General features: G+C 43.9%; 1 protein-coding gene across 10 annotated transcripts; it reads left to right on the top strand.

Moving 5' to 3' along the window:
• The first annotated feature begins 2933 nt into the window (after nt 1–2933).
• On the top strand, nt 2934–180852 carry Cdk5rap2 (CDK5 regulatory subunit associated protein 2). Of its 10 annotated transcripts, none has more exons than XM_090330520.1 (38): nt 2934–3156; nt 15373–15440; nt 18199–18266; nt 30117–30227; nt 34631–34707; nt 40659–40782; nt 43623–43777; nt 49432–49594; nt 50745–50798; nt 51548–51667; nt 53145–53237; nt 59352–59570; nt 81674–81844; nt 85467–85610; nt 93067–93164; nt 98365–98495; nt 99805–99914; nt 101093–101221; nt 108236–108328; nt 110283–110464; nt 119628–120060; nt 125689–125920; nt 129192–129323; nt 134273–134846; nt 136731–136963; nt 143896–143959; nt 146306–146478; nt 151493–151612; nt 156184–156300; nt 158472–158640; nt 159852–159979; nt 161282–161530; nt 162516–162584; nt 163437–163702; nt 165720–165863; nt 176694–176820; nt 180281–180327; nt 180765–180852. In XM_090330520.1, the coding sequence occupies exons 1-38, from the start codon at nt 3101–3103 to the stop codon at nt 180834–180836; spliced, it is 5715 nt and encodes a 1904-aa protein (XP_090186646.1). In that variant the 5' UTR covers nt 2934–3100; the 3' UTR covers nt 180837–180852. The 10 variants fall into 10 exon arrangements, with proteins under 10 accessions (XP_090186646.1, XP_090186652.1, XP_090186645.1 ...); XM_090330526.1 differs by having other exon boundaries at nt 180760–180852; XM_090330519.1 differs by having other exon boundaries at nt 119622–120060.
• Nucleotides 180853–225624: the final 44772 nt, after the last annotated feature.

The following is a 225624-nucleotide window of genomic DNA, read 5'->3' as shown; positions in this document are numbered from 1 at the left end:
AGAAAACTGATTAAATTCAAATAAGGTCTGCCGTAATGATAAGGTCTGCCGTAATGATAGTGTACCAATGAAATTTATTTTAAACAACTATGCTATGGTTATAAAAGATACCATTATATCAGGAAGCAAATCCTATACACTTGTGAGACAGAAAATCAGGGCGATGGTGGTAGATGGTCAGTTTGGGCAGAAAATTAGTGAGACTCCCATCTCAACAAAATAAGCATGCCTGGTGATTCCTTCCTGTAATCTCAGTTATTAGAAGGAGCTAGTAGGCAAAAGCAACTAATGCAAAAAGGGTTGATGGTGTATCTTCAATGGTACAGTGCTTGCTTACCAAACCCAAGGCTCTGAGTTCAAACCCCAATACTTTCAACAGCAACAACAAAAACAAAAACTAGGATGATGCATGCAGCTTTCATGAGGAATTCTTTGTACTTTTTGGTTTGTTTGCTTGTTTTAAGTCAAAATGTCTTATTATATAGCTTAGGCTGGCCTTGAACTCAGTATGTAGTCCAATTTGGCCTCAAATGCACAATCTTCCTGCATTAGTTTTCTCTCTGCTGAGATTGTAGATGTGAGCTTCACACTCAGTCTTTTTGTGATATTTTTGCAACTGTTTTCATGGTCTGAGATTGTTTCTGGAAGAAAGGAAGAAAGAGAAAGCAAGAAAGCAAGTAAGCAGGCATTGGAAATCCCTTTCCCTCTCTGAAACCTAGTTTTCCTATGCTATCTTCCTGACACTGTGAAAAAATACCTAACGTAAGAGGAAAGATATAGCTCACAATTTCAGACCATGGTTATTTGCTTCAACTGCCCTTGGATCTATGTGGTTTAGGACATCATGATTGGAGCAAGTGATGTTGGAGCAAGTGAAGGTGAAGCTGCTAACCTCATAGCAACCAAGAAGGAAGTGAGGGATGAAAGAATATTCTGTTCAAGGGCAGGCCTTCAGTGGCCCAACTTCCTTTAAGTAGACCCTATCTCTTAAGGCTCTGCCATTTCTCAACAGTGCCACAGGTTGGGGGCCAAAACACTGATTTACGATGTTCTCAGGACATTTCAGATCCAAACTATAGACTTCTTCATCTGTACAGCAGGGGAACATCCCAGCCTACTTCATAGTGCCATGAAGAGAAAATGGAATTTTACAAAATGGCATCATGAATCTATTAGCTATAAAAAAATTATTCTGACTGCTAATACTGGCAACTCAACTATCTTGAGCTGCTAAAAAGTCCTCAGAAGAGTTCCATAAAAATGGAAAAAACAAAACAAAACATCTGGATGCAAGCAACTTCCAGATATTCAGTGTGACCTTGTCCAAAGAAATAATGTCAGCTTTGTGGCTGGTTGGTTGTTGTCAAGGAGATAGCTTTAGACAGCCCAAACAACTGATGGGAGTGACATCACCTCCAGGCTTGGCAGGAAGAAAAACCAGAGACAGACAGGGCAAAGGTCTCTGTTCCTGACTAGGAGACTACTATGAGAGCAGGAAAAACAAGTTCTTACATAGCCTGTCCTTTGTGTAATTGATTCAAATTTCAGTTTCTTAATTTAGCAAAAGTTCAGTACATAATCCAGGAATATGGTCTTTATAGGGCAACGGATTAATACTAATGAGAGCTTCTTACAGATTCTTTCTTCCTGATAGTTTCCAAATTATCTAATTAGGTCATGCTAGGATGTAAGATTCATAGTTTCAGCTCCATTTCTTTCTTTCTTTTCTTTTTTTTTTTTGCCAGTCCTGCAGCTTAAACTCAGGGCCTGGGCACTGTCCTTGAGTTTTCTCACGTCTAGTGCTCTACCACTTGAGCCACACGCTTCTGGCTTTTTTTCTTTTTGAACAGTTGTGGGATGTGAACTCTGGGCCTGGGTGTTGTCCTTGAGCTCTTCAGCTCAAGGCTACCACTCTACCACCCCACCCCTTGATCCACAGTGCCACTTCCCTTTTCCTCCTGTGTATGTAGTAACCAAAGAATAAAACCTAGGGCTTTGTGCATGGTATGACAAACACTCTACCACGAGGCCACACTCCCTGCCCCTCAGCTCCATATTATACATGGAAAAAGGAAGACATAGCAAGGGGAAGAAAAAAAAAAAACCAAATACTAGGTCACAGTATTTGTTGCCACAGTATTTACGTGCACTGAAATCCAGAGAGAACTGAATTGTGGCGCGCCTACAGGTATCCACAAAATCCTCGGTCGTAGCCCATTTCCCGGGCTAGTATTTGTAAACATCTCCTGGCTGGTGGGCACTGTGTGGAGTCGGAGCGGATCTCCTGGCCGTGAACACAAGTCCTGCGAGCAGAACACACGGGGAAAACACAAGGAAAAGGATGGATTAGCTTAGAGCAGCGGGAAAGTACCGGGCCCGCGGATCAAGGGCTTGAGGAACTGGGCTCGACGGCTGGCTCGTAACGCAGGGCGGCCACGGTGCCGTGGTCTACCCGTCTCTGCGCCTCCCGCTCATCCAGGACTCGCTCCCAGTGAAGAGCCAGAAGGGACCCTGAGACCCGGGGACACGTGTCTTCAGGTTTGTCTCCCTGGGCCTCAGTTTACCAACGGAAGTTGTCGTGGAGCCCTGACAGTCACACAGGACCCACGGAGGCTCGGGGCGGGAGAGTAGCGGCGCTCTGGTTTCCCGCTTCCTTGAACTCGGCGGGTTCGGCGTTCACCCTTCACAAAGATGGCGCCCGTCCTGGCGTCGGCCGCGGCGCCCTCACCAAAGATGGCCGCCAGCCCGTCATCCTGTGGTCTCACAGGCCCAAGAGCACAGGCAGTGCCCGTAGTTAAGATGGCGGCCGCCCATACTTCCTCCCTCCTCCCCCCCGCCCCCCCCGCCCCCCCCCCCCCCCGCCCAGCCTCGGTCGCGCGGCTTCACTACTCGCGCGCGCGCGTGCGCGCACCTCACTAACCCCGCCCCATTTCCGTAGGAAGAAGCCCTGGCCAATATGGCGGCCGCTGTGGTTTGAATTCCAGCGGCGCCGCGGGACACGGAACAAGAGCTGGGACGGAGGGGGCGGGGACCTGGGAGGTCGGGCGGGTGGCTGTCCACCCGGGGAGACGCCCGTGCGCTCGTCGCCTTTGCGTCCGCGATGGACTCGGTTTTGGAAGAGGACGTCACCCTCCCCGGGTCGCTCAGCGGCGGCAGGTGCGGCCCGGGACGGGGGGGGGGGGGATCCCGCCGGCGGGGTGCGGGGGGGGGGGGGGCGTCGTCTCCGGCGCGCGCGGCCTGCGAGTCCGCCTCGGAGTGTGGCGGCCGGGGGCGGCCGCCGGCGGATGCCGACTCGGGGTCTGAGGGCCTGAGGTGCCCGGTGCCGGACTCGTCCGCAGGCGGAGGGCCCTGCGAGAGCGTGCCCGTCGAGGGGACCGTGGTCCTGTGAAGTACCCCAGGCTCTGCTCCTGGGGGCCGGGGAGCGCCCCCCGGTGACCCACAGCGAGAGAAAAGGGGACAGGGTGAACTGTGCTGGCTGACGTCTTGGCTAGAGATGGTCAGAACTGGATTCACACCCAGCCCTTGGAAGCCGACTCCCCTGAATGACCCCGGGTAAAGGGACTCGACCCATTTTCCCATCTGTAAAATGGGCCGGTAGGTATCCACCCAACAGAATTGGGTAGCAGTGGCTGTCTTGCGGTCCCCTTAGAACTTACCAAGTGCCTGGCCCACCATCAGGGTTGAAAAACATGACATTTTATTGTTATTACAGATTGGGTAGCTGTCATCCAAAATGTGCTTTGGATTAGAAATCAGATTTTGGATTAATTTGAAGTTTTAGAATATTTGCACACACACACACACACACACACACACACCCTAAGAAATGAGATTTTGGATTAATTTGAAGTTTCAGAGTATTTACACACACAAACACACACACACTACACACACACACCCCCTGAGAAATGAGATTTTTGGATTAATTTGAAGTTTTAGAATATTCACACACACACACACACACACACACACACACACACACGCCCTGAGATGTCTTGAAAACAGAACTCAAGTTTATATACCAGTCAGTAAACCAAGCTGTGGGCCTTCGTTTTGACTGTGATACCATCGTGTGAGGTTAGGAGGTGTGGAATTTTCCTCTGGTAGCCAGCATGTTCCAATTTAAAAAGTGTTGTTATCGGAGCATTTTGGGTTTGGGATGTTCAGATTAGGTGTGTTCAGCCTGTGTTGTCAATAGTGGTAGGAATCAGGGAATGATACCCATTCAGAGGGGGGACCTTCCAGGATGCTGTTCCAGGCTGGGTCCTCTGATTGGTCCTGGGCTTCTGGTAGGAGGAACTGCGGGAAGAGAAACCTGATGTAGAACCTGCAGTGCTTATTTAGCTCTGTAGGTCATGCTGCTGTGTTTTTAGTCTGTAGAGCCTAACAGATGGGTGACCATGTTCATTGTGCAAACTAGAATGCTTTTTGTTTTTTTTTTGGGCCAGTCTTGGGCTTGAGCTCAGGGCCTGAGCACTGTCCTTGGACTTTCTCAAGGCTAGAGCTCTACCACTTGAGCCTCAGCACCACTTCCAGCTTTTTTCTATGTACGTGGTGCCGAGGAATCGAACCCGGGTATTCGTGCATGCTAGGCAAGCACTGTACCACTAGGCCAAACTCCCGGCCCCTAGGATGCTTTTTCTTTTTGGCTAGTTCTTGGACTTGAACTTGGAGCTTTGTTTGCTTAGCTTGACTTGCTTTTATGCCTTGATGGTAAGCTAGGAATTGGCATTATCTTTAGCAGACCTGGTAAATGGTTACTGTGTGCTTCATAGCCTAGGTGGATCCCATAAAAGTTCACCCTGTCCCCTTTCTCTCCAGTGTCCTACCATGGGGTGTCATCTTGAATGCCCTGGCTTCCTTCACACCTCAGTACCACAGCTAAAGGTGAAATCTCTCTTCACAGTTTGTTGACACTTTTAATTCTTTATCTTTTTGTTTTGGATTCTGCCTGTCCTCCTTTTTTGTGCCAGTACTAAGGCTTTTAACTCAGGGTCTAGGTGCAGTCTCTGAGCTTTCTTACTCAAGGCGAGAGCACCTAAGACACAGCTCACTTCTGGCTTGTTTTGTTTAATTGGAGATAAAAGTCTTACAAACTTTCCTGCTGGGATTGGCTTCCAACCATGATCCTCAGATCTTAGTCTCCTCAGTTGCTAGGAGGATGTGAGCCATTAGTGTCCAACCTCTGTTTTTATTTTGTTTCTGGTGCCTATCCTGGGGCTTGAACTCAGGGCCTGGTCACTATCCCTTAGCTTTTGTGCTCAAGGCTAGTGCTCTACCACTTGGCTTGCTTCTGGCTTTTTGAATTACAGTCCTCAGATCTTAGCCTCCTAAGAAACTATAGGCATGAGCCACCGTGCTCTGGTTTTAATGCTTCCTGTTGCCATTCAGTAAAGTTCACCATTACTTTGAGACCTAGTCTTTTCATTTCAGTATTTTCTGGTTCCACACTTTGTCTTTCAGACCTAGACTCACCTGACTTCAAGCCTCAGTTCTGCTATTTAACAACCTTGTGACCTTAGACAAGTCACTCATCTTGGGAGCTTCAGTTAATTTTTTTTTTATTATTACAAAGGTGATGTACAGAAGTTGATGCACAGTCACTTAATTCAGGTAATGAATACATTTCTTCTTGGATAATGCCACCTCTTCCCTGTCTCTCTACTTTTTCTCTCTCATCTCTACCCATATAGACCTTTGTGTTTCTCCCCTGATCTTTGTGTTCAGTTTTTGTCACCTGTAAAGTGGGTTGATGTAAAGTCCAGAGCTGGCATAAGAAATAAAATAAGAAGGCATAGCTGGTGTCTCACTCACCTTTTTTTTGCAGACACTCTCCTTTGCTACCTCTCCCTGCCTTTGCAGGAGGTGATGACAAAGAAGGCACCCCTAGAGTGAAAGTTACCCATTTTATTCTCCTGTGCTGCTTTCTGAGACCTGCCTTCTGAGACCTTCCACATCCCCACTTTTTTTGGGGGGGGGGGGAGGGTCATGGGGCTTGAACTTGGCCTGGGTGCTGTCCCTGAATTCTTCAGCTCAAGGCTACTGCCCTACCCTAAATCCAAGCTCTACTTCCTGTTTTCTAGAGGTTAATTGGAGATAAGAGTCTCAGGTCCTTTTGTGCCCAGGCTTTCTTTGAACCTTGATTCTTAGATCTTAGCCTCCTGGGTAGCTAGGATTACAGGCGTGAGCTACCAGGCCCCCCACCCCCCCCCCCTTTTAAAGACGGAATTGGAGTTCAGATTGTCCTTTAGACTGTATTGGATTAGGTCACTGTGTGCTGTTCTCTTTGATCCTTATCCTGGCTGGTGTCCCTAACTGCTTTGGCTCCATGTTATTTAGGCCCAGATTTTGGACCCGGAGACCTCACCAAGATAAAATGGTTAAATCCTGCTAGGGGGTGTGGGAAGAGGCTGGCTTTGGTGTTTGGGTGATGGGGTCTACTTTCTAGTTCAGCCAGTTACAGGTATGTGGCTGGAGTGAGTCATCAACTCTTGGGACTTCATGGTCTCTTTGAAGATACTGTGTATTTCACTGATGGCCACATGATGTGAGAGCTTGGGTAAAAAGTACCTGGCACTAATGGAGAAGAGTGAAATGTTAGCTTGTTTTGTCATCTCATGGCACACAATTTCCTGGACAGGACTCTGTGCTGCAGCTCTGGGTCCTGTCCTTCATTTGTAGGCTCAAGAGTTCACTTTTGCCTGGTCACAAGCTTTCTAAACCTGAAACTAGGCGTTGTCTTAGGCGTTGTCATCCATGCATTCCTCCAGCACATGGCCATTGAGGACTTGCTGCCTGGTTAGGAGCAGACTGGACAGGGGCGTTTTTCTGTGAGCACAGTTAGCATATCCCTGGCAGAGGGCCTTCCTGAGTGCTAATTTCAGGAAAGGGGATAGTAGAGAAGGGTGATCTTTGGTATTGAGATCCTGGAGATGAAGGGGAGACCTTTGGTTTGTTTCCACTTCTGGTTTTTGGTGGTTAATTGGAGATAAAATTCTCATGGACTTTCTTGTCCAGCCTAGCTTTGAGATAACTATCCTCAGATCTTCACCTCCTGAGTAGCTAGGATTACAGGTGTGAGCCACAGGTGCCAACTATGAACTGTTAATATTAAACATGCATGTTCTAAAAATAGCTCTGTATGCCTGCCTGCAGGCAGAGATTTTCTCTCTTTTTCTGTTTTTGTTTTCTTCCTTTTGTGCTGATCCTGGGTCTTGATCTCAGGGCTTGGGCACTGCCCCTGAGCTTTTTGTTCAAAGCCACTGCTCTAACATTGGAGTCACAGTTCTGTCTCTGGCTTTTTGGTGGTTAATTGAAGATAAGAGTCTAATGGTCTTTTCCTAGACTGGCTTTGAACCCCAATCCTTAGCTCTTAGCTTCCTAAGTAGGAGTGTATCATTCATGCCAGTTACCGCAGAAATATTAACATGAGGATCTTGATTCAGGGCAGCTGAGGCAAAAGCAAGACCCTACTTAAGAAATAACCAGAGCAGAAATAGGGCTGGAGGTGGGCATAACTGTAGTGTGCTTGCATAGCAAGTGTGAAGCTCTGGGCCCAGAAACCCAGTAATGCCCAAACTAAAGTCTAGTTGTCTAACATTTTAAACAAATATAAAAAAGGACTGGGTAGGGGCTGGGAGTTTGGCCTAGTGGAAGAGTGCTTGCCTAGCATGCACGAAGACCTGGGTTTGATTCCTTGGTACCACATACATAAAAAAAAGCCAGAAGTGGTGCTGAGGCTCAAGTGGTAGAGTGCTAGCTTTGAGAAAGTCCAAGGACAGTGCTCAGGCCCTTAGCCCAAGCCCAGGACTGGCAAAAAAAAATAAATAAAAAAGGACTGGATGGGTATATCAGTGGAAGGGTCACCAAAAAGAGTGATTGTCTAAACACATTCATTTCCAGTGTGGTTCTTAGAGAGGACATACACAGGTGGCACTGTTAAGGTGTCTACTTCATTAATTATGACCCCACGTATAGTTGAGATAAGAATCTTCTATCAGGTTACATCAAAGCAAGCGACCAGAGAATGGATTTGGTGTGAAGTCTGAGCCGGAGTCACAGCAGTGGTTTGGGTTTTACTTTATGTTTTAGGTGATGGTGGTTTCTGGGTTTTTACTTTTCACAGCAGGTGGTCCTTGTGTCTCCTTTCTTTTTTCTTTTTTTTGTCTCCTTTCTTCTATGTGAACACGGGAAGCTTCGCAATCTTGGTGTGGAGTACCCTAGGGTTGTGACCCTGGTGCCCACCTTGCCAGCCCTCAGTGAAACATGCTTTCAAAGGCAAGGGTCTCACCAAGCCCTGAGAGCTCACCAGACTTCACGGGCCTTTCTTGGAATCACAATTGTTTAGGCCAGGGGCCTGAGTACTGTCCTTGGGTTTTCTCAAGGCTAGAGCTCTACCACTTGAGCCTCAGCACCACTTCTGGCTTTTTTCTATGTATATGGTACCAAGGCATTGAGCCCGGGTCATCATGCATGCTAGACAAGCACTCTTCCACTAGGCCAAACTCCTGGCCCCTTGGAAAAATTTTTACAAACTAAGAAGTAGAAGGGACAAGTTATTTAATTTCTCATTGTAACTGTTGATTGGTTGAATGGATAATAAAGAATGCTTTGCTTTTTTTTTTTTAAAAGGAAGAGTTGAAGTTAGGCCAGGCCCTGGTAGCTCACTCCTGTAATCTTAGCTACTTAGGAGACTGCAATCTGAGGATTGTGGTTCAAAACTGACCTGGGTAGACCAATCTGAGAGACTCTTAGCCAGCAAAAATCCTGAAATAGAGGTGTGGCTCAAGAGACCAAGTGCCAGTCTTGAGTGAAAAAGCCAAGCGAGAACTTGGGGCTCTGAGTTCAAGCCCTAGTACCCGCTTTGTCTGTCTGTCTGTCTGTCTGTCTGTCTGTCTGTCTGTCTGTCTTTCTCTCTCTCTCTCTCTCTCCCTCTCCCTCTCCCCCTCCCCCTCCCTCTCTCTCTCATACACACACACACACACACACACACACACACACTCACACACTCACACACACAGTTGAGTTTAGATCTTTACATAAAGAGCGTAAAATGAAGAAGGTAACATTTTATGTCCCTTTTTGTCTACATAAGTTAAAATGGAACATATTTTCTTATATATGAAAGTATTTTCTCTATATGAAATCTCCTTAGCTATAAATTCATTCATCTCATGTAAAATATCAAATTTTGCCAGTCCTTTCCAGGAAAGTTCTGCTGACTTTATATCAGATTCTCCATTTTATTTGCATGAAAGATTTGAAAATAGCACTGTATAAATACTGGAATATCAAATCTGTCTACTCTGGATATTTCTTGTGAATGTGTCTTACAATATGTGCTGTTTTGTGACATTCATCCATGTATAGTACATATACGTTCTTCATTCCTTTTTATGATTAAATAATATTCCGTCACACTCATTTGCCACATTTTGTTAATTCATACTGACAGACATTTGGGTTGTTTCTATCTTTTGTCCATTAGGAATAGTGCTGCTGTGAACATCTATTTGCTTGTAGTTTTTGAGTAGACATAATCTTTTCACTTCTAGATTTTAGCCAGGAGTGCAATTGCTCGGTCTCATGGTAACTGTTTAACATTGGGAATAAGCTGTCCAGTTTGTTCCAAAGTTGCATTGCCACTTGCTTCTACTGGAAGGGTTGAAAGTTTTAGTTTCTTTCACCTCTCACCAGTACTTGTTACTGCCTGTTTGACTAGCTATCTTTGGAGTGACATGGTGTCTCAATCTAGAATTAATGTACACATCTGTAAAGACTAATGACATGAAATACTTTTTCATGTGCTTACTAGCCATTTGAATGTCTTGGTGAAATGTCTTAAAAGAACCTTTGCCTCATTTAAAAGATGTGGATACATGTTGATCAAGCAGTTACACTTGCTGTCTGACCTAGAGGCCCCTACATGTGCATGGTGGGACCTGTATAAAGGTTCTTATTCAACATGGTTTGTAAAAGCAAACCTTGGGAGCAAGCTGGATCTTTGTCAGAGGGAATTGGGTAGATACGCATCCTTTCTCAAGAATCTTCCTGACCCCTTGTGACCCATTGATAGCTCATAAATTCAGTATAGTGGGTTGCCAGAAGACTTTTTTTTTTTTTTTTTTGCTGGTCCTGGGCTTGAGCTCAGGGCCTGAGCACTGTCCTTGGACTTTCTCAAGGCTCGAGCTCTACCACTTGAGCCTCAGCACCACTTCTGGCTTTTTTCTATGTATGTGGTACCGAGGAATCGAACCCAGGTCTTCATGCATGCTAGGCAAGCACTTTAACCACTAGGCCAAACTCCCGGCCCTGCCAGAAGACTTTTTAAGAAAGTAGAAGAGAACAGAAATAGCTCAGGAATTAAGGAATTTGTTTATGGGTTGTGATCAGCACAATCTGCAAAACCCTGCTGTAGAGTTAAAGATAAAAAGTTAAAAAAAAAAAAAAAGGAGTGAAAGCCAGGCTGGGTGGCTCATTCCTGTAATCCTAGCTGCTCAGGAGGCTGAAATCTTAGGATGTAGGTTCAAAGCCAGCCCGGGCACAAAAGACTGAGAGCTTTTTTTTATTTATTAAAGAACTTATTAACATTGATTTTTACATCATATTTCAAATGACAAGTTTAACAAACAAGTGTTCAAGTAGGGAATCTCTATATACAATCACTGGCGCTTAGTTTTTAGAACTTGATCAAAATTAGGCTAAGGGTTTGTATGTCTTATATATATATTAGTTTATGAAATAAAACATTAAGTCTATAGAGTCATAGGTGTTTATGTCTATATAGTTATATTTATATTTCCATTACCATTTTTTAAAAATGTGGGTCATGGGGCTTGATCTCGGCCTGGGTGCCGTCCCTGAGCTCTTCAGCTCAAGGCTACCACCCTACCCTTGAGCCAAGCCCCACTTCCCATTTTCTAGAGGTTAACTGGAGCTAAGAGTGTCAGGTTCTTTTGTGCTGTGGCTGGCTTTGAACCTTGATCCTCAGATCTCAGCCTCCAGTAGCTAGGATGACAGGTGTGAGCCATCGGAGCCTGATAAGACCTCAAGACTCATCTCCAATTAATCAGGAGCAAACTGGAAGTAGCGCTGTGGCTCAAGGGGTAGGGCTATAGCCTTGAGCTGAAGGGCTCAGGGACAGTGCCCAGGCCCAGGGGTAGGGTAGTAACTTGAGCAGAAGACAGGGACAGCACCCTGGCAGAGAGTCCAAGTTCCACCACGGACCAAAAAAGTAAAAGTTAAAGTAAAAAAAAAAAATAAAACCAATTAAACAAAAACTGGCTTCTTTGTAGGAGTTATTGATTGAAGCAAGTCTGTGTATTGCCATTCAAACATCTTTAAGACCTTTTTTTCTTTTTCTTTTTTCTTTTTTTGCCTCCAGCATTGGGGTTTGAACTTAGGGCCCCACTCCTAGGATGTGTACTTAATAGAGGGAAAAGTTGTGGAATAGAATGTGTTATTTGATTACATTTATTTGTAAGCCTGGAAAGAAAACCTTTGTCTTTGTGAATGTGAAGGCAGGACACAATGTGTTAGCCTCAGGGGCTCACCTTTCAGGAGGGGGAGGGGGAGGAGTTACCTGGAGAGCTGTGTACCTGGGTGGTTTTTTTTTTTCTTGTAAGTAAGAATGAATAGCATATTGGCAGAGCACTAAGGCCTTGAGGCTCTGAGTTCAATCCCCAGTACCAGAAAAAAAAAAAAAAAGAATGAATAACAACACAGGGTAAAAGGAGTTGTGTGAGACAAACACCAGTGCACTTGTTTTGTGTGATTGTTTTCCAGTTGTGGTGTCCAGTTCCTGGCTAGTTCTGAGGACACAGTCAGGTCTGGGGTATAAAAGAGTGATTGTTAGTGGATGCAGTCACTGGAGGGGATTGCTCTGCAGGCAGCAGTGCAGCAGGCAGGAGGATGAGGCACTCTAGCACAGGGCACATAGTGGGAACTACCCCCTGGTTCTGTTCATTGTGTCCTCACTACACTGCCCCCTAGAGGACTGGGAGGATGGTGCAGGGACTCAGAGCATGGGATTTGAAATCAGTGGATTCTCTAGCTTTAGATTTTCCTCATTAAAAAAAAGCAACACTTAAAAATGCCACCTATTAAGCTGAGCCATGGTGAGGTGCAGGTGGGAGACTGCTGTTCTTTTTTTCTTCTTTAGAATTTTATTTTGTTGTAGAGGAGTTACAGTTATGTTTGTCAGGTAGTGGGTACATTACTTCTTGAACATTGATACCCCTCCCATGCTTTTCTCCTACTTTATCTCCCTTCATCTTGTTTTTTTCTTTCCCTTCCCTATTTCAAGTAAACAAGTAAACATATATACAATATACCAGGTACCAGTCACATATAGCAGTAACAACAGGCGATAAACCATAAGGGGAAAAAAAGAAAACAAATAACTTCACATAGTACATTAAAAACAACCACTACAAAGATAAACCTCTTGCTTCCATATCCTGGAGTTCATTTCGCTTAGCCTCATTCTATATGGCCATATGCACATAGCATTTGAGCTATTATGGTCTTCTGCTAGGAAAATCCTAGACTCGTACTAATTATTACAAATAAGGGAAATCATGAAGCCTTGTTTCTTTGAGTCTGGCTTACTTCACCTAATATGCTTTTTTCCAAGTCTTTTTTTTGATTTTGTTTCTTAATGTGAAGGAAGTACCATTAATCTTTTTTTTTAATTGTATTTTAATTTTAATTGTATTGTACAGTCACCATTTGTCATGTAGTGGGTGAGACTGCTGTTCTGTCCTGAGCCTGGCCTGGCAGGTAGGTTTCTTATGACTAGGCTTTGTTTGCCCTGCCAGGAGGCCCCTGGCTTCACCTTGGGCTGTATTTATGTGGGAACTGCAGGTGGTCCAGGCCCAGCTATGACCACTGGGAGCCTGGGCTTTGGTCCTCGATTTGCCACTGATCCTTAGTGATTTTGAGCAAGTTAAGTTCTTACCTATTCTTGGCCATCAGTCTTCCCCATCTGTATAATGATCAAATCATACCTAAGCCTTCTTTTGATTACATTGTTCTTACTGCCTATGGGTATCCATGAGGCCTCATCCTTAAATTCTAAAGCCAGGAGCGAGCAATCTAGTGGGAAGACGAGTTGCTCTGGGCTGGAGCTACTTGGACCTAGTTGGACAGTTCAGGTGATGTACGTATAGCATACTTTGAAAGTAGGTAGGTAAAGCCCTGTAGGAATTTGTCCACCTCAGTGTTAGTCTCTGGGAAGTTGTTTAAAACCAACATCACTGGCTTTGTCTGCCAGGAAGTTTTCAGTGGACATGACCTTGGCTTGAGGTGTTGATGGCCCATTTCAGCCCCTGAGAGTTAACAAAATGGATGAGGCAGGGAGAATCTGGGTGAAGAATGGAGGACCAGGCTCTTGGCTATGCTTGGATGGTGACCTGGTTTGTGACCTTGGTTACCATCTGCAAAAGGAGGAGGTAGGACTTGATTTTATTTTTAGAATGCAGTTTAGAAAATAGAATTTGTTCTTATATCGATGCTTATTAGAAGAAATAAACCATTATTGAACATTAAGGGTATGGAAAATGTGTCTTTCCTCCAAATAGCATTTCTGATATTTCAGTACATTTCCTCTGTGTTGTTATATATTTATAGCCCACCTATTTCCAGAAAAGGATCTTTTTATGTATCTTGTCATGATTGAGGATATGTTCTATTTAAGTTTTTTTTTCAGTCTAGGCATATTTTGAGTAGTCATTTTCTTCTTTCTTTCTTTCTTTCTTTCTTTCTTTCTTTCTTTCTTTCTTTCTTTCTTTCTTTCTTTTGTGGGTCATGGGACTTGAACGTGGCCTGGGCACTGTCCCTGAGCTCTTTAGCTCAAGGCTACCACCCTACCCCTTGGCCTGGGAGTTGTCCGTGAGCTCTTCAGCACAAGGCTACCACCCTATCCTTGTGCCAAGCCCCACTTCCCATTTTCTAGAGGTTAATTGGAGATAAGAGTCTCAGTTCTTTTGTGCCCAGGCTGGCTTTGACCCTTGATCCTCAGATCTCAGCCTCCTGAGAAGCTAGGATTACAGGTGTGAGCCGCTGTGCCCAGCTTCAAGGAGTCATTTTTTAGTGTTGGATTTTTTTTTTTTTTTTGCCAGTCCTGGGCTTGAGCTCAGGGCCTAAGCCCTGTCCTTGGACTTTCTCAAGGCTGGAGCTCTACCACTTCAGCCTCAGCACCACTTCTAGCTTTTTTCTATGCATGTGGTACTGAGGAATCGAACCCAGGTCTTTGTGCATTCTAGGCAAGCACTCTACCACTAGGCTAACCTCCTGGCCCCTAGTGTTGGATTTTTATAGTATTTCTAATTCTTCACTCAGCCCTGATCTTAAAGGTCTATTCTAACTGCAAAGTTGGGTGATCAGGAGAAATTGTTTGAAGAGTAGAATCCATCTGGATTAGGAGGTGGGAAGGAGAAACTGCCCAGAAGTTAGGCTTCCATCAATGTCTAGTTTGCAGGCTGAGGCCAGGAAGGATTTTGGAGGATTAGGTATAAAAAGTCAAGATTAGATATAAAAACTCTCCATGTTCCTGCCATGTGGCTCTGGGAATTGGCAGCTCTAATGAGTAAATATTTTGTACATTTCAAGGCACTCTGTGCTTGAAGGTGACAGTGACATTTTGTTCATGTTTACAGTGTGTCCATAGTATGCAGGTACTTTGCCAGTCCCTTTGTATATCTTGTTTAATTGCCGGTTGTTCTGTGAAGGAGCTGCTGAGTTTTCCTTAAAGAACTGAAGTAAGTAGAGCTTCAGGAGGCACATACAGAACTTCAAACAGAACCCTGTGTAGTGTCTGTAATGGTTTAGTTCTCTGTCAAATTCCCTGAATCCTCACTGAATGTCATTTATATACTGGTTTATATAATTCTGCCAGTACAGCTTCTTGAATCAATGAATTCTGCATTTTTGCTTGACATTCTGAAAATATTTGCCTTGGTGTCTGGGTCCCAGGAGTTTAATTTTTGGGTGGGAAGGCTAATTATTAACCCCAGTGGTGATCTACAGGTACACCTTCAGTGTCCAGGTATTTCTATACAGTGACTGATCTCATCTTTACTGGTAGAGGGTATCCCTGTCTAATGGATAAAGAACATAGTTTTGTATTGAGCCACACCTGTGCCATAAAGAGCATGGAGGAATCAATGAATGACCTTGACACCACCTAACGTCATATAGCTACTAAGTGTTATATCTGTATGTAGGTTCAGCCCCAAGGCCCAGTTGCAGCACTTTCTTCTTAGGCAGCTCAGCTACGTGAATCTCTGGCCCTGGCTTGCTGACTGTTGTGTGCTGTGTAGACGTCTGTTGTTCAAGCACTGGCTCATCTTTCCTCCCTGTGTTCTCTTCTAGTGGCCTGGTCTCCACTCTGCCAGATAACCTGCCTGGCATCAGCATCAGTGCTGGCTTGGGAAATGGCGGTAAGTATACAGCAGGGCTTGGGTAAGAGGAGGAATAAACTCAGACTATTTGCATGTGATCTTGGGCCTCCATCATCCTGGGACTAGAGCCTACCTGGCTTAGCACCAGTGGATGCTCAGCTTCTTATGTGCAGATGTATTCACTTACTTTCCACCTCCTTTCTTAAACATAAAACCAGAGGAATTCATGTCCTTCACACTGTCCTTCAGGAGTTTTTCTTCCTGCTACCTAGTTGGTAAGGCCTCAGTGTTTGCTGAGTTGAGCAGCTACAGGGAGGCTTGCGTTAAAGTGCAGACTAGACCCAGGACCAGGTTCTCTGGGTCTCCTTTGCCCTGTACTTGGAGGCAGCAGAGCTGCTCTCTTGACTTCAGTGTGCCAAGGCCTCCCTGGCAGCCTGTGGATTCTCTGCTGTGGCCCTGCATTCCTACATGGGCCTGTCTTTTGTGAAACATCTAGTTTGATCACCAGGGACATGGCTGAGTAAATAAGCACTGTGTGTGTCTGGGGGTGGGGTGGATGGGTTATGAGGCTGCTTTGCAGTCTGGGTCTTACTGAGTGTTCTTTATAATTTTCCTTTCTGAAAGAAGTTAAGCTGTATTATATGTGGATGGGCAATGTTGATAATTTGCTTTATTAAATTCTGAGGTATTTTGATTTAGTTTTTTTTTTTTTTCTATACCCAAAGTGATAAGATATATGCAAAAGAAAGCTTTTAGGGCAGGCAGAACTAAGAGTCACAGTGTTTGTTTCTGGACCATTCTTTACCTATAGACGACCTTCAAGTTTTCCTTTGGAATTGTTAACTTTTACCTTAAAATAAAAAAGAATTGATGATGATGAGCCCAGATTCCTCTCTTTCTGCATACAGCCAGTTGGAAGCAGACGTTAGGCATGCTGATAAAGTACATCTGCTTCTTGTCAGACTCGTGGATTCAACCTTGAACATCATTACCTTAGCTGAGAACACAGATAAAAGATATTAGGACAAATCATAAGAGCAAGCCAGGTGTGAAGTGTAAGATACTCACAGGACGGGGAGGGAGTCAGGTGAGAGTTCCTCAAGAAAGTGGTAATGGAGAACAGAAAGAGTAGGGCTTTGGCTGGGAAATGGGAGGGGAATGAGCATCTCTGCACAGGTGACGGAGGATGGCCTGTTGGGAAAACAAACCTGTGTGCCCTTAGTCAGGGGCACAGGGCTCTGTACCCTCCAGCCCACCCTTGTCTCTGTCCCACTCAGCCGAGTGGTTCCCATCCCCATGCCCACCCCCTCCTCTGGGCCTGCACCCTTTTATACCTCTCTGCCTGCTGCTTGCCTTTTGCCTTGTTAGGATCTCAGCTCACAGCTCCCTGCCTTCTTAGCTTCTCCCCTGTGCCACTTATGTCATGGTTTCTTCACTGGACATTGTATGTTAGGGTTCATTTTATTTGCATTTATTCCTGCTGATAACTTTTAAAGTATCCAGGTTCCAATCCATTCATACTCATATATGCTCATAGCATCCTGGTCAGACACCAAGATCTCTGGCCTGAGTTACCCTGGGCTTCTGACTGTTTTCCTTGTTTCCCTCCTGAGCCCTTTACTGCCTATTCTCAGCAAGGCAGCCAGAGGGAGTCTAGTCTGTTCACAAATTCTCCAGCTCCTTTCTGAGCTTATGTCTAGATGTGACCGGTTCTCCCCATCCTTTCTTATCACCCTCTTCTATCCCTTTTGTTTATTGACACCTTCCCCTCCCCCACACTCCACCGTCACTGACCCTTGGCTCTTCCTAAGACACTCGCAAGTTCCTGACTCAGTCTGTTTTCTGCACTTAGAATGCTTGTCCCTAGGATCCTGGCCGACAACCATCCTCAATCCCCTGCCTTAAAATTGCAGGCTGTCTTGCTTCTGATATTTTGTTTTATTTTTCTGTGGTCTCCATATATCAAATTTTTACATATGATGTTATGCAGTTGCTAAGTTATGGTTGCCTGCCTTTTCTCTCTGGAAGTTCGGCTTCATCTGTTCCCTGATGAAGGCAGATCTAGAAAGCTGCCTGGCAGAAGAAAGGCTCTCTGTGCAGCTTTGCTGGGATAGTATAGTAGGTCCTTTCATTCCCTCAACACACATTTACTCAGCAGGCACAATGTGGTGTTAGCCTGGAAATGTGGGTGCAGCATCAGTGTCTCCTTCCCCTTCATTTCCCCAGCACACAGGGCGGTGCTCAGGGCAGGGGTCAGTTCCTTCCTGCTCCCTGGCTGCTCTGGTGATCAGCTTTTGTTGAAACACAGCCACTCTATTTGTGAGTTGGCTGAGGCGAGTTTTGTGCTATAGCAGTTGTCGATTATCTGTGACAGATGTAGAATTTGTACATAGCCTGTGAAGCTGAAAATAGCCATTGTCTCATGCTTAGGAAAAAGGTTGCCAACCCCTGCTGTGAAATTGGTTAGCTATTCCATGTTTAGATTGCTGCATATGCAGGTAAGGAGGCACACCTCAGGATGTTGTGCCGTGCCATGTGTCCCATGCATTTTCTAGGGACATTTTCTGGTTATACCAGGGCTGCTTAAAGCAGTTTGTCAATATTAGAAATAAAATGGCTTCAGGCTTTCCCTGGACTCAAATCAGTAAGTCACTACAGGCAGAAAGTGCCAGCAGAGGGTTCATATGCTACGGAAGCTGCTCATGATTTCCTCCTCTGTGTTCTGGTCTCTAATAGCACTGTCATCCAGTCTGCATGCCAGGATGCTTTCCTGATGTCTGTGTTGCTTTTCTCGTAGGACTTCCAAAAGTGTCAGAAGAAAAGGTTTCTCCCACCCGAGCACGGAACATGAAGGATTTTGAAAACGTAAGTTTGTCCCCAACAAATCATGCTCACTGTCCCTGTCCGGCTAGGTGTGGGAGAAAGCTGTGGTACTTGACAACTGTCTAGGCTAATGACAAAGGCTGGGGAAATGCCTGGCTTAGGGCCTTCTCTGTTGGAACTGTTCAATGTACATGCAGTCAGCCTTCTGTATACCTTCTACACAGAGGCCATCCCACCCACAGATCATGACAGTCAGTAATTTACAGCTGGTTATTGGTATGTTTATACTGTCTGGAAGATGAGGGCATTACCATATTGCACAGTGCAGGGGAGCTAACACTCACCAAGCGTGCTGTAGACAGGTATGGTATAGTTTTTATGACTGTAGTTGGTCCTTGCTCCAACCCTTGAAGAGTTTTGTATGACCCCCATTTTACAGATAAAGAAATCCTCACACCAGAAGAGGCTCATTTATGGCCATATAATGTAGAGCGGGGATTTGAATCCACACCTTTACTGATTCCAAAGCCATTATTCTTTCCACCATGTCATGCCTCCCCTTGCATTTTGTAGACTGTTGCTGCTGAATGGAGTGTATAGCTTGTACACAGCGTGGCACAGCAGTTGTCTGAGAATGGATCGTTTGGTGATGGATTTGGCCTCCATGCTAATGTCTTCCAGCCTCGCATCTTGCATTTGTTAGTGGAGGGGGTTTGCTGTCAGGAACAGGGAAATAAGGTTATTCTCCCAATTCCAATTCTCTTTAACAAGTTACCTGTTCCACGCTCCCATTTATCATGGGAAGAATTAGACCCTTCTTCATTTGTAACCAAATGAAATCCATACTATGCAAGACACAGCAGATATTTATCAGAGGGAAGACGGAGGACACAGAGAAGGACGCTCCACAATTATGTTTCTTTTTCCCCAGTTGTCTTTACAGAACAGAGCAGTGCTGTCTCTGGATTTAATTTAGCATACTCATTACTGCTAATAGTTATCTGCAAACCACCAGTGACCAATTGAAGAAATGACTTGTCAGATCTCTAATGGAAACAAGTAATTTCTGAGCTTTGAATTGTTATAATTTCAGCCGTACAATGCGATCTATGCTATGGGGTCTGGGGCCTCAAATGAGAAAGAGATTTGATTATTCCACATGGTGTATAATTAAAATATGCTGTACTGTTAAATGGTTGTTCCTGTTTTATCCTACGAGTAATAATGGCTGTTTATTGAGCTCTTGCTCTGAACTGGGCACTTTAAGTGTTAAGCTCTTTCTATGCATTACTTTAATATTAAAGCAGTTTTGCAAAGTGATTATTATTTAGTTTTTTTATTATTTAGTTTTGAAGAATATAGCTTCAAATGATATTTCTAGATGGGAAAATTGAGCAGCGTTTAGAATTTTGGTTTTTCATGTGCCAGTCACTTGAACTTTCTCTGCTCTTCTCACCTTTGACATGGGCTTGAACAGCCTTTCATATGGATGTTAGGAAGATTAATGGGTAAATCATGTTTTCCCAGCACCTTCCCTGTGTTAGATATCTTTCCTTCTTCAGTTATTATATTTGGTATTGTCATTTTTTTTCCCTACTTTGCCATGTGATTCAAGTTCCTTTTCCTGAGAGTTCTCGATGGCCTAAATCTTGTTTTTCTTGAAGCTGAGGGAGAGCTTTCCGTGCCAATATACTTTAGGATTTATATTTTTCCTTTATGATTGTGGTCCTTTGGCTGCTGTTAGGTTTTTATGATATTAATATTTTTTATTGTAGCATTTTCAAGAGCAAATTCTGCCGCTGAAATTGAAATGACCACTATGCTCTCTTCGTCTCCCTTCCAGGTCTTTATAAGTCACTGGCATTTTTCATTTGGCCTGAATATGGCCATAGCTGTCTGTGTGGAGGTTGTCTGACCTTTGGAACTACTCTTGTCATCTAAGTCCAGTTTTAGAGACAGCATGCATATTGAGGAGTGGGCCAGAATACTCTTTGAATTAAAGGGAAACTCGTGATTCTTCTTCCTCCTGTCTGATGACTGCTTGAATATAAGCAGTTCATTGAGTAGTGCCTGATGAGACAGGGATCTGAGTTCACCTGCTTGGTACACATTGTCATCTGAATGCCTATTATTCAGAAGATGAGGAATCTGGGATGGATTAGCCCAGGTGATTTTGCCTATAAAAAGGCTCTGGTATAATTGGGTGGTTGAGACTACAGGGTGGTATAGTAAGCTGTGGACAGGGTGCTGTGGGTCTCAGAGGATGGGTTCTGAACTGATGTGGGCTTCAGGCAGGCCTGAGTTGGGACATCAGGGGACAGATAGGGCACAAGGAAGAGCAACCAGCACAAGGACTCAGGTGCAGGGAAAGGGTATGGCAGGTTGTACTGAGTTCAGGGACCTGTGGGGTGTCTTTTTGTTAGAACAGTGGTATGTCAGGGAAATGAGGCCATTGAGCAGACATGGGTCAGAGCCTGCAGGTATTGACAGTCACACTGCCTGCTTTGATTTTGCCCTGAAGATTAAAGGGAACCAGTGACCGACTTCAATCTGTCATGACTAAATAGTGCTTTCAAAAGCTTACTCAGCTGGGTGCTAGTGGATCATATCTGTAATACTACCTACACAGGAGGTTGTGATCCAAAGGATCACAGTTCAAGGCCAGGCAGAAAAGTATGTGAAATTCCATCTCCACAAATAACCAGCAAAAAGCTGGATTAGAGGCATGGCTCAAATGATAAAACACCAGCTGAGCAAGCAGGCCAAGTGAGTTCAAGCCCCAGTATCATTAAACAACAACAAAACAACCCTAAAACCAAAACAAAAAAACTCAGAACCAATCAGCGGTGACCATGAGGACTGGTTTGGAGGGAGCCAGGCTGGCAGCAAGGTGGTGAGGAAGATGGTTGGTATGGCACTGTGGCCTGAAGGGTGGAAGGCCAGACTCAAAGGCCTGGGGTCAAGAGATGTAGGGAGTGAAGTCCAAGCACCACAGCCAAGGAGCTCCAGCTTTCATGTAACACCTCGGGGCTGGGAGCCCAAAGGGGTGGCACCCAGGCTTCAAACCCAGACCCCCTGGCATAAGAAGTCCCTTCTACCATGTTCTCTGTGCTGGCTGTTACTGACATGTGAAAGGGCTTTGCCCTGGTATGGTAGTGTCCATGTCTACAGTAGCTGAAGCTGTCTTCACCTGTGTGGGGCAGGTGAGTAGGTTCAGTCTTTCATGGGGGCCTGCCTGCCTGCCTGCCTACCTGCCTGTCTTATTGGTCCTTCCTAGTTGAGAATGTAGTGGAGGTGGGGGCTCTACAGGCTGGAGCAAGGCTAGCAGAGGCTACATTTTGTGAAGGCCTGGACTTACGTGCTGTGATATGTTTTGGACACCAAAACCCTGCTCTCTTCCCTGGAGAGTAAGGAAGACTTAATCTCTGTGTAGTATATTGAGTCTAGGCAGTTGTGTTTATCTGTATGTAGAGGAGTTCAACTCCTGCTCTCCCCAGAGAGTGACACTGATATTCCTTCTATCACTGTTGATCCTGATGGAAGGCGTTATTTATTGGCTATGTAACACTTCATAAAGACTTGTAGAGGGTCAGTGGCTCATACCTATAATCTTAGCTCCTCAGTAGGCTGAGATCTGAGGATTGTGGTTTGAAGTCAGCCTAGGCTGAAACTACATGGGATTATTAGCTCCAATGAACTACTAGTAGAAACCTTGGGCTCTCATAGCAGAGATTTGCAATAGAGCAAAACCTAGATACATAAGGCCATATAATATGACGCTAAATGAAAGGACCTCTAGGATATAGAAACAAAAGCCATATAATGAGTGATTGTTGTCCTTAATGTACTATGTTATCTCTCATCTCTTTTGCTGTCCCTTGGTTATCATATTGTTACAGTATCTCACTTTGTTATCTGATATATTGGATATATTTGTATTTGGTTATTTGAAATTGGATAGGGAAGGGGGGAAAACAAGATGAGGGGTGGGGGTGGGGGGGAGGGAAATGGGGACCAAGACATGAAAAAGGGTATCAATGTATGTGAATTAATGCACCTTCTATCTGGCGAATATAATGTAACCCTTCTATTAATTACAATAAAAATATATGAAAAAAAGAGCTCAAGTGGTAGAGCATTGGCCATATGCAAAAAAAATTCAGGACTCAATTGCCTCCTCCCCACTTGTATTAAAATAGGTGTTTTGCATCATAGTTTATGTAACTGCCTACTATGTAGGACATTCAAGTTGTTCCTTGCTTCCTGCTATTGCAAAGTTTTGTCAGGTATCCTGTGCATCTAGCTTTCTACAGTTACGCAGTTCTTTTCTTTGGTTTGAGTATGTTTTGAAATGGAATTTTCAGATAGCAAGCATTTTCAGTATGAATTAGACACAACAAACAGTAGATATTACAGAGTAGAATTGATTTTTGTTGGCCTCTTGTCTAAGAAACTGGGGAAACGTTTAGTCAGGTGGGACTGAAATACCTATCTACATCTTGTCTGCATCCTTTCTTCATCTGGTCCTCTCTCTGTCCTTGTCCTTTGCTTGACTTGTTATATACTCAGCTGCCTAGACATGTGGGTGCTTTTGTGCTGAGACTCTTTCCTGCTTATTGAAAATCCTTGCTCTCAGCAGCTGAAGTAGCCTATCAAATTTGAATGTTTTCTCTGGTCTGGCAAGAAGCCTAATTGCATTTGCTCTGCAGTATCTGGGTTGCAAGTGCCTTAGGAGTAGCTCCTCATTCTTGACCTCACCTCATATTTTTTTTTTTTCGCCAGTCTTGGGGCTTGAACTCAGGGCCTGAGTACTGTCCTTGAGCTTTCTCAAGGCTAGAGCTCTGCCACTTGAGCCACAGCACTGCTTCCAGCTTTTACTATGCATGTGGTACCAAGGAATCAATCCCAGGTCTTTGTGCTTCCCAGGGAAGCACTCTACCATTAGGCCAAACTCCGAACCTTGAGCTGATCCCATTTGCACAGAACTGACACTCTCAGAATCACAGGATGTGTGGATACAGCGTGGACTTGAGGATGATGAGAACTGGGGTTTAGGTTTGCCTTAGACACTTACTGATCCAGGCTCTTGAATTGGTGGCTTCTAGAACCTTGTGTAAAGAGAAGCCAGTAGAGTATTTCTGAGTTATGTGAAGATCTATAGCTTGAGACTTCAAGGTGAGGGGTATTTGGGAAATGCCGGCTTCCACTGAAGTTCTCTCTACTACAGCCACTGTCCCTGCCTTTTGCCCATTGTTTATTTCTTACCAATCCTTTTTTTGTTTGTTGATTGTGAGGCTTGAATTCAGGGCCTAGATGCTGTCTCTGTTCTCCAAAGAGCTCAATGCTAGTGCATTATTGAGGCATATATAGTGCCACTGGAGCGTAATTGGAGATATGTCTCACAGACTTCCCTGGCTTTGAACTGCAGTCCTCAGATCTCAGCCTTTTGAGTAGCTAGGATTACAGACAGAGCCACCAGTGCCCCACTTTGTTCCCCCCCTCCTTGGAATAAAATACTTCACCACTTGCCATGGCATAAGATCCTGACCAGTCTTTTGAGCTTGGCATGTACACCTCTAGAGCAGACTGCCCGCTGCCTGGGGTCCCCTCATTCCTGTTCCTTGAAGGTTTGGCTCCTAGACTTTATGTCTCAATTTTAATGTGATGTGGTTAGAGAGGCTGTCTTAACGTCCTTTGCTTGTTTGTTACTCACTTCTAGTGAACACTCATACTCTCTTTTCTATCATGAATCTTATGACTGTCGTGTCTTTATTTGCTTACTTAACATGTGTTACTTGTCCATTATGTAGGTGCTCAACACTGAACCTAATGGAACTGTAGATGTTTAGCAAGTGTGTTGATTGAGTTTGACCTTAACGTTTTGATTGCTTCCTTGTATCTGTAAAATGGGGAAAAATGTTTAGTTCCTAGGCTCGTGGTGAGGATTAAGTAACCTGCTTAGTGTTATTTAGTGTTAATAAAGTGGCTGAGGATCACATAGCCAGAGGGTGGAGCTTGTGGAACCAGAGTTAGAGGACCAGAAGCAGAAATAGGAGTAAGGTGAGGCTAAGAGTGGGAGAAGTGGGATGGGAGTCAGGAAGAGAACAAGAATTGTGTGGGATGCAGATCAGGAGTAGTGGCTATAGGGTGTGTCTGGCAGTGAGGGTGGCAGCCACTCCCTGTGGAGCTCTGTGCCCCGCATGGTCCTTTGCATAGCCCAGCACTGGAACCATTTTGGCTTGTGGCTGGTGGGCGTGTCTGGGAAATCTGACATGTGGGGAGGAACTTTGTGGAAGGATAGCCTTCACTGGCTGGGCTGAGCTCTTGAGTCCCCTTACCTCTGCTTGTCCTGACCATGCCTTCCAAAAACCTAGCCAGATGGCGGGCTGGACAGTGTAAATTTTTAAAATCTTTTTGAAGGCCATTTGGAAAGAAATTTTGATATTCATAAAAATAAAATTACTCTCGAGCCCAGTAATCTATTTTTTGGGAAATTTATTCTAAACAATTTTCACAGTGGAAGGAAAAAAATCCCCCTCTGTTCATGAAGGTGTTTGTTGCCATTGTGTATAATCGTGAATAGTTGGAAACTATATGAAATTATAGTTCATATTTGTCATCTCTTTGACTTCTTGTTACAAGCTTATGTTGAAGGTATTTCACAAATGAGAAAGCTGAGGTTGAGAAGATTAAATGACTAGTCTACAAGTTTGGTTTGATTGAGAAACTAAAGTAAGTTAGTGTCCCCCCTTATCTATGTGATTGTAAGGAGCACAACCAAATCCATAAATGCTCAATAGAGCAATACTTGATAATTCAATGGAATTCAATTTAGTTTTAGGTAAGAATTCTGTGCAATTCCACAACAACATGAAAATACTTGATACAATATTAAGTGAAAGCAATGTCGTATACTAATTCACTTGTGTTATAATTCTGTAAAAGATATATATTCATGAGCAAAGCATATGCAGAGTTGAATTTATAAGTTACATTCCAAGTGTTGTTGGGGTTCAGTTTTAAAATCATGTCACTGCTGCCGAATTGTTTGTTAATAAATAGGTATTTGCCTAGTAACAGTGTGCTTGAGGGTTTGAAGACTCCAGAGAGAGGATTGGCAACAGAAACAAATTCCAAAGCGTCTTCCTCCTCCTCTCACTGATTCAGATTTGTCTTTCATTCTGTATTGTTCACTGAGAGATGAACTCTGGGCAAAAGTGGACTTTTTTTTTTTGTCATGTCCTGGTGAGATCTAACAAGTTTTGTTCTTGTGAAGAGGGTTGGAGATCGATGGTAACCCACAGCTCTGCTTACTTAGGGCTTGAGTGAGAAATGATTCCCTTTTAAAAGCTCTGCCCTGTTTACTACTTGCTAAGTGCCAGGCTCTACCACGTGTTTAGCTCATTTAGTTGTCACAACACTCCTGTGCGGTAATTGAGTTTCCTTCATTTTATTGATGAGCCAACAACGACTCAAAGATGTTAAATAATCTTTCCAAGGCCACATGACACATAAGTAACAGCATTGGGAGTTGAGTTGTTTCTCTGCTGGGACCAGAATCCAGGTCTAGAGACAAGGATGATCTGGGAGGGTGATCTTCACCCAGCTACTATAAGCCAGGGAAAGTGATAGCCAGAAGTTGGCTCCTTGCTTATCTTTCAGTTGAGTAGGGCTAGTTTTTGTTTTTCTTTCTCATTTTCATTCTTCTTCTTTTCTTCCACCTTATCCCTTTCTTCATCTCTTTCTGTCTTCCTCTCTTTCTTCATGATGCCAGCACTGGGGCTTGAACTAAGGGCCTTACACTCTAGCTTCACTTTTTGGTTTTAGGCTGGCATTCTGTCACTTGAGCCACACACTTCCACTTCTGGCTTTTTGCTGGATAATTGGAGATGAGAGTCCTTCAGACTTTCTTGCCTAGGCTGATTTTGAATCATAACCCTCAGATCTCAGCTTCCTGAGTAGCTAGGATTAGAGATGTGAGCCACCATACCCACACACGGCTTCTTCTGATTCTGTATGCTGCTGGGTTTTGTTTTCTTCCCTTTTGGATGGCTTTTGACTGAGTGGGAGCAGAGAAGCCAGAGGATTGACTAGCAGCTTCTGTAAAATCTTCCTGGCTCTAGCCTTCTAGTCATGGTGGGAGGCTCCCACATAGATGGCTTCAGTCCCAGACACTCGTGGTACAGGAGTGGAATGGGGCAAGTGTAGCCCTTGGGTTTGCTTACTGTTGAACATTGGGTTTCTAAGTCACATTTTGTGGATTATATTTTAGGTTGTTTATCTACTGTGTGGTGAGATGGTTTCAGTTCTTCCATTTCAGAGCGCGCGCGCGCGCGCGCGCGCGTGTGTGTGTGTGTGTGTGTGTGTGTGTGTGTGTGTGTGTGTGTGTGTGTGTGTTAAACTTGCCCGTGCCTAGGGAGTCAACTCATTTTTATAGACTTGTTTTTTTTTTTTTCCAGTCTTGGGCTTGAGCTCAGGGCCTGAACACTATCCTTGGACTTTCTCAGGGCTAGAGCTTTACCACTTGAGCCTCAGCACCATTTCCGGCTTTTTTCTATGTATGTGGTACCGAGGAATTGAACCCGGGTCTTCGTGCATGCTAGGCAAGCACTCTGCCACTAGGCCAAACTCCTGGCCCCTGAACAGATCTTTTTGATATGGAAGTCTGTGGGGGCGGGGGGGGGGGCTCATTATTTTTTACCAAGCATCTTACATAGTGAGGTAGTGTTTATCTATTCGGTCAGCCAGCCAGCCAGCCATTGGCTATTTACAACTTTCTTTTGTGTTTCAGATTCAGTGCCAGAGGATGTGGTTCTTCATTTCTTAGAGATGGGGTGGGTAGAAAGGCAAGCGACCAGTGATTATGCTCATTAGGAAAGTGGATGGAAGCTGGTAGAAGGGCCCCCCCCCCCAAGCCTAACCAGAAAAAATGTATGTGTGGGTGTGTGTGTGCCGTTATTAGGGCTTGAAATCAGTGCCTGGGTGCTCAAGGCTGGCATTCTTCAAGTCAACTCCATTTCTGGGGTTTTGCTGGTTAATTGGAGATACTTTCCTGATCAGGCTGGCTTCAAACCATGATCCTCAGCTCTCAGTTTCATGAATAGCTAGGATTACAGGCAGAAGCCATCAGCGCTTGGTTCAGAGAAAACTTTGTGTGAAGTGCTGTTAAGCAGAGAGCTGACTGGCCATCATGGATGCGTTTGCATTTCATTTTGCTCATTGGGTCGATTTTTGCATTTGCCTGACCTTTGAAAGGCATGTTTACTTTTTTTCCTTACAGTTTTTCCTATAAATAGGACAAATAATCTTTTAGGAATTAAGAGTTTTCTCATTTTATACAATGTGGCTATTCCAAGTGATCACCATAAATATTTTATTGATGGCTAAATAATAGACTAAGTTTTCTCTTTATAGGAAGCATCTGGTGGGATAGACTTTTGTTTGAATGAATGTTTTATGTACTCTTGACTTAAAACATTTAAAAGGAGGTTTTAATGACCCTACCAGTAGTTTATTCTGCTGTTCTTGTTAGTCAGGAAATTGAAACCTTAAGTGTTAGCAAGCCGGCAGACAGCTTGGAAACACTGTAAATGTAGAATATATTTATCATTTCTGCTTATCCAGTCACAAAACTGTTTATTAAAAAAAGTATATGCTACTGATTGTTTTTAAAATACTGACTCCCCCTACCATAATTATGTATAGCATCCAGGTATAGCTATTTACATTTTGCTGCATTTCATAATGGTTATTTTTTTTTTTTTTTTTTGCCAGTCCTGGGCTTGAGCTCAGGGCCTGAGCACTGTCCTTGGACTTTCTCAAGGCTAGAGCTCTACCACTTGAGCCTCAGCACCACTTGTGGCTTTTTTCTATACATGTGGCACCGAGGAATCGAACCTGGGTCTTCATGCATGCTAGGCAAGCACTTTAACCACTAGGCCAAACTCCCGGCCCCATAATGGTTATCTTTTAAATTAATTTCATTGAGATTTAATTTACATAAAAATTCACCAATTTTATGTGTTGGGTACTTTCTAATGATTGCTGTTATAATCAAGCTTTGTGTGATTATAGGTGTTTTTGGTAGATATTTAGAGCACCTTTGTAGGTTCACGTAACTATCACTACTATGAGAATATGCAGTAGCTCCATAATACCAAAAATTTCCCTATGTGATCTCTTTGTGGTCAAATTCTCTCAGACCCAAGCCTCTGACAACTAGTGTTCTGTTTTCTCCATCCTTGTAATATGACTTTTCCCAGAGAGTCATAAATGGAATCATATGGTATATGGTATTCTGAGGATTGGGTTCTTTCTGTTGGCATAATGTCTGAAATTTATTCATGTTCATGTGTCAGAGTTGCTGAGTACTATTCCATATTATTGATGAGCATTGCTTATCCAGTTACCCTTTGAAGGGCACTTGGGTTCTTTCTATCTTTTGGCAATTGATAATAAAGCTGTTCAGTAGTGAATGTTTGTATGGGTTTTGCTATGAGCATTGCCTGCCTGCCTGCCCGCCTGCCCCTCCCTCTCTTTCCCTCTCCTTTCCTTCTTTCTTTCTTTCTTTCTTTCTCGTTCTTTTGTGCTGGTCCTAGGGTTGGAACTCAGGGCCTGGGTGCTTTCCCTGAGATATTTTGCTTAAGGCTGATACTCTACCACTTGAGCCACAGCTCCACTCTTAGCTTTTTGCTGGTTAATTGAATTAATTGGGTTAATTGCAGATGAATTTCACTGACTTTCCTGCCTAGGCTGGCTTTGAACCTAATAGTCAGATCTCAGTCTCCTGAATAGCTATAATTATGGGTGTGAGCCACCAATGCCTGTAAAGCTATATAATTTTGTAGTATAAATGGTGTAATCTAACTTTTGATTAAAATGTGAGGTTTAGGTTGAAGTTAATTTTGGTAATATGATGTCCAGTTTTTCAACATTACTGAACATGAAGACAATTCTTTCTCCACTGACTTGTCTTTGTCGTTGGTCATGTTTGTATGGGTCTATGCCACTGTTTTATATTCTATTGCATTGCAGTCTCTCAAAGTTGTTTTGATTCATCTGATTCTTTACTGCTCCAAGTGAGTTTTATAATTAACTTGTCTGTATTAAAAAAAAAAAAACCAAACAAAAACCAAACACTTTTGGAATTGATTGAAACATTGTTAAATCTATATAAAAATTTCAAGAGAACTAACATCATTATTATATTGAGTCACCCAATCTCTGAATTTAAGTCTTTTCACTTATGTCCATCATGACTTTTATAAACATTTTGTGGTTTTAGGAGTATAGTTTTGTTTAATTAGGCTTATATTTAAGGGTTTTAGGTTTTGAAGCTGTTGTAATATGAATGAGAGGCTCTATTGGTTGATATACAGGAAGCTGACCTTATTCATGGATTTATTTTGTGTGACTTAAATTCCTGTGCCTGCATTAGGCAGCTCAATTGGCTATACCTCTAGCCCAGCATTTTAAAGTGGGAATCTCTTACTTTCCTGGTCAGGTTGGCTTTGACCCTTGATTCTTTAGACTTCATTCCCAGGAACTCCTGAATAGGCCTACAAAACTATTCAGTTCCTGAACAGTTAGTATTACAGGCTTGAGCCACTAGTGTCTAGCTTCTACAACTTTTTTACCTCTTTTTTTTTTGCCCCCTTCCTTACACTAACAGTCCCAGACATCACTATACAGCAGCTCCCTGAAGTACTCAGGACGCTGTCCTATAAAATCATAATGCTGTTTTCTTATATAAAGTTGTGCTTTCCCCAATGAATGAATTCATTAGGGGAATTCATTTCATAGCCTTGAAGTTATGGGGTGAATGTAGGTACTGCCCATCAGATAGTCTCCTTTTTCCTTGCTTTAGGTAACTCTTGCATGTTTATTTTTCAGCAAATCACTGAACTGAAGAAAGAAAACTTTAACCTGAAGCTTCGCATCTATTTCCTTGAGGAAAGAATGCAGCAGGAGTTTGATGGCCCCACAGAACAGGTGTACAAGACTGTGAGTGTCTTTTCTGCTAGTTCCAAGTAGATATCTGATATTTGTTCTCAAAATTAACATGATTAGATAGAGCTGTTGGATTTGGGGGGGGGGGGACAGAAAGGTACTAGAATGGCCCTCCTTTTAAGCAAAGATGTGCATGCTTAAAGTCCTTTATACTTTGATATTGGAATTTGGGCTCACTTGGTTGCCTTTTTTTTTTTTTTTTTGTGAGCTCTTCAGCTACTATTCTTCCCCTGGGCTTGGGCGTTGTCCCAGAGCTCTTCAGCTCAAGGCTACCACCTACCCTTGAGCCAAGCCCCACTTCCCATTTTCTAGAGGTTAATTGGAGGTAAGAGTCTCAGGTCCCTTTTGTGCCCAGGCTGGCTTTGAAACTTGATCCTCAGATCTTAGCCTCTTGAGCAGATAGGATTAAAGGCCTGAGCCACTGCTCCTGGCTTTGGTTGCCCTTTTATAAGTATTTATTGTTGAGAAACAGGCAGTGGACAAGTACAGTGGCTCTGAAATTGAATCCTATTGTTACCAACTATTTGGGTAACTTTGAGCAAGTGGTTTTTGCTCTCAGGCATGCTCAACATGAGTTGAGCGGTGGGCCTGATGTCATCAGGTTATTTGTGTGACTAACATGGGGTGAGAGATGAAAAGCTCCATACCCAGTCAGTGCTTGACAATTGCCACCATGCATTGTCTCATTGAGCCTGCCTTTGGCTGCCCAAAGTAACTATTGTCAGGTTTCCTGTGCTCAAACTCCTCTGTATTCTTGGGTGCTTGCTTAGAACTGTCAGGAAAAAAAAAAAAAAAAGGCTATTCCCATTTGAAGTCTTGACCTGGAGGTCTTTGTATGAAAACAAACCTTGGTTCTCAAAGTTGAGAAAAGAACCTGGCTTTCTTGAAAAGATATGAGTACAAACAGTATCTCTGTGCCCATTTCTCTGCTTTTTCTGATAGATTAGCCCCTGGCCTGGGAATTATTCTATTTTTTTCTCCTCTGAAGTTTGAACAGTAGAAACTTTTGAAGGAGGAACGTAAAGGGGCCTTTCTTGGAGAGAGATTGCACTCCTTCCAGCTCTTTTAAAGAGCTGAAAAACTTGGGTGTCCCTGAAGGCACAGTGTTCTTCTTCCTTCAGTTTGAGGGTAGGGAGACAGTGTCACCCCGTTTCTTGAAGCGAGTGCGGTACACTTGGAATTTTAAAGAAAAAAAGAAAGCAGTGTGTAAGCATCATTGTCTTGCACCTTAGAACTTTTCTGGTGATAGGCTATGTTGGGGTCTGCCTTGGATAGATAGATTGTCTTCATGTTATGGGGAAGTAACTGAGGCTGAGGAAGATAAGTGACTCCATGAGTAGATTTTGAGGCCTGGCCCAGGCTAGGACATCGTTGTACTGTGGTCCTTTAGGTACTGTTTTACACTATTGTACTAGGTAGCTCATACTTTTATTTTTCAGTTATGTTTTGGGATAGGTACACTTGGGTAGAATTTAAACACCATAACATGAATGAATGGAAAAGATGTTCTTTTACTTTGTTCTCCTGGATGCATAAATTTAACCAATATTATGGCTTGTATATGCGGAAGAACTTTATATAAATACAAGCAAATGGAAATGTGTGTGTGTGTGTGTATGAGTTCAAAGCTGCTTATATTTTTTTACTTAATGATGTCTTCGATACTTTAACAACAATTTAAGAACTGCTTTATTCTTTTTCTTTTCTGAACAGAGACTATATAACAAATACATTACATATACATGGGAGAATATATGTATCTATATTCTGTTTGTACAGAAATTTATAACATAATCTGTGACTTCAGTCATTGTGATAGGGGTTAAGCATACTCCCTAACCTGTATTTTTGGCATGCCACTTCTTTCCTCTTCCACCTCCTTTTCCTTCTCCTCCCCCTCCTCCCCTCCTGCTCCTCGACCACCTCCTCTTCCTCTTCCTCCTCTTTCTCCTCCTCCTCCTCTTCCTTTTCCTTCTTCTTCTAAAATATCTCAGAAGTAGTCTATTTTATGCTTTGAAGGCATCCTGACTTTTTTTTTTTTTTTGCCCGTCCTGGGCTTAAGCTCAGGGCCTGAGCACTGTCCTTGGATTTTTCTCAAGGCTAGAGCTCTACCACTTGAGCCTCAGCACCACTTCTGGCTTTTTCTAAGTATGTGGTACCGAGGAATCGAACCCGGGTCTTCGTGCATGCTAGGCAAGCACTCTACCACTAGGCCAAACTCCCGGCCTTGGCATCCTGACTTTTGGGTGGACTTATTATCATCATATACCTAAGTTTGTACCCTGAGACATTGGGCCTTCGAAAAGTCTGTCTAATGGACATACCAGCTAGTGTGGTTTAAAATTTATTGGGCTTGCTGCCAGTTGGTTCACCTGAAGAGTGCAGTGTATCAGCCTGCTGCCCTCGGGAGAGCTAGGAGATGGTCTGAGTCAAGAGGGTCTGTGCAGCCTTTACAGAACCATGTTGGAGACATTGATTGGACTCTTGCTTGGAGTCTGGCCTTTGTAGGCCAGTGTCTTCTAGAAAAAGTTCTGCCATCTAGTTCAGCTCCTGTTGTTTGGCAGTTGAGAAGACAGTGTAGGCTTTTCTCATTTGTTGTTTAGTTAGTCCTTCAGTTCTCCTTGCTCTGCAGACGTCTGGTTTTCATTTGAGGGATCTGGAAGGAACATTGCTTTCTCACCTTCTGGATTTGGCCGTCCAAGATCAGGCACCAGGTCAGATGTCTAGTACTCTTTCTTAGCATGAAGGCATGGCCTGTGCCTTGTCCATCTGGTATCCTTAGTGTTAGGCCTGGCCCTGTGAAGGAGTGGACCATGCAGAGACAGCATTTGAACCCATATCCTTCTAGTCCCGTGGCCATGACCTTTTCATTTTGTCTGAACATAGTGTGTGTGTGTGTGTGTGTGTGTGTGTGTGTGAGAGAGAGAGAGAGAGAGAGAGAGAGAGAGAGAGAGAGAGAGAGAGAGAGAGAGAGAGAGAGAGAGATAGAAAAAAGTGAGAAGAGAGAGTCTTGGGGCTTGAACTCAGGATATGGATGCTCTCCCTGAGATTTTTTTGCTCAAGGCAAGCACTCTACCTCTCCACTTCCTGTTGTGTGTGCGTGTGTGTTTAATTGAATTTTTTTGCCAGGTCTGACTTTGAACTTATCAGATTTCAGCCTCCTGAGTAGCAAGGTTTACAGGTGTGAGCCACCAGCACTCAGCTTGATTGAGCTTATGATTAATGTGGGGCACTTCCTCCCCAGGGAAGGAAGTAAGGAGGCATATTTCTTGAGATTTTTAAATTGGAAGAGTTATTTTATTTCAAATAATAATATGCATGTTGCAGAATAAGAGTGTAAAATTAATATGAATCCCTAAAATAAACCAGGAGAGAGAATTCAGAGAAATTTTGGATAAATAGCAGTCTTCTGCCAAGTAGTTACTTTCAGCCTGTCTATCTCTCCTGCATAAAAAACTCCACCTCATTCCATTTGTGGATAGGTTTGAGAAGCTCACCATTGCTCCCTGGTCTCACATCGTGTTCCATCTGTCTTTGAATTCTTTTTTTTTTTTGGTGCTGGTTCTGGGGCTTGAACTCAGAGTTTGGGTGCTGACCTTCTTTTTCCTTAAAGCTAGCGCTCTACCACTTGAGCCACAACTCTACTTCTAAGTAGTTTATTGGAGATAAGAGTCTTTTCTGCCCAGACTGGCTTTGAACTGCGATTCTCAAATCCCCGCCTCCTGAATAGGTAGAATAACAGGTAAGCCACTGGTTCCCAGCATGTGTATGGATTCTTAGGTGAGTTGTAAGTCCAAGGCCCTGTATGACTCCCTTTGTTCTAGTCTGTTAGGTGAAGAACACTAAACTCCCTTTGAGACAGCTTGCCCCTTGCTATTGTGGCTGTTTCTTAACCTTCATTCTTACACTGAAACAAGACAGACCATGTTGAGATTCCTCCTTATCTCTTCACAGGTGTTAATTTTTTTTTCAAAGCCATAACATGTTCCCACAGCTGCAGCTACCACATGCATGACTGTAAACAACCAGAAGTAATTGCCTTGGAATGGTAAAAGCAAACTAAATTTGCTTGGCGGAGGGCAAACAATTTTTAAATCAGCTTTACTTGTATGGCATTTATGCCTAGGTATTCGAATGTTCTGGCTGTTAGAAGCTTGGAACATTTACATAATTGTTCCAAGTCCTAAGAAATCCAGGGGCTTTTTTTTTTTTTCCTTGAGACCACAGTGGTTAATAATTCCCTTTTTTCCCATGCCTTGAGGCTAATGAGTGAATCTAAGCTCTGCTGTTAGGAGCATTGCATAGTCAGTCCATACTAAAAGTAATTTGCCCACCCTTTGTGTTTGGAGATTCTGTGTCTTACACTGATTCTTTTCTTTCCTTATGTTATCTGGAAGAACATTGAGCTCAAGGTGGAAGTAGAAAGTTTGAAGCGGGAGCTCCACGAGAGAGAGAAGCTGCTCATCAAAGCCTCGTGAGTACTGCTGTACTTCAAAAGCTTGCAGTTTGCTGGAGTTCTGTGTAGTGGCTGCTAGGTGGTCAGTGAGATACAACCAGCTGCTTTCTTGAGCCAGCTGTTCTCAGATTGGTCTCTGAGGACCCCAAGGAAGTCTTTGTTTTTGTTTAATTACCTATTTTCAAGTGTAACATAGCTGCAGAAAAATGAACAGGACTCAAGAGTACAGACAGCATGATATATTTTCCCAGACTCAACACATTCATGGTCACCATCCCGATTAAGAAGCGGAACATTACCAGCCTCATGAGGCTTCCTTCACGCTCTTAGGACTCAGACTCCACCCCCAAGGTGACACCACTAATGACTGTTACCACAATTACTAGTTCTGCCTGTTTCTGAACTTGGTGTAAATGGAATTGTGCAATATGTCCTTTTTGTGTGTCTCTATCTTCTTTCCTCTACCATGTATTTGGGAGATTTGCCTGTGGTGAATTCTGTCAGTTGTTCATTCATCATCATTGCTGTATAGCCTGGGGGATGAGAACAGGTCCTGATATGTGAGGCTGGGAGGAGAGGGCTTGATTTCAGCCCTGGAACCTGGTTTATAAACCTGTCACGTGAATTCCAGTGTCTCTTGTAGTATTTTGTTTGAAGGAGATTCTAGTACCATACATTAGCTGAAAGCTAGTATTTCCATTAACTAGTTTATTTATTCAGATGGTTTTTGAACAACACACATAGCAAGGCGAATATAGCTGGCTGATTCTTCACTCATTCATCATTACTTATATAATAGATGAGCTGAAGAAGATGCCTTCTTATTCCTAGAGTCCCTCAGAAATGAATGGCTGAGAGGAGAGTCACCTGTCATAGAGTGGAGATGCAGTGACAGAGGGCAGTTATGAGGAAGTAGGGACACCATGTGTGCTTGATTTTGTCCAGACGAATGGAATAAGACAGCTGAGGCTGACCATTGAGGGATATGGCAGCGAATTCTTGCTGGGTGTGGAAGGCCAAGAGCCCGTGTCTGGCATGGGCATACTGTACTACTCTGGGCCAGAGCAGTTACTAAGCATCTGTGGTGTGCTGTGCTGGACAAGTTCCTCTTGTGGCCAGGTATACAGCAGCTAGAAGTTGTCCTGTGCTGGCTTTGAGCAGATTAGATTTGGGCCACCTCTGAATCTTTCTGAACTTGCACACTTTATATGTTCTGATGAGTTAAAGGATATGACCAGATTAACAACTTATTTATTTATTTACTATTTGCCACATCATTCTCTGTGCAGTGAGGCAGATCTTCTTTAGCATACCTGAAGATCAAGAATAGCACGTTTAGTTTCATATTCCTTGCTCTGCTTGTTGTAGGTCTTGGCTTGAACCTCAGCTCCCAAGGGCTTGTATATGTTCCTCAGTACCAGCACACAGACTGGATGTTTGAGGGTTTGTACACAAGTTTCTATGTATGTATTTCCTAGATTGCCCTGGAGCATGAGGCCATTATGATCTGACTCAGAACTTCCTCAGAAAATCATTACAAAGCAGCTAGATGTGCTATGCTGGAAAAGTTCTTGGGGTTATAGGGATGATTTGTGAGGATGATATAGTAAGGATGATGGGTGTGAACACTGGCTGTAATGAATGCATGCCTACAAACGGGAGGAAGGCCTAGAAAGAGAGAAAAAAACTGCACCAGTAGATACATAGATGTAGGTAGGTACATCTAGATGTTCAGATGAGATGTGAGGTGTGAGTGAGGATTAAACAGTGAGTGGATAGAGAAATGTTGGAGAAGGTATTGTGTTAGTCTAAAATCAAGTAAGCAAGGGACACAATCAAGAGTTGCTTTTCAAAAGGTTGCTGTGATGCTGGGTGGGAAATAGTTGGTGGAAAGAGCTGGAAAGGAAGAAGGAAGACAGGACACTCTCTTGGTACATGAGCAAGAGCTGAGTAGTGGACCATGTGAATGAGAGGAGGATGTGAAAGATCTTTTGGAGGCAAAATCAGCAGGCATAGGTGAATGGTGAGAAGGTAGACATCAAGAGTGACTCCTGACTGAAAGGAAGGTCATGAGCTCCTTTCAGGAATATTAACAGCAACACAAACACTGGAGTTTCCTCTCTACCAACTCTGTGTCCTCAAGCTCAGTGATGTGCTTGTTCCTGTGTGATGGCCTCTGTCCCCCCTCAACCCCAGCCCAGTGCCTTTCCTGTCACCTTGCCCTCCATAAAGGTTAAAAAGGACCACATGCAACTTCTGCCCACATTGGTGTCCCACAGCCTCTGTCATAACGATGAGAGACCCATCTGTATGTAGCACTTTTGCATCCTGATGTCTTTGTTTTATTGAGGAAGGATGACCTAATGGACAGTCTGTGACTCATGGTCAGGTTAGCACTAGAGTTGGAACTCAGTTCCAGTGTCTAGTCAGATTACATTTCCTGCTCTGTATTTGATTTTCTTGTGTAGACAGTCTGTGTATAGGGTCTCTATTTGACTGTTCAGTGTCTACATGTAACTGCTAATGTGCCTTTCCCTTTGTCCCTGGTCACCCAACACCAGCTGTCTGTCTGTGGCCAATACTTGTTGATGAAACGTATATTACTGTTATGCCTTAAACTCCCCTTTTTAGTTAGGAATTTTGGTGGAGGATAGGTTGGGACATGGCACCCAGCACAGGAGAAATCTCTGTGAACTGTAACTAGAGTGGCAAGGATGTGGAAGAAATGTCAGTGATGAAAAGGGTCATGGGTAATGATTGTGGGAGATGCTTTCTGATGTGTGGAAAGCTGGGGTAGACAGTTTTCCATTAGGCCTTGCTGTCTACCTGTTCTCATATCCCAGATTCTACAAGGAAGGGGAAAGAATGGGAACCTAAATGGTCAGATCCTGCTTTTCCCCAAACCTGTGCCTAGCATTGAATGTGCTTTTCTGTGTTTATATCAGTTATGTGAGACAGCCAGTGTTCCCATTTTAGTGAAATGAAAACTGAGGCCTGGAGTGTAGGGGGAACTTGTCCAAACTGGTAATGGAACAGAGTCTGGTTTGGCTCTGCAGCCCTGCAGACAGACATTTGCTTGTTGGTTTTCCATTGTTCTATTCATCAGTTATGATAAGGGTGCATTAAAAGGAAAAGCAGTCATATTGTTGAAAGTACATTTTATCTCTGTAGCTTTAAAGCACAAACAAAAAATAATAATTCCATTAGCAGAGGAAAATTGCACCATACTGCTGAGTATAAATTTTATTGCTACAGTAACTGTAAAACACAAAGATGATAAATGAAGACTTGGAGCATTTATTATTGAGAATATATTTTATTGGTATAACTAAAACATAAACAAACTGAATAATACCAGTAGTTGTTAAAAATTGTAGTCAGCCTTTTGACAGTGTATGCGATTCGGGCTGTAAAAAGCCAAGGTTAGAGCAGGGCTGACAGATTGATGGGAGGGAGACTGGTGGATGGGGGTGCAGGGTGAGGGTAGGGGCAATAGAAGGGCTATTTTATCATAGGGCTCCATAAAGCCCAAGGGCTAAGACATTGTGAGCATGTAGCTAAAATATAGGCCTGGGAAGATCTTGTTCTAGGGGTCAGGAATCAGGAGTGGCAGGCCTGGTGTTCTTTTGGTCATCTGTAATAGGATAGGTAGGAATGAGAGTGAGTCCTTGTGAGTCTGAGACAGTGCTAACCCAGAAATGAGCTGAGAGAGTGGAACTACTATCATGATGTGGGCATGGTGGCCTTGGTTCTGGCTGGAGCTAATATGTTCTCAGCTCAGACCCTGGCATGAGGTCTTTCAGCTGCTCAGGAGGGGCCAGTGTGGCCCTGGCTCAGATCAGGGGCTCATGAGCACAGTTCTCCAGTCAGGAAGAAGAGGCACCCCTTTTGTGAGCATATTAATTCTACAAAGCAATCATCTCATCTCTTATGAGGAAACTGAAATATAATAGACCATTTGCTCAGGCTAGTCATGCTGGGTATGGAATGGAGCAAGAGCTTGGGAGCAGGTCTGCCCAGCGTCAGAACCATGCTGTTTCCTTCTAGTTGTTCACATTGAGTTCTATTAACACAGCGTCACCATGGTGGGACTCTGAAGCCTTACTGGTTAAAGGAACAGCTAATGTGAACACAGACTTTACTTGCAGGTGACGCCTATTGGAGACTTGGACAGCAGGCATGGCCCTCTTGCCTCTGCATTGTTCTCTGCCTGTTCACATGGTCTGGACATGTGCCTGTCTGGTCACATGGCTCCAGGTTGAGGAAATTTTATATATGCCTCTGAAGTAGGGCATAGAAGGCAACTGGTGAAAGGGATCTTTTTTTTTTTTTTTCTGTTGCAGTTTTTCTGAGAAACCAGCTTTAGGTGGAGCCATTTCCTCTGATATCTGCCTTTTGGAAACCTGCAGTCATTTAGAAATTTCACAGCTGTAGAGATTTGGTTTTCTTTCTGTGTCAGTGGCGAGGCCCTCGGGTCTACCTTTGGAGCAGCACTGTCCCCAGCACTAGTCATTGTGCGGAGGGACTATTCCAACAGTGTTAGGCTTCATGATCTCCTTGCCTCATGCCCAGAGTGGTAGCTTGCACTCACACAGATTGATCCAGTCCTTTTGAAGCTGCGCTTTCTGCGCTTTCCTCCAGCTGGCAGGTGATAAAATAATGCTTCTTTGCATGGTGGTCTCTTCGTGCATTTCTCCTAAGCCACCAGTGGATGTGCCCTTTGTTGAGGCTCCCTTGAAGGAAGTTTGGCAAATAGCTATTATGAGCTTCAAAAGAGTGCATGCCCCTTGACCCATCAGTTCCCTTTCTGGGAATGTTTTCTTGGGAAACCACTAGATAGTAAATACTCATGAGCTTTGGCCACAGCATGGCTATTAAGTGCAACAGTGGCACTAGTGAGCATTGCACGTCCATGGTCCTCAGGTCTTTATATAGTCAGACAAATGTGTTAAATCAGAAACAATTTAAATGTGTAAAGCATAGGAAATTGACTTAATAAATTACAGCATATTTCATAGAGTGAATTCATATGTAGCCATTTAACTGACAATTCAGATTATATTTACTGATGGGAAAGAATGTTTTTAGTGTAGTGAGTAATCAAATCAGTTCAGTGAATGTACTAAATGCTTCTGTTTTTCTAGGGTATGCTTGAAAGGCTGTATATTAAAATGTTGACTTAGTTATCCTGAGTGAAAAGATTATAGGCGATCCTTACCTCTCTTTCTTCCCTCCCTCCCTCCCTCCCTCCCTCCCTCCCTCCCTCCCTCCCTCCCTCCCTTTCCCCTCCCTTTCCCCTCCCCCCCCCCTCTCTCTCTCTCTCTCTCTCTCTCTCTCTCTCTCTCTCTCTCTCTCTCTCTTTCTTTCGTGAGTGGTGGGGCTTGAACTCTGGGCCTGGGTGTTGTCCCTGAGCAATTCAGCTAAAGGCTAGTGCTCTACCACTTGGATCTACAGTGCTACTTTCGGTTATTTTCTGGTGGTTAATTAGAAATAAGAGTCTCACAGACTTTCTTGCCTGGGCTGGCTTTGAACCGTGGTTCTCAAATCTCAGTTTCCTGAGTATCTAGGATTACAGGTGTGACCACTGGCATATTTTTTTGGGGGGGGGGACAGACCTGGGGCTTGAACTGAGGGCTTAAGCACTGTCTGTAAGCTTTTTCAAGGTTAGCACTGTACCACTTGAGCCACAGTACTGCTTCCAGGTTTTTCTGTGTATGTGGTACTGAGGACTGAGAAATCCAACCCAGGGCTTCGTGCATGCTAGGTAAGCACTCTGCCACTCAGCCACACTCCTGGCTCATCTTTTTCTTATGTAAGCTTTGGAATTACAAATATTAGTTTCTTTTTCTTTTTTTAAAGCCAGCTCAGGTAAGTGGGAAGAATGCAGAGCAAATGTTCCCTGTATCTTTGGGGCTGGTTAAAGGCCCCGGAATTAACATTCACAGGCCATCTTCTTTGCCTGTCTGCAGCAAAGCAGTGGAGAGTTTAGCGGAAGGAGGTGGCTCTGAGATCCAGCGGGTGAAAGAAGATGCCCAGAAGAAGGTGCAGCAGGTGGAAGACCTCCTAACAAGAAGGATCCGCCTTCTGGAAGGGGTAGGTCTGGGAACCTTAGGAGCCATGCTTTGTACAGTGGTCTGACAGGGGAGGCCCTCTGTTGCTCCTTGTTTCATGGCCTCTCATAGCACTATTCAGCCATCCTCATCTTCACCAAGTAGATCTTAGGTTCCATCTTCATCTGGCCACAGTTATCTTCATTCCGATTTGAGGATACTGAGGAACAGAGAGTATGAACAGTGTGGGTAAAATCCTGAATTTAAACTGTGTGAAGCCTGGGTTTTCCACAGCATCACTGTTTGTCATCCAGTTTGGTCCTGTTTTAAAACGGAGGAAGCTGAAGACTTACCTGTACCTAGATTCCTAGATTGTCTGTTCAGCTGTTGTTCCCCAGATCTAGCCTTTACCCTACCATCTTGCCAGTGCGCATCAAATATCTTCTCACTTTCCTTTGACTATGGTTTGAATACTAGCTAAAATATATCCCCGCCCCTCTTTTGTGGGTCATGGGACTTGAACTCTGGGCCCTGAACTCTTCAGCTCAAGGCTATCACCTACCCCTGGGCCTGGGCATTGTTTCTGAGCTCTTTAGCTCAAGGCTACCACCCTACCCCTTGAGCCACAGCCCCACTTCCCATGTTTTAGTGGTTAATTGGAGATAAGAGTCTCATGTTCTTTAGTACTGGGGCTTGCTTTGAACTGTGATCCTCAGATCTCAGCCTCCTGAGTAGCTAGGATTATAGGCATGCTCCATCATGCCTGGCTTCCTGTCTCCATTTAAGTTAATACGGAATCAGTCAGGTTGACTGTCCCTTTCTCAAATGCTTGGGTTGGAGTTAAAAAAAAAAATCTGGAATGTTTACATATATACATCGAGATTATCTTAAAATGGAGCCCAAGTGTAGATATGAAATTCACTTAGTTTCATGTGTTCCTCATATACGTAGTACAAAGGCAAGTATTTAGTATGCAGGTGTTTTGTGAGATTAGGTGTAGAATTTTCCTAAATTAAGGATGCCTAGTCTGTACTATTTAATTGAAACTTTTTTTTTATAGGCCTGCATTGGCTTAACCAACATTGCCTTCCTACTTCCTCTTCCCTCCTGCTGTGAACCACGGTACTCGCTTAGTCTTGATTCAGTCACCTTGCAGTTTTGAAGGACTCCAGTGTAGAAGAGTGGCAGATCTCTGCTTTGTCCCTTGCTATCTTGATCACTCTGGCATTTGCCTTCCCCGGGCCTGTGCTTCTTTATCTGTGAGGGAGGGACAGCAGCACCTGTTCTGCAGTGGAGACTGCAATAGTGAGTGGGCCTAATAGACCATTGGGGTCCTCAAGGGGAGGAACCCTTCTAAACCTATCTCTGCATGAACTTTAGCTGATCTTTTCGGGAACCAATCAGGTAAGTATTCCATCACCCTTTCTCCTTCTCTTTCTTCCTTTTATATCAGAAACAGGCACAAAGTGATCAAGTCACTTGCTCAAGATCACCGGGGCAGTAAATATCAGGCTGTCATCCTGCATTGTAGACTCTGATACTCTGTTGTCTTAGTACATAACACAATATAGGTAGATAGGACAAAATCTAATATGATTCAGTCTTTGTGCTCAGAGTCTGGCATTTAGTAGGAACCCAGCAAATGACAGGTTTTGAATTTTACCAGCTCTCATGGACATGGACAGGCAAGACTTCTGGGAAGATAGGTGCTGGGGAGATAGGCACTGAGGAGAGAAAGGAAGAAGTAGCAAGCCAGCCCTTTCGTAAGAAGTTTTTTTTTTTCTTCTTCAGAATCTCCCAGTAGCTCTTTGGTGAGATAGTGCTTATTTTGTTTTGAGAACTTGGAGCCCAAAGAGGTTAAGTGTCTCTCCAAAGTCCATACCACAAATACAGTGGGAGAGTTGAGTGTCTTATTTGTGGAGACAGGGTCTTGTTATGTATCCCAAGCTGAGGGCTGGAACTTTGGCTTAGTGATAGAGTGCTTGCTTAGATGCACAAAGACCCGGGTTCAATTCCTCCATTCCACATACATAAAAAAAAATTTAGAAGTGGTGCTGTGGCTCAAGTTGTAGAGCTCTAGCCTTGAGAAAGCCCAAGGACAGTGCTCAAGCCCTGAGTTCAAGCCCCAGGACTGACAAAAACAAACAACCCCAAAACATTATGCTGCCCAAGCTAGCATGGGTAGTTCATTCTGGTCTCAAATTCAGAATCTTCTTGCCTTAGCCTCCTGAGTACTAGGATTTCATTTGTGCGCCACCACACTCAGCATTACTTAGCTGGGTTTGGAAGCCAGTCCTTGTGACTCCAGTCTACTCCCAAGTCCCCTGTGTGAGCACTGAGGCCTTTCTCCTGACATAGACACTGCCTGTGTGTTTTACGTAATTTCTGTGGTGGCTTCTCCCAGCTCTCAGGCAGAGCATAGAGATTTTCACTGCCTAAATCACCTTGGAGATATGGAAAATGTACCTTAGAATTGTATAATCATTATCTTAAAAAGACACAGTGAGGGGGCAGTGGGGTGTGGGATGAATTTGAATGGAGATTATGATGACATGGAAATTGATATGTGTTTAGTATTGAGAAGCACATTTCTCCTTCTCACTGAAGCTGTAAATATTGATCTGATTTTTCAACACCAAAAGTACTGTTCTTGTAGAGTTGAGTCTTTTCCATTGGAAATGCCTATTACTCTTCAGGATACAGGAGGGAAAAAATGGCTGGCAAATGTATTTATTACCGATTCCTTCCATGTATAGTACCATTCAGGGAGGGGAAATGTGCCAGAGAAAAAGTCATAAATATTTATATTTTAATCCAATTTCCTTTCAAAATGTTCCCAATTGTATTGAAAAATTGCATCAAATGCATTTAATTTGACTCTAGGATGTGAAAGCCGCCCAAGCAGAACTGGAGAAAGCCTTTGTGGGGACAGAAACAGAGAAGGCTCTTCGGCTGAGCTTGGAAAGCCAGCTTGCAGCGATGAAGAAGATGCAGGAGGGGGACTTGGAGGTGGCCCTGGCCCTAGACGAAAAGGATAGGTATGCTCTGATCCCGGTGAAGTCCTAGTACCCCTGCATCTGCAGCAGGGGAAAGAATTGCTTTCCTTTTCCTTTGCTCTGCCATCTTTTGGCATTCCGTACAGGGCCTGAGTGCCTTACAGAACCCACCCAACACAGGAAGACAGAAAACTAGGGCTAGAATCACCATGGGAAGGAAAGGAGATAGGATAGGAATAGGAGGAAAGCATTAGTAGACAGAAATTCATGTTGAAACGTTTTACTTTGACACTAACTCTAGTGTTCAGTGTTGGCTAAGAGCCATCTGTTACCCAAAGGGAAAAAAAAAGCAAGGAACAATCTTGTGAACTTGACATTCACATTATTTGCTAGCTAAAACAAGCCAGGACTCCCAAGAAATCCACTTTTACTTGGCACTGTTTGAGGGAAATTTTGAGGTCTTTGATAATCCAGAATAAAATATGTGCCATTTGGTTCAGAGACAGAGGGCCTTTCAGGGCCTGGGAGTGTGGCCTAATGGTAGAGTGCTTGCCTAGTATGCGTGAAGCCCAGGGTTCATTTTCTCAGCACCCATACACAGAAAAAGCCAGAAGTGGTACCATGACTCAAGTGGTAGAAAGCTATCTTTGAGCAAAAGAAGCTCAGGGACAGTGCCTAGGCCCTGAATTTATGAATTTAGGCTCTTAAGATTTAAAAAAAAAAAAAGGCCTTTCAGTTAGTTACCATACATTGTAATCAAGCTTTTGATAAAAACTTACCAGGAGAAAGCTGAATTTTGTTCTTATGTTTTGGATCTCTTCCGTTATTTGACTTTATTTTTGCTAGTCCTGGGGCTTGAATTTAGGGCCTGAGCACTGTCCTTGGGATTTATGAAGGCTGGAGCTCAACCACTTAAGCCACAGCCCCATTTCTGGCTTTTTTTCTATGTATGTGGTACCAAGGAGTCTAACCTCAGTCTTCATTCATGCTAGGTAAGCACTTTACCACTAGGCCAAACTCCTGCTCCCCTCTTGTGTTATTTAGTAGTCACAAAGTGGAAGGTTAACTTAACACTGATGAGGCTGGTGGTAACCTTGGAGTCATGCTGTTTTGACATTTGTGACATTTTTCCAAAATTAATGATGTGTTCTACAGGATTTTTATTTTTATTGCCAGTCCTGGGGCTTGAACTCAGTGCCTGGGCACTGTCCTTGGGCTTTCTCAGGACTAGAGCTCTATGACTTGAGCCACAGCACCACTTCTGGCTTTTTCTATATATGAGACATTGAGGAATAGAACCTGGGTCTTTTTGCATGCTAGACATGCACCCTACCACTGGGCCAAACTCCCAGCCCCTCTACAGTTTTTGACATGGCTCATTTTCTTGATCAATCAGTGCCCCCTGTGAATGGGTCCCACATTGTTTAGGCCTTTTGTCTGTTATTTGCCTTTACTCCTATTGTGGTCCCATTTTGAGATTTGAGTAAAGGCGTCTTTATTCATGGTTTAGGAAAGCAGGTGATTGTTCATCTAGGATTATTAGTGAAAGGAACAATGGATGCTGAGGGAGAGCCAGTGGTTTCCATATTTTATTGCGCTTTTATTGCTCTAGCTTTAGTGTTTTGGAGAAACTAGTATCTGTTGGATGCAATGTAGATTTTTCTCACGTTTGTTTAGGAAAATGGAAGTGTTGCAATTAGGAATTGAATTCTCTGAACCTTGGTGGAGGAAGTAAGTGTGGTAATTTGTCTGTTTGAGACCTTGAGTCTTTCTTGGCCACATTTCAGGAGGGGGAGCTTCCCTGAAGGTGGGCACTTTGCCAAGCTCTACTTGGATTACTGATCTTTCCAGGCATCATCCATGAAGTCAAGAGCCACTAGATTGAGAAATTCCCATCAAAACTTGCCGTATTCTCTTCTCAGCTCTTAGACACTTATGGGCTTGTTTTCCTAGAATGTCTGCAGGTTCTAGCAGTTGAACTGGGATAAAGACTCAGGGAATGGAGTAGAATATAGCCATCATGGAAGAAAGAACAGAATTCCTTTTGCCTATGAAGGAGAAGAACGGAAGAGGCTGGAAAGAGTTTGCAAAATAGTCCTGAAATAGAGCTGATTTGAGAGATCCTGTGTGTGTGTGTGTGTGTGTGTGTGTGTGTGTGTGTGTGTGTGTAGGGAGATAGAGAGAAAGAGAGAGAGAAAGAGGAGGGGGCCTTGGCAGGTAATTCCATTGGTTCTGTTGTATCATCATGTCCTTTGTTTGACAAAGGACATCTTCTATTCCACACAAAAGGATTAGAATAAAGGACTGAATGATACTGATTGGGTCCTTCTCCTTCATTGTCTGCATTTAAGCCTGTCATGTAGTGAGGTGGGAGGGGTAGAAGAGGCACAAACAGCATGATGGTTACCAAATTCATTTTGGAGAGACAACAAGTTTTCTGGAGGAAGTACAGTAGTCCCCCTTTAAGGGATGTGTGAATGACTGAAACCTGGGTGTATGTTTTGTCCTACTCATAATTAATCAGTTTATACATTAGAAACAGTAAAGGTATCAACAGCAGTACTAAAGCAGAACAATTATTATTCTATAATGCATATGACTGTGTTCTCGCTCTCGAAGTACCTTATTGTACTGTGTCTTACTGTGATACCCTACAGGTCTGTGCACAGGCATTGTGGTATTCTGTTAGGATTACTTGGACACAAGCACTATGATATAGTCCATGTGATAGCCGGGAAGATTTCTGAGCAGTTAATGGGTGGGTAGCATATACAGTGTCGATACACTGAACGGAGGATGATTCATGTGCCAGGTGGGAAGGAAAGGATAGTGTGAGGTTTCATTATGCTGTAGCGTGGCATGCTATGTAAGATTTATGAATTATTTATTTCTATCATTTTCACTGAATATATTTGGACTATGGTTGACTACTGTGAATCTACTTTAGGTAAGTGGATAAAGATGGACTACTTACTATCTGAGGATAAGGAGGAATTACTTGGACAAAGAAATGGGTGTTCCAGGGACGGGAATGGTTTGTAAACAGTCCAGAGGAACAGTCAGGAAAAGCCATCCCACATGGCTAAGTATTCCGTTCCGGAAGGGCAGTGGGAAGAGGTGAGGAGAGGAAACGGGGGGCTTTATGGAAGTATGTGAGAAGCCTCTGGAAAGTGAGGGATGCGGTTTGGGGTAGGACTGCATTTGGATATAGAGAGATACCTTCGCTGGGATGGATTGATTTGTGAGAGGTTGGTCTCCATCTGATGCAGACATTCACAGGGGAGGCACAGGTGACCAGGCTGGACCAGGAATGGAAGTGACCAGGTGGAGATGGGAGAAGGTGGAGTGCATGTGGGCATTCAGGGCTTGGTGGCTGAGGCAAGAGCTACAGTGTTACTCTTTCCCAGCATGAGCAAACAAGCCAGCTAGTATGGTTTACTGAATTTGGGGGAAGAAAGAGGAACTGCTTTTGAGTGGAACAAGTGGACAGGTGATACCTTCAGGTACAGGTTGAGGAGTCTGTGTGTCTGTGAGTGGAGGGAATGCATGGAGCAAGGCTGGACTTAAAGGGAGTACAGATTCCTTCTTTAACTGCTGACTGAGGCCTGGGGCAGTTATGTCTGGAATGCAGAGACACACAGGGTCTTGTTTATGTGGCATTGTACACCGTGAGGGATGCAGTCTAAGAGGTAGGTTCTGGGCTCCGTGCTTGGGTGTGTGTCAGGGAAAGTCCTTCAGGAGGAACCCTGGGAGTTGCCTGCTAAGGCCCAGAGGCTGGCACATTTCACAAGAGTCCTGGAGGAAAGCCATCCCTGTCAGGGTGTGCTGCCTGTTTGACTTGTTCATTTGGGAAGGGACTACAAAGTGTGATCGATGACATGGAAGTAGGGGGTCAGGTCAGGGCTTCATGGAGGCTGTAATCTCCTGCGGCTCCCACAGATCTTGCGATAGGCACAGAAGCTCTCTGGGGATTAGTATCAGTGTGTTCCCTATCTGAATCTCAGCCAACGTCCTGTTTTGCATGGCTGGGAAGCTGGCTTGGCCTGGTGAGAAAAGTCCAGGTCTGCCACACAGGGTGACCCAGGGGAAGGTGAGAGGCTGCTGCATCTTGTGGTCTGCATTTCCCTTCTTGGGCACTGCAGCATCTTTCTCCCAAGGTCCTTTTCAGAGGTACTTATTGTCAGGGCTTTATTTCCTTCAGTCTGGCTCACTGCTCTTCTGCATCTTGGAGACAGTGACTGGGGAGCCCTGTGGGCTGAATGTGGCTAGCAGATACCTTTTCTTTGAACTATGCAGAGTTGTTCAGAATTTGAAGAGTTGCCAGTATTTAAAACACTGAATTTCACATACAAGTATGAGTTTCTAGCTTCTCTTGAAAGCTTGAAGATGTCGCAGTCCCAGCCTCCATATGGGGTGACGAACCTGCTATTTTGTCTTTATTTGGCTTTAGTCCCACCTCCTGATCCCAGTTCTCTACACTGTTTCATCATATCTAGAATGCACTTTATGCTAATTAAAAATGAACAAATAAACAAGTTTATTGAGTTAGACTTCTATACAACGTTGGGTGACTTTTATACGCTTCCCATTGATTTTGGGATAATTTTAAGGCTGAGCCAGCCCCTAGAGGGCAGACTTGCTCCTCCTTCCAGGCTTGGGGACTCACACAGGTGCTGCCTGGTGCCCCCTGGTGTCCCAATGCTAGATGTGTCAGCTGCCTTTATCACCCTCTGACCTTGCCTGGGGACAGGGATTGCTTCCTGAGGGTCGCTCTCCGAGCCTCTACTCTTTGTGTCACATTTAGCTGCTGGCCAGGCTTGGCCACTGAAGAGCCCTTCTGAGCATCAGAATACGAATTGTTGAATGTTCTAAAAAGGTAATATTTATTACAGCTGTTATTTGTTGAGTTTGGCTGTATGCCAGGAGTTGTGGATCCTCAGTCCACATGAGCAAGTTGCCCCATTTTATAACCAAAGACTTGCAGGTGCAGAGGTCACATGACTTGTGGCCAGGGACCAGTTGCTGCAAGGTGGCTTGATGGTCCAGAGAAGGATGTGTTTAGCTATTCCCTTAGGAGGCGCTAAGAGGATGGCGGGGGCAAAGGTTCTTTGAGGAGAGGACATAGGGAGCTTATAGGGTGGAGATGAGAGTAGGGTGGGGAAGGACATTCCAGGTAAAGGGTATCGAGGGCACGTGCAAAGGCATGTGGGGGGGTGGGTACAAAACAGCCTGGCTTTGAAGAGAGCTGGAAGCAAGGCCGCTGAGTGGTGGTGGGGAGGGTTGCTGTCATAGACTGCAGACTAGGCCTCCAGCCCTGTCCCAGGAATTTGGCTGTTAGCTTGAGAGTCGGTGTATTTTTAAGCTTTGCTCTGAGAGGCTTTGGAGAGTCACGATCAGCACAGCTCTCGAGTGGCTTCCTGAGTTTTAGCTTTGGTGACAGGCTTCTTCTGAAGAGGGGATTTCTTGTGAAATTCTTAGTAACTACTGCGGTGAATGGGGGCTGTTGGAGGGATTTGGACAGGGTGTGACTTAACCTGCCCAGGGGATCCAGATGTCACACAGATTCTGGCCCTTTGATCTCTGACCTGCAAAATTTAGATTCTATGTGTGCTTAGCTGCAGAGACCTGGCCCCATTTCTTAGCCCCTCCTGTACCACAGAGCTAAGAATTAATATTTAAATTTTGTTCTCTTTTAGGCTGATTGAGGACTTGAAGCTGTCTTTGAAGAGCAAAGATGCTTTAATTCAGTGCCTTAAAGAGGAGAAATCTCAGATGGCATCTCCTGATGAGAATGTGGCCTCTGGAGAGCTCCGAGGACTTTCTACTGCTCTGAAGGAAGCTAAGGAGAGAGATGCTGAGGTGAAGCGACAGGACTGGAGAGTGTGTGTGTGTGTGTGTGTGTGTGTGTGTGTGTGTGTGTGTGTGTGCGCGCGCGCGCGCGCGCGTGCATGCACGCGCACATATGTGCGCACATGTATACTGTGGTTCTTCTGACTCCTTTGTGGGAAATGGAATGCCTTAAGTTTGTGAAGTTCACACCCTGTCAGCTGAACGATCAGCAGAAGCATCTCTGTCAGGGCCCTGGCATCTCTTTCCTCAGCCTCCTGTTAATGAACAAAAACCCCAGTTTTGTCTCTCTCTGTCACCATGTGCTAGTTTGTTATTGTCCAGAGACTGTTTCCTCCTCTGAGAGCTCATAGGATGAAATTGTAGTGCGCTGTACATGTCTGCTCTTCCTTTGTAGTTAGAGGCAGTGTTTGTTATGACTCTTGAAAGCAATGGGGGAGGCCATCCTGGGCCTGGCAGCTCTGGGAGGTTCAGGTACCACCCTTTTGGGCCTCTTGGCTGGCTGGTCCTTATGTTGAGTTTAGAACCAGGCTCAAAGGGGCATTAGGTTTTTCTAAAAGCTCTAAGATCTGGATTACTGATAGCTGACCCACCCCGCTTTGGCCTCCTCTCCCCTCTAGATGGCCTGCACTGCAGGCTACTGCAAGATGGAGGGCAGGTAGGTCTTAGTGCCCACCAGCCATTCTTGTTGGACCAAGGATGGTTGCTGCATGGGTCATTCACAGTGGGGCAGGTTCTGGAAGCCTAGAATGGCGCTCAGTTTCTTCATGGAGCTGGGTCTTTACGTTGGCCACTGCAGTGAATGTTCTAGTTTCTACCTGGAATCTTCCCATCTCTTGCTTTTCTAAGCCTGTTTCACATCTCTGGCCCTGTCCTCTCCTAGCCTCTTCCATTTTGTTCATAGGTGCCCTGGAGTCCTCTGGAGACAGGGTGCAGTGGCTGTGATCAAGCAGGCTGCTGATCTTCATGATTTTTTTTTTTTTTTTTACTCAATTCAAGAGGCAGCTTGGGTGGGGCAGAGAGAGGGAGGGCACACTAGTTTGGAGGAGCTCCATGTTGGTGAGTAAATGAGGTGCTCACTGTGATTGTTCTGGGGAGCCCTCGGGTCATGGACACCATTCTCTCTGGTTGACTGGCACCAATCAATAATGCCTTTTCCTAGGCCACACAAATGGAGCGCCAGAAGGAGAAAAATCACTTTGAAGAGAGGATCCAGGTCTGTTGATCTAATTTGAAATTTTATTGAAGATTTGCCCTGTCTTGCTCTTACTTTATTCCGAGTGCAGCAGATAATTCTCTCTATCAATGTCTGCCACTTATTGAGTGGCCATGTGCTAGGTGTTGGTTGTGTACATTAGAGGGAGGGTATCCAATCACAGCAATAAGTGGATGGGTCCATTCTGCAGGTGTGGCACCTGATCCTCTGACTAGGGCAGCTGCCTGCCCAGGGCTGCCAGGTAGATTCCAAAGCCACCCCCATGGCCAATTTGTACAGCATCCCTCAGCTTAGAATGGCTTTCCCATCTGCTGTCTTACTTGATCCTCCCCAGCCCAGGAGAGGCAGAAGTGAGTTCAGTCTCCCATAACCCCTATTCTCTGGTAGGTTTTGTAGCATTAAGCAGTGAAATTAATGATCTGTTATTTTCCCCCAAATAACTATGGCCAGTTTCAAAGACTCTGACGTGACTGTATTCAGATACTAGAAGGCCCTGCTGTCCTCATGGGAATAGCTACCATCCTCTTAGCTGGTCTGATCCCTCCTCTCGCCTAGTCCCGTTGCCGGGAGCGCTGGCAGAGAAATGTGGAGCTAATGCCACAGCGTTCAGCTCTACTTGGAAACATTAATCACAGGTTGACAGGAACGAGATAGAATAACTGCGTTTGAGTGTTCTCTTAAAGATATATTTACAGTGCATTTTGGTGAGAATGTATCAACTTAGCGATTTTTTTTCTAATCTAATTTAGGCACTTCAGGAGGACCTGAGAGAGAAAGAAAGAGAAATTGCTACTGAGAAGAAAAATAGTCTAAAGAGGGATAAAGCTATCCAGGGCTTAACCACAGCACTAAAATCAAAGGAAAGAGAGGTATGACTGAAGCACTTGAAGTGGAGTTTTATTAGTTTCCATTGCTGGCCTGTCCTACGATGAAGTTTTAGCTTTAGATAAAAGTTTTAAGGAGCTGAGATAATGGAAAAGAGGCAAAGTTTCCTTTTGTCCAGTGCAAATTCTCTTGGAATATCTAGTCTAGTGTTTTCCCCCACAGAAGGAGTTAAACATACAATTTTGAATTTCCATAGGCATATTAAAATAAATACAGAAAAACAAGCAAAACACAATTTAATATGTGCAGACAAATCATTCCAACATGTGATCAAATCAGTCACATGTACTGTTGAAGTAGTTACGATTTTATCAGCAGTAAGCACTTGCAGCTCAGATACACTTTCCAAGCATTTCAGTTTAGACTCTACTCACTAAGTGTGGCCCATGAGCTCCTCCTGTAGCCAGCGGTGCCTCTGCTGCCCAGTGTAGATGGAAACTCAGGATGGAGGACACTGAGACTTAAGAAGTTTGGAGGCAAAGCTGCAGCTGACCCAGTTAGAAGTCACTGGTCTGTGCTGATTGCCGCACTCTTCTCAGTCAGTAAAGCAAGAGAAGAGACCCAGCTCTGCTAGCAAGTGTAGTGATGGAGGCAGGGCTGGGAGGGAAGGTGGGAGTGGGGAGCAGGGAACTGAGTGGTGGAGGCCTGGATGGAAGGTGGACCAGGAAGGGGGAAAGCCATTGTGGACAGGGAGAACACTGAGCATTGATTAAGGCCTTATGTTAGGAGAGGGCCTGAAATTCGAAAAGAAGCTGGGCCCAGGGGTAGGTGGTTGAGGGGTTCTGGGAGTTGTGAGAACCAAGGAAAGTTGGTCAGAGTATGGTCTCAGTGAGGGAACTAGAGAGGGCGGTAGGTAGATGTATATTCCAGATACAGTAAGGCCAGAGTGGGGAGGTCCCATGCTTGGGTGTAGGACTCCAGAGAGGGCCTCAGTCCAGAGCACAGGAAGTGGAGGATGGTCTTCTTGGGGCTGTGGGGGTGGGGCTACTCAGAAGGCACCCATAGGCCCTCCAGGACAGCTGTGCTGCAGGTGGAGGCACACTGCAGGTCTGCAGTTTTTAGGGGCTCCAGCCCGAAGGGCTGATGTGATGTGGGAGCTGTATTCCCATGGAGAGGGGAATGGGAAGGTAGGAAGCTGGGATTGGGACTGCGGGGGCTGTCAGAACTTCAGCGCGGGTCAGGGGTGTACATGGGGCAGCAGGACTGGTTTCAGGAGTAGGAAATGGCTTCTAGGAGCCCCTGTCTGTCAATAGATGGACTCTCGCCAGATCACACGGACGCCTGGATGCCTTACTTACTCAGAGCAACACTGGCTAGGAACAGCCTTTCTAGAGATCCTACTCAGGTCTTTCCAGGGTTTTGAGCACTGCACAGTGGAGCAGGACAGGCATGAGGCTGAGCTGGGGAGGAGAGCCTGGGTGCATACATGCCTGTCATACCTTATTCCCACCCCTCCCTCAGGTCGAAGAACTTAACACTGAAATCAAAGAGCTCAGCATTGCCTTTGCGAAAGCCAAAGAAGCCCCGCAGAAAACCCAGGCCCCGAAATTCCAGGTAAGAGTTCATGTACCTGGCTTAAACAACTATCTTTAATTCAGACTGATGATGTTGGTACTTTGAAGACTAATGGAACTAATGGAATTGGGATTTTTTTTTTTTTTTTTTTTTGCCAGTCCTGGGCTTGAGCTCAGGGCTTGAGCACTGTCCTTGGACTTTCTCAAGGCTAGAGCTCTACCACTTGAGCCTCAGCATCACTTCTGGCTTTTTTCTATGTATGTGGTACCGAGGAATCGAACCTGGGTCTTTGTGCATGCTAGGCCAGCATTCTACCACAAGGCCAAACCCCCGGCCTGGGATGGTTTTAATGAGGAGGGTTTTTCACAGGACATTTCCCATGGCTCGTGAGCTTCTCTATCCCCCTCAGTGTGATAATGATGGTGACAGTTCCTCCCACAGTGGAATGTTGCCTTTAGATAGTGCAGGATACATGGAGTATCTCATTTAATTCTCATAGCCCTGTGGGGAAGACAGTCCTCCACCCCTTTGTGATTGTGAGACTTTTGAGGTACATTGCAAGGATGTGCAATGTATCTACTGTCACAAAGCTACCAGGTGGCAGAACCAGGATTCAAATGTAGCAGTTGCAAATAACTGTGGTATTTATTGAACACCTATTTAACGCCAACTTTCACTAAGTGATGCATGTAGATCTCATCAATCTGTGCAACACTATAAGGAAGCACCACCAGTAAGCTGATTTTATTGGTAAGACATTCATGGGACTTGCTTAGGGTTACAAAATTGGCAGATGGTGGAGCTGGCATTGGCCCAGAGCCAGGTTCCCTGGCCAGTCTGGCCCTTCACCTGTCATCGTGTACCTCCCCCTGGGCTCCCTGCTCCCTTCTGGGGTTTGGTCTTGTGGCCTGCCTTATGTTTTTCTATCCTTGCTTCCTAGCATGCACAATGCTACTGGTCATCCTCTTGATATTCCCTCCCCTTTCCTAATTGTAGTTTTGTGCTTGTAATTATTTCAGCATTTCCCTCCTGTGCCTCTAGTTCCTTTATGTAATTTATACCTATGACAGTAACGTTGAGTCACTTGAGACCCAGGATCATAGTAGATTCCTATGACTAAAGCTCTCCTCCCACTCCCTGAACCCATGTTGCTTTTGGTGGCAAAGTGGAAGTTGGTTCTTACATTGAATTTAAGGTTGTATGATTGTCCTTCACATCCCTGCCACATCCTTCGCAGAGCTTTGGCTCAGAGGAGGAGTGGTGGAAGTGATTGGGTTTGAGTGCTGGTATGTGTGGAACAATGCATCTATGGGTCTCAGACTTCTCCTTCCTCTGTTCTAACCTGGAGGATGAAATGCTGCTCAGGGGACTTTTACACTGTGCTTTTAAAAACCCTTGCTTTTGTTATAACAAACTTTAACCATTAGTGTTTTCCATTGCTTGAGGAAAAAAAAAAAAACAACCAAAAACCAAAACAAGGCATACTGGTAATGAATAGCCAGAAAGCAGACATCCTGGTGTTGTCATGGTATAATGACTATATTGGGTTCTGAAGGAAAGAGCATTGTGGGAACTGATACCACTAAGTTACTGAGGTTTGAATTGAGTGCTTGCTCTTCTGGCACTTTGTCACTTGAGCCACTCTTCTAGTCCTGCTTTGAGGTGATTATTTTGGAGATGGAGTCTTGTGGACTTCTTTGTGGGTTGGCCTTGAGCCACGATCCTCTGGTCGCAGCCTGCTAAGCAGATAGGATTACAGGTGTGAGCCAGCAGTGCCGGCTGTTACCCAGATTTATGACATGTAGTTACGAACAGCCTTCGTTGAAAGATGATAGCTGAGGTCTTGTAGGGCACAGTGTTGACTTGGTTTCTTGTCTTGCAGTACACCAACATCAGGAACCGCATGTCACACTTGACTGCCGAGAGAACCTTCATTATTGGACGGGGAGTTTGACCTAGTGATAGTGCTTGCCTAGCATGCACAAAGACCCAGGTTCAATTCCTTGGTGCCACATACATAGAAAAAAGCCGGGGGTGGTGCTGAGGCTCAAGTGGTAGAGCTCTAGCCTTGAGAAAATCCAAGGACAGTGCTCAGGCCCTGAGCTCAAGTCCAGGCCCAGAGATCCCCTAAACACACACATACACACACACTGTAGGAAACACGAAATTCTTAAAGTAGAAAAAAGAGGTTGACCAAAATCACCAATAGTCTCACTCTCAAATGTTTATTATTAACACTTTGATATATATATATAGATATATAGATGAATATATATGTGCACAAAAAATCTTTAAAAGTTAAATGGAGTAAACACTTATTTTACTTACTTTATTTTCATTATTTTTAAGCATGAGGTGCTGCTATGTTGCTCAGGTTGGCCCCAGACTCCTGGCTTAAGTGACCCTTTTGTCTCAGGATTCCTGAATAGCTGGGACTACAGACATGAGCCATTGCACCTAAGATTCTGTTTCTAGTTGTGTAACAATTTCTTTCCTCCTCCTCCTTCTCTTCCTCCTCCTCCTCCTCTTCCTCTTCCTCCTTTTCCTTCTCTTCTTTTTGTTTTTTTGCCAGTCCTGGGGCTTGAACTTAGGGCCTGGGCACTGTCCTTGGGCTTGCACAGGACAAAGCCTTGTGGTTTTGAACCACAGATCTCAGCCTCCTGAGTAGCTAGGGTTACAGGCATGCTACCAGTGCTGGCCTTTATCTAACTATTTTGCCATGGCAGTATATTAGAAGTCCTTTTGTTCTCCTTTTATTTTTAATAGTTTTTGGCAGTACTGGATTTTGAACTCAATGTTTCAGTCCTTCCTCTTTTGCTTTACTTATTTTTCAGGTAAGGTTCCTAGGTTTCTAGCCATTCCCCCCTTCCCCCCCCTTCCCCCCCGAGCCAGCTGGACCACTATCTTCCTACGTATCCCTTTTGTGTAGCTGGGATTATGGATTCGCACCATTACACCTTACTTGTTGAAATTAGGGTCTTACTATTTTCTGGAGCTGTCCTTAAACCATGATCCTTTCAGTCTCTACCTCCTGAACAGCTGGGATTATAGGCATGTGCTACCTTGTCTGAGTCCAGCCCTTTTTATTTTATTTTGAGATATTTGTTTTTCAGAGGTAACTATCTCCCAGGTCCTGGAACTAACATTGGTCTTAAACGCAGAGCCATCTTACCTTTTATTAAGATCATCATATTTTTACAGTAGATAAGAATGACTTAATGTTATATTTGACCTTTCGTTTCCAACATGTATAATTGGGCCAAATATTTGCTACTTGGGCATCATTCAGAAAAAGGTAAAAAGCCCTCTTGGGAAGTTTTACAAAGGGGTATTTAAGGAAGATGAAACAGGGAATGCGTTTTTAAGCAATGAATAATAGAACCTGTGCATTGGACTACTTCAAGCTTAGGTTGTATCATTGTTACATGTGATGGCGGTAGACCTTTTACCACTGGATAATAACTATAAGAAACCATGTTTGTTAAGCCCCTAATGTACGCTCCTGTCTCAGTCTTTATTTCCATTTGCTGGGTGGTTACTGTAGTGTGCCCCTCTGAGGGCAAAGCAGTGAGAGCTGTGGTTGAAACACAGGCTCCCAGCCACTTGGGGTCCAGATTGAAGCACACAGTCTAATGACACACTAGTCATTCAGCTGTTCTAAGCCTAAGTTACTTAAATGTGCATAATAATATTGTATACTTTAATAATTAGTGTGAGAAATATACTGTGTGTAAGAATGTTTCTTTTAGCTTCTTTTATTATTTTTGTTACTTCTTTGGCAATACTAGGCTTTGAAGTCAAGGTCTTGTACTTGCTAGCTAGTTGTTCTATCACCTGAGGCATGCCCCCAGACTATTTTGCTTTTTTTTTCCTTGATGAGAGCTTGCTTTTTGCTTTTTGCCTAGGCTGGCCTGGACAGTGATCTTCCTATTTATGCTTCTTAGATAACTTGGTTGATAAGTGTACCTCTCCGTGCCCAGCTTTTTATTGGTTGAAATGGGGTCTCGCATGCTTTTTGCCCTGACTGCAATTGAACTTTATCTTTCTGGTCTTTGTATCCTGAACTGCTAGGATAATAGGTGGGGGTCCCCCATGCCTCTAATGTAGTCAGTGTTCAATAACTGGTAGGTGCAAGTAGATACTGCTCAAGGTGATCATTTTCTAGTCATTGTTGACCTTTTTTTGCCTGTTGAATTTATTTAAGCACTGCCACAGAAACAAGAAAAAAAAATGACCGCATGATCTAGGTTATCTACTCCCTCGTATTTCAGTTTGTGTTAGAATTTGAGTGGTGCTCATTTTCATCTTACGTTGCTATAACTTCGTGTCCTACATTGTTGGAGAATATAGGACCCTGAATGTGGGCTTGAGAAAGTAGAGGTCCTCTGCCCCCATATATCTGTAGTTTTGCTTATTTCCTGAGCAACTGACGACACTGGAGATGGATTTCATAGAAATGCCAGTAAACTGAAGCCTTCTTTATTCCAGTCGGTGTTGTGACTTTGAGAACTCAATTATCATTAAAAACTAATAGTAGAATTCCGACACAAGGCCTTGAGATTGCTGGACATGCTTGGTTGGTCCTCTACCATTTGGCCATGACTCCAGCCAAGCCTCACAGATTTTCCTCTTTGGGCTGTCTTTGAACTGTGATCCTCTGGATCTCAGCCACTTGAATTGTTGGGATTATAGACATAAGCTACAGCCACTAGTACCCAGCTTGCCATTTGTTTTTGAATTTGCTGATTAAAAGTACGAAGGTTTTCTCCTAACTAGATATGCTTTATATGTTTCAGAACTATTTCTAGAAAATTAGAATGAGGGAAGAAGAGATATCTAGAAATCACCTAAGTGGTGTTAACCAGTATAGTAGGCTTTCTTCCCTGTATCATTTTTTTTCATTTATTTACAGTTATGATGTTTTATTTTCATATAGCACTGTTATTGAGTCTTTCCATTGTGTGTCACAGTTTATTTTTGTGCTATTGCATATTTAGGAGACTTCTGTGATAGATGACTTTGTATATAAGGCTTCCTCTGTATTTGGATTCTTCCAGGACTGAGTGAAGTAACTGGGATGAGTGTGAGCCTGCTTCTGCTGAGCATATGTGCTTGACAAGTGTTGTCTGTCTCGAGAGGGTTATGTTCCTTCACGTTCTTCCCAGCGCACTTTCTGCCTTCTAGGGGCATGGCCACTTCTCCAGGAGTCAATAGGAAAAGTGTCATATCATAAGCTCAACTAGTATCAATAGCTCTGAGAACCAACTATTTTACTGAGCTGGAGGCTTGGTTTAAGTGGTAGAGCTATCTGCCTAAAAGGTGTGAAACCCTGGATTCAAACCTCAGTACCATAAAAAAAAAGTTCTTAGTTGACAACTGAGAACTTGTTTCATGTTGATCTTTTTGGTTATTGGTAGTTTAGAACAGGTGACCTAATGAGATTAAGATACTCTTGGGCCCTTTAGCTCTTGGTCTTTGCTGAAATCCAGGTTTCCTGACGCTCTCAAGGGGCATCCGTGCTCACCACTTGTTCCCAGTTCTCAGGATGACTGTGAGTCAGAGCTGGGCTAACACAGGCAGACATTATTGGGGTTTGGATTCAGAGCTACGTTGCAAAGGAAGCTCTTCATATCCTCTTTGTGTTTTATGGAACTAAGGGATCAAACCCAGAGCCTTGTGCATGCTAGCCATATGCTCTGTGTCCAAGCTTCCCAGCCCCCAGGGCTGACCATCTATCCAGTCTATTCAAGGTGCCCCTGAATGCCGGTGAGCCTTCCACCACTGAGCTGTGTTTAAAGTGACTCAATTAAGTTGTCTTTAAATCATTTATTATAGTAACATGCTCTCTCAGAATATTTGGAAATAACAGAGAAATGTAAAATACAGTTCCACTCTGTGAGACCAGTGGTGGTTGACATTTTATTTTGTGCTTTTCCTTCTTGTGTTGTTGTGGGAATCATTGACTTTCCTCCCCCCTCATCAACATCAAAGCAGGAACCCTTTCTGTGGTGCTCAGGGCATGCTCATTACTCGTGGCTTGTGACTGGATGCTGTGGACGCTCATCTTTTCCCTTTCCTTCTCCATGGCTTCTGGGTTTGTGTCCTGAAGTGGGGAAGACCAGTGCCTCCATTCTCCTATCCCTTATCTTCTAGGGGTCTGAAGACGATCAGGCTGCTTTGGCAGAGAAGGAAGCCCTGTTGGCTGAGCTGCACTCGGAAAATCTCACCAAGTTTACCGAGAACCACAGGCTGCGGAGGAACATGAAGAAGATGAGCCAGGAGCTAAGCGAGCTGCAGCAGGAGAAGGCGAGGCTGGAGCATGAGCTGGAGGAAGCCCACCGGGAGGGTAGCCGAGGGGCCAGAACTGTCAATGTGAGTGTGCCTGCTGTGTGGGTTCACACCCAGTGCTGGAAACATACAAAATCCGGAAACTCATCATCCTCTCACCTAGGAAGGTCCAGGGTTAGCAGTTAGGTGTTCAGTCCATTATTCTCATCATTACTAGGAAAGGTGAAATATTTTTGTGCCTTTTCATTCACTGTTCACTCTTGGGCATTTTGCCATGTTGCCAATATTCAGAAATTTTCTTTCTTTTTCTTTTTTTTTACTCCATCATTTAGATGCTCCATAATTTAACTTTACCTTTATTATAACACATTAGGTTGTTTGACTTTTTTGGGGAAGAGGACAGTACTGGGATTTGAACTCAGGATTTAATGCTTGCTAGGCAGGTGATCTACCTCCTAAGTCATGCCTCCAACTTCTTTTTTTTTTTTTAAACTCTGTTTATTTTTGTAAAGATAAGGTCTTATTTTTTGCCTAGGATGGCTTGGATCATCATCCTTCTATTTATACAGGTGTATATCACCATGCCAAATTTTCTGTTGAGATGGAGTACCATGAACTTGTTTTCCCCAGCTGGACTGGAATTCCTTAGATCTCAAATTCTGCATAGCTAGGGTAACAGGCATGAGCCCAGAGCACAGGGCTTCACAGATATATCCCCTCCCTCACCCACCCCCCCTTTTTGTATCAATAATAGGACTTAGACCTTAGACTCTGGATCTTGTGTTTGTCCCATATTTTTTTCACTCAAGACTAACGTTCTACTATTTGGGTCACACCTTCACATTTGGCTATTTGCTAGTTAATTGGAGATAAGAGTCTCATGAACATTTCTGTCATTGAATTCCAGCCTCAGATCTGAGCCTCCCTAGTAGCTAAGATTACAGTTGTGAACCACCAGTGATTGGTATATTTCGGACATAGGTGTAGTACTGAGTCAGAAAGTTGAATATTCTAAAAACTGTTTTAAGCATAATTAGATTGTAATAGTTCTTTGTTCCTGTAGGAGATGAAATGTTACACATGACCACAGGTTAGGCAGTTGAACTTGTGCAGCTGATGTGCATAAGTGATGAGATCCTGTGGGACCAGGCAGTGAGGAGAACCTTCCGGGAGGATGGGGTGCTGGAGTTGAGTGAGCAGTGTGAGGCTGCATAGTGTGCTGTGCATGAGGTAGAGGAAGACTGCAGTTTATGGCTTTCATGGGCCATTCACATGTCCCTTGCAGTCAGATAACAATGCTTTTAGTTTAAAATAGCTCACCCCCACTGCCTTCATCAGAATGTTCACTCAGCAAAATTTAGATGGTGGAGGATAGGGAGATACTTACACATATACACTTACATATTCACACACAGCACGTAACTTTTTATCTTGTATTTTTCTTTCTTATTTCTGCCAGTTCGGGAACTTAAAATCAGTGCCTCACACTCTTACTTAGCTTTTTTTTTTTTTGCTCCAGGCTAGCATTCTACCAGATGAGCCACACCTCCATTTCTGACTTTTTTTTGTCCACTAATTAGAGAAGAGACTCCTTGGATTTGTCTGCCCAGGCTAGCTTTGAACTGTCTGCCAGAAGTTGAGCTGCAAAGGGAGGGAGAGGGAAACTATCTCTCTGTAGTTGAGATGCCTACTTATGATTGGTATCCATTCAAAGCACCACTGTAGAGAACTCTCCAAAATTCAGCTTTGGGTCTCTCTCGTGCATGCTTGAACTTTGCTGCATCCACAGGTGGAATTAAGAAACCATTAGTGAGAAAGATCTTGAAAGCAGAGGTCTTATTCTCTCCCTGCATTCTGTCTAGTCTTCAACATCCTTTTTCATAATGGAAACTGCTATTTAAAGTGGTGGAAACTTGCAGACATTAACCCATAGATGTAGATCATACTTTACAGCTTAGAAGGGGTCTGGCGAGTTTTCCTGTTGGCTACAGCACCATATTTGGGGACAAAGAACGTTATTCTCATTTGACAGATCAACCTGAGCCTCATGATTCAAGTGGCTTGACCATGGTCAACTAGAGAGTAATATATAGCACCTGAATCTGGGCCTGTGGACTCTTTAATTTTGGTACAGTGTGTAAGCTGCCATGATGTGGCTTTAGTCATAAGATTTTTGCATGTTCAACTTTGCATTATATGAGAATCATAGGTTTGTAAGAAAACCAGATTGAAGTATTCTGGTTATTTGAGGTTTTAGGAAGTATAGTTGTTTTACCTTCCTTCCTTCCTTCCTTCCTTCCTTCCTTCCTTCCTTCCTTCCTTCCTTCCTCTCTCCCTCCCTCCCTCCCTCCCTCCCTCCCTCCCTCCCTCCCTCCCTCCCTCCCTTCCTTTTTTTTTCTTTTTGCCAGTTCTGGAGCTTGAACTCAGGGCCTAGATACTGTCCTTGGACACTTTTTGCTTAAGGCTAGTGCTCTACCACTTGACCCACAGCACTACTTCCAGCTCTTTCTGTGTATGCAGTTCCGAGGAATCAAACCCAGTTCTTCGTGCATGCTAGGTGAGCACTCTACCACTAGGCCACATTCCCAGTCCCTACTTATTTCCCTTTCTGTGTTTCACGAATATTTGTATGCACTTTTAGAAAGTTGTAAGAGGAAATAAAAGTAAAAACTAAAGATAGTGGAATTAGGAGAAGGGAAAACAAAGGTGAATAGAAAAATGGAGCCAACAGTAAGTGTATAAAAATTCATTTTGCTGCTGCCCTTTACTGGATCTAAGAAGGAGACTTGGAGAATGCCTCTGGTAGTTCCTGGCAGTGAGCGTAAATGGAATTTCTGTCCCAAGGTCTCCAGTGCCTGTGAGATGAACACATGAACGTGAAAGGGCAGCTTTTGCTACCCAGAGGCCTGAGGAGGGATTGCCTCTGGTGGGTTTGATAAAGAGCACCAAGTGGTGTACACAGTATTAACAATGCCCCATTCAGTGGAAGCACTTCTGCGCCGAGCCAGATCAATGCCCGTCAAGTTGGTAAGCTTGTAAGCATTGAGGTTTTCAGTTCCGGGGACTGTGTCTGGCTGTTTCCCATTATTCCCTTTACTTGGACAAGAGCTTCAAAATCAGTTGTAAACAGCACAGCCTGGTTTATAGATGAGCCTTGACTTCAAGGCTGTGGAGGAGACCTAGCAAGCAGTTTTCATTTTGTGATAGTCCCTGAATTCTAGTAGCAAGCCAGCTGGTCTTCTGGATATGTCAGATGGGCATCTCCTGCCAGTCACATTGTGGGAGGGAGATGGCATTGGTGCTGGATATGTAGCTTGGATTGGAGCTTTTGGACTGATGGTGTCTGATCGTGAGTGCACATGAGACCATGGGCCATGGTCATTTTTTAATTGCCTGTGAGCACAGTGACTAGCCTTCTTGTGTGTTTATTCCTCATACATGTAATTAAGCACTTGGAATGCATCAGTGCCATTGTTAGGCTCTAGTGAGTGTAAGCTCTACTTTTACTTTGGAAGTTTATAGTGAGAAAGGTGAGGCTTACAAATTAAGCCCACCTGTATTGCGTTATATACCTCCTTGCCACCAGAGGGACCCTCCATCACTGGAGTTCAGGAGGTCTTTGCAGGTAGTCTCAAATTTAGAGTCCTGACCTCTGTGGCAGGGATGGTGATTGGCTCTTCCCTTGTCACCCTCACATCTCTGACCTGGCCCTTGAGACTGAAGACCTTCCATTTTCCTTTTAGACTATCATTGAGCTGTGTGTGTGTGTGTGTGTGTGTGTGTGTGTGTGTGTGTGTGTGTGTGTGTGTGTGTGTGTGTGTGTGGTGTATGACAGAGGGAGGGAAAAGGGAGGGAGAGAGACAGAAAGGGGGGGGGGGGAGGGAGAGACTCTAGCTGTTGGTACCTGGGCACTTAGCTCTGTGGGAGCTCCTAATTCTTAAATTTGCAACTGTCACCAGCTGACCATTCTTCATGCTTTGCTAGGAGCATGAATCCCATATACTTAGGGCCACTGACCAGTAGCTCCAGATGTGATTGGAACAGATTTTAATGCATCACTCAGTGGACCACAGTTGAAATGGGGCTTCTGAATGTAATGTCTCTGGTTGGTTAGAACCAAGACCGTGGCCTGAGATGGCATGGCTTTATGAAGCTAACAGGGTCCCCTTGCTTTTTTAAAAGCAAGTGGTGGAGATTTTGAATTGGTGCCCCCATAAACCCCATGTTCAGCTCACATGGACTGTGTGTCCCTTGAGTACAGAGACGTTGGGCCTCTCTTGGGGAGCCTTGGCTCCAGCACTTACCAGCTGTTTAGGCTTTGAAGCAGCAGCTTAGCCTCCCTCCCTCAACCATGGTGTCAGATTCTTATCAGAGAACCAGATCTGTTGTAAGGATCAGATGGTACAGCATTTAGTAATACCTGGTGCATAGTAAATGATTGCTAGCTGGAGAAATGGAGTGATTTTAGGGCCTTTGGACTAGAAGAAAAAATATTGCACTTTGAGGGAGTTGAGCTAGAGATGCTTAGCCAACTACTTAACCTCTCTCAATGAATGTTTACTTCCCCAAAATGGGGTTACTTATATTTTTTGGCACTGAACAAATGAGTAAAAGAAAAATATGTAAGGAGAAAAAATGCCTACTGTGTTTCCTGGCCCTGAGCAGTAGATGCTTAGTATGATCAAAATTCTTCTCTTCTTTCCTCTTCTTGCCTTACTTGTGTGGTAGGTGCTGGCTCAAGACTTGGAATCCATTAGACACCCTTGGCTAGTAGGTGCAGTTCATCCCCTTTCCCAGGTTAGTCCTCAGATTTGTACATTTCTTCCTCCAAAGCATGTACTTGTCTCTTCCTTCCCCATTGATGGACCCCTCAGGAAGAGGGTCATAGTGTCCCTGGATGGAGAGACTGAAGAGCAGTTCGGGGCTCATGGGTAAGGGTCTCGTTACAGCTGCTTTGAAAGGCCATTCTCTCCCCTCCCTGACCTCCACTTGAGTTTTCCTGTGGAATCGCTATTATCTCCGTGGACATTACAGGGAGCACTCCTTAGTTTATCATTTCTGTGCAAGGTTCTGTCCTGGGCCTTGGGAGAACTGGACTGAGCCAAATCAGACGGTCTCTGAAGGCATCTAGTGAAGTGTGATAGAAATGCAGACAAAGAGCTAATTAAAATGTGGCGTGATAAGCACTGACAGCAAGATGGACCAAATGCTTGGAGAGCACAGAGAATGAAGCTGTATGGAGAGAGCTGAGGGGAGGCAGGGAAGGAAGCTTCCCAAGGAGATAGATTCAGATCAAGACTCCAGTGATACTCAGTTGTTTTCCCAGGGCAGGAGGTGGAAATGCAGTCATGGTGGAAAAAACACCTGTGCCAGTGCTTGGAGGAGGGCCATGACAGAGTCTGCCAGGAGGCATTTCTGAGAGAGTGGTATCTTGCCTGATGCTGGACCCAGCTATACTTGATGCCTGCTTAGACTGACCTCCAGCTCTGTTGTTCATTCCTCCCCAGAGTTTGATAGAGACTTCATGGAGCCTCAGAAGTTTGGCCATCTTCATGGCCAGCACCAGGCAGATGAACAGAAGAAGCCTGGTTGTTAGCCCTTTATGCTGAACTTTCTCATTCCTGTGGCTTTTTTTTTTCTTTTTTTTAAATGATGATTTCTTTTTTTCTTTTGTGTGTGTGTGTGTGTGTGTGTGTGTGTGTGTGTGTGTGTGTGTGTGTGTGTGCGCGCCGGTCCTGGCTTGAACTCAGTAGGCATGGTCTTTGGACACTTTTTTGTTCAAGGCTAGCGCCCTGCCACTTGAGCTACAGCACCACTTCCAGCTTTTTCTGAGTATGTGGTACTGAGGAATCCAACCCAGTCTTCGTGCATACTAGGCGAGCATTCTACCACTAGACCATGCTCCCAGCCCAATGATGAATTCTTAATAGAGCTGTATAGGTGAGACCCAGTGCACCCCTCCCTCTACCATGGCTGCTTTTGCTGTAGCCCCAGGGCAGCCAGGCTCCACAGAACCTGGCTTGAGCCCTACATCCCATCCAGGGTGTGTGGAAATTCTCCTCACATCACTGAGCCCCTGTACCTCATTAAGATTTTGGAGAAATTGTCTTCATATATTTAAAGGTAACAACTGAATGCTTTGACAAGCGTTCTCACCGTGAAGCTTGATAAGGTGGAAATGTGATGGATGAGAACCTTCTCATTCTCCATCTGGTCAGATAAAAACAAACTTGCTGGCTGGAGAAGGAAGCGTGAGGGCTTGGCTTTTCAATTCTGATGTGATTCTAAGTTTTTAGGGATATTTTATTTTTCAATGAATTCATTTTTAAAAGCCACCCTTTCTTTCCTAAGAGAGCCCTGACATGCCAACGCAGCTTTCAGCTCAGCGATGGCCCACAATGCTGTTATGAATCTTAAAGGAAAATTGCCTGGTAGTCTAGACATTCAGCTCAAAGTTGATGTCATTGTGCAAACCTTGTTGTGCAACTGTAAAAAGTGAGAGTCAGATGTAGGACAGGGGTTCTATGAGTAGAGAAAGCAGGCTGACAAGGGGTGCCCTCAGATCCCTTATAATGGTGACATTAATTAATTAGTTACTCAGTTGTGTGGTACTGGAGTGTGAATTCAGGGTCTTGTTCTTGCCAGGTAGGCACTTTACCACTTACCATGCTTTCAACCTAAGATTGTTACTTCTTTTCCCTTTTCAGTCTTCTCTCCTCTCTCCCCTTTTCTTCTCTTTGTGTGTGCATGCATGTGCATTATTGGGCTTGAACTCAGGACCTTGCTTTCTCTTACTTGTCCTTTTTGTTCATGGCTGTCTCTTTATCACTTTATCTCTTTATTGCTTGACCTCCACTTCCACAATGATGGCTTCGTTTTTTTTCCCTTGCCAGTCCTGGGCTTGGGCTCAGGGCTTGAGCACTGTCCTTGGACTTTCTCAAGGCTAGCACTCTACCACTTGAGACTCAGCACCACTTCCGGCTTTTTTTGCTATGTATGTGGGGTACCGAGGAATCGAACCCGGGTCTTCGTGCATGCCAGGCAAGCTCTCTACCACTAGGCTAAACTCATGGCCCACAATGATGGCTTTTAACATTAAAACTGCAGGGTCACCTGAGTTCTTTCCCACATCTGCTGAGACAGTTTCTGGAGGAAGGCCCATGAACATGGAGTTAGATGATACCAATGATATCCAGATTTGAGTATTCCTAATCTTAGATAGAGAGGTATAAATATAGATATAGAGATACGGATATCTGGATCTATACACTTATTTATCTAGCTATAATATAGATATCTATAGATCTATGTATTGATACCTGTGAATTGTCCTAATTAATGGATTCACGGTTACACACGTATAAACATATATACATGCATACACTATGTGTCAGTCATGTCCATGCATCCTGAACCCTATTGCTTCTTCTCCCCTAAGGACTTTGCCTACTCCCTAGAATCCCTCTCTACTTGCATTGTTTTTTTTTGTTTTAGCTTCTATATGTATCAAAGAATATATGGTGGATGTATCTTTGTGGCTTAGTTTGCATGACATGATGTCTTTCTAGTTCCATCCATTTTTCATCAAATGCCAGGATTCCATTTTTTTAGGACTAAATAATGCTTTTGTATAGTTATACTATATTTTCTTTATCTGTTCGTCTATTGATGGGCACATAGGCAGATTCTAATTTTTTGCAATTGTGAAAGGTGCCTCAGTAAGCATGGGCTGGCTAATAATTGTTTTTGTATGCTGACTTCATTTCTTTTGTATATTTCCCCAGGAGTAGGGTAGTAGTATCACCTGGTAGTTTTATTTTAGTCTTTTTTGGGGGGTGGGGTCGTCATTTGGCTTTTCAGCTCAAGTCTACTGACCTACCCTTGAGCCACAGCCCCACTTCCCATTTTCTAATGATTAATTGGAGATAAGAGTCTCCCAGCTTACTAGTGCCCAGAATGGCTTTGAATCAAGATCCTCAGATCTCAGCCTCCTGAGTAGCTAGGATTACAGGTGTACTGTTTTCCATAATGGTATATTAATTTATATTACCACCAGCAGGTACAGGAATGCTTCCTTTTCCTTGCTAGCATGTATTATCTTTGTTATTTTGACAATGTCTATTCTTACTGGGCTGAGATGGTAGCTCACTGTAGTTTTGATTTGCATTTCCCTGATGCTAATGGTGATACACATTTTCTCATATTTATTGACTATTTGTATTCTTTTGAGATGTGTCTAATTCAGATCATTTGCCCATTTTAAGTTGGATTGCTTGTGTTTTGTGTAGTTGTTAAGTTTTTGAGTTCTTTATGTATTCTGGATATTAACTCTGTCAAATGAATAGCTGGCAAGTATTTTTTCCCAGTCTGTAGGTTGTCTCCTCACTGTTGATTACTTCCTTTGCCGCAACAACCTTTTATTTGATGTAAATCCCATTTGTCATTTCTGCTTTTGTTTCCTCTGCTTCTGAAGTTCTTTTGAGAAAATCATTATACCAATATCTTGAAGTTTTTCCCCAGAAAAACTTAGCTCCAGAGTTTGAGGTTTTAAATTATGGTCTTTGATCCATTCTGCTTTGCTTTTTGTATGGGGTGAGAGATAGGGGTAAACTTTTAGTCTTCTGCATGCAGATGTCCAGCTTTTCCAGTACCATTTACTAGGGGTTGTCCTTTCTCCACTGTATGTTTTTGGTACCATTGTCAAGAAGCAATTGGCTGTAGATGTATGGTATTTTTTCTGAATTTCATATTCTGTCCATTAGTATGTGCCATTTTTATTTCAGTACTATACTGTTTTTTTTTTTCTGTTGTTGTTGTTGGTTGTGGGGCTTGAACTCAGGGCATGTGCTATCCCTGAGTTTTTTCCACCCAAGCCTAGCACTTTGGAGCCATGGTGCCACTTCTGGTGTTTTGGTGGTTAAATTGTAAATAAGATCTCCTGGACTTTTATCATAGATATCTTTATTGTGCTGAGGTATAAATTAGGGCTGGCTTTCTTTCTTTGTTTCTTTCTTTCTTTCCTTCTTTCTTTCTTTCTTTTTTTTTGGTGGTTCATGGGGTTTGAATTTGGCTTGGGTGCTGTCCTTGAGCACTTCAGCTCAAGGCTACTGCCCTACCTTCGGTCTGGGCATTGTTCCAAGCTCTTCAGCTCAAGGCTACCACCCTACCCTTGAGCCAAGCATTACTTCTCATTTTCTAGAGGTTAATTGGGGATAAGAGCCACAGGTCCTTTTGTGTCCAGGTTGGCTTTGAACCTTGATCCTTAGATCTCAGCCTCCTGAGTAGCTAGGATTACAGGTGTGAGCCATTGGGCTCAGCTTATATCGGGGCTTTCTATGTCAAGACTTTGTTCAGGACTTTCATCATGAAGGAATGTTGAGTTTTGTTAAAATTTTCTTTATCTGTTCAGCTGGTCATGTAACTTTTAGTCTTCATCCTGTTTATGTGACTGTTCTACTTGTTGATTTGCATGTATTGGGTCATCTGTGAATCACTGGAATGGAATGAAACTAAATTGACCAGGGCACAGGATCTTTATTTATTTGTTTATTTATTTATTTATTTATTTATTTGTTGGTTGGTTGGTTGGTTGGTTGTGGGACTTGAACTCTGGGCCTGGGCATTGTCCCTGAGCTCTTCTTCTCAAGGCTACTGCCATACTATTTGAGCTACAGAGCCACTTCCAGTTTTCTGGTGGTTAATTGGAGATAAGAATTTCACAGACTTTAGTGTCTGAGCTGGTTTTGTACTGAGATCCTCAGATCTCAGTCTTATGAGTAGTTAGGATTATAGGTATGAGCCACCATGCCTGGTGGCACATGATTTTTTTGAATATACTGTTGAAATTCTATTGGTTATTGTTTTGTTGACGAGTTTTGCATCAGGAACATTGGTTAGCTGTGTGTGTGTGTGTGTGTGGGTGTGGGTGTGAGTGTGGGTGTGTCCTTGTGAAGTTTTGGTAGTATCGTTCTCATAGAATGAGTGTAAAGGGGTTTCTTGTCTTTCAATTCTGTGAAATGGTCTGAGAAATGTTGCCATTAGGTCTTTTTTAAAGTTTGATAAGATTCTACAGTGAAGTCATTTAGTCTAGTCTTTTTGTTTATTGGGAGACTAATGACTAATTCAGTCTCATTAATTGTTATTGGTCTATTTATAATTTTTGTTTCATCTTGGTTCAGTTTTGTATTATCTGTGTTCAGAAATTTGTCTCTTCATCTAGATTTTTCAATGTTTTCAATATGGATTTTCAAAGGAATTCCTAGTAGTCCTTTGAATTTTTGTGATATCAGTTATAATCTCTCATTCCTAATTTTACTTATTTGGGTCTTTTCTCTCTGTGTCCCTCTGTGTCTGTGTCTGTCTCTCTGTATTTCTGTGTGTGTCTGTGTGTCTATCTGTCTGTCTGTCTCCCTGTGTCTCTGTCTCTGTCTGTCTCTCTCTCCCCCCCCCATATAGTTGAGCCAAAGGTTTGTCAGTTTAACTTTTATCTTTTCAAAGAATCATTTATCCTTTGTATTATTCTTTTAGGCTTATTTCTGATATAATCTTATTATTTCTTTACTTTTTCTAGCTCCAAATATGGTTTGTTATTGCTCTATTTTTTTTTCCTGAGGTAGACATTCTTTGTTCCAAACTGTTCTCTTATTACTGTTTCTGTGGTATCCTACAGGCATTTTCATTTTTTTCAAGTTGTTAAATTTCTCTTTTTACTTCCTGAATTATCTTCTGTTCTTTCATAGGTATGATATCTAATCTTCATGTATTTGTATAATTTCTAAAGTTTCTCTTGATGCTAAGTCCTATTGTGATCATAAAAGCTATAGGATGAGATTTTAAGTTTAGTCTTTCTGTTTGTTATGACCTTATTTTGTGCCTTAATATGTGTTCTGTTGAAGAGAACATTCCAAGTACTCTTGGAAAACATGTATAGTTTGTTGCTTTGGACTGTTTTGTAAATATATATTAGGTGATCTATAACGTAGCTTAACACTGAAGTTTCTTTGTTAATTTTTGTCTGGATGATCTTTCATTATTGGAACCTATTTCATCCCTTTAGGTATAGTAGTGGTTATTCTGTAAAATAGTGGATCCTGGCTATGTGCCACTGGCTCCACACTTGTAATCCTGGATATTCAGGAGGCTGTAATCAGACAGTTCAAGGCCAGCCTGCGAAGAAAGCCCAAGATAACCTATTTTCAATTAATGTGTTCACATTAGTGGTAGTCTCAGCTGAATAAGCAAGCTGAGTGAAAATGTGAAGCCCTGAGTTCAAGCCACATACTGTCACATACAAAATTGGATGCTTCTAAAAGACCTCCAGGATATAGAAACAAAAGCCATATGATGAATGATTGTTGTCCTTAATGTACTACGTTATCTCTCATCTCTTTTGCTGTCCCTTGGTTATCTCATATTGTTACAGTATCTCACTTTGTTATCTGATATATTGGATTTATTTGTATTTGGTTATTTGAAATTGGATAGGGAAGGGGGGGAAACCAAGACAGGGGGGTGGAGGGGAGGGTAATGGGGACCAAGACATGTGAAAGGGTATCAATATATGTGAATTAATGTACCTTCTATCTGGCAAATATCATGTAACCCTTTTATTAATTACAATAAAAAATAGATAAAAAATACCCCCCCCCAAATTGGATGTTTCTATATTATTAGGTGCAAATAGATTTATTTTCACTATATCTTCTTGAGTGTGTGTGTGTGTGTGTGTGTGTATGTGTGTGTGTGTGTACTAGCAGTGGAACTTGGACTTAGGCCCTCAAACTTCGACTCAGCTCTTCTGGCATTTTTGATGGCCAGTTGGAGAGAAGAGTCTCATGGACTTTCCTGACCAGGCTGGCTTTGAACTATATTCGTTAGATCTCAGCCTCCTGAGTAGCTAGGATTATAAGTGTGAGGTGGAATTTTTTTTTTCTTGAAGATTTTAAAAATTCTTTCATGGTCTTATACTTTTGAAAGTTTGACTGTAATAGATAGTGGGGAGATTTTCTGGTCAAATATTAATTGGATTCTATGGGCTTCCTTTATCCCATTCCATGTTTTCCTCAAGATTAGGGGAGTTTTCTGCTGTTGTCTTACTGAATAGATTTTCTGTGCTCTCTTAAAGTTTGTTTCTTCCCTTCTGAATATGCCAATTTGCTCTCTGCATTTTAATCCTCCACCTCCCACAAAATCCTCAAAGCCAAAAAAACAACAAAAACAACAAAAACCAGCAACTAACAACACCAAAAAACCAAATCCTTAAATTTTATCAGACAATTCTGCTTTGGACATGTGAGTCCTGATTCCCATTTTACTTTGAGAAGAAGTTGGAGTGGCAGGAGTTGATGACAGGGCAGAAAGTACTCTTGGCCTTGCAAAGCTTATATTCAGATTCCTTATTTCTCATATTTTCTATACTGAGGATATTATGGAGATACATGGGTCTTTTGGATGACAAGATATATGAGAGGGAGAGGAAGAAATAATAGCTAAACCCTGAGGAGAATGTTGATTTGATAGTCACAAGAGGAAACCTGGGAGTAGAGTCATCCTGGAAAAATGCATATACATTGTTTGAGAGGACATGCCTAGAGATAGAACACATGCATGGAGAGAGAACTCATGAATGGGAGGAGGGAGCATATTACCCAGGGATGAGAGCATATTACCCAGGGAGCTGTGCCTCAGCTTCAGTGCTGGGCACCTAATCTTCATTGTCTCATTTAACCCCAAAGGCTCTATGAGTTTACAGTATCATCACACCTTACTAGAAAAGATCCCTTCATGATTTTAATTCTCTGACAGTGGTCATACTACAAATTAGCAACAGAGCCAGATTTTAAGGTTAGGTCTGTCTGTATTCATAGCCTGGGAATACTGAAGGAGGTTTGGGGAAACCACTCAAGATTATCAATTTTCAGTTTTGATTGTTTTGCTTAGGCACGATATGCTTCTCCATACCTCCCCCACACATTTATTGTAACTCTTATTGATTGCAAGAACTTGAGTCCAACACTTGCTGTCTTTGTGTTGCTATGGCAGCTGCTCCTCCTCAAGGCCACCTCAGCACACACCTCCTACGCTGGCAGTGCAATGGGAGTCTCTTCCTTTTTAAGCCTTCTCTGCTGGTCATACAAGGTGTATGGTCCTTGGTCCTATATCTCCTTTGGGAGGAGGGCCTCAGGATCAGGATGGATATTCCACTACTCTAAGACCTTGAGACATTATAAAATAACTCAGGATGCTAGAATTATTGGCCAGTGAAAGCCCATGGAGCAGAGTGGTTTTCTATGGGTTTGTTGTTGTTTTAACAATAATGTAATTGGATGGAAAGCACAGAATTTGTGGTCACACTGACTTACTATTGAATTTCAACACTAGAACCTATATGTAAAGAACTCCTCAAATCTTTTGGCCTTTATAAACCTTAGTTTCCTCTCTGGGGAAACAGGACTGATGATGAGCATTACTGATATTTCATGTAGAAATGCCATGGCTCATGCTTGACTCATAGCCAGTACTCAGCAAATGATGGTCCTGTTACTGGTGATCTTAAGATGGACAGTGCCTTGACTCCCTGATACCCTGATGATACTGTGGGCCCCCTACCCCCTAAATATGTACATATCCCCAGTTATGGGACCCCAGGGTCCAGACAGTAGACTCCAGATTCAGAGCCCCTAATCTTGGGGAGTGGTAAAGCCACATGTTCTTTGTAAAATTCTGAAACAGTTCGTTTTCCTGGTGCTAACTCTCTTAGGTTTGGGGGACATGTGAGAGAAATGTGTCACAACCTTACTACCCTTTATCATGTAGAACACCTGAGAAGGTCTCCACCTGGATAGTTACATTCAGTATTTTATAGCAAATGGAAAGGGCAATGGAAAAATGGTTACTGAACACACACACACATGAGAACTTGAACCAGGTATGTGAATATGGGTCTGACCATGGGTCTGAGCAGTGTTTGTATGAAGGAAGGAGCTGAATCAGAGAAGCGATATAAATGAGCCCCATAGTCCCTGCATATATGAACAGTGTATGCTCTTATACAGTGGGATATAATTGAAAAGAAAAGCTACCACCAAATTTCAAACTTCACAATATACTACAGAGGTTTTATTATTGAAATACGGGTCTGGCATAAAAATGGCTAATCTAATACATGGTGCTGAGACAACTGGCTGTCCACACGGAGAGGAATGAAAGCGATATTTCCTTCTCTCATACTGTGTGAAAACTCAGCTGAGAACAAAGGCTGAAATATAAGAGCTGATGCCATAGAACTGGAAGAAAACATATGAGGAGAACTCCATAATACTAATCTGGGCAGTGGCTTTTCTTCCTCCTCCTCCTCCTCCTCCTCCTCCTCCTCCTCCTCCTCCTCCTCCTCCTCCTCCTCTTCCTCCTCCTCCTCCTCCTCCTCCACAGGTAAGAAAAGTAAAAACCGACAAATGGGATTGTGTCAGACAGAGAGGCTTCTTTATACACAAGGAAACAGCTTAACAGAGTGAAGAGATAACATAGAATGGGAGAAAATATTTATAAGCCATACGTCTCATTAGCTGTCATTCAAAATCTAAAATATGTAAGAAGTTCAGAACAGCTCAATAGCAAAGTAAAGCAACCTGGTTAAAGAAATGGGCAAAGGACTCGAGTAGACTTTTTTCAAATGATGGCATATAAATAGCCAAATGGCCTGTGATGTTTAGCACCACTAGTCCTCAAGGAAATGCAAGTTCAGGTCACCAGGAGATAACACTCCAGAGCTGTTGGAATAGCCATTACCAACAAGATGAAAGACAGTCAATATTGAGGAGGCCATGAGTTAGTACCACCATTATGGAGGAGAGTATGGAGCTTCAGAAACTGAAAATAGAACCATATGATCTAGTAATCTCACTTCTTTTTTTGTTTTTGGTTGGTTGTGGGGCTTGAACTCTGGGCCTGGGCATTGTCCTTGAGCTCTTAAGCCCAAGGCTAGTGCTCTACCACTTGAGCCACAGTGCCACTTCTGGTTTTCTAGTGGTTTAAATGGAGATACAAGTCTCACAGACTTTCGTGCCCACGCTGCCTTTGAACTGCAATCCTCAGATCTCAGCCTCCTGAGTAGCTAGGATTACAGGCGTGAGCCATCAACACCCAGCCAGTAATCTCACTTCTGAGTGAAATTATGACCAAAGGGATTGAAATGAGGATGACATCAGTACTCCTTGTTCTTTGGGGCTTTGTTTACAATAGATAAGGACTAAGAACCACCGTAAGTGCCTATCAGCTGCTGAGTCCACTGGAGAATGTGTTGGTATATATCAGCAGTGGAATACTCTGCAGTTGCAAAAGGAATGAGATCTTGTCATTTATGACACTGTGGACAAACCTGGACTCTAAAGGAGTTGAGCCTATGGAAATAGAAAAATAGTGGTTATAGGGGCTGGAGATTGGGAAAGGAGGAAGGGAGATGTTGGCCAAAGAAGGTCAAGTTTCAATTAAATAGGAGGAATAAGCTTTTCAGATCTATGTACAGCATGTTAAACATAATTAAGAATGTATTATCTTTTAAGGTGGCTGAAAAAACGAATTACTAAAGATATTTGAAATAATATACTAATTACTTTGATTTAATAATTTTACAGTGTATGTATATGGGAACATGCAAATATGAATTTAAAATTATTCATAATTATAATGAAAGAGAAGGCAGTTCTTTTTTTATTGTCCTCTTTTTTATTGTAATTAATAGAAGGGTTACAGTTATATTCGCCAGATAGAAGGTGCATTACTTCACACACATTGATACTCCTCATGTTTTTGTCCCCATTTCCCTCCCCGAGCCCCTCCTTTCCTATTTTTCCCCCTTTCCTTTCCTATTTCAAATAAACAAATAAACATATATACAATATATCAGATAACAAGGTAAGATACTGTAACAATATGAGATTAACCAAGGGATAACAAAAGAGATGAAAAATAACATAGTACATTAAGAACAACAGTCATATATTACATAGCTCTTGTTCCCATATCCTGGAGGTCCAAATTTCATTTAGCCTCATTCGATATGGCCTTATGTAACTAGTTTTTGAGCTATTGTAATACTCGGCTAGCAGAGTCCAAGTTTTGTATTAATTATGACAAATGAGGGAAACCATTGAGCCTATGTTTCTTTGGGTCTGGCTTACTTCACTTAGTATGATTTTTTCCAAGTCTTTCCATTTCCTTACAAATGGGGCGATGTCATTCTTTCTGACAGCAGCATAGAATTCCATTGTGAATAAATACTACATCTTGTTGATCTAATCCTCTACTGAAGGTCATCTGCATTGTTTCCATATCTTTGCTATGGTAAATAGTGCTACATTGAACATCATTGTGCTAGTGGATTTAGGATGTCCTTGTTTCTGGACAATTGGGTAAGTGCCAAGTAATGGAATTTCTGGGTCATAGGGGAGTTCTATGTTTAGTCTTTTGAGGAACTGCCACACTGTTTTCCATAGTGGTTGAACGAGTTTGCACTCCCACCAGCAGTGTAGTAGTGATCCCTCTTGGCCACATCCCCGCCAGCATCTGTTGTTATTAGATTTCTTGATAATGGCCATTCTAACTGGAGTGTGGTTGAATATCAGAGTTTTGATTTGCATTTCTTTTATGGCCAGAGATGTTGAGCATTTCGAGGAGGCAGTTCTTTCTGGGGTGGCATGAAGATTTATTGTAACTTTAGGGGCGTTCCTAAATGACCATCTTAAGATCTGTAGATTGTCATAGCATTTACTCTACGGGAGGTTTCTGAGAGTGTAGAATGAAGATTGGGGTTATTGCGTTCATGAGTGATGCAAAAGAGGTTAAACTTGTGCCATGTTGTGGGAGACGACTTGGGCTCTGGAATCAGACCTGGGAATTAGGCAAGAGCTGTTCATTAGTGAATGTGAGTGACTTACTTTAGCCCTCAGCCTCTTTCATCATTCATATGAAGGGAGTAGGGCTGGGGCTGCCTCAGTGGAGCAGTCCCCTACCATGTGTGAGGCCTGGGCTTCTATCCCTGGCCTTGAACTTTTGAGAGAGAGCCATAATATGGAGGCCATGAGTTGGGCACATCCTAGTATGTAGGAGCCACATGGTTGCCATATCAGAACAGTGGGGCTGGGCAAGCTGGGCACATCCTAGTATGTAGGAGCCACATGGTTGCCATATCAGAACAGTGGGGCTGGGCAAGTGGAGAGGGCAGTGAGGGGTCAGGGCCAGGTTGGAGAGGGCCCAGCAGGGCACTGTAGCCCATGAATGGGTAGCCAGGTGACTGTCACACAGTCTAGAAGATGCTTGCACACAGCTTCTACTTTCAGGAGACCAGGTCTCCCTTATTCTCCTACCCCCTCCTCATCTCCTGCTTCCCCTCTGTCCCTGCTATGTTTATTTATTCTGATCAGTAACATGGCAGTAAAACACAGCTGGGAAGGTAAAAGTGCAATGAAGCACATTTCTAGAAAGGCAAGTCCTCACCTCTCTTCTCTAACAGACTTTGTTCTTGAAGTGTTTGGATGTGGAGGGGGTTGGGGGGCTGGGTAAGTTTGTACATGTTTTTAAGTGCAGACTTGAAGTGATTCTTGAGAAAGATAATGTGTGTGGGAGCGTCTGCACGTGCACATGTGCGTGCATGAATGCAGGTACTGGGGCTTGAATTACTAGACCACAGCTTCTCTCCCAGCTTTTTGGTAGTTAGTTGGAGATGAATCTCCTGGACTTTCCTGCTTGGATTGTTTTTGTTTTTATTTGTTTGTTTTGTTTTTGTCTAGGTCTGGGCTTGGGCTCAGGGCCTGAGCATTGTCCTTGGGTTTTCTCAAGGCTAGAGCTCTACCATTTGAGCCACAGCACACTTCTGCCTTTTTCCCCCCTTTTCCTATGTATGTGGTACCGAGGACTTGAACCTTGGTCTTTGTGCATACTAGGCAAGCACTCTACCACTAGGCAAAACTCCCATACCCTTGGACTGGTTTTAAACCACAGTTTCAGGTCTCAGTCTCCTGAGTATCTCAATTACAGGCGTGAATCTCTGAGGCCACATTGGCGGGGTGGGGGGGGGGTCTTAGTCATGTTTTCACTGGGCTGTCTTACTTAAACCATCTTCCAGATCTCAGCCTCTAATGAAACTCGGGTTCAATTCCTTAGTACCACATACACAGAAAAAGCAGGAAACAGTGCTATGGCTCAAGTGCTAGCCTTGAGAAAAAGACACTCAGGGACAGTGCTCAACCCCTGGTTCAAGCCCCACCCGGTGGGTCATGGGGCCTGAACTCAGCCCGGGCCCTGTCCCTGAGCTCTTCAGCTCAAGCCTAGTGCCCTACCCTTGAGCCAAGCCCCACTTTCCATTTTCTAGAGGTTAATTGAAGATAAGAGTCTCAGGTCCTTTTGTGCCCAGGCTGGCTTTGAACCTTGACCCTCAGATCTCAGCCGCCTGAGTAGCTGAGATTACAGACGTGCGCCACCATGCCGGCCCCATGACATTTTGTTGTTGTTGTTTGAAAGTATTATCATTCATGGTCATCAAGGAAAATTTGCCCTAAAGGAATTTCAGGTACTTGGATAGCATGTACATAATATTAAGTATCAGAGAAATTTAAAGTGTAAGAAGGATGTGTGCAGATTATAACAAAGTCTGTGCCATAAAATGGCACAGCACTTGTGGTGCCCACAAGGGTGGGGTGGGGGCCCTGGGATGAAGCCCCATAGATACCCAGGGGCACTTGTTTTCCTTCTTTTCTCCACCAAATTCCTATGTACAATTCATGATAGATTCTTGGTCTAGTTGTTTTAGATTAATAGTCTAGGGCAAGATGACTGGGAGAGAGTAGAGGGAGGGATAGGGTGACAAAACACGAGAAATAGTGTACCCACCACCTGACAAATGTGTACCCACCACCTGACAAATGTTACTGTAACCCCTCTATACATTATCCTGACAATAAAATACATTAAAAGAAGTCTAGGGCAATTTCATTATCTTTTTACTCAAAAGTTAACATTTAATTTTTAATATGTTTAATTTTTCCAAGATTTGTATGGTTTCTGGTTTTATGATATTTCTGGTCATTGATGATAATTTTCAAAGTGGTGACAATCTCATTTCGTTATACTCTTATAGCTGAATACTTCTGTAAAGATACACAAATATCTCATCATGGAGTTACCCTGAGGTGCAGTTTGTACAGAAAAGAAAAAAAATTCTCTAGCATTTTCTAAAAGCTATTAACTTCCAATTGCTGCTACTACAGGTTACTATAGACTTGGCAGCTTAACAACACAAATTTAGAATACTACAGTTCTGGGAGACAGAGGCCTGAAATGGGTCTCCTTAAGTCACTATGGTGACAGGGCAGCGCTCTGGCAGAAGGCTCCAGAGAAAATATCTGTCCCTTCCTCTCTCTCCCTCCTTCCCTCCCTCTCTCTTTCTCTCTCTCCCCTTTCCTCCCTCCCTCCCCCTGGTTCAAGCCCCAAGAATGGCCAAAAAAAGAAAAAAAAATTATTACCTGTTTTTACTTCCCAAATTATTGCTATAACAGAACAAACTAAGCTAATAGTGTTATTCATTCTTTTCTGTCCTTGACAGAGAGAAAAGCCTGTTCTGGTTGAATGCTGCGTTCCTTAGGCATGAACTCTGTAGCCTTTGGGAGTTTCCTTCCTTTCCACAAGACATGGGCATGTTGTGTACACTCCCTTCCCATGTCTGCAGCCATTCCTGTCTGTCAGTGGATTTTCAGTGTGTGTCAGAACTCTCGGGAAGACCTCTTAGCACACAGAATGATGGCCTATATATCTGAGAGGCTTCGATGTTGTAGGCTTGATATGGGATCCCATATTTGGATTTTTAGTTGGGAGATAATGCTATTTACACTGTTTGAGAACACTTTGAGAACCACTGTAAGAACACTTGTTCTTGTGGTAGAAAATGGTAAAGATTGCAGTGTGGGTACTACGGAGAACCCTGACTCAGGCTTTCTTTAGGAGAAAGGAGGGAAGGAAGGAAATAGGAAAACATAACTGTGTACTGATTTTCCAGATTCAGAATTACAGTTTAACTTTGGTGTGTATATAGATCTGGTGCTTGAACCCACGGCCGGAGCACTGGGAGTTTTTCTTTCTTTCTTTCTTTCTTTTTTTTTTTTTTTTTTTTTTTTGCTGAAGTTAGTGCTCTACCCTTTGAACCACAGCTCCAGTTTCAACATTTTGGAAGTGCAGGGTAGATAGTAGATAGTCTCATGGATTTGATTTCCTTGCCCATCTGGCTTTGAACCTCGATCTTAGTCTACTGAGTAGCTAGGATTATAGGTGTAAGCCACTGGTGCCCTGCTGATGACTTCTTTCTATTATCCAGCAAGTTTGTTTTTTCCTGCAGTCTCTGTTTAGCTGAGAAGCTAATGCATATACTCTCAGTGCCCCCATCTTCTCAACATTCCACTTCTTGTACCCATTTCTCTACCAGTCAGGTAAGACTGGGTTATTCTTCAGTAAACAACCAATAATAATCCCTGTACCTTGCTGTGGTATAACAGAGTAATTACTGTTGATGGTTTCTGTCTCTGTGACTGTGATTGTCCTTTTTTTTTTCCTTGCTGGTCCTGGTGCTTGCACTCAAAGCCTGGTGCTGTCCCTGAGCTTCTTTGTTCAAAAGACTAGTGCTGTACCAGTTGAGCCTCAGTGCCACTTCCTGCCTTTTCTGAGCAATTGATTGGACATAGAGTCTGTACATGGAGTTTCCTGTCCCGCTGGCTTCAAACTGTGATCTTCAGATTTCAGCCTTCAGAGGAGTTAGGATTATAAGACTGAGCTACAGTGCTTTGCTATTTTTCTCTTTCTGTTCTTGTTCCTGTTCCTCTGTTTGCTCAGTCAGGTTAATACAAAGTTACAGTCATTTGTTTTACTGTTCTCAGTTTTATGGGGATTTTAAGTTTACTTTTAAGATACTGTTGGAACACTTAAATGATTCCAGAGTCACATATGAAAGGTATGTTTTTACCCACTCTTTCTGTCTCCTCCTCCTTGTCTTCTCCTGCATCTTATAGGCAACTATTTAATTTGTTTTATGATTAAATAAATGACACCAGGTTATCTGTACTTATTTGTTCTGGGTTTTCCCTTCTCCTCACCTCCACTAAATACATTCTTAAGATTCCTTTAGGGTAGACTGTTTGTAGACACTGAGTCCTCATTCTTTTTCCTTTATAGCCTAAGAGTGCTCCCTGATAAGGGTGTACCAGAGTTTACTCCTCTGTTAGTGGGCTTTTGGGTTGTTCCAATCTTACAAATAGTGTATCTTAAGGAAGTCACAGGCTTACTGTATACCACACTCCCTCCCCCCCCATTTTTATTGTAAGCATTTTCAGTGATATTGGAAAAGAAGCTTTTATAAATGGTATGAAGGCAGTTTTTCCCCCCAGGTTATTAAAGTACTACAAGATAACTTGAATTTTAGAGTCTGAGGAAAAAAATAAGACATTTTCAAATATCAGAAAAAAGAAAATAAACTGGAAAACACCCACAATCCTTCTACTTTGATATGCTGTTATTATTTTAATGGGTTTCTTCAATGCCTTATCACATTTGTATAAATATTTAGGAAACAATCAGTGTCATATTATGTACAGTTTGGCATTCTGGTTGTTATAAGTAATTGTGCTTTTTAAAATACTATACTCCTTATAATATTTTCTCTATTAGTTTTCCTTGATTGCTTAGCTTCTTTCTATTTTTTCAGCATTGTAAATAATATGATGATAAATATGTGTGCATAAAGCTTTGCCCAAATTTTAGATTTTCTGAAAGTTTTTATAAGATTGTAAATTAGAAGGAAATACACATTTGTTAAATACACTATTAGTTTAGCTTGTTCTGTTACAGTAATAATTTGGGAAGTCAAAAACAAGTAATAAATTCACTTTTTTTTTCTGTTTTTGGCCACTCTTGGGGCTTGAACCAGGAGTTGAGCACTGTCCCTGAGTGTCTTTTTCTCAAGGCTAGCACTTGAGCCATAGCACTGTTTCCTGTTTTTTCTGTGTATGTGGTACTAGGGAATTGAACCCGGGTTTCATAATTCTAGGCAAGCACTCTACCACTAAGCCATATTCCCAGCCGAAATTGACTTTTTTGTGTGTGTATGTGTGTGTGTGTGTGAAGCAAATTCTCTTATTTTCTTCTGATAGGACCTCAGGAATGAAGTTGAAAAATTACGCAGTGAAGTGAATGAAAGGGAGAAAGCAGTGGAGAATCATTACCAGAGTCTTTTGAGTGAAAGCAACAAAAAGTTGCATAGTCAAGAGCAAGTCATCAAGCGTCTAAGAGAAAGTGCCAATCAAAAGGAGTTGATGCTTCAGGTACCATAACTCTTTCTCTTTTGTATTTAGGGTATTTTTAAAAACGCTTTCTCAGTAATGTTTATGATTATAGTCTTTAATGATGTGTGTCAGGCAGAGCACCTGAGCACTTTCTATATATCATTTGTGTCTCAGTTAGGAGAAACAGAAAACTCAGAGAAAGGGAAGAGCTTATCTTGGGTCAGAGATAAGTAACAGAAGCTTCTCTGTTCTGTAGTTACTGAGCATTGAGCAAGATTTGCTGTGCTGTATTGGGGTTCTTACTCTTCTCTAATTGCCCCTTTCAGTGTTAGAAACCCTTTCTAATGAATTTTTGAGATTCAGTTCAACCTAGAGGTAACTATGATGTATTGAACATAGGTGTTTTAACTGCTTCCTGCTGAAACCTTGTTAAAATAACAGTAATGGAATAAGAAGGTATAAACCCATAGAGACTAACTAAGAGAATGGGAGCAGCTGTGAGTTGGCAACAAAACTTCGTGGATAGATACATGCTACTTGCCCAGGATCTAGCAACTGCCAGTGTGCTACACAATGACAAAAAGCCAAGAAGAAGCTGATTTAGGCTACAGCATCGAGAAGGCTCAGTGGCATTGGATGTACTGGGTACCTTTGATAACAGGAGACTTCTCTGGAATTCTAAGCAATCATAGGTGAACCCTCTTTTAATTTACAGGGTATCTTTGGAGACTTAAAAACAGAGCAGCTCTGGCCTCAGGGTTACCGAGGCAACTGCCACCAGATCATTAGAATGAAGAAGGGGAGGGAACAGGAATGTGAACCAAGCAGTGAGATTTCTGTGGGGAGGAAAAGTGCTAACAATTGAAGGTTCTTCCTCCAGACAGGGAGTATCTCACTTAAGGCACCAGCCGACAAGTCTTTGCCACAATTTGAGTTCTTTTATTCCTTAAAAGTAGTTATGTGGCATGAGTTTATCAAATGGAAGAAAAGTTTCCAAGCAGAAATAAAAAGGCCAAAACAGAAAGATAGATACTCAGAAGAAATAGAAACACAGCAAAATTAGACAGCTTAAAAAAAAAATCTAACACCATAACATGATAAGAAAGATACTTTAAAACTTTTTTTATCAGTATCTGATAAAAAAGATATAGATAAGAAGATTACTTATTGGAAGGACAACTGGCTAGTTTTTCCAGCACAAGAGATTGAAAGAAGACCCACATGCCAAGTCAAATCACTGAAATTTCAGAGCGTGGGGATCTGAAAGGCTTCCACAGAGAGGACCACATAGGCCTCACACCAAGTCCCCAGCTTGAGAGAGATACCAGAATTCTCAGCAGCAATGTTGGACACCACATGACAGAGGAGCAGTGCTTTTCTGACTTCCAGGAAGTGATTTCCAGCTTAGCATTCTGTCCTTTGCCAAATCATCAGCAAGTGTGAGGACAAAATAAAGTGTTTTCACATGCTTGCAATCTTAACTGGTCTTAGGAAGTTCATGGAGAATGACTTTAGGTACATAAGGAAGTAACTGAAAGAGGGAGAGACTTGGGGATCCAGTAAATAGGGAACTCCCCCGGAATGTGGTGATGGTTGTTCAGTCTTACTTTTCCCTATTATAGTTTAAAGTGTTACTTTGGCTTCTTTCTTCCCTATTTTTTACCTACTTTCTTCTAAATGCTTAACATGGCAAGTTAATTCTGTTAGAGGTCTAGGGGTAAGATGTGGTTCCTGCCTGTGATTTCCCACGGACTGGAGAGATCCTTAATTCAGGAGTCAGTAGGTTTTAAATGGTTTGGGATAGGCCCTGTGCTTGAACTTGGCCAAAGATTAGAGAATTGATCTCCGGTTGTTGGATGTGTTATTGGATTCAGATCTTCCAGAGAGGGTCAGCAGGGGACATACTGTGTATCATCACCAAAGTGCTTTTCATGGGTGGCCAGACACCCATACAGCATTTGCAGTCTTGAATTTTTCTCCCAGGAAGTCAAATCTCCTCTTGGATGTGTATGCTTTAAGTTTTTTTTAAAAATAATTTTTATTGTGATTAATAGAAGGGTTACATTATATTCACCAGATAGAAGGCACATAACTTCACCAACATTGATACCCTTTCTCATGACATGGTCCCCATTTCCTTCCTACCCTCCTCCCGCTTATCTTGATTTCCCCCCTTCCCTATCCTATTTCAAATAACCAATTAAGCACATATAAAATATATCAGATAACAAGGTGAAAAATTGTAAGAATATGAGATAACCAAGGGATGGCAAAAGGGATGAGCGATAACATAGTACATGAAGGACCACAGTCACTCATTATATGGCTTTTGTTTCCTTATCCTGGAGGTCCTTACATTTAGTGTTCTGTGATTTGGCCTAATGTGTCTAGATTTTGTTCTATTGTAAATCTCTGCTAGGAGAGCCCAAGGTTTCTACTGATTATGACAAATGAGGGAGACTATTGGGCCTATGTTCCTTTGAGTCTGGATTTACTTCACTTAATATGATTTTTTTCTGTCTTTCCATTTTCTTACAAATGGAGCAATATTGTTCTTTCTGACAGCAGCATAGAATTCCATTGTGTACAAATACCACATCTTGTTGATCCACTCATCAACTGAGGGATATCTGGGTTGGTTCTGTGTCTCTGCTATGGTAAATAGTGCTGCAATGAACATCATTGTGCTAGTGGGTAGTATTTCCTTGTTTCTGGATGATTGGGTAAATGCCAAGTAGTGGAATTGCTGGGTCAGGGGAGCTCTATGCTTAGTCTTTTTTTTTTTTTAATATTTTTTATTGTAATTAGTAAAAGGGTTACATGATATTTGCCAGATATAAGGTGCATTAATTCACATACATTGATACCCTTTCACATGTCTTGGACCCCCTTACCCTCCCCCCCTACCCCGACCCCTCATCTTCTTTTCCCCCCTTCCCTATCCAATTTCAAATAACCAAATATAAATATGTCCAATATATCAGATAACAAAGTGAGATACTGTAACAATATGATATAACCAAGGGACAGCAAAAGAGATGAGAGATAACATAGCACATTAAGGACAACAATCATTCATTATATGGCTTTTGAATTTATAATCATTAAGGAGACTCAAGATGGTTGGGTGTCAGTATACAAGTCCACTAATTTTTCCAGAGACTAACTGGATAGGAAACAACCTGGTTGTAACCCTATGATCAAGGTGGACCATGGCTTGGAATTAGTTCCCTTAGGTCAGACTTAGGTGTTGCCTCTGCACTCACAGAAGAGCTGCACAGTAGTAGTGAAAGTAAGGAAGGTCCATGGTGACTGCTGCCACCCTGTACCGTGCCTGGCTGCGTGCAGCTCTTCTCCAAGTCGTGATAACATGGAAATGGAGTTGTATTACAGCGTCATTACAATCACCTCTTATTTTGGGATGATGGAAATTATTTAGGAAGCATGTGGGTATTGTGACAAAATAAAAATTCTCCACTTGGAGAACTTAGGAGAATCTGTTTTATTTTTTCTTGATAAAACTTAAAAAAATTTTTTTTATTATCGAGGTACTGTATAGTGTGAGTTATAGTTACATTCACCAGATAGTGTACTTCTGACACATTGATACCTCTTCTTATGTTTCTTGATAAAACTTTCTTGATTTGTTTCATTTCCTTAGAAATTCAGTGGGAAAGATTTGGAAGCAGTACAGCAGAGCCATCATTTAACGACCGTGGAGGATCTGGAGTTTGGGAGCGAAGGCTTAATAACAGAAAAGTGCTCTTCCCAGCAGTCACCAGGCAGCAAACTCATCTTCTCCCAGGCAAGCTCCACCGAAATTGGATGTTCTCATGCGAATATATTCATATTCTCTTCTGAAACATATTGGATAACTCCTCTGATTTGGGATCCTCAAATGCCATCTTGCTGATAACTGGGCTTACCATAGGTGGGACAAGGAATTCTTTGTCTAGCTACCATGGAGACTAGGAGCTTTTTCCTGACCATCAGAATTTGCAATGCACACATAACAGAAATCACAGCCTTTCAGAGGAATCTTTTATTTGCTGTCAGAGGTCACATTGTGAAAGCTGTGATTCCAAATGGTGAGACTTTTTCCTTCTTAGATATACACAACATGTGGCATAGCAGGCTCATCCTTGTATAGATCCATGGTACCCTTCCAGTCGCCTCTTCTTCATCTTCAGCAACAACCATCTTTGTGCAAATTCCTGAATCCACTGTAGCCTGCCCCTCTCTGCTAACTCCTGCACATTCCTATAGGAGGCGTTTTTTCCTGGCCCCGTTTATGAGACTCCTTCTTTTTCTGGTCTCCAAGCTTCCTTGTGTTGGTGTTCTAGACATACCCTTCTGCATCCCTCTGCTTGAGCCCTGTGCAGTACTGAGGGCAGTTCCTGCAGGGAGAGAAGCAGGCATTCTCCTTCTGACAGGCATTCTCCAGTGCTCTGCCTAGTGTCTGGCTCTGTAAATGTTAGTTGAGTGAAGGAATGGAAGTCAGATTTTTTTTTTTTTTAAAGACCTGTCTTTGATTAAGTTCATCTGTGCAGAAGACAGAGGACGCTTACATAAATTAGTTCTCTGATGAATGGCTGTGATTGTGACTTGTGGTTTTGTGAAAGGTGATTCTCAAAATAATGAATATCTGGTGTGGCATAAGGATTAACCATTGGAATAGACTTGGGGGCCATAGTCCTTGGGTTGGGTACTACTCCTGTGGTTTCTGGATCAACAGAAACCCACAGGGCCAGGGCCTCTGGGGTGATTGGAGTAGATGAGCCAGGGTATCTTTTTCCAATGAGTATTTAAGTATTGTAATGTTTTAGCAGCTCGCTCTGGACATTGTACTGAAGGTTAGGATGGCCTGGGGTTTCATTGGGGAATGCTAGAGCTCCTTTATAGCTCTGACTTTTTGTATGTTTGCATTTCACTGGTTCTCTGGAGAATGTCAGCCTGGATTATTCGGGCCTTGGACTGGTGAAGTAGCCACAGGGAGGAGGCAGATCTAGATTTCCCTCTTGCCTCTATCATTCACTTAGGCAGCCTTGGGAAAGGCTGATAACGAAGTGTCAGACAGCTAGTATTTTGTGGCAGTAACTTGGATTGAGCTGTTTGATTTGACCACAGGTAGTTAGGCTGTAAAGATGCTCATTAACCTGTAATAAGATAGTCTACTTGGAAACAAGATAGCAGCCTGTCAGGATTTTCAGACAGATACCTTTGCTAATTTGAATACATTTAGTTAGTTAAACTGTTGTTTTGAATCATGTTTCATTATTGTAAGAAATGTGTTTTGAACAACAGATTTATAAACTTATTGTATTTTAAATTTTAATTTCACTGTTTGTAGGATTTTTTTTGGGGGGGGGGGATGCTGTGTGATATCTGTGCATGTATCCACAGGTATAAAGCCATTGCCTGGCATTTGCCAGCATCCATATCCCAGCATTGTTTGCATTTTTGTGCAAGGGACCCAAGTGTTTTACAAGGGCTTTAATTCCGTTCTGCAAGGCAAATTGCAAATTGTGGATAAGGAGTTATAAATGATCATTTCAGAATTATAAATTCCTAGGTGTCAATGTAAGAAATCCCAACTTTTGCAGCCTTAACTGTTTTTTATACTTTTTTCCCCCAAGAAAGATTTCACTTCTCAGATTGTCGTTCTCTGCGAAAAATGTGGATTTCTTCTGCTATGCCTTTGGCCATTTTGTGTTGATTTAGGATTTATGCTCTGCCCATTTCCGCAAAGGGCTTGAGGCTGGGATGTTGTCTCTTTAGACTCTGGGCAGTCTGCTTTCCTTCTAATCATTGTGTGATCCAGAGAATTAATGCTAGATGATCAGGGAATTGAAGAAGAGAGAGTAAAACACATTGACTGGATGTGACTGGCTGCAGCTAGAGATTTATAGCTCAGTTATTGACATGGTTGGGACACTGCCGCTGAATTTTCTGAGTATTAAAATAAATGTCTTTGTTGCAGGGTTGTGACATAGCTACTGAAATAAATACCATTTATCTACCAGGCCACTAAATTGCCCTGATTAGCAAGAAGTGATCCATTAAGCTATCTCTTTGCAAGCCTGCTGCCTTGTAAGACTCTGGCCTGAACATTCCATGTGTCTCCTTCGAGTCATTAAGGAAGCCGTGGTACGAAGTGCCCTGCTTTGGGGGCAGAGTGCCCATCTTTACTGCCTACTAACTCTGTGATCTTATGCAGGCCACTAAATCTCTCTTGAATGCACTTTCCTGCTCTGGGCAGTGGGCTATTATGTGCTATCCTTCTGGAAGGACTAGATATAAAAGAAGTATAGTAGAGAAAGGTCTTTGGGTTGTAAGCTATAGGGTCCAACCTGGAGTAGTTTGAGTGAAACAACCCTGAAAGCACCTTGACTGGGAACACTGGAGGCTATCCAGTGGAGCAGCCACTCCTTGAGAGGGAAAAACTGTGGCAGCCCTGCCCATGGACCTCGAGGGCAGAAGCTGTGGGCTCTGGACTTTGTCTTTGACATGATCTAGATGCCATGCCTTCCACATATCTGGTGTTGTCTAAATTGTGGAGTCCCTGGGAGAGAAATGTACTAGTTTAGTACATTTAGCTCAAGGCCTAGCTCACAGGAGGAGTTGTCTTCCTGGTACTTGCCCCCTGTTTTGGGGGGCAAGGGAATGTTGACTCTAGAGGCTGTGTGGAGAACACAAGTAGTCACACATAAGGTCAGACACACAGTAGACATGTAGAGGACATGTTTTTGCAGTGGGAGGCCTCCTGTCTCAGCTGCTTCCAGTTGGGGGTGGTGGTAGAAGGTGGCTCCTGCCAGGCTCTCCCTCCCCTGCAGCCTGACCCTCTGCCTCTAGCTGAGATCCACTGGGCTGTCAGCTCTTGCTGAGGGAGCCAAATGACTTCATTCTAATGGGGCATGATTCAACGCAGGGGAATAGGTGATTGATGAAATAGGACCCAAATGGCTCCAAAGAGTTCATTTATTTAACATGGGTGAGCAATTTGCTTCTAGGAAGATGTTGACTCACTCTGACTTCCATTATGCAAAATATCCATAGGAATCTCTGTTTTTAAGATTCCTATCAGTCCTTGGGTTCCCCTCTTATCTGTGTAATCATTAGTTCATCCAGTATTTGTGGCAGCACTTGATGTGTGCCATACATGATGCCTGGTGTAAGATGCCTCCTCTCCAAATTGCTTGGGTTTCCAGAGGTGGTTGACATAGGAGCTCTAGGCAGAGGTGAGCCTGATGCTTTGAAGGCTGGAGGAGAACATCTTTCTTGGTCAGGAAAGGTTTCCTGGTGAGCTGAGGATATGTAGAATTATCTGTTCCATATATATATGTGAGACCCGCTAGGCACAGATAGTCTGAGAAAACTGTTTTGGCCTACACACGAGTCACCATTGCTGCCTTCATGTTAGATGCTCATACATTTTCTTGTTTTGTCACTGGCTCTTCTTCTGTTCTTTGGCTTTCTTCTGTATGTGATAGATAGTAATGATGCCAACCTTGTTAAGCCCTCCGTGCTTGATGTTGTTTGTGGGGAGTGGTGGGTGAGCCAAGGATAGGGTCTGGAACATAATCCAGACCTTGGGTGTGATTGCTCTCCATTCCTTATATGTAGAAGAGGGAGAGGAGTAGGCTATCACTTTGGGTTGTTAAGGGGATTCAGTAAGAGAATGGACTTGGCATGGTAGCTAACATGCCATTGACTTGGTGCCCTCCTTTGTCTTGGCATCCTCTTTAATTCTTGGCATTTCAGGGATACTATGGCTGTACAGGTGTGTACGGGGATGAGATGAAGGGAGCCTGCATGATTCTGTTGTGTACAGAGGCATTTGGAAGCGCCTTGTGCCAATGGCATGTGGAGTGGCTTCCAGCAGGACTGGCTTCCTCTTGCAGTGTGGGTGACTGGCTTGTCAGCAGCAGGTTAAGGGGTCCACAGGAAGCCCTCAGTGCACAGGTGGAGCCTTGTGTAGTTGGAATTACAGCAGTGTGCTGTTGAGTCAGGCTCTTAGCTTGCCTCAGCATCTCGTTGGCAGCCTACATACAGCTAAGGAACCCTGCCATCGAAAAATGTTTACATGCACACAGTACACATATATGGCTATAAAGGGAAGGAAATATGAAATTCAATTCTCAAAATATAAAAACACACTATAGGAATGGAACTTTATATTAATATGGTAAAATAACATGATCTAGTGGTAAGTACAGGCCTTACTTAGAGGTCGTGATAAGAATAACCGTCATAAAGAATCTGGAACATGCACAAAATAACAATTTTTTACAATAACATCACAGGAGCAATGCTAGTATTAGTATTTGAAGGGAATGGTAAATTTCAACTAGAAGTTAGTGGAGATAGAAGTGTAATTTATTGTTCCATTTACATTCATGCAGCCCTTAAATTTTAGTCATTTCGAGACCCCCTGTCCAAGCTGGTATGGTGTGGTAAGCTCAGGAGGAATTGCGAATGGATGTTAGTTACAAAGGCGCTGTCGGTGGCCCCGGATTCTCTGTGCACTGAATGAACTTTTCTATACACATAACTTTACTTATTTTAATATTTGTTTTTTTTTCTCATGCTGGAATAATTCCAAAGTTGTAGAAAAGTCACAAGAATAATGATTTTTTTTTTCTGAGTCATCTGAGAGAAAGTTGCTCATGTGAAGGCCTGTGACCTTTGAATACCTTAGTATATTTATTTCCTGTAAACCAAGATACTGAGCCATCACCACAAGCAGGAAATTAGCCCAGACTCTTTGCTGTCTTCTAATCCTCAGCCTCATTTGTATAAATCAGCTGTCAGAAATGCCCTTTGTAGCCAAAGGTTCTGATCTTGGATCATACCTTATGATTCTAGTCTACCATCTTTCCCTGACTGTCGTTTGGGAGTGTCCTGGCAGTTATGTCTGTGGGACATCCTGCACTTCAGGGTTGATACCAACTTGGCATTTGGATTCGGTTTGTGCATCTTTGGTCAGAATATTAGGCTTGCAATGCTGTGTTCTCCCTGTGTGCCATCCCATGGCTAGTGCTCGACAACTTGAGTCAGAACTCCACCTCTGGCTTTTTGGTGTTTCAGTGGAGATAAGTGTCTCAGACTTTCTTTCCTGGGCTGGCTTTAAACTGTGTTCCTTAGATCTCAGCCTCTTGAGTAGCTGGGATTATAGCTGGAAGCTACCAGTATCTGGTTTGACAAAACTTTTTTAAGGTGTACAATTTAATTTTTGGTGTTACTGGGCTTTGAACTCAGAGCTTCATACTTTGCACTACATAGCTGTACTACAGCTTAAACTACCCCCCCCCCCCACCTTCTGTTGCTGCGGTTGCTTTTCAGAGAAGGTCATGTGTTTTCTGCCCTGGCTGCCCTGGGCTGCAGCCCTTGTACATATACCTCCTGCATAGCTGGGGTTAACAACTATGAGCCATCAGGCTTGACCACAATTTGATGTTTTGATAAATGTATAGATTGTGAAATCATCACTGAAATCAATGTAATTAATATGCTCATTACCTCACTTTGTTACTATTGTTTATGATGGTCAGCATCTTTAAGGTCTACTGGGTTAGCAATTTGCTGTACAGATATATACTACATCTCTAACTTTCTCATTTTGGGTAACTGGAACCTTGCCCTCGGACTAGCAGATCATTGTTTCTTCCTTCCTCCATTGTGCTCCTGGCAGCTACCCTTCAACTTCAGCTCTTTAAGCACCTTGTTGCTCTCTCATATTGCTCTACCACAGAATGCTAGAGACATGTCTTCTATTGTTCTTGATGCTCAATACTGGAATTAGGTTATTCTCCAGATGTTCTTGATTTCATGTAGTGCATAGTTTATCTCAGATCTACTTCTTAACTCCAGAGTGACTGGGTCAAAATTTGAACTTGGTTTTTTTCCTTTTTTTTTTTTTGTGCTGGTACTGGGGCTTGAACTGTGGTTTGCAGTGTTGTCACTGAGCTCTTCAGCTCAAGGCTTCTGCCCTACCCCTTGAGCCACAGCACCGCTTCTGGTTTTCTGGTGGTTAATTGGAAATGAGTCTCACGGACTTTAGGGACTTTAGTGCATGGGCTGGGTTTGAACCTCGATCCTCTGATCTCAGCCTCCTGAGTAACTAGGATTACAGTGTGAGCCACCACGCCTGGCTCTCCATTGGCTTTTTTGTTCAAGGTTAGCACTCTACCGCTTGAGCCACAGTTCCGTTCCAGGTTTTTTTGTGGTTGATTGGAGGTAAGAGTTGCATGGACTTTTTTTGCCCAGGCTGGTTTTGACCCCATGATTATCAGATTATCAGATCTCTACATGGATAACTAGATATGAGTGATTAGCGGCTGGTAGAATTGGAACTTTTTAAACAAAAGTCATATTTGTGAACACTAGTTCATACGATCACATCTCTACTTAAGGAAATGGAGGAGTGGACCTGATTGAAGTTGTTATCACAGGGCTATACTTTCAGTAAGTGGCTCTGTTCCTGACACCTCCCAAGTACCACTCATGTGACCCTTCCAGTCTCTTGTTCGTCACTTGCCCTCAGCACTTGTCATGATCCGGTGTGAATTTCCCTTAGGAGCATGATGAGGCACTCTTCGATGTACTGTAGAGACAGTGAGCAGCAGCTTTGAGGGGTGGCAAGTAGGCCGGAGGAACGGGGTGGCTGATGAGCTGTTCGAGTGTAACATTTGGGTTTGGAGACAGTTCTCAGCTCTGGGCTGGGTAATTGTGTTTGTCATCTTCATGTTACCATAATGAAATAGATGCTTTTGGCTCACAGTTTTGGAGATTCCAGACCCAGGTTGGGCAGACCCATTGCACTGGTTGTCCAGTGGGGGTGCTGGAGGACCATGAAAGGGAGTGTGAGGTGGGGCACACTGCTCAACTCACGTCCAGGGGGAAAGGGGAGGAAGAGGCTTGAATGTATCCTCCCAGTGACTAGAGTGCCTTCAGTGGGCTCCATTTCTCAAACCTTCTTGCACATCCCATAGCCTCGCCTGGGCATCAAGCTTGTAAGTCTTTGGGCACATTCCAGATGCACAGTATAGCAGGCAGAGCTAGGCAGGCAGACATTCCCCACTCTTCCTGCAGGTGGTGCTGGGTGACTGTGGCCTGAGCCAGATCCTGGCCCAGGGCTTTACCTTCTGTGTTTTTAAATAAAAAGCAACAAAAAACCAGAACTAGCCACATATGTTTGCATAATAGAAGGCTGCACACTTAAGATTCTTCCCCTGATGTCAGCTGCCCATTGTTATTTCTAGGAAAAGCTGTATTCAGACTACGAAGAGTTGGTCGAGGTCTTAAAGAAGGAACAGGACATCTATGCCCATTTGGTAAAATCTCTGCAGGACCCAAGCAGGTAAGGGTTTTGGTCTGGAGAATACATACACATTATCAACCACATTCATACGTACATGCTTCATGATCAGTGCTGATGGTCTTTGAGCTCTTAGGATCTTAAATCCTTACAAAGGACTTGGGTGGTGACTGCTCTTTACTGATCACATGTACCTCTTACTTATTAAGAATTGCCTATTTGGCAAAAAAATTAGGATAAAAGTACAATATTTACTCAGTTTTTTAAAATACTTTGTTATATATTTGGAAAATGCTTCTCCATGTAAGTCTTTTGAAAACTCTCCACAGCTGTTCTGTGAGGTAAGTATTATCCCTATTTTACAGATGCCTGTGTAAATTAACAGAGGTTATGTGATATGTCCACAATCACATGGTGTTGCTAGAACTCTGAGACCTTTTGACTTGTGTCTTCAGAACTGCTAAAATGTGTTGGGATCAGTTTGAATAGCCAGTTATAAGCTGATAGTCACATTCAAGACCCGCTAGCTTAGGCAAGAGGCTGACTCTGAGCCTCTGATTGTTCATCTGTAATTGCAGGATTGGCTTCAGGGACTTTTCACATTAAAAACATATATATATATATATATGTATGTAGAACTATATATCTATGTAGATATATGCACATGTATAGATATGGAGATAACTCTAGGTGAAAGGATATGGTGTCTGATTCTTTTAAAAGCAGTATAGGAGAAGAGCAGTGGGTGGGGATAGCTGTGGACCCAAATGGCAATGGCCCTGGCTTCCTGGTTTGTGAGCCTGGGTGTGGAGAGATGGCACAGAGACACATTACTCAGTTTGTCTTTCCACAGCAAAGTTTAAGACATCACTCTCCCCTTCCTCACACATGTTCTTCCCTCTTCCCTCTTCCCTCTTCCCTGGTTATGCTGGGTAAACCCACCTCTGTCCTTACCTGTGTTTCCTACCCTGCCCACCCAGCCTTCCCCTGCCTTGTCTCCCCCAGCTCCCTCAGGATTGGCCTGAATCGACCTGATCAGAAGGTCTGGCTGACCCTCAGTTTAGATATCTCTCCATTTCTTCCCTTGTGCCTCTCAGTGCTCCCCCAGGGAGGGGGTCCCTTCCAGCTCTGTCCCCAGGCCTGGTAGAACAGGTCTTGTGGAAGTGTTCTGTGCAAGAAGAACCTCCTCGCGCCCCCACACTGATCTTCTAAGTTAGGAGGTAATTTCTAGATTTTAGGATCTGAAATGCATTTAGAGAAAAAGAAAACATGCTGATAAAACTCAGGGTGTGGGCATCTCTCTGAATTGTGAGCTTTCTCAAAAAGCCTCAGTTGCTGGCTGTATCACTGAGGGGTGAGCTGAGTCATGTGGAGAATCTCAAAAGGGGTGGAACATAGTTTGTTTGAACAGGCTGGAGGCAGGGTAGATTTGGGTCCCTCATGGTGCCGTGGGTGGGTATGGTTGCTCTCAACATCTTTAATGATTGTGGGTTTCCTAGGCTCTTTGCTTATGTATGAAAATGTAGATGGGATTGAAGTGGGTCAGAGCTGTGACTAACAAGGATGCTTAGAACATTTCTTATTTATCTTTAGATTTGTAATGCATTTGGGAGGGGGGATGGACCTGTGTCCTCATCGCAGCTGTGCCATTTAGCAGTTCTGAGCTCTTAGGTAACCTATTCTCAGTGAGCCTCAGTGGGTTTCTAAAATAGAGTGACAGCCTGCCTGCCTATTACCTACCCCCTACCTACCTTTCAGGTTGTTTTTATACAACCTGTATCAATTCTAATACCACCTGGGTCTTACTAAACAATAACACTTTAAAAATAACAGCACGGAGAAATGGAGATGTGTGTGTAGTGGCTCACCCAATCCCAGGTTTTGGGAAATGGAGACCAAAATGATTATACAAGGCCAGCCTGGTGTGCACCTATAGTCCAAGCTACTTGGGAATCTGTAGGTAGGAACACTGCACTTTGAGTCCCACTCTGAACAAATATCTGAGTTTTTATCTGAAAACTAAAAAAAGGGCTGAATATAGGGCTCAGGTGGTAGAATGTCTGCCTATCAAGTACAAGGCCCTGAGTTCAAACTTCAAGATAGTGAAACACAACAAAACGAGTAAAACATGAGAGGCTTCTGCAGGCCCACATGCCTTACTCCCATAAGCTCAGCCTGCATATTTTGAGGGTGGATTTGCGGGTGAGGGAAGGTGGCACTCCTGTTTGTAACTCCAGCCCTGGGTGGGGGCTCTCAGGAAATTGGTAGTGAAGGTTGGTTCCCGGACAGCCAGTATGAACTTTGGATCAGGAAGGGACAGGGAGGAAGGAGGCTGAACCCTTGAACCTTCACCATTAATTCTTTATAGCAGCTCTCAGAATTGATGCTTGGCCTCATGTTGCTGGAGGGGAATGTGCTATCTAGACGGGCCTGCAGTGAAGGGTGGTGAGCACTCATACCTCCTTGGCTTCTGAGCCTAGGCTTGCTTCCCCTCCTCTAGCCCTCATCTTGAGAGTAAGAGGATATCTTGTGATTTGCTTCAAAACAGTGTAGGGGCCAAGGAGAGGGTAGGGATAGCTTATAGCCAGATGGCCCTGGTTTCCGGTTTCTTGAACCTGGGTGTAGAGAGATGGAGCAGGGCAAATTGCTTGCTATTTGGTCTAAAGATTTCTACAGCACACACCCAGGGATGCTATACTCAGCAGCATTAAGATTTGAGACTAGATCATCATACCATCATCATCATCATCATCATCATCATCATCATCATCATCATCACCATCACAGGAGAAGGGCTCTCCTGTGCATTGTAGGACATTTAGTCGTATCCCTGGCTTTACCCACAGGCCAGTAGCACTCCCACTCCAGTGAGACAATCAGGAATGTTTTCACACATTTCAAATGTTCTTTGGGGGAAAATCATCTTCACATGAAACTAGAATCACTGCTGTAGCTCCCGAAATTCAGGAATTTGGAGTCCTAAATCCTGTTTTTTGTCCCTGTGTTTTGTCTGTGAAGATTGCTGTGGTATACAGGAGGGAAATGTCTCTTGAGCATTTCATGTGTGTGAGGAGCTCTTTCCCCTGTGGTATCTCATTTAACCCTCAAGAGCCTCCAAGGGAAGGTATTAGTGTCCCCACTTCACAGGGGAGGCAGTTGAATGGACTTACCCAGGGGCACCCAGCCAGTGGTGGTGGCATGTTTGTCTTTTGAGCTCAGTCTCTTCGACTCCTCTTTTCTGCCTTGGCTGCTCCTTGGCCTAACCCATTCCTGGAACAAGAATGCGCTGGGTTCTGGTTTCTTTGAGAAAAACACCGTTGTTCTTCCAACTCTCCACACTTGGAAAAGAGTGTGGAGTTGGGAAAACAGAAATGACGGGTGGGCATGGAGCAGCAGCTGTGTTCTTTTCACCCTGTCAGGAAGGAAGAGGGACGGTGGCAGTTAGCTCTCCCCAGCCCTAATCATGGGAGCTTAGCTGACACCACTACCTTTCCTCTTGGGTGAAATGTCTCAGTAGAGGGTCTCTGAGCCAGCACTGTGCACTGCCACTTCTGGAAGGTTCTCTGTCAGCTGTATAAATTGATGATTATGACTGAAATGGAATCAGGTATAAGCTGCGAGTAGGGCCCCTTCCCTCACACAGAGATGGCTTCACAGTGAACCATCCTTAAAGCAGCGCTCAGATTAGGCATAATGGCTTATTTTTCTTCCAGTGCATGTTGATTTATGTGTACAATTCTGTGGATGGAGCTGAAAAAAATCTCTGAAGAAGGGAGCTTGAATCTGTGGCAAATATTCAGAAAAGCAATATCTCCTTCACATGTGGGGGCAAAAGTGCAAAAAAAATCTTTTGGAAAAATATGGTGAAAAGCTTATGGTCCCTCTTCCTAGAAAAATCCATATATTAATAATTTTTTAACAAATAATTTCAGTGTTGATGTGTTTGTTCGGGGAACTATAGGTCAGACACTGGATAGAGAGTGAAATATTTCTGTGTTTAATAAGGAAGGTGTGACTTGCTAAGATGTTTTAAGGGTTTTGAAATTGTTTATGTTCTGCTAATTCCACTGCTGGGAATTCTTAGAAAACAAGGTGAGTGTGTTAGAGTATTCCTTAGGGCAGGGATGTGCAGCCATTGTATGCCTGCAGGGGTCATCAGAGAGGCCTCCTGCTGTTCTGGGAGCTGGATTTGAGCCCTTGAGATCAGTGTACCTTGCATAGGCAGACATCAAAGTCTTTCTGGGAGACATCCCCCAGCCTCTTGACACTTACTTTACATTTAATAACATGAAACCTTTACTTCCTTGGACTATGAAGCATTACTTCAAAGATTTCAGTAGGCAGTGCAGAGACAACATTTCTAACCACAGTTGTTAGAAACTGCACAACTTCTGTTGGGCAGGACCCATCAGGCTTTATAATTAATGAAGTTTTTGGAGGCCTCCTTGCGTTGTGGCTTCTGGTTCCATGCAGACTGTCTGTATGGCTAAGAATCATATCACATTGATGTCTCTCCTTCTAGGATAAAAATCCTTTCACAGTGGGTGTGCACTGCAATAGCCCCTAGATCAGTCCTTTTGCGCATTAACTGTAGAATCATCATCTTCCTTCCTCATATCTGCTTTTTCCCCCATATGGCCTGTTTAATGGAAACACAGAGATTCCATTTGTTCCTTTCTGAATCTCGAGTGCCAGGTGATGCTCTAGCTCTGGGAAAGCACACCTTCCATGCCCAATCTCTCAAGACAGTATAGCAAATAATGGGAGTATTCTGGAGAATTAGGCAATTCCTACCTAGTTGTTTATATGTATCTGTATCAAAATTGTGGGACTGACCCAAGCATCCACTAATAGAGGATGAATTGAAGCAAATAGTAGAACATTCATCTTATCTCATTGTGTAATCATTGAAATGATACTGCAAATAATTTCTGAAAATGTGGGAAATTTTAAACAAGAAAGGCCGAGTTCTATATTGCATACTTAATGTTATTTGAGCCCTATGGAAGATTATAGAGAAGATGATGGAAGGGGGAATGCCGCATCCAGGATGTTAGCTGACTGTCAAATTGTGCTAATTCTTGTTCTCTTTATTCTGTTATATTTTAAAGTTTCTATATTAAGCACATATTTACTTTTGTTACCAGACAAGTGACATAAACATCACAAAAGGCTCACTGGACTTTGCTTCTTCAAGTACAAACAGGTCTGTGTTACATTTCTGCTGTCTTGTTTTACCAAGTGTCAACAACCTGCAGGCTGAGTTGAGTCACATTTTTGCCCTGCGGAAGCAACTGGAGCAGGATGTCCTCGCACATCGGAATTTACAAAAGACCCTGGAGGAACAGATAAGCGAAATTCGGAGGCGAGAAGGTACACGTACCCTTCCATGCATTTTCCTTTGGCTTTTCCACATGGAGGGAAAAGGTCTGAAGTGATTTTGAGGACTGTTTTGATGATGGCTTATCCAATCCTATTTAGCCTTGCTTCAGCCTTTCTAGTCGAGGGACCTGGCACATTATTGGTTTCGCAGCAGGTCTGTGGCAGGATTGTTTCCTGTGTAGAAAACCCCAGGAACTCGCAGTCCCTTTATGTGGTGAATAACCCTTTTTGAATGGGCTCAGCCTGCTGCACAAACCTGTGGCCAGTTTGCTATTGCATGTTGAAAAGTCATCCTTAGCATTACAGATACATCCAGTGAGCTGCAGGCTCCGGGTCTGTGGAATGGCCACCATGCCCTTCACAGTGGCTCCCTCCCTTGCTAGATGTTGATCCTCTTGCAGTCTGGGTTGGTGTCTTATCTTTGTGTAGTTCATGCCCAGTGACTGGCACATTGCTAAAAACTGGGGAGAGCAGTAGTGGGTAGATTTGGCATTTCCTTGGTACCTACTCTATCTAAGGTGCAATCTGGGCTCTTGCTCAATACTTATCCTTATGGTCATCCTGCTAGGTTCTTTACAGGTGAAGAAGCTTAGCTGGGGGTGAAATAGGGTGGGGTGGGTTGATTTGCTCAGATCTGAGCCAGGGTTGTATGTCTTTGAGATCCAGTGCTCTCACCTACTCCACCCTTTACTGGAGGCACAGCAACACTTACCCATGTGTGTTAAGTAAGATGCCATTTATGGATATGAGTATCCCCCTCCACTTCTTCTGCTATGGCTAGAATGTGGTGTGTGGTGGTTGGGACCTTCTGTCCTGGCTTCAGCAGGCAGGTTTTAGCTTTGTACTTGCTTCCTACAAAGGATTTTGGATCAGGAAAACACCTTGGGTCCTCTGTTTGCCTTGAGTCCCACCCCAGGGGTCATATCTGATTTTTCTGTATTCTCACCTAAACAGAATCACTTGGTCATTTAAACCGAAATCACTATTTACTTGTGCCATTCAGAATAGTTTCCTGCTCAGCATTTGATGTGCAGATCATAAATCAGAATTGGCCACAGTGAAAACTTGCAGCCCAAGATGAAATCATACATTCACATATCAGCCTGTAGAATAGAGGAAATGTTTTTTGTTTTTTTGTTTTTTTTTTCTCTGAAGGTGGTGCTTTAAACTCCCTGTGTGGGTTCCTGTCCCTTCCCCCATTATTTTAAGGGTATTGCACTGGGATCGGGCTTGTATGGCTGTTGCTTATACTCCTTTTCTCTTCCCCTTCTCTCTACCTTTTAATCTTATTTTGGAACAGAGGAACCACTTTCATTTTATAGTGATCAAACATCTTATCTGAGTATTTGCATTGAAGAACCCGATCGGTTTCAAGTGGAACATTTTTCTCAAGAAGAACTTAAGAGAAAGGTATTGACCTATTACCTTTTGTACTTGGTGTTGCTGTTGTTGTTTGTTGCCTCTTGGGTTCCTGATCTCTGAGGTGTAGCTACTGAAAAGCCTTTCCTCACCTCTGCCCTTCTGCCTTGTTCTCTGGTGTGTGCTGTCTGGCCAGGCGCCCCCACCCAGGGCTATTCCTTCTGCCCAGGTCAGAGCCCTCAGCCCAGGCCTGCTCTTCTTCTGAGAGTTCTCTGAGAATAGTTAACCACCTTTCCTTGAGCCACTCAACTGTCCTCTGTTTCTGATTCAGATTGATATCCTTCTGTGATCTGTCATTAAATGGTCATTTAGGCCATGTTTATTCCTGATGCTCCCATACCTGGGATACAGAGAAGAGCCAACAGGTGGTTTTATTTATTTTTTAAAATTTTTTATTGTAATATATTTAGGGGTTACAATATATTTAGGGGTTACAGTTATATTTGCCAGGTAGTAGGTGCATTACTTCTCACACATTGATACCCCTTCTCATGTTTTTTCCCCCATTTCCCTCCCCCCTCGCCCCTCCCAGTCATCTTGTTTTCCCCCCTTTCCTTTCCTATTTCAAATAATCAAATGTATATACAATATACCAGGTAACACAGTCAGGTATAATAACAATATTAGATTAACCAAAGGGCAACAAAAGAGAAGTGAAATAACATAGTACACTAAGAACAACAATCACACAAGCTGTGGTTCTTGAGCCACAGCTCCACTTCCGGCTTTTTCTGTGTATGTGCTACTGAGGAATCTAACCTGAGGCTTTATGCATGCTAGGCAAGTATTCTGCCACTAGCTATTCTCCCAGCCCTGGTATATCTGATTTTAAACTAAGCTTCTCAGCTTGCTGATCAGTGGTTTGGTTTCATGGTTCTAAGAACAACCATTGTTAAGAATAGGAAGTGCGTAATTTATTATAAAATTATCTTGTGTTTGGGACTGAGATTCTGTCATGGAATAATTCACGTTGTGACACAGAAGACACACATGAAAACAAATAATTGCAACATGGAGTACTAGGCTTGCTGTACTGGAGAGTGGGCTGGCAGTAACTGGGCACCCCCTTGTGCTGTGCTCATGATCTGTAGGAACCTGGTATACAGCTGGGGGTTTTGGAGACTGCAGGCCCATTGGCGGCGGTACAGAGGTGGTTCTTTTTCTTCCAGGTCAGTGACCTCATACAGCTCGTGAAGGAACTGTACACCGACAACCAGCATCTGAAGAAAACTATTTTTGACATCTCCTGCTTGGGTGTCCAGGGTAGTGGCACACTTGAGTCCACACAACAGGTAGAGGTAAGAAGAGACCTGTGGTCATGTCTAATTGCAAAGACAAAGCGGCCCATTGCTCTCTCAGGGCTGCATCTGTCCTGGAGTTGGTCTTGAACTGAAATTCCCTTTATTGTGCAATGGGATGCCAGGGGCTTGCTTTGGCTAGTAGGTCTGTCTGCAGGCTTTCTCTGGTGCCATACATGCTTCCAATAACACATCTGATATTTTGTGAAGCTTTTGGGGGACAGTACTGGACTTTGAACTCTGGGACTTAATGCTTGTAGCATTCTACCACATGATCTGTCTCTAACTCCTTTTTGCTTGGTTATTTTTCATATAAGAGTCTTGTTTTGCCCAGGCCCAGCAAACCTATCATCTTTTTACCTGTGTCTTCTGCATAGCTCAAATTATATGGCAGAAGCCACCACACTTACTTTTACTTTGTTGGTGATATGGGGTCTCACCGAGTTTTTTCCCTCGGCTGCCTTTCTACCACCATCCATCCATCGGATCTCTGTTTCCTGAGTGATTGGGATTACAGATGTGAGCCACTGTGCCTGCCTTTGTGGTCCTTTGGACTACTGTCACCCAGCCCTTGGATTGGTGCTGAGACAGCACATGGAGAAGAGTGATAAGGTCTCACAAGGACCTGGAGAGTGGCCATGTCGGCTGGATAATTTGGTCAATGTAGATGCAGTCCTAACCAGTGCATTAGCATTGAAGCACGGCTGTATAGACACCCTCCTTGGTGACCGATCCTGATCATTTCTGGGTCTCTGTGGTGATTGTAGTGATGGTCATCAGTGAGATGTGTGGATCTGGTACTGCCCAGGTTGAGCTCTGAAGTTGTGCTGGTAAAGAAGACCATGCTGTTTTACCCTTTAGCTTTCCAAGTCCCCCAGAAGAACCTTGTCCTATTTGCAGGCACACTGTCTCTCAAGCCTGTGGCTTTTCTCACCTTAGGTGCAGAAGAAAATCTAGGCTGGGTTGTCTTAAACTCAGCCAGGAGCACTGTCTGGGTGCGGGTTCATGTCTGGCGTCATCTCATTTCTTGGGAAAGGTTTGTCAGCCTCCAGCTGTCTCCTCCCACCTCCAGAGTGGGAGCTGCTCAGAGGTATTTACGCTGTGCTCTGGCCATCTGCTCTCCTCGAGTCAGGGACTATTATTGATCTTGGCCTCCAGGGCTCCAGATAATTTTGAAAACCAAGAGTAACTGCTAGCCACTTAGGGAGAAACAAGTCTCCTGGTTTGCTTCCTCTGAGGCAGCAGTTTGAATAAGCAGTTTGTTCCTCCCCAACTCTGTTCGAGTTATAAATGGCGAGTTTTGTTTGTTCATTTGTCCTTTGTTAAATGTCCCGTTCTGTCCTTTGGAGCACACTGGCTTTTTCCTCTGCCCACTCTGAGATCTTAATACCAGACGATTGTGATTTGAGTCATTTGTCAGATTGTACTTCAATGTGACGTTCCCTGCGAATAGCCTTGTGCTTTCCAGCACAGTGCTTGAGAAGATCTGCATGGGAAGATGGCGTGCTCACTGCAGTTCAGAGCGGAGGAGGAGAGGGAGGCGGTGCAGGGCTACAGTGGAGGGAGATGGCAGAAGAGGCCTGTTGTTCAAGAGAGGCATGTGAGTCTCTTGCTGCCAGAAACAAACAGGCAGAAACAGACCAGAGCTTTTTTGTGGTCCACAGCCTCTGCTGGCAGCAGGGCTTGCTGAGCAGGGGCTGGGCACAGTGCTACATCTCTTCAGTCTCATAAATCAGGAGAGGATGGTGAGTGAGGAAAACCAAATATATTTTGTGTTTTCAATTCAAAAAATAAATAAAGGACCCTCCAGTTCCATTATTGTAAAAAAGACATAGTTCACAATTTGGACTTGTTCTTTGTGCATACATTATAGTACAGTTTTGTGTTTCATTTTCTTCAGTTGTCCTGATGTTATGGCATTGTCTGCCATCTTAGCCTCACTGGTTGGAAAGTTCCTGTTTCAGGTGATTTGCTTTTTAACAAATTGCATATTGAGGGTCCTTGTGCGCAATCTTTTTCTGAGTCTAGGCTAGTTTCCCTTACAGTATATTCTCATATGTATAATTACTAGGTCAAAGGACAGTTATAGATTTGCAATAAACATAACACTTATTTTCAGATACTTTCCCACAACAGCTTCTAATTTTAAAAGGGACAGAAATAGTTTGGGGTTCCTAGCAGAGTTTTTCCTGTTTCTTTGCATTGCTTCCTCTGCAGCAATGGAAAGAGAGATGCAAGCCCCTACCTTCTTATCCTTACTTGCTGGTTGTTACTTGTTGGTAAGGAGAATTTAATGGGGAATTGCCATATGAAGGGACGTTCAGGGTATGTCAGGGTGGTGAGCGTGGGCAGCATGACGTGAGCAGTCTGGGGACCTCCCATTACTAGGTGATGCAGTATGTTGAGAGGCATGGTGCTAGGATGCTATGTGGCAGCAGGAACTGGCTACAGCTGCTATTCCTGGCCTGATGGTTTGTTGTCATTCTTAGATAGCTAGAAGATTGAGACTACACTTTGTTTTGGAGAGAAAACATGGATATAGGAGCACAATTTAATAGAGCTCAGATATGTATAGAGTCATCATGTTGAACAAGAAATAGATCATGTGTGACTGCAGTGGACAGTAGTGGTGCACACACAGAGGGCGCTGTTTGACTATGCTTTATCCTACAGGATAAAGTATATCTTTATCCTACAGGATAAAGTATATCTTGTCACACTAGATCTAATCTCATTAAGAGGAGCTTTGTATCAGTTCAACTTCATAAGTTGTCATGAGTTTTCCATGACTTATAAATCCCTTGGTACTGTGCCTGTCCTGTAGTAGGTATTCATTAAAACACAGCTGTTCTTTTTTGTTTAGTAAGTAGCAGACAACTGGCTCCACATAGTTGCCTTAACACCCGGGCAGTAGGTACTTGTAAAGTGCAAGTGATGTACAGATTTTCTGGGATCTTGGAAGGCTGCAGGTTTTGTTTCTGTAGCTGGCCTGGATGGCCTTCAGGTCTGACAAGCTCAAGGTCAGACTGCTTTACTGCCCTGAGGGTCTTGCTTTGAGTAGCAAGAGCAGAGGGAGCCCTGAGAACTTTTTGGCTCCAGTTCATATCCTGAGTACGTCTTTATTCATTTCTTATTCTTTAAGCAGTATTTTCAGGGGCAGCAGGTGCTGATGGGGAAACTGAGGATAGGCATGGTGCTGCTGTGTCTACTGTGTCACAGAGACTGGTGCCCAGCCTATCCTGGGATATTAGTTACTCCACAGGGAGGAACCTGAGGTACAGCAGAGCCAGAGAGAGCCAGAGGGGCAGCAGGGACCCCCGAGCCAGTAGGCAGAGTGCACTTCTGTGGAGGGAGAGTGTGCCACATCGTCAGAGCACAGGAAAGAAAGACAAACAGCAGCATTTCCCATGAGTCACATGCCTGGCAGGTTCAGGAGAGTGAGAGGACAGGGCGAGCAGTGAGGGAAATGAAGGAGGGACAGCGGGCACAGGGATGAATGGTCAAGTTTGCCTGGGCACTATGGCTCACAGCTCTCTGTGGGAGCTTGTGCTTTTACCTTTGAAAATGGTTAAGTCATACTTAGCACGAGGGGCGTTTCTATGCCTAAATCATGTGATCTGCCCCCGGCTGGAAACTGAGAGCTCATTTTGATTTTGAGCAGCATCAGCAGAGGTAAGAAGAAGAGGTCAGTGTTTGTTTCAGTGTCCAGTAGTGAGGTGCCTGTGGCCCTGGAAAGGCAGAATGATTTAGATGCTTTGCTGGCTTCCACTTGGAACTGTGTGTGGGAGGAGCTGCTTTTCCAGTCCACAGTCCTAGGCGGGGCTTCTGCACGCTTCCTGTCTCACCTCAAGTGGATTTTATCTCCTGGACCGGGAAGTCTTCAAGACCTCCATGGGTAATTCGTGGACACAAAGGACTTGTTGCAGTGACACTTTCTAGCAGCTTGGAGAGGGACAGAGCTCAATGACCAGGTTGCTGGGGACTTAAGACCTTAAAGAAAAAATGCTCAGAGAGGTTTGGGTAGTACAGCACTTTCCTGCTTTGCACAAGGTCCTGGGTTTGATTCCTAGCACTGCAAGAAAATAAAATAAAACCAAAAAGATGAGAGAAACTTTCCCCTAACATTATATTATGAAAAGTGTAGATTTAACAGAATTTTAGGTCAAACATCCACCTTTTAGCACCCCCCCCCCAGTTGTGGGGTGTCAGCTCAGGGTATGTGCACTGTCTCTGAGCTCTTTTGCTCAGGACTAGTGCTTTGCTTCTTTGAGCCACAGCTCCACTTCCAGTTCTTGTGTGGTTAATTAATGGTAAGAGTCTCATAGGAACTTTTCTGCCCAGGCTGGCTTTGAACCATAGTCTACAGATTGCAGCTTCCTGAGTAGTAAGATTACAGATGTGAGCCCCCAGCCATATACTTAGTTTTTAAAATTAAATTATTTTTAATGGATACATTAAAATTGATGACAGCAGTGGCAGCTTCTGTACCATTCTTAAGCTAGATCGAGATGGTGCCCAGAGCTTCATCTGCAATGGATTCGTCCTTGATCAGAACCTTGCCATCCAGGACCATCTGTGGGGTGGTACCTGGGCCTCTAACAAAAGATTAGTTACCAGAGCCATGTACCCCCAGCCCTGCCTCTCCTTGTCTCCCCTCCTTCCCTGAGGAGAGAGCGCCACTACCAGCCTAAGCCAGGAAGAACCAGAGAATACAGAGGAATGAATATCATTTCTGGGGAAAAGAGCCCCCCCTCCAAAAGGTTGGCATCATAGTCACCACCTGTGGGAAGGGACCTTGAACCTCACCATCTGTGGCCCTCAAGAGTCATCACTTCCTTCCATCACCACAGTTACGTAGCACTCCCAGGAAGAAGATGGTCCAGCTGCCAAGAGGGCTCAGGTGGACAATGGTCCTTGGAGGAAAATGATGAGGGGCAGACACACATCTTGTCTTGGGACACCAGAGAAGAAACAGGTGGACCAGAGCCTTTTGGTGCCATGTGACTCATCTTGGAGGTAGCAGACAAAGAAAAGGCCCCCTAAAACATTCTACCTTCACCTCCCAAGTAGCTAGGATTACAGTTGTGCACGATCACACACGGGTACTTTCCTATTTCTGAGGTGGACTCTCACTAACTTTTTGTCTGGGCTGGCCTCACATCACAGTCTTTCTGTCTGTACTAAGTAGCTGGGATAACAGATGTATACCATCACACCTAGTTTGTGTTAGACTTTCATATAAATGTAATTATGCAGTATTCTCTTTTATATAACCTTTTTACACTCAGCATGTACCATTCATCCATGGTACATAAATCCATAGTTCCTCTTCGAATATCTTATTGCTGCGTGCATGCGTGTGTGTGTGTGTGTGTGTGTCTGTGTGTCTGTGTGTCTGTGTGTCTGTGTGTGTCTGTGTCTATCTGTGCATATACAGTTTATTCATTCTGCTGTCAGTATACACTTGGGTAAAGATAAGTGAACATTCACACAGTAGGCTTTGTGTGGACATGCATTATTTTCCTTGGTTAAATGTCTTGGAGTAGAATTCTTGAGTCACATTTAATAAGAAATGGCCCCTGCTTTGTTTCTGCCTGCTATTATTATACGCAGGTTGAGAAAGGAGGAAAATGATCATTTTTCTCAAGTGGTTTATTATGTTTATACTTTTAACAATGATTTTGATAAGTCCTAGTTGGTCTGTTTCACTTGAGAATGTTTTAATAACAAGGGAAGGAGCCAGTAAAGAGGATTACCATGTGTGGAAGCATTGTGCATGTCTGCTGTGCTCAGTCCCTTACAGGGCTGGGAGGATGGGCATTGGTTCTCTTTGATCCTGACTCACACTGGCATGTGATAGGTTGCATATGTTCTGACCCTTAGACCTTTCTATAAAATGACATTCTAAAGTTGTTTTACTTTTCTTCTAACAAAAACAAGATTTTTTTTTTCCCCAAGAAGATCAGAAGAATTTGAACTGGGCTGGGAGAGTTGTGGGTGTAATTGACTGAACCTTGGAACTCATAGAATCAGACTGTTGATATCAAACCATAGCTATCTCCTATGTACAGCTGACCCACATCCTGTGGCTTTAACCTGCCCAGTGCAGAACTAACTACTTCTGTGGCACGGTGAGGTTTGGAAACAGCTTTGTCCCCATTCCTTGGCATGGCAACCCTTACAGCTAGTTTTTATTTGGTTAATCAAGATGTCTCATGACTAGAATTTTTGCTGTTATGGAAAGCTGAGATCCTGCTAGCTTGAGAACTTTATATTGTCTGTTCTGAAGAAGGTAGAAAGCCGTAAGAAGTGTTGCGATTTATGCTTCTTTAAAGCATTTGAGATTTATGCAGTCACTGTAAATAACTGTCCTTCATTTCTAAAAGCATCAAGTTATCATCAGGCAAAGCCTGATACTCTTCTCATTAGCCATGAGGACTTTTTGTCAGCAAAATGGCAGCGTTGCTAGGACTGTCCATCTCTGATGTGTGACAGTCTAACAAGAGGTTTATGCCCTGGGCTAAATAAGGGGAAGTGATGAATAAATTGGGCACACCATAAATTTCATTTATTGCCTTTTTTTTGCTGTTTGATATTTTCAATTCCATCAAAAGCTATTTTCCAAAATCTTGTTACTTTTATATAATCCGAAAGTGGATTTAGCAAAGGCAGAAATGGCAGCAGCAGAACAGACTGCGTATTCAATTTACAGCTGTGCAGAAAGACCACACCAGGGCCAGGGAAGTGCTGTTAGTTATTTCTTGGGAAATCTTGTCCTTAAATTATGCTTGATCCCAGGCAGCTGTGTGTGATTTGCTAGAACCAGCGACTCTAACTTTGTTTAATTTTTATTTCCTGGCTTTGGCATTTTGTTTCTTTCTGCCTCTTTTGTTGTTGTTGTTTGTGTTTTTATTCTACATTTTGGAAAAAAGACATCATTGATGTTCTCATGCATATTCACGCTGCACACTTTTTTTGGAGTTGCATTTTCACACCATTCCATGCTCTACATAGCTTCTGGCTAGTAAAGACGAGGACACGATCAAAATGGAAGAGAATGGCGAGATCCATTTCCAGAGTGACCAACGATTGCAGCAGAGCAATGAGGTAGGAACATGGCAGCTCACTTATATTCCGTGTGTTCCTCTCAATGCCCAGCCCATCTCCTGTCTGTAATGGGTCCAGTGGGTGTTTGCTTATTCCATCTGTATTGAGTACTTGTTATGCCAGTGGGAGTCAGAAGTCATGAAACATGAGAAGGAATATAGTTGCAAATAAAAATATGGTGGTTGTAAACTAATAGGGATTGGATATTGGATTAGGACAGATGTTTTGCTATGTAACCAGCCTGTGCATTTTATTCACTGAAAACAGGCCTGTGATTATCCCGGGCACCAAGTAAGTCAGTGACAGAGATGGCACAAGAACCCTTGTGTGTATACAGGGGACACCAATGGAGTCGGACAGGTCTCTGAAGCCACCTGATCTTGAAGCAATGTGGATATCATCTGGACATCCAGCCCCATAGAATGCTATTCAAGTTGCATTGCTATTAAACATTTGTAGTTAACAGAGTTCAGAAACATGAAGAACTTAATGATGGAGGCAGCAGAAGCTGGGGGTACCAGTTTGGCATTTTGGGTCTTCAGTATGCTCGAGTTCATTGAGTCCTGAATTGGAGATGCTAAAATATCAACAATTTTGGAGAGTAAAGCAAGGGGAAATGAAGGCTTTAATGAGATACACCTGATTTTGAGCCTTGGCTGTGACACCAGTGTCTCTGACACCAGTGTCTCTGACCTTGTTTACCCCTCTGTTAACTTGTAAGTGTGAGTTTCCTATCAGTAGTGATAGTAACATTTCCATTTAGGATTATTTTGCTATTTAAATAGAAAGGCAGGTAATAAGTGCTCAATAAATGATTAATAACTATTTTTAGGATTATATTCTAGATTTTTCTTTCTTGTGCTTATTGGTGGACTTAATAACTAGATTGGGGGCAAACAAGGCCCTATAAATAACCACTCATTTATGTGGGTCTTGTCTTCCATTTAACAAATCTTAATCATCTTCCCAGTGTGGAAAGATCGTGGTGATGGCTGGTGTGTATATCACTAACAGTAATGAAATCAAGATGAGTTATTTATAGCTCTGTAGATGAAATTTATAGCTTAGGATAAAAGAGAGAAAATGCTAATTGTAACACTTGAGAACATGCCCAGAACAAGCCTGAACGGATGCCTCCTGGTGTCCCCCCTTTGGGATCCCAGTGACCAAAGAAGGTGGGTTCACAATAACACCTCTGAAGGGACTGAGCACTCCACCATTCTTAGCAAAGCCACTAATTAGTACAGAGCTCCTGAGTAACATAGCTTTCTATATGTAATAAAGAAGATAAATTAGAAATATGTAATAAATGTTCACAGCATTGTTGATTACATGAATGTCACACCTGTCTTCTCTCTGCCACCCTGGTCATGTGGCTTGAACTCTGGGTATGGGCACTTTCCCTGAACATTTCAGCTCAAGGCTAGTGCTCTACCACTTTGAGCCACAGCGCCACTTCTGTTTTTTTAGTAGTTAAATGAAGATGAGGGTCTCATGGACTTTCATACCCAGGCTGGCTTTGAACTGTGACCCTCAGATCTCAGCCTCCTGAGTAGCTAGGATTACAGATGTGAGCTACTAGTACCCAGCAATTTCCTACTTTTCTTAGGAATCATTTTTAAGGAGAGGGCTGTAGGGTAGGAGACTACATGTCCACAGTGCATCTGTAGCTAGTCAGATTCTTACTCTGACTCTGTTATCTTTCACTCAGAATCAAATAAGGAAGTAGCATACTATCCCATTACATAGGTGAGGAAACTGAGGGTGACAAGTGATACAAATGCCTCTTCTGCCTTACAGTGAACTTGTGTGCCTGTACTCCCACAGTCCCCTGCTCTTTTCCCTTTGTTTCATTTACTTTTACTTATTTACCCTCTTCTCTTACCTCCCTTTCCTCTCCCCCTATATCCTTTTCCTCTTTTGTATTTGTTTGACCAAATACTGTTATTTGCAGGTAGCAGAGGACCATGCTAAAGGAGGCTGCAAAAATGGATATTTAAGGCACATGGACACCAATATTTTAGACTACGATGGAGTCCTCAAGCCTGGCCACCTTGGGGACCAGCACCTAGAAGAACTCCTAGGACTGCTTATGCCTTTCTTCCACGAGAAAACCTCATTGCTGCTGGAATCCAGGTAGATGTGGGTCTAGGTGTCACTCTGCCTCTCTGGCTTACGGGAAGAACACGTTCATTTTGCTAAATGCTTTTAGGTGTACTGTGCATTGTACCTGAGAGAGCCCTTGAAATGGCTTGGAAAGAATCTTGTCAGTCGTGCAATTAAGTAATTAGGCTATGTGCTGGGAAGGGACTTCAGCAATGCCTCACACCAGGCCCATTATGGAGGGGTGGGGGGAAAAGGGGAGCGGGAAGAGGGAGAGAGAGAGAGAACGTGCTTTCCTGGAGAATTAGTCCTGAGAGTCCTGGGAAGACCTGGAGTCAGGAAGGAGAGGAGACAGCCCTCCTGGAATCTTCCATTTCTGCAGTGGCTTAGAAATAATATTGTAGAGGTGCTTCTGCTATTTTATGTTAAATTTGAACTAGAATTCTCATATCTACTGGGATTCATTCCCACGTGAGTAAATACTACAAGTTGTTTTCCTTGAAACAAAAACCAAGAAACATTCAGTACATTTGTATTTTGTAAATGAATCCTTTATGAGCCATTTCTCTCCTTTCAGATTCTTTTTCGTCCACTCATGACAACTGCTTGAGCTTGGCAGCTATGCAAGTTTTGTGCCTTTATTCCCGAGTGCCTACTTTGTCTGACCACTTCTCAGGGTTGCTATGAGGGCCAAGAAAAACATGTCTAGTTTGTAGTGGTTCTCTTGTAGTTTTGTTTGCTTGTTTGTTTGTTTCTCTACTGGTACAGATAGAGAACTATAGTCAGGAACTACTGCCATAACCCTTGGCAAGAGCCCAGCACTCTGGTACTTTGACATCAGGGGCTGAGCCTTGTAACTGTTTACTAGGTGGAAGGACTATGGAGACTTGCTGTGCCTGTGAACTCACCATGTCCAATCCTCCTCAGTCTGTTGCATGAGTACTCTTGGGGGGCCATGCTCGTGCTTATTCTGGTTTATTGTCGTGGGAAGTTAGGGGACCAGAGATGGTTCTCCAGAAGTGAAGGATTTCGTACACATTGGGATCCCTACCTTGTATCTGATGCAGAAGCCAGCACTGGAGAAATGTTGTCTTGGTGAAGTGAGGTAGAACTGGGGGAACAGTGTTACACTCATCCAGTGAAGAGTCCAGTGGGCAGGGTCTCAACTTGTGGAGCTCCAACCTACTTTCTTACAGGTGCTGAGAGACTCAGTCTTCCATATTTGTATTTTTAGATCTCTTAATTTTTAAAAAATTTAAACCTAGTTTTAAAAGAAAGTACTTTATAAACCAGTACTATAAGCATTCCCGTGACTCCTGTATCCAGTTACCTGGATACAGTTACCTTGCAGCTCTCTTTACTGTATGCTTTCTGCCTATTGCTGGCCAGTGCTGGTGTTAGAATAAATTTCCTCTGCCAGCCCTAACCCTTGGTTAGGTTTCAGCCTAACCCTTGGTTTCTGAGCACTGTGTTTCTACACTACTGACCCTGTCATGATGGGGTCATGGATCCCAGGGTGATATTGACGGCCCAACCTGTGCATGTGCTCTGGGCCAGGCACCAGCTAAAGGCTTCACATCCTGGTCCCATTGACTCTCATGACAGTGTTACATGCTTTGCCAATAATCTTACAAAGATGGGAGCTGGCATTTGGAAACTCAACATTCCCTTGCTATTTTTGATAGTGCTTGTTGGAGAATTTTCTGGGTGATGACATTCTTGTTGGTCAAGGAAATACTAGTCATCTGCCTAGAAAATTCCTTTAGTGTGGACATATTGTCATTGCACTGGAAAAAGCAGGTTTTAAATGGCTCTGGGTAAAAAGGGGACAAAAACATGAGAAGGGGTATCAAGGTTCAAGAAGTAATGCACCCATTACGTGACAAATGTAACTTGTAACAACTCTATACATTATCTTGACAATAAAATATAGAAAATTAAAAAAAGTAGCTCTGGGCTTCTGTCTGCTCTGTTTAGATCCTGTACCATCTCTCTGCCTCTTTGTTTTTTTATCTGTGAAGGATTGGTGTGTGTGTGGTGTGTGTGGTGTGTGTGTGATGATATTTATTTATCCCGTGAAGATCTTATAAGGAGATCTTATAAGAAGATCTTAAATGAGAGTATAGTTCACATCAGAGCCAAGTTAGGTCTTTGGACACTACTACTTAAATTGTGTCATCAATTATTCCCACCCTTTCCCATTTGCCCAGGTAAGACTCATGCCATGTGCAGTGAGTACAGTGGCTACAATGATTTGTGGCACTGTTAGTACTGTGCCTGTTTTGGGACTGCCTAGTGAATATCTCTCATGAACTTAGGCTCATGCCTTCCCCTTAGCTTTTTTTTTTTTTTTTTTTTTGCCAGTCCTGGGCTTGAGCTCAGGGCCTGAGCACTGTCCTTGGACTTTCTCAAGGCTAGAGCTCTACCACTTGAGCCTCGGCACCACTTCCGGCTTTTTTCTATATATGTGGTACCGAGGAATCGAACCCGGGTCTTCATGCATGCTAGGCAAGCACTTTAACCACTAGGCCAAACTCCCGGCCTCCCCTTAGCTTTTGATCTCTTCTACCTTCTAGCTATCTAGCCTAAGGCCTAGGGAGTTAGCAGTGTAGGCAGGTTTGGAGTAACTAGTTATACCTTTTCATCACTAGGATGGACTAGGACATGGATTATCTACTAGTTACATTTGCCTAGCTAATTGTCTTGTACTTTTCTGCCATAGCAACTCATTTGTTGAAGGTGGAGTGATGTCAGCTGACTGATGGTGAGGCATCAGCCGGCTAGTTTCTCCTCTGCTGCAGCATTTACCATATGTGGGATCTCCGGCCTTGTCTTTATATGCCTCCAGTCACTAGAGGACATGGCTCAGGATTCCACCATCTAAAGGTTTAAAGGTTTTAGTCCCCCTTTTTTTTTTTTTTTTTTTTTTTTAAGGATTTAGTCTTTATAGCCTAAAATTGAGTGTGATATTTGGTAGCTGAAAAATTATAAACATTTGAAAGGGAACCACCTGGGAGATGGCATGCTTATTTGAGATTTTTTTGAAAGGCTAATATAATTTTGAGCTCCAACTAATATAAGTAGAGAGGCCACATCCTAGGAGACCTGACTCTGCTCCTTGGGCATGGTTGATGGATAGGTAAGGTACCACTGGCATGTGACGCTGGCAGGGACTTCAGAGAGGTCAGCAGAGAAACCTCCAAGGGGACTGGCTCATTTAGGATGCAGTGGAGATGACTTGGCAAGTTCTTGAAAATAGATTGTGTATCTAAGACCTCACCATCTTTAGGACCTTGAATGGGAAGAGTCAGGTGATCTTGCTACACATTCAGGAGACAAGTCATTTTCAACTCATTTTGAAATGATTGCTCAGCGTGACACAGCTTCCTACTGCCACCTCTCTTCTTGGTCTATATACCTCATTGAGGAAAACAGAAGCAACTGAACTCCAGCTACTGCTTGCCTCTAAACCCTGCCTTTCCTACTGCTGGAATAGAAGAAATAGTCCTGAGTCTATCTAATACTAGCTCTTTCCTGTGGCTTAGTTTCTGTTCTCTTAGCTCCTTCTCTCTTTTGCAGTACTAGATTTTCTTTTCTTCTTATAGAAACATTTATTTATTTATTTATTTTATGTTTGTTGTTGGGGTAATATATAGAAGGGTTACAGTTTGCCAGGTAGTAGGTGTATTACTTCTCAAATATTGATACCCCTTCTCATGTTTTTGTTCCCATTTTCCTCTCCCAACCCCCTTCCAATCATCTTGTTTTCCCCCCTTCCCTTTCCTATTTCAAATAAATAAACAAATATACCAGGTAACAAAGTCAGATACCACAGTAATAATATGAGATTAACCAAAGGGCAAAAAAAGAGAAGAGAAATAACATAGTACATTAAGAACAACAATCACACAAGATAAAAACATTTATATAAGCAAAAAACATGACTTTATTCCCATCTGAAGGAAGATTTCTTGAAATAATAGTCTATATTTACTACATCCACTTTCTTCCTTATTCTCTCTCTATCCCATTCTAAGTGCTTTCATACTCTTCATTGTACTTCGCAAGTCAGCAAGTTTCCATATTCTGGAGTTCATTGGCCAGTATTTGGTCTTCGGCAACAGCTGGCTATTCTCTCTGGACTGTTTCTCTTTTGCCTTATTGGCCTGTCCTCATTCTTCTTTGCTGGACAGTGATGGTGTATCCCAGAGCCATGTTCTCAGCCCCTTTCTCTTCTCTGCCTTGCTACACTCTACCTTATTGCATTCTCTTTACAGTATACTGTATGACTCCAAGTAACACAACTAGCTCTGCTCTGGACATTTCCACATTAATCTGTCCAGAACTTAGCTCCTTGTTCTAACCAATTTCTCCCCAGATTGCTCTTATCTGTTAGTACCATTTCCATCTACCTGTTGTTGTAGGTTCCTCAGTTCTCATCACCAGTGAGTCCTCTGATTATACCTCCAACTTGCATTGCATATTCCACCCCTTCACATCTCTACTCCTGCCTTTTGATCCCCTCCCCCCCCTTGCCAGTCCTGGGCTTGCCTTCTTTCTTATCTTCCTACTTCCATTTCTGTCCCTGTACACTCTTCTCTATAGAGTAGCCAGTGCTCTTTTTAACACTCAGAGCAGGCCATATCTGTTCCATCCTTTATAAAACCCTCTAGTGGATTTCTCTTGTTCTTGGAGTAATATTAGAGGTTTGTGCTATATCTCTGTCTTCATCACCCATGACTCATTCACTGAGCCTCATCTACATGGATCTTCTTTCTTTACCACATGCATCCGATGTTCTCACCAATGGGCTTTGCTGGGCTGTTCCCTTTACCTGGAATGCATGTCCTTCAACAGTTAACTAGCCATGTCCCAGGGAGACAGCAGTTCTATAAAGATGTCTCTCCTCACTATTCCACTGAAAGGGAATCTACATTCCTTTGCTTTCTTTCTAGATTTCATCCATACTCTTTTTCCCTCCCATTCATAGTTCTTACCATTACCCGTTATCTTATTTATCATTAATATGCACATGGTCACCATCTAGCTGGCTTCCTGTCTGCCTCTCTGTCTCTCTCTCTGTCTCTCTCTCTTTCTGCCTCCCTCCCCCCCTTCTGTCTCCTCCCCCATCTCTCTTTCTTTCTCCACCCCCCCCCGCCCCCAGGACTCTCTGCCAGTCCTGGGCTTGTGCTCAGAGCCTGAGCACTGTCCTTGGATTTTCTCAAAGCTAGACCCCTACCACTTGAGCCACAGTACCACTTCTGGCTTTTTCTATGTATGTGGTACAGAGGAATCGAACCCCGGTCTTTGTGCATGCTAGGCAAGCACTCTACCACTAGGCTAAACTCCTGGCTCGAGTTAGTGCTTCTTTAGAATCAGAATGTTCTGGATTTTAATCTTTACTCTGCCACTTTGCTAGGGGAGTAGGGGTAGTGGGAGAGTTGGGCATGGTGGGAATCCTCAATCTCTGGGAGCCCTTTTCTTCCTCCATAAAATAAGGTTAATAATAGTTCCCATATCAGTCTGAGTGAGGAGACAGTGTATTTAAAGGACCTGGCTCGCTGGGAGTTTGGCCTAGTGGGGGTTAAAGTGCTTGCCTAGCATGCACGAAGACCCAGGTTCGATTCCTTGGTAACACATATATAGAAAAAAGCCGAAAGTGGTGCTGAGGCTCAAATGGTAGAGCTCTAGCCTTGAGAAAGTTGGAGGACAGTGCTCAGGTCCTGAGCTCAAGCCCAGGACTGGCAAAAAAAGAAAAAAGGGGACCTGGCACATGGTACGTCTTAGTACATGTCAGTGCCTTTTCTTATAACTTCTGCCTAGTATAGGTGCCCAGGAAAGGCAGAGAAACACCATTTGAGCCTCTGACAAGACCCATGGACCAAATCATCCCAAAGATCCTGATTACAGTGACAGCTTAATGAGTCCACTATTGAGATTTCCAGCAGAGTCACACTTAGCTGTTTTATTTAATAGCACTACCACTTTAGTGTATGGCACTGGCCTTCTTTACCACAATTTATTACCCATTTGTAAAGTCTTTCTCCTGAGCTTTATTGTGTGTTGTTTGGTGGTGAGTAACAGTCCTCCTTTGGATAGCCAAATAGCAATTGTCATTATTTCTTACCTATATTAAAGAGGGAAAGGGGAGGACATTTAGTTTAACATTTCCTGATATTTGGAATGCCAGAGATATTTTTAAAGTGTGGTTGTGCTGTTTAGATGATGTTACATTAAAAGTAAGCAATGTGCCATACATTTTCATTTTAGCTTAAAATTTTTTGTGAAATCCCATTTTGGTCTTCTGTAGTTGTTTAATTTGAATTTAGTTTACTCTGCTCTTGATCTGGACCGATCTAGATATGAGAAGAGTAGCAGAGGGACACAGCAGAGGAAATAAACATGGATACTGTCATTTCCTGTGGTCATGAAGATCCGAGGGAGGGGAGGCCAGGATTTGTGAAATTGGACTTAGTAGCATCTTGCCTGTCTCACAAGGTTTCTTGAAACAAGATGGGAAGAAGGAACTAAAGGAAGAAGGCAACAATAAGTAATGTAATAAAGACTGATCCTGTTCCTTCTATTTACTGGCTGGGTGGCCTTACCCTGGCCTACATTCTTCTATAAGGAAATGACTGCTTTCCAGCTGCCTTCTGCTGGGAGCCTGCCCCTTCCAAGCCTGTCCCTGTAATTTCTTTGTCTTAACTTCACCACTTCCTTGTTTTTCCTTATGAATCTGTTTTCTTCCTTTACCTTTGGATGATTTTGAAATCTTTTTGATTTCTGTTTTCTTAAGTGTGAATTCTCTCATTTCTTGGATTTTCCCTTTTTTGTAAATTGTTTTTTTAGATAACTATAGATGGGGTCTTGATGTAACATGCTGGTTTCTGTGTACAGTGCATATAGTCCTTCCATCGTTCTCCCCCACATACCCCATCCCCCCCTGTCTCCACACATTTCCCAGTTCAGTTTTCGCTTACGTACATTGAGTACTACGACTGTATTCATCCCTTGTTTCTCTTTCCATTCACCTGCCTCCCATCTTTAGTCTATGCCCTTCAGTCAAGGCATGCTTCAGCTTTCTGGTCTTGAATTTTTTTTTTTGGTCCGTTTTTGTCGGTCATAGGGTTTGGACTCTGGACCTGGGTGTTGTCCATGATCTCTTCAGCTCAAGGCTACTGCACTATCCCTTTGAGCCTCAGTGCCACTTCAGCATCTTTAGTGCCTAGTCTGGCTTTGAACTGCCATCCTCAGATCTCAGCCTCCTGGGTAGCTAGGATTACAGACATGAGCCATGTACAAGTACATGAGACATGTTCAAGTTTGCTTTGCTTATGTTCACAATCACTAACCTTACTTTCCTGACTCTGTTGTTATTTTAAATTTGTAAATTTGAATTAAATTTGCAATTTTAAAATTGCCTTACCTTGGCCATCTAAGGTCTTAGGAAGAGACATTTAGCTGGTTGTTCTTATATCCTGGGGATTGAATTTCTGTGTCTATTCTCTCTTCATTTGCCTTCACTCTAGGTTTGTCTCCTCTCTTTCTCATGTTTGGATACTTACATGTACCTTGACTTGCCGCCTTGTAGCAGACCTTGAGGCATTCTTTAGTGGCATTGTCTTGCTGTCCTTGCTGGGATTAGACCTCGCCATGCTGTGTAATACTTCATCTTCCCCAGCCAGGCTTCCCAGCTTCCTCCTTTCTCCATACATCGATGGCTCTGGTCATTGTGCTGTCCATGCACAGCTGTCCCATCCTCTCCCCCAGTTAGCCGCCCTCTACTTCAGAAGCTCCCTCTGACATTCTCCCTGCAACCCCAGTTTGGACACTGCATTGTTACCCTGGAACCCTCCCAAACCTCTTGACATTCCTGGCTTTAAGGCCAGTCTAAGTCATGCTGGTGGTTTTGGGCCCAGAGACCAAACTTACAAAGGAGATTTCAGAAAGATCCCATAAGGCACCATCCAGGTTTTCATGTATTGGCTTAGTTTTGAGTCCTTGGAAGGTAGAGTCTGAGATATGTACATGGTCAATTTGTTTGGGATGTGGCATTAGGCAATGTGAAGGAAGGCTCAGGAAGCATAGGATAGGGAGGAAGCCAATACAGTTAGGATGTACAGTTAGGATTGGTCTCGTGGCTACTCACGGCATCTGGGACCCCACCCTGGGTAATGGAGCCTGGGACATTGACTCCACAGTGCTCTCTTCACTGAGATATTCTTCCTGCTTCTGTTAGAGGTCTCAGCTTTCCCATACTTCCACAGTGCTTTGTTGGCTTGCTCCTCCCTCCCTCCTTCCCTCCCTCCCTCCCTCCCTCCCTTCCTTCTTCCCACCCTCCCTTCCTTCTTCCCACCCTCCCTTCCTTACTCCCACCCTCCCTTCCTTACTCCCTCCCTCTATCTTTCTACATCTCTGTTCTGGTATTCAGGTGGAAGCAGGACACCATAATTTTTTTTAGTAGGTTCTCAACCCCTTGAGTCATACCTCAGTTACTTTGCTTTTAGTTTGTTTATGAGACAGAATCTTATGCTAGCATTCCCCCAGGCCAACCTTGAACTACAATCCTCCTATTTCTGACTTCCAGGGAGCTGGGATTACAGGGATATCCTGCCAGACTCAAGCTTTTACTTATTACTTATTTAATTTTTAACATTTATTTGCAGTCTTGGGTATCAAACCTGGGGCCTTCCTTGTGCTAAGTGAATGTCCCACCCTCAGCTATTTGTATCTACCTTCTAAGCCAATGTGCTTTGTGCTATACCTGCACATGAGTTAATGAGGCATCCTTCCATATTTACTTAGTAGCTATTATGTACTGCAGTGGCCCTGGTCACCTATGGATGAGCCAGCGTGCATAGTTCTTCCAAATCTACACTTCCCCAAATGTAAATGGGTAGGGCTGTAATGCATGGGGTAGGGCAGTACACCTTGTGATCCTACTACCTTCTGCCTTGGCCAACCTGCACTCCATATCCATGTGGCCCACTCACTGGGTGTGTACCTTGTGTCATGTTCTACCCTTCTTCATGACATAGCCCCGTTTGAGGACTGAGGTACTTGGGAGCATTTGTTGTGTTGTTTGGGGTCTTACTCTTTTCAGGTGGTAGAATCCAGACAGGAGTCTATGGGGAAATCCTGGGAAGGAGGTGGTAGCAGGAAGCTTATCATCTCATTTCTTCCTTTGGAGAAACAGGCCAGACCTTCTGAAAGCTCTACGAGAACTGCTTCTCGGGCGGGTATGCTTGGCAGAGCAGGAAGCTTCTGGAGAACACGTTGCTGGTAAAACAGAGAAGATGCTCAAGAAAATAGCTGTTCAGCTGAGAGGAGAACTTGGGCATTCTGCCCCATCCAGCCCCTTTGCCAAGCCACACAACGGACTGGAGTCCCCTGGCAGGGCCCAGCTAATAAAGACAGGCGGAGTGGAGAGGACGAAGCTGAAAGATGCCTCAGTGCAGACCTTGACTGTGGAGGAAGACCCCTACAGGGCCATACATATGGGGCAGAAACAGGCTTGGGAAGAGATGGTGACAGATGCCATGTTCAGCACTGAGCCCCAGCCAGAGAACTTGTGTGGGATGCCAAGGCTGCAGACCACTCTCCTCTCCTTCCCCTGTGTGACCAACAAAGTAAGTCGAGATATATTTAATAAAGTCTTTATTTTACAGAAACAGAAGACTTAAAAAATCACCTCCAATGCCACTACTTTCTCATGCAGAAAGAGACTCTTGTGTCTCCTTTGTCTGTACTACTCCTGGCCTCTTATCTGGAGATGTATGTCCTTTCTTTTTTTTTTGCCAGTCCTGGGCTTGAGCTCAGGGCTTGAGCACTGTCCTTGGACTTTCTCAAGGCTAGCACTCTACCACTTGAGCTTCAGCACCACTTCCAGCTTTTTGCTATGTATGTGGGGTACTGAGGAATCGAACCTGGGTCTTTGTGCATGCTAGGCAAGCACTCTACTACTAGGCCAAACTCGCGGCCCGATGCATGTCCTTTCTAACCATGACCCTCCGTCTCTCTCCCCTGCCCCATCCCTGCCCCTGCCCTCTGGTTCTGTTTTTGTTGTTGCTGTCAGTACTGGGGATTGAAGGAAGGCAAACATTTCTTCCACTGAGGTAAATCTCCAATATTGGGGCTCCTGTATTTAATCATGCCACTTTTCTTTCTTCAGAAGAAAAACCCTCATGGGGTCCTGTTCCTATGTCATGTATAGCTCGGTCTTTCACATTTTGTATGAGAGACATGTTTCCCCATGGTAACTGCCTTAGCATTCCTTTGTGAGAGAATGTGCCCAAATCCACACAGGGTTCACCTACTGAAGACACTTCCTTCTACAAGATGCAATAAAATAGTAATAACCCCACTTTAGAGTAGGAGTTTAGTGAGAACCTAGATTTTATTTAGGAGGACTTTTATGGTAGAGAGATATTCCGAGGGCTTTGTCTGTTTGAAGTAAAGTCCTGAGTGCTCATGGCTGGCCAGAAGTGAATGGGGTGCCCACTGCATAGCTGTACCGATTCCCTGGTCATTTCCCTCCAGCCTGGGGGACCTGAAATGGTGTGTGTCTGTGTGTGGAGGGGGGTTCCTGTGATTATGTGCATGTTGATTTCCCTTCAGTTCAGGTTTTCCCCCTAAGCTTTTCTACAAAGATAATCAAATATGCCAGGTGGTTCAAAAGCAGACAACTCTTGATTTTACTAATGTAGTAGTTCTTTTGGGAGGAGGGGCTGGGTTGAGAACCAGTGTCAGGGAGATACATTCTGTGGGAAGGAAATGGGTTCTGTTTCTAATAGAGTTCCATGGAAGGCTGGGAGATTCTTGTTTCCAATGGCTGTTTTGTAGTACACATTGCTTCATAGCAGCAGAATGGAAAATTAAGTTTATTTTCTGACCACTAAATTACTGCTTTTGTGCATACCAAAGAGAGTTAGATATATCATTAGCAAAATTGCTTTTGATTGTTTTAAATTATGTGACCAAACTGTAATTTCCAGAAAAGGGTTTTCTAAAGATATCAGTAGAGACCCCGAAAAAAATACACTGCCATTATATTAATGGTACTCAAAATGCAAATTTGTGCAATTTGGTTGGAATAGAAGTGCTCTCATTTGCCCCAACTACTTTAATTCATACCTGTGTATTAGGAAAACTAGGTGTTTTCTCCCCACCCCCACTTTGTTTTTTGTTTATTTTTTCTCTTGTTGTGCAGGAGATTCCATTTGGCTTCAGGAAAATTAGATAATTGAATGGACTTAATTTTCCCAAATATATATATATATCAAATATATATATATAAAATTTTGAGATTGTCCTTTCTGTGTTTTCTGAAAGAAGGAAGTATTTATTTTTAATCGTCTGCCATATGTACCAGATGATGCTAAATTCTCTTTGTTATTTTATTTAATCTTCTTCAGAAGTGTCTGGGTTTGGTAAGCATCCTGATCATTTACATGAGAAGCCATGTAGGCACTAAGAAGCCCAGCATACTGTCCAGAGTGACTCAGCTGGGCATTGTCAGGGAGAGGATTTGAACTCACCTGGCTTCAGAGGTAGCAGGAAATGACAGGAGTCTGCCTTCCCTGGGGGCGTGGGAGCCTCTACTCTGGCACTGCAAAGTAGAGAGAAGGTAATCATTTTCTGAATGGTTTGATAGTGTCAGAATGATTAATCCTGTAGTTTAAGCTAGAGCTCTGGTGTCCTGTGAGACAGACCAGACTGCTTCCATGGCTCAGATATAGAGGCTAGAGGTTGGTCTTGCAGAGACCTGCCTGGGGTCACTTGAGTTGGCCACTGGCCCACATTGAGTACTCAAATAGTAAGGCACCTGTGCCCTCCTCCTTGGCTTGGATGGGTCAGTGTGACATGGATCTCGAGGTCAAATGTGGTAAGGGTCTGCAGAGGTACCTTGTATGTGACATGGTAGAGCTCAGAGTGTGAGTTCCTATCACACCTCCGGTCTTCAGTAACAAGTTCCAATCTTCCATCATTAATAAGGTGGTAAGTGGGACTGTTGGGAGGCCATAAGGCAACATTTTTTGTGGTGTTATTTTAGGACCAGCATTAGGTTGGCTGACGGCAGTCTTCCAGCTTGAAATTGGCGTTGGCATTTGTGCACTTGCAGATCTCTTCTGCTGCCATATGACACATAGATTTGGATCCAAGAATAAAGACTGGTGGGCCAGCTAAAGACCCAGGGCCAGCAAATGCTGTTATTTCCCAGCCCTCTTACTAAAACATCTGTCTTCTCTTAGGTGGACTCTGTCACCCCTAGATGGTTCTAGATCCTGAACTTGCCCTCTCATCTTGTCTTGAATTCCAGGGCTGATGGTATCTTAATTTTCCTAATCAAGCCTTGGAATCTAAAAACTGGTTTGAGCCTGACCCTTGAACTTTCGTGCTGCATTACATTGGAGTACATGTTTGACATCTCTGTTCTTTGTATGGAGAACAGAGGTGGTGCCATCCCTCATCCTGTGAGCTCTGAAAAAGCAGTTTTGTTTTTTTTTTTAAATTTATTGTCGGGGTAATGTATAGAGGGGTTACAGTTAGTTACACTCGCCGGGTAGCAGGTGCATTACTTCTCACACATTGCGAAAAAGCAGTTTATCTGAGCAGTGTGGGAAATTGTTTGGAAGCACTGTGCATGCTCGGCAGCAAGCGTACTCATTCTGCTTCTGGAAAGACTAAGATCGTTTCTCAGGTCTCAAGTAGTTCCTCTTTTAATCTCAGCTTTCTTCTCCATTATCTAAAAAAAAATAGCGATGATATCCTGCAGTTCATCTGTTTTAATCAAGTGTATAATTCAGAGACTTTTAAGTATATCCACAGGATTATACAACCATAGCCAGTCAGTGTTAGAACGTTTTCACCATCTCCCAAAGAAACACTGTACTCATTTACATTCGGTGCTGGTTTCCCACTTGCTTGCCCCGAGCTCTAAGTAGCCACTAATGTGCTTTCTGATTGTTTAGATTTGTCTGTTCTGGACCTTTCAGATGAGCAGGATCATCCAGCACGTGGCGATGGTGACTGGTCCCTCACTTAGCATAATGTCTTCAGGGTTTGCTCATATTGCCACACGGATCAGTACTTTATTTATTTCTCTTGCCAGATAGTATTCTAATATCTAACAGTACTGCATTTCATTGGTTCATGCATCAGTGGATGCACAGTTGAGATATTTCTACTTTTTGGATACTAGGAATAATGTTGCTATTCATGCACAAGTTTACATGTGGACACAACCATTTTTTTTCTTTGGGGCTTATACCTAGGAGTGGAATTGTTGGATCATATGGTTATTCTAAGTCTAACCACTTTGAGGAGCTGCCAGACTGCTGTCCAAGCTGCCAAATGCCTTTCACATTCCCACAAGCCATGCATGAGCATTCTAGTTCCTCTCTATCTTCACCAGCACTTTTTTGTCCTTTTGGTTGTAGCCATCCTACTGGGTGTGAAGAAGTGGTATTTTGTTATGATTGCATGTACATTGTCCCAATGACTACTGATAATGAGCTTGTAACATGCTTGTTAACTGTATTATATCTCCTGTTTGACTGATGTTTTGCCCATCTTTAATTATGTTTAGAACTGAATGTAATAATTCTTTATACATTCTAGAGTTAAATCTCTCTCCTCAGCTGTGAAATACATTAAAATTCCCATATTAGAAAGACATTCTTGTTTGACTTAAAAATTTATTTTATTGTTGGGGTGATATACAGAGGGGTTGCAGTTATATTCATCAGATAGTGGGTACATTATTTCTTGAACATTGTTTCCTCTTCCCATGTTTTTCTCTCACTTTCCCTTCCCCCACCCCCTTCCAACTCATCTTGTTTTTCCCTTCCCTTTTTACTTCTTAATTTACTGTTTCTGTGGTCATTCCACAAATAGTTTTGGAACACCAATGATGTACCAGCTCTTGTTCTGGAAACTGGATAAATAAGCAAGATACAGAGAATTCTGCAACTCTGGGCCTTATAGGAAGGTGCAAAAGACAGTGAATACATAACTGCAGAGAGATTTGATTATGCTACTACTACTATTTCTTGGGGTGAGTGGTAGGGGATATGAGAGAGGAGTTGACTTGGTCTTGTAAGTCAAAGCCCATGCTCTTGAGGAAGGCACTGGGTTGAGTCCTGAGGAATGACTTAGTTAGGGGGCGAGGATGAATGTTCCAGGCAGAGGTGACAGTATACATGAAGGCCTGGAGGTGCAGAGAGCATGGCATTTCGAAGAACCAAAAGAATCTCTGTAGGGTACAGATGAAGAGTAAAGGGCAATAACTCATGCTATATCATGCTATAGATATATATATAGTGGGACTTTGTGATAGGTGTTGGTATGAACTTTGACCTCTGCCAGAGGGAATTAGGAAGATGTTGAGGTAGTTTTAAGCAGAGAGAGAGAGAGAGAGAAAGAGAGAGAGAGAGAGAGAGAGCGCGCATGAGCGCGAACACGCCAGTTTCCCCCTTTGCTGCAGTATAGACAGGATTAGAGAATGCAAAAGCCAACAACTGGAGACATTTCAGGAGGCCCTAGTGTCCTGGTAGTATTAGAGGATGAGAAGAGATGAAAGAATTGAGAGACAACTTAGGAGCTGGAATTACTGGAACTTGATGAGCAATAAAAGTCAGTAAGGCAAAGAGAGGTAGTATAAATGACTCCCAGGTTTCTGGATTGTGTAGTAAGGTGGTGCAATTCACCAGGACTGAAAACTGGAGTGGTGTAGGTTTGTGGGTCAGGACATGGCGTGATGGAGTAGTAGAGTTGAATTTTCGGTTGACTTTGGAGTGTCTGTGAGCCATTGCTGATGAAGATATCTGGGAAGGTGAGGACTGGGGCTGGGAACCTGGGAAATCACACTGGGTTAGTAGACTTGTCAGGAATCACCGAAGTAAGGGGAGTTGTGGTAGACCAGCAGGTGTGGGAGTCAGACCACTGTATACTTGGAATAGCAGGGAATGAGAATATAGATGCAGAAAGTTTCCAGAAGTCTGTGTCAGAAATGAAAGCCCTATCTATGGAACATTTGCTTTGTCCATATGGGCAGTGGACTGGGCCCAGAGAATGTCAAAGAAAAGCTGTGCCCTTGACAATCAGAGGGGTCCTGTGAAGAAACATGGTCTCTTCATGGGAATTGACACGATGCCATTATGGGAACCAGAAGTCGGGGTGATATTTGAAAGCTATTTCAAAAGATCAGCCCAAGAAGATGCGAAGTGCATTCATTGTTGTGCTCTGTGTGCTTTCAGGAGGCCAAGAAGTCCCGCCTGCCAATCCTGATGAAACCAGCCCGGTCATTAGGACCTGCATATCGTTTCCCTGCCACTCAGCAGTTGGTGGCTCAACTTCAGGGCCAGATTGTGGAGCTTCAGGGTGAACTGAAGGAGTGTAAGATTCATAATAAGCAGCTTCATCACAAGTTAATTCTGGTGGAGGCCCTGATGGAGGGGAAGCCAGCACCTGACCAAATGCTGCTGAACGGTAAGCACAAAAAAAAAACCACCGTCTCCACCATGAGATGAGCAGCCTCACAGAACTGCCTGAAATGTCAGCCTTGTTGTTTAGAACTGCAGTATGTTTGAATATAAATTCTATGAATTGCAGTGATTAATCTTCACTCTTGACAAATGCACAGTGGAGGAACACAATAGGGAAAATGAATCTGCAGTTTTCTTTCCATTCTGGAGTCTGGATAAACGGGATCTATAGTGCCCTTGGCTATCAGGGAGCCTCGTGCCTGCCCCAGAAGCTGGGACTGGTATCCAACCGGGTGGGCTTTAGTCCAGGCTTTGAAGCCTGGCTTTGTGTGTGGAAGCTTCAGCACGTGATAGTTGGGGTATGCAAGAAAGAGCCTCTTTGTGGAATTCGCTAGAATATCAGGCTATTTTGGGACTAAGCCCCAAACCTTCTGTCTTCCTCTAGAAAGAAACCATGTCTGTACTCCCTATGGATAGGCTACCTCCACTCTCCACGGGACTGTGTAGATGGGGATCCTTGGGTTGAAACCTGGTGGTAGAGTGCATGTCCAGAGACTTGGGGGAGGCAGTGATGGTTCCTGCCTATGGCCCACAAAATAGCTCCTCACCAGGAACATCCCACATCGCTGCGCCCATGAAAATACCTGTGCTGGTATCTTCAACAGGATGTTGAGAGCAGCAGCAATCATGTGTAGTAAATTGTCCTTTGTGGCAAGCACTGATCTATGCCCTGCAAAGACAGGAGCCCAGAGCAGAGAGAAATCTGCATCCCAATTATATTTTTTTGTATTTGGGAAGACAGTAGCATATACTATGTGAGAAAATAGGTGTGGGGAGATGTAAAGCAGTATGGCATGGGGAGTGAGGGATGGTGGGAAGATTTGCTAATGCACACAATGTTAGAGGGCTTTGAACCTCTGTGACAGGTGGAATCTGGATGGAAATAGGGAGAAGCAAGCTCACTAGGCATCTTGGGAAGAAGGAACAGGGCAAAGACTTTGATGTTGCACTCAACGTGAGAGGTTGGATAGATTATAAGGAGACCAGTCACATGACTGGTGTTGAGGGAGAAAAAGGGAGAAATCAGGATGATGAAGGCAGGGACAGAGGAAGCAGGCAGGCCTTCATAGACTGCCCTGTATAAAATTGGACACGGTTAGAGCAGTCTGAGCAACAGGGCAGCATCATCTGACATAAGCCTTATAGCAAGAGTTGACAGAATACTACCTGTGGTTCAAATTCAGCTTTTGGCCTGTTTTTGCTGTTCAAAAGGAAATGTACACATTACTTGCCTCATATAACTGTAACTCCTCTGTACATCACCTTTACAATAAAATTTTTTACTGGTACATAACCATATTCAATTGCATACCATCTAACTACTTTTGTGTTGTAGGTTACAGTTGAACCACCATGATAGAGATCATGATAAAAGTAGCCGAACTTCCACTTTAAAGGATCATTTCATATGTAAACCACTGGAAAGATGGAATCGTGTGCAGCTGAATGGGGAAGATTGCAGGCCAGGACAGTGTGGGTGTCGGGAGTGGGGAGGTGAGAGAATGTTAGGTGTCTGGTTTGGGACAGTTGAGGTGCTTGTTGGCCAGCAGAGGTATCAGGTGGGCAGTTGGAGATTGGTGAGTCTGGAGTCAAGGTGAATGATATGGGCTGAGAGATGGAAATAGAGGAAATAGCCACATACAACTGATACTGAAGCTATGTAAAGCTCAGAACTTCAGGTAAATACGCTCAGCTCTTGAGCCATTAGAGATTGGACCGTGATGGGGCAGCCATCTCAGAGAGGATGTCATCTCAGAAGCCAAATAAGGAACACTGGTTGTGTCATATTGTTAATAATTCATATAAGACAATGATTCAGGATCAGCAAAGCCTTTAAGGGTACTGTTTCAGGGTCCAGACCAAGAATGGAGAAGTTGGAGATCACAGAGGCAGACACCTCTAGGGAATTTCAGGCAGGGCAGTCAGGAGCTAAATGGGCTCTGGGGACTGGATGGCTATAGTAAGGTTAGGTTGTTGGCAGTGTAGTTGGTAGCCTGAGCTGCAAAGTTGGTATTTCCAGGAAGACTGTGAACAGACTGTGGAGCAGAGGACATGACAATTACTGCCCCTTCGGTGACACTCTAGGGAAGGAAGTCTCCTCAGGGGCTAGCTCTGTTCTCTTAAACTGATGGCTGAGGCCAATACTCAGAGAAGAGATGGTCAGTCTTCATAGTTACCAGTGAAAGGGAGAGTCCCAGATAGGAGGTTGTGTCAGAGTGGGAGTGCTAGGTTAGTCAGGGATTGGCAGTGACATTGCAGCCCTGCACTACTTGTCCTAAAAGGAGGACTTTATATCTGTTGGGCCCTGTCATACACATTCAAAACATGATTGAATAGAATCCTCCTATCTTCCAAAACAGTGATTGTCCTCTTCTTCAGCACTTTCTAGAGAAAGTGATCCACGTTGTCTATAGTACTAGCTTCTAGGGCACTGTGTGAACCAGTCTGCCCAATTTCAAAGCATTGGTGAAGCCTAATCCTAGCATATGGTAACTCTGTAAACTAGAGCCAGAGATACCTTCCCTTAATTGTATGTTCTCCCTTGGGTTTGCTGTAGTTGAGGTTTCAAGCTGAGTTGGCTTTTATCAGAATTGCCCCCTCCTTCCCTACCTCCTGTCAATCTGTTCTTCCATTCATCTAGGCAGCATTCCTGTATTTAGTAAATATTCCCCAAATAGCTGCCGTTTCTCTACCTTAGGCACTGGATGCAGGAGAGAGATGAATGAGACACAGTCGCTGCTTTCTGCAAGTTCCCTTGTCTGGATATGGGTGGGGGCAGTTCAGCCAACCAAATGAGTACAAGGAATTAGGGGTGAGATGGAGGGAGAAACTTCAGAGAGAGAAGACTTCATGGCAGAGATGACAGCCTAGAAGTGGCCCTAGCTCGTGTCCTGGCCTGGTCATCAGCTAGATGCTGCCCTGCGGTTGCCTAGAAGAACCTGCGGCTTCTCTTGCTTGGGAAAGTCCGTATACATCGATAGAATAGAATTCCTTTTCTCAGTTTTTTGAGTGTCTGGATTTAAACCATTTCAGACAAGCTGTAGTATATTTATGCTTTTTATGTTCTGTTATGGCAGCTCGATAGATTAATTTTATCTTATAAATTGCATTTTGCCTCCCCAGTGTTTTTATTTTCCCTATTGTATCTTTGTGTTCTTCTCAGCTGCTTGGCTAAGTTTCAAGACTATGGTTTTATTTTTCTTTCTCTTTGCCAGGTCCTGCAGCTCTGCCCCTTGTGGGAGCAGCCTACCAAGACAGCGCAGGCAAGCATGAAGGAACTAAAAGCACACCCTCTGCCCAGAGAGACAAGGAAGTGGACAATAACCAGAATACCAACCTTGGAACTGGTTAGAATTCAGCTTCTTTGCATGTCTAACAGCTTCCTGGTGCCAGGCACTGTGTAGGGTAGTTGGTGTTAAAATTCTCAGTAGGTGATGACTGGGTCATCATTCCCATTCCCACCTGTCATATGGGGAAGGTGTGGATCTAAAACATTTCTGACTGGGGTCACCCAGGTGCTAAGGAGATAGAAGAGTGAAGGCAAAGCAGGGTACCAGCTAGAGCTGATCAGTCCATTTGTTTGACCCTTCCAGTAGACATGGATTCATGGGGTTCAAAATGAAAAAACCCAGTACCTACTCTCAAGGGACCTTATATAACCACACAATGAGGACACAGCTACTGCAATAGCCAGTGTGAAGTATCCAGTGTGAAGTAGACCGTTGTCAGTTTGGGGGGGGGGAGTCCAGATTGGTGGGCTTTGCAGCTAGGTCATTGGGGAGGGTGCAAAGAGATGTGAGTGAGGTTACAGACAAGTTGTATCCTGTCTTTTTAATTATGAAGTGTTATCAGCATGCACATAAACACAAAGGATAATTGGGTGACTACCACATTCCCATTCAGACAGCATGAGCAAGGGTTTGCTTTTTTAAATCCTACATCTCTTTCCCGTCATTAAAAATAGAGTTGTGGTTCTGAATCTAATTAACTTTGTGCAAAATTTTGGTCATTGGGAATCTAAGTCTGTTGTGGAGTGGCTGTGGGAGCACCGGTCTCTGGGGAAAAAACCTGGCCAGAGCCTTGGTCCCACTCGTGGGGCTTTTCCCAGGCCTGGAAGTGTGGTGGTCACATATTTCTGGGTGTTCTGGGCTTGAGGAGAAAGGTACTGTACCAGGGATGGAAACACTTTTTAGCTGTGTTGTGAAAAGTTCTGAAACTATTTTTTTTTTTTTTGAGTATTTGTGCTTACTGGGTGGGTGCTCTAGCACTGAGTCATACTTGCAGCTTTCTTGGACTGGCTATGTTTTGAGATGGGTCTCACTTCCACCTCAGGGAATGAGCCTGGATTGCCATCCACCTATTTCAACATTCACAGGTGCGCCACTGTCTTCAGCTATTGGTCAAGAAAGGGTCTTATGATTGCTTTCTCTCTTTTTTTTTCTTTATAATCTTTAAGTAGTTGTACAAAGGAGTTTTAATTCAACATGTTAGTCTATAAGTATCATGCATCCTGAACTTTTCTTGCCTGACAGGGCTTACCTTCCTGCCTCAGCCTCCTACCTAGGGGGGTCACAGGGATATGAGTAAAGCTATTGTTGTCTGGCTTGAACTCAGGACTTGAGTTTTGTCCCTGAGTCTTTTTGTGCTTAAGGTTAGTGCTCTACCACTTGAGCCACAGTGTCACTTTGAGTAGTTAATTGGAGATAAGAGGCTCGTGGGGACTTTTTTTCCCCAGGTGGCTTTGAATGACGATCTTGCAATCTCAGCCTTCTGAGTAGCTAGGGTTATAGCCACCAGTGCACGATTAGTTTCCTATTTTTTTAAAGTACCCCTGTATTATAGAACTGAATGTGCATTCAGAACTTGGCATGTGTGTTGCCTGTGCTGGAACTCCCTGTTCACTTGCTGCCTAGCTGATCTTGATTCTGTAGACTCCTACATAACTTTACTTTTCCTGAGGTCACTTCCGGAGTTCTCCTGCCATTAGCCCCATATCATCCCTTGATATTGAGTTAAGTTGCTCAGTAACTACCTACTCTGGGCTAGGTGCTGGGGTGACTCTGCTGCCTTCACTTCTCCAGGAGCCTCTTGGTAGCTACTAAGTGAATGAGGAACTCACACAAGCATTCCTGTTCTTCCCATTGAAGGTCTCCATTGTGGAACAGGTGTCAGGATGTAGTGTTTGGAGTGTCAGAGGTAAGCATGCTTATTTACCATGCATATTCCAATCAATCTTCCCCTGCGATCATTCTCCCTTCCACCTTTCCTCCCTTCCTACAACAATTTGAGCCGGTTTCATTGTTCTGTTTTCACACATGAACACAGTCAGCTTCGACCATATGCATCCTCATTCATCCTGAGCCTTGGACGGATTCTCCAGTTCTTAAAGCCTTGGCTTTCCCTCTTATCAAATGTAGATTCTGGCATCATCTCACTGGATATTACAGAAACTCTGGTGAGGTGCTAGATGTGTAGGTCAGGTCCTAGAATGTGATTATACATCCAGAGGTCCCCATGCACTGTGCAGCCTATGACCCCACAGCCCTGCCTTCTCCATGCCCTCCACGCATTGCAATTGAGCAGAACAGGGGAAGCGGTTTCTTCAGGCCTTTATCTAGGGCTGCTGAGCAGAGACTTGCTGGATACTGTCCTTGGTGCCTCAGAGTTAACTCCCTGTCTCTGCTAAGTCACAAATTGCTGTAGGGTATTTGAGTACAGAGCTACTGAGTCAAGTGTTGGAACAATGTGCTTGTTGCCTTGTTAGGAGCACAGCTTACAGTGGAGCCTGTCCTTCCATACACTCGGGGTTGGTGTGGGCTAAACATCGGAGTGACCACAGTGTAGAACAAAGGGGATGTTTGTCTTGCACTTGTCTTTGAAAGTTACCAGAACTAATCTTTAGTGAATATTGCTTCTTCCTTGGACAAAATTCCATTATAATGAGGTTGTCGTTAAAACTGCTTCCTTATTTTGGAGGGCAGCTTGATGGAACAAAGCCTTGTCAGGAGATCATTTCTACTTATATTTCCTCTCTCTTATACTCTTTCATCTGGAAGTGCTTACCAAGTACCTTGTTTGTCTGAGGCTCTGTACCAGACACCTGGTTTCTACTGACAAGGCCTACTTGTGAGCCTAACAGATTGTGTACAGTGAAAATGCTTTACCAGGAATGCTTCCTTTAGGTCACTGGTAGCTAAAACAAAAAGGTAGATTTTAAGATATTTTCCCTATGACCAGAGGGACAAGAGTAGACCTATCTAAATTTATAAGGAACAGATTTATGATCTAGATGGAACTATACAGTCTCATAGAGTGCCTATGCTTGTGTGATTTTTCTCTCTGAAAAACCTCCAGGTCCTCTGGTCCAGCCGCAATGCCTTTCTCTGGCCAACCAATCTTTGCTCCCTTGCCTCCCATGAGGGGCATCTCCTCCCATGTTTCTGTGGCTTGAAAGGAAGAAACAGCTTTGATGGGCAGTTCTTCTGCTACTGGTCGTAAGCAGCGTAGATTCTCCTGCTCCAGAAGCCTTGATTCTGATGATGCCTCACTGGATTGCTGTAAATTGACAACATTGGTGGGATGCTGTGGAGAGAACACAGCAGCATTGTTCTGCATAGTCCTCACAAGTGAGCAGAGAAGCACAGCTCTTCACAGCAAATGAAGGTCATTCATTGTTAGGAGGCTCCTCTGTCTAACTGAGGTTATGCAGCTACTAAGTGGCAGAGACAGTTTTGGAAGCCAGGGATGTTGCCCTGTTAATCTGGTGTTTTTCCTACTGTGTATGCTAGTCTGCCTCTTAAATATTCAATCATCTCCTTATGTAGAATTGAGCTTTCCCTTGGTAGCAGCAGTGTGCAGTGGTTAAGGACAGAAGCTGTGGAGTCATGCCTCACTGCCACCATATTAAGTGTCTCTCCTCATTTCCATCCAGGGTCAGCTGAGGCTCAGGGATAGCAACTTATTTGCTTAAGTCTGCAGCCAGCAAGTGGCAGGGCTAGGTGTGACCTGTTGCTCTCTGATCCAAAGCTCTATATCCTTGCTGTGCCGTCTGCCTCCTATACAAGCTGGCTGCATTTCTAAGGACTTAGGCTTGACTTAAGGAAAGGTGAACATAGTAGAGTCAGTGAGTCAGCTCGTAAAGAGGACACGGTATGTATAGATGTGGAAATGGGAGGCCCTCCTGTCATGGGTATTTGGAATGCTTGCTCTTTCATGCTGTGTCATGAGCCTTCTGTTTATCAGCATCACTGACTTCTGATCTGTGCCACCTGCTATTCCAGGCACTGAGAGCATGAAGATGGATGGCTACATCCCTGCTCTAAAGAAACTTGTGGTCTGGTGCTTGGGAGAGGCACCCATATAATATTGCTGCTCTGTCACTGAAGCTAACTATAGACTCTCCAGTAGCATCTGGCATGTAGTGTGTGTGGTGTGTATAATATGCCTCTAATGTGCAGTAGAACCATAGAAGGCAGGGACTTGCATAGTTTGGGAGTGGGCCCATAGAAGGAGGAAAATTAGATCTAGGTGTTGAAGGAAGAGTTCAATGGGTAGGAGTAGAATATAGAGGGTCTAGGATATTCCAGGGATAAGGTACAGTTGCTATGAAGGCATGAAGCCACGTAGTATTTGTAGGGCATCATGGTCACTTTGTGGGAACTCGCCATGGATGTGCCAGAAGGCTTCTGGACAGGTTTCTTGAAATCACATGATGGCGGGTCGCTGGTAGAAAGTGTTGATAATTGGTGACTTTTTAGGTGTATAGCTGGCTTATGATGGTTAAATTCGAGGACCCTTATTCTAAGAAAGACCATGAATTGAGAGGTGAGATGGTATATTAATCAGCCTTCTGATGCTGTGACAGAGTACCTGGGAGAATCAACTTAAAAGAAGAAAAGTTTTATTTAGATTTCAGGCATTTGAACTACTGGCCACCTGGTTCTGGCTTTGGGCCTGCCTGTAAGAAGACAGTGTCATAGTAGGGAGTATGTGGTGTGGTAAAGTTATTTACCCTATGGTGGCCAGGATTCAAAGCAGGGTGGCAAGGTCCTGAATCACCTTCAAGGGCAGGTCCCAAATGACCTCTCTTCCTCTCACTAGTCCCTGTCTCTGAAAGAGTCCTCCAGCTCCAGGAGCATGGCAGGCTGAGTACCGAGCCCCACTATCCCATGGGGAACATGTAAGATCCAAATAGGCTGTAGCCAAGGGAACACTGGAGGCATTGCAGTGGTCTGTAATGGGCCGTGGCTTTGACAAAGGGTGAGAGACACTGACAGAAATATATCTGACTTTGCAGATTCTGAAATTTATTCCCCTGATGACCTGGCTGTGTTACCAGCATGGAAAGAGAACTCTGAAGATTTTCTGGACCCAGCTTCTGCAATAACTTGCTTGGATTCTAGGAGTCAGCTTTCCGTTAAAGTCAGTGTGACTGGGTCAGAACCATCTGAGGACCTCGATGTGTCACATGACACAGAATACTTAAAACAGAAAATCTGTGACTTGGAAACTGAACTGGAGGGCTACCGCAGTTTCCTGTTTCAGCTTCAAAAGCACTCCCAATGCAGCGAGGCCATTATCACTATTCTGTGTGGGACAGAAGGAGCTCACGATGGCTTGAACAAACCCAAGGGCAGCACTGATGAAGAAGAGATGACCTTTTCAGGTTTGCACCAAGTACGATACGTGAAACACATGAAAATCCTCCACCCGCTTGCCCCCGAGATGATCGATAACAGGATGCTAGAAAGCCTTAGACAACAGCTGGTCAAACAGGAGTATGAGCTACAGAAGGAGCAGAATTTGAACTTGGAACTTTTCAGTGAAATCCATAACCTGCAGAATAAGTTCCAAGATCTTTCACCCTCCAGGTACATTCTACCTCTGCCTGCTTTGTTTGCTTGAGCCTACAGTCCCGTTAAGTTGCTGCTATTCTGGAGCCCAAGAGCTAGGAAAGCGTGCTGCTCAGTGGTGGCAGAGGATCCTAGGAAGGGATTTGACCTGGGGTTAGGCTGCCAGGCAATGCCACAAAGCCCAGCTGCACATATGAGCCTCAGCTAGGTGTTGTGTATCCTTTCCAACTGGCAGGGCAGGTTTTGTCTTCCTCAGGTTGGGGGACTAGGGGTAAAGTTTTATACCAGTCATTTGGTGAATTATAGTGTTTTAGCTGAACTACAGGACTTGTTCTCACTCTGCTATTGGTTTTTGCCTCCCTGTGGAACTAAACTGATGTCCTAGGCAGGTTGGGAGGCATATAAATGTTTTTCATATCTTTACCCTTTAAGGTCATCTTAGAAAAATAAGCTTATGTCGAAAGAGAAGAATTCTTAGGTCATGAAGATAATGTTTTATGGGCATAAATGTGTACAGTTTTGCCTCATGAGATATGGTGGAAAACACAGTCATTTGTAAAGTTGACCTTCATCTGTCACTAATTTGAGACAGCATATTGTTCTGAATTGTCAGCAGCGAGAATGAATTTCTCACAACTTCCGAAGCAGCGATAATAAAGGAAGTGGTGTTCAATGAGGGGCTGTTGTGTTAGCCCCTGGTTTAAGAACATTTCTTTTCCTTTGCTTTTTCCCTTCCCTTTCTCTTCCCTTCTGTCGTCGTCATCGTCGTCATCCTCCTCCTCCTCCTCCTCCTCCTCCTCCTCCTCCTCCTCCTCTTCTTTCCTTCCTTCCTTCCTTCCTTCTTCTTCTTGCCCTGTATAACAGGCTGTCCTCAAGCTCAAGATCCTCCTACCTCAGCCTCCCAAGTGATGGAATAACAAGTGTGCAACATCACGTCCATCAAGGACCTGTCCTTACTTGATCCTTAAAAACATCTGATAGATTAGAAAACTAATCCTTACTCAGGTTGCCGTGATCTGCCTGTGAGTGTTCAGAGAGGTGGTAAGAGATGTTGCTAGGGTTTCTGCCACAGTGCCCCCTTCTCCCCACCCCACCCCCTGTTACCCAAGTTTCTCCTCTTCTAAGGTGCAGTCCTCCTGCACCAGAACTATGTAACCTGCATGCACATTCTTGGCATGCCTGGCCCGCATGCTGTTGTTTGTGAAAGGCGGAACGTGATGAACTGGTGTTGGCCCGGCCGCTCTGAGCCTGTGTTTATCTCAGTACCTGCTACTGAGTGTGGGCCTATTTAGGGAAAAGTACTAGGTGATGAGGAAGTTAGAGCTTTGTAATCAGTGTGTGAACCCTTGATGACCAGTTTACCTTCCTACAGAAGTGGGCATTCATTCATTTGTTGAAGATTAGGAGGGTAGACAACTCATATACAATATTATATACAATATCCTGTCATTCCCAGGCCCTGAACATGAAGTAAATGTTGGCCACTGGTTCTGTTCATCCCTGGCTTGTCTCTTTTCCCTGCCTTACACTTCCTTTTCATACCTCATGATAATTTTTGAGGTCTCTTCCCCTGGGGCACTTGTTTCTACAATTCAAAATAGTGTTTTTGAAGAATGTATGGAAACTAATTGTTCTCTTGAGTCCTTGCCAATCTAGACTTTAATTGGGGGCTTTATAAGGTTAAAAATATTGCAGAAGAATATCTGTTATAGCATTTGCTGGCTGTTTGAACTCAAAGAGGGAGTGACCTTGTGCAGTTTCAATTTTTCTAAAAGTATATATACTTGTACAGCTGCAGGCTTTAAAAAAAATTGTGCTCCGTCATTTTTCCAATTAGTGTTAAGGTCACAAAAATTCAATTCGAAAATGGCACATGCATTTTCTTTCCCTTCTTTTTATCAGATACGATTCATTAGTTCAGTCCCAAGCCAGGGAGCTCTCCCTTCAGAGGCAGCAGATTAAGGACAGCTACGACATCTGTGTCATTTACCGTCAACACATGAGTACCATGATCAAGGCGTTTGAGGAGCTGCTGCAGGCCAGCGATGTGGATGACTGTGTGGCTGAGGGCTTCCGGGAGCAACTGAATCAGTGTGCTGAGCTGCTACTCCAGCTGGAGAAGCTTTTCCTCCTTGGTGAGTTGGCAGAAAAACTCTTTTGACATGTCAGTGATGGGTCGTTGGCCTTGCACATTGTGTCAATGCCTGGACCAGGTGTGTGCAGAACCTCCCTGACTGCTGGCTCCTTCTCTGGCCTTTTCCTGGGGCCCCTAGTCTGCACTGTTCCAAGCCAGAGCCCATCCAGACACACGGGGCCAGTAGAGGCACAGGGTTCAAGCCAGCCAGGAAGTCACCAGTTCTTCCATATCTGTGTTTATATATGTGTGTACATGCACACATTTGTGTATATAAATGCATGTGTTTTGAATCTTGGCAACAAAAAATTCCCAAACAAGCAAAACTTACATATCAGTGTAAAAATATATTCAGGAGTTTGAAGGGTGAAAAACAAATTAAAAAACCTTTTCTCTATAGTAGGTATTTTAATAATGTTATTGCATTAAATTTTTAAAGATTTTCAAGGCTATAACAAAGAACTTTTTCAATAGTACTTTGCTCTTTTTTAAAAAATTCTTTTTTTCTCTCTGATCATCATCATCATCACCACCACCACCACCACCACCACCACTACCCATCACCATCATTGTCATCACTATCACCTTCCTGAGCCCCTTAGAGGGTAGACTGAACATATCCTATTCCTTCTACTTTAGTTATTTCAGTTTGGGTTCGTCAAATCAAAGACGTTCTCTTATATACGCTTGGTACCAATGTCTAAGTCAGAAGCTAGTTATCTAGTTTACTGTTGTATGTATTTTATAGTCAATTTCAGTGGTATCTTTTTGTTTTTGTTAGTCTAGGGCTTGAACTCAGGACCTGAGCATTGTCCTTTGGCTTTCTCAAGGCTAGAGCTCTACTATTTGAGCCACAGCACCACCTCCAGCTTTTTCTGTATATGTGGTACCAAGGAACAGAACCCTGGTCTTCTTGCATGCTAGTCAAGCACTGTACAATAAGCCAAACTCCCAGCCCTCTTTCTTTGTCCATCCTGGCCCTTGAACTTGGGACCTGAGGACTGTTCTTGAGCTTTCTCAAGCTAGTACTCTTATCACTTGAGCCATAGCACCACTTTACTGAGGAATTGAACCCAATTCTTTGTGTATGCTAGGCAAGCACTCTACCTCTAGGTCACACTCCTGGTCCCAATTTAGTGCTATCTTTATGACAGTTTTATTCCTGGTCCACTATCCAATACCCATGCTCCTTTTAAAATTTATTTCTTTTACTGGTGCTTGGGGTATAGCCCAGGGCCCTGCAATTGGTTGGTACTGCCACTGAACCACCTGACCTACAGCTACAGATGCCAACTCCCTTCCCTCCCTCTATGTGTCCCCTCCCCCCGTCCTGTATTCCCCTTACCTTCAGATATATCTCTTTGGTTTCCTTTCATTTGGAGTCCTTCCTTACTCTTTATCTTTCATGATATTAGCATACTTAAGTCTACACTTCCTTCACGTTGGAATTACCTGTTGTTAACTCAGCATTAGATCAGATTAGGCACTGTTGGCAGTGCTACAGGATAATGTTTTGTTCTCAGGATATCATATTGAGGAGGCTTATAGTATCAGCTTGTCCCACTCTTGGTAATGCTAGCTGTGATGACTAAGGTGTTGCTGGTCAAATTTCTTTGTGTGAATTATGTTTCCCCTTGTAACAAATCAATTATGAGTGGGGAACTTTGTAACTCAGTCAGTCATGTATTCCTATCCAAACTTTTACCATCCATTGATGATTCTTGCTTGTCACATGTCACTGCTGTTTTTTTTCCCTAACACCCACTATTTCTTCTCCCTTATATTACAAAGGGAAGCTAGTAGAGGATACATCCTACTTCAGCTATTATCATTGTGGACCTACTGGTTATTTTGTTCAATGGAATATTTTCCATCCTGTCATTCAGATTCAGATTCAGTTAGTCATATCACCCTTCTCATATGTCCTATATTTTCAGGAGTGCTTTCTTACTTTGAGGCATAACAGAGGGTGTCCCTTTCTCCAAGTCACTATTTTGCTCTGCTTTCTTCTTACTCATCTTTTCTACTTTCCATCTTGTTATTAGGGAAATAACTAGGTGGCTGGGAAGGCTTTATCTTCCAGGCCTGGGGTCGTTCCCTCTATCTCTTTTCTTCATCAGGCCCTACCCTGACCCTGACTGTATGAGGCATGATGGATGGCCCCTTCCTCACCTGATTCCTTTGGCTTATTTTTTATTCACTGATTTTGACAAGTCCAAGACACCTTATTTTCCCTTTCCTGTTGGGTAAGAGAGAGGAGCAGCTCAGGTTTAGGAGACCACACCAGTGTAGAACTTTATTTTCTTCTATAAAAGGCAGAAAAGTCCCAAGGCCCTTGCTACAACTCCTTTCATAAAGAATGAACAGTAAATGGAGCTGAGTCCTTGTTGGTTGCCATGTAAAGAGGTCTGACTCTTTACTTATGGATGTTTTCATATAGTAGTTACAGATTTAAGACAGTTGAATGGCCCAAATTTTTAAAATTTAAAACACAGACTTAAATCAGTATAAGACATCCCATGTTTACTATAGAGTAACAGATAAGCAAATATAATTGCATCACTTGCACAGCAGTGCATGAACACCCTGGAGTGTGTATGCCTAGACTTTTTTTTTAATGCATGTGCATTTTTTAAGGAAAAGGAACTATGTGAAACTTCCTTTGTTCAGTAGGTGATATTAGTATGAATTTGAATGCTTAGTGGTTCAAAGCATTCTTTTGTCTTACATATTATAACTTTTTGTCCTTTCTCCACTGGATGGGCATGTAGTTGGGGCTGTTACAAAGAACACTCTATAGGAATCTTTGTGCATATCCTTTTTTCATAGAATTTAATTGGTAGAATGGATGATTCTGTGGTTTCTTAGTGCTTATAAGGGATAGGGCTGAGAGTCTTCCCTCTGTTAAACTAGGCTTCTTCCACAAGGGGTCTGGAGCTCTGTCAGACTTTGGGAGTATGTACATTTTTCTCCAAACTCTTCAAGAGGGACGCGACTCAAAGTAGATGAGGAACTGGTGTTGTATGTATTTTCCATGTCCTCATTCATGATGTCGCCCAGGCAGTTATATGATGAGTAAGGCATTATTTTACCTTTGGATGATTTTGTGTATTGTCATAGGACAAGTATGGGCAGACTGTGAGACAGACCCTTAGTGAGTTAGCTGCGTGGTGCCAGAGTTTGGCAGGTGAAGAAAAGTCAGCTGACACTCCTTTGTTAACAGAAATGAGTGGCAAACATTTTTTTCCTTCTCAAAGAAATTTACAGTGTTCCTTTTCCAGCCTACTGCACTTTGATAATGGTGAAGATGATGGTGCAAACAAAAAGGACATCTGCTAGACATTGTTTTCAGGTGATAAGTAAATACTGCATATTACCCTCATTTCATATGAGAAACAGAGGGTCATTCATTTATTCAAGGACACACAGGAAGTGTCAAAATCTGAATGGAGCCTAGGAAGTTTCCGCCCATAGACTGGCCTTCTAATCACCATGTTACCATCACATCATAACCTATCAAGTTGGTATGTTTCTGAGGCCCAAGCATGGCACACTGTTCAGTCCCTTTCCTGGTAAGATCATCTTCCCTCTTCACTTGTAGAAAACCTGCTAGCCCTACAAAATATTTTATTGGTTACCCTGAGTGGAAGCAAGAGCTAGTTCTTCTTCACCTTGGTTATTTGTAGGTCATTCATGGTCTCTGTGTCTAGCCTCGTAAGGGAAAGGCCCATAGGGTGTTAAAACGGGAAGAGCAGGCCTTTGGAGTCAGAGATTGGATTGGAGACCCCAGCATTACCTTTTAAGGTCATATTTCCTCTGTGGGTTTAGTGGTTCCTATCTTGACAGACCTGCTTTAAGAATCACAGGAGACTGTGTCCCTGTTAAAGTGTTTGTGTTCCTGTTGGCAAAATCATGGAAGTTGAAGAGGTGATCACCCATGACAGTGCAGTAGATTAGGGTAGTGGTCCGGTCTGGTCCTCTATCAGATCACATAGAGGATTTTCACTCCTAATTACCCCAGAATCTGCTTCATCAGAGCCCTTAGCTTCTTCTAACCTTTATGAAGCAGTCCTTTCTGCCTCACATATACATTTGGTGCATTGATCAGAGATTTCTGAGGCCCAAGCACACTGCTCCAAAGCAGGCATGGTGACACATACCTGTAATCCTAACACTTGGGAGACTGAGGCAGCAGGACTGTGAGTTAGAGGCCAACCTGGATTTCATAGTAGGGTTGTATCTTAAAACAAAGATATAGTTCTGTTCTGCCATCTCAAAAATTTCCCCATCTCTAGGCTGGCTTACTCTTGTCTCTGTTTCCATGTGAACGCATCAAGCAGGAGGCTCCCATTCATCCCTGTGTCCTCCTTGGCTCATCAGGCACCTTGGAGGTGCGAGGTGCCTTGCACATACTCCTAGTGGGGCTGGAAGGAAGACGCACAGGGGCCCTGCAGAGATGCCTGCCTGTGCGATTTGAGCTGAGCCTGAGGGAGACACGGGTTTTGAGCTGAAAAGTTCTACTCCAGAGGAGGTGTCTGACATGCCAGCGGTGGACACAACAGATTAGAGGGGGCTGAAGGTGAATGCCTCAGTCACATGTCCATCTGTGTAGTGAAGGGCAGGGTGGCTGTTGTTTTATTTTGAAAAAATGAAGTCACTCCACGCCACAAGCCACACAGCTTTAGGAATAGCAACACGATTTGCCAGAGAGTAGCGTTTTCCTGACCTGCATTCTAAGCTTTTAGAATAACCCAACAGATGGTACCCTGTCACCTGTGTGGAGGCATTCCACCAAGACACTCAGTACATTAGCTGTGATGATCTCCCTGTGAATCCCACAATAGCCATTTGTCACTTAGTTTTAAAAGAATCTTGTTGTGATTGGGGGACGCATAGAATCCAGTTGTTGTTGACTTATTGCAGGTTCTCCAAGAAGAGCTTGTGCTGCGAGTGACATCAGGATACTTCTGTTTTTCTGGGTGTTTTGGGTTTTGTTTTGTTTTGTTTTTTGGGATATTTTTATGGGAAGAGAGAGAGGCCTTTGATGGTTTTAGCATGGAGACTCAGGATGCTCAAAGCCTGCCCCAAACCAAGGTTACCTCCCAATGGAGACGTACTCTTGAAGCACAGTGATGCATGGGCAGCAGGCTGTCACCTTGCTGCTGGCCTGGCAGTGCCTATGTAACCCTCAAGGCTGCGCTCAGCATCTGTCACATTGCATCTTCTTGGCTACATGCCACTAGGCCGCCCAATGCAGGCAGAGGTGGACAACGTGATGGAGCTGGACTTGTAGCAGACAGTTGTCTCCATCCAGGACAGATGAACTCTAGGACCTTTCCTCAAGATGTTGAAATTAGATGCCATCAAATGTGGACTCCTTCTCGAGAAGGACTTTAGAGAACCAAAAGGTGGAAACAAGAGCACCCCCTGTGGTAGGGAGCTCCCAGCAACCGCTTGCCTTCCAAGAAAGTGTTTCCCCATACTGGGAGAACACCAGGAAGACCCAGTGTGGACTTATGATTGCACTAGCTGTAGATATCTCAGTGCTGCTTGTTTAACTAAAGAGTTCAATACAGTAAGCATGAAAGCATCAGGGCCCCTGGACTTGTACTTCTGTGCTGTGTGATAAGCCCGAAGGAGAGCATGGCAGTTAGAGAACTGCACTCAGGCTGTGCACTTTGGCTACTCAGCCCCATTTGACTCTTCCTGGTGCTGATGGTGCCCTGCTTTCAGGCCTTTGCTATATTGTGCTGGCTCTTGGTGCCCAGCTGGCAGCCTGGAGCGGGGGGTGGAGAAGTTGGCTAGAGTGCCATGCCAGCTTCTATGTGAACTGTGGGCCAAATCATGAAACATCAAGCCAGCGTGCATACCCTGGGCATGCTTTCCCCACCACATGATGTTAGAGAACTTTTTCCTTTTTGGAATCATTTGGAAAATTGGGTATGTGGGTACAATTTAATTATAGTCTCATTTTTTTTAAGTGCAGCTATAGAAGGTTCCACTCCCCCCACCCTCCCCCCCGCCATAGCCATGCATCAGTTTCTTCAAAGAGCTCACCCTAGTCTGCAATTTTCCGAGTTCTGAAGTATTTTAAAAATAAAGTTGTTAGTTTCTTTGAAATCTGAGCTCTTACTTCCTTTCAAACAGCAAATGATGACACGCGGGAATAGAGAGCATCTTTTGCCCAACAACATTCTGAGCTTTATCTTGTTGCCTTTTGTCTTTTTTTTTTTTTTTGGCTTTTCCTCTGCTGTGGACAGTGGATTTTTCAACAGTACACAGATACCCTTTTCCCTAGTAATCCCATGTCTGAGTCTTTCCTAAAGGAAAGAATTCAAATGCAGATAAGGCTATATGCACTTATTTATTAAAATGAAAATTCAGAGATGACCTATGTGCTGCACGAGGAACTTCAAAAACTGCGGTACCTGTGCGCCTGCAGTAGAATATTAGTGTGGTCATTAAAAGTGTTTTCTAAAGCAAATTTTGCCAGAGAAATTGCTCACATTTCAAGGTGAAAAAATGAAGTCACTGTGGCATCCTCTGCCCACATATGTAGGAGGCAGTCTAGCAACGTGCCTGCAGGGGGCACCAGGAGGACAAGGCATTTTGCTATTGTAACCTGCTTCCTATAACCAGCAGATACTCTGTTAGCATCAGTTTTTGAGAAGGAACATATTCAGCTGCACCCAGCGATGCTATTGTGATACTCTCCTGGGTTCACTGCCATCACTAGGGGACTCCTGCTTGGTCAGTGACCATGCAGAGGTCCAACGTCTGAACCATGCCCCTAGTAATCTTATTTCCAACATCTGGGGTTGTTATAAAGAATGTTTAAACAAATGGAGCAGTGTGAGAGAAAGAAAGTATTAGGGAACACTTTCTGTTAAAAACAAATGTTTTATTCTTTCTTGATGCTATTTCTACTTCCAGGAAAGTCAGCTGGGATGGAAAGCCAGGAAAGTCAGCCTGGTTCCCAGAATGAACTGATAGAGAGGTGAGTATGTTGTGTTTATTAAAAAAAAAAAAAAAAAAACAACAACAACAACAAAAAAACTTCCCAGGACTTGGTGGTTTGGTTTGCCTGCCAGCCTCTTTAGAGTTCAGCTCCCTTTCCTTCTGTCAATCTTCTTTTTTCAAATAAGCCATCAACACTTATAGAACTGACATTAGCCATACAAAGCCAAGAGTCCATGCTAGGTGTTCTGCACCCTTTACGTCGTTCTGGACGGCTCAGGGCATTTCTGTCAGATGGTTGGACCCAGATGACACATTGCTTCGGATTGGTTCCTCTGCAACATAAGAACACTTTAACTCAGGTGGACCTGCCTTTTCCCCTCTTCTCCCTTGGCTTCCTTCCCATTCTCATTATATATCCTACCCCATGCTGCAGTCATGCCTGAATCCTTGTTCTCACAAGGTCAGACTTCATTCCTCCCAGTCAGTTAGGATGTAAATGAACCTGGCATACCTCCACATCCCAGAATCAGTTATTCCTGCCGTAGCTCTTGGCACATAGTTGCATGGCTGCTCTTTTTCCGCGTGGCGTTACTACTTCCTACCTTCATCCCTTGATTCCCAGAATCCTACCTTTGTTCTTCCCCTTTAATTACTTACAATACTTCAGGATAAGATTTCCAGTCCTGTTTCAGGAGGAGGAATCTATGAGTCAGAGTTGTATTTGAGATACCAAGCTGGGGCTTGAATCTGTCATACTACAATACCTGTGCACTTAATGTCATTCTGTGTTATCTTTATGGGCAAAGACAATACATGAGTTGTGTGCTTTCTGAGCTTGTCTCTGAGGCCTATTGCAAATGCCAAGATTTTACCCTCCTTCACTGACTCACTAAAGGTTCTGAATGCTTGTTATACAGTGGGTGCCAGCTTTTAGGGTACATATCTTTTGGGATGTGGCCCTTTGGACTCGGGAGGATAAAAATAAAGAAATAGAGAGCAGCATGAGATGTAGCATCTTAGAGTTTATTGGCATTACAAAGGGCACCAGCATCAGGCAGGCAGCAGCAAGCAGGCAGGGAGGTACTGCAACTCCCTGGAGGACATTTTAGTAAGAGAATCTGTGAACTCAAAAGATTCTTTTTCTTCTGCCAGATTAGCAAAGATTTCTCCCAGTTCTGTGTATACTGTTTCAGTCTTTGCCCATCACACCCTGCTCCTGCTGGCTGGTAGGTGGAAGAGAAGGCAAGGCAGGCTTCCCCAAGTAGAACCTGCCCAGAAAGCATTCTTATCCAAGAAAAGGGAGTCACAGCCCCTGCGAGGAGGTTGGCGTAGGAGGGCCAAAGCTGGATAGGCAGACTGGGCCCACCAAACCGGTTCACAAATGGCATGTTAAGAGCTCTACACTATAATACAGGAAGAAGGGAACCTTTGAAGGATGTGGCTACCTCTGCCATTATGTAGGCAATTGAGTGTGTGTAGAGACTGGGTTGGAGAGCGACATGGAATCTTTTCTTTCCTTCCCTCCCTTCCTCCCTCCCTTCCTCTCTCCCTCCCCCTCAACCATTGTGCTGTCCCTTTACATTTTGGGAAGATTTGTTTCTTCTACTCCACCCTTGTCCGTTCTAACTTAGCCTTCACAGGTTGCTCCTGTGAGCTAATTAAATGGATGCCCTTGGCCCTTGCTGCACTTTTGCAAGCCAACAACAAGCCCAGGCATCCATCACACTGTTGCAGCAGTGTTTACCTGTTAATGAATGCAGCCCAGCTTCTGAGTCCTTTGCTCTTGTCTGAGCTCATGAAGAATGAGACTGTAGCCACTGACAAGAAGTAATAGGAAAAAGTGGAAGAGAAAAGAGCTTAAATTAAGGAGCTTATCTATAATGGAGATTTGTGTGGGCTTTTCACAGCCTTTGGATTGTTTTTCTTGGTGACTTAGGTGGTCCTTAGGAAATACAGGTTAATAACTAGATGATTGCTAGAAGAATGTTATTTGGGACCTGCTTGGGAACCATGCAGGCTTTGAAAGTTTTAAATCCTTGAGGCCACGCTGTAGCTATGACCGGGACTCCCACAGCCTTGAAGTCAGTAGGCCAGAAGTCAGATCTGAGCAGTGATGCTCAGAAGCTGAGGCAGTGGCTGTTTGTGTGAGCCTCTGTCTCCCCAGCTATAGAACGCCCTTCCTCTGGGGGTATCTGGGAGGACCAGGAAAGGTCCAGATTGCCTAGGATAGAGAAGCACTGGGGCCTGCTGACGTGGGCCCTCTCATAGGTTGCTCCCCTGTAAGCCACACTCTGGGAAGGGGAAGCAGCATCAGGGATTCTCCGATGGCCTGGCTTGGAGTTCAGTGTGGTGAATGACATACCTCTCCATTCTAATGGTTAAGGACTGAGGAAGACGATTCAACCTACCAACATGTTCTCCCCAAATTTCCGGAGCCTCCTGTCTCTCATACATTGTCTGATGATGAAATGTCTGAGAAGTCTTTCTTCTCACGGGACCAGAAGCAGGATAGCGACATCGAGAAGATCTCAGCAGGATCGAACTGCTTTCCTCAAGGTGAGTGACACTGTACTAAGTGTCTTCCACATGGCCAGGTTTGATGCTCAGGTGCTGTCTTGTCTTGGGGAGCAGAGGATGGTGTCTGTTCTGTGACAAAAGATCACAGGGAATCATTTATAACTTGGGAAAATGTGCTTGACTCAGGAGAAAAGTCATTGCTGTTTTTTCTTTCTTTTTTCTTTTGCAATGCTGAGGACCTTTTACTTGCTAGGCAAGCGTTCTTCACTGAACGAAATCTCTAACCCCCATAGCTATTTTCTATATGATGACTTAATATGTCACTTACCAGTCCCCTGTTCTTTTCCTGAGGGGTGGGGGGTGGGGAGAGAAGGACTGGACAGAACTGGAGTTGTATGAAGGAGAGTTTGGTTCACCTCCCTTTGTCCTTCAGCTCATCTCGAGGCAGGGTCATTGGGATCTGGCCGCTATTACTTTGAGCTGTTCAGATGCCCGGGGCATCCCAATCCATTCTGATTATTTTGTGTAGTTATAAAGTTTATCATTATATGAATCCACACTTTTCCTTTAGTATGTCCTTTGGTCCATTGGTTCAAGCTCTTTGTCTTGTTCTATTCCAGGGTACTGTGGTTTAGGGGATTACAAACAACAGAAATTAATTCCCCACAGTTCTGGAGGCTCCAAGGCTATAGGGTGCCAGGCAGTGTGTTTGGGTTCTGGTGAGGATTTTCTTTTAGGTTATATCCTCATGTGGAAAAAGAGTGAGGGACTTCTTAGAGGTCCCTGTGACAAGGAGCTAATCGCATTTGTCCTCAGGCCAAAGATCCCTGCTCCTGTGCCATCACACTCAATTTTGAGACATAGATATTCAACCCTCAACACCCCTGTCTGCCTCTTCCGTGGACTGAGCTGGTGAATCAGATCCCAGGACCCACCCTATGTCTCCTTCCCTTGAACCTCTGTTTGCCATCTCTGTATATTCCTGTTGGGGTAGGACTCTGCGACAATAATTTAATATATTTCAAAGAGGTAGACCTCTCTGGCAAAAGGCAGATCATAAGCATTTTGGTTTTGCAGGGATATAGTCTCTGTTGCAGGTGTTCAGCTCTCCTGTTAAAGTACACAGGCAGTGACACACAAGGCGTGTGAGTGGGCAGCAGTGCTGCAGAGAAGCTGCATGTACAAACAGAGGTGTTGGGCACTGGTTCATGGAGTAGGTCTAGAGCCTGGGCCTCACTGACAGTCTGGTCTCTTGTTTCTTCTAGAGGGTTTTTCCTCACACTGGCATCTCCTCACTAAAAGTTCTTTATTGATGCTTGATCATGTAGGTTATTACTTTTAAATAAACAAAAAAAAATTTCTTTAATATAATAAGACCTGGGCCGGGAGTTTGGCCTAGTGGTAGAGTGATTGCCTAGTATGCACAAAGACCTGGGTTCGATTCCTCGGTACCGTTTACATAGAAAAAAGCTAGAAGTGGTGCTGAGGCTCAAGTGGTAGAGCTCTAGCCTTGAGAAAATCCAAGGACACACCCAGGACTGACAAAAAAAAATGATAAGACCCTTTTCTTTGAGATGAAAATTTATTTATTTATGTTCTTATTTTTTTATTGGAGGGGTAATTTATAGAGAGGTTACAGTTACATTAGCCAGGTAGTAGGTGCATTACTTCTCACACATTGGTACCCCTTTGTCCCCATTTTCATCTCCCCACCCTTCCCAATCATCTTGTTTTCCCCCATCCCTTTCCTATTTATGCAATATACCAGGTAACAAAGTCAGACACAGTAACAATATGAGATTAACCAAAGGGCAACAAAAGAGAAGAGAAATAGCATAGTACATTAAGAACAACAGTCACACAAGATAAAGCTCTTTTTTCCATCCTAGAAATCCTTTCATTTAGTTGAGATGAAAATTTATAAGGAGCTCTCACTAATATGTGGGGTGACCGCTAAGGCTCCTCTAAAGACTGATACACAGCTGGACCTAAGGGTCATCTGTGTTCCCCAGCTGCTAGGCTCCTGGACCTCAGTCCTTGGGATTTCTGGTAATGTCTCTGTGTGATCATTGTGGTTTTCTGAGTACTTGATTTCTCTTGTCATTTCTGACTCTAGATTTTTGTCTTCCTCTAACTTAGGGTAGTCACAAATTGTTTTCTCTCCCAGATGCTTGCAGAAAGAAGTGCAGCGTGGCTCTGTGAGTCCTTTTCAGGACCTCAAAGACCCATGAGGATTGGTTCAGACTGATGGAAGTTGTAAGGAGCTAGAAGCAGAGAGTTGGCTCCTACATGGTCACAGTATGAGATCTTCTCCCCAGCACATCCTGGTCTTGGCAGTGCCTCCCATTTCCTCCTATAGGCCCCCCCTTTTCTCCTACACCTTGTCTGTCCACCCCCTACCCGATTTACTTATAATGTGGAATGATTCAGGCACCTCTTAGTTCTGTTCTGCTGGGGCCCATCACTTGGGCTTTCTCTGTCCCTCTCAAAGGGCAGTATTCTCTGGAGCCACCCTGACCTGTGTCTTTGTTTCTCTTCAACCTTCTGGTTGCTGCAAGTTTTTCTCTTTGTCATATTTGTCATCTATGTGAGACATAATTTAGTGTTTGTTCTTTTCTCACTCAACATTATATTGTAAGTTTCCTGACATGTTGGTAGATAACATCACTTTTAGTGGCTTTTACAATGGTCCATTGAATGGCTGAGCTGCAGTTTTCCTTATGTTCCTGTGGCTGAGCATTTAAGTCATTTGTAGAATTTCACAATTCTACAATTGTGCTGCAGGAAGTACCTTTGAACTTGAAGCTTTTTCTTTTAGTTGGGGGCATTTTTTTTTTTTTTGGTCTTTAGAATATTTTATTGTAGGTGCTGGGAGTTTGGCCTAGCGGTAGAGTGCTTACCTAGCATGCATGAAGACCAGGGTTCGATTCTTTGGTACCACATACATAGAAAAGGCTGGAAGTGGTGCTGTGGCTCAAGAGGTAGAGCTCTAGCCTTGAGTAAAGCCAAAGGACAGTGCTCAGGCCCTGAGTTCAAGCCCAGGATTGGCAAAAAAAAAAAAATGATTTCACTGCTGAATTGGTTCACCCTTTGTCCCACCATTTTTATACTTCCCTTTTCCCTCCCCAAATCAGATAAACTTATATACAAGATAAGGGTACAGAAATAAAAAACACCGGTAGAAGGGACTAAGCCAAAGAAAAGAAAAAGGAAAAAAAAAAAACAGCAAACAATTCAATAAAAAATTTCTTGCTTCCATTTTGATAAGCATCATTTTGTATGCTCACAGCTTTTGGAGGCACTTTCTTAACTTAGATTCTCTGAATGAGAACTAATAGGCAAAAGATACATACTTTAAAAAAAGTTACTTCATATAGGATTTATGATTTTTTGAAGAGTTAGCATTTGTCAGAAATGTTAGAATAAGAGAGACCCTAGTGTAGGGTTTCTTTCTCCTCAGGATGGCTACATAATTGATATGTGGTGTCCAGTTCGACTGGGAACATATCCTCAAGCCTGAGAGAGGAGTCCAGCTCCTGGCCAAAGCCTCAGTGGAAGATGGTTTGTCTTGATGGCCACAGAGCCAGCAGTCAGAGCTGACAAGTTGCTGATGGACTCTGGCCTGGCTAACCTCTGGAAGGTGTGTAGGGCAGCAAAGCAGGCACATGAGGTATAGTGCCCAGATGTGCTCAGAGAGTGTGGCAGACAGAGTTGTTCAGTGTTGTGCTGCATTGAGACCCACAGACATGCCACCAAATGACTTGCCACACTTCTGGCATTAATAGCAGATAGCTGAAGGTCTGGGAATTAAGTCATCTCATAAACATTCAAATTCATGGCAAAATTACTATTTAATTAGAAAAAGATCTGTAACATTGTGCTACTTTTAAATGAAAGCCATTTTGTAGGAATTAAAACTGGGTCATAACATTAGTGTAATGCTTTAAAACAAACATTACTAGGACATACTGAATATACTCTAATTGATGAATTAAAGGCATTAGTTTTGCCTTTGGATACTTAATGTGATTATGTTTTAAACACTGACACTAGAAAGCCACCTCTAGATCGAAAGTGCTTCCCTCTTTCTTTGTTAAAGTATGATGTGCCTGGGAATGTAATGCTTGTCCTAAGGAAAGTTTTGAAACATTTAATTTTTAATCTACTACTATGTAATATGATAAAATGTTATAGAGAGTTCTTGAAAAATCAAAAGTCTGTCTCCCTGAGGTAGCTGATTTCTTTTGTACATTTGCCTTTCATGTTTGTATATTTTATGTAGAATGGTGATTATGTTGAATAACCAATTTTGTATCAGTTTAAAACTTAACAGAATAACAATACATTTTCCCATGACATCATGTCATTTTTCTAATACAGTGGAATAAGCATGAAATTCTACATCATAATGTATGTATGCAGTTAAGTGGATCTCTGAGTGGAATTATTTGATGAAAGACATTGGAACAGAACTTTTCCAAGTCAAATAATAAATAGCTGCAGAAGGTCTTGTGCTTTAGATTCACACTAATAGGATATACTCTTGAGATTACTGTTCTTATTACCATTCTTGCTGACATTGTTTTGTTTTAAGTCTTAAATTAATAAGTGGTAAGTAGATAACAAATTCCTTTCAGAAAATTAGTCTCAGTATCTGGATTCATTATGGAGGTAGTTTAATCAAGTTTCAGGCAATTCAGACAGACTTGAAAGTGATCTGTTAGTTTCACTATAAGGAAGATTTTAAATTAATATTTGATACTGAGAAGAATAAAAAGGCTGCATTAGAGTTAGCATTAAAATTGTATGGAATATAATCTTTCGGAATGATATAAAGTAGCTTCCTTGTGGAGGACTAAAGAGAACCATCATGGCAATGGAGCCATGGGCCTTGGGAGACGGCCTGGCCTCCCCTAGTCTGGGAAGCAACTGCCAGTTGCTGACTTAATACATCGGTTAATGTTTGGAATTTCCAGATCCTTGCATAATCTATAAATTATTCAACTTGTCGGGACTTCAGACTTTAAATTAAAAATGCTCTTCCTTCCTGTAGACTTACTAATGGAACACATACAGGAAATTCGAACTTTGCGGAAACGTCTGGAAGAATCTATTAAAACAAACGAGAAGCTACGGAAACAGTTGGAACGGCAGGGGTCTGAGCTGGAACAAGGTAAGGTAGGGCCACAAGGTGATACATTTGCTTGGGGACATATTTGCAATTGGCGGATGAGATGGGTTCTTGCTACGTGTCCACTTCTGTCTCCATCACCAGAGGAGCCTGCCATCTTCTGGTGTCTGACTCAAAGCTAACTCTCCTTGGGACTTTGGAAGCTGTGGAGCTATAGATCTGGATTCTAGAGTAGACCAAAGCTGTATTTTATCTTGTCATCAATAATGGATTTTAAAAATAACAGCACTTTAGCAGTCTGGTAAGATTCACTTGTCAAAGAAAAGGTCACTAGTATGCCTGCATAACCACAGTTAGCTCCCAGTGAAATGAGAAGCTTCTGTGAAAACAGAACATCATTTTCTCATAGATAAGACATGCACATCATTCAAAACTGAACACTATCATTCTTTTCCAGTTAGGCCTGTTTTTGCTTCCTTCCTTCCCTCTTAGTTGTTGTCTGTATCTTTACAGATTAAAAGAATATACATAGAAATATATATTTTTAGTCTTCCCTTCAATTATACGAAAGGCAGCATCCTTAGGGTTTGCTATACCACCCAGTTTCTGTTGGACACTATGTCTTGGACATCTGCCCTTGCTCTGAGCAGGATGTAAGAATGTAGATTGAGAGCAGCCTGGAGTATTTTCTGGGAAAAGCTGAAATTGGTTCGGCTATTGTAGGTGTGGTTCCCAGCCTTTTGTTTCTTAGTTTTGTGACTTTAGGCAATTTATCCCACTTCTCCATCTTATTTCACAAAGCTGGGTCATTGTAAGATTACACGAGGCAATGTCGTGATAGGGCCTTGCTCACTGCGTTCAGTGAATGGTTGCTTTCATCAGGTATTTTATTATTGAATCTTGTTTAACACTGAAGCTCCGCAATATGATTTCCAGTTTGGTGAGGTGATTTATTGAGATATAAAAAGATATAATTCCATTTTACAGCTTTGGTCCCTCAGCCCACTTATTCCTCTCTAGCCCACTGTAGCCATCAATTTAGGATACCTTTCCAAAGTCCTGTATGTGTTGTGGATTTCAAGATAAACTGTATTCATTTCCCTCCCTCTCTCCATTTCTCCCTCCCTTCCTTCCTCTCTCCTTCCCTTGTACTCATTCTATCCTATCCTGCAGCTTTCCCACTCAAATCCCACCCCCAACCCCCCCCCGCCCGACAAATTGATTAATCTGAATTATTAGTTGTATCATACATAGGAAAGAAATACATGCCTGGACCCTTTACATTCACTCTTGGTAATGCCGAATTAGATTCATTCTGTTTTACATTTTCCCTGGCAAATCCAATTATAGAATTATTTGGGGGCTCAAATGGCCACCGGCTACAATGGAGCAGGCAATTGCTCTGGAGAGTAATTCTGTCTGACAGGAAGGTTTACAAAAAGGCATTCATAAAGTATTTACGCTGGTGGAAAGACATTCTGTTCTCACCATGTTGTCATGGTCTCTGAAAAGACAAAGAAATGAAAGTGGGCCCACCTCCCTCACTGTGAGCGCTCCCCCTAGGAGTAGGTTTGAGAAAGGCAGGACTCCTTATAATGCTGGGGTGGAATAGTGTGAAACATTTTATCTGTGACTTGGAGCTTCTTCCTCAGCTATCCTGGCTCATTGTGGTGACATTCAGAGGAGGCACCATCTTTGTAGCACTAGAGTGGCCCCAGCTAGCAGGGTGTGGCTGCTCAGGTTTATTCTACATCAGGATTGTCCTTTGGACTTGGGCTTAGTTCTTCCTTTGTACCTTATTCCATGTGCCCTTTAGCTTTGCTCAGTGTAGATGTCAGTAATTTTTTTCCCCTAGCTCATTCAGGCCTCTTTTTAGACCTCTTCTAGTTCCATTCTCATTCATCTATATATCCATCCATCCATCTGTCTGTCTGTCAGTCTGTGTGCCCATCCATCCATCCATCCATCCATCCATCCATCCATCCATCCATCATAATGTTAACAGAAACGGTAACAGCAAGAATAGCAGCAATATCAGCCTCCCCACTCCTCCCCACTTTTTAAAAATCCAGTACCAGGGATTAAACCAGGGCCAGCATGGGCTAGGCTCTATATAATTTGAGTACAGCCCCAGCTCATTTTTGTTTTTTGTTTTTGAGATAACCTCTTGCTAACTTTGCCCAGATTGACTTCAAAGCCATGGTTCCCCCACCTCCTGTGTATCTTGGATTATAAGTGTGTGTCACCACTCCTGGCTCAATATTAGACATTTATATTGAGCTAAGAAAATACCCAGGAAAGTGGTGTGACTTGTCTTGTTACAATTATTAAGAAATCAGAGCCATAGTTCAACCTAGTTATCTCTAAAATGATAGCACAGTTCATAGGAGAGAGTAGAGGATGATGGTGGAAAGAGACATAAAAAAATCATGATGTGTGATAAATGACTTCTTGGTGGAAAAAGAAAAGTAGAGAGAGTATGAACTTCTGAGAGAATTGGTTGTATATTACTTGTGCTCCAATCTATGCCAGGTTGTTTTCAGCCATGGCAGAGTAAAATAAGAGGAAAAGCCGGTGTAAACAATAGACATTTATATTTTCGTACACAACAAGAACCCCAGAGGCAAGTAATTCTAAGGTAGGCTTTATGGTTGAGTGATAGAAGGTTGGAATTGTTATTTTTGATGACTGTAGTAATTACTGAGCACCTCAGCCTTTTAGGACAGTATCTGAAGCAGTGGAAAGAAGAGTCCAGGGTTGCTGTTTTCTCCTTTCATAGGGGGAAAAAAGTGTCCCTGGCACCACCAGCAAGCACTTCTTGAAGACCTGTCTTCAGGTCTCATTGAGGGCAGTGGCTTCTGCTCATGTGCTCCTCTAGGGTGGCATGGAACTCTGTAGTCTCATTTCAGTAGTGATTGCAAGTGCACTCAGTCAGCTCAGAGACGGGTAGAGTCACCCTGCCCACAGAGTGCACTCCAGAAGGCAGCTGTAAGCAGGAAGCAGGGATTGTGAGATGAGTAAGTTCAGGGAGGGGAGAGATGGAGTGAGTGTCAAGGGAGGTGTCCAGAAAGAGGTGGCCACATAGGCTGATCGAGAGGAAGAAGTGGGTTTCAGCAGCTAGGCAACAGCTTTGGTGAGACACTGATGAGGACGAGACTTCCAGCCTAATCTGTCTAGCTTTCGATCCTGATCTTTGCAGTGTACACTTGGAGCCAAGATAATAGAGAGTGATTTTTCAGGGGAAGAGGGCTGTGGGGAGGTAGGTGAAAGGAGCTAATTAGTTCCTCTCTCTGCAGTCATGGGCACAGAAGACAAAAGTGGTTGTGTGGCTGTGCTCAAGGACATGAGAACTCAGAATGGAGTAGGCATGGGGTTGTGAGTAAAGGGATACTGTGAGGTGGGAAGGAAGCCATGGAAGTCTGGCCCTACACTAACAAGTGCAGAGCTTGCGTTTTGTCTTTCACAGTGCTAGGCCATCAGATAGTTTTGAAGAAATTGTGTATAGGATGATAACTCCAGCACCAGAGCAGCATGGAAAAGGTTAGAGCATGGTGCTAAGCCTGAAAAGGAGATAGGAGGTTCTGCCAGCCTCCCATGCCTGGCAGAGAAGAATTGTCAGTCATTATTGCTGGCTGGAAAGAATGACATTGCCCCATTCATAAGGACATGGAAAGACTTGGGAAAAATTATATTATGTGAAGTAAGCCACACCCAAAGGATCATAGGCTCAATGGTTTCCCTCATGTGTAATAATTAGTACACGCCTAGGACTCTCCTAGCAGAGGATTACAATAGCTCAAAACCTAGGTATATAAGTTCATGTAGGATGAGACTAAATGAAAGGACCTCCAGGATATGGAAACAAGAGCTTTATCTGTGTGATTGCTGTTCTTAATGTACATGTTATTTCTCTTCTCTTTTTTTCCCCCTTGTGGTTAATCTTATGTGGTTACTGTATCTGACTTTGTTACCTGGCATACTGTATATATGTTTATTTGTTTATTTGAAATAGGAAAGGGAAGGGGGGAAAACAAGATAATTGAGAGGGGGTGGGGGGAGGAAAATGGGGACAAAAACATGAGAAGGGGTATTAATGTGTGAGAAGTAATGCACCCACTACCTGACAAATGTATCTGGAACCCTCTATACGTTACCCTGAGAATAAAATTTTAAAAAAAAAAAAAAGATTGCTGGCTTAGGGCAGAGGAAGAGAGGGGAATGTCGCTTGGTGTCGGGGTCCTAGTGGCCCTCTCCAGAGACTAGAGGCTAATAGGAAAGGTCAGAATGGAAGGGGTCATCTTTGGCTCTGGAGGCTAGGTGGCTTCTGCAGCTGAGTGGCCTTCAGGATGAGGCCCAGGGAGGCAGCTAGCCCTGGTGACTGAGATGATCAACCCACTGCCCCACCTGTCAAATCTCTGCTTGATTTACTCTCCAGGCAGGTGAGATGGGAAGTGCCCCCTCATGCCTCCTCTTTTAAGCCACCTCTCCTTTTTCTCTGGGCTCTGGCAGTCACAGGAGTGATTTTCATTGCTTTTGTTCATTGTTTAAAACTATTTTAGGGGATGTGCCATCCATCCATAAAGACTGCCCATAAATGACTGTTTCCATTTTAGGTCCCACAAACAGTCTTGCTCATGGTTCTGAGCTGCACGGTTCTCTGACATCTGAGATCCACTTCCTGAGGAAGCAGAACCAGTCCCTCAGTTTGATGCTTGTGAAAGGATCCAAAGGTAAGAATTACGAGGCCACCTGTGGCCTAGGCCCCAAAGTCTCTGTGTTGACCAACCTAGGTTCAAATCTTGTGGCTCTGACAGCTTTGCACTATTTAATTGTCCCAACAACATTACAAAGTATCAGGCTTTTCTTTTTTTTAATATGTGTGTGGTATTGGGATTTGAACTCAGAGTCTTGTTCTGACTGGAAAGGTGTTCTCCATTTGAGCCACCTCTCCAGCCCTTTTTGCATTAGTTATCTCTTCCTCTCCATCCCCAGTCTGTCTTCAAACATGGATCCTCCCAATCTCTGCCTGGCTGATAGCTGGGATTGCAGATGTGAGCCACCACATCTAGCTAGCATTCCTGTTTCATAACTGAGAAAATTGGGGTTCAGAGAGGTTAAGGAATGCCTCATAGGGTACTTGTGATAATTAAATCATATAAGGTCCTGAGCGTATGTCTTTACCAGAGTCTCAGTAAATGTTAGTGCATTTCCTTGTTACTTATCCCCTCTACAGCCTCCTTTCATTGGGGAAGAGAGAAGGGCTAGAAATACATTATTGGCAAATCTCAAGTAGAGATTTCTCCTACCAGTATAGTTTATCCAGTGTTTCTTATACAGCTCTTTCTCTTAATTCCTATTTTAAGTTTAGCTCCCAAAGAGCATTTAGTCAAGTAATCTTATAGTATTTAAAATGAAATGAAATGAAGTATCACTAGCCCCATTTTTCAGGTAAAAAATGGGCCTAGGAAGTGTTGCTAGCCTGTGGTCACAAAGCCAGAAGGTGGGGTGGGAATTGGGCCAGATTATCCCAAGCTCCCTGGAGGATTTTGACCTGATTCAGGTTTAAGAGATGAGATTGAGGCTCTGTAGCCATTCACTCACTTGCTAAGCATTCCTTGTCTCCTATTCTACCTCTGAGGTCTGTGAGATTCTGCTACAGAAATGAACCAGTCCTAGTCCCTTCCCTCATCAGCTTATTGTCTGATGGGAGACAACTAGACACCCTTGAGCAGGCCACCAGGAAGGCACCAGAGAGCTGAAGGACCCTCACCGCTGAACTGCTGGTCCTCAAGGGCTGAGTCTAGGGAAGGATCAGTAAGGGCATTTAAAGTTCGGAGGAGCTGGGAGCTTTCAGAATGGAAGGAGGGCAGACAAAGTCTAGGGTTAGAGGTGAAGAGAGTAGAGCAATGTGCAGCTTGTTACGGCTGCATCTAACACCATCTGGAACCTAAACTTGCAGAGAAATAGCCATGTTTAGTGTATCTGTGGTGTCAGAAGCTAGCGTGTTAGTGCACAGCCATGATCATAGCACTGGGGAAGCTGAGGCTGTAGGATTGCAAATGCTACTAGGCTGGCCTGGGTCACATAATGTTGAGTTTTAGTCTAGCCTGAACTACAGAGCAAGGCTTTGTCTCAACACTAAGTATAGGAGGCATGTCAGAGACCCTGGGCCTTCCTCAGGCTCTGCGGCTTCCTGGCTGTGAAGCCTCATCATGTGGGGACAGGGAATGTCATCGTACCTACTTCAGAGCTGTGCTGTGCAGATTAAGTGAGATGGCACCAGTGGGGAAGTAGTGTAAAGTCTGTGCAGATAGTGACAGAAGGAATGTGGCAGCCACCACCCCTCCCCTTGTTCATGGCTTGCCAGTACGTGGTGCTCTGGGTTCCAAACAAGCTGACTGAGCCTGTGCTAAGCCCTATAACATGATAGCTCAGTTGTCCTCATGGCAACATGTCGTGGTGTGGGCAGGGTGGGGAAGTCGAGGTGAAGGTTCCCAGTCAGCAGCTCTGCCTCCAGCTCCATGCTCTTGGTCCCATTGTCCCCTGTGTGCTTCTGGGAGTTCTTGATCCTCAGCAGAGGTGACATCCTCCACCCCCTGGGGTCTCCGCCCACTGCTTGCTCTGAGAGGGCAAAGTAACCAGATTTGCAAGGCCCATTATATAATAGAAAATTAAACAGGCCCATTTCATCCCAGTGATGTTTAATCTACAGCCTTGATGTCGACAGATTTATCTGCCCAAAATGTGGAAAATAATTGGAATGCCAAAATCATAAATGCCAGATTAAATCTCATTCGTTTTTGTATTCTTGGAGTGCTCCAGCTGAAGTGGTGTATCTGTGTAATAAGGTTAGGAGAAACAAATGGCATCCCTTCTCAGTGGCACTTTTTGGTATTTGTAGATAAACAAAAGGAGAATGACAGATTACGAGAGTCTCTTTCCAAGAAGGCTGCGAGTCTTGAGCACCTTCAGCAGGAGTGTGCTGGAGTGAGGGAAGAAAACGAAAGGCTGTGGAAGGATGTTGCTGAGAGGGAGAGCCACAACCAGCAGCTGTCCCGGGAGCTGAGCAGGTGCAGCCCGACTCCTGATCCCTACCTTGCCCGCCACCCATGCAGGCTGTGCAACAAGGCACGCTTATCCCTGGCCTAGTGTGCAGAATGGACAAACACATGGGCTTATCATGTTCAAATGGGGACAAAATGTATGAAGTTGGTCTTGAGGAGGAGAGGGCTGGGAGTGGGGTGCTGTTTTCCATCTAGGAAATGGCATCTGAGAAGATGCTGCAGGAGCAGAGAGCAGTGGCACAGGAGCATGAGAGTTTCCAGGCCCTGAGGCAGAGTGCCTTTAGCTCAGCAGGAAGGCCAGTGCCTCTGGAGGAGAGTGAGGGCCAGGGCAGGGTAGAGAGCACCGAGAGGGCCAGGTGCTCTGTCATACCTGGCCTCCTGGCCATATGAGAACTTTGTGGGAGAGGGTTGTTGGGGGCAGCACTGAGGTTCAAGTTCAGGCCTTGCACTTGCAATCGGGTGCTCTACCACTTGAATAATGCCCTAGCCCTTTTTGCTTTAGTTACTTTTCATCTACGGTCTCAGTTTATTCCCAAACCAGCCTGGACTATGATCTTGCTATTTTGGCTTTCCACATAGCTGAGATGACAGGCATGTATTCCATGTGTGGCTTATGAGTAGATGAGCATATGAGAGTCTCGTAAATTTTGGCCTAGGGCTGACCTCAAATAACTCTACTTTGATCCCTGTCTCCTGTATAGCTGGGGTTATAGTTGTGTACCATTTCGTGGCCCAGGATTTTGGGGTTTAGTGAGCAGAAGAATTACAGCAATCTACAGGTTTTAAGATTCATATGGCTTGCTCTCCTGCAGTTTCCCTTTGAAGCTGTTTTGTTCCGGATATTTTTGGGGCATTCACGAGTGCCCTGTCCCTCGGGCTGAGCAGCCTCCTGCTGCCCGCCCAGGGTGTGTCCATCATCAGACAGCCTGGCATAGGTCTGGGCTCTTCTCACACATCTGCACACGTGGAAAGGCACTGAAATGTTTTAAGTTCTGCGTTCTCCTCATAACTTGAATGGAGGATTCTAGAATACCTGCCTTTTAGGGTATTTTTGCAGACCACCTGACAGAAGGTGTGCAAAGTGCCAGATGCTAGGGCACGTGGGAATTCTTAGTCACACTCTTGACCCAGGTGGTGTGGACATTTCCTGGGCTGGAGCGGTGGGGGGGGGCCTCTGGGTAGAATTAACCTCTTTCCCCATGCTGGAAACATTTTAGGGCACAGGAGGAGGTGATGTCAAAGCAGCAGCTGCTCGTACAGAATGACAAGCTGCTGCAGTCCCTCCGAGTGGAGTTGAAGGTGTATGAGAAGCTGGATGAGGAGCACAGGCAGCAGCGACAACAAGGTACTGGGTACTCAGAGCCAGGTGCTCCTCTTCCTCCTCCTTTTTTTTTTTTTTGAATAAGGTTTTCCCTATTTAGTCCAGGTTGGCTGTAAGCTCAGATTCTTCTACCCCAGCCTCCAAAATATTGGAAATTTTAGGTGTATACCCCCCCATCTCACTTTGGGACCATTCTTCTACAATAGTAGCAGGAAATATAGAAGGCTTAGGCTCAAGCGTGGGGCCAGCTGAAGTCTCAAAAGATTATTGGTTTAGTAACCTTTTACAGATTATTTCACCCTTCAGGCCTGTTGCTGCCCCTGTGAACTTGTCTGTTAGCATCCACTGTGTGGAGTCGTGAGAATTGAACATGGTCTTCTAACAAAGCATCCTGGCCCCAGTCCCTGGTACATAGTAGGCACTGAGGGAAAAATCCTTTCCTGCTCCTATGTATTTCTTGTTGCCCATTTGTTGAGTGAACATGTGAATGGATCCCCTGCCTGTGGGACATGGCTCCTGGCCATGGCATGCCTCTTGGCCCTGCGCATTCTGTGTTTCCTCAGAGCTGCCAGATCAGAGGGACTCTGCATGCAGGATTTATGTTTCAGAATCCATTTTGAGGTATAGTGGGATTTTTTTATTTTTATTTTTATTTTTATTTTTTTTTTTGCCAGTCCTGGGCTTAAGCTCAGGGCCTGAGGACTGTCCTTGGATTTTTCTCAAGGCTAGAGCTCTACCACTTGAGCCTCAGCACCACTTCTGGCTTTTTCTAAGTATGTGGCACCAAGGAATCGAACCCGGGTCTTCGTACATGCTAGGCAAGCACTCTACCACTAGGCCAAACTCCCGGCCCGATATAGTGGGATTTTTTAAAACTAACTTTCCAGATGGTTTCTCCCTGTTGAAAGTTTATCTAGGAAAGGGTCATCTAACAGTGTTCATTTCTCCTCAAGGTACTTCTCGTACTTCGGCTGTTGTGGCTTTTTTAATAAACTGTGGCTCTTAAAATCATCCCCTTTCATTCTGTAATTCTAGCCCAAATAGATTTTATTACTACTAGACATAATTTCAGGGTTTGGTATGCAATTTGCTAGGCTTTTATGGCCAGAAGTGAAAATTAATTTCTAGCTCTTATTTAGCCTGTGGAATAGCAGCAATTAAGTCAGCCAATATTTTTGTTTTAATGTCGAGTTGTTATTTTAAATTGTGCCTCGTTCTTAGGAAGGGGAAGGTAGTAGGAAGTGTCTTAGGAATGGGTTGGTTCCTCTGAGGACTGACTCTTTGATGGTGGAGGATGATGAGACGTCCCTGTGCACATGTCTGCAGAGGCCCAAGCTGAGGCAGCTGGAGAAGGCTGGAAGTGGCAGGATCCTTTGAGAGACCTGCAAGGCCTCCTGAGCGAGATGCAGGCTCTGCGGGCCCAGCTGGAAAAGAGCATTGAAACCAACAACATCCTGCGGAGCAGACTGGAGGAGCAGCTGGCTCAGGGGGTAAAGAAGGCCCAGGAAGGAGCCCTTGTTCCAGCCATCCAGGCCCTGTGCATCCCCGAGTGGTCCCTTCAGCTGGACAATCACGGTAGGATACCTGCCTCACCATACTCTCTGTATCTGTGTGCACCGTGGTGCTGTGTCCTGTAGAAGTGCCTCACCAGGGACAGCAGATGCTGTGTCCCTCATGCCACTGATCTGGTTAGCACTCACCTCTGACACAATAGCATTATTTCTGATGGGGTGCTCTGTTCTCTCAAAGTAGAATATGGGCTTTCAGCTGCCCTCAGTTCCTCTGGGCCTCCTCCCATTCCTCCCTCCCTCCCCTCTCCCATTTAGTCCTGTCTGTGTCACTCTGAAGCTGAAAAGCATTCCAGTCTCTCTTAACTGCCTTTAAAAGACAACCCAAGCCTCTCACTCTGGCTTTTAGTACCTCTCAGGAGAGGCAGGAAATAAGTGGATCTGTTTGGCATTCACTCATGGGCACTCTGTAGCACTACAGAGGCTATAGAGGGAGGAGAAAGGAAGACACCCCTTTCCATCTGCCCAACAGGGCCTGGAACAAACCACACACGGTCAGGCTCTCTGAGCTGGTACCTCCTTTTCTCTACTGTGGGTGAGGAATTGAGGCCCAGAGAATGAACAAGGTTTTCCCAAAGTGACATAGCAAGCAGATGGCAGAGCAGGAGGGAGATGTCCTTTCAGTTCCAAGGCCAGTGCTGTTCTGAGTTCACCTGCCCACCCTCTAGAACCTGGGACCTGCAGCAGGGGTTTGTATACAGCAGGCAGGAATGTCATCGTGCAGTGTAGACAAGGATGCTATAAAAGTTTGGCCTAGCCAGGTATGATAGCATGTGCCTTTGATCCCTGATCTCACTTGGGGCTTGGTTGCTGGGGATCTGGTGTCCTCTACAAGGCTGGCAAGACTAGTGCCCAAAGAAGATGTGAGTAAATGCACTGTGTCTGGATAAAAGAACAGGCGCAAGGATAAGAGGCACAGTACTGTATGCTCATTCAGTCCTTTCTCCAACAAAGCTAACTGTGTGTTTCTTCTCTTGTTTTGCATTTTGTAGATGGTGACAAATGTCCTGTGCCAAGTGAAAACTCACTTGATTCCACTCAGACAGTGACAGTAAAATCAGGTAGAAAACCATATGTGGGGAACTGTGGCCATGTTGAAGATGCGGGCAGGACTTTTTCAGTTGAGGGATAGGTGTTACTCTTTCCTGGTTGATAGCCAGGTGTCATCGACCTTAACAGCCTCAATAGGTTTTTGCTGTCTTAGAGCATAGCACCTTTATTGTAGGCTTTGAGCTTCTCCAACTCCAACCCCAGTGGGCCTGACCAGCCTCATCCCTCTGTGTCAGAGTAACTACACAGATGGGCCATCATCCTGAGCACAGGCTGTATGTACTTCGAGCTCTGTGTGACACTCATACCTCCTTTGTCCCCATCTGCCAGTGGAAGTCCTACTACTTCCTCGAGACTTACCTGGAATGCAGATGTGTCTGAAATGTTTTTCCTGCTGTCCCCAGTCAGGATCCCTCATGCATAGTTCCATTTGTTCAAAGGCAAAAAGCCACAAGCCCAATATAGTTCTGGCTACCTATTCAATCCGGCTCACCTGCTGCTTCTTGCAGGAAGCCTCTTCTGAATTCTCCTTCCCTGCATAGATGCCTTTTCTCTGAGCTGTGGTTGGCATCACTGCACAATTCCATTTCCTGCAGTGTCAGTATTCCTATCAGATTGCTGCTAAAATATAGACTTGTCTAGGCATCTGGGGTTTTCTACACCGTGGCACTCTGTCAGATGAGGTGACTTCAATGAACCTCTCTACGAAGTGATCTGTGGGCTCAGTGTGGGGTAAGGTGTGGACTGAGGCCCAGGGGTCAGGCCTGTTTACCCTCAAGATCTGTCTGCCCACCTTGCTGTCTTTAGTGTTGTGTACACTGAACACAAGTGCCACCCCAATAAATCCAAACCTTCTTTTCCAGCATCAGAGACTTTCCCGCTCTCTGGAAATGATGTGGAATCCCTTTCCTGTGATAGTAGCAGCTTTCCCACCAAGGCTGCACAAGTATCCTGCCTGGTCACTAGCCACCGCCTATGGGCCAGCCACAATGGCCACCACATCCTGGGCCTCATCAAGGACTATGATGCCCTCTGTAAGCAGATCAGCCAGGGCCACAGGCTCCTTGCAGAAATGGACTTTCAAATTCAAGAGGCTCTGAGCCTCACACGTGGACAACTGGGGCCAAAGGTAACCTGATCATAGGTTTGTGGGGAGAGATGCTTATGGAAGACATGAAGGGGCAGGGCTGGCTGAAGTCATGGAGAGGAAAGTGATATAGTTGTCCTCAGGCTTTTGAGGAGAGATCAAGAAGTATAACCCAGGGATGTGAGGAACTATGTGGTTGGGCAGGTAGTAGAATGGCAGTGGCTGAGAAGCTTGTGGAGGTTTTGCCCTGGGTGACTACAGCTGTTTCACAGGATCTACTCTCCTGAGTCTAGACTTCTTGTGTCTGTCTAATCACTTACTTGTCCTCTGTCTATGTGCCTGTCTGTCTGTCCAGCCATTCATCTACCTGATCTTCCTGTCCAGGCCCCCATGCTCAGGCTCTGGGGCTTTGGGGTTACTATGAAAAAGACAGAGGGGCTGATCTTCATAAAGCATACCATCCCAGACCACGCCAGACCAGAGCAGACTACACCATGCCATTCCCTCCCATACTGGTGCCCTCATCCTAATCTGTTACTATAATTTCCACAGATGCCCAGCAAAGAACTTGCTCCTTCATCATTTCTTGCAGAAGCACTTTTTATTGGGTATTTCACGATTCCTCAGAACAGAGCCTGTGTGCTGCCCTTGAGCTTATTTGCTCAAGACTTGAGCTACAACTACACTTGGTTTTTTGGGTTTTGGTTTTTTTGTTTGTTTGTTTCTGGGAGGGTGTGGGGGGAACTTTATTAGAGCTAAGAGTCTCATCAACTTTTGTGCTTAGGCTAGCTTTGAGTCTTGATCCTCAGATCTCAGCTGTCTGAATAGTTAGGATTACAAGTCTGAGCCAATGCCTTGTTTTAGTAAAAAGTTTTAAATACTTTTCTACCATTTCTAGTTTTATATAAGATGATGATCACTTATAAATTTGACATACATTCATAATGTTTATCATATGACTTATCCATAAAAATGTAAGCTTCCTGTGTTTCAGATAACACTTTTCCTATCTCAGTAAATATTTCCTGATACTTGTCATGGCTGGCCAGTGAGTCAACATATAGATATACTGTTTGTTCAACATAAAAACAGTACTGTCTTTCTCGGGTCATGTTTTTGATTAGCTTTGATGGAGAACAATCAGTTAAAGGTCATGAACTTTTTAGGGATCTTGATAATTATTAATGCTTTACTTTTCCAAAAAGATTTTGTTTGCTTTTGAACAAGCTTATATCTTAGTATTTCTTTGTTTTTGAAGAATATTTTTTATTTCTGATTTTTTTCTGTCCATTTGATATATTGAAAGAGTTGTCTTCCCTTCCCCTTACCCCCTTCGGTCAGTTGTAGGACTTGAACTCTGGGTCTGGGCCCTGTCCCTGAGCTCTTTAGCTCAAGACTAGCATCTGCCACTGGAGCCACAGCACCACTTCCAGTTTTCTGGTGGTTAAGTGGTTGGCTTCAAACCATGATCCTCAGATCTCAGCCTCCTGGGTAGTTAGTATTACAGGTGTGAGCCACCAGCATTTGACTGGGATGGTCTTTTTTTTTTTTTTAATGTTTATTTTACTACTTGTGAAGGCAAATATTCTTTGGATTTATTTTCTTCTTTTTCATATTTCCCTATCTCTTAGTCACATTCTTTGTTATGCCCTTGACCTCACCTTCTATGTGAGTTTGCTTCTAGAAGCAGAGAGAGTGAGAAAGACTTTGGAGGGTCCGAAGTGTGTGTTGCTCCCCTGGTTTGGGGGGTCATTTGCTTGGTGGGTTTTCCCTGGGCTTCAGAGTGGTATGAGTGGCCCTGACCTGGGTCTTCTTGATGTGATAACATGGTTAATGCTGGTGACCATCAGTGATTCATTGGGCTAGGTTTCCCCACTGAAATTATCTCATAATTTACAATTCACTAGCATATAAGAACAATGAATTGTTCTTAAATGGTATCAAGCTCCTGCTCAGCTTGTGAAATGTAAGTCCTTCAGTCTGGAGACTCACCTGTGTGTTCCAGCTTCTTTGCTGGTGATCTCTGTCAGTATAGCATTAACAGCTATTTGTCCTCTAGGGTCTGCACCTGGTACCTCTGAGCAAGTTTGTCTCCAGTGTGAGTGCAGCCAACCTGGTTCTGGAAGAGGCTTCAAGGCTTCTACCGCTCTTCTGGAGAGTCTCACTGCCCCTACATGGCCAGTGTTCCCTTCACTGTGAGCAGGTAGGTAGTGACATGTGCTTCGGAGGTTCAAAGATGCTTCTAAGGCTTGTGTCAGGTCCTTTCTTATTGAGCTCAGGGCTAGCTGCCACCATGGTACCCTCAGTATAGGATATGTCAGGAAGAGGAAGATACCAGGTATTTTGTGACTTCTTTGGGTTCTTACTAGATGCTTAGCACCTCAAGAGCTGGAAATGGGGCTGGGCTGATTTCAAACTATGATCCTCTAGATTTCAGTCTTGAGTAGATAGGATTGTAGGCATAAGTTAGTAGCATCTATCAATTTTGTTCATATTTTTGAACAAATGAATGAATGGGTGATGCTGAATGAATAATTTCTTTACATACTCTTGAACATTAGTATCTACTTCAGATGATTTCTTTTTTTTGGCTAGTCCTGGGGCTTGAACTCAGGGTCGAAGCACTGTCCTTGGGCTTTCTCAAGGCTAGAACTCTACCACTTGAGCCATAGCACCATGCTGGCCTTTTTTATGTATGTGGCCTTTGTGTATGCTAGGCAAGCACTCTAACCTCTAGGCAAAACTCCCAGCTTTCAGATGATTTTTTTTTTTTTTTTGAAGATTGTGGGGCTTGAACTCTGGGCCTGGACGCTGTCCCTGAGCTCTTTAGCTCAAAGCTACTGCCCTACCCCTTGAACCACAGCGCTACTTTCAATTTTCTAGTGGCTAATTAGAGATGAGTCTCACCGTCTTTAGTGCCTGGGCTGACTCTGAGCCTTGATTCTCAGATCTTAGCCTCCTAAATAGCTAGGATTATAGGTGTAAGCCACTGCACCCAGCAATACTAATTTTTTTTTTCTTTTTTGGTCAGTTGTGGGGCTTGAACTCTGGGCCTGAGCATTGTCCTTAAGCTCTTCAGTTCAAGGCTATCCTCAACCCCTTGAGCCACAGCACGACTTCCCAGATGATTTTTTAAAGGTAACATTTCTGTTGCCTTTTTAAAATACTCTCAATAAAATATTTTTGTCCTTAGCTTAGCACACAACTATGTATTATATGACATAATATATATAATAAACATATAGTGATCCTCTCCTACTTGTAAATCAGTCCAGGGACTGTTAGCACTCAGGCTGATTCACTTTCTTCCTGAGGATCTCTCAAGAGATTGGTTATGTATCTTTCAATTTATACAACTCTAGAGCCAGGATAAGGATCATGGCGATGCTCTGATATGGTTTCCGGTGTACACAGACCCCTGGGTAGTGTTAAATTGCCTCTGGCCAGTTTTCTAACACAGCCTGTGTTTCATACAGTGCCTTTTGCTTGGTGTGAAATGTGTGTGAGACACCTCTCAGTTTGCAACAGCAAGCCCAGTGGCTTTTTACTATGTGCTTTTTTCTCTGAATGTCATTAATTTATCTTTTGCATTTAATGTGCCTCTCTAGGCCATGTGTATCAGTTTATATGAGAAAATTAGGTGAAACACAACTTGCTTATAATAATATTTAAATGGAGGATAAATAAGACCAAACAGACTACTCATAGGCATGTGATAGGAAAGATTGAAGGGCAGGGATAGAGGCAATCAGCTTCTATATATCTATATGTATATATGTATACATTTAGCTATATATCTAAATAGACTATGTTTCATGAATTTGACTTTGAAACTCTAAAAATATTATAAGTCAAAGAAAATGGAGAAAAAAAGCAATTTCTAAAGACTCACAGCAAGATGAAATAAGTCAACTCTACTACATGGCACTTGAAGACACACTTCAGTGACTACACCAGTCACTTGACCATATATCCCTAGGAGAAATAGTCCAAGGACACAAAGATCTGCCAAACATTTAGCAAAAATATTAATTGTCTTCAGTGGTTACATTGTTGGTTAGGATATTGATGCTGTTATTCTGAACTGTTACATTTCTATTATAAAATAAAGCAAATTGCTTAATTCCATGAAGACTGAGGTTTTTACTGTAAGAGAAAAAAGATAAATATGACATTGAAGAAGTAAAGGCCCTTTGAGTTTAAATTTATATTGTAAACATCAAAGTGAACTCCTGGTGTATTTTCTTTTTTTAAGTTTCATAGTTTTATTCAAACAAATTTTCCTGGTGTATTTTCTATTAAAGAGTTTGCTAACTTACTCTACCTAAAAGGCTGAAGAAATAACATCCTGTTCAATACCAGCAAGCACCAGTAATGTCCCAGTTGTGGTTTTGTTCTGTTTTTTTGTTTGTTTGTGTGTTTTGTTTTTTGGTGGGTCATGGGGCTTGAATTTGTCCTGGGCACTGTCCCTGAGCTCTTCAGCTCAAGGCTACTACCACCCCTCTTCCTGTTTTCTAGAGGTTAATTGGAGATAAGAGTCTCAAGGTCTTCAATGCCCTGGCTGGCTTTGAACCTTGATTCTCAGATCTCAGCCTTCTGAGTAGCTAGGATTAAAGGCGTGAGCCACTGTGCCTGGGCTACCAGTTGTGGTTTCTAAATGCCTCTTCTCACTAAGGGAGCTAGGGCTTCCAAAGGATCTAAAAAGGAAATAGATAGCAAGAGCTAAGAACCTATTGTATCCTAATAGAAAAGGAAGGGGCAGGAGTAGGATGGGAGTGTGTAGATTTAGAGTGGCCCATAAGTATGGCTCTTGGACCTCAGTTATTAGCATCACCTGGAAATTGTTAAAAACTCACTTTCTCAGGCTTCACTCCAGACCACTGAGTCAGCCACTCTGGGAACAGCCCTAGGACTGGCTTTATAAACCTCTTAACCATAGGGTTAAAAAAAATTGAGATAATAAATGCAAACTGTGGATCTTAGATCCTAAATCAAACCACTTGTTTAAAAAAGTACATTTATGAAGCAGTCAGAGAAATGTGCTCACTGAACTACTGATAATGTAGATCAAGAGTCTGTTATGTGCAGTGCTTAGGACCCAGGAGTGTTCTTTGAGTTTGGATTTTTTCTTTTCAGATTTTGAATATAATGGGTTGATTATCTCTAATCTGAAGACCTGCAATCCAAAATGTTCAAAATGTATCAACTCAAAGTTTTGGATTCTCCATTTTCAGATTATAGAGATCCAACCTACATTAAAAAATTATTTTCCTTTTTAATCCCTGACAGAAAAATCCCTGCTACCTTAACTTACTGTATCTAGCAAAACTGTCCTATATAGTTGAAGGAGAAATAAAAATTTTTTATGTAAGCAAAAGCTAAGGGAATTTATGATCATCCTGCATTACAGAAGATACTCAAAGGAATTTTACTCACTGAAGAGGAAGATAAATACAATCATGAGAATATAGATAGATAAATCTCTCTGGATGAGTAAATAAACATGATTGGAAAAGAATCAGACATTACAAAAACAACAATATGACAAGAATTATTTTATACTTTTCAGTAATAACTGAATGTCAGTAGTCAGTATTTTCCAGTCAAGAGACACAAGATGGGCAGATTGGATTAAAAAGTAAGGTGACTATTGCCTACGGGCAAAGAAAAAACATAGACATAAAGGGGAAAGACGGGAAAAGATATTCTAAGCAAATGGAACTTCAAAGCAAGAAAGAGCAGCCATACTTTTATCAGACAAAACAGACTTTAAATCAAAAGTAGTCCAGAGAAGCAAAGGTCATTTCATCTTGATAAAGTGAATGATCATCAAGAGATATAAAAATTGTAAGTATTTATACACTGAATGTTGGTGTATCCAGTTTCAGCATGAAAGCACAAGTAGACCCCAACACAATAAGGAGTGATTTGAATACCCTACTTTCACCAAATGATGGCTTACCCAGACTCCACCTGCCCACAAAAGAAAGCAAGATGCTTCCAAGTTAAATGACATTGTAGATCAAATTTAACAGACATCTACAAAGGATTCTTCCCAATAACTGCAGAGTACTGTTTCTTAGCAGCCCATGAAATTTCCTTCTCCAAAGTAGATCATGTTTAAGTACATAAACCAAGTCTTAACAAATGAAAGAAAAGAGAAGAAACTTCCTATATTTCATCAGATCCCAGGGGACTAAAAGTAGAACTCAGCAGCAAAAGAAATTACAGAAAATATTCAAGTAGATGGAGACTAACTGGACATTATACTTTTCCATGATCAGTAAGTAATGGGGAAAAAAAAGGGAAGAACTTACAAAGTTGTTAGAACCAAACATAAATGAAAACAAATCTTTCCAGAACTTTGTAACACAGCAAAGGCAGTTTTAAGAGGAAGGTTCATGACTATGGGTGCCTACATTAAATTTTAAAAAAAACTAGATTGCCTGATAAAATAGCCTAATTAGCTCTTAGAAAAACAAGAACAAGCCAATCCTCAAATTTTTAGTAGGCAGAAAGAAAGGATAAATACCAGGGAGGAAATTAATGTAATGGAGACTAAAAGGACAACACAAAGAATCAATATCGACAAAGACTTGGCTCTTTGCAAAGATAAACAGAATTGACAATCCCTTAGCCAAACTAACCAAAAGAAAGAGGGAGAAGATCCAAGTAATTAAAATTAGAGATGAAAAAGAGTATCTCACAACAATTACCAATAAAATTGGGTGAATCATTAGGAGAACTTTTAAAACTTTACTCAAGTAAATCTGAAAATCTAGGAGAAACATAAATTGCTTGACACATTTGACTTGCCAGAATTGAATTAAGAAACCATTTAAAAAGATCTTTTATAAGCAATGAGATTAAAGTAGTAATGGATTCACTACTTAATTATACTAAACCTTTAAAAAAGACAAATACCAATACTCAAATTATTCCACAAAATAGAAAGGAAAGATTGCTACCTAACTTCTTCTGTGAGGCCAGTACTAATCTGATAACAAATTCAGGTTAGGGACACATACCTATCCACACATGCATGCACATACACAAGAGAGAAAGAGAAATAGGGAGAAGAGAAAGAAAAAGGTTTCTTGAGAAAATCAGAATAAAAGTTCTCATTAAAATATTTGCCAACTGAATTCAGTTGGCATTAAAATGATTGTACACCATGATCAAGTTGGTTTCATGCTGAGGCTGAAAGGATGGCTCTGACTCCATTATAGTCAGTGAAAGCTGGGTATGATGGCATGCACCTTAGCTATGTAGGAAGCATACACAAGAGAGTCATAGTCCAGGCTGGCCTAGGTGTAAACATGCCACTCAGAAAATAAATAAAGGCAACAGCATTGGGAGCATGGCTCAGTGGTAGTGTACCTACTTAGCAAGCACAAGGCCCTAAGAGTATACTTGTGTATAATAAAGACACAATCCTACTAAGGAAAAAAAAAAAAAAAAAAAAAGGTGTTTTCTCTGAAGTCAGAAGTGAGACAAGAATATCTACCCTATTCACTCTCTATCCACTCTTTAGCATTGTGCTTGAATTCTATCCAAAACTCTGGATAAAGTCAAAAGGGTACAAATAGAAAAGGAAGAAATTAAATGCCCCTATTTTTAGATGGAATGATCTTATACTTGTAAGATCCTAAAGATTTCAAAAATCCTCTTAGTTTTGAAAGACATTTTTGGCAAAATAAATAGCAGGATATAAAATCAACACACAGAATCTGTATATACTAATTACAGACTAAGAAATCTGGAAAACAATCCCATTCAGAATAGTCTGGAGAAAAAATAGGAATAAACTTAATTGGAGGTAAAATACCTTTACAATGAATACTACAGAACACTGAAGAAAAGAAATTGAAAGATTCTAGACGTAGCTGCTCACCCCTGTAATCCTAGCTACTCAGTAGGCAGACATCTGAGGATCGCAGTTCAAAGCCAACCTGGGCACTAAGTTGTGAGACTCTTAGCCCCAATTAACCACCAGAAAACCGGAAGTGGTGCTGTGGCTCAAGGGGTAGGGTGGTAGGTAGCCTTGAGTTGAAGAGCTCAGGGACTGTGCCAGGCCCAAAGTTCAAGCCCCACAACCAACCAAAAAAAAAAAAAAAAACAAAGAAGAAAAGAAATTGAAAGAGACGAGAACTGACAGCTAGAGAGACCTCCTTATTCACGGATCACAAAAGCAATTTTGTGAAAATGGCTATACTGTGAAAAAGTAATGTACAGATTCACTGCAACCCCCATACAAATCCATGAAATAGAAAAAAATATTGAATTCATCTGCAGAACAGAAGATTCTGAACAAAGTAGTCCAAGAAAATAAGCAATGCTATAAATATCATGATACCTAACTTCAGGTTATATTACGGAGCCATAATAACAAAAGCAGCATGGTAACTATCACAAAGGCAATATGATAAAATAAGAGACCAGAAATTAATGAGTGCAGATCTACACTCATCTGATTTTTAGCCAAGATCTCCAAAGCACATATTGTAGAAAAGACAGTCCCTTTGAGAAATGCTTTTAGCAAAATTAGTGATCCCCAGATAGAAGACTGAACCTAGATCCCTGTCTCTCACTCTGTATAAAAGTCAATTCAAAATGTATCGATTACCTTAATATAAGATCTGAAACTGTGAAACTACTGTGGGAAAACACTTGAACATGTAGGCCTAGGCAATAACTTTCTGAATAAGACCAGCAGCTCAGAAAATAAAAGCAAGAACTGACAAATGGAATTGCATCAAGATCAAAAGCTGTTCATCAAAAGAAACAATTATCAGAGTAATAGAGCCTACAGAATGAGAGAAAATCTTCACTACTCTTCATCAGACAAGGGATTGATATCCAGAATATATGAAGAGCTCAAAAAAATAAACACTAAAAGAACAAATAATCCATTTACTATGGACACTTCTCAAAACAAGAAGTACAAATGGCCAATAATTACATGAAAAACACAATGTTCAATATCCATAGTCATGAAGGAAGTTAAAATAAAAATGACTTTGAGATTCCAATCCTAGATAGAAATGCTTATCAAGACAACGGGCAGAAACAAGGGCTAGTGGCTAGGATGTATAGAAAAGGCAACCCCTACACATTGTTAGTGGGAATGTAAGTTAGTGCAGACACTATGGAAATCAGTATGGCAGTCCTCAAAATGCTGAAAATCGAGCTATCACTTGACTCTGCTAGACTACTATTAGATAAGTGCCTAAAGGAATACAAGTCAGCACACAGAGTAAAGACCCATCTATGTTGATTGTGGTACATGGTAGTCAAGTTCTGCGATCAGTCTAGGTGCTCACCCACAGATGATGGATAAACAAATTTATATATATATATATATAATAAAGAATAAAATTATGTCATTTGCAGGAACATGGGTGGAACTGGAAATCATCATGTTAAATAAAATAAGCCAGACTTAGAAAAATACATACCACATTTTCTCTCATATGTGGAACATAGTTCTAAAGAAAAACATGGACCTGAATATAAAGTGGGGGAGCATTTGAAAGAAGCAGTCAGCAGGAGATGGGAAAAGAGAAAGAAAACAGTGAAGAGAGTAAATATAGTCAAAATACTTTATAGGCATATATGGAAAGGTCATAGTAGAACCTACTTTCAGTTTTGCAAGAAAGATAAAGAAGGGATGGGAGATATGGATAAGAGTGAGTCATAAACCAGGCACTGATGACTTGCACCTATAATCTTAGCTACTGAGGAAGCTAAGATCTCTGAGATCTGAGGATTGCAGTTCAAAGCCAGTCTGGGCAGGAAAGTCTATGAGACTCTCTTCTCCAATAAACTACTTAGAAAAAGCTGGCAGGGGTACTGTGATTCAAGTGATGGAGTGCTAGTCTTGAGGGAAAAAAAGAGGCTCAGTGCCCAGGCCCTGAGTTCAAGCAAGTCACAGAGTGGTTTATATGAGCAGAGTATTTTCTATGCATGTGTCAAAATGTCACAATGAAACCCTCAACATTGTACAGCTAATGCATACTATTAAAATATACATAAAAAATAACGTATTACTAATGGAAAAATTCACAAATGGATTACATTTTGACTGTAGGGTCTTGCACTTTTAAATATATTTTTATGTTTAATTAATACACCATATACATGTTTGCTGTGTGATATTTCAGTCCTTGGGTACATGTGTACCTGGCCCATCTAGGCAGCTGGCACATCTGCCACCTCAGATATTTATCATTTCCTCAGTCTTCACTACTTGCTGGAGTTAGGCATTGTTACTCTCATCTCTTAGAAGCAGGAACCAAAACTCCAAGGTATTACATTGACTAGTTTCTGCATTATACAGAGAGGAAGTGATAGAGCTGTGCCTTTGAGCTTTTGCCATTGTTGTTGGTGGTGGTGGGGCTTGAATTCAGGGCCTGGGTGCTGTCCCTGAGCCTCTTTATGCTCAAGGCTAGCACTTTGCTACATGAGCCACAGCTCCACTTCCAATTTTTGAGTGGTTAATTGGAGATGAGACTCATAGGGACTTTTCTGCTCAGCCTAGATTTGAACCACAATCCTCAGATCACAGGTGTGAGCCACCAGCATCTGGTAAGGCCTTGCTATTTTTCTCTCTCTCTCTTTTTTTTTTTTTTCGCCAGTCCTGGGCTTGAGCTCAGGGCCTGAGCACTGTCCTTGGACTTTCTCAAGGCTAGAACTCTACCAGTTGAACCTCAGCACTACTTCTGGCTTTTTTTCTATGAATGTGGTACTGAGGAATCGAACCCAGGTCTTCGTGCATGGTAGGCAAGCACTCTACCACTAGGCCAAACTCCTGGCCCGCCCTTTCTATTTTTAATGTATTGTCTTTATGTTGTAAAAAGATTTGTGTCCAGTAAAACATACATAGTTAAAATCCTTTGAGTGCTGGCTGGGATGTGCACATTTGGTTAGACATTTCCCCATGAAAATGGACCCAGCATTTGGTGAATGGTGTCAGAGCACCTGCTGTTGTCTGGGCACAGGTGATCTGAGGCCAGAAAGGAGTTTGGAGTTGTTCAGAGGCATTGTTCTGTCTGCAATGATGTGGATGCTGGTAGGGACCTAGGCTTCTTGTAGGAAAGGGACAGTTGGGTACAGTGTCTGCAGGAGGTGACTGTAGAAAGAGGCTACAGGAGGAATAGGTTGTCGCTTAGGGTGGAAAGTGGCCGTACTTGGAGTTTACCCTACTGCATGCAGTGTGACAGACAGGTCAGGATAGTTACTCCAAGGTCAAAGATTGGAGATAAGCCTCTGACTATTTCGTGACTGCATCCTAGGAAACAGACTTGTTAAGCCACAACCAGAGTCCATCTCTTTGTGGCCCCTAGTCTGCAGGTGAGAATTGAAGCAAATCTAACTTTTATATTAGTATCTATTTGGGAAGAACCATTGAAGTCCCTATATCTGACATTATTAGTTAATCTTAAAAGTAGGTTAAGGCAGGGAATCAATGATTCTTCCCTGAAACATTTTAGTTTAACTTAAAACAGACAAATGTGTATTTGCTTGCCATTCTTTTGATGTTAGGCCAGGCCTTTCCTTTGAATATGTGTTTGCTGATTGGAGTGTCGTATCTTCTTTCTTTCATAAACCACATCCATAATGTATGTCTGTCACTTCCAGTTTTTGTTTCTTTAAGATGAAGAGAAAGCTTAGACTCTTGCAAAGCAATCTGAATATACAGAATTCTTTTAGACAGTTCTTCCACATCTTTCATAGTTGACTCCCCTATACCTAATTTGCCAGGAGTGTGTTTCTCAGTGACTTGCCTTTATCTGGTCTTCTCTGTCAAATCAGTTTGGAAACCGGGGACCGGCAGAGAGGAAGAGAGTTGTTTCTCCATGGACTGGTGATCAGTCTGCTTTGTGTATTTCACTTCAGAGGCCTGGGACCAGTTTGCTATCCATGTCTCCTACACTCAAAGTGTATCCTCATGGGTCATACTTCCTGAGTCACACTTTTGTGTTATCTTTTTAAGATTTAATCATTAAACACATTTTGAGTCAATGTTATAGCCTCTTGTAAAAGAAATTACCTCAAACAATTTGAAGTTCCATCTTAGAAATAATGCCACTGATGTTTCGTCACCACAATGCTTTCTACATCTATGGATGTGCACCAATTGTGTCATCACTTTTGTTAAATTAGTTATACTAATACTAATATAAGGGCAGGGGGGTTATCTAATTGTTGTGTGTTTAGTTTTATGAAGCAGAAATGCCTTCAATGCAGTATACAGTGTGTGTTGTTCTGAGCTCTCTGGTTACTAATTATAATCATCTTTTGATATCAATAAATAGAGCTCTACAACATTATTTTTAATAGCTGAAAAATTATTCCTTTCTCTGTAAGTACTGTAATTTATTCAGATTTATATTAAGCAAATCAGGTTTATTTCTTCCTACTATTAAGCATGCTGAAGTGAGTGTGCATCTTCTTATGCTTGAATTATTATATACTAGTATGACATATTATTGGTGGGGGGAAATGCTATAGACCTGCTGGGGCCAAGACTTGGGAGTGTTCAACACAGTAGGTGCTCAGGCATGCTGCTGGGCCAGGCCAGTTTTCAGTTCCACCAGCAGACTTTAGACTCTACTCTTCCTTGCATCTTATCCAATTTGCCAATCTTATTTTTATTCAAGTATCTGTACTCGAGAAGTTGAGAGTCTATTTTTTTCCTTTTCTTGTGAGTACTGGAACTTGAACTCAGGACCCAAGTGCTGTCTCTTAGTTTTTTCACTCAAGACTAGTGCTCTGCCACTTGAACCACACTTTCACTTTCAGCATCTTGATGCTGTACTGGCGATAAGAGTCTCATGGACTTTCCTGCTTGGGTTGGCGTCAAAGTGCCGTCCTTAGATCTCAGCCTCCTGAATAGGATGACAGGCGTGAGCCACCAGCTCCTGGCGGAAGCTGACTATCTTTTGATATGATGATGTAGTTCTTCTTAGGTAATTTAATATTTCTTTGTCTTATTTCCTTTTTCTTTTTTCTAAATTTTTTTTCTGTTTAGATTGATGAAATGAAGTCAGAGATCACCAGACTACACAGAAAGTTGTTTGAACAAGAAAAGAAGCTGCAGAACAGTATGAAGCTTTTACAGCAGAGCAAGCACCAGGAAAAAGTCATCTTTGATCAGTGTAAGTGAGTGACTGAGGTAGCCGCCGCCATGTCTGACCACTTCCTGCCTTGAGCGCTGCCAGCCCCGCCGTCCTGACGTGCTCTCTTTGCAGCCCAGGTTGTTCGTGATCATTTCTTTTCCTACTTCACCGTTTCTCATGGCACAGATTAGTCTTTTTTTGTTGTTGTTGTTTCACTCCCAGTTTACAAGTGCTTTTGTAGAGTGGAGGCAGGCATGTGACTTGTTCCTCACAGGTGCTCTGAGCTGGGAGCAGGGCGACATCTCTCTGCCCTGGGAGGTGAGCCTCCTGGAGAAAGTGACCTTGAGCCAGATCTGAAAAGAGGAGTAGGTGTTGTCAGTTGGCACAGCCAGAGGCAGTCAAGGCCACCAGCTGTGGGGATAGAGGCAAGAAATAAGGTTTTGTAGGTGATAAACTAGAAATGTTTGTGTGGATGAAGCACAACTGCTTGCTACACAGTAACAGAGAAAGCCAGGGGACAGGGATCATGCTGTGAAAGGAATAATCTGGCAACAGCCTGCAGTAAAGATTCTTTATGGAAGTCCAACCTGGCTTCAGGCAAGGACAGGCCCTGAGAATGGCAGTCCAGAGGAGGGTATGGGGTGAGGAGTCCTTATCCAGTTAGTGCAGAGCCTCAAGGTTGGAGAGATTCAGCAGCTTTCTTAAGGTCCGTTCTGGCTCTGATCTGGGCGCTTCTGAGACTAGTTGGGACATAGTGTGTCTCCTGACCCTCAGCACCCAGTGCGTTCAGAGGAATGGCTCTTCCAGGGCCTCCACAGCTCAGCCTGTCTTCCCCCCGTGCTGCATGTGTGGCCAACTAGTGATGTAGGCGCTTTCTCACTGGGGCACCAGCTAAAGCTCTTCCTAGAGCCTAGCATTTCAGGGCATGGATGATTGCAAAATAGATATTCTAGTCACTCCTGGGAATCTTCTGAATATGGACAGGGGACCAGCTGAGTGGTGGATATTGTGGGGTTCTGGACCAGGGCTTCATGTCTTTCACAGCAAAGAACATTGGGGAGACGGTACTAGCTGTGGGTGTGCATAGAGCACATGGGCCAGTCTCTTGGGGTAGCAGGGGCTGGGGAGATGGGTGATGCTGTCCACAGCATGAATGGGGAAGAGCAGAGCTCTGCCCTGGTGCTACCTCCTTGCAGCCCAGCCCCTAACTGCTCTGGGGTATATGCAGGTGACCCTGCCTTCCCCAAAGGGATTTCAGAAGCCAGCAGAATTAGGTTCAGATGGGTTCTGCTACTGTGGCAGATAAGAAAGAGCCATGCCACATTGCAGTCAGATGTGCCAAGTTCAGATGTCCCCTCCTGTGTGATCTGCACTGAGTGACTTACATGTTGTGCTTGGGGTCCCTCATCTCCCATCAGAGAAAGGCATTCCAAAGGAACTCAGGCCTGAGTTCTAGTCATGACTTCATACAAAGCTCTTCTGTCTTCCCATGGGTAGGATGGGGATGATCATGCTAGAGAGAGGCAGAGCAGATGCTCACAGATGCAGTTGGCCAAGTCTAGGGTGGAATATTCCAGATGGAGGTGATATCATGCACAGTGAGAGATTCATGGCTTCTCAGCCTTTTTCCTTCTGGCCTCATCTCCTAACGAGTGGGATCCCCAGGAATTTTACAAGTTCGCTGCTACCTCCCAGGTTCTGACACGATGGTGTAACCGTTAGTATGGCGGGCCCTCCCTTTCTCCCACACAGTAATGAGAACGAGCAAGGGAGGAAGGCAGACACCTCTGCCTGGTTCGGGCTGAATGCTCCCACGTCTACAGAGGCAAGTTGGGGACAGGTGTCCAGTTGAGACCTTCCCTGCCATTCACTAGTCATGGGATCTGCAACCCTCTGCTTTGCAGTAGTCCTGTCTCGGGGCTGAGTCACAGTTGACACCTCCCAGGTCAGGCAGCCAGCTTCCTTGCCAGCTTTGTGCTGAGGTTGGGGAGCTCCCTCCCTTGTGGGCCCTGGCATGAACCATGTCTCTGCGTTCAAGTAGCCTCAGTTGAGATGCAGACTTTACAGCTCTGTCCCTTGGTCTTCTCACCATAGTGGGCATTACTGTGTTTTTAGAGTAAAAGCCACTTCAAAACTTGGGCCAGGCATCTCTTAGCTCTTCTGGTGAGTTTTATTCACAAGGTACATCCAAGTACTCTTTCAAGATTATTTTTAACCTCCATTCCTGGCACGTGGTGAATCTTGAGAAAGTGATGGTCTCTTTCCCTAGGAAAATACACACGTAGGCATGCGCATGCATGTATACACACACACACACACACGCGCACACACACACACACACACACACACACACACACACACACACACACACACACACACACACACATAATGTACATCATTTGCAGTATAAAGAGCCATCCTTAGGATGTCTGTAGTTTCAGTAGCCTAATATGGGCCATCTCCAAAATACGTTTTGATAAGCCACAAAGCCCATGCAGTCTGTCTACTCCCTTGATGTGGTAGGTTGCATATAGTGTTCCTTATATCCAGATGGACATTTTTGTGAATGAGATATTTTCCTTGTCCACCACAGATGACCTCTTCTGAATAAGATACTTGGGAGTGGCTACATGTTGAAATGTGTCTGTTTCAGTCACGCCCTGAGGCCTGGATCTGGAGGGCTTACCTATTTTACTCAGGAGCAGTGGTGACCTGACCTTACCAGATCCTATTTAGAACAGATTTCCAATCAGACTCTGAAATCCATTCAGTAGTTGCTGTTAGTGTTTATGCTGTATAAGGAAAGACTGAGAGAGGAAGCAGCCTTCACCACTTTCCCAGAGTTCTCCACTGTAACTCTGTCCAGGATGCAGCATCCTCTGATCTTACCCATCAGCCCCTCCTGTCCAGGCAGAACTCTGTTTGCTCAGGGGAACAATCTTGGGCTATTGTGCCCACTGAAATGCAGTTGAGGGGGACAAAAATGCCTAGGATTTTTTCCTCTAGTCCTTTGGGGGGGTTGCTTGAAGAAGTGCTGTGTAAAATCCTGGCTTCACAAAAATCCCTAGACCCTTGACCCCGTGGGCCTCCATACATGGCTTTGTCTCCCCGTTGCTTCTCAGAAGGACCAGAACATGCAAGAATACCATGTGCTGGTAGGCTGAGGACTCTTCTCTTCCTGTGCTGTTGTCCTCCCCAACCCACAGGGTGAGCTCAGGACGCCTGGCAGCCTCAAGGCCATGCTTGCCTTGGTTGCAACTGGTACAAGGCATAATGGCATGTCCTCTGATCTATGCTTCCACGAGGCTGTGACCTGGTGAAGACATGAAGAGATGTTGGTGGCCTACTCTTTCCAGTGGGTTTCCGGGCCCTGTCTTCTCTGGCCTGGGTGTTGTGGGGATGTCCACAAGCCACAACTGCTCTGGCTTGGGGCCTGCTGCCCCTTAGCCCCTGCTTTCACCCTGCCTTCTAACCACTCCTGGTTTTCCTTTCTCTTCAGTGGCTGTCACCCATCAAGTCCTTCGGAAGGCCAGAGGAAACCTGGAGGTAAGGCCACTAATCTATTTGGCGGAAAGCCATAGTGAGGAGGGTGACTCAGGACAGAACCAGCTTCTTTTGAAACCTGAAATTGAAGTGGAACCACAGGGTTGTGATTTTTCTGCCAGCAGAGCATGAAAAGTTCTGTTTTTTCATGTCTGTCGTCAGAGCCTGCTCTGCTTAAGTCTGTGTGCAGTTTTTCCATCAGTGAGAAACAGAGCAAACAGCGACTGCCACATAGTAGGCATTTGTTAAGTCTTTCTGGGATGTATGAATACTGTATGATCTTTGTCGTTTTGTTCTGTAAATATTTACTGATCAAACAGTATGTCTTTGAAAGCAGTTTCAAAATACCTTTTTGCCTTTAACTCTGTCAGGGATCTTGCTTCAAAAACCCTCTGTTGACCTAAAATTCTCATTTTTTTCCCCTCCTTGTCCTAGCTCAGGCCCGGAGGTGCACATCCAGGAATGTCCAGTCCCAGCAGATCAGGCTCCTGAGGAGAACTTTCAGCCAATAAAGCTTATGCCTGAGATCATGCTGCCTCTCTTCCAACTGTGGCCCCCGGTGCACAGCAAGAGGGGGCAGTTGGCCAGAGGAAATTTGTTGTTCCCTCTATTGTGTCTAGAAATTAGCTTACGGTTATTTATTGTCTGTGCGGTCAGGTTCTTGTCAGGGAGGCACTGGAAAGGCCCTGGGCTCCGTTTGGGTGTGGGGCCGGGTCCTGAGGATGAGCATGTGTATGTTGGTGGGCCTCCTGTCCATACTTTCTGGTCTGCTTTTCCAGCCTCATCGCCCTGTGTCCATTGTTACGTGCCACCAAGCCAGCACTAGCTGGACACGTGGGCCTTATTCTGGGAGCCCTGACTCAGTCTCCCTCTCTACTCCAACCCCTGCACCATGCCTGGTCCTTGAGTGTCTATTAGGATGGCCCTTTGTCTTTACCTCCTACGTTACCTGTGCTGCCATTTTGTTCTGGGGATGCTACCTCATCCCCTCTCGGCTTTGACCTCCAAGAGGTCCTTGTCTCTCCTCCCTCTTCACCTGTGTCATAAGCCCCTCATCTCCATTTCTTTTGCATCCAGTTTCCTCACATCCACACCCCTCCCTCTGCCCCGCCACGGTGCTGAGGCCAACCAGGTGGTCTCCATCATGCCACACACTGGATATTTCCAGCCACCCTCAGGTCTAGGCAGGTTACAAGACCTCTCTTGCTCTTCTCTCCTTTCACCTCCCAGCGCTCCAGCTGGTTCTAGGCCAGTTGGGATGGCTCAGTTCCTGTGTCCTCCTCATTCCTCCTCGCATCCTCTAGGCTGCCTCTCCAAAGTGTGCCTCCCATCTTTACTTTTTCCAGCTATGTGACATCGGTTCTCCAGATGGGAGCCCAACAACCCCTGGTACTGGGTGATGTCCCTTGCCTCTGGTCATAAAATCACCTTCACACACATTTCCCCTGCTCTCCTGGAGGTCATCTTGTGTCCATACTGAGTAGCTGGTGCCTGGCCCACACCGGTGCAGTGGATGGGCCAAGCACACAGGCCAGACCTGGGGGGAGGCTGTGGCAGGGAAGCTCCTGCCTTCACATTGCCAAGAGAGCCCAGTGACTCCACTGCTCAGTCCAGTGTGATTCGCGGGCACCCCCCACTAAATCACTGGAGTCCCCCAGAGTCCAGTGGGGATTGCGGTGGTGGTCAGGACCACCTGTCTTCACGGGGAGCCAAGGGTATTAGCGTAAGAAGATGTCTTCCCTACACTGGTCCAAGGTTGCACAGGCATGGTTGTAGGGGGGATGTGAACACACAGCTGGGTAGAGGGAACTGAGACCCAGGCCAGGAATCTAGGGGCTAGCCTATTCCTAGACCCCTCTCCTTCATCCTCACCCATTAAGTGATAGGCTGGACAGGTGGTCAGCACAGACCCTGCTGTACTACACGCTGGTCCCGTGGACCCACACTGAGTTTTCACAGTTGTCCTGTCTGGTGGCGCTCCATTCTGGGAAAGTCACCTGTTTCCTTTCTGTGCAGAAGTTGGGTGCGCCTCTTGCCATGCTTCTGCCCTCGGCTTCCACTCTCATGAAGTGGGAGCTGCACTTCAGCCCAGCCCTGACAACAGAATTGTTAGGAGCTTGGGAATTTGGGAGTAGGTATGCAGTATGATTTGCCAAAACCCTGTCACCCTTTTTCAGTGTCTAAGACTGATCCTGGGCAGAGTTTTGAATTACTGTGTGCAGCTCCTGTGTCTCACGGATGTGTGGATGCAGGGGTGCTTGGAGAGAGGGGGGTCAGTGCTGATCCTGAGCTGGAGGCTGGACCTGGGTGAGACGTCCCTTTGGTGAAGGTGGTAAGTCACCTTGCCTGGCATGCAGCCCATGGGGGCTGAACTAGGTGGTTGGTGAGGGGTAGAGGGTGAGGTAGGGGTGGGGGAAGAACCTCTGGAACCTGGCCTGCCTGGCACCCCACTCAGGGGGCCTCGGGGGAAGGTCTGGAGCAGGGCCTCTGGGCGCCCACTTTTCAAGAGCATGGTGACCCAGAATAAATTCATCTTTATTCCCCAGCTTAAAATAGCCCTCTCTTGGGCTTCAGGAACTCCCTCCTCTTCTGGGAAGTGGAGGAACAGCCTGGTTTGTTTGGGCTGGATTGAAGCCAATAACAAACTCTACAAATAAGGACAATTTGGACCTTGGGAAAGAAAAAAAAAAGCTCCATTGTCTCTGGTGAGTTAATTTTTACCAGTAGCTGCATTCAGGAGGCTCTGAAGCAGTAATCAGAAAATGTGTCAATTTCCCTGTTGGTGAAATTAATCATGACGTATAGCTGAGCAGCACACCTGAGAAGAACAGCTGCAGGGGCTAAATATATACAGAGAGGAGTGGAGAGGCCCAGGGCCTGGCTCAGTCTGCCGAGTGGACCCCTGATGGTAGGTAGGGGCAAAGCCCACTCGCCTAACTTGAGGCCAACACACTCACCTGGATGGCCATGCCCCCTTACCCCTTCATCTGCACCCCTGTCTTCTTCACAGATGAGAAAAAGGAGTGCCAGAGCCTGTGCTCTGAATTATCCTGCCTTCCAGATCATTCTGTGCCCCCATCCCATTCTGACTTTTGTAAAAACCATGGCCTTTACTTGTGTTGCCAACCTTTCTCTTGTCAGATATAATTTCCCTGCATGGCCTAAGCCAGGTCCCTGATTCCCACAATCCAGGTCTTTAGCACAGCAGTCCTGAGAATTGCAAATGGCCTATAGATGGAGAAAGAGTGATCTTGTTAATAAGTTCTCAGCATTGTAGAAACTGAGAAACCCGCCTGGGGGTGCCTGGCCCAGCCAAATTGCCTCTTCAATCTTGGCCATATTTTACATCTAACTCAGAAATTCAATTACCAAAATTACTCATCCCATCCCATAAAAAGCCCAGGCTCTGCCCAGGGCCAGGTGTGCCTCCTCCCCAGGTATGGGGCCTATCGGACTGGGCTCCTGGGCACCCACTGGGTGGCTGTGGGCAGATCCAGAGGCCTGGAGTCTTACCTTGGTCCTTGGCCTTCTCCATTAGGTTCAAGTCTTAATTTCCTCAATTGAAAAAGAGACTAGTAAAACTGCCATGGCCAGCACGGAGGCCCAGATGCTTGCCAGATCCGGTGGCTCACATCGTGGATGGCTCTGCCTCCTGCCAGCTACCATGCTGGAGACTTCTTCATTCCTCGGTCTTCACTCTCCACCTCCCATCAGCTCTCAGGGCTGCCACATTCAGGTGACCGCCAGCTCTTGCGGCACTGTAACAGTTTTCTCTGCAGCCATTCTTCCCACCCTCAAGAGCCTACAGAGCAAGGCAGATGGCCCTTGGGCCCTTAATCAGTATATCGGGTTCCTCCCATCACACCTCTGTTGTGCCTCCCATCACACCTCTGTTGTGCCTCCCTAGAGCTCTGTACGCTTCAGCTCTTCTCTTCACCTCTATCCCCAAGGCTCCCTGGTTCCAGCAGGCAGAGTCCACATCAACCCTGTCCTTGATGTCTGTCTCACCAGACCCAAAGAACCACTGTGGTCCCAGAGCCTTTTGCAGCCCTCAGGCTATTACCACATCATTGAAGAGGAAACTATACAAGGGCTTAATTACATGTTTGTGATGTAAAAAGATCCTCTGTTTCAGGGCCACTTTCCTTTTCCAAACAAGAGCAACATGTGGTCCTGGCTCACTGGTGGGGATAGACAATGGGGATGGCTGGCATAGGGACACATGAGGACACAGCCGCCCTGGTCTCCAAAATGACAGTAGGAATAGGAGAAGGCTGGGTCTGTAACAGCACCTTAGGACGGAGAGCTGCTGGCTGGATCCCAAGTAGAATGTATTAGAGGCTTTAGATGCTCAGCATGCAGAAGTGCACAAGATATTCATCTTTATCAAAGGACTTTTTGCTGTATGGTGAGTGGCAAAGGCTGCCTGGGTGTGGATGAAACAGGTGAGAGGAAGCAGCTGGGGGAGGCCTATGAACTGAATCTTCCTCCTGGCTGGGGCTTAGAATCTAGGTAGTGAAGCTGAAAAGATATGGTTGCCAATGTGTGGCAGATGGCTTCATCCCAGAGCCAAGGAAGGAGGCTGGGTAGGTGTGTGTTTGGGCAAAGGGTTGGGCCAGGGGCTGCCCAGCGTCCCAGGCCAGAGTGTGTTAGAGCTGGGGCTGAGGGGAGGGGCAGCAGGACATGGAGGACATGAGCCTGTGTGCCTGTGTCCATGGGAGGACATGTGCCCTGGGAGTGGGTCTAAGCTTCTGGTGTCAGATGCAGGCCCTGGTGTGGCTTATTCGTGGGGACAGGACAGTATGGCAGTGACCAAGGCCCATTGCCAGCATGGTGTGGGTTGGGGTTGGAAGAGGTAGCCATGCAGAGGCATGGAACTCACACATGAGGGTGGCACATGGAGAGCTTGGGATTTGTGTTGTTAGGGGAGTCATTGGACAGCTAGTGGTGATCGTGTCGAGAGGTGAGGAAGAAATCCCAGGAAACGGACAGAACAAATTGTGGAATGATGGTCTTGCATCATCTCCAAGGTAGGGGAATCTAGAATCCCTAGGCTGTGAAGACCCAGAATCCAGCTCTTTCTGCTTTGGCTACAAGAAGGCAGGCAGTTCAGTTCACACACACACACACACACACACACACACACACACAGAGAGAGAGAGAGAGAGAGAGAGAGAGAGAGAGAGAGAGAGAGAGAGAGAGAGAGAGCGAGAGAGAGAGAGAGAGAGAGAGAGAGAGAGAGAGAGAGCGCAACCTGAAGGGGCTCCTTTTCTAGATCCTACCTTTGGGCCTTGCCCTAGGGTGACCCAGTGCCCAACTGCAAGTAGCTTCTCTGATAGGAGACAGATGGTGGGCCTGCAGTTTCTGCCCCTCTGCTTCCTAGCTTCTTAAGGACACCTCCCTTGGTCCTCTGATTTCACTAGGGGCTCCCTGTTCTCTTCACTTCTCCCTCTTCACTCCTCAGATTAGCAGCTTCCTTTGGCTTTCTCTCTCGGTCCCCCCAAACCTTGCCTGCAAGCCAGGCTGGTGTGACACTGGCCCAGGGGGTCTCCCTGCCTCCTGCCCCTAGCCAGTGTACAGCCTGGCCTTTATCTCCCTATCGATCTGGGCCAATCTTGGTAGTAGTCTCTGTTCCATCCTTGTCATCTTCCTCATAAGTCCAGATGTCACCTCCTGCAGCTGTGAGTTTTGCACATCTATCTCCCAGATACTTGGCCTGACTGAAAAGTTCACTCAGGTATTATCATGAGCAGGTGAAGTAATCAATAGGCAGGTAATATGATGCAACACAGTTTATTGATTTAACATAGTTTAGCAGAGTTAATGCAGTTACTACATTCTAGTCCTAACTTGCCTTGTTCCTGTCCTGCCTCCAGCACACCCGCTGGGCTCACCTCTCTGACATCTCTTAGTCCTAAAGTTGAACAGGGCCTGCCCATCAGTTGTTGGATACAACTCCCAGTCCTGCCACTGTCCTTGTCAACCCTCTTGGGCAAGGAGCAGCTCCTGCAGGCCAAAGATCCTCGAATCATAGTCTCAGTTAAGGCCAGCAGAAGTGTTATCCTTCATTCTGGGTCCTTATATTAGTTGCTGCTCTCTGGCCCAAACTCCTTCTTTCTTGGTTTGGATTGGTTAGGACCCAGAAAAGTCTCTTTCTGATTGGTGGTACCCACGGGTGTGCTGGTGTCTTGCTCTGTCTCTCTCTCTCGCTTATGGCCAGATGTCTGGACTCTTAGCCATTTATAATTACTTTATCTCCTGTGCCTGGGTGCTGGCCATTCCATCATTACTGCTATACACCCTAGTGGTTTTCTCTCCTATGGCCTCCTGCCCTTAGATACAAGTTGGCATTGACAATATATTAGCTGCATTTCATTCCATTGTTTTTCATCCTAACCATATTATATTAGTATTTTCATATCTATTCATGTAGTATTTTCATATCATATTCTTTATTCTAGTATTTTACATCATATTCGTTATTATTTTCACATCATATTCATTATGTTAGTATTTTTACATCATTACCCCCTGTTCTACCTTCACATCTTTATGCTCATAACAGGTATCAAATCTAGGTTTCTGTTCCTTAAATCTGTTACCCTTATCTAAAATGGGTATGACTCACTGTCACCTTATAGTAAGAGACAGAATTGGTTTTCATTTTATTGCAAACAGCTAAGTTCACAGGCCAAAGAAGGAATCTTAAAATGCCAGTGGTACATTGGCTGAAGTATGAGGGCCAGACAGGAGAAGTAGATGGATGATCTTTCTTTGTCCAGGATCTGACTCATGGTTCTGGGGGCCCTGTGTTGGTCTCCTGGGTCTTGCTTTGGATGGCTATGGACTGTAGTATGTTGTTGGTGCCCTTATCTCAGTTCATTGAACTCATTTTTTATTCATCAGATAATATGTACATCCCAGTTACCCTATACCATCACATTTCATCCTGTAAAGTGTCTTTAGGAACTTTTACTAGATGATATCCCTCAGAGATGTCCATATGCTAATCCCCGGACTTTGAATATGGTATTTTATTTGGCAAAAGAGAACTTACACAACTTATTAAAGTAACAGACCTTGAGAAGGAGTTTCCTGGATTAGTCAGGTAGGCCCACTCTAACCACAGCTAACTATTCCGGGAGGCTGAGATCTGAGGGTTGTGATTGGAAACTAGCTTGGGCAGGAAAGTCCATGAGATGCTTATCTCCAGTTAACCTCTCAAAATCTAGAATTGGTGCTGTTGCTCAAGAGGTAAGATCACAAAGAGGCTCAGTGATAGCACCCAGGCCTGGAGTTCAAGCCCCACAACTGACAAACAAAAACCAGGAGGTCTAAGCTGGGTGCCTGGGGCTCATGCCCAACTACTCAGGAAACAGGTCTGAGGATCATGATTTGATGCCAGCCTGGGCAAGACAATCCTTGAGACTCTTATCTCCAGTGAACCAGCAGAAAAATGGAAGTGGTGCTGTGGCTCAAAGTAGAGCCCTAGCCTTGAGCAACAAAGCTCAGGGACAGCACCTAGGTCCTGAGTTCAGGCCCCATGACCAGGAATGCAGGTGGCATTGGAAAAGCAGGAAAGGACTAGAAACATCCTTCTGAGAGCCCAGAAAAGTGCCTACTCCTTGACTTTAACACAGTAAGATCCATCCTAGACTTCCTGTGGAACTGCTAAGACAGAGAACCATATGTATTAAGTCCCTAAGTTTGTGCATGTATAGTATGCCATCAATACAAATGGATATATTGTCTTCATCTCTCTTCCCCCCTCCTCCCTCTCCCACTCCCACACTCTATCAACATAGAAGTACATATATACATACATTCATTCATTCATACATACATACATATGATCACATGACTTGGAGATAGTATGTGATATGTTTGTGGTAGTATAAATAACTTTGGTGCCTGGACAGTTGAAGAGCTAGCATTGTAGTGAATTTCTTTCCCCTGCAAACGGTGTAGCTATCACAGAGGAGATTTCTGATTAGATGGGCAGGACCCAGGAAAAAGACTTCCCCTCCCCTACCCCCACCCCAAGACCTCCGAGATGGCAGTTGGGAGCCACTGGCCTGGGAGTGGGGACCTTTGGAAACTGTCACCAACCTCCTGTCTTCCCCTTAGCACAATATTATATATGGCTACAGGACTCCATTATTGCAGAACGCTTGTATGTAATGTATTGAAGGAATTACTGAAATGTGTAATTACAGTGTGCATTGTAATATAAAACAAGTCTATTATATTCATTTGATGGAACCATGCTCCATAATGTCTGTTCTAATAGAAAAGATTCTGCCATTAGAATATTATATTGTGTGGTGATAATTGTCCGTCATCAGACGCCATCTCCCATCTTAACCAGTTGGTTCTCATGTTTTCTTATCGTGTTTCTGCTTCCTTGAGCTGGGAACACTGAACTTTCCAGATGGGAAGGCACTTTGGGGATCATTCCACCCAGCCCTTCATTAGACAGGTGGGGAAAACTGAGCCCCAAAGGATGAGAGCATCTGACCCAGAACTGTCCAGGCCCTCAGTTCCCGAGTCCCAGACATTGTCCAGCCCACTGATCTCCAAAGAGCTTTTTTTTTTTTTTTTTGTGGGTCATGGGGCTTGAACTCTGGGCCTGGGCACTGTCCCAGAGCTCTTCAGCTCAAGGCAACCGTCCTACCCTTGAGCCACAGCCCCGCTTCCCATTTTCTAGAGGTTAATTGGAGATAAGAGTCTCAGGTTTTTGTAATGCCGGAGCTGGCTTTGAACTGTGATCCTCAGATCTCAGCCTCTTGAGTAGCTAGGATTACAGGCATGAGTCACTGCGCCAGGCTCCAAACAGCTTTGAGAATTGGAACCCACTGTTCACAAAGTACCTCCAGGCAGACCGAGGGCTCAGGTGTGGGGAACCAAGATGAGCTTCCAGTGTCCTGACTGGTAGAAGCCCTCCAGGCTTCTGTTCAGAGAACACTGGGGTTCCCAGGAACATCCCTTCTTCATCCAGAAAGGGAAAGGGAGGCTTTGAGTTGGGTGGGTGCTGGCTAGGATCTGACCCCTGGGTTGTGGGAAACAGCTGGGATCTGCTCCTGTCACCTCCTGACTACACAGAGCCCAAGGGGCTGGGCTGGGACAGGCCTTGTCTCCGCCTTCCAGGCCTCTTCCACCAGCCAGGTTATGAGCTCTTGTCAGCACAGGCTTGGGGTTCCTTGGACAGTGCCTGAGTTCTTACTGTTCCTCGCATGGTAGGTTTAACCCTCTTATCATGTTGCCCCCTAAAGCAGGGAACTGGCAGTGGGGTTGGGGAAGTTAGGTTTCACAGCTGCCTGCTAATGCTTGCTGAACTGCTGAATGGAGGGGTGTGGAATGTTAGACTGGCTGAGCTAGAACCCCTGAACTGGTGATGTTTTTGTGTGCTATTCAGAGGCAGCCTTTGGTTCCTGTTTTACACTAACCATCATCAAAGGATTCTGGGGGTGGGGGGGCTGGATGGGGGATGCATCCTTCTTTGTGCATGTGAAAAAAAAATCTTTCATCTCAAAGCCATCACATCTGTATAGCCACTGTGGAGGAGTAAAGGAGGAATTAAGGCAGAAGCCAGGCAGGGGGGAGGTGAAGAAAAAGGTCATCTTTTGAAATGACAAAGAAGTACTGCTTTCTCAGTCAGGCAGGCTAGCTTCCATGGCATCAACTGGGCTGTGAATTTTAATTCCAAGCTTTGCAGCTGCTAATGTGCTTGTTGCTTGGAGAATAGACACTAATTGACAACAACTAAATAAATAACGTGTAACATGAAAGCAAACACAAGCTTTAAAGGAAGGGAGAAAAAAATGCAAAAAAAAAAAAAAAAAAGGATGAAATTTCAAACATAGGGGGTTGAACAGTGTTTTCCGCACTCCATTAAAATGACATCAAAAGGCTTTTCAAAATATTTGTTTGCTGGTGAAGATACAGTTTGGAATCATCGGAGCTTCTGTTCCCACGTCACAGAGGCTCGTGAGAAGAGCAGAGCATGTTTCTCAGTAGGGACTGGTGAACTGCGGGTGTCCCTTCCTGGGTGATAGGGTAGTCTACACAGAACACGGATACTGAGCTGGTGCACTGCTGCGCTAGTTATCATAGTCAAGTTAGGGAAGTAGCCTAGATGATGAGTGGATCAAGAAAATATGATACATATATGTGTATACACACATATATACACATACATACATACATACATGCATGCATGCATGCATATATATTCACACAGTGGAGTTTTACTCATCTAAGAATATTATGTCATTTTTTGAAAGTAGCACCATGGCTTAAAGTAGGTAGAGTGCTAGCTTTGGGTAAAAAGAGCTCAAGGACAGTGGCCAGGTCATTTATGGGGAATGAACGGGCCTAGATAAAAGTGAAGCAACTTGGCTTCAGAGAGACAAAAAAGATGCCTGTCTTCCTCTCATCTGCGGAAGTGAGATCTAAATTATAAACACATATGAAAACATAGAGTCCTGTGCAGATACACACAGACTGAACGATGGTACAGAGGGTTCTAAAGGTGTTAACTCCTCTGAACAACGAACAGACAGTTAAACAAAAGAATACTGGGGGGTTAAAACTTGTTTTTTCTGGGGAGGCAGTCAAGGGGAAAGGGGACAGATGAATAGAGAGAGGAAGGGTGAGCAAATACAGACCTTATGTTCAATATACATATGTAAAAATGGAACTACAGAGTTTGAGGGTGTAGATGGGATTGGAAGGATAGGTGAGAACTATACGAGAGTGACACTCATCAAGATGCACTATTATGACCTCACTTGTTGGGAAGTGGGATTGCTGGGTTTAACTGGTGCCATCTTGTCTTCATGGTGGAGGATGGTGATGTCCTGCCTTCCAGGTGAGGGGTGTGTCTGAATTCCTAGATGTGGGGTGAGGACTTGGATGATAGGTTGCTATACCTGCCAGTCCTATGCCTTGAACTTGGGAGAAGCTTGAGTGACCCTGCTCCCTGCCCCGACATTGTTTAGGCACAGGCCAGCTCGGATGCCCTCACACCAAGCCTCATGTCTGTGTCTCTTGTCTTGTGTCCCCTGGCTCTCCTCTGGTCATGATGGCGTCCCACCTTAGCTCTCTATTGGAGTTGCTCTGGTTTGTTAGTGCTTTTCTTCCCCGCTCCCTCAGGTTTCTAACAAAGTTAAGTATATCAGAGGGGCTGAAAATCTTTGAGGCAGGAGTCCACCTGCAGACAGCTTTCTAATAAAGACTCCCAATTCAACCTCGCAAAATGTGGCTTCTCTATTTTCTTGTGATTGGATTCATAACAGAGATTTACCTTATAACTATTGAACTGAAACTCCTTTGTACAGCTGCTTAAACAATAATCATAATAGTAAAAGATACAGTGGAAATTGAATAGCTAGATTTGGACACAGGCAACTACAGATGCAGTTAGTTAAGACAGGGTCACATTGGAGTAGGTGAGTTCCATCTGATACCCAGTAAGAAGAAGAAGAGACCATCACCACCGTGAGGGAGGCACAGAAGAGGCATAGAAAGGCCTTACCTGGAATCCCACATGAAAATTGGTCCTGGTAGGACCTTGGCTTTGGAATTCTCGCCTGAAGAATTGAGAGAACTAGTTTCTGTTCTCTGAAGTCATCCAGTTTGCAGTGTTCTGTTGAAGATCCCAGCCTCATGTTCGTGTTCCACAGTCTGCCAGCCTGGGGTGGACACGAGGCCCACATCCCAGCCGGAGACATTGCCTCGAATGTCCCTGACTTAATCTAGCCAATTACACTCAGATCACATACAGCCATGAAATGTCATTTGTGTTTGCCAGTTTTAATCATTCATGTGCTTTACACTAAAAGTCTCTTCCAAAATTCAGATCCATTTATCCAACCAACATTTCTGGAGCTTCTGAACCAAGTATGTGGACCCTCTAGTATCACATCCCCCTTTCCTACACACCCAGTTCTGTTTAGCTGTGTCTTCATTAGGTTTTCTCTTTCTGGACTACAAACTCCACAAGGCCAGAACCTTCTGCTCACTTAGAATGGTAAATAGAATCCATTAGGTCCTCCCTGCTGGTGGATAGATGCCTCATGGCTTATACTAGTCCCAGGACTGGCACTGGGGAGATGGATGTATGGCCCTTATGTAGCTCATGGTGTCACAGAGAACCAACATGAGCTGGCAACTCCGGTTCTGGCTCGACATGCATCGATACAGGCTGACAACACACCAGAGACAAGAATGCACAGGTGGCTCTTTCCGGGTGCTTGGGCAGAAGGGCCGTAAGAGGAAGTGTGACCTGCAAGGAGCGGACATGGGATAGGAAGAAGTTGGGGACAAGGAGAAGACACCAGGTGGGATCTTGTTCCCCCACTGCTGGGTACCAGTTGAGTAGGGAGGCTGAGTGGAGAGCACTGAACCCCACCCGCACTGCTCAGCCTAGCATCCCTGGGCACAGCCACCTGAACCTGCTTTCTGCCAGCCCTACAAGCCCAGGACAGTGAGTGGCAGAGCCCACCATGGCGATTTGATGACTGGAAGGAAGAGGGTGGAGCAACCTGGGGGAAAACTGGAGTCGGGGGCTCCCCACCCCCTCCTCCTCCCACCTCAGCTCTTAGAGACCAATTCCCCACTTTCACTCTCTCCTATGAGGATGGGGCAGGGTGGGGGGAGACCTACAGCTGCGGCCGCTTCCAGGCTGGCTTCCTTCTCAGCTTTGTAACTGAGGAGGAAAACGTGCTTCCTCTGCAGCTGTTGTGGGAAAACTCCAGAAAGACACAGGGACTGGAGCCTTATCACAAGCTCTCCCTGGGTGGCCTGCAAATCTGCCCCAACTGGGACTGAAAACAGCCCCCACCCCCCATAGGATAGCTGGCTAGAGGGAGCTCAGAAGAACAGGGTGGAGTGCATGGGTATAATCCAATTAGAGTCCACTGAGGCCTGTTCTTTAGCACCTGGGTCTAGTTTAAAGTCCTCAAGGTCACAATTTATTGACTAGCCAGCCCATCTAGGGAGCAGAGCGAAGGGGAAGGCAGTCAGATTCATTGTCAGAGCCTGGGTTCACATCTTCCTTTCCAGCATGTCCTGGGAGGGTCCTCCTGGAGCCTCCGTTTTCCCATCTGTAAAATGGGGCTAGCAGGCTTTGCTTCCACAGAGTCTGTGGAGGTGAGTGAGCTGGTAAGTGTGAATGGCTTTTCTTAAGGGCTGTGATTTGGGGTCCACCCCCTGCATGTCCCCCCTCCACTACCCTGGTGGATGCTAGGACAGAGGGAGCAGCAGTCCTCTGCAATGGCAGATAGATGTCTGGGTGGGCTCATTTCCACAGTACTGAGAGGGGCACAGCGTCTCTGAGACCTGCAAGCCTGTCCCCCAGCTCTGGCAGAGTGAGAACCAACATGACAAATTGGCATCAAGGTGGGCATGGGCATAAAACGAAATTGCTTATCAGAGAAATAATACTAAAAGTAAAATAAATCAGGCTTCACATTGACATGGTAATTTTTAAAAATTAATTAAGAATAAAAAGGAGATGCATCTCAAAGGAAGGGATGAGTCTAATTTCGACAGACAGTAATTAATTCCTCTGTTCAGGGATTCGTTAATGAGCCTGAAGTACAAATTGCTCCTTTGTAGACACTGCAATCCCCTGGGAATCCTTCCAGGGCATTGCTGAACTCTGAGGGCCCATGATGGGGAAGCTGCTTCTGGAGAACAGAGTTTGGGACCCCAAAGACTGGCTCTTAGATGTACCACTCTGGGGTGTGTGTGTGTGTGTGTGTGTGTGTGTGTGTGTGTGTATACTGGGATTTGAACCTAGGGTTTGGCTGCTACTCATGAGCTTTTTTTTGCTCCATGCTGGTGCTCTACCACCTGATCCACAGCTCCACATCTGGCATTTCACTCATTAATTGGAAATAAGTGTCTCATAGACTTGTCCACCTGGGTTGACTTCAAACCTGATCCTCAGATCTCAGCCTCTCATGCAGCTAGGATTACAGGTGTGACCCATAGATGCCTGGCTCCTTCTGGCTTTTAAAGTACGTGTTTGGGGATCCCTCCACCACTCGTACCTGGGCCTTTGGAATTTCACTGTCACCTAAGGTCTGCGTCTGGTGGGATGCTGAGTGCTTGGAAGGAAATGGGTAGTCTTGGCTTTTGCTGGGCTCACTGTTGGATGGAGGAGGCAGCCCCTCCTTACAGTGAGCTCCATGCTGTGTTGAGGTTGAGGAGTTAGAAAGAGTAGATGCACGGAGGATGTTAACTCTCAGAAGAGTTTCTGAAGAATACTGGCCATTGTCCAAGAAAGAATGGAAATGACTGTCAGCCTCTGGGCCCTGCTTGCAAGTGAGGTGTCTAGCTCACAACAGGCTCTGGGTAGCATTGGAACAGGGAGTTCTAGAAGTTTTGAACATCAGCTTAGATTTTATCCTAAGGCCACTGGAGTCAGCTCAGGAGTGTGGCTTGCATTTTCAGAACAGTGTCTGAAACCTGTCTATGACAATTCATCTTTGTACTTTGAGTACTTACCTTCCGGGGTGCCTTTTCTCCTGTCTTATTACTTCCATTCTTTTTGTTTTTCAATTATTTTTAAACTAAAAATAGTTTCACGTAAAACATTAAAAATTGTACATATTAATAAAGTACTCTGTAGTATTTCAGTTACATGCATACATTACATAATATTTAAATCAGGTTAAACATGTTTATCTCAAGTATCTATTGCTTCTTCAAGGGGGAATATTTTCTTTTAGCTTTTTTTTTTTTGCCAGGCGGGGGCCTGAACTCAGGGCCTGGGCACTGACTTGGAGCTTTCTCAAGGCTAATGCTCTACCATTTGATCCACAGCATCACTTCTAACTTTTTTTTTCTATGTATGTGGTAACAAGGAATTGAACCCAGGTCTTCATGCATGCTAGGCAAACACTCTACCACTAGACCACACTCCCAGCCCCTTCTAGCTTTTAAAATGTGTGGTACAAGCCAGAGATTAGTGGGTGGCTCATGCCTGCCACCCTAGCAATGTGGGAGGCTGAGAACAGGAGGATTGTGGTTGGAGGACAGCCTGGGCAGAACAAACAATAGTTGGGTGCAGTGGCGTGCATCTGTCATCCTAAGCTCTGTGACTGTAGGAGATTGGGGGAATCCTAGTTCCAGGCCAGCCCAGGAGGAAAATTCCACAGGACGCCATTTCAATGGAAAGAAGCTGAGCACGAGGGTGGATACCTGGCATCCCAGCTATGATGGGAAGGCTAGAAGAGAGGGATTGCCCCTAGGTGGGAAGTAAGACTCTATTTTAAAAGTAACCAGTGTAAGAAAAATGGCTGGAGGCATGGCTCAGTGATAGTGTACCTGTCAAGCAAGGTTCAGGCTCTGCGTTCCAACTTCATACTGCCAAAAAAAGTAGAGGGGGGAGAGGGAGAAGAAGAGGGAGAGACAGAGAGGGAGGGAGGGAGGGAGAGAGGGAGAGAGGGAGAGAGGGAAAGGAAGAAGGAAAGAAAGAAAGCAAAAAGAAAGCAAGTAAGGAAAGAATGGATGAAAGAAAGAAGGAAGAAAGAAAGGAAGGAAGGAAAGACGGCAAGATGTGCAGAACAATTGCCATCTACATGGCCTTATGTGTGACAGCACACCCAGTGGTGATTTACTCCCATTGATCCGCCTTTCCCCTCACTCCCCTCCCACCTGCAATACATGCCTTCTTAAAAAAATAAAACTCTGGAAACAGTCCTAAATTATCAGAAAAAACTGCAGGAATGGAACCTTCCACTCTTGATTCGCTGGGGAGGAGAGCTCCCTCAGCAGAGGAGTTAGTCCCTTTTGAGTGTCTTTCTCAACAGCACTGGCTAAGCTGCCAGTCCCAGAGAAGGTTCTGATTGGCTAGACTGGGTCAGGTGACCATCCACGTGGTCACCACACAAATGATTATCAGCAGAGGAGGTCTGCTGTTCCATCAGAACAGATGTTCACCAACAATGGAAGTTTTAAGCATAGCGTTTGATTCTTTGGCTTGCTGCCTTTAGATGGTCTTGTAGCCAGCTCCTTGTTAATAAAGTTGAGGAACTGAGCATTTTATTGCTTTCTCCCTCCCTCCCTCCCTCCCTCCTTCCCTCCCTCCCTCCCTCCCTCCTTCCCTCCCTCCTGTCGCTTACTGACCTTCATAGATATATTCTTCTTAGTTCTACTGACTGCCTTTATCCATTCTTTTATTGTTTTCTTCAAGTAGTTGTACAAAGGGATTTCAGTTTAACAGATCCTTTGTACATTTTAATAACATACAGTCTCTATTTCTTGATTAATTCCTTTTAGCTTAGTATTGATCTCTGCTATGAAAAAGCAAGAAAGAAGAAGTGTACTTACATTTTCTTCTGTGTCTCTTGCTATGCCCACTTCTTGTTAAATAATTATTCTTACATAGTCAAGGCTCATAACACTTAGATTCAGTCTGTTATCATAATGATCTTTCGTGATTCCTCCATAGGTTAGTTCTAAAATGTTAAACCTAATAAAAATACCATTTATATACTTTAGATTATGGAAATTATTTCTCACAGAAGCAAAGAAAAGTTTGAGATCTTCAGGGAAGAGAGTGGAGTCCTGTGTCATGAAAACCCATTGCCTAAAGGGACAGGATTCTTAACATCCCAGATGGTTTGCACTTGCCATGATTCTGACTTATTTTTAGATGCTGTTGTTTCCCGAATCTACTATCTTAATGATTTTGCTTTGTTTTGTTTGTACTGGGTTTGAACTGAGTTCAAACTTATGCTTACTAGGCAAGCACTCTACTGCTTAAGCTATGTCTCCAGACCTTTTTGCTGTGGTCATTTTTAGATAGGGTCTTACTTTTTCCTTGGCTCTGTCTGGACTGAGCTCTTTCTATTGAAGCTTTCTGCTATAGCTTGGATGATGAGCGCACACCGCTGTATCCATTTTCTTCTGTTGAGATGAAGTCTTAAGGACTTTCCTGCCTGGCCTGGCCAGGAACTGTGTTTCTCCCAATTTCAGCTTCATGTGTTGCTGGGATGTCAGGAGTGAGCCAGTGTACTCAGATGATGGTTGAGATGGGTGTATCTCATGAATGTGTTGCCTGTGCTGAGCTAGAACTATGATTCTCCTCACTTCTTACTCCTAATAGCCGTGATTAGAGGAGTAAGACACTGGCAACCGTTTAATAATTTTTGTATTTTGTGGTTCTGGGAATTCAACCCAGGGCCTCACATACGCTAGGCAAGTTTTATACCACTGAGTTTGTTTTTGAGATAGGGTCTTATTATAACCCCTCCAAAAAACTGGAGGGGTTGAACTCGTGGATTTGTTGGGTTCCTCCCTCTGCATAGCTGAGATTACAAGTGTGAACCACCATGCCCGGCTGTTTTAGTGTTATTGAAGTGCACAGTTCAGTAGCATTAAGTTCACACAAATTCTCCTCTCTCTAGTTCTAGAATTTTTGCATTTACCTTAAAGTACATCACTCTTCTAGTCCCACCCTCTGGCAACTTCTTATTGGCTTTCTGTTTCTGTGAATTTGCCTATGGTAGATATTTCACATTAAGTGGAATCGCATATGTCCATTTTGTATCTGGCTTTATTCATAAAAAATGTCAGGTTTTACCCATGTTGTGGGATATTCTTCATCCATTCTTTATAACTGAATGACATTCCATTGTCATTTTATTTATCCATTTATCAGCTGATGAGTATTTGGGCTGTTTCCATCTTTTTGGGCTACTACAAATAAAGTTGTGGACATTTGCGTATGAGTGTCTATTTTGAATCCTTCTTTCTGTTCTTTAAAATTTTGGATCACATAGAAGGTTTGATTTAGTGAGGAACTCCCACCAGGAATTCCTACCACAATGTAGGACTGCTTCAGTTTCTCCATAGCCTTTCCTCTCTGACATCTGTTATTGTCTGCTTTTGATGATAGCCGTCCTTATGGAGGTACATTTCCCTAACGACTCATGTTGCTGAGCAATGCCGTTACAGGCTTGGTGGCCATGTATCTTCTTCTGGTCATAAAACATTAGAGGCATCATGGATGTGCAGGTGGAGAGGCCCAAATCTTGACTCCAGATTTGAGCCAAAGATGGCGTCTGGGCTAAGGGTGAGGGAATGGGGAAGGAGCCAGTAGAGTGCATTCAGAGACAGGAGAGGAAGTGAGAGTGCCACTAGAGGGGGCAGAGGAGCTCCAAGCCCTAATTGTGCACCTGAATGTAAGTAACCATCTGGCAATCTATCAAGTAGTCACTTGGCCCACAATAAACACCTTCTTGTAGAGGTGACTCTGCCAGCCTTCAATAGCCCAGCCCCAAGATTCTGGCCTAAAAGTGCTCCCTGCAGTCTGACTGCTCTTGGCACATCTAGAGTCATCCTGGTAGCTGGAAGGGCCCAGCCTCCCACCAACTGATCAGTCATTCAAAACCACCAGCTGAGTTTCTCTTCTCCTCTTGTCACAAAGGGTATGTCCTCCTCCTGCAAGGGTCAGGCAGATGAGCGTTGAGTGTATGATTAGGGAAATGTATGGATTCAGTGTTGTGTGGCCAGGATTGACGCTGCCCTGAGGAGACAAACAGGAAACTGCAGCATAATGGTGGTGGGAAGTGACTTTGTTTCCTGCTGTGGGTGCCTTGCTGGAGCTGAGGCCTCTGGGCCGGTCTTGCAGAGCTGTGGGAAGGGATGAGTTGGGGCAGTATGGTTTTCCCCAAAGCCCATGGTGATACTTTTGGATGGGGATATGAGGAAGAGCTCAGAGGTACATTGTTGGATGACCCAGTCCAGCATGGCTGGTGGCCCCTGTTTTCAGGGAAAGCGAGCCACTCTGCACTGGCACAATGATGCTGTCGCTGTCTCTCTCGGCTTTCTTTGTAGAAGAGCAAGTTAGATCTCCAGCCATCTTGATTCCCTGGAGCCAAATCTTCAAAGAAAATGGAGGAAGGCACCACTCTCCAGTGTTGGTGGTGCAGGGGACTGGGTAGCCTCTCAGGCCAGCTGCAGGCCGGGCTGTGGAGATCTGGGGCATTTACTGGGGCTGACGAGCATGCAGACCTTTGCTCTTTTGAGAGGTCTGCATTCTTACCCCGGGGTCGAGTGAGGCCACAGTGCTGAGGACATACCTGGGCCCAGAGGGCCTCTTGGATGATGTGGATGTGCGCGGCCTAGGGGCAAGCGTGTGGGCCCTGGTACTCCAGGGATTTCCTTCCCTTCCCTGGGCCTCCCTTTCGTCATCTGTGAAATGGGGAGAAGAGCAGTCTATGGAATCCCCACAGAGCCCTCAGAACAGTGCCATCAGCTGTGCTGGCTAGTGGACATCTTTGCACAGAGGACTCAGATTCCGTGGCTGCAGGACCTGGGGATTGTGTGCAATTCTAGACCAAACAGGGCTGCCTTAGCCCCAGTGACTCTGGGTGCCATGGACTAGGGAAAGGGGCCAAGACACACGTCTGCTCTCTGGTTGGTCAAGTGGGAAGCAGTTTAGTATCCTGAGGCAAAAAGTAGCCCTCCGGTAGCACTTACTCTTGGCCAAGCCCCTGGAAGAGCTCAACACATTGCAGTGTTACCACAGACCCATTTTTGCAAATTGGTAATCTCCAGAAATCTGAGCAGCAGCAGGGAGAAGGGACCAAGAATACAAACACAGGTGTGAGACACAGGCTTCTTCAGCTCTGTGCCCCAGGGCTGAGCTCACAGTGAGCTTTCCCTCCTTGGGAGGAGAGTGGATCCTGCTCGGCTTAGAGTCCAGAGGCCTCCAGGGGTCATCAGCTCTTATGTGAGAAAACTTGGCACTGAGTTTCTGCTCCATCCTCTACACTGGGTGGCCCTGGGTGGGGACCCAGACTCAGGTGACAGCAGTCTCATTCCTGCTGGCCGGTTATCTCCCTGATTGAGCAGGTATCCCATTGAAGGTGAGCTCGAGGACCATTTTACTGTAGCCACACAGCCTCCATGTCTTACTGTCTTTGGAATTTTAATGACTTATGAATGATAACAGATAATTTGCAAATTTGCCATAATCAGTGCTGGCTGATTTTCATTCAATCATTTGTTAATAAATACCAGGACCCCAGGCTGGAGTTTTATATCTTCAAATTAGAAATGATAATAATAATAATTTATAAAAAGTAGGAGGCCAAACAGAGTCTAATACTTGCCTTGTTTCCAGCTGAATATTACAGGAGAATTTTATTTTGGCAGGGCCACTAATACCCAAGGTTTACTTGGTGTTCATTTGCATTGTGAATATGTAAAAAATAGTAATTATCTACCAAAGGTCAAATATTTGCTTTATCTATATAATTCAATTTCCCAAAGGCCTTTGGGATTCAAATTAACATCCTTGTAATATCTTCATTGAAAGAGAAGATTAATTATGCTTACATGGAACCTAATTTGGCTTATCAGACCTTTAATGTGGCTGTGATCATGAGTGCATTTAAATTTAGGATTATGCAAGTGATTCTGGTAGCTTATTTGGGAGACTTTTAATATTTGTCATTATTTTTATGCATATCATTTTTCCCGCCTGCTCAGGAAAATTAAAATGTCGGTTCTGAAAGAAATAAACATTATGTATTGACATTGGTAATTATGTTTTGGTATTTAAGGATGCATTAAAAAACTGCACAGTGGGCTTCAAAAATAAATTTGCACTTAATGTCCTCAGACAGAAGCCTGAGCACCATCTACCAAATTCAGTGAGCTGGGAAAAGATGCTGCTTGGTAGCACTATGTCGTGAAGTCAGGGCCTTGACTCTTTTTTTGGAAGGGGTTATGTATTCAGGAATGTTCAAGAAGTCCTAAAAGACTGCATTTGCTATCAGGAGGCCAAGGGAATCTCTATCACTGAAGTGAATCATGTGATCCTGACCTAACCCAATCTCCTGAACCCCAGTTTCTGTCTGTAAACTGAATCATCTGTTGAGTTTCTTTTCTCAGTCCCCATCGCCTCAGATAGCCACCCACAACAGCATAGTGTGTGTTCTATATGGACTTTGTGTAGAGCTTGATCCCTATCTAATATGCAGCTAATGGGCCCTTGGAGAGAGAAGAGATTATGAATCAGAGTTTGGTCTTGTATCAGTTAGTTGTTGCTGCATAATAAGTCATACCCATCACGCAAGAGCTACTTACCAGTTTTCAAGAGACTACCAGTTCCTTGTTCTGTTCTGCTGACCTAGGCTGGATTGACCAGTGACAGCTGGGTTTATTTATATAGCTTACGTCAGTTAGCAGGATAGCCTTAGATGAGATTTTTCCATGTATTTTCTAGCACACTAGCTGGTGGGTAGATACATGAACATGTCTCTTAGGTTCACAAGAGTTGGGAGGAGGAAGCAGAAGGACACCAGTAATGTTCAGACTTCTGTGTGTATCTGGTTTGCAGCTGTCTCACTAGTCATTGGATAAGCGCTGGCCACTGGCAAATGGTAGAGTCGCAACCAGGGTGGGTGCAGGAGGGGCTGGGATGCAAGGGGCCTCTGAAGCCATCAGTCAGCCACAGGCTTCACTGAGGTCCGGTCACTTGGCAGCTGTCTGCACAGAGGCTTAAACATCAATGCTTTAGTATTGACACCCATCCATCGGATGGGGATACAGTGAGGTTTTATGGAGATAAATATGTTTGAAGTAGTTGGAACCAGGCTGTGGGTGCTGCTAAGGAGTTCTACCTTGGGACATAAGGATGTTGAAGGTTTATAAACAAGAGTAGGAAACCAGAAACTACCTAACTGCCTGTCACCAGGGGCGTGATTAAATGAATCATGGTTTGTCTGCTTAATGGACTTTTTTAGCCTTTGGAGCAAGGGGTCAAGTGCTTAGCAGGGAAGTTGTGTCCATGATAGATGGTTGGACAGGAAAAACAGTTTGCGATCAACTTGTGATATGTAGTTCTCTCCTCTCTCCCTTCCTCCCCCGCCTCTCTCTTTCTCTCCCTCTCTCTGTGTTTATAGAAAAATGTCTTCAAAATTGTGTCCCAAACTATGGGACAGGAAATTCAGTACTTCAAGATGGCTTGAAATATTACAATGAAAAGGTGGTGTTTGGGGAATAGAAAAATAAAAAAAAACTGTAGAAAAAAAAACCTTAGCCAAAATGCTGGTGATTTGCTTCTAAGTTAGCTGAGTGGTTGCTCATATTTATAATAATATAACTATAAACAAAAAGAAATGATCACAGCTATTATTTTTTGAAGGCCCATTATATGTAGAGTACTCTACATCTTTAGTCCATCAAACCTGAAAGGTAGGCAAGAACCTCTGTGTTCCAGGTAAGGAAACAGAGGCTCAGAGGTTAGCTTGGAGGTTAGCTCAGGTAAGAGAAACTTGTCAGAGCTGGCCCAAACTCTGTGTGTGTGTTTGTATTGTGTGTGCCAGTACAGGGGTTCTGCAGTAGGCTGATGCACGAGCCACATTGCCATTTCTGGCTTTTATGCTGGTTAATTGGAGATAAGATTCTCACAGCTTTTTCTGATTGGCTGCTTCCCTAAATCCCTTCATCCCAACCAGGGGCCCATTTGACCCCATAAATCCAACCGATGTACGATTGTGTCCATCAGTGCCCACTTAAAGAGATAAGGACACTGAGAAGTAGAGGAAACAGGGTCTCATTTACTCAGTATCCAGGAGCTAGGAAATGGAACTTTAAACCTGTGTTATTCCAGCCCATCTAGGGGACAGTTATAGGAAAGGATTGTGGGAAAGTAGCAGAGAATCCTGGGGTACTGGGGCACTGGATTACAGCTGCCCTCTGCCCTGTACCCCCAGGCTGGCAGAGAGCAGTGGTAGAATCCCTGTGGCTATTTCTCTGCCATACACTTGGCAGCTGAGGACAATGTGGGGCCATGGATGGCGCAATTAGCCACACCTACTTCCCAGTGGAGGACTCCAGATGACCAGCCTAATAAAACAGGTGAGAATGGTGAGCGCTCATCCCCTCTGCTTCTCTCCAGCCTCTTCCTCTATTAGTGACCTTAGGGATGATGATCCAGTGACAGTAATCTGAGAGTGTGCAGCTAGAAGGTGAGGGTGTTAGTACCAGTGGCTGATCTACCTGCCCTGCAGCCTTCAGAGCTGGAGGGAGTCAGGAACTAGAGAAGGAGGCACAGGTTTCTGGATGGTAGAATGGTTCTGGTCCTGCGGACCTGGGGATAGCTCCTGTGTCCTCCAAACTTTGGCGGGGGTGGGGGGGGGCGGGGGGGGGGGGAAATTCTCTGTTCCCCTTGTTCCTGCCTCTGGATGGAAGGCCACCATTCTGCCCCATGAATCATCTCCAGGACCAGAATGAAGAGACCTGGGAAGCCCCTCAGTCTCTCACCATCTCCAGTAGTCCACCCCTGAGACCAGATCACAGTTATTTACTTCATTAAAAATGTCCATAGCAGCTTTATTAAGAAATGCTTTGTGTACCCTGTGGTTCATTCACTTAGAGTGTATAAATCAATGGTGTAAGTGAATGATATTCAGAGTTGTGTAAAGACCAGTTCGACAATTTTCAAACATTTTCATCTTCCCCAACACCCTTCCGCCATTACTAAGTTCCTATCCCTCCCCATCCAAGTGCCCTTGAATCTACTTCCTGTGCTCTTCTATCTTTTCTTTCTTTTCCTTTTGTCCGTCTTGAATTCAGGGCCTGGGTGCTGTCCCTGAACTTTTCTGCTCAAGGCTAATGCTTTACCACTTTGAGCCATAGCTCCACTGTTGGTTTTTAGATGGTTACTTGGAGATAAGAATCTCATGACCTTCCTGCCCTGGCTCTCAGATTTACCACCAAATGTTTGGAGGGCATGAGTTCAAGGACCCATACAGCTTGAGTGGATTTGAGGATCTGGAAGACCTGCATGGTTTTTCTCACATCTTGTAATGATGGTGCTGTGGAAAGATGGACCACTCTCTGAGAATCTCCAGGGTTGAATCCATCATGTTCTCTGCCCCCTAGGGCATATATCAGGGTAGACACTTCGCAAAACAATGCTATATATGCACCATCTTGTCAGTTTCTGGGAGAGACAGCTCATTTCTGATAGTTCCTCCTCACAAATCGAAACACCAGGACTTCCTTGCTATTCCTTATCTTAGAGATAAAGAGGAAGAAGTCCTGACAGTGGAAGAAAGGAAAGGCAGGATTCTCAGCAGATGTTATTGCTTTGAGCAATGGAATGAGCTGCTATTGTGGTCTTTCCTCCGCATCCTGATAGTTCAGAGGAGGACAGGAACTACTGAATGTTGTGGGAGAGTTCAGCTAGTCTTAACTCCCCAAAGGCAACTTTTTTCCATGTCTCTCTTCCCAATATTGGTTCTAGCCCCTCCTGAATCTTGTGTTATGTTGATAGTTCCTAAGTATTTTTAATTAGATTTTTTTCCAAGCAAAAGAAAGTTTCCAAAGTTAATTAAAAGTTGCCTCACTGTAATTGTATAAAAGCAGCTTTTGCTTCTGAAAATTAAATTATTATAATTAAACTCCTCTATCCGTTTAAAGATTTCAGTGGAATGTTTATTATTCGCTTATTATGAAGAGACCTTGGGAGGGACCCTGCTCTGACAGTCAGAAATTGGTCTAGTGGGTGCCAGGTCATGGGTTCAGATTTTCCCTCTTCAGTGATTTATGGATCTGGGGAGGAAAGATGAAATCCCGTGTGAGTTTGGTGGTTATGTACATGGCAGGCTTTCCAATTCATCTCTGAAATTCAGGCCCATCATATCATAGGGAAGATCACATTTATTTGCTGCTTCTCTCTGTAACACCTTATTTTTGTTTGGAGTTGGTCATGTGATTTCTTCTGGCCAATGAAATAGCAAAAGAAGAGAAGCATTTGAACTTTAGAGGAGGAACTGCTCAGAACTGTGTACACTGAGTATACTGAAGCTCAGAAATTAATGCAGAGGTCCTTCCTTCCTTCCTTCCTTCCTTCCTTCCTTCCTTCCTTCCTTCCTTCCTTCCTTCCTTCCTTCCTTCCTTCCTTCCTTCCTTCCTTGATGGGGCTTGAACTCAGAGCCTAAGCGCGGTCCTTACGCTGCTGTACTCAAGGCTAACACCTCACCATTTTGAACTACAGCTCTATTCCTGGCTTTTTGATAATTAATTGGGGATAACAGTCTCACAGACGTTATCCATGATTGCTGGATCTCAGCCTCAGGAGTAGCTAAGATTAACAGGCATGAGCCACCAGCCAGTGGCTACAGAGGGCTTTTTCTTTTTGTTCTCTGGAGGGTGGAGATTGTTTTTAAGTTTTATCTGAAGCTGGAAAATTTTTCCTGCAGGGAAAAGCAGTGACGATTGTGAATAATAATATATCTACTGCATGCATTCTTCATTGTCATAGACTCACGTCCCCAAGGGAGAGAAGTTGTAAGTCCCTCACAATCTCAGTATCAGGCTGATACTGCGCCTGATTAAGCCTGGCTATAGATCTTTTTGATTGGGTGATTTATGAGCTACAAATAAGCATTTTGTGCTTCCCACTTCTTTTTTTTAATTTTTTGTGTGTACAAGTTTATTATTGGTGGTCTAGAATGTTCTTCACACTTCTAATATACAGTGATTGATCAGGGACAAGAAAAGTGCAATAAACACCCCTCTCCCCAAAGGGGGACAAGGAGGCCTTACTAGTGCGTAGAAGTTTTTGTTGTTGCTGTTATGGAGCAGATGTTATGCGGACGTTATCCTTGAGGATGGCGAAGGTCCTCAGTTCAGGCTCTCCTTCTGGGAAATAGCTCCCTGGCAATTGTAAGCCTTGAACTTGGGGCCCGGGTGTTGTCCCTGAGCTCTTCAGCTGAAAGCTAAAGCTCTACCACTTGTAGCCACAGCACCACTTCTGGTTTCCTGGTGGTTAATTAAAAATAAGAGTCTCATGGACTTTCCTCCCCGGGCTGGCTTTGAACTGTGACCCTTAGATCTCAGCCTCCTGAGAAGCTAGGATTACAGGTGTGAACCACTGGCACCCCGCTTGTCCAGTGTTCTTTGTTGTCCATGTTTCTCTCCTTTCTGGGAGGCCATTCCCCCTTTGATTGTTTTCTCTGCCTACTTTGAAAAAGGAATTGGGAAGTCATCTCTGCAAACCTGCTTGTGATCCTTGGAAGCTTGACTGCTGTCAGATTTGTTTTTTTTACATGTTGAGCAAATGTATTTTATGTATCTTTTGATGTCATTTAGGATACATTGAAGGATCTAGTTGAACCAGCTGGTGGCTAGGACAGTGTTTTCAAAACCTGAGTCCTGTGTACTGTGAGCCATACCTACAGCCTGATTTTAGGCTCACCTTTCTCTTACTCGCAGGTGCTTTGAGAGTCATGAACTTCTATACAAACCACATTTTAAATCCATTTCTCCTAAGCAGTTTTGTTCAATAAAAGAAGTTGCAGAGTGCCACATTAGTCATTTCAAGCTATTTATTTTTTTTTTTCATAAAAGCCATCCATTTTCACAATCTTAATTTGGTCTCTATGTGTGGAGTCTGTTTTCACCAGCCTTTGCCACTTGAAGGACTTGTACATTTTATTGATTACCAGTTGGGAATGAAAAGGACTTGAATACTTGATTTGCAAATGCTAGAATTCCCCACCTCTATTCTCTTTCTTTCTGCTTTTAATATAGCTAAATATTTTCTGAGCTTATCTCTTCATTGAACTAATTTGTCAAGTGCCAACTAATGGTGCCCGGAGAATGCGACTAATTTTATATTTCCCAAACTGTTCATCCAAATCTGCAGGCTCATTTGGTGTGTTTTTCTGACTTCTGATTTATTGCAAAAAGTAGTCAGGAGCTGGGGGCTGCTGCCTGTAATCCTACCTACTCAGGCCCTGCGTTCAGCACAAAAAGAAAAGTAGTTCTACCAACTGTTTTGCCACTTGGTACAGTTGATGATTTCCCCCCCCCCCCCCCCACTTATTTATGGGGCTTAAGCTCAATGCTGGGTGCTATCCCCAAGCTCTTCATTCAAGGCTAAGGCTCTACTATTGATCCATAGCTCCACTTGCAGTTTTCTGGTGGTTAATTGGAGAGTCTCATGGATTTTTCTGTCCAGCTGGTTTTGAACCTCGATCCTCAGACCTCAGTCTCTTGAGTAGCTAGGATTACAGGTGTGAGCTACTGCTGTCCATCTCCCTTGCTATTTTATTCCAGGAACATTCCTTCCTGCCTAGGTCATGGCCAGCTTTGGGGGAATAGAGGAAAGGCATTTAAAAATGCCAACATTATAATGTCTACAGCTTCTTCTCAGAAGAGACTTTGGGTTATGTTTCATTGGGGAGAAAAAAATAAAGCAATCAATTTGCTCAGCCTCCACTGTAGTGGAGAGGAGCTGTGACTGTTTTGAACAACAACACAATCTACACTGCCTTTTCTACTAGTCTAGACTCTTCTGGAGCAGAGAGCCAATGAGTTGATCGTTAAGAGTCTGGTATCTAAAAATTAAGACAGTGCTCACTATTTACCTTGGGAGGATGGAAGTTATGTAGCTGAGTTATTTTGAGGACAGTTTTTAAAAATCACCTTTTCAAACCTCTCCCCGACTTGCTTGTCACACTGTTGGTATGTGATGGAGCTGGAACTACATCTAACTCATCTTAGTGTTGGGCTGACATCTAAGTGATAGACAGAATCCCAGTGTTGATCTGGCTCTACATCCTACATACTTTTAAAATTTTGCCCAAGTGTTAGACAGAGTCCTAGTACACAGACTGCTTTCTGGAGAGCTTCCATTATCCTATCTGTCTTTGGGAAATATTCCTTTCTTTGGAATCAGTTGAACCATTATTGTCTACAATGAATCATGAGTTCTTCCCCACCATTTTGGGTTTTAGGGAAAAAAATAATTATTTTGAACCATTGGGTGTTGAAAGTATTTGTTGGATAGTTGTAGATAAATAGGAAATCAAGATTCTGTCACTTCCAACACATTTAAAAGTTCCCTTCTCCTGCAAACTTTTTCATTCGGATTTCATTTAACAAATTCAATTGGGTGCTGGGCATTGTATTAGAGACTTTGTATACAGGATTCTTATTTAACACGGATTTTGTCTATCTTGAAGATGAGGAGACAAAGATGAACTGTGAAATGAATTGTTTCACTCAAGTTCACACAAGTAAGGAGTCATAGGTCTGAGCATGAATTCTCTGCTTCTCTGAACCATAGAACACACTATTTCCTTATATAAAACCTTGGAATCATTCTAGCATTGTATCTTTTGGGATTCCATGGGAACTTGAATGAGTGCACACACGGTTATGAGGAATGGATGAGTGGGAGTGGAAGTCCACCGTTCCAGAATCAAGACTGAGCTTTGAGGTGTCTTGTCTCTGTAGCTTTGACAAATTAATTTCCTTCTCAGAGTTTCATTTTCTTTCTTTTATTTTTAATTTTATTATCTTCAAGTTGTTGTACAAAGGGGTTTCGATTCAACACATCAATTTATGAGTACAATGCGTCCTTTTAAGAATTACTTTTTATTAAGTAGTTATACAAAGGGGTTTTACTTCCACAAGTCAGGTTATGAGTACAAGGCATCACCATCAATGTCACCTCTTCCATCCTATACCTCCCAATGTGTCAAGCCCACTCATACTCTCTAGTTCCATTTTCTGTAAGTTGGCTCAGTTCTTAATTGAATCCCAGCTCTTGGTGACAGTTGTGAGTGTGAGCCGGCTGGCCTTCAGCTCCTTCCCTGAAGGAATGTTCTCATGCATGAGAACATTTGTTTGGATGGTACATTACTGAATGGAACCAGAGGTTGGAGGAGAAAGCCTTGCCTGATGTGTGTCCTTAGCTGTGCACGTGAGCCACACTGCCTGAGGTGCACTAGGCAGAGGACTGGTACACAGTGACATTATAGGCCATGTCACAACTCAGAAACCAAATCTTCCAGCCATCCAGGGAGACTTTCCACGCTGTAGGCAGAAGCCTTGTCACTCTCCAAGGTCCCTACTACCTTTTCCTAGGAGAAAGATTTTCTTTTTACTTAAAAAAATTAGTTTTATAATGAATGATTGCTGTCCTTAAGGTGCTATGTTATCTCTCATCTCTTTTGCTGTTCCTTTGTTATCTCATATTGTCACAATATCTCACTTTATCTGATATATTGGATACATTTGTATTTGGTTACTTGAAATTGGACAGGGAAGGGGGGAAAACCAAGGGGGGTGGTGGGGGGGAGGGTAATGGGGACCAAGACATGTGAAAGGGTATCAATGTATGTGAATTAATGCACCTTCTATCTGGCAAATATCATGTAACCCTTTTATTAAATACAATAAAAAATATTAAAAGAAAAAAATTAGTTTTAGGGCCAGGAGTATGGCCTAGTGGTAGACTACTTGCTTAGCATGCACAAAGCCCTAGGTTTGATTTCTTGGTACAACATATACACAAAAAGCTGGAAGTGGTGCTGGGGTTCAAGTGGTAGAGTGCTAGACTTGAGAAGGCCAAAGGACAGCATTCAGGCCCCGAGTTCAAGCCCCAGAACTTGCCAAAAAATTAGTTTCAATTAGGGCATCAATAAAATACACATTATTAGTTGATGTCCCTTTAAGTATTTCTTAATCCACACAGCCTGCCTCAGACATTTTTTCCCCCCTCTTTCTCTTCCCTACAGAGAATCTTTACTAAGAAGAAAGATCAGAGGCAGGATTCAGTGTCCACTTTTTTCCCTTGACTGAACTAAATGTCATTTTAATTTTATAACCCTTGACTCATCCCTGCAATGGAGGTGGACTGGGTTCCACTCACCATTTCATTTCAACCTCGCAAGAACCCCAGAGTATATGATTTATTTCCATTAGAAGAAGGAGGAAATTGGAGATTGGAGAGGTCACCTGACAGGTTCAAAGTCACAAGAAATAAAATGCTTGCCTACACAGACCTTATACTAAACTCATCTTAACTTGCCCCATGTATTCTGTGCCTTGAATGACTGGTGCCTCCTTCCATCAAAGTCAAAAATACATGTGCCATTCTAGATGTTTTTAGCATCTAATGAAACCCCACAGTGCTACCAGCTGCCAATGCTTAAAATCATCCTGTTCATGTCTCTCTAGTCCCTTAAATACATTAAATCCAAAGTTTTCATCTTCTCTCACCAGAATTATAGCCATAGCCATCTAAAGTGTACTTTCCAGAACTATCAGAATAGTCTTTGGAAAACATGAATTGGACTGGATCATGTCACTTGCCATATATGGTAATGAAGATAAAATCTTATCACCTAGCTGGTCATTCCGACACTGAATCGCTGATGTCTGCCTTCTTCTCCAGCCCAGGTATTCTTATATTTGTTTTTTTCTCTTATCCTCTACCATATTTTCCAGCTTTACCTATTCCTGGTGGTTGTTCCTTTAGTGGGTAATATCTCATATCTTTTTCATTGCACAAGTTGTTTCTTTGGAAAGCTTTTCCTAATTTTTTTCAGATGAATAAACTCCTCTATAATCTCATACCTGATGCCACTTTGGTATCCTTTTTTTCCCTATGTGGAAAACATTTCCAGGTCAGCAAGCCAAAGTAAGCTAGCTGTCATTCTTACAATCACTTGCATCACCCCACACTTTCTGATCTAGTCATTTCTGTTGTTGGACACAATTTTCTGAATAGATGCCACTCTCTCTTTTTAATGAAGTCATTAAAGAAGTCATTAAATTTTAGATCTGTGTATAATCCAGCATGACAGCAGATTTGTACTCAATATTTCTTGAATGAACAGCTAAGATTTGAGAGCTGGCGAGATTTCAGTTCACACCTTAGTTCCATTCAGATGACTGTGGACGTGTGACCCAGTCTCCGGAAATGAGTTCTTTCCTGTTTAGACAGATCTAGTAATAAAACTTACTGTTAGGCCCCGGTCTGTTTTCCTCCTGTGAATCACTCCAGCCTTCCACTCACACCAAGGGTGGAATAATCTGAGCAGTGGTTCCCCCACTGCCTGTTACATGGATCCCTAAGAAAGTACCCGTGTAAGGACACCTTAAACTTGATCTTCAAAGCCATAGATAGCCAGTGGCATGACCCAGTCCAGCCAACCATGGTTTGGAGTAGTTTTGTCTTATGTATCTAAGGAGGTAATTTGGGGATTTGCCTCCTGGCAGTGATGGTGATGAGCCACCCTGGCTAGGCCACTCCGATGTATAGTTTCATGTTTCATTTCTTAACACTTTGGTGGTTAGGGGTAGGGGGAGAAACAATGAACTTATAGGACTTGAGGCTTTCCCTAGGCTCAATACTCCCCAGGCTAGTCTTTCTCTGTTTATTACTTTTCTCTGTGGTACAACCCCTCCCACTCTTCTCTTCTGAACTTTTCTTCTTGTGGTACTCTCTTCTTCAGGAAAACAGTGGGGAAGTCCAAGCTTAGGACCAGGCAACAGTCCTGACAGTGCTTGTACAGTGAGCCAAGAACACAAAGAAATACATTTCATGCCTGGCCTGGGCTGGGATTTGTGGCTTGTAGTTCTTGATGGATGCTTTCACTTGGAACATCCATTCCAGTTACATCCTCTTCCCTTTTCTCTAAGTACACTTGCCACGGTTAGGAAAACATAAGGCGCCATCAACCTGAGTCCTGTCTTGCCTTGAGGAGAGGGCACAAAGATCTTGAAGGCTGTGGCTGGGAGGGAGATGGCCCATCAAGAATCACCAGAGAGGCCTACGTTTCTCATCCTTCCTGCTGCTATTTCCTGCTTCTTTAAAACAAGCTCAACATGAAGTTCATGTGGCATGAAGTGAACCATTCCAAGCTTGTAAGTCAGTGACAGTCAGTGCTATGAATCCTTACCTCTGTAAATGCCAAATATTTTCCCCAGAAAGAACCCCATACTCATTATATAATCCTACATTCTTTCCCTCCCATTTGCCCTAGTTACCATGATGGCTAGTTAAATGCCTCCTCCCCCTCCTCCTCCTCTTCTTCTTCCTCTTCTTCTCCTCCTGCCTCACCTCCACTGTGGACATGTTGTATGAAGGGACCCTTACCACATTAGGTTGAAGTCCTTACCTAGTGTGACAAGGGACATGGCCATATTTGGAGTTAGAGCCTTTATAGAGGTCATTGAGACAGGTAGAGGTCACCGGAGTGGGCCCAATCCAATATGACTGGCATCCTCTTAAGAGGAGGAGATGAGGACGCAGAGCCTCACAGAGAGGTGACACAGCAAGAAGACAGGTCCGCATCTGTGAGCCGAGGGGAGAAGCCTCAGGAGAAATGCACCCTGCTGACCCTGACTTCTATTTTCTGGTTTTTAGAATGGTGTAGAAATAAGGCTTTGTTACTGCCCAGTCTGTAGTACTTTGTTACCTGGTAGTAAAGAGTTCTAGACTCATCTCCTGTTGTCGCTGTTGTTGTTGCCAGTCCTGGGGTTTGAACTCAGGGCCTGGGTACTGTTGTTGGGCTTTTTTTAAGAATAGTGCTCTACCACTTGAACCACAGCACCACTTCTGGCTTTTTCTGTGTAGGTGGTACTGAGGAATTGAACCCAGGACTTCATGTATGCCAGGCGAGCACTCGACCACTAGGCCAAGCTCCCAGCCCTGAATCTCGCCTTCTTAGCAGGATGTCAGGGGTGATATCCCTCAAGATGTGCTGTGCTCAGAAGCTGACATGTTGACTGGAAACTCCTTTGTACAACTACTTAAAGATGATAACAATAAAATTACATTTTAATGAATGGCAAAAAATGATGTTTGTGTTATAAAAAATAAGAGAGTATCAGTTATGGATTAGGTCCATTTTAATGACTTCCATTTAGCTTAATGACCTATGTCAAGACCCCATATACATCCCAACAGCAGACCAGGGATTTGAAAATGAAAGGCTTCATCTTTTACAGCAGTGTTAGATTCATAGTGAAACTGAGCACGAAACATAGATTTCCCACATACCTGCACACAGACTCCTCAGTAGCAACATGTTTTCAAGGTACACTTCATTCTTTTGTAATGGCTAGATACTGTTCCATTATTTGTTTATGCCACAATTTGTTTGTCCATTTATCTCTTGATGGGCATTTGAGTTGTCTCCATTTGGGGCTATTGTGAATAATGTTGCTCTGACCAATTGTGTTCAAGTTTCCATGTGGACGTAGGCTTTCATACATCCTGGGAAATAGACCTAGGAATGGAACAGCTAAGCCATATGATAGCAGCCTTTCATCCCACAAGGACAATTACTTAGAAGTCTATACTGTGTCACAGTGAGGAGTGTGACTTTGGTGTGACAATCAGACTCATGAACTGGCTTCACTTTTCACTGCTCAGGAAAAGTCCTTTGCTCAGTTGCCCACTGTAGGAGGTCCTTAGAAGACTATTGAGGTGGGTATGTAGACGCAACAGGAGTGGATGTAAAGGACTTGACGTAAGGGAGTCCCTCAGTAAGTGTCTGCCTCTTTAAAACCCCTCAATTGTAAAGCCCAGGCACATAGGAAATGGCTGGATCTTGGCTCTGTTGGTGACTGAGGCTCAGTATGGAGAAGGACCTGACTGGTGAGAATGTCAGCGAGACGGGCAGGAGGCACAGAGGGAATAAGGGTGGATGGGGTAGTGGGGAGGAAGGAGTTCGAAGGGTGGGATGTGGTGAGCAAGAGACAAGTCTTCCACAGTAGGCTAGGGCCATAGTCCAGAGGTGAGGAACTCTTCCAGGCCAGACCCAGTCCTGTGAGCTCCAGAGCTAAGGGACAGAGGGTCTCGAGGACTGGGAAGCAGCTAGCACATTCTCACCCAGAGGGCAGGCATGGGTCCTTCAGGGCCAGCTATGGCTCGCCATGTTTTGTGATATTGTAGCTAACCAGTTGTATTCCAAGTTTTCAGGATGTGTAGGGGAGAAAAAAAAATCTATTTAAGGTAGAAAAAAAAATCTGTTTAATGCAGAGATCCTTAGTACAGAGCCAGAAAACTGTGCCGCTAACACCGTGATAATCGATGCAAAGGCCACTGCACAAGCATTTGCCAAGCCTGGCAAAAACAATAGAAAGGAGAATGCAAGAGACAATGAAAAGAAATCTTATAAACTAGGACTGGCAGGAAAACTTAAAAAGAAGACAAGATAAAATGTTTATTTGAATCTCAAAAAAAGAAATGTAAGAGTAAAGCTATTTCTCTCGTGGGATTTTTTTTAAGCATTAGATTTTCATAAATCCAAATTTATTCTAATTATGTGACTGCCTATTGTCATGCAGCTATGACTACATAAAGTATATTTATACTTACATATATATCCATGACATGTATATATTATGTATGCCATATCTTTGGATAATATGTTGTCATTTATACATGTAGCAGTCACCTTTTGAATAGTTATATTGCTTGATAACTTTACACATGTGCACCTCTTAAAATCGAGTGATATTAACAAAAGGAAAACAGTAGAGCCTGCTCCAACCATTCTCCTCACCAGGGAAAACTAAGTCTTTTCCTCACTGGGATTGTTTTTCAAGTCTTGGAGCTTGAACTCAAGGCCTCAGCTTGAGCTTTCTCAAGGCTAGAGCTCTACCACTTGAGCCACAGCACCATTTCTGGCTTTTTCTATTTATGTGGTACCAAGGAATGGAACCGGGGTTTTCGTGCATGCTAGCAAGCGCTCTACCCCTAGGCCAAACTCCTGGCCCTGGGATGTTTTTGTTTTTTTAATAATGGATAAACCTGGTTAGCTTTGGAGGCATGTATCTTATAGAACTTGTACTTACTATATTTAAACAATATCTTAAGCTTTTATTGCCTTCTTTTTGGCCTCACTGAGTAGAAGCTTATCAGAGTGGAACCCGGGATTACAGTTGTGGGAATGCTTCTGTGGTTCTGATGCAGTTTGTTCTTGACAAAACTTATGATAAAGTTTGGTGGCCTGTGTAATGGTTTTAAAAGGTGGTGGGACTTCTCAGGATTTTGACTGTGTAATGAATACTCATGTTTAAGGGATTAATGCTAGTTTCTAGGAGTGGGTTAGTTCCCAGGAGAGTGAGCTGGTATAAAAGAATGAGCTTTGTCTCCCCTCACCCTTCCTTCTCACCCTGTGATGCTATCTTCAATGACGTGCTTAGCAAGATATCGAATGTCTTGCTAAGAGGTCTCATCCCCTCTTACAGGGGATGGGGACCCGTCACAGGAGCTGTTAGGTTCAGAGGCATGTTTAAGAGGACAAGTCAAGGACTTGAAAAACTGGACTAGAAGTTGGCAGGACACTGGCTATTCTGGCTAGGGCTTCTATAGCACCCTGCTGACCAAGCCCTCTTTCTGTCTAATCTCCACTGGACAAATCAAGAATCTCTGTTCTCCCAGATGGGGAAGTGGGCTGTGGAGAGCATGCTCTGAGGGGCGGGACTCCTCCTTCCAGGCAGCCAATTAAAGCTGCTCCTCCCCCTGCATCTTAGCCTCTGTTCCTTCCCCAGGTTCCCAGAGTGGCCTGGGGAAGCAAGCGATCTTCCTTCGCACCTCATCTCGAATCCTTCCCATGTCTGCTGGAGTCATAGGGGCATCCTGGGCAAGACATTCACTATTCTTAGTGTAGAGTTAATCAAGAGATAGTTGATCACTGGGAAACTTGGGTTTGCAGCCCCATGTCCCCCCACCCCCTCTTCCTGTCCTGTGCTTTCCAAACAATTACATCCAAGTACATTGACTAAATGTTGCCGTGTACATTTCCTGCTTCAGAGGGGGTTCTGTCATCATCTGGACCGTGCAGGGGTGGCTGTAAGTGCTGGAGCAAGGGGAAGGGATCTGTCACACAGAGGGCCTGCTAGGTGAGTCTCAGCCTACTCAGTCCCTAATGGAGCTTGAACCCCCGATTTAAGAGCTAGCTGCAGAAGTGTACAAGAGTATCATATTTAAACATCTTTTTTTTTTTTGCATGTTGCTAGACCATCTTTGCAAGCCATAAATGGAGAGAGGGCGCCAGGGAAGGGAGGGGGCTTTGGTTGAGGGAATACACAGAAATCCTAAGGAGTTGAATAGGGATTGAGGAAGAAAACCAAAGCCTTTTGTCGTTCTTCTTTCTCCCTCTCTTTCTCAACTTTTTTTTTGTTCATCCTTTGGGCCAGGCATTATGATGTTAAGATTCAGAAGTCTCGAGTAGCCTGGACCAAACAAGTTCCATTCGCCCTCATGACATTTGTGGAGCCTCCACCTTGTTACCAAGGTCACACAGGTGGCTGCCAGGGTCACCTGATAGCCGTGAGAGTCAACTGACATTAGCCTTGACCCCAGGCCTTTACAGCTGTGCTGATCAGAGGCCCTCAGTGCCAGGTTTAGGTCTCTCCCTGGTTACACTGACTCCTACTCTGTGTAGCTGCTGTTGCAGTTGTCGGACAGGCTGCATACACTTGTCCCTTTTCTACACGGTAGCACCCACACTGGACAGCCTGACTTCCTCTTCTTCCTCCCCACAGACCCAAGACTGTGCTGATCTCTTGATAAGTGGGAGACTTCACAGCACTTTCCATGGTAAACTTCACTCTAGGCCCAGGATCTCTTCTCCTTTCTTTGGAGTCTGATCTCTCCCTCTCTCTCTAGTCTCCCCTCCCCTCTCCCCTCTGGTACCCTGAGTTCTAAGTCACTCCCCTGTACGCATTACTTTCTTCAGTGTATTTCCTCCTATTCTAGGGCCTTTGCACAAGACAACTGTGACACTCTCCCTCAGTTTATCTCCCAGAAGATTCCTACTCAGGCCTCAACACAAATCTCACTTATTTAGGGAGATGCCTCAAGATAAATAATGTTTTACCTCCTATCTGCCAGTGTGTTCTACTACTTTGGAGAGAGAGAGAGGGGGGGGGGAGGGAGAGGGAGGGAGGGAGGGAGAGAGAGAGGGAGAGAGGGAGAGAGGGAGAGAGGGAGAGAGGAAGAGAGAGAGGTATTTATTTTTAAACTGCAAGCTTTAGGAGGGCAGGGATCACACTGTTGGATGAATGAGTGAGTGAGTGAATGGTTTTGTGGGTTCACAGGAGGCCTGGGGTCAGACAGCAGGAGTTGCGAGTCTGTCGAGAGGGGATCTGTCTACAGCATGAAACAGAATGGGAGCTGGAGGAATCATACCTGGCTTCATCTGGCTGGGGAGTTTAATGCCAGAGAAAGAAGTATGGAATGAGGTGGAGAGACAGGGAGGAGATGAGTCTATGGGAAGCCATTGAGGGATGGGAGCCCTGTGGCAGAGGGGGAGGAAGTGTCTGCTGGGGCTGTGGAGGTGGCAAGGTGAGTAAGTGGCCCAGTGACTGAATTCGTGCACTCAGGTGAGGTGCACATAGGAGGCGGATGGTTAGCTGGTTGGCAAGTACCAAGTGTGAGGTGCTGAGTCCCTAAAATGGAGCTGTCCATCCATGATTTATTGGAATCCATGGCTCAGAAGCTTCTCCCCTCTACACCCCCAAAGGTTGCTGCTGGCACTCTGGGAGGCCAGCTTGGAGGTGGCAGGGAAAGTCAAGGACCTGGGAGACAGGGCCTTGCAGGAATAGCTGGGACTGGGGTGGGGGACGGTGGAGAGCCCCAGCTCCCTGCAGTCCTCACCATCTCTCTGGAAGCCCTGTGTGTGAGGGAGGGGAGGAGTGTGGTTCGTGTTCTCAGCTGCACACATGGGAGAGTGGGGAGGGGGACCGGAGGCGAGCTGGAAGGGCTTATTATCCTCCATCTCCTTGCATCAGGCATCACTTGGGTCACATCTGATTGCTGGCACTAATGAAAAGGCACGCCTGCAGCTGGCAGCCTGTAATCATAGCCTCACGGGGCTGGGTCCGGCTGTCAGAGGCCGCTGCCTCTGGCCTCTTGAAGCCTGGTGGGCTTGAACCGATGTCTCCAGGAATGTGTGTGGAATATGGATTTTCTTTGGGCGGCGTGGAATATGGATTTTCATCCCAACGGCTGCTCCCCCAAAGGGTCAGAATGGGTGTTTCATGAGTGATGGGAAAAGAACCGGGTCACTCAACTGGAAAAGAGAATGTCACAAGCCTCGGGAGCAAATGTGATTGGGGTTGGAGGGGGGTGGTGACGCTAATGAGCCTGCTGTCATGGCAAAAGGAGTTGAGCAAGGTGACTCTGGAAGCGTCTTCAGATCCTTACACTCAAGATTTTTACATCTCCCCTGCAGAATTTACTCTGTCTCATTGCTTAGATTCTCAAGCTAGGTAGAAAGTTCTGCCTAGCATCACACCCCTAATCTTTCCAGCTACAATCTCAACCACATTGCACTCATGTTCGGTGGCTACAGCATTCTGTTCCCCAGATCCTCCCTGCTCCCCATCCCTCTGCCCTTCAACATGAGCCTGCAGACGCTGGGCCTGAGGTGGAGGGCCCAGAGGTCCTACCCTCTCCCGGGTCCTCTGCTTGCTGTGGTTTTTCTCATCAGCATTGTTAGCAACCCAGCAGGCTTTGCCGTGATGGCACCTTTTTAAAAGACAACTGTAGGTCTTTCCTTGAGGGACTTTTCTTGGGCTTTGTCTCTCCCCTTCCCCTGAGGATTGGGGCTGCTACAGCTACACCTGGCCTTTCTGGCTTTGTGGGTTTTACCCAGTGGCCTCATTCACCTCCTGTCTCTCCCTGGGTCTGTGAATGGGGTAGGCCAGTGAGTAGATTGTGGTCACTAATGATGAACAGGCTCTACCCGCCCCCATGGGGGTAAGTTATTCAACCTCTCTGAAATTCAGTATGCTTATGTATGGAGTGAACCTAGGTAATCTATTTCTCCTAGGAGAATTCATTAGGAAGGTGCATGAACGACTGAGTGGAACTTCGTGGTGAATTGTCAGTCGTGGCTGTTAGGGCTATTTCTGCATTCATTGGGGTCTATCACTTCGGTATTTGCCTTGGTTATTAGGCTGTGGTGGCACTGAGCTCTGTGGGCCTCAGTTGGATCTTCCATGCCCTGAAGACTTGGCGGCTGTTCTTTAAGATGTGATCTGTGCAGAGGTGCTCTCTCAAGGTGAGGCAGAGAGTGTCTTATTCCAGTGAGTGGCCCAAGAAAGGCCATTCCATGCTCCTCTGGCATCCTTTTCCTGTAGTCCAGGACTGGGCTTCTGACATCAAGAACCCAATCAGAGGGTGCCCTAGTCTCTCTGCTGGTTGTTCAGTCACCCTTGTGCTCTTAGCTCTCCAAGACCTGCTATATCTCAGCATAACTCCAGATTCCTCCCTTGGCCTCTACAAGACATTGCCTTTAAGACTGGATACTCTGTGGGAGATGTCTAGGTCAGTATCTCCTCCCTAAATGTTTGATTTAAAGAGCTTGACTTGGAGGAAGGAATAAAATAAAAGTGATGGCTTTTCCTTATGTATTATTAATATCCATAAGTGTCTGCAGGCTTGGGCTCGTCCATCCAAAGATGCCGTTTCTTGGAGTAGCGAGCCTTTATACAAGTTGCCTGCAAATTGGGCTGTAAAGGGGGGAAGTGAAACCTCTCTCCAGATAGAATGGTGAGGACATGGGGACATGGGGACAGGCCTACTGCCATGTGTGCTAAAAGGAGGATGGCTCATGGTGCCTGGAGATAGTAGACTGACTTATTTTATTTGCTCACTCACTCATATCTTAAGAAAGTTTGGTATTTACACTGCTCTTTCTTTTCCTTCCTTCCTTCCTTCCTTCCTTCCTTCCTTCCTTCCTTCCTTCCTTCCTTCCTTTCTTCCTTCCTCCTTCTCTTCCCCCTCCTCCTCCCTCCTCCTCTTCCTCTTCTTCTTCTTCCTCTTCTTTTTTCCTCTTCTCTGTCTGCCCCTCCCCCACCCTCTCATATCTGTACTGGGGCTTGAACTCAGATCCTGGGTACTATTCTTTGACTTTCACTCAAGGCTGGTATTCTACCACTTGACCCATACCTCCATGTACAGCTTTTTGCTAGTTAATTGGAGATAAAAGTTACAAATATTTATGTCTGAGATGGCTTTGAACTGAGATCAGATCTCAGTCTCCTAAATAGCTAAGATTAGGTGTGTGAGCCACCAGCACCCAGTTTCATTTGCTTCTTTCTTTCTTTCTTTCTTTCTTTCTTTCTTTCTTTCTTTCTTTCTTTTGTTCTTTCTTTCCTTCCCTCTTTTCCCAGATTCCCTCTGGTTCTCTCTCTTCTCCTTTCCCCACCCTGGCTGCCTTTGTCTGTGCACTATACCATGGACAAAAGTGACAGACAGCATCTCCCATTGTTCAGAGAAGAAGCCTGAGCCTCTGGAGGGACCTTTCTTGCTAATGTCATGTGCTGGGAGTGAGTTTGAAATCAGAGTTCAGTCAGAGGCAGAAATGTGAGATCATTGGTCTTCAAGCACCTGGCTGGGTATGGCTTCAGGAAAGTCCTTGTCAGATGAACAAGAGTTAGCCAGAGAGGCAAAATGACTTGCATAAGGTCCCATAGTGAGTGAGCAGGGAAGCTCTACTCTTGACCATGCTGAGCTGGCTCATCATTATGGATGTCCAAGAGATGATTTGGAGTTGTGGAGAATGCCACTCGGGTTTCTAGCTTGGACAGTTGGAGTCATGACAAAGTGACTGGCAGAAAGGACATGTGCTGGGTCCTACATGGCAGGCTGAGTTGGACATACAGGGAGATATCACCCAGAACTTTGGAAAGATGGAACCAAGGAGGATGGTCTGAGCTGCTGATGAAGACCTGGAGTCTGTGATCCTAAGCAGTGTCTAGGAGAATGACCTAGGATGGGTGAGGTTGCCCAATGCCCATGAAAAGGAGGGAAAAATGAGCCCCGGGTGTTGAAGATGTCTTTGGAGGGCATGAACCACACAAAAGAAGGCACAGAAAAGACATTGCAGGTGCCTGGAGCTGTGATTCTGTGTCCTTTCCTGCAGGAGGAGGTTGGATTTCAGCCTTGACCTTTGCTTCATTTCATCTGAACAGGCAAGACTATCCTTGTGCACAACACTGGACACACAGACATTCAAAACTCCACTCATTTTCGATTGTTCACTCTCAGTGGACAAGCCAGACAGCATGTTGTGGGAAGTGTCACACCAGCCTACATGGAGACACAACAGATTCGAGAAAACCCTGCTTACAAGCCAGTAAAAGGAAGATCCACTCAATGCACTGACAGTACCTGGGTGTGCATACAAGTGATGTTCCCCCATGATCAAACTGATAACAGCAGCTTCCTCACAGAGCTTGATTTACCTGCCAGGCTGATCTCTCCTCTGGGTGACCACGTTTCTTTACCTGTCACCCCCAATACAGGGACTAGACAAATACCTTCACTAGATTTCAGACACTGCAAGGAGAATGAAATCATAACTCACCTTAGGAAGCAAGGATACGTATTTATATGCTGACTCGTGTAGACCTGAAACAGGTCTTCACTTTGTTCGTTCCCTGGCCTCAGACAGGCATCAATCTTCTCCTGAGTTTATTAACATGGCTGCCACTCAAGCCAGATTTACTGTCACATGACTGACTGTGCAGAGACAGCTCATCGTGGGAACGTGCACCTAATTTACCCTATCTGGATTGTTCCCTGCCACGCTGGTGTCTGAGATTGCCTCATAAATGACATTTCTTTTCAGTTGCAGAGGTCCTTCTGGCCCCCCTCTCCTTGCTATATTCTCCCCCAACTTCTTATTTAAAGGAAGCAATAAATGTCAAAACTATCTATGGCTCCATAGAAGGGAATTCAACACACAAGGCCAAACAAAACCTGCGTGAACTGTCACTGGCTGTACTTGGAATTGACCCAAATTAATGGGCTGTGCTAATTTCTTTTAGGAGAAAGAAACGTAGAAAGTTTAGCTGAATATCTTATATTCTCTGTGGAGATGATGAACACTCTCCTTTTCAGACTTTTCTCCCATCAAGCTCTCAAAGTTTTTTTGCACTCTCCTCAAACTGCCTCTAATTTCACTCCTAAGCATTTAACTGTGCTAGACATTGAAACAGGCATTTTCATTCATTATCCACTTTAACTATGAGAGGTTAGCATAATTGTCCCATAGAAGTTACAAGACATTAAAACTTGAAGGCTAGATTGAAATCACTTATAGTTTTCTGATTCTACACCCAGGAGCATTCCCTCCACCCTTAAAGTTAAGTTTCAATTTCCCAAGGTCAAGAGAGCCTGCATTTATTTATTTTTTCAATTAATCAATTATGTATTTTATTATCTTTAAGCAGTTGCATGAAGGAGTTGGCCATTCCACAAAGCAGTTTATGAATGCACGTATCTTGATTATGGCCACTGCCTTTAGCATTGTGACATCAGAATACGTGGCCAAAATAATAATATGATGTTGGATATGGGTCGAATCCAGAGACAGGTGCAAGGGCATGGGAGAATTTAGTATTGAACAAGGTGATGTTTGTTACCATGTAGGAACATGGTGTTTGGACTGCTGGCTGGTCATTGGTGGTAGAAGATAGGGAAAACCACATTTCTGCCTCACTTGTGTTAAAACAAATGGCAATGCAATGAAGATTTAAATGCGAATTATGAGCCATAGTATATTAGACATGGGCAGGCGTAAAAGAAGAGTGGAGGGGTAAAAATTCTTTTAAGCATTGTATAAAACGATCAAACCAAGTAGAGAAAAGATAAACAATTGTATTACATGTAATTTAATGCATCTCTGTGTGGCCAGAGTGCCATAAACAAGTCAAAAGACAAACAATGAACAGTGAAAATATTTGCAACAAATGGTATTAATAAAAGTTTAGCTTAGAAATTCTAAGAGCAAAGAGAAAAATGGGCACTTTCCAGGAAAAAAATGGAATACAAATACGCACTAAATATTTGCAAAGATGTATAGCCTCATTCGTAACTAAACAAAGCAATTTAAAATGAAAATGAATTTGCTTTTTTTGTCTATTATGAATTGGTAGAAAAGGAGATAAAGAAAGGTGGAAGCTCACCAGTATTGCTGTAGTACAGTGGGATTTGATTTAGCTGGAAAATCTGGCAATAACCAACATATTCAAACATTTCTATTTTAATATTTTTGTAGACAGGGTCTTGATATGTAGCCCAGGCTGGCCAGGGCAAGGAATCCTCTTGCTATAACTTCCATAAAGCTGGAATTACAGGTGTATACCACTGTCCTCAACTTAAGTAGTTTTTGTCTTTGTCAATTGTGTGGCTTCAACTCAGGGCCTGGGTACTTTCCTTGAGCTTTTCTGCTCAAGGCTAGTGCTCTACTATTTTTTTTTGGCAAGTCTTGGGGCTTAAACTCAGGGTCTGAGCACTGTCCTTAGACTTTCTCAAAGCTAGAGCTCTACCACTTGAGCCACAGCCCCATGTTTGGCTTTTTCTATGTGTGGTACCAAGGAATCAAACCTGGGTCTTCACGCACACTAGGCAAGCACTCTGCCACTAGGCCAATCTCCCAGCCTTTGGTACTCTACTATTTTGAGTCACAGCTTCACTTTGGTTTTCCTGGTGGTTGATTGGAGGTAAGAGTCTCATGGACTTTCCTTGCTGGGCTGGCTTTGAACCACAATCCTCAGATCCCTGAATAGCTAGGATTACAGTGTAAGTTACCAGTGTCAGGTAATTTAGGCAGTTTATTGCTAAGTATACCCTAGACATTATTCCAGTTTTCCACACAAAGAACCATGAGTGGACACAGGCAGGATTATCGGTATGCAAAGTCTAAACATTTTTTTTTGTATTTATCAGCTAGTCTTCTACAAGTTGTACCAATTTAAAATTCCATGGGAACTGTTTGAGAGTTATCTATTCCTATGCCCAGTAATATTCAGCTTAACTATTTTAAAATATACCTTTAGTGCCACTATTAAGGTGTTATACAGAGGGGTTATCCTTTCACAATTCAGGTCATGCAATACATTTCTCTTTTGGACAGTGTCCCCCCTTTCCTTCAATTTCCCCCAGTTTTCCCTTCCTGCCCTTGCCCACAAGTTGCACAGTTCATTTTCTCTGAGCTTAACTTTATTTTTCCTTTTTTTTCTTTTTCTTTTTTTTTTAAAAAAACTAATCTGATATGTGGAAGTATGTCTTACTCTAATTTGCATTTCCTAATTAAGAATGAGGTTTGTTATCTTTCCAAGTGTTTTGTTAGTTATTAGGGTCCCTCTTTATAGAGGTGTTTGATACCATCTTCTGCCAAATTTTCAATTGGGTTGTCTTTGACTTATGGAAGTTCTTAATCTAGTTTGCAAGGTAACATTTTGTCAATTGGATATATTATACTATTTCCTCCTATTCTGTGACAATGTCTTTTTTTAAATTTCTTTCTTTCTTTTTGGTCAGTCCTGGGCTTGAGCACAGGGCCTGAGCACGGTCCTTGGACTTTTTCAAGGCTAGAGCTCTACCACTTGAGCCTCAGCACCACTTCTGGCTTTTTTCTATGTATATGGTACCGAGAAACCGAACCCGGGTTTTTGTGCATGCTAGGCAAGCACTCTACAACTAAGCCAAACTCCCAGCCCCCTTTTTATTTTTATTTTTTTGATGTTTGTGGGGCTTGAAATTAGGAGCTGGGCTCTGTCCCTGAGCCTCTCTGTGCTCAACAGCTAGTGTTCTACCATTTGAGCCACAGCACCACTTCCAGCCTTTTCTGTTTATGTAGTATTGAAGAATCAAACCCAGGGTTTCATGTATTTTAGGCAAGCACTCTACTACTAGGCCACATTCCCAGCCTATCTTTTACTTTTAAGACATTCTTTGTCATATGTTCATTTAAAATCTTAATGTCAAATTTATCATTTTTTCTCTGATTTGTGTCTTTTATGTCTTATATAAGAAATATCTTATTACCCAAGGTCAAAAAGATATTCTCATATGTATGTCATACAACTTAAGAAACTAAATTACTCCAAATTAAAATATGCTCAAAAACAGACTCAAGAACAAATAATGAGTCCCCATGGAACTTTTCCTTCATTTTAACAGTCATGAACTTTGTCACTTTCATCTATTTCCTTTCCCTCCTACATTTTTCTAGTATTTTTTTAAAAACAAATCCCAGACTTAAGATCATTGAAATGTTAGAATATAGGATGTGTGTGTGTGTGTGTGTGTGTGTGTGTGTGTGTGTGTGTGTGTGTGTGTGTGAGAGAGAGAGAGAGAGAGAGAGAGAGAGACAGACAGACAGAGACAGAGTCAGAGAAACAGAGACAGAGAGACAGAGGCAGAGAGACAGAGGCAGACACAGAGGCAGAGAGACAGCGAGATAGAAAGATAGAGACAGAGAGACAAAGAGATGGAGAGAGGGGGAGGGAGGGAGGGAGGGAAGGAGAGAGAGAAAGAGAAAGAGAAAAAGAAGAAGAGAGGCGAGAGAAGAGAGTTGTAGGGCTTTTACTTAAAGTCTGGGTGTTGTTTATTCGTTCAAGGCTAGTGCTACTCTACCACTTGAGCCATTCTTTCTTCCACTTCCAGCTTATGGTAGTTAATTGATGATGTGTCTCATGGACTTTCCTTCCTGG

The sequence above is a fragment of the Megascapheus bottae genome, chromosome 3, assembly GCF_031878675.1.
Source record: "Megascapheus bottae isolate mThoBot1 chromosome 3, mThoBot2.hap1, whole genome shotgun sequence".
NCBI lineage: Eukaryota > Metazoa > Chordata > Mammalia > Rodentia > Geomyidae > Megascapheus > Megascapheus bottae.
This window is presented reverse-complemented; position numbering and strand designations above follow the sequence as displayed.

What these genes read in the sequence shown, in the direction of transcription:
- Cdk5rap2 (XM_090330519.1), top strand. Translation starts at nt 3,101, where the DNA reads ATGGACTCGGTTTTGGAAGAGGACGTCACCCTCCCCGGGTCGCTCAGC. An exon ending in GAATACCAACCTTGGAACTG is followed by an intron (nt 129,324 to 134,272) that starts GTTAGAATTCAG and finishes CTGACTTTGCAG; the next exon opens with ATTCTGAAATTTATTCCCCT. An exon ending in CAGAATGAACTGATAGAGAG is followed by an intron (nt 143,960 to 146,305) that starts GTGAGTATGTTG and finishes CTAATGGTTAAG; the next exon opens with GACTGAGGAAGACGATTCAA.